We start from the raw sequence: 258,083 nt of genomic DNA on the forward strand, positions 1-258,083 counted from the left end.
ATTCAAACGTGTTTCACTTTAATTTCTTTAAAATATATTATCACACTGTCTCGTTCGCCTAAAAATTACACTTGTCTATGTTCCTATCAAAATGACAAAGCTGCTTTTTATGGCACCGAGACCAGATATGTGCCCCAACTTGCGCTTTTTAGTGGGAAGTCATGCGTTGGAATCTTGATAACTGGGTAAAATTCCTATATTGTTTTGTCTCAATATGACGGCTATGTAGAAATGGTGATTTGCGTTATTTTAATTTTATTCTGATCAAATCTATTTGGCTCATTTCCACAATAGTACATTAATAGTACTGCCCGAGTGGCCAAGGAGCTTTGGTCGTAGTTTCTATCTTCAACCTATTCTATATTGTGAGTTTTCTTGGCAGTTGATACAATGTCAATAATATTTTTGATTTTAACTATCACGTTTGGTTTTCACATTTCTGTTTCTTAGATATGGCGTGCTAACTTTTTGGTATTATTTTTAAATGCTTCACATAATGTGTGCATTTATTCCTGATGACATGTATATAAGTAACTCTATTTTGTGTGCGAGACCTTGATGATGTTTCCATTATTACAAAGTAACATAATATTGTTCCTTTAATCAAATAAAAATATCTGAAGGACTGTTACCTACTGGTAATTAAGTCTTTGTTTTTCATATTAATTTTTTTACTTATATTTCTTGTTATAATTTTTTTTTTAATGAAGTTTTGTTTTTCATCTCACTAACAGTGTGTACCTACCTGTTTGAGCTGCATTAAATAATACTAGAAATTCATATATTTTATTGAAGACATTATTGCTTTAAAATAAAATTATAACCTTTTTACTGCCTGCCGGTAAGTGTATGTGGTGTGGTACCTTGCACGCCGCGAATTTTATTGCAAAAATAAAAAAATAAAATCAATTTATGTTTCAAGTGGTAAAAAAGAATTCTGTTTCAATTCTGAATATGTGACGATATTCCCAATATATGTCTTTGTGTGTTCAACATAAACAATTAAAAAAAAATGTTAAAATAATTAAAGCGGGACGTCCAAAGACATCATTTTTGTATGAGCGGTGTTCCGTTCACGGAAAAGTTCGCGTCTTAAGACGTCATTGGCAGCCTATGCATGCATGATATAACAAATAAATAAATGGAGTGTTTGCATACGGCAATGCTACGAAATAATTGGCCATTAAATTTAAGCTAACGTGAGAGTCATAATCGCTGAAAACGTCGAAACACATTATCACAGTGCTTTTTCATAATGGTCTATAAGCTATGCTCCGTTCTTGAGTACATAATAGCTTTACACACCGCACAAGTTATCCCCATTTCACGTCTTTCTAAAAATACTTAAACAATTACAGTAGTATAGGTAGTAAACAGTCGAGTAGTAGTACTAGTGAAACAATCACAGAAACACTCAGGCTAACGAAAATCTCAAAGATATAATTATTGTGACCTCACCGGGAATTGAATTCAGAACCACTGTATGGGAATACAGTATCATTGTATTACAAGGATCGCCTTCGCTGCGATGTGCAGTTAATGCGCTATGGACACAACAACAATCCAAACTATAATAATTATAATCTACCATAACCTGGGAATAAGAACTACTTCTTAGGTTATGTAAGCTTCTGGTTTGTTTTAGGTTTCAAAAGATAGTTCAGACATTTCAAAGTGTCTAATGGCATATTGTGTTGATGCTTATTACTAAATATAATATATTATGTGATTTACTTTAGTGCGCATGCGCAAGATTGAATCCGTAACGTTTATTTTAATAACAGTTAAAATGCGGAGTTATATGATAGTAATTATTTTAAGTTATACTTTGAAAAAATCAACTGATTTTTCCGCAAAACTTTGATAATGAACTCAAAAGTTTGATTTTTTATTAAATATCTAATGTAAATTCTCCATATTAGAGCTTAGTTCAAAATTCTCTCAACACAAAATCGATCTGTAATGTTGCCTGCTTGATTTTTTTCTTCATGTTTTAGTTGTAAATTTTACTGACTGTGTATAAAGCGATTAATATTTATAGATAAAATAATATTATACAAATATATATTTAGAGATTTAGCTAAAATTATTTAACCAACTTCCTTCCACTTTTCTAGTATAGGTAATCTTCGTTCATTGCGATTCCGGCGAGTGTGAATTCATTATATCGCAATAGATTTAAAATTAAATTTATCCCGCACATGTTTCGACATGTGCCAAGTGCCAGGAATCATGAATCGTCATAATGAGTGGAATCACATTCTTACGATCAGATTATTTGACAGTTATCGACAATCGTTTTTGCAACGTAGAACAAATTACTGTATTTTTTTCACATAATTTTAAAGTTATATTACTTTTATTCTATGAATGACGTTATTTTGTTTTTAAAATCCACCGTTGATCGTGATATTTCGCTTATTGTGACGTGTTCAAAACATAGCCTTGCGATCAACCTGTATATGATATAATTTGTTTTATAAAGTTGTTTACTAAAACACACCTCTTTTTCACATGCAGCTTATGAAAATTATTAGGTAAATAAATTATTACTACTTAACATAAACACTACCATGTTTACCAGTGGCAAAGGGTGACTTTTGAAAAGAGTTAGGCTGTGGAGATCAGAGAAAAAGAGCACACTTGTCAAGTTACATACGGGAAATAAGAAGATATCTTTTAATATCAGCATCTTTAACACATTCGCGGACATGACGTCTGTAAATGTCTTATTTTGGATTAAAACAGTATGTTCCCTGCTACTTGTGTCACGGTGCGAACATATTTCCATTAGATAGTGTCGTATTATAAGACTTAACTTATAAATTTTAATATGTGTCATATCACTAACATGTATTAGCTAACATGTGTCCGCAAATGTGTTAATCAAGGAACTAATTACTTTATATAGGTACTAACTAAGAGCCTTAAATGTTCGGACAGCGAAGCAGGCTACCGAGTTTCCAAAGTCATATATTTTTCTTTTGATATTAAACATAAATAAGACATAACAATTATTTCATTCTATTTAATTGTGAAACCAGATTTTTTTGTAAAATCAGTACCCAGCCTGTGTATCTCTGTTTGAATAAATTGATTTGATTGGAATTTTGAAATGTCATGTGAGGAAACATCTGTCATATTATGGACTCAATGCTAAAATAACTTCAGCTTGGAGATGTTGCACTTTTGGCGAAAATTCCAATTACATATTGTCTATACAATTTTTATGAAATATGATATAAGTAGGTTATATTAAAATAATATTATATAAAATATTTTACTGTTGTTTTGTTGTTCTTAGAATAAAAAATACCTATGATGGATATAACAACCTCTCATATTCCAACATGTCGAATGGAAAACATAGCGATGACAGTGGCGACGAGATCGATCTGCCGGTTCGCCGCAATTTCAAGCCGCAGCAATTTATTGAAGCACAGATTCAAGATGGTGATACGCTGCAGGCCATCGCCTTAAGATTTAATTGCTCTGTAAGTATTTTGATGTATTGTCGAACACGAACTTCTTACCTACGTGTTAAAACCGTGAACTAACAAGCCCCTCGTATGCAGTTCATCGTACTTCAGTTTCAAATGAGGAATGCTCCTAAATTTAACATTTCATTTTACGCTTCCATTGTGTATGCATCTATCAATTTACGTAATTTGATACTTTTTATAATAAAAATACACTCCATCGATCATTGATATTTTAGTTTATGATTTTCTCCATACATTTTATTCACTTTTATAACGAGCTACTTATCGGGTATACCAAGCTAAAATATCATCAAAAATGTTCTTAAAACTGTTAATGTGTCGATCATCGTTTAAAAACATTTCGACCCTAAGCAATAAAATCCGACCGGACAGGATGCCGCCGGGATCGGATTACGTTTATGACACTAGTTAAGTGTCTTAGTATCTACCTAATCTCTGTTTTCGGCGATAATATTGAAAAAGTATCCACGCTTATGGTTGAAATTGCATGTAAAAAAAAAAAACCAAGGTTGGTGAAGTCAGTAGGTATCTACCAGCGGTCATTACAATAAACAACTTCTTTAGTAGTTTATAAATGCCATGCTTGTTTCGGAGAAAAATTCTAATTGTGTATTTTTGTTTGAATTGCGACTGTGTGATGTGACCGCTCATTTAACAATACCTATTCTCTGATATAACAATATAACGAGCAAATTCAGTCTGTCCCATCTTTCTCGTAATAACCAAGTTCGACTGTATATATAAAATGATCAGGAGTGATATTGAAATTATTATTAGTAAACTTTTAGTTTCTTGCGAAGAAGAAAAGGAAGCACATCTAAAAAGAGAGCTAATACATTATTTAAATACACGTTGCCTCCATGACAGGTACGTCACTGAGAAGTCTTCCGTATGCGACTACAGCGACTTCCGGTTATTGACGAAATCTAGTTGTCCAACAGCATTCATATTTATTGTCGGTAACATGTCAGCAAATAATGTCATGGCTCCCGTTTTCAATGTGTGTTTCGTACCAGAGTATGGACCTAATAGATTGAGCAAGTGGCTAACATCTTATACTATTACTTTCAGGTTTCTAAGCTGATGCGGGTCAACAACATCCTTCGAGAAAATGAAATATTTGCCAAAAGAGTGCTCAAGATACCGGTGACCGCGTACTCCCTCCTGACAGAGTCTCTGCCCATGGTGCATACCAGTGGGACCAATTCGCCAACGAAAACAGAAGAATTACGTGTCACAAATGACGCCAAAAGTGACGTGACCGTAATGGACAATGAACTGCAACAGAAGCTGATAATCGCTTCAGTCAACGCGTCAGAATTCCAAGGGCCAAAATACTCCCATTCAACAATAATAGATAACTTACATTCTAATGACATTTGTAGGCCTGTGTTAGATATTGCCTCTACGAGTAGTACAAACTTTATCCAACATGAAGGAAATGGAATGGATGATAGTTTTGAAGAACAAATTAACTCTTCGGCGCCTCTTTTAAACAATGTTGCCAGCAATCCAACGGTCGAGGCGGTAGTTATTAATGAATTTAATTCGCAGGGTGCTGATTGGGGAATAAAATGGATACATTTATTGATCGTTATTTTAGTATTAGGTGTTGTTATACCATTGTTATATGTACTTTATGTCGCTGAACATCCAGAGATGTATCATCATCACAATTCTTGATTTGTGAATGACTTAACTGATCTATTTTGAAGTTTTCAGCTAGATAGCATCGCAAATACAAATTCGACGCAACCACAACTCGTCAACAACATTCACAATCGAGAGGTAATTTTCAAATTTGTTCAAATCCAATTTTTGACAAAGTGAGAAATTACAATGTTTTCATTCGTCTTTCCTAAAACACTTTTTATTTACCACAACAAAACAAAGATGATGTATGTCATTCAGCAAGATGTTGTCTGACTTTGCGATGACATGATTGAATTAAATTGAAACAGCCCTCATAGTCCAATGCGTAAGACGCTGGTCTTTCATCCTAGTGAGGTCACAATATATATGTGATTTTCTCGAAGCCTTGGTGTTTGTGATTGTTTCACTTGTATTACTAATTACACTACTGACATCAGGTCTCATGACCTGTTGTAGTGTTAGATAAAATAATAATAATTTGACGCCGTTTAAAAATAACCCTGGTAAAAAATTAGTTCCATATGTAGTAGGTTTTTTTTTAACAATTTACTGTTGAATTACTGTTGAAATCACGTAATGTCAAGTGACCTAGCATTCATTGCCAACAAAAAAATTTTTTTGGAGTTGACCACTTTTGAAAATTACCTACTGAATATACAATTCTGCAGTGGTGACTCTAGCACTTTTCTGATGGGGTCATATATTACAAACCGGTATTCCATACCACCTCTAAAACCCTTATACCCGTATTATAAAGAAATACATTTCCGCGTTTAAACGATGCTTTCAAACAAACCGACTTATTACCTAATATTAGTAGACACCTATATTTTACAATATTAGGTAGGTATACATACATAAATATAAGTGCATTATCATAAGAAACACAATCCTATAGGATACGGCGAATCGCATTGATACATAAAAAAGGGTGACAGTATGTTCACACCTTATTAATAAGCACACCATGATTAACTGCGATTCTTTCAAAAATACCCATCATAGTATTAGCTAAACACATACAAAGGAAGGGATGGCTGGAAAAATCACCGTCGCTGGCCGTTGATTGTATTAGTAGAGCGCAAGTCGTGTCCTATCGGTCTCAATAGAGATGGGATGAGCAAAAATATAATAAGGAAATGATATACTCAAACATATTAAAATTGATTTACTATTAATTATACATCGACAATATATCAAATAAATTTAGGAATATACCTACATATTAAATTTATTTCTACGGTAGGTATGTATATTAATTTGTAACGCAATAAATATGTCGTATAGTTAGATGAAACCGCTTATGTTAATGAAACAAATGTTTCTTTGTCTTTTTCATTTAATTGTTACTGGGTATCACTCCCTTGAGCTCCTAAACTAGAGACGCCACTGCAGATCTGACTCAACATCATGGTTACAACTAATTGGTACTAATATCAAACGCACCATACGATAGTGACGGATAAATTGTTGTATGTCATATACGTTAGAATGGAATGGGCTGAATCAAGTTGAGGTTGTATCGATTCTCTGTATGCGGATGACATTAGTTTGTGTTGGGTCTTAATTCCACATAAGCAATTCAGATATTATTTGCTGTTTGAAATGATGAAAAGTGTGTTAATAGACCTTGCACCGTCTCATGCCAGGTGTGATATTTGCAAGTTTCTTGAATGCATTCATAAAGCGTCAATTACATTGAGCTTCTTTATGAGCTGTTTGTTGGCGAATTTATAATCTGCCTGTAAAGTCGCCCAGTGTAATCATCAAACAAGCAGATTATAAATTCGCCAACAAACAGCTCGTAAAGAAGCTCAATGTAATTGAAGCTTAAGTCAAATCATTAATTGCAATAGACAACTCGTATTCTCATATAAACAATGATTCATTGTTGATTCGGCAATATGTGTTATTTTGTACAAAGAATTTGAAGTATAAATATAGAAGGAACTTTAAATGCTATTTCTGGTATAAGATTTAAAATTATTTACCAAACGCATGAAGCACATTTAGTAAACTCCACAAATATTAACATCGCTCAGTTTCCATTATGATTTTCATACTCGCACAAAATGGCTATCAATTTTTATATTCATGTAGTATTGGCTGCTCATCAATTCATTGTGACGGATTGTCATCTTATTTTTCTTCTTTTCACCATGTCCGGTTTTAATAGGATCATATAGGCGTCCACAGAGTGGAGGCGTGTATTAACAGATTTTTTTATTCGAGAAATGGAGGTTAGCTACTTGCTCAACCTATTAGGTCCATACTCAAGAATACATGTATTTGCTAGTCCCGGGATTCGAACCTGGAACCCATGACATTATAAGCCGACGCATAAGCCGCTCGGCCATTGAGGGCATCTTAATAATATGGGAAAATAAATGGCATAACAGTAGTGTGAAGTTCTCTGCAAACTAACCTGCAATGCGAAGTCATTCGTAGCTAACTTAATCAGTCTTTTTTTGCTTCAATTTCATGCATGTACGCTCCATATCTAGAAGGGTTATGTTTTGAGTTATGTACAATGCCGAATAGAATATTTTCTTTTTTCCATTCATTTATTCTGTCCACTAAGTAATAATTGTAATCATAGAAATAATAAATGTGTTTATCTATTAGTAATTTTCAATATATTTTGTGTTGTGGAATCTCAGAAACATAAATATTATAAAAAATACATTTTAACAAATGGAGCTTTTACCCACATCCATCACAAGTGGGCGAAGAACTTTATCGATTAAGCTACCGATAGAATTGTTGCAGTGTTGTGCAGATAACATGTATCGCAGAATCAATTATGAATAACATTATTTTAGTGACCCATTATGTATGAACATTTATTTTTCTTTTTTATTCCTTGTCAAAAAAATAAGTCTTTTATTTATTGTGAAATTTATGAGATATCATTGAGTGATTTTGTGCCACTATCCACTTGGTTCTTGTTTTCGTTGAATAAATGTTTTGGTATTTTTTATATATTATTCATTTTAAGATATTTGGGATCGTCCATACTATATAACATCACTTCTTAATGCAGAGATGAGTTGTGATAATATTATAATAATATGATTATTTGTGACAAAGGTGTTATAGGAAATGACATCACAAAACTAATAAAATATAAATCCTTTTCGATCACTTGTTTGCGAATGGGGGAGTCAATTTGTGATGTAATTTAGATATGGAGTTAAAAAATTTTGACTAAATGTGACAATATGGGGGTGGGGAGGGTCTTGTGATGTAAATTCAAAAGTATCCAGGCAAGGAATTTTTACTGTATAATACCTATAATTGAAAATTTAGATCACAGTTTTCAGTGTTGTGTATTTTATTATTCTAGAAATTAATATCTTTTAGATCTGCATTTTTATACATTATTTATAGATTAAAAGAAAAATATATTATACATTATTATTTAGGCAGTTCTACGAAATCGGTCACTTGTATAAATTATTATATCAAGATTAAATTTGTGATCGTTGTATGATTAACGGTGTTATTTGCGTGATGATCTTATTATTTGTTTCAAAAATACTATATTGTTGGCAATATTACTATTTTTATAAAAATGTCGTAATTCTAAGTCTATGTAGGTTTAAAATATTTTTTAACATTGTCTTTTTAAATTTACAGTAACTTTGAAGTATGTACTGTGCAGCCAAATTATAAACTTACATTATTATTATTATGTACAGATTTGTTTGGTGACTATATTCACAGGTAATAATTATTATTCATATTTCTCTCTTATATATTTATATTATTAGAAATTTTAATTCATAGTCAGCCATTTTAATGTTTGTTTTTCCTTTCCTTCTTAAAACGTTTTGTTTTCCAAACAGCACTCATTAAACGGTAAGGAATGCAATCTTATAAATAATATTTTTTGTGAAATAATTCTTGCATAAGTCCATTGTTAATGCAGGTGTATACTCAGAGATAAAGCAAACTAGATTTCATATAATTACTAGGTACATTTGAAGATAAGAAATACTTACATAACATGTACTTTACTGTAGTCTAATAGCCCGTTTACGCGTGCATGGATTTACTGACAGCAGTATGTATTGTCAAAAATTGATCAAAAAAATTTGGCAGCTTCTAAATTTTCACGTGATAGTTGCAACTTGCATTACTTGCGCAGTAGAACAATAGTGGTGAACCTGCCGGAAAAAGTATGAATTACACCGCGCAAAGCATTTTGATGTTTACCAATTTTCAGAACCTGTCAAATAGCACCATACAATCACAACATCGTGTCTCGCTTACACTTTAAGAATGAGATTGGCTAGACAATCATTATCGCGATAGTTTAATTTACACACTATTGGTGCCAGTAAATCCACATACAGGCGCTATTAATCACTTTGTTTCGACTAGGTATTATATTTCTTCTATATATTGTTCAATGTTCTTGTTATAAATTATCTATAATTGAATATTTCTTTGTGGTTTGTTTTTATAGATATTGTGAAGTGTTACTTTCAACAATACATTTGTATGTTTGGGTAAGATGCTGAAAGTCTTCAGGTTTTTGCTGTATCCATTGATGGTTTTGATTATTTTTCATATTATAAATAAAAAATGTGTACACATAGGCAGGATATTCATACATATTGCTAAGAGCCAACTTTGTTGAATTTCTGGGTAAAAAGGTTTGGGGAGTAAATAATGTAATGAACAAGTGTTCCAAAGTACGGGCTATTTTTCTTTTAATTTATACCCAATTTTTTTTTGGGAAATCAAGAAATAACCTGTCTCTTTATTCTAACATTTTTCCGTTAACCTCATTTACTTCCGAGCCCTTCATTTGATAGTAGTAAAAGTGATGTGAAAAATTGTTTCGGAGTATTGATGGATCAAAAACTATGGAAAGGCATTTAATTTCATATTTATAATTTGATTAATTATTAAATGAATTGTAAAATAATATACTGACATCTAATTGAAAAAAATGGAATGAATATTTTTTTTATAGATAGAATGTGTCTGAAGAAATTATTGATTTGCCATTATACATATTATTATGATTGCAGACATCTTAGTGGTGATTTGCGGAACTACAAATTACCAGCTTTCAGCCTTTACACTACGTACCACACCTCAATAGGTAGTAGAATCATAACATTCATTCGATAAATCTTTGAAATTTTATCATCTGTAATTAACGTGTCGTACAAAGCTTTATCAACAGATTGGATTCAGATTTTACCGATATTTATTTATTGATAAAGAGAAGCTGAAATCAATTCATAAAAAATCATCTTTTTGAAAATTAGATTAGGTAAAAAGTTTATGTATGATATTGAATAATATGATCAATTGTTTACAATATGTAGAATGGCTCAGAAGAGCTTTACACTCTTTCTTTATAAATGGTAGATTGTATCGCCTAGTGTGGTAAATCCAGCATCCGACTTTCACCATCTTTGTTGGTACATATAACCATTAGATAATCATACCACTCAATTCTTGAGCTTGCAACCTGTTTACGAAGGATAACTTCAATGCAATTAAAAAAATTGTAACATCAAATAGTAAGCAATGTCTTCTACATTCCCACCCTACCTCCTGTCATATATTAGGTTGGGTTTTTATTCCTCTTATTCCTAGAATATACATACATACCTAGAGGTACTGTGCCAAGGATCCAAATGTGAGATTTTGACCCGTGATTTGATTTAACATGTGAATGTTAAATCAAATTATATCTTTACAAGTGATTATTATCTGGCAAAACCTTTGTATTGAACCGTGCTTGATTTCTTCATATATTAGAACAGTTTGGTTTCGGACTCGATTGATTGTATGAGACGCCCATCTGATTTGTGCCTTTTTGTGATATTGAAATTGACAATAATTCAATGAATAGTCAAGATTGTCAGGGTTTGTAGCGTTTTACAATAATTATTAACTAATATAGACATGCTTGTCTATATAATATGTTTATCCTTGCAATTTAATACATAAACCAATCTAATAAAATATGTTTACTGAAATATAAATTTACGAGTGTTCGGAAGTTAACGTGTGAAAACAAACTATTGAAAATTTAAATGTTTACAATGGCAAAACATTTAAAAATATGTACTAAAACTAACTTCTCTTTCTATACAACATAATATGACGCTATTAATTTGAGAAATAGATTACCAACTGCATTATTTATTTTTGGTTCATCTTAAGGCCATTTGATTCAAGATTCCTTCCCTGCTGACCAGTTAATTACTAATTAACTACCACATTTAATTATCATGCTAATAGTATCTAATGGCAACGTGCCAGTCGTGTTTTCAGCGCTAAATAAGTTAAATCTAATCTCGTAGTGATACCGAGTTATTTCTTTGACTTAGAATGCAATGTGGTAATTATTAATGAAAAATACCAGTAATATGATAATGAAATATTCAAATAGAGAATTTTCATTTACCACAAACAGTTTCTTGAATTGGCATCAGGAGGCGGAACTTGCATGTACCTATACTTTTAGAGTATAAATTTAAATAATATTTATCATATTAATCTGTTGAAGGAGAAAATACCTATTTGTGATAATATTATCACTTTGTTTCATTTCAGTTTACCGATGTTTCATACTCACTTCTATTTTCATTACAAAGCATTCAGTCGATAACTTCCAAATATAATTGAATTACGTTTGGCATTTCACGTTTTACCTTTCACCTCTTGACATGGAAAATAATATATTATGAAATTGTGATATTAAAAAAAGCCTTGAAATAATAATATAATCCTGTTGGATTGTTTTATTTGTAATAGCATTTTGTAGAGGTATGCATTGAAAATATTGTTATATTATATCTATATTGTAATTTATAAAAAAAAAGTTTTGAAGAAGATATTCAGTCATCGATTTGTAAATAAAAAATGAATGACAACCAACCCCACTATGGAGGTGCTATTTTCAAAATATTGTATAGAGTAAATTATGTTAAATAATATGCCAATTTGTTAAAATAAATAAGTCAACAAAATAATGTATGTAGTTTATTTTATTCAATATTTATTATCTGCATGTTTACACATTTTTTGTTGTCTTCTACAGAAAATTTCACAATACAATAAAACAGGGAAACGGGAATCGTATATAAAATATTATACATACAGGCGGCAATCTTAAAAAGTCTGCCGGTCGCATAATGAAAAAATAGGCAGGTACTAAAAACCTCCGGAGAAAGAAACATCTTAAATCTATGTCTGAATAATAATTGTATCAATTAATTTCCCGTAAGGCCCCCCAACGCTTACTTCATCTTGTTAGTGACTATTACAATGATAATTTTTGGTAGATATACATTTAAAACTTTACGAATTACGTTGTTAATAATTGAGTTTTTTGTCGTTTTACATCTTTGTACTTTAATGTCTATACATGTATATTATTAAAAAAAAAACGAAAAACTACAGTAATGAATTAAATCAAAATAAAACATAAGTCGTAAGCGATAACAAATTATTTATTTTTCATAATAATATTATATGACTTGTGGTAATTGTGACTAAATAATCGGTTCTAAATAAAAAAAAAAAAATGGTAAATACAACGAAACCTCAGTGATCTAATGCAACGATCGATACCAAAGAATAATCAATCAACTTATATACCAATTTTAAAACTACCCTTTTAAAAAAAAACATAAAACAAATCGTATCATCCGTATGAGCTAAATTTGACGTAGGTATTTTAATGCCCCCGGTTAAAGTCTTCGACGAAACTTTTATTTATTCACAAGTTTTAAAACCTTGAGGAATGTCAGTGAGAACTGCTGAATCTTATTTTTTTCATATAGATATAACTAATAAGGACAACCAACGAAATATAATTTTTTCCAGAACTCAATGTCAAACAAAACTTGTGCAAAATCCAAACTAATAACAGTTTCTTATCATTTTTCTCATACTAACACAAATCTGTATACAAAAGGAAAACAAAGATAAGAGGAAAAAGACCAAGTAAAATTATCTACTCATTTTTTCTTTCCTGATTAGTAACAATTTTAAACTTATCTCCTTCTTTCTTTTGCAAACAGAATTATCACACAAATCAATCTTTTATAATGCTTTAAGACTGTTGTACAAATAATACCATTTGACATTAATTAAACACTTAAATATTATTTCAATACACACAAAAGTAAGGATTTGCTTGTAACGCATAAAAAAATCTACCGACACTGTGACTAAGGGAACAGAATATTCTTTTTAATATGTAATGTAATACAATAACTTTTGTTGTATCTGTAAGAAGACGTATCCATCGTGAATCACTGATTGTCCACAATCGTAAACAAGTTGTTCTGTTGGCCATCCTTGTTTACACGCTAAAGATAATAATAGTAATTATATAATATAATCAATAATCTAAACTTATTTACAAAACTACAAAGAGTATATAGACGTGCTACACACACTTAAATGCCATGATGAATGATAAAAAAAAAATGGAAACAAATCTTGCATGACTATCACACCTAATGTTCCATAACAACATACTAGTATTATTAAAGAATTCAAACATTATCAAAAATATTTGCGTTTTCAAATCCAGAGTGAAGATTAAAATATGAAAACAAAAAAAAAAATTATCCATATTAAACAGATGTAATATTTCCAGCATGAAATATATCAATAAAAATAATTATTATATTGGGATGAAGAAAAAAAAAACAGTTTGGTTAGGCTGGGCAACTGCTTGATTTTTTTTTTAACACTTAGAAGTTATTGTTCCTTCCTGGACCACTGCCCCCATTGTTTTCATGGACACTGCAAGTAAAAAAAAAAGGAATTAGTTCATTGATTCGAGATGCTACAATAAATTATTAAATAAATAACATTTTCAAAATGTTTATATCAAAAAAACAAATAAATATACCCTAAGTGAAGTCCATAATAAAAACATGAAGTTCACGTTATAAATAATATGTATACATACCACATTCATTCATTCTCTGACATTAACTAATAATAATTGAGGCTGTCGTTAAAATTAATAAAAAATCATGTTTATTCGATAGTTTAGTGTGCACAGATATTGTATGTTTTGAGAAAATCAAAGTGTAAAATTTGAGATGCATGAGAAATGGACATATTGTGTATTTGAATGATACAGTATCTTCTAAAATATCGTATTTGGACGTACAATATTTTTACAGCATAAAAATATAATGCAGACGAACATTTTGTGTATGTTAACTCAATTTCGACAAAAACTTCACATACAATATCTGTGCACTAAACAATCGAATGTAGGTAAGTCATAAAAATGACAATGATGAATAATATAACCGTGTCCGGAAATTTGTACATATGCAGTTCCCCATTTCACACTTCACCGTGAAATGATGTATCAGAAATATATGATAGTATATTAAAGAAAGTCCAATCTCTTTGGGTCGTATAGTACTAAGATAAAATTGATGTCTAAATAAAACACAGTTCTTGTCGGTTTATGTTTACAGGAAGCCAGCGGTAAACAAATTTTGAAAATAGCCGATATGCTGGATTATTTGTTAGGTTAGGTTAAGATCTAATAAAATTGGTCTGCAATGATCCACGAACAACGCGTAATTTTTTCATCTCTTTCCGATAAGAAAGCTCACGGCAAACTGTGCTACGGTGAAATGTAATACGTACAATTTACATGTAACCGAATATAATGTGTGATTGCTGCCAAAAGTTGGTAAGTCGATAATTTAGGTACCTATTCAGAGTTGTGTCTGAATATAAATTTATGCTAGAAAATAAATTCAAGGTCTGGTATAAAGAACATGCACAAAAAGCACAAAGAAATTAGCATTATGCCTGTTGTTAGAGGGTATGTCAAAACTTCAAATTGCAATTACTCCATAAAATGATTTCAAAACTTACCAACTTTTGGCAGTGACCCCACGAATTAAATAACTGCAATCAACCTATATTTTAATTCTATTTTAACAAACAGAGCTGGATTTGATATATAATAAATATACATACGATGGAAAAGTACTTACAGAATGAGAATGAAGAAAAATATCTAAAAAAGTAAAAAACGGAGGTTACCCCGACTTTGAAATTAATAGCCTCAATAATTATAATATCCTCATTTTAGCAAACATAAGCAAATATCATTATCACCAGGAGTACGACAACTTGGGGAGGGTCATGGCTACCTCTGACAACTCTCCACTTTCCAGTTAATTCCACCAATCAAATGGCTGACATTATTATTTCACTCTTTACAATAGGTATATTTTCTGAAGCTTTTTCAAGTTATGCTTTTATTTTTAATAAGGACTGCTGAATTCTTAAATGCAATGATTAATAAATCATTGGTTGTCACCATCGACATAATAACTGGATGTATCATTACAAAAACAAAAAAGTCCCCAGTAAACTGGTCTGCCCATAGAGGATAATAATATATTTTAACATTTGTTTTTTCATAATACAGATGAACGTGCCTGTAAAATTAAATCTACATCTATTGCAAACATGTGCGTTCATGTATTTATTATATTATTATTGTCTTATTCTGTTACAATAAGGATGATTTTGTATGCAAGGTCCCTCCTTACATCCCCATTATATCAATAGTTTTCACGCAAAAATCTGTGTGCAAAAGGAAAAGGCGTTAAGTCTAAAATCACCACTTTTCAAGAGACCCAAAAGAAGATTATTTTTTTTTTGTATGTGAACTTCTACGTTTCTGTGTAAAACTAAGTAATAATAATGCAGAGGCATTGATTCAACTTGTCACTAATTAATATTAATGCATATAATCTGGATGATGGTTAAGTTGATATATTCAACCCATTTTTTGATGAAGACTTCTCTCCCTTTTCCTTTTGCACACAGAAATATGAACAGTTTATTAATATCGACAGAGACACAAGAAATCACACAACATGTTAGACCTGTTACGTGGTGAAGCGGACAGAAATGGTCATCCCACGGCGATGGAGATGTTGAAGATGCGTCGGGCTTTTGTAGGCAGATTAGTGATTCTTTGTTACTAATTAAAAACAGAACAACAAAATCACTAGTCTTCCATACAACAGCACCGCATTAATGGTTGGGTTAGTAACATGGCGGCAGACAGCTAGGTGGATGGCAACAGATGGAGTGTTTGTTACGAGTAGAATGAGCCCATTCCGAAACCTTTTAGCACACAGTATTAAATAAAGCACAATTTTATTAATACGGTCATTCAATGAGCAAGACTTTAAAGGAGAAAGGAGGTTTATCATACATATAAAACATATTACTTATGGTTAAAATAAACACGCTTAATTTGTTAGGTAGAATTCGAATTACCTCTCCTCCACAAAATACTATCATTTTGTAATTCGTAATTATTAAATTTTTGTGATTCAGTGAAAAGCATTAATTAGGTGCTGAGAATTGAACGAATATAAGTGTACCGGTTACCAAATTGAGTGGATCGACTTTAAAATTAAATATTTAATTGTAAATTTGACAGAACTGTTTTCAACTTCTGCACATTTATTCTACACACAAGACGGCTATCGACAGCTATCGAGTTTTTCATATGTTTGTATCGAAGTCTTATAATTGTTACAATATGTTAGCCATACAAAACTGTCTATTTCGCTCTAAAATTTAGCACACCCAAGAGAGGTGCTGTTAAAACATAGGAATTATTGTAACAATTACAACTAACTTATTGTACTTGTTACAATACAAGAATATGAAAAACTACCGTTGATAGCAGCTGTGGATAGCAGTCTTATGTATAGAATAGATGCACTGCAATCTAATAGTTTGCAGAAAAAATATTGATACATATTTCTTTATTATTTATTAATGCTTTTAGTGTTTAAAGGAGAACATGACAAGCCAACACCTTGAAATTACATAATATACTATAAAAATAGTGACATTTTATACAACCATGTACTCCAATGTTGATAATAAATTCTTATATCTTCTCATACAAAGCAGTTATATGTTTGAATCCCGTTTCAGTAGATATGAGGTAATGTAAAAACGGCTCATTTTTAAAATTTTATTTCACTTGCATTAGTTTAATCCCCAGCATCCCGATTACAATAAACCAAACAGAAATCTGATGCAACAATTGGCATATTAAATAGTTGCAATGTGTAACCAATTAACATTTTTAGTATACCCAATTTTTTCAACAGATAAATACAGGTGAAAGCGGTTGAAGATGAACTCTACCTTCGTAGGGTCCATTAGCAAATCTGCGCCAATTTCTATACATTATTATTGTAATATTCCACAATTGTGCAAAATTTTTATTGAAAAAAAAATACATTCTCTCTATCTCTACCTACATTACAGTAAGATTTTTATAGATATCCATTAGATGTTTGATTTTATACTGTAAAATGTGTCTAATACGAAATAAAACATATTTAAGACTAAAAATGGTATGAGGCCTTGTGTCGAATTTGATGAAGAGTGGCACATTTTGTATAGGTAGTTATTACAGCCTTCTAGAACTTAATATATCTCAGCCAAAGGTTCCGACACTCAACATAAAACCAAAATTAATTATGATTATTTTTTTAATTAAACAAAAAACCTTCAGTGTTGAACATGAGGATCTTGTTGTTTTTAAAATATTGCTGATGAATTTTTTTATTAAAAACTTAGTCATAAACCTTCACTTTTTTGTGACAGAAGCAAACACCAGATATAAGGAATGACAGGAAAGTTATGAATCAGGAGATGGGTAATGGAGACCATTATTATAGTTGGAACATAAATACATACAGATGGGTACATTCACACCTACCCAATGAGAAAGAGCATGGATTGAAAGAGTCAAAAGAGGAAAAATATTAGTCAGTGAGTAATGTATGAGAATTGCATTTTCCGACACAGTAAAATATCAGAGTTTTGTGTATCGAGCATCAGAATCCCAAGCAATGATTATTCCAAAACAAACAAACACATGAGGATGGCGTGTGATAGACTACCTCTGTTGCAGGAGATACTGGGCCATCTGTATCTGCTGGGGCTGTCCGGAGATGGTGATGATGCGATCGGTCGCTCCGGGCAGCGGGTTATCAATAGTGATGCCGGCGCCTGAGTCTTGTCTGATCTTGCGGATGCGGGACCCGCCCTTGCCGATTATTGCACCGGCCAACTGAAAACAACAAGGTTATTTTTAGTATTGTAGTAACCACTATAATTACTTCACTTAATCACAAAAAAATGCAGGGTTTCAACCCATTATAACTACAGTAAACTCCCGATTATCATTAGACTTTCTTAATAAATAAATGAGTATTAAACATCTTAAAATGATTCTCTGCTTTAGAAATATATAATATTATGTAGTATTTTAAAAATAAAAAATCCTAGTTCGGATTATCCGTGTTTTTCGTTCATCCGTGACACCTCACCTCACCATTTGCCCGGATAATCGGGGGTCTACTGTAATAGGTACTTATGTAATATAACTGAAAATCCTCCAAAATGAAAAAAGTTGTTGTAAGAAAGACTCATAAATCCAACAAGGTGCATTAAAAACAGTCACCGAATATAATTCTTTGGTTAAAAAGCAACCAAATGGATAATCGAAAATCTCAATAGTTTAAATAAAACGCAAATTTTATTTTAACCAATAATACATTTCCATCACAAATTAATTGACAATTAAAACAATAAAAGAAAATCCGTTCAAAAATAAAATTGGACAGTTTTTACTGTATGCTGAAAAAAGCTGATTTAGATTTATGATTACACAATCGAATGGTGGATATGATTAATTAGAAAGATAGGCAGGTATACTAAATATTTTTATTAGATCCTTCAGATAATAAAATAATGGTAGAATAATAGCTTAATAGCCCAATCGTAGCAAAATGTATATCATACCGTTTTAGCAGATGAAAAATTAAGATTCAAGAAACCATGTATCACACATTTTTTTGTGTCGGAGGCGTTGAGGGAGGGTCATTGAGGGAGGTTTGAGTCTTAATAAATGAGTATTAAAAGTTTGATTAAGGCATATATGAATATAAATTACAACTTGAAAAGAGTTATACATGATGACTGTCAGTAAAACCTATGGGATAAATATTGATTGGTGTGATGATAGCAAGTATTACATTACATTATAGCAAGTATTAGCCAATTACATTAGCTTTACAAAAATGTTTCTTGATCTAAGCAAGCAACTTTTAATTATACGTCTATTTATACATAATATGGCGGTAAACAAGTAAGCCTTGCTAACTGCGAAACTCCTACACCATTGTTGACATTAGAACCTGGTTGGAAATCACTGATCTAGTCCAATAAAAGTAATACTCACATCCTTGGGAATGGTGACCTGGGTCTGGTTAGGATTGAACTCTCCGTCACTGGACGGAAGATTGGGAGGTGGTCCCCCGCCGTTGTTGGCGATATTATTTGGCCCGCTGTTGAAGTTATTGTTGCGGTTTGCGCCAAAATCGTCATTGCGTGGCGGTCCGAAACCTTCATTGTTCTGCGCGTTGTTGTTTCCACGGAAATTCATGTTGCCAAAGTTGTCATTTCTGGGCGCGTCACCGAATGGCATGCTCCTCGGCTGGCTGTTGAAGTTGTCCCGGGAGTTGTTGTTGAAGGGGCGGTTGGGGGGTCCGGAGCCCATGCTGGGCGGGGGCCCGAAGTTATTCCGGGGCGGTCCGCCTCCTCTGTTGTTGAATCGGCCGTCGCCTCTCCCGCTGCCCATGCGACCGCCTCTTCCGCCGCCGCCTCCACCACCTCCTCCCCTGCCACCGCCTCCCATGCCACCTCCGCCGCCGCCCTGGGATCCATAGCCACCGTATTCATCAGAGTAAAAGTCGTCGTAATTGTGAGGATCATACTTCTGCTCTACTCCCTTGATGGGTGTCTGGAAATGAAATAGATATACAGTAATTAAATATTGGAAGTTTAAGAAAGTCCAGGACATACAACAATTATTCTTTTCTCATCTTCTCGCCTGTCAGTATGGTGTTTAAGCAAATTGCCAACAATCTATTGCCTATTCAAACTCCATGATATTGGATCCACGGCCTCAACAAAATTGAGATGTGTGCACTTTCTCTGTCGTGCGAAAGACAGTAAAAACTTAGAAGCACAAAATAAGCGTAGAGTTCACTGCTTTGAAGTCACTTTAAAATGCTAATACTTAAACATTTTTACTTTATAAACATGGTTAGGTAGCCGTACTGTATCTTATTAATTTTTATCATGGTGGTTGCTTTTATCGTCTTTGTCAATTTATCTTTACACATTCGATGTAAAAAAACAAAATTTAAATGTAATTTCTTTAGTTACATATAAAACTTCAGTATCCAATGAGCATGGCCCCCACAAGAGGGGGCGGCTGACAACGTTCTAGCTGGGGGCCCAGTGTGGCAGGTTGACCATACAAGTGAGATAAACACACATCACAAGTTTGCTCTAATAGTAAAAAAGTCACCTGCTAAATCAGTGTGCGTATTTTAAAATGTGTGGTTGTGTAATGCAATTTTCGATTTTTGTTTGTCAATACTCAAACCACTTTAAAATTCAAATGGGTTTATTAAAAAATAAAACCATTAAAAATACACTGAAGACCCTTAATTTTACCTCGAACACCATTTGGAAAGTTACTTGTGAGAGTCACACTGCTTTTGACCTCAGTAATAGGAATGGGAGCCCACCAAAGGTTACAACCTGGGGGGCCCTCTTCAGGATGTTGGGACCATGCTGATGGGTATGTATAATACCCAAAAATAACTGTACTCTATTCATCCCCAATTAACTCGGACAATTAAAATTCTACTATACATATTCGTACTCCGAAACCAGCCGCATATAGCCAGATAATGTGATATCTGTATGGTATTCATCCTCTGATGTTGGATCTGACTTTTGCAATAGAAGTGGGTATATTAGGAAATCAAAATGGTTGATTAGGCAAGGCGAGAAGCATCAGACTGCACCTACCATGCAATTTCAGATTAGGCAGTACAAGCAGCACGGGACAATGTGTAACATTGTCAAAAAGTCAGATAATAAACACTACATGTTTAAAATAGAGCATGACAGCTTATGGATAATTTTTGTTATTAATGATATAAAAATGGAAACAGCTGGATCTTAAAATTATAATTGAATGTAATCTAACACAATTAAATATCTGTTCTTCCAGCTCTACTGTCATTTTAAGAATAAATATCTTATTTTTTACTATATTTATTAATAAGTTCTTTTCACTCTGAATCTGACACAATAATAATGTGCTACATGTCACATGGTATGGAATACAATAATTTATCAAAGAAACATGATTATGCTTTAATGTGAAAAATTCACCAAAAGAATGGTATCGTCGGAGAAGACGATATTGTGTTAAGTTGTGATTATATTGAGATGCACGTCGCATACTATCACATGACGCTATGTGCGTAGACGCAGGGTCTTATTTGATTCCAATTACATCCGATTAGAATCACCAATTAGTTAAAACAAATCTGACCGGTGATTCTGATCGGATGCAATTGGAATCAAATAAGACCCTGCGTCGACGCACGTCTACTGCAATGCCGTGTGTCTGAAGCCTAAGCTGCCGCTACGGAAAGTGTATAATGTCCCATTCCGTAGCATATTTTGAACCTTTAAACGAACATTGTCATTTAGCAAAATCTGCAATCACCATAAAACAACAATGAGGTCACCTCACGTTGTACCGCACTGCATCGTCACCTGCATGACTCAATGAAGTTTTTTTATCATTTTCTACATGCCTACACATTTGACTCGAAATTATTGCGAGTTGTTTTTTTAGCGGTTGGCACTACGTACTTTCTACAAGAATGTTGTCTATTATCTATGGTCTGCAAGTTGGATTCTGTTAAAAATATTATGTATGGATATAATATCGCAAGTAATTTTAACGAGTGCACATGTACAAACTGTTAAAATTAATTGAAATTAGCGTGAATGATGAATAATAATTCAAAATACTAATACATTAGAATTGGCACTCTCCATCATTGAATGAACCGAGGTGATATTTCAAAATATTCTGTATAATGACGAAACCATAGACTATATTTGTCACGATGACAGCATGACAGTACGCGACGTGCATCTCAATATAATCACAACATTACATACCATAATCTTAAGGCTGTGGAGTCATAGCTGTGAGTTTTTGTATTTTTGAGAATCAATTGACTGACTCAACTGACTCAGAGATTTCTTTTAACAAGAAACATCTATATTATTTAATTAATCGGTGGGTCATGTATGTGTACTTTGAAAGTACCACTTTTAATTGGAAAATAATTCAAAGTCAAGACATTTATTATTTTAGATCATTATGTTACCTATTCACTTATATGCCAAAAATACCAAACTTATATGAGCAAGCACCAAGATACTGATTTAAACAATCATTCATTTTATTTATGAAACTATAAGATTTTTTATCAATTGCATTTATTTTATGTGTACCTAATTATTATGGTTAAAAATTTGTTTTAATTTAATTTAACAAGTACATATTTTGTGTGTGATAGAAAGATTTTTTCCCTTAAGCTGCTGCGTTGACACGATCCAAGTTGACTTGGACGGAGCGCACTCGTACGAGACATTTTCATACTAATTACTCCTATCCAAGCTAGATTGGATGAGTAGGACGCGTGCGCTTGGATGGCACTCGGTCCGAGTGTACTTGGATCGTGGGAACGCGGCTTTATCGAGCAAACATTGGATTTATGACCAATGCAATAGATGTGCAACATTAATTGGTTGCTACTTTTGAGGTGGAATCTGAATCTTTTTTAAATAAAATGACTCCAAGCTATGCATAATTCCAAAGCTAAATTTTAATTTTAATATTAATAGACTTGAAATTTTCTCAACAATTTTCATAAAAAAAGAACAAATCCTATAGTACCTCAATACGTCTACTACTTATGTACAATAATAAGGGGATACTTACAGTCTTGACAAGATTAACAATCTCTTTGATGGATTCCACGCAGGTGTCAGCGCGACCGACAATCTGGATGACTCGATCCGAGCTCTGCGGAGCTGTATTCGAGAAGATCTTTATACGGGAACCGGTTTTCTGAAACAACAAGAAGATAAATATTTAGTTTTAGTTTTTTTACCACGAATACACTAGTTATGCCCCAGTATACCCCAATTATATTTAGTGACTATGGGTGAAGATATGGCATATTATCCATAGAATTGGACAGACTGGACAATTTTGCCTTCATTAATTCATTCATAAAATTCTCTTACAGAAACATGGACCTTTATTTTTGTTAACGTTAGCTATCGCTACTAGAGATGCAATTATGAATGTAAAGTTGTAATTATATTGAGATGCACGTCACGTACTGTCACGGTGACAAATTTCGTCTATGGTTTCGTCATTTTGAACAATCGCCACCTCTGTAAATTCAATGATGGAGAGTGCCAACTTTAATGTATTGAATTCTTATACATTATTCATGCTAATTACAATTAATTTTAACAGTTTCTACGTGTGCGTACGTTAAAATTACTTGCGATATTATATCCATGGATATTTTGAATATAATCCAACCTGCAGACCATATAGATAATAGACCACATTCTTATAGAAAATACATAGTGCCAACCGCTAAAAATAAAAAACATGCGATTTTGACATAATCGAAAATGTGTAGGCATGTAGAAAATGATAAAAAAACGTTCATTGAGTCATGCAAGTGTCGATGCAGTGCAGTACAACGTGAGGTGACCTCATTGTTGTTCTGGTGATTTTAGCAGATTTTACCAACTGACAATGTTCATTTAAAGGATCAAAATGTGCTACAGGATGGAAGCATCAGTCTGATAACATTTGTAACACCGACGACATTACACACTTTTTTCCTTAGCAGCAGCTAACTGTGACGTCATGTGATAGTACGCGACGTGCATCTCAATATAATCACAACTTAAATCTATAATTGACTACTGTCAGTTTAGTCATTCATAAAGTTAGTGGCATAATAGTGAAATATATCTTAATTGGCTGCACACCATCTCATACAGGTCTCAGCGTGCCCGATTATCTTAAGTGTCAATGTAAAATTAGCTAGCTAAATTCATATGTACTGGTCCCTTCTAAGGGTGAGAAGGAGGATATCCGATATAATGTGATGATTTGTGACAAGAGAGGATAGGATGAGTGTGAAGGCACAAAACTAACAACATATAAACTCACTCTTTCCTGAGAACACATACTTATTATAATCAATCATTTTTTTACGAATGTGGGTGGGGTGGGGGGGTTCGAAAATGTGACAATAGGGTGACAATGCAGTCGCAATTTATGGTTCAGATAAAAGCGCCATCCCATTCAAATTATCTTTTGAAATGAATCTATATTATATAATAATATTAGAGGCTTTAGATACTTTATTTGACACCATGGTTACCGTGGCAACAGCAATCAAATACAAACGAAAAAGAAAGCTGACAGACATGCCTGCCCGAAACTATACCTACATGAAGCACATTTTATATGACAATTCCAAACCGTAGGGTCATCTTCCCATCATGATTGGAAAGACATGATTTTTTTATCCTAGGCCTAGCCAACCAAAAATTAATTCTCCAATAAATTTCGAGTGATAAAATCCAATAAAAACAATTAAATCTTATTCACACATTATACATTCACATCTTATAAAAAAAATCCCAGGCAGAGAAAATTGACCCAGGGTTATAAATTGCCTGCAGGATGCTCGTCACTGAATTGGATCAATAATTTCAAAATAGTAAATCTTATATGGATAACTTTGGGACGTTTTTTTCGAAAGTAACAAAAGATATTAAATTTTAATTAATGTCAACTATTAAATTCATTAAAATGTTAATTACTTATTATTTTTTAATTAAATGACAAGATCGAAATAATATTAACAGTGGCAAAATCCGATCTTTTCTCATTAAAATTATCCAGAATTACAATCCTAGTAAAAATAAGTTCACAATTTACGAAAAACGATTCTTAGCCACAGAAATTCAAAGTCTCCGCAATGCCCTCAAATATTATCAATATTGAATGCGCGTTTCGTTTACGTGACAAACTTTAATGCATATTATGATATAGACGTAACTATAACTATCCCACGTGTTTTAAGTTTATCCCATATTTCTCCATACCCAAGAATAATAATAAAATCTCGTTTCAGCTTCACTTCATTATTATTTTTTTTATTCCCTGTTTTATAGGCTTCGAGTGCTACACCTTACACGTGCGTCAGATGCACGCCGAAACCGGAAATCGACTGTCGGCATAAATCGATTTCCCGTTTGCCCTTAATCGGATGTTTTGAATTTGCAGATTCGAACCCGAGACAAACAGCGCGGCAACCGTAGCATTTCGTCCGATAAAACAATGAGCCACATGAACGCCTTTTGTATAGGCACTTATTACGTATTATAAACTAATTAATAAACCAGTATTCAAATTTCGTAAAAGTAATGTAATAAACAATACCTACGTATTGGTGAATTAAAAATTGAATTTATTGGCTACAAAGCATATTATATTATAGGTAGCAATATGTATAGAAGTTTCGTGGGAAAGAATTATTCAGATTATCTCATTGGGGTAATATATTATAAAGAAAAACCGGACGACAACGTCTATTATGTTTGCCCTATTTTTTTTTATTACCTACAGTTTATTTCCCTACAAGCTACATGACGTATTATAATTTCGAAAAAGAAATCATGTCAAACGATATAGACTTCTATTTCCGATTAGGTATGTAGTTTTTCGCCTTGAGTCGAGAAAATCGAGAACTTGAAACTGCCAAGACATATCCGAGTATTTGTAATGAACAAATACTCGGATCATTCTAAATTTATAAAAATTCTCGTACTATGGCTGTAATTCTGCCCTCATAAAATAAATGAATAGCATTTATTAAATTTGTCACCTCATATTATGGAGTTAGTTGTTCCAAGGACTGTTTTTTTTTGTTTCGATTTCGCGCCATTCTTTATTTAAATAAAAATATTAATATACAAATTTACTCACTAATATTCATCCAGATATTAAAGTTGTAAGACACATTTAAATGTCACCCAATTCACAAGAACACTTCACAAAATATTACATTGCACAAATCTAAAAGAAAAATTATATTTAGTATATGTATAAAAAAAAAATCACCGAACCGAGCAAAGCGAACATCACACAAACACTATCCGGGGAGAGTGTTCTTATATTATACCTGGATCACACAATACCTTTCACGAATTATTATAAAAGAAAAATACACAATAAAAGAAGAGACACGGCACAGAAAGAATGAAAAGAAAAAAGCTGACATCCATCCGTTTTGCGCGATAGATACAGGGAAGCCGTAAATTCACACGAAGCATATGAACGGTGAACACGCACGTAAGAACATACAACCGCGATATTATATCGGGTTAAGTGAATTAACTATATAATAGTCAGAATATCACCCCGTAAATAACATTTAATTTAATAAAAATTACTGTCATTTTACTGCACCGTCAATAAATAGTCTAGTCATCGTCAGGACTTTAAACAATTATTTTTATCTCATTATCTACGGCCTACGCAATCGCGAAAGTTCCAGTGTAGCAATTTTTAAAGAAAATAGGTATATCTCGCTCTTTCATTATGTAGTAATAGTACTTATAGTATGTCAAAACAATTTCAAAGAAATGTCACAACTTCAGTGAATGATAATCATATGTAATTAACAAAACACATGCATTCTATACAGATCTTGTATAGCACCCAACCCACATGGGTTGTGTAATCACATTACATTCTTCTCTCTCCAGATTTAGTATATTCAATACGTACAAATTGGCAGTGAGAGTATTTGCAACAAAGGCTAGGATTGTTTCACTATTCATAAATTATTCACAGAAAAAAATCACTTAAGCCTCAATTACATTGAGCTTCTTTACGAGCTGTTTGTTGGCGACTTTACAGGCAGATTATAAATTCGCCAACAAACAGCTCGTAAAGAAGCTCAATGTAATTGAGGCTTTAAACTGTAAAATAATAATCGTTATTGTCGACATTGTTCTCTAGGCAATTTTATTAACAGTTAATTAATCACATTAAATTTAATATTTCTCAACCGCGCGCGCGTACTAAAGAGACACGTGTGGCTCCCGAGCCCGGGTTTACCTCCCCTGGCGATGACGATTTTATTTCAAAATTTCACACATTTTAAACTAGACGATTGTCCGGAATTGAACAAAAAAAATATGACAACCCTAGGATCTAGTCATCCAAAAGGTAGTAAACATTTAAAAGTTCAACACGGAATCGACGGGATATTTAAGTTCTGCGAAAGTAAGGGGCGACGAGACGAATAGGGACGAGGGGTGTAACGAACATGGAGAGGCTTTCATCCAGGTTGATGGTGATGCCTCATTTACTTATTTTAGTTGCAGGGCGGTAGTGATATTAAAAAGCTCGGTACAAGTCGGTTATGGGGAAGCCAGAGGCAAACACATTTTGAAAATAGCCGATATAGTGGATTATTTGTTAGGTTGGGTTAGTTTAGGTTAGGTTTTCATTCTTAAATTCATGAATTTTGTCAAAATCAGCTATGACAATTAGCGCGGTTCCCGCCTAGCTTCCCCATAACCGACTTGTACCAAAAACTCGTAAGTAACTGTAGTTATTTTATTTGCATGATGTAGTTTTAAAAGGTTGTAAGTGAAATTAACTACCGACTCATTGTAACGAATAACGAAAGAAAACAAGAGTAATAGCGATATTATTACTATAAAATAACACCAATTATTTAGGTATTAACCGGAGTCGCAAATTTAGCTTAATGGTACCAAAACCGAACTTTCACAGTGCTGTACTTATAATATATTTTTGGTTTTAATAATAATAACCAAATAATCGACCGGTAGACGCATTCGCGGGGTATACTGAACCGATAACCGGTGCGCGATACGTGCCACCGACTCGGCGACCGGGGTGCACTGGTTAAAAAGGCACAGAGCGACCGATACTCCTTAAGGGGCAGGGAGGGAACCCCGCCCAGCCTCGTGAATGCGGATACGAGACCTCGGGGCGTACGGCGTAAGGGTGGTTTTCACTTGACAGCGTTAGGGCGCGGGGCCGGCGATAACTGTGCGCGCGCACCTTTCGCCCCTTGCGATATGTTTGCTTCGCCTTCGATACACTCACTATTATAATACGGGACCTTTTCCCAAGAAATGATTACACATAAGTAGACACACCATATGAAAATGTATCGAACATACTACAGTATGTACGTATTCAATGAAATCCCATCAGGCTGTTGAGTCAGAATTACAATTAATCGTTAAGTCTGTACTGAACAATGAATTTATTAACTGCACAATATTTTAGTTTTTAATCCACTTTTAAATCAATTTTTGAGAATTAATTATTTTAATACTTACATTCAATTACATTTGACCCTATCAGTTACAAGTCACCATTTTGTTTTTGGTGTTAATATTTTTCTTGATTCTGGGTCTTTAATTATTACTTTTCCATCGTATATAATGATGTACATAATATTCATAAAACATCAAATCCAATTTCGTTCAACGTTGCAAAGTCGTTTATATAATATATACCTATATCGGCCGCCATTTTCTATATTTTACGACTGACTTAAAACATTATTTTTGATTACCTTTAATGACGTTAAGGACAGTTGAAGACGGCTATCTTATGCCTTGTTCGGACTGTGCCAATGATTTAGTAAAGTAGCGAGTGATTTGGTAAAAAACCGTGTCGACAAATTTAGTCGAGTAGTTTAGTAAAATGGTCAGTCAATCCGATCCATTAGTCCAGTGCGTAAGTCGCTGGCCTTTCATCAGGGGGGGCGAGTTCGATGTCGGTGATGTCACAAAAAATGTATATGATTTTCTCATAGCCTGGGTATTACTAAATACATACATTATTGTTTCACTACACTACTGTCAATGGATACCTACTGTTAAAAGAATATATTATTTCCCTATTTGCTTTTTCTAATTGTTTACTGATATGTTTGCAAAATGTTTTATTTTCAGTCCTAAATGTACCTACTTGACAGTTTTTTTTTTGTGATTATGTCAAAACGGCGTAATATTGAGGTTACCGACATCGAAATTGTTTGTTCCTCCATCGTAGATCAGAGGGATGCAAATGGTCAACAATATAATAGCAAACCTCGTGCGAAACAACTGCAGCGATTCCGGATCAATTTTAGCATGGTTGAATTGGTAAATATAGAAAAGTTAATATTTTTCATGTTGGCAACCATATATAGGTAAATTAAATACCTTTTCACCTAAGCATATGTGGGAGTGATGTTGTTATGGATGAATAAGTCGAGACTTGGTGGTTGCTCCGATGGATGGAGGAACGAGATTCACTTGCAGCGTAAACAGTTGGTACAAGAGTATGTTGCAGTAGTTATGATACAATACTTTTGATACTGTTCCGAGGTCTGAGTCTCGGCAGAATGAGATGTTGTGCGGAGCGATACAGGGACTGAGATAATGACAGACCAGGTTATTATATTCGAGTGACATATCCAATGAATTATGATCCGCTATTTATTGACGTACTCACAATCAAAATGATAATATCTTGAAAAAAATATTAAGGAAATAATTATTATAATTGAGTCAGCTACACTACCTATATGGAGTTTACGTCATTGGATATGGCAGACTGTATGGAAAAATGGATATTGCGGAAATTATAATTGCAGTAGGTAGATAATAGTTTTTTTTTTCATTTTAGGCTCCATCTTACATAGAATAAGATGTCCTTCAATGTCTTTGCATTATGGATGTTTTCTTTTATTCTTGCGTGAAACCGTACCGCAACGCAACGAGGTATCGTCAGAGATTAAAAAAAATAACCATTATACGGGAACAAAATCAATATAATTAATTATCAGGGAATTATTTATGAAATCGAGTCAAACAGGGCACACTGTGTGATTAAATCTCGATTCGAAGTGAAGGGGGCCGGCCCCCCACACGGGTTATTATGTGCGAAACAAATCACAGTAGGAATGTATGAGCGAGATCGCATGACGAACTTTCATAGAGAGTAATCAAAAGCCTTTGATCTGATCTATTCGCCACGCCAGGCAATAAACAGGAAGCGAACCCAGCACCTACATTCCAGTCAAGTGCCCGACTCGACTCGTCGATAGAACACGAATAAACTCAATAAACATTTTGAAAGGAAATAAACTGATAGAATAAAATACTGACACGACAGGTATTAAAATTTTCCCTACAGTACGGTGTCGATCTCCGCCGCATCGCTACAGCAGGGTTTTTTTTAAAACCTATTTGAATTGCGATGTGTACGTATGCAGTTGGGCGTATATTATTGATATAAAATTCATGTCTAAATAAAATCTAAAAAACACGTGCATACAAGGAAAAGAGAGATGAAAATAGGTAAATTATAAATACCTATAATCATATCGCATAATTTATCAAGTCTATCAATATCAAATTCATGGTATAATCTAATTGAATCTAATAAACGTGGAACATTGCTTTGTGCAAAATGAAATGCAATACGTAGGTACAATTTCTATGTAACCTTACTAATAGTTTGGTTTCGCACCCAAAAAAATCAATCTCGCAAGTGAAAACTACAAAGAATTGTTGTTGAAAATTGGAATGTTTAATCTCACAATCATGGAAAATAGTTACACATTTTTAATTATTATAGGTTACGATTGCTTATATAACAATATCATAATCATTGGAATCAATGGTTTTTTATGTAATGAAGTGTAACGCAAACCGAACGACTCTAGTAAGTCGACGGAAAGTCCCGACATCTCACGACTCCGAATACTGTCGGAAATACATACATACATTCCACCTGAAATTTGTGGTGCGAAATATTGTTTTGTGTCAACTGCTCAGTTTCGTCAAAGAACTGTGGTGAAATCAGCCGCACAACGATCGAGAGAGTATTGCGAATACAGAAAACTCATATAAGTGGACGACAGCGTATCTGAGAATAGAGAGACAAACAAAATAAATACTTCTGTCCCTTGTGCTCGCAAAACACTTATTTATTTACAAGGTATGGTTGTTAGCAAGTCGCATAACCTTTCAGGTTTATGCTCTGGATCCAAACGTACATATAAAAAAATATTATATATATATATATTTATTGATTGCAGCAACTTGTCAATTACACAAGAAACATAATGTCACAAAGTCACGCCATCCAACCATAGTTATATGACAGTTTACAAGACCATGGTGACACACCGACAGTTAGCTGTAATTAAACTTACAGGTAGGTAAATACATTGATGGAAACGTCAACCCCAACTTAATAAACGCCGCGCACAAACAAAATTCATCCCTAAACGCCCCACCTGTAAATCTCTTGCAGCCATTGGAGTGAGTAATAATTAATAACATCAAACAGCCGAAGCGATCCGGGCCTCCTCCGTCTGTCAGAGACAGCAGCCGGGCCACGCCGGATAAGTTCAGGTGAGGCTGTCAAACGGAACGATGCCATAAACCAGCGAATCCCGCCCCACAACGTGGCGGTGGATATTAATTAAATATTAGCAGGCCGGCACTCGGCACGCGCCCTCAACTGAGGGACAAGTGCGGAATGAAGTAAAGTAGACTCTTGTGGTGTTGCCAAACGTAACAGGACACACGAGCTTATTAAAAAACTACCATTAACTTCTGTTGTTATACAAACATTTTCGTTTGATGGCGGCCTAAAAATGGCAATTTGTGGAATAGGTGAACATGGTGTATATGAAACCAGACACCCCCCTTATTTCCCGTTCCGCATTGAATTTTCAGTGATATTTCGGTTTACAGCCACTACTGATAATCCATATTGACACATGTTGTTACACTCTTCTTCTACCGACAAACTCGACCTGCAAACCATTTTAACTTTTCCATATTACCTTCCTAAAATTATTACTTTTACCTAATACAGTTTGTATATCGTAAAAGAATAAACAATTTAAAAAAAATACATTTATCATTAAATATTAATAATTAAGAGTTAAATCCTGTCATGTGACTTTCTGGAGACTTGTACGTTAAATTTTCGTCTAAAGAAACAGCTACCGAAATACGTGAATGCATCATAGTGACCGTGCATCAGCGTATTGAATTAAAAATTCCCTAAAATAATATCCTGCTATCTCTATTTTCACTTTTCGTTTCGATACGAAGAACATAAACATTAGACAAAATTTCGATTGTATAAATATTCTCTAAATATGAACATCCCACTATCGACCGAAGGTACCTACTTGATGAAATTTGAATTTAAATTCTAATGGATTCAAGTTTTGTACCATACCATTTGAGTCGTTTTTTGCGACACGTGTTTCGCCTTTAGGCATCTTCAGGCCTTCCGATACTTATACTTGGAAATTTTCAACACATAGTTCGTGATACTCATTTTGAAAATTGCAACTGATTTCCACAGTAGACCACCAGTCTTTTGTTAAGCTTCTCTGTCAACAATCCTGGAATCAAAGTGTAATTTACTCTGGGCTCGATCGTCTGGGGCGGCGCTCCGCCAAGTGATATCGTCGGCAACACCTCGCGAAGTTTCAACGGGGGGGGGGCGGACGACGTGGGGATGAGGGTGCTATATTATTCATCGCGGATTTGACATCGAAGCGGGCGGCGGAGTGAGCCGTAAAAGTGGCGCGCCTACCTGCCTGCGCCGGCTCTGTCCGGACCACCAGGCAGGGGCAGCGATGGCGCCACACCCCGGAAGGAGAGCCGGAAAACACTACACCGAATTTCCGCGCGTACGCAAATAAACCACCGCCAAAATTGGCAGCTACACGTCCATTGTCTAATTAAATAATCCAATGAAGGCAATATTGTAATAGTACGAGGGTGGGTCAATAAGTCCTTAGAAAAGCCGACAGGTGGCGCGACTAGTACTGCAAGCGGTTTGTTTTCATGCAGCGGCACTACCGATTCAGTATGCTGCGAAGTTTCAATCAGATTGGTCGGGTTGTTGTGTGTTTCTCGTACATTTAAAAAAAAAAATTGCTTGTGGAAAATGGAAAAATGGAAAATGGAGAAAATTGAGTTTAGAGTTGTTATTAAACATTTTAATATAAAAGGGTTAACAGCAAAGGAAATAAAAAATGAGTTGGATTTAGTTCACGGCATATCTGCTCCTTCACTTGCAACTATTTATAACTGGTTAAATGAATTTAAACGTGGTCGTACATCAACAAAGGATGAACCACGCTCAGGACGTCCTGTAGAGGTGACTACACCAGAAATGATCAATAAAATCCACGATATGGTGTTAAGTGACCGAAGATTAAAGTTGAGTGAGATAATTGAGGTTACAGGGATCTCAAAAGGTAGCGTCATTTCTATTTTACATGACAAATTGGGCATGAAAAATATTTCTGCAAGATGGGTGCCGCGTTTGCTCACAGTCGACAATAAACGCAGTAGGGTGGTGGCCTCTAAAGCCCTGTTGTCGCTCATGCAACGCAATTCGGATGAATTTTTTCGTCGCTTTGTGACTGTAGATGAAACATGGATACACCACTATACTCCCGAGACGAAAGAACAGTCAAAGCAGTGGATTGCGAAGGCAAACCATGTCCAAAGAAGGCGAAAACCGTAAAATCAGCTGGTAAGGTTATGGCTACTGTATTTTGGGATGCACGTGAAATTATTTTCGTTGACTATTTGGAAAAAGGAAAAACAATAACAGGGGATTATTATGCATCTTTATTGGACCAGCTAAAAAACAAAATTGAAGAAAAACGGCCTCATTTAAACAGGAAAAAAATTCTCTTTCATCAGGACAATGCCCGTGTTCACACATGTTTACGATCAATGGCTAAAATTGAAGAATTGAAGTTCGAATTGGTCGACCACCCACCGTATTCGCCAGATTTAGCCCCCAGTGACTTTTTCCTTTTCCCAAACTTAAAAAAATGGCTAAGTGGACAACGTTTTTTTCAAATGAAGAAGTCATCGATCGGACAAATGCTTATTTTGAGGACCTTCCGAAAACTTATTTTTCTGACGGTTTAAAAAAAATTGAGAAACGTCTAACCAAGTGTATTGAGCTCCAAGGAAATTATGTTGAGAAATAAAAAAAAAATACAAAAATAAAACCTGTTTTAATGCTTTTTTCTAAGGAATTATTGACCCACCCTCGTACCTACGGCTCCAAAGAGTCGCACGACATCCAATTTTAATTTTGAAAAGATTGAGCTTTCCGAGAAAGACGAAAATTGCTTCTTTACACGATATGAGACCGTTGCAACTAACTATGTGTTTCATACATGAAGAATTTCGAATATATCACACTAATCGCCAACTATCTCTTCCACAAAATATAGTGCAACAACGCTACGAAGTCAATTATAACCTTCTGATAACCTACGAAATTTGTGAGGAGCTTAAAATCTTCATCGTTTTCCTCACTGAATCGCCGGGAAAAACTGTCTTGAGGTGATTAATATTTTTATTATAAATTAATTACAATGAAACAGAACATGTATGTGTACATATTCTACATTATTTAAAAAAAAGTCAATTAATCACTTTAAAATGTCAGATTAAAGCGATTAATGAAATTATTATAAATATAAGTACATGTTTCCATACAGTTTAAATATTTTATTTCAACTGTGACCCCTTGACAAATTCCTTGAAATGCTCTTGTGGACCCAAATGAGTCACAAGACCCCCGGTTTAAAATCAGATTCTAAATGATGATAAATCATATTAAAAAAAGTTCTTTCAGCCTTGTAAACTGACATGCAAAGCGTTTTTTGTGTCTCAATGTATCTTCGGCAAATAAGTCTATGAGCAAAAGTGAATTCTGCTACAATTGTTAAAGAAGAAAAACAGTTGAAATCTCGTCCTTCTCTGTTGGTTTCGTCTAAGCAAGACGCCCTGGCCTATGCCAACGTATTTTCATAATTTGTGTGGTCAAGTTTCCGGGGGTGACGAAGTTTTATCGAAGTTTCAAGCCATTATGTTGTATATTAATGGAATTGTTAAATTCTTATGCTCTTGTCCTGATCAACGGTCGACGATCCTCCCAATTCACGTGATAGTTTTGTCATGTTATTTCTAAATATTCTAAATACTCCAAATCCTAGCTAAGCCTAAAAGGATATCGCGGGAGAAGGGTCTGCATGTATATTGAATTGTTTCTTATGACATAGCTCTAGACCCTAGCATATTACGGGAATTCTATTTTTTTTTTATTACATGACCAATGATGAAACGCACGTGGCCCCGGGGGAAGGATTTGCATACGCATGGCCGCGAAAAACATAGCTCGCATGATTGGGTCCAAACAGACATGCATCATACGCTGTCAATGTGGGGACATAAACTGAAAAAATCCACATGGGTCGAGTTACTTTTTCACTTGAGGTAAATTCGAGGAAAGGCAGTTATGGTACGATACATGTAGTTTGTAGTACCTATATACGATACGCAGACAAAACAAGAAAAAGTATATTATAGACCTAGGCAAAATAGACCAGAGCTTCACAAACTATACAATATAGAAAGAATAAAATGCATTAGAATAATTGAATAAAACCTACTTTATGAAACGGTTAATTAAAAAAATATATACAGAGCGTATCATTGAATATCTCAACATTGTCAGGCAGTGCATTGATGAATCGTAAAGTGTTAGTCACTGGCGTCTCATAAAACCGCCACAAATAAACGGTTGGGTTAAAATAAAACGACGTCATCCGGTGGATAATTATTAGGGACACGTAGTTTGTTATAGGCATGGTGGAGCCCCATCCCACAAATTAAATTCACGGGTGACAACATAAATCAGATGTATTCCAGGAGTTGACGAACAACATAGTACAATATTATCATCAACAACTGGGTTTAATCCACTGCTGGATGAAAACCTCTCCTAGTTCTACGCTGAACCCGAACCGAAACTGAACTTTATGAGTTCGGTTTAGGGTGGTCGTTTAGTGTATCTTGGATACCAATGAATGACGGCATTTGTCCAGTGGTTGTCCATTTGCCAATCGACACGTTCAGCACATTACCATTCCATCTGATTGACGACCTCGCGTACTCTTGTCTGCCTCTATGTCCATTGGTTTATTTTGTTGTCTTTCCGTGTTATGTCCAACATGCACATGTTCATGCCACGTTGCGTTACTCATTTGTCATATGTTAAGGGTGCATGTTTCGCATGCATACGCGAGCACTGGTAGCACACATTGGTTGGACACTTAACGCCTAAGACACAGTGGAGCGTCGCTTTTGAAGATACTATACTATTCAGGTGCCCAAATGCGCTCTGCGAGTAATCTCTTCATACAGTCAGAAGTCCTTAGAAATATAATTAATTTTACGAGTATGCGTAATACAGTCAAGTTGTACTATCAAGTAGCATTATCAAATAGACAGCCAACTAATAATAAAGGCCTGTTCGGACTGTTCCAGTGATTTAGTCGAGTAGCTAGTGATTACGTAAAAAACCATGTCTGAACAGACAAATTTAGTCGAGTAGTTTAGTAAAATCGCCAGTCCAGTCGTTCCATTTTATTCTATTATTTCGGCCGAGTAGCGACCCTCACCACGTATCACTAAATACTAAACAAGCCACGAAACAAGTCTGAATAGGCGAGTTCATTAGTCGACGACTGCCGCAGAGATGGCACAGCGTTGGAGCGAAGATACTACTCGAAATAATATAACTTATAGTTATTATACTTCAATGCGACAAACTGTCGCGAACGTGTGTTGATAGATCCGTAGATAAATGGCAATATTTCACAGAAAGTTTGTTGTTATTGAGGATGAGTAAAGAGGTATGTCATTTGAATTATTTTTGAAGTTACAAGTTTATCTGACAGACGACAGCACTCTCGTGTCGCGCGGGTGTCCGTTTTGAAGTATCCGTCGCTCTCGTCGCTCTGTTCATTTTGACACGTCACTCACTAATGCACTGTGTTTTTCAGTTTCAGACACTTTTCAGTTACTAAATCACTCGCCACTCTACTAAATCACTCGGCCGGTCCGAACCGGCCTTAAGTATGTGTGCAGAAATACAACGCATTCATTCATATTTCAGCAGGATGTCGAGGAAAAAATGAATGCGGGGAAAATATTTTAAATCGGTAAAAATTGCAGCTGGTCATAATTGGGTACCTAGGTGGATTCAGAGCTGCATCTCACCGTTCCACCTGCATCCTTCATCATTATACGCGACAACAAGGCCGCATGCGCATTCGTCGGTTATTTAATGAAGGTTTCGCGAAATTAAAGCCCATCCACGCGACCGGACGTTGAACCTGAGTCGATCACCTGCCACGCGAAAATTATCACCTGGACAGCAGCATATACGGGACAACTTTAAGTGCACAGGTTACAGGTGGGTAAGGTACTTACATCTTATCGTTTCCTTTGTCCCCGATGTTACTTAAAATTACATTCGCAATATGTCGTGAGTCGTAAAATATAATACAGATATCAATCGTGGTGGCTGCAAATAAGTTAATAAATAAAACGAAGTTAAACGATGACGTCTAAGGAAGTTGGGCAACAATGTGACTTATGCAGTTTTGACTGCGAGACTTTGAACAAAACCTGATATGTGACAAACAATATTAATTCTTGGGTTAGGTATTTTATATAATTAGTCAGGCACCTAGGAAATTAAATGTATTCAAAACAAATCACGCGATGCAACTAATTATTATAATACATTAGGGATTTGATAGAATTCACTTGCACGGACACGGGATCCTGTTTGGTGAAAACATAAAATTTCGTTCGAAAAACACCAATGAAAAAATTTAATAAACCATTTCTTTTATTCAGCGAATAATTCACAAGATTTGGGAATGTAACATTCCATATTATTGAACATATATAACTTGAAAACACCTCATATAATATATCCCAGAAAAAACTCTTTTGAAAAAAATACGACACCCGATGGGTTTGAACCTGTATAATCACTGATATCGCGCCAATGTGCTTTATTTAATTAATAACCACCTTAATTCAATATATAAAAACCGATAGCTAACATCATAACGCAATTTGATAAACATTTCATGTAAGAATTACCAGTTAAAATTATCGTAATTAAGTAGGATGCCCGTAACTTAATTGGATGTATGACCAAGGAAAAAGTCCATAGAAATACTTCACGTTCAGCGACACGTTTTACGAAGCAGGTAACAGGTTTAATAATTACGTACGTATTGTAGCTATGTAAATGAAAATTCATGGAAATCTTTAAAATCTTTAAAGAAAATCAATGAATGTTATTTATTAAAATCACCTACAACAGAAACATCAGAAAATACTTGGAAAAATATTTGTCGCGAATGCTCTTGAACCCACAACCGTCGCAATGTGACCGCATTGCCTTTGCGAGTAGGTACATTTTAAATAATAATCAATATATTATATTATTATACACGGCTTTCGACAATGTCTGATACGCATAATGCAGTTTTTAAGAGATATTATTCGGTGCGGACCGGATAACCTGGAGAGACTGGTGGTCTGGAGTGGCCTCCAGAGAAGGCGAAGCAGAGGAAGAGCGTCGGCGCACTGGTGCGACCAAGTGAAGGAACTGACTGTTGGCAGCCTTCACTCTGCCCTGAGAGAAGCAGAGGATCGAGAGGGGTGAAAAGTCTTTGTCCCTCAAAAGTTGGCAACATATCAAGGTGGTCACGATACTCAGCCACGAGGACCAAGAAGAGCTGATATTATATATATAAAATGTGTATTCATTAAAAAAAACCGATGTTTATTTTGTATTAATTAACGTCGTGAATGGTTTTTAAAAAGCACCATTTCGAGCGGTGTATGCAGAAGTGGATATACGTACTAACAAAAGTGTGTATTTACTTAACTTACGGAAAAGCCAAAAACCAGCGGCGAGGGTGAGGTTATCCAAAGTATCAAGTGTTCAATTAGGTACATCGTCGAAAGTATCGACGGGTTAAACCGGGGAAGGAATACTAGTACATACCTAACAGGAAGTAAGTGTGTAAGTACTTGCTTACTTTGCGCAGCGATAGTCAACATATTTTGTGAACACTCATTGGATAATATTATATTACTTAATCATATTTACACCATTGACGAGTGGGTCTCATCAATCCTTTCGCAAGATACGACGGTACACAACAGACATACGAACAGTGGAAGAAAATTTATAAGAGACTTGAAAAACGGTCTTGTTTTCGGACAAAGTCTCATTTTCCGAGATAAGCGTTGTCTGCGTTTTGGTCCAATATCTTCAATTGGCTCCTACACCCATTAATCATTAATCGCTTTTGCCGTTTGGATCATCGAAATATTTTTTTTTACAAAAAACGGGAATGATCGCAGATGGTCTTAGACGAGGAATTAGGTAAGTGTTTATTTATTTAATTTAGAGCCACGTCTTGATATTTATTTATCAAAATCAATTGCACCCTTGTACCAATTGCACCCTTGTTTGACATGCCTCTAAAGTCAGGCATTATGCTAATTTATTTGTGCTTTATATGCATATACGTTGCTCACATTAATTATATATATGGACACAAAATCCGTTCTTGACTCTACCTACCTAAGTTATCGACTTCCCAACTTTTGGCAGCAACCCTATGATATATTCTACAAATCCACTTACAGATATTATCACCAAGTAAAAATACATACATACCTATGGCATGTAGGTACCTACCTATTTAAAAATGAATTCATTAGAATATGAACGATTCTTGCAATTGTTTGACATATTCTGGAAAAAGTGCCCACTAGTGTGGGTATACCACGAAAACAATAGTTTATAACTGTCACGTTTCAATGCGCCAACGGACAGAACATTAATTTCTACCACAGTAAAAAGTTGTAGATTCTTTCTTAAATTTTGCAATAGGTACTAAAAGCTTACACATGACACTGCGTTTTATTATAGTAAGTATACACCTAACTACAATGACGTGATAGGAAACTGATCAAGTAGAAAATATGAGAAAAGGTTACCCACTAGCAGTGGCGAAGGGTGGAGGTAGGCCGTTAAGATTCGACATAAACAGTGCATACTAAACTTTGTCAGTCATATTTATTTGTTTTCATTCTACCAAAAATACAATTTGCAGAAGGTACCTAGTTGTCAGTGTTCAAAATTCAATTAAACCTTTCCTAAACCAAGCCGTAATAGTTTAGGTATGCTATGGGCGATCTAACAAAAAAGTGCACACATTTTCAGTCATACGTATTTGTTTTCGTTGAAATAAGAATAGGTACATATTACAGATGGTGGTAGTTAGTTTTTAAAATTAATGAAGCCCTGTCGAAACCAAAACATAATCGATAAAAAATTGCCTTCTATCTATAAAATAGTCAAAATTATTTTTTGACTATTATCTAACATGGCTTGAATTAGTCAGGGTTTGATTGAATTTTAAAAACTAACAAACACTATCCACACATTGTAGTCTTAGTTCTAAGAAAATAAATACGTTTGACTGACAAAGTTTAGTATGCACTAGTTATGTCGGATCTTAACCGCCTAATTACACTAACCAATATTAAATACATAAAAAATGCTTCAACAAAATTTAGCTACATCAAGTCTTACAATATTAGTACTAGCAGTTGCCTACATAGTATGTAGTTACATCAAAGTTCGGGCAGCAGTCCCGCGTGATATCGACCGGCCGAACACGTGAGCGGCGAGCCACGTGGCGGCCTCAGGTTTTTCCACCCGCCGAAAACTCTCCACCTGGGGAACGAGCGACTCCCCGCGGCCGCCCACCCAGGAATTCAGGGGGTTGTTTTCGCCCCGTGAGAGCGGGGATGTTGGTCAGGAAAAGCGAGACGATCGGGAGCACGCTGTCTTATCGGCGGAGGGGAAATGTTCTTATTAAGGCAACGGGGTAAGTCTCGACTCGAGTCAAATTGTTTTAAGAAATCCCCATCCAGATACTTCGGCTCGTGTTTTCAAGTAGCACACAATCTACATAATATAATGGCCGTCGGAACCGGATTTATGCTATAATATATGCCTAGAGGGATTCATATAAGCATTGTTTGATAATGTTCCGGAAAGTTTTTAGTTTAAATTTATTGTTCGCCGAAGAAAAATTAATATGCTATGCCTTGGCGATTGTTCATCTTAATTAGTGGTAACCAAATAATGGAAAGCTGAATGTTTGAAGGGGTAGGTGGCGATTGATTTGTTTGTCATAAAAAAATATTTAACGTTGATAAATTGAAATAAAATTGTCTAAAACAAAATATTATGTCAAATCTGATTCCGAAAGGAAAACTGTCAATTGACAAAATATGACACGGCGGTTGAAAGCTTAGGAAAAATCAACCTTGTATTAAGCTTTATAATAATGATGATCTGCATTTATACCTATCTCGGTGCAACCTGGCGAGTAAATCACAACTCAAAAACAGTGTGATGTTAACCACAATGAATCTGCAATGCGAAATGATTTGCAGCTAAGTCAATCACTAGCCTTGGGTAGTAACCATTTTTTCAGCTTCACTTTCATATATTTGGGTTTCGTGTCTACAGTACCTATCGAAGATGCTTTTCTGTGTCCCTGATTACCTACAACTATTATCTGCGTGCGTGTCCGGAAAATTGTACGAATTCAGTTGGCCGTATCGCAGTTCACCGTGAAATGTTCTAAAATCGATGGGCGTACAGCATTGAGATCAATTTCATGTCTAAATAAAACACTTTTATTAATGTTCGTATTTAATCTAATAAAATTGAAACATTACTAGTCTGCAATGTTGATCTCAAACGGCCAACTCTTTCCGTAACGACAACTCACAGTGAACTGTGATACAGTAAATTTAATATGTGGTATTCATAATATTTTGTAACCTATTATTTGTGATTCTGTATCTATCTCCACTCACCAGTGTGCTGTATAGCTTCAACGTAATAATTCGCGCGATTTTGGGCTTATTTTTCAATGTTTTTTATTTGTCACCAAAACAATAATGAAAATATAATAGGTAAAGAACGTGAAGTGCCGAGTTGACTGGCATCTGTCACGGAGACGTCAAAAAATGTATTTTAAAAAAGCCTTCTCTTGTAGCGAAATAAAATAACGCCATGCCCCACCTACTGGGTGCCACTAGTTTATTCAGTGGTACCGTGGGTGTACAGCGAAAACCGGCTGACTGTATTTTGGAAACTATATAAATGTATTGTTTGTTAACTATCTTTTAATTTTACCAACTAACTTAAAGTGTGTAATTATGTATAGTTATATAAAACTTTTAATTTTCGTTAATTCTACATTTTTTCGACAACTATTATGGGCTAAAAATTCATCCTCAGAACAATACAATGTATAGGTCTTAGATACATACATATCTAACGTTAATTGTCGTTTTGAATATCGAGACAGATTGGAGAGGGAGTGTTCCTGGAGACGTTCACATACTCTTTTATAGACAGCATAACGTCAGCTGAATGCAGAACTACTCTAACTTACATTTGAAATTTTTGAGGAGAGTTTTTTGAAACAACTTACTGAAATTATTTATTATCTTTATGGTTAAATGGATGCATCATATTTTAGTAGGATTACTGATGAAAAAAAATGGTTAGAATAGTTCTGCATTCAGCTGACGATAAGTATCGTGGTGAAGTTTGCTTTTTATAAAATATCGGCAAATACGATTCAAAGGTAGGTACTTAACACCTCATTTTAATCACATTTTTATAACCGGAGTGGCTAAAATTAAATATTATTAAATTGTATTGGGTTTGTGATTAACCAGCGATACCGATTTGGCGGGGGAAAATTTTTTATACAAAAATATAATAATATTCGAAATAAACTGAACCCATCCAATAAAACCAGTAAAAACAGGAATCATTACAACGACAATTCAACTCAACTTGTCCACCAATTACCACCAGGAATAAAGCAATAAAGCTCGCACGAGAAAACAATACCTCGTATGCCACAAAACACGAGATGAAGAAAACTCTCTTTAGTCACTATCAAGGCATAAAAATTCTTCATTTATTGTATTTCACTATTAAGATTAATAGTAGAATACGAAAAATACGTGATAAATTTGATGGAATCATAGAGATAACATAGATTTGTTTCATCTCATGCACAAATAGTATGATGTGGCATACGAGGTATTGGTTTTTCACGAGCGAAAGATGAAACTGTTTTTAGCACGACAAGCAATTAAAATAAAATATGATAAGTAATAATAATTATAATTAATATTTGATTTTGAAATATATTTTGCCTCCGTCCAACAGGCAGTCTTCGCCAGAGCAATATAACACAGTACCTACCTATCGGTGTGTTATTATGTCATGTTTTTCCTCACCTTATTAAATCCGATACAGTTCGTTAACGTACAAATTGAGATTCCAAACGGTAAAAAGCGTGGGTTTCATTGATGCCTCGCCGTATAGTGAGAATTAAAAAAAACTAAACATAAACTTATCCGCGCTCCGTCTGTGCTAAAATCGTTGTAAATAATATTATTTTCGCTAGAATTATAATTCGTTCACTTTGATTTAAAAAGTCAACTTGATCCTGGGAAATATTATCATTACCACTGTTCACACATAATTATGTAGCAGACTTTGAGATGACACGTCATGACGTGGACGCTACGAACTATAATGCGCTTTACAATGATTGCAATAATAGCTCACTGACAATATAAAATTGAGAGATGAGTTTAAATTATGTATTTTCCTAAACATACACTTCAAAAATTATCAGACAAAATTTATTTTATTTTGTATTACGTAATACGTGATTGAATGCCACAGATTTTTTTTAAATTATCCTGTTATTAAGAGCATACTTCAGTGAAACGGCAAATAATTTTCAACTATAGGTGCGACGAAATTTTGGACTCGCTGGCAATCGGAGAGCGAAAGCGAGCTGTGAACACGTCAATTTGTTTCGTGATGGCGACGGGGGTATTAATTATTAAATCGTGTAAAGATGACTAAAAATCGTTACCCATTTACTTGAAAAAGAAAACATGTCAATGAATATATTATTATTGTTACTAAGAGAACAATAAGCAGAACATTAAATGGACGCATGTTGCATTTATGACAAATTATATGTTGTTCGGCACGCGTCATTTGCACAATCCGCGCATCGTCTAGCCACGATCTCTTTAGACCATGCCTCAACGTATGTATAGCCTTAATTATTTTGGACGAAGCTGCAGTCATAGACAATAGGTATCTAATATTATGTACAAAGATTTTCGACTCACGCATATCAGAGCCAATCGTTTTGCATAGATTGCGAGACATGCTGAGGTCACGTGACATAAAGTCCATACAACAAAAACTAATTTTCATCGCACAATAATCCCAAACATACGATGAATAGAGTTGGCGCAGACGCATGTTTTTTAAACCTTTGACAGACGGTTCTGTATATATTTATAATACATTTCTACATATTATACGACGGATGTCGTTGGCAAATTAAATTATTTTTGTAGAATATATAATAATCAAGATATGCAATTGCAATGCATAGTATGGAGTCTTCGTCATTGCAAGATACACACCGGATTGGTAAGCCAATTATTAAAAAAGTAGATAGATATTGAACATTATATAATTTAGAAAAACACTAACTGAGAGAGTATATCACAACCAATAGAAAAAACTTTTTTTGAAAAAAGTAAGCCAACCGGTCGGGAATCGAACCCGGCATTTCCAACGGGTAAACGCCCCAAACTCGTCGCATTCAGCCATTATGCTACGGAAGACATACTAATCACGACAATATTTAAGCTATTGGCTATTAAATACCTACCACTCAGCGCTCTTCGAAATCATGTTACTTCGGCTCATGTTACTTTGTTCAATAATCAGAATGATATATTCTTAAATCTTGTGAATTATTCGTTTGAATAAAAGAAATAGTTAATTAGATAGATATTGATAGATAAAACAGATGTACAGTTTGCACTGATTTCGCATAAAACGGTTTAGGTATAATGTCAACCAGCAACTGTTGTAATCGTCATGTAGTAATCGAAAAAACATTTTTGCGGTTCTCTGAGTTTATCTATTATTGAGAAATATCCTAAATACAAATAGGTATTTAATAATTATTTCAATTAACCCGGATCGTCTCGATTGAAACTTAATAAATACCGACAGAACACACTGTGCTTTTCAGCGTGTCTGCCGTCACACAGTTGGTCGGTCAAGAATTCGAAGCTCTTCTCGATCATAAAAACTTAAATGTCAAGCCGGTATTTAAGCATAAAAATAAATATGAAATAATAAAATAAGACGAGTCAGTTTAATCATCAGCTTATGTATCATCCGGACGGAGATTTCACAAATTGTCCGAGGACTTCTCTACTCTTTCTCCCATTATATTATCTCTCTCTCTCTCAACTGCTGAATGTATATCCCCGTCAGTGGAAAATTTGAGAAACACGCAATAAAATTGTTCAGAGAGATAAAATATAGGATATGGATGAACTAGAGAATTAAAAATTACGGGTATATTTACTTGTATTAGAGAAACGTTTTTCTTTTATAAAAACCACAAAAAATCAAGTTTTAAAATGTAATTAATTTGACATACGACTGAATAGTTTAAGAAATAGACAAATCGGTAGAAAAAGTGGATGAAAGTGCATTAAACTGTCCACATTGAATAAAAACATGATCTGACGCCGTTTTCTTCCACATACGCAAATTTAATGAAGGCTCTCCGTATATTATGACCTAGGGGCGGCAGGTTATATGAAAGTATGGTGAAAAAGTATGGTGAGGCAGGCTGGTAATCAATTTGTGGCAAATTTTCCACGTTAACATTATATTATATGGCTACGCTCTAATTATCAAAGTAGATCCTCCGTGATGCCCTGTATTTTTTTTATCGCGTCGCTATTTCTCGTAAGTTGTCGGCTTTTGTTGGCCTGCTTCATTCAGTTGTATGAAAAAGCCGATTGCTTACCCCTCTTTTTATTTAATATCTCTATGATTATGACGGATGAAATTGGGACGACACACTAAATAGTGTCGGAATTGAGAAACGAAAAAGATTTATTTAGTTTGATTCTATCGAAAATTTGATTTCATTTTACGTACGAATAAACGAAGTAGGTACCAATGATAGATTTGCTAAAATTTTGTGTGCAATATCGTGTTTTGACAGATGTCACACGTGTTACCCAAGTGTATCACTATTTGGCGGTGCGTGTCCGGAAACGTGTACGTATGCAGTTCGCCGTATCACACGTCACTGTAAAATGTCCGTTGAGACCGTTCAACCTCTTTGGGTCGTATAGTACTGACATAAAATGCATGTCTAAATAAAACACGGTTCTTGTCGGTATACACTGTACAGGAAACCAGCAGCAAATTTTGAAAATAGTCGTTATACTGGATTAATTGTTAGGTTAGGTTAGATTTTCATTCTTGAATTCATGAATTTTGCCAAAATCAGCTATGAAAATTGAATTAATGTTCATATTGAATCTAATAAAATTGGAGACCGTAGACCGATAAGAAAGCTCACGGCGAACTGTGGCACGGTGAAATGTTTTACGTACAATTCACATGTAACCTTGGCGGTGGCGGTATTTGGTTCGGTCAATTAACGGTGACATATTTCAGGCGCTTGATGATTCAGTTTAGTCGAGAAGATATTGACTATTAAAATCATATAAGCGATTACTCATTATACCACCAAACATAGACCAAATCCAAACAGCTTGTAAATGATCTGAATCCCGAGGCGGGTCTGCAGGGATACCGAAAACAAAACATCGCCAGATAGTATCATCGGAGAGGAGAAGTCGCAGCGAGGGATAAACCAATTATTGGATCGGGCGTCTGCGTCCACGAATCTGGCACACGCCGCGGCGCTCCTCATCCTGCCGACGCCTCCCGCCGCCAGCCAATTGCCATACCGTACACATTCCCAGTAATATATCACCGGAGTTTCCCCGCTTAATGTGATCGGAATATTTTTCGTATGCGCCCATAACGATGCGACTGTAGTTTCTCATGAATCAACCCTAGAGACGCTGAGAAATGTCACAATGCGTTATATATATATATATATGCATAAAAGGGAAATCTTTGAAGTATCACGAAGAAACACTTAGGTATAAACTATAAATTATAGAAAATACATAACTAAGAGCCTTAGAAACAATCATAATCTAAGAATATATTCGGGAGTGGGATTCAAACATACAAATATTATTATCGCTCACTGGTGACTGTTTGTGCTAAACTACCGAGTTAAGTAGGACAATTTATTATGATTAATGTTGAATTCAAAAATACACTACTAGAGTCTGTATTCTATAAGCTGGCGTTCACGTCACGCCGTTTGCGGACGGAAAGCATTCTGCCATCGCGTTCGACTGTTGCAAGTTTTCAATGGGAAGGAACGAGAGGGAATGCAGTGCTGAATGCTGAAGCGAGGGGGAAACAGCACGCCAGCTTATAGAAGACAGACTCTACAACCTTTTATTGTACAAGAAATACTGCGTTTGACAGCTGTTTATCCTTATTATCCATTCTTAAATCTTGTGTGTATTCAATATTGAATAATTAAAATAACAATGTAATTAACAGTAGGTACGTGAATAAACTATACACACCCTGCATATAGCACATTATTGCGATTTTAAATGACTGTTTTACACGGTTATTTTTTCGTATTAAAATTAAATCCTTCAAAATAATAGTATTTTAAAGACATTTGGCGTAAAATGGCGTAACTTACTATAAAGATTAAAGAGAGGTGTTGTGTGAATTTTATCATCATTAAAAATAATACTCATTCCAAAGTCACATGAATAAGTTACATGGAAATTTTAATTCATTCATTATAAAATCTTAACTATGTGTGGGACTTTGGCCTCCTCTAAAATTCACCTACATCAGGGGTAGCGAATCTTTTCCGTAGATAGATCAACATCGAATGCGCATAAAATAGGCACCTAATTAAAAAAACGAAGATTCTTCGTTTATGCGTTACATTTGACACAAAGACAAAGACTGTTTTTAGAAAGGACGAATGCGCGACCAATTCACAATCCACACAATAGATATACGTACACGGGTAGAAGGCACCTACAAATTACATTTTGGTATTAGCACCAATACTTTTATAATCTTAATCTCGATTATCGTTTAATTAATTTTGTTTACATATATAATTCGAACCGGTCTTCAGGCTTGAATCTTGAGAGTGAATTTTTATTCTTGTTGAAAATCATTGAACCACGCTTTGAAAAGACCGGTTAAACCTGAACATTTTTTTTTATTGTTCAACTATGATTACGAAGAAGATTTACATAATGATGTGCAGGATGTTGGAATGTTGATAGAAATTACGAAACTTACCGCACGGAATAATATGCCAATATATTATTAAATAAGGCTGTTAAATATTGAAACTGAGCTGGTACAGATGCATGAAATCCTTTAAGAACTGATTGTGGATAACTAGAAGCTATGGGATGCTGGCTTGACTGATGAAGACACAGGAATTCTTTGGAGCGATGTCCAAGTGCTCAATGGAACGGATATAAACCAACAAGTATTAATTTAGAAAACGTTCACCTCCCTCGTAATACGCAGTCATCGTTATCACCACTCACCAGTATAATATAATGTGCCAGATTGAGTGGATACACTTCTTCTAAATGAACGTACGTAAATAATAATATGTAGGCAATCGTTGTTTTAATTTCCATATAATTTATTGCGGGTCTAAAAAGCGCCGAGGCAGATTTTTCAGCCAAGAAAATTAAGGTTCACGGAAAACACTGTGGTCGGAAAACTTTGTGCTGTCCATTCTTGGAAGACACATTATTAATTAAAATAAAACACGATATTATAATATAATACATTTTCGCATAGTTAACGATTAATTTTATGCAATTTATCATTGGATTTGTTTCTCAGTTTAGATGGAGAAATTAAACTGTTGCAATCAAAAATAAACTTTGTTCTTATCTTAAATTTACCAAAGAACAAAAGATTTAAATTCAGGTATTTTACCATTACCCTGTTGCAGCGTTCAGGAATGGATACAAAGATAAATTCACTGGTATAAATCATTCGATTGGTTGTAAACTCAAATTATTCATAATCTATCGAGACACTCCGATCAGTATTAGTTTATGTTATTCTGGTGACACAAAGATGTAATGACAATAATTAATAGTGATTATTATTTGAATCAATATCGCAGAGCAGGTAGGTACTCCATAGTATTTTTTAAATAAACTTCCTGCCCGTGCCGTCAATTCTTCGGGTACCTACAAGAAATGAGTCGTCTTAACTGACGCAGTGCATGTGTCATTTCGCATACTGAGGACAAAGATGTATCTTAGTTACTTAGTGCAACGTGATTCTATTAAATTAAATTCTATCGCTCATATTCAGAGTAGCTAGTTAAACACAAAGTATTTTAAAATCACAATATGTCGGGGAACTCGGGGCATAACAGTACCTATACTGAATTGAGGCCTTCGTGAAAAACTCATTATTTAAGAACAATAAAATATTGTTTCGTTTAATTTTAAATTAATAAAATTATTCAAATAAATATGTTTTAATGTGTAAAAAGTAAAAAAAAAAAAAAAAAAAACAGATAAATAGCCCGATAAGCCCCTACCGAGGCATGAGAAAAAATTATAAGTAGGTCCATAAAATGGTAAAGATCAGTCCGTATTTTAAATACAATTAAATGTCAAGTTCTTTCGTCTTCGTTAACACTTTAAGTGGAGTTCAAATATAAATAAATACATGCAGGTCGATTGTTTAAAAACAATATTTTCGACCCTAAGCAATAAAATCCGACCGGGCAAGTTGACTAGACCCATGCCGCCGGGTTCGGATTACGTTTATGACACTAGTTAAGTGTCCAAGTATAGATGTGTTAACTAAAGTTGAGGCGAAGCAATACTCACACAGACGCATTGTTTACAAACAGAACATCAACCTATACGCACGTTGTCCTCTTTTCGTTATAAGCGAAAAAATACTAATAACCAAGTTCGACTGGTTTTGCGTGACCGTCTTGTGCGTTATTTTAAAATTTATCTATGAGATTCCGTTATACCCCGTATTCCCCTACACGTAGGTATATTACATATTATACGCAAAATTACGAATCTTGTGATTCATTGGTAGAAGCGTCCGGCCAGCTGGTTAGCGAATAGATGTTTCAACAAATTTAGTTTTCACACGCCGACTAAATCTGTCATCGGAATCATAATAACACCGAAATGTCGCGTGCTTAGGAGGATTTCACTCACGGCGTTTTTTACACGCACCGAGATTTCCACAATCGTTAGTAGCCTTGCTAGTTACATGTATTACTAATAACGTACGAAAACAAGCGGTAAATAAAAAAGAAGCATGTTATTATACTTTCAAAGTAAAAAATAAGTAAATATCTTGGTTTCGGTGAAACTTCGTGGATATCGTGAGACATGCCAGTGTTTGGGGAGTTTTTTGTTGTTAACAAAATATAATATGCGGAACATAATACCTACATATTATTAAACATTATTTTTTGGTTTTCTTTACTTTAACGCAGTGATTCTTAACCAGTTTCCTCGGGCACGTACTGAGTTTCTGTGAGAATTGATATAATCAAAAAAAAAAAAAAAACTCGGATGCCCCTAGGTTATTTGCCAGCGAATCAATAAGTGTCCAGAAGTGTCGACAATATACCTATATAATATTTTACTCTAAATGCTTTTTAATGATTTAGGATTTAAATTGCAACGAAACTGTGATAAATTTTAAAATTTTAAGAATGTGTTGGTGAAAATATGTATTGTTTTTTGTGTTAAATTTAATGTTAGTAGGTAATTATTTTTAGTTAAATTAGTAGAACATATGCTTAGCTATGTTGTGTTTAAATTTGGCAGCCGTACTGAGAAGCAACATGGCGGTTTATAAACTATAAAGTTTCATAGTTAAGTTAATAATAATAAAATTGAGATTCTACTGTGCGTTATAAGCAAGAAACACGGCTTCATTTGCCGAACAATACCGACTCTCTTTATATTATTACTGCCGAGGTTGTAGTCGATTTTCGGGCAATCCAACGGGTGACTTGCGCGATATTTCTGCTAGCCTCCACCCTACTATTCAACCAAAATCAACACAATATTGTCAAATTTGTGTTAATTGATTTGCTAAACGGTCAACTATGCATATGATTGATAATTTGTACGTTTTACATAACGTCGAGATCTTCGCATTTGGCCCTAAGTAATTTTGACCAACTTGGCTGAGGAAACAGTATTTAACTCTGTAATTTAAGTTTAATCAAATGACATGAAAAAATACAAAAATAGCCAACACTAAAAAAACCAAAAAACGGTCAGCTGTGTCGCATTAAATGTCACAAAATAATTTGAAAATAATAAATAATTTAAAAAGAACGATATAAGTGGGCCAAATTTCAAACAATAAATTCAGACAAGTCGACATGTTTTCGTTATTTCGATAGCATTGCAAAATCTGCTACATATTAAATTAACAGCTAAATCTAAACGGTAAACACTGACTGAATAAACGTCAGATATTATTGGATGATTTTATTTATCTTATAGCCATGTTGTAATGTATGATAGGCGATGATAAAACTACTGAGAAAATTTCATGGAGTAAAAAAGACGTTCATGCTTTTTTTATTTGTACCTATCTACGTATCTCTCAGTTCCTACGATTAAAACTAAAGTACGACGTTAAACGGAATAAAAACGATTGGAAATAACGGAAAATTACGGGGAAAAAACTAATACTTTCAATATTTCGAATTATTCTAATGCAGAAAATATTTAAATCACGTTAATTACTGGTTAACCCACTTCCACTTGCATACGTGTTTATTATTTATTTTTAAAAAACTGCATTTTCTACGGTACTTACAGAAGCGAAAAATTAATCTCCACAGTTGTAAAAGTTTAATTAATGCAATCGAAATTGCATTTGTCTGAAACTAAAACATGCTGTTTCCAAAAATAAGCATAGAATGGGCAGTGATGAATAATTATTGAGGTCTGCGAATACAAGTGCATGTATTATTTTATCATGACCAAATTATTTTTTCATTCACAGAAATACATAATTTCATCCAGGCGTGGCACAGCATTCATTCATAGAACGTCAAATTACGTTCAATCTAATTAACGCAAATTTACATGCATATTCGAAAATACAATGACAGTCGGTAAATCTGTTGCTTAGTGATGTCACATCGTGTCATCACGTCAGAATTATGACTATTTTACAGATGAAAAAATGGTAATTTACCAAATACGGCAAAACTGAATTATAACTAATTATATCCCTTCGATTCTGAACCCATCAATTATTATTGATCGATATTCAAAACACTACTCTGAAGCTGCGAACGCCTTTCAAAAAACCACACGTGGTTGTTTTTATAACCGTTAATTACAGAGTTGGCGAACCTTTTTACGTACGCGTGTCAAAATTTTCCAAATATTATCTTTCGACTGTCTGACGTGCCGAGCAGTTTGGGAAAAAATGAAAAAATAGTTAAATGCTATTAAAAACGTTTAAAAATTACAATTGAGTTCTTAAGTATATTTTTCAACATGTTTCTAGCCGAAGGCATATCTTTTATAATTTGGAATTTTTTTTCCTTGCTTTCAAAATTATCAAAGAGATCGTGGAAGCATTTGAACAAGGCTTCTTTCATATTATATAACAGTTTTCCATTTTCAACGATTATATTTGAGGCTAAATAACAAGCATCTTATATTTGAATGCAAGCCGATAAATTGGGAATGGGACGACTGGCCTCCGGACAATTGGACGCCGCACTGTCGTAGACACGTGTAGACGAGGTATTTTAATCATTTTCTATCTAGTACCTAGTAGTTTGAATTAATTTTACTCTTAACATAATATATTCTTTATCGCGGATTGAGAATTACCATGCCCAAGGCTTTATATAAAATAAAAAACTCTTTTGTCGTTGGAACTTAAATATATGCACGATTAAATCATTGTTTACGTCTGCATATTTACATTCTCACCAACTATTAAATCATAATATAATCATTGAAATATAAATAATAATACTGAATATTTTTTTAAGGTACCTATAAGTACCTAACGTCAATTTATTTTCGAATTCCGTGGCGTCCAGTTGTCCGGTGCCAAATCGTCCTAGACCCGATAAATTTAATCAGGTTTATAGGTATCTTTTTTCTTTCAAAATAAAACATTCATGTGATAATAGTTGGCACGCGTGCTATAGGTTCGCTATCACTGCGTTAATTTAACCGAAACCATGTTGAAACTAATATGCTCTATACTCAGGTGATACAATTTACCAAACATTGCAAAACTAAATTGCAACTTCTACCCCTTGGATTCTCAGTCCGTCAATTATATTTGATCAATATTCGAAACACTGCCAGAGCGGTCACGTAAAATGTATGACATCAATTTCCGGAAGGTCAACAGCGTCGGTTGTATAAAATTACAATATGCTATTTTTGATCAAACGTGATATCAATAAAACATATTATTCGATCTGTGAAGTATTCAATGTCAAAACCTAAACAAATAGATAATCATTAAAAATACATTGTATACTCGTCAATCAGTAAAGCGAAAATAATCAATAAAAATTAAGTCCATTACGAATTCCGCACGGAGATGATGCAAAACGCTTTCATCGTAGGAAAATGGGATACCTACATCAAAGAAGTAATAATAAAACGTAAAATGCTGTTTCCATGGACTGTTTTTATGGTCGAATAAATTTGGCACACCTTGGAAACGGCATGACGGCATCTCTCCGCCACTCAAGTGTATTGGAATTTAGAAGTAGACGAATTCTGTGCGTAACACCTATGCAATAAACACTCGAAAGTGTAATAAAATAAACTAATATAATATTCTGTAGGTACTTATTCCAAATAAACACACAAATTAAAAAAATCTTAAAAAAAACTTACATACAATTTGACTCTTACGTACGTGGAAGTCTGGGGCACTAACAGGCATGGAAACCACCTTGTAATTTTTTACACTAATTTGTAACGCTTCATGTAAAACTGTCATTGCTTTCAAAATCTGTAATAATCGTATTCGTTCCTTCATTTGCCGCCCGGCGCCCCCAAAGCACCGCACGCCCTTCCTACCCCCCATGGAACGTCACTCTGACTCCTATAATATTAAAATTTGTCCTAATACCAAGTCAGTACGCTCCAGTTTCCAACTAAATTTATGCTAATTTACCACATACTTATACAATTTGTTTTCTGATATGTGTTCAGCTCGCACGGTTAATCTATTCTTAGAAATAGAAACAAAATATTAACGCCAATAACACAGATTGTTAACAGCCCTTAATTCTCCCCAGATCTCGCGTTTTTCCATTAAAAATTCCCAGCATCAAATTTCGGTAGGTAGTCATAGTTGATTATAGTTCACCGTTCACCATGTGAGCGTAACACAATATGCGAGTTTCGTCTGTAAGGGCGTCTCCTGGCGTATGTATCCTGGGAGTAACTTGATGTAAAAAGGAAAATTATATCATCGAATACTACTCTTATGGTTCGTTGAACAGGAACTAATGTAGATAGTTACTATTTGGCTTATTTATTCTGACGGCTAATGAGTATCACTCCGGAGAACGCAAAACCCCCTCAATGATGAACATATACTTACATAAGCAAACACTCAAAAATAAATCTTTTATACAGGTAAGTACTTACTTATGCAAACTGTTAAAAAACAATGTTGCATTAGGATATCATTCACAATATTGTATTATCTAATTGACCTCTGTCATTCAGAAAAGCGTGGGATGAGGGTAAACATTTTCTCCAAAAAAAATTGGCATTGCATTATCTCACCTAAACATAACTAACCATTGTAAAAATGAATTATAATATACTAATATACATAAGGCGGCTAGATACTCCTCGCATAGAACAGGTACATGCACAAGTATATTTATGTTTCTTTAGACATTGTTTTTTTCTGAAGTAAGTTTATGGCCGTGTGTAGGCTTTCGCTAAAACAAGCTTTAGGCATTAGGAGCTTTTATTCTAGGTATTAAATGTTAAAAAACAGACCCACCAGAACTAGTTCTTCTTCTTTTAAAGAACGAGTCATATTCACTGACTAATTATAATATAATACGTACCTATGCTTTTTTATGTTTATTTAATATATTTAACTTTAACTGTTTTCCTCGATAAATACATTCAAAAATTTCCTTCCTTCGTTATACAAGTAGAAATTTTCTATTTGTATACAAAATAATTTCAAGATAAAAATAACTTTTTATATACCACGTTTTTAAATTTTGCGTTGAATCATATAAACTTGACAATTCTATGTATTAATAAATACTTTTTTTTGTACTTGAAGAAATACTGAATAAATGTTATAAAATACTGAAATGTCATTTTGACATTTCATATTGATTTACATAGTAACGCACGTATATATTAATAGTTTAGTTGCTGGGACCCCCTTAGCAACCAATAATAGTGTTTTACTTTTAACGAATTTTTTTCCGAAACATACAAAACAGGATTAACTGAAAATTAAATCAATTCTGCTTAAAGATGGCCAAAAGTCTTAAAAGAATGCATTGTCGTCGTGTTCTGATATATTTTAAAAGTTTCAAACGTCTAGCTAGTCGGATAGTTAGTTAAAAATCTTCAATCATCCAATCTTGCACAAACAAAAAAAAATTGTACTGGACACACAAAAAAAACTGTACCGGAAAAACAATAATACGAGCTAATAAAAACGTGGTAAAATAACATTGCATTCAGTGGAATATAAACAATCAAAAGAAAATGTAATAGCTATAATTCAAGTAGAAAGTATTCCCTAACATTTGCTCTCCGTAAAGCATTAATTTTAATTACCTACTTCAATACTTACTTTCGCTTTTTATTGTGATTAAACAAACAGTCGTCGCCGTTGCCGCAGAGAAAATGACACGACCATCTCGTATAGTAGTTACGCCATGTTATTAAATTATGAAAAGCCTAATAAAAAAAGATTTATGACGCAGTAAACAAATATGACAAGGGAATCTGTGATACATCATATTTACAACTATAAAAATTGAGTTTAAAAAAAAAAGTGGAGACAAATAATATTACGATGACAGATGTGTCGTTTTAAAGAAATTAAATAAATCACCGCAAGTCGTAACTTCTGAAATACCTACATTTCGACATAATATACCTACAAGCAATTAGAAAAACAAAGATTCATTTGGGTAAAATACAACGTGAAAAAATAAAAATTATATTTCTTCCCATTAGACATTAGACGATCAGTGTGTGGGTCAACAAATTTTCTTCTACAAAAGCATAATTTACAAGAAAATCTAAACCAAGTTTCAGCAGCTTTTTCAGGTGAATGGGCCACATAAAACTTTTACCCGGTTTTAACCTGGGCCGTAAGAGTGCTAGCAAAATTAGAAGCAAATGTCTGAGTATGTGCTCTAAACGGGAGAAGATGCTCAGGTTGGTCCAACCACATGTTGGGCCCATCGGGCCGTCCGACTTGGTTGCTACCAAGGCCAATTATCTTGCATTTAAAACATTTGCGGCGTGTTACTGCGGGCTGCGGGCGTATCTATTCACATAATATTTGCTGTCCGCATGATTAGCTTCGTTTTCTTTGTTATATATACATAAATTCATTTTCTTTTTCGTAATTTCCATGTGCTTTTCTCTCCCTGGCACCTTGCATTAGAGTAAATTCTTCAAACTCAGTCAAAGCTCACTTTGAGCGTAGCAACCTCAGTCTTGGGTATTTTCTCCCAGAGCATTCCTAGGCAAAATAAAATTGAAATATATGCTTCACATCGCCACTGTAGGGACCCGTGATACGCTCGATTAAGACCGTGTGTGGTGCGGGGCGGGTTTTGGTTTGGAGGGATTAACTTCAATGATACGTGCAGGAAACTGCTGGAGATCGAAATCAAGGGGGGCTATACTCAATCAGGGCTGTAGCGTTAACGACCCACATGATCAGCGTAGGTCAAAATGGAGCGTTTATGGTGTTTTCAGAGCATAACCCTGGACATTCCTTAAACGTTGTAGATATTCATTGTAGTATTACAAAAACATACTACCTTATTCTTAGGTCAATAATTATTATAAAGCAATCATTATTCGTAAGATGTTAATCACATTTGAATGGTCAAAGACATAGCTTATAATAAGTATCTTTAGAATTATCTCAAATATGTTAATCGTGCCCATTTTTTAATAATAAAATGTCTAATTCTTGTCAAATTTGGGATCACAAAGTTTACAAAATATATTTTTTATCGTAAATATGACAATATATATTGTTAACATTAATTTTACTAATGGTTTTGTAAATGCGTTTAAAAAGTAATAAACCTAAAAAATCTTAACACCACTGCACATGGACGTACTGAAATATGACTATATTCTAAAACAATAGAGTGAGAGGTTTAAAAGAATAGTATTTTATGTAATAAAAATACTTTATGCAGTCATCAAAGTTTAAAATAAATATAAAGGATAATAAGGCTTCAAAATTATATAAATAGATTATCTACAACGTTTAAGGAATGTCCAGAGTTATGCTCTGAAAATACCATAAAAGCTCCATTTTGACCTACGCTGAGCTACAATGAAATAATAATAAATTTAAATTTAATATTTAAAAAATAACATGAATAAATATAATAATAATACTATGTAAATCGTATTACGATTATTTACACAAAACTGTGGGAGTTTTCATATTGATTTAGGATTAACATTAAATTTCACCAAACTTGCTTACTCAATAGAAGGAAGCAGTTATGTAGGTATATAAATAAATACTCGGGAAACAGATGTTTAGGAAATCGAAAATAATATAAGAGGTATGATAGGAGAGCATACTGGAGGGCGTATGCAGCATCTCCCCACTTAATACGAGCATCAGCTAATCCCTCCCCGCTCCCGGGATGATTAACCTGATGAGGTAATTTCGAGAGTAAACTAAAAGCCTTCTATTAGGGATAATAGGGGGGAGGGACTGAAGCATTGACGTACTAACTGTACATACCGAGTTGTAAAATATAATTGATACTAGACTACCAGTGGACGAGCACTGTTAATTCTTTACACTGAATCGTACAAATAATAATAATGTCATATAATTATATGGTCGTACATTTTGAAAATACCCGATATACCGGATTATTTGTTAGGTTAGGTTTTCATTCTTGAATTCATGAATTTTGCCAAATTCGGCAATGAAAATTGGCGCGGTTCCCGCCTGGGTTCCTGTAAACCGACTTGTACCTAAAACACTTACAAAACTACATAAATGTAAGGGAAAGACAGTATAAAATAGGTGTGTAATTAAATTAGAAATACATAACGCGTATTTTTTCATCTCGGTGCCATAGAGATGACTTTACGATAAGAAACCTCACGGCGAACTGTGCCACGGTGAAATGTAACACGTACAATTTAAATGTAACCCTACGAAAAACATTGCATGCCTGTTTGATACCAGACGAAGACGGCGAACGTTTTGAATTTGCGCCGAACGATCCAGGTTTATTGTTTACATAGCCCGCACAGGGGATGATAATTTATTAAAACTCGTGTCATTTGGTAAGGTCAAGAAAGAACACTCTCCAAATGGAAGGCACGAATTAATACAAGTAGTAGATACTAATAAGCATTTCATGTAGGACCTACTAGTTTAAATTATCGCAATTAGGTAGGAAGCTCGTAGTTTAATCGGTTAAAGCATATTGGCGCGATACCAGTGGATATATACGGGTTAAAACCCCGTCGAGCATCGTATTTTTTTCAAATCTAGCGGGTTATATCTGAGGTGTTTTCAAGTTATGTATGTTCAATAGTCTACTGATACAGTTCCTGTAAAGTAAACCGATGAGTGCCGAGAGGAGTGGTGCCGATCCGTGATAATTTTGCTGTCCGACAGCGAAATCATCCAGACCACAATCGTCAGTCATAAAAATTCGAAAATGAAGAATATTACTGCCAAGTGCAAATTGATTTATTGCTCCATCTGTAAGTTAAACGAAATGTCGTTTTTTAATTGTGAGATTTCACCAGACAATCCATTTCCGTAACACCTGATATTTCGTAACCAGATTTGTTGACTTCATTCCCTGGCCTGCGTGATAGCAATTTGCTCCGTTTAGGAAAACCTTAGTTCACAGTAAAAAAAAAAAAAGAATAGAATAATAGAGAGTATCAAGCGACAATAGGGTCAATCGGTCTTATTTATTTCAACATCGAGAAAGGTTAAAGGGAAATCCTTAGCGCCCCACTGAACCCGGCGGAGGGAGGCAATTTTCACGGAAGCGGCCTTGACCCGAACTAACCGATAAGAGCGATAATCAGGGGCGGACACAAGTGGTGCAAGGGCCGGCCGGCAATTTAAAGAGCGCCCTTTTGTAAATTATATCCACAAAGCGCCGAGAGAGCTCGAAGTGACTCTCGAGACTGGGTGAAAATATTATTCCAAATGTTTTTAGTTATTTTATCACCACGTCCACTCTAAATGGAAAATAATCATTATAGCTAAGTCCCTATTTAGGGGGGTTCAAGAGATTAGGGAAAGGGAAGAGATCTTGTGCCCGGTAATTTGTACAAAAGTAAATAGGCCGAAACGAAAAGTATTCAAGATGAATAAACTTTTCATCCAATCATCGAATTGGCCAAGCGATAAATTGTACGAATACTTCTATAAAAAAGTAGGAGTTATTTGAGGTAAGTTTATTTTTGACTATGTCCAATCATAATAAGATCTTATTATGGACCTCCACCAAGTGGAGGATTATATGAATTTTTACGGGAAACTGATACTTGCCCTAGGTCAGGTCCAAACAAAAATTGAAAAACGATGTGTATTTTTGCGACCCACATTATAAGCCGACACGTAAGCCGCTCGGTCATCGTGGGCGTAATTTGTGAAAAGTGCGACATAATATATTTGAAAACAATATTATTTTCGAATTCAATTTTTAAAAACAAATGGACATTTGGATTTTAATTGTAACTAAATTCCCACGATAACCGTGTGGATACCGCGTCGGTTTATAATGCCGTGTTCAGTGTTCGAATCGAGGGTCTGGAAATTTCACATGTGGTTTTTTCAATGTGTATTAGGACCCAGCGTTGAGCAAGTCGCTACATCCATTTCTAGTATAAAAAAAAACAAAACCTGTTGATGAGGCCCATGTGATCTTATTAGGATCGAACATGATTATTTTTAAAAAATAATACTTAGTTTTCCGTAAGTAGATTTTGCAATTATTAGGTACCTATTTCAACGAAAAACGAAAGAAAACATGGAAATTCGGGGCTCGTTTGCAAGAAATAAAAGCTAAACAACAAAGATTATTAATGTGTATGAAAATTCCCGTACAATAAAGTCGCTGCATTTTTGCGTGTCATTTGTTCACATAAATATAAATGTAGGAGAAACCCTAAAATCGCCGCAAGTTGTAGATTCACACTTCCACATCTGTAAGCATGTTTACAAGCTCCACAGTAAACATATTTTTTGCCGTTATTTTTATCAATATATTAGTAACTATAATCATTTTAATGTTGATGTATGTGCAATATTGATACCATACTATTATTTGCATGACATAATGATATAATCGTGACGAGACGAATGTCATATCACGATTATGCGATGAGTCGTGATTGCCAAATTATTGGTTAGGCGAATTTAATATAATAGACAATAATTCTGGTTTATTAAAAACCCACTAGTATCACACGGACACATCTGTAATGTATAATTTACAATCCTGATACCAAATTAATCTATCAGTTGTAACCACATCGGCTCAAGAAATAATTATGTAGGGTTAGGGTCGAGAAAAGGTTTGCATTGTGAATTAAACATTGTTTTAATTTCTCGTACCTACCCAATAAACAACGTTAATTTAAGTGAATGTATGACAAAAATCGCCTAGATACATCGATTCGGTTAAAATCGTATACAAACTGTTCCGAGAGTTGTATCAAAATTGTTTCAGAACTCGATATGTCCGTGTATTTTTGTTATCCGACGTGAATGAAAAATATTGTTCATACGTATATAGATGTTCATTGTCTGTACTATGCTTAACCCGGCTCTCACATCCAAACTCGCCCGTCTGCCGCACAGCCATACATCAAACCATCCAAGAACGTCGACCCGATGTCGCATATGAAGACCGTGCACATCTACCCAGAGACAGTCGCACGTAACCCTCTAGACGTATAGATATTTGGATGCGGCGATCGGCGAGCCGGTATAGGAATGACCAATTCGTAGGTTGTTGTATGCGTCCTGGCGTCTTCGACTCGCAGCCCGAGAAGCGTGCAACTTGTCGATTGCAACAGTACATGTTTTTTTAACTAATAAGTCGTATTCGACCAATCAGCTGAGCTTCAACATGTGATTTGTGAATAACGATGACGTCACATCGACGTATTCGACACGTTGCAGGCGAAACAGGGTTTTGATGTGAGAGCCAGCTTAGGGTTATTAATTCTTATACACCTTTTCGGATTTTCGAAATTCAAGAGGTCCAATAATTTGATTAAATACATATTTGAATCCCGAGAACTCGATTGGTTTTTGCGCTACATATTTATTCAATATGCTGAGACATTAGAAATCGGAGCTTTTAAAGTATTATTTTCCCCTCATAAGCAAAAGTGAGAACTTAGAGCTTTGGGGAGAATTCTGCAGTCAAATTTTAATTAACAAGTTTTCTAGGTGTGAGCATTTCTTATAAGACCTCCAAAATATACATATCGAAAAGCTAATAATTAAAAAAAAACCTAGATTGGTGTCTTCTATTGGTGAAACCAAATCACACTTAGATTTCAGAACATAGGTGTAAGCAAGCTTACATTAACAGTGTTAATTTGAAAAGTTATTTCATGCCAGGTGCGATTTTCGAAAGGTAAGTTCTTCATGATAATTCTGACTAGACGATTGCAACAAACATCTTCATTTCTAGAAAAGATTTTTAGACATAATAATATGTCCTATAGGACAACCAGAGAATCACCTACATAATTATTATTTAATCAAATGCGACAGCTTTAATCCCAGTGTTAAATACAGAGTGGTAGTACCTACTACGGAATCACCTTCAATCGATGATGGTTCAAATAAAATCAGGTCTCCGGTGTCACATTACAAAGCTCGACACAAAGGCTGGTTGGCGCGAAGTTAGGGGAGCAGTGACTGGGCCGGATATCCGGGCGCGGGAAGTCGCGGGGCCACCTCGAGGGCCCCCGGCACTTCCTTGATTAGCCCTGGTTTCGGATTGTCAAGTGACCCCTGATGGGTTATTTTACAAACACGAACAACCGATGCATAGCAGACAAGGGATATGGAACATTTTTTTCCGGATTACCTAACCTAAAAAAATATACGTATTATTTGTATTAAAAATGACATAACGCTTTTCCAGATTTCGAAGTAAACAAAAACAAGCTTTCGCCCTAATACATAAGTAAGTTGCCCTAAAATTAAGAACAAACTTTAAAAGAATGGATAATTGAGGTATTTCACTTTTGGAAAAATGGAGCTACATTTTTGACAACAAACTTTGGACGTTTATTATACAAGCTCTTCGCGGCCAACGTGATAAAAAATACATTTTTATGTTTCCCTTCATAGGCTGTGGAATAATTGCTTTAACTGGGGACATTCGTCGATAATTACGTTTTAGTAAGATTTCAGAGTGATTTAAAGCATATTATATAAAAAATATTTTAATTTGCATTAATTTGGAAGGTACCTACGAGGGCTGTATTAAAAGTCAAGTAAATTTCCAAGAAATGAACTCACAATCGCAAATCTTAAATACATCATGTCTGTTACTAGGCTACATTAAAATTTTCAGGCATACTTGTCATTTAATTTATTTTTAACAACTATTGAAAGAAGACAACCTCCAGTATTTTTATAAAAAGGGTGAATTTCGGGCGTTAATAAAATATTATGGTTTGGCACTAATGACGAGGTCATCAATGAAAAATCCTATTATTTGGAAGGGGATTACAAAATTCGAAATACGCTAGACTAGAGTTTAGTATTTCGAGCTAAAAGGGGTCAACGTTGTAAAATAAAATGATTTTTTACTTAAAAGAACATTCCTTGTTTCATTTTTACCAGTCATACTGCCCTCGTAGTTACTCGGGTAATATGTTGAAAGCTCGTAAATAAAAATAATTTCTAAGGTAAACGCTAAACAAACGTTTAGCAAGGGAGACTTTGCCTCTGGTAGGTACGTAGGTACGCCAAAGTAAAAAGTTTACAAATAAGTATTTAACGCTCCAACTGATTTTGAAATGGGTAAGTAGCGAGAAATTTTCGAACATTTTAAGTGCAGCCGAAAAGACCACACATTACATATCGAGGGGTGTAAAGCTGCGTATAAAATAAATATAAACTTTGAAAGCAATAAACCGAAAGCCAAGAAAAACTTCTACATTCGATTAGGCAAACTTACTTACCGGAAAGTGGTTTGAATAACTAAGTTAGGATATCCTTGGCGCTATATATACGTATATTGTGTCTCTACCAGCGAGAGTTTCACGCATGGCACTGTGATAATATTATAATTTGTTGGGAAAAACACACCGAATTCATGATACATTCTAATTGTTTTAAGTTTTGTACTATCCCATTTGAAACGATTTGAAATTTCTGGCATCTTCGGGCACATGTACACACACAGGATTCACTTATTGTGCCTAAATATACAACTGACGAGCATGGTAATATGTTATAACATACTAGTTATATGCTTAGGTAAAAGATCGCGAAGAGAAAGGTTTAATTGCATCAGTCAATAAAAACACGTGTTAATATTATGTATATTTTGATAGAATTTGAGAAGATATAGGTTCCTCCTACCTATATATTAAGCCATGAAAAGTTGCTCTCAATGGTGTTCATAACTCATTTTACCGAAATATGACAGTTGATGGGTCATTTAATGGGGATTAGCTTGCCCAACAAAAAACCAATTGGATCAAGTCACTGATAGTAAATCCACACAGTCCAAAGTGAACAAGTCCTAGAATTTTCTTCCTTCCTATCATAAGGCCAGATTGGTAGGCGTATATTTGCACACAAAAGCACAAAGCTGCAATTAAACGTTGTTGCGGGGGAAAATGATGATGATAGTTAACTTTCCACTTAATCCTGCGCGCCCATAAGACGGCCGGCCGGTGCAACTCGACCCTAGTAATGATGCGTGGTAAGGGACATACCAAAAGAGATTACTGACCGTCAAGAGTATCTGGTGGCTATTAGCCCACCCACCGGCCGTCTCTAATGGGCGCGCAGGCAAAGGAAAAGGAAGTAAATATTTTAAAATTGAAAAACATGAGGTAATTTTCAACAATAAAACATCTTCGCGAACGAACCAATATTAAAAAATCAGTTGCATTCATGGTCAGTATTTTAATTAGTTCAGAATAAATTATAAATGCAGCACCCCTTAACTCTCGCTGGTGCAAACATACAGCGAATGAACTTATGTAGACGTAAAAGCATAAGAAAATGAAATCTGAGAGGGGTGGGCGTTAATAATATTGGGGGTGTGAGGAGGGGGGTTGTGCAGTCTTGAAGAGGTGATATCCGATGTAAATATTTGCCTCGTAAATCTTTATCAATCGGAGAGAGACGGTAAAGCTCGTGTGTTTACGGCGAAAATTATGCCGGAGCGATAAATATTATATTGTTTGGCGGACTAGTTTTCTAACTTCGTGAGATACGTAAACAACATACACATTATTACGAGGACGGGTCATAATAAACAAGATTTCGGCGGATAAAAACAATATGTGATTTATACGCGACGTAATATAAGAAAACCCGTTAGGTAACACCATCGAGAAGCATTGGAAACGGCCGCCGCCCATGGGGGCTACTCTTATGAAAGTATGGTAAGCAAGGCTGATTATAGACAGGTTGGGGCACTGAATTCCAAGTTATGATGTTAGTGCTAGTTATTGATTATTTTCGAAAACCCAAAACCTGTTCGCAGTAAATGAAGATCAATTGTATAATATTATTTCGTTCATAGGACGCAAAGTGCTTTCTAGGGGTCGCCAACAAGATATCAAATAAAAAAATATGTATTTTGATGGAACACTCAGTAGGTAACAATAAATACATTTTTTTTTCATCCACCAGTCTATGTTTGAGCGTGTCAGACAGAATTTTATATATACGTAATTTATTGTGTAAATTTGTATGTAAGTAGGTACCTGTGTGCATTCCTTAATAGCGTCTTAATTTCCTTAGGTGTTTCTTAATTTCAGTTCATATTCTATCTTTGGAAAATTTTAATCTTACATATTTACGTAATATTAATAGGTAATCTAGGACATTTTAGGTTCAAAAATATAGTTATTAAAATTCACAATTGCATAATAAATACATAATATAATTATATAATATTATTTCATCAATTATTTATGGGGGTGCTCTGCGATTACAACGTCGATGGACCGCACGCCACTGATATGGAGATGTGTATTTATTTAACCACAGAACAGATTATTAAATATAAAACCCAAGTATATTGAATGTACGTTACATTTACGTGACAAACTTTAATGCATATTATTATCATACAGACGTAACAGTGTATTAAGAATAACATATTCTTTAACACGTGTTTTAAGTTTATCCCATATTTACCACACTCGACATCCGTAACATGTTATACCACACTCAGTAGGGTGAGCCAGTTCACATTAATTTTGTGTTCCATGTACGTAACATTACAGAGTAAACATAACTATAGTGATATATCATCAGAAATATAAATCGTCTGGTGTTCGAATTTAGAACTAAGATCATCTCAGTAAAAAAAATATTGAATTTTATATCAAATGTTAACATGTGGCGCCCTCACTCAGTGGACAACTTATACTGGTGAATCTAAATAATATGTAGATACTGCAGTCAACGAGTTGTTATTGTACGTATTAAAAAAGCGTCCAACGTTTCAGAACAGCATGCGGGCGAAGATATAAACGATACAAGTAATAACCACGCTTTCTTTTTAATCCCAAGACCTTCGATAACACTGAAATAAGAACGCACCGAACAATCGAATATCCCGCCAAAATCGAAAACGCCGAGGTAGCAACAGCTCCGCCACAAAGGTAGGCCAACAAAGAGTCGGTCGGGCCATCTGTCTTGGGGGCACCTGTCCCGCACCTGGTGCCCCCGGCCGCTGTTGCGTCTCAGAACAGTGCAAGCGGGAGCAGCACGGCGCGCGCGCAAGCTGCTTTACTACCCCGAGCGGATGTGAAGCCGCGAGTTATAATAACATAAAAAATAAGCAAGCTAACTAGGGTTGTCAACCATTTTTGAGAAAATTCCGGGACTGTAACGGATATTAAAATATATGTAACATTATCATTTTTTTTATCGTATACAACATACATCATTAGATAATTGATATGCTAACAAAAACAAATACACCGATGGTCATGTTGAGAAAATCGAGTTACAAATACCTATTCAATTATAAATATCTAACTGTTTTCAACTATCTTTTTTATAATAAACTATTTTTATTTATTCAACGAATAAGACACAAGATTTGAAAATGTAACATTCTATATATTGAATATACATCATTTGAAATCATCGCATGCATATATACACCAGAAAAATCAATAAACATTTCATGTAATGACTACTAGTTAAAATCGTCGTAATTTAATAAAATGCCCGTAGCTTAATTGAAAAAGCATACTGGCGCGAATCCAGCAGATGCTGGTTTAACTCCCGTCGGGTGTCGTATTTTTTTCTACAAAATGATATTTTCTAGTATGTATATGCACGAGATGTTTTCAAATTAAGTAAGTATATTCTTTTTTATGTTTATTAATGTGTTAAGTATTTGAAGGACAAGTCAGATCACAACATGAATATTACATTATTTACTATTATTATTACGTTATGAAACTAATTATATTTTATACAGCATGTCCATGGGATTGGAATACAATCCAATATTAGGAATGAAATGCTTTATCCGGAGTACATACTTCAATTAAATGATCTGACATAATGTTAATGTTTTATTACAAACTAGTTTCATTTCATAAAAATGAACAAATTTGGTTATCGAATATAAACTTTCGTAGAATGGATGTTAAATTACTGCCAAATAATCTATCTCCACTGAAAATTCTAATTGATTAAATAAATACAGTTAACAAAATGAAAAGCATAAATCATTCATGATTCAATCCAACCGGGATCCAGAATAGGGACATCCATTCCGGGATGATTGACAACCCTTACATTAACTACTATGACCGTATGGCGGGGAGACACTGACTTGCGTGTTGCTACTATTAATTATATTATAATATATAGATATTATAAGCGTCGAATAATCTGAGTGCCTTCACTTTGCATATAATAATATGTCAATGATTGATTGACCTGTCAAATATTGGCATGATATACCATAATATTAGCTCGCGAGCTTAGGGCCGGAGTACTTTCGGCCGCCTGAATAATAATGTCTTCGAACGTGACCTCCCGAAATCGAATAATATGCGTGCACATCGTGAACCCTCAGTAAAAGAGAGGTCCAGAAGCTTATTCTCACGTGCGACCACGAACATCATTTTTAGCATTTAATTTAATTAGCTGGGCTATTTTTATAATACGATGATCGAAAAATTTTGGTCGAAGTTATACGTTGACCAAGAATCAAGCCAATTCAAAGAATTAGCAACCAATTATTGCTTTATTCATATTGTCGATTTTTCCTACTACTGTATACTATGAAAAATCATTCAGTGTAATGCACTTCATACAAAACAAATATCGAAGCCAGCTGACAGAACTAAACCTAGAAGCAGCCATCTGGCTCTCATTGGAAAAAAGGAGTAATGAGGACTTTCCATTTGCATTATTTTTAAATAAATAGATATGTAATAAAAATGTTCAAATGTCTTTCATCAAATGGACTTATATATAAATAAACTGATCCATTTTTTTAGTAAATAAAATTTAGCTTTATTTTTTTCAATCACAGCAAAAGTGAAGTTTGGTGCGGCCACCAGACGTTTCTATAATGTCCTCCATTCCTGTTAATGTCAATTGTGCGACCACAGTTAAATTTCAGGTGAGAACCACTGGTCTATAGTCAGGAGTCACGGTAGTAGTGCTAGTTATTGATTATCTTGGAATGCAATGATTTTCGATTTACGATTGAATATTTCGTTCAAATTAATAATTAATGAATTACCATTTTACTACAATTATCACTTTCTACAACTAGCACTACGATCTAAGCTTGCAGCTTCGTGCCGAGCTGCCCGAACATTATAGTCGCCCTTGGGTTAACTATAACAATAGTACGTTTAACCAGAGTCAATGAATCGCCATGTGTATTCCCATAATCCTTGATGAAGATTGTTTAATAATTTCGTACAATATCGTACGTAGCAATAATTGAGAATAAGCTAATGCTAAGACACTTCAGTATAGATTAAACGTGGAAATTCTTATTTTCAATGAGGGAGTAAGTCTTTAATCACGTAGGTAGGGTAAATAAAATAGGTAGGTGGGTCTGGGCAGTTAAAACATGGTGGATATATAATATTAAAATCACTCACATCTCTTAGTTCCTTAATCTTGGAGCCAGCCTTTCCAATGATGCACCCTGCTTGACTCTGGTGAATGAGCATGCGTAGGTCGAGCTCATCGTTGTTTACGCGGGAGCCATTCTGTGGACAAAAAGAAAAGTTAAATTATAGGTACTCCAGCTATTCTAACGGATCATTTAACTCTAAATTCATTAATTAAAAAAAAAATGATAAATATGATATATGGCATCCAGGAAGTTAACTCTTAGGCGTTATCTTTTTAACACGGCAGGTCATGGCCGCGTTAACAGCGAGCTGTCAAATGTCGTTGAATAGTACTGCAAAATATGTTTACACGTCATAATTGATTCCAAAAAAAGTCCAATTGGAGATTCTTAACGGATACTTTTGGAATCAAGTAAGATGCAGTGGTGTCTGTTAACCCATTGGAGACTATCGCCAAATTGGCGGCGCCGAGAGTAAGGCTGCAGATACACGGCATTGCAGTGGACGTGCGTCAACGCAGGGTCTTATTTGATTCCAATAGCATCTGATTAGAATCACCAATTCGATTTGTTTTATCCAATTGGTGATTCTAATCGGATGGAAATGGAATCAAATAAGACCCTGCGTCTACGCACGTCCACTGCAATGCCGTGTGTCTGCGCCCTAAGACGCTCAGAATTATATGAACTCCAAAGCCTCAATCCAGAAGGAGCTGTACAAATAGCGAAGAGAACGTGGAAGGACCCGACTCCCTGGAGTGACCAGGTTAAGGACACCACGGGATTCTCCCTAACAATGTCATTCAGAGTTATAGAGTGCAGGGTGGAATGGCAGACGTCAACGGAACTGTTCCGGTCTGCGGAGTACGACATCAACAGTAAGGAATAACAAGGTAAGTAGTGTAGATAAATAGAGAAAGCATAATATTCTCGACTGGGCTTAAAATACGTATGAACACTATGAAAAGCGGACAGGCAATTTACGAGGGGAAAACGCATTGCAAAATACCGCAATAAAAAATATTATAACGTGACGTCTTAATATTTTTCCGATCTCGATTTGTTTCGGCCCGATTCCGAAATAGAAAAATTTCACAAATCACGTTCAATATTTCAGAGATTGTTTGACATTTCGCTAACGTCCGAGGAGTTAAGTGGCCGCCGCGCGAGAGGCGTTTTGGTATTTTCGGAGAAAACGTTCCCGCCGCTTCTGCATTCGAGCACACCGCGTGTCACACATAATATGACAGAGATTTATGGTGGCAAGAGGACCCCCGTTTGCCCGGAATATCCATGCCATCACAGACAATATTAAGAGCATACATCAGTGAAACGGCAAATAATTTTCAACAATAGGTGGGACGAAATTCCGCACTCGTTGCCAATCGGAGAGCGGTAGTAGAGATGTGAGCACGTTAATTTGTTTTTTGATGGCGTCGGAGGAATATATTCTTATATCGTGTAAAGATGACTAAAAAACGTTAAGCATGTACTCGAAAAAGAAAACATGTCAATGAATATACTATTATTATTACTAATATAACAATAAACAACATTCAATGGACGCATGTTGAATTTTTATGACAAATTATGTTTTGTTCGGCATGCATCGTTTTCACAATCTGCGCGTCGCGTAGTTACGATCTTTTTAGACCATGCCTCAGCTGAAGTATATATAGCCTTAGCGGGTTTCGTCAAGTTAATCGTATTCCACCGATGATGATCTCAGAAGAAATAAATACAATATGATGCCAATATTATTATAATTACTCCGATGGGCAAGACATGTAGCCATTAATGGAAAGGTTATAAAAAATAACATAAGATTCCCCCTGCAGTAGGGATTGCAATACCGAATGAATATTTATTAATACCGGTTATTGGTATCGTTAAAACATATTATTATAGAAAAAAAGAAGTATGTACACATGGCCACCACATCCCGAAGCGGGCTACCAGGCCAGAATCTTTGGCGCCCCCCCCCCCCCCCCCCCCTATCTATCGCTAAGGTTATCGGCAGTACAAGTCTACAGCAGGGTTATCCAAATGGTGTTCCATGTAAAATTAAGGGTAGGTATGCGGTGTATTTATAGCGATTTTTTATATTTGTTAATACTTTGTTCCACGAAGTTGTTGAGTATCCACACACAATACTTAAAAATTGCATCACTCAACCGCATATTTTAAGTAAAATTGCGCTGCATTCAACTTATCTTAGATACTATTACAGCAAATTTGTCATGTGTGTTATCTCACGTATTTAGTCGAACGGCCACGCCAGGCCTCTGAACCCAGGCCTCAGGCTAGAGCCCTGTGAGCCCCCCCCCCCCCCCTTGTGGGAGACATGGAAGTACATATAAATAAATATAGCTATTAAAATCTACTCAATACAGATATTTTATAGTAACCTAACATACCTACCTACATTTTATTATGTTGACCTTTATAAATATGTATACATCATAATATTATTGTAAAACTGCTGATAAGTCCGGATGCAGGAAAATCTCTCAAATTTAACGGTTGTTGGATGTACTATTAACGTTGGATCAAGAGTTATTAAATAATTGGAAATATTATCCCCGAATGTTTCCTTTATCGAAATATGTTATTTCGTAGCGACAATTCTGCAAGTATAGGTATTTGGGGGATTTTGTTTCATTATTTCATTATAATTTAACTTTTGTTAGTTTCAGTCAGTATATTTGCGTTTTGGCAGCAATAAACTCAGGTATACACCAATACATACAGAAATATGCTTTCATAATACCGAAGACACTGGTATTTTGGATTTTTGAAACCGGTATTTCGGTATCGATAAATAATTTAATACCGGTTTTGAAATACAGGTATTGCAATCCATACCCTGCAGTCACCAGGAAGACCAATGACGCAGGAAGGGGGAAAGTTCTTGGAAGACCTGACGACCCGCCTAGGGTTTATAGCTTTCGATTATGATGATGAGAAACTCATTATAATAAAATAACAACATAACATGTTTGTACGTTTTCCACTTTTATTTTTATTCAGACCGGTTACGTGAATTCAAACGATACTGAAAAAATCCCAAGAGACAGAACAGAATTTGTAAAAGAAATAAGAAACTACGAAAAACCTGAGTGTTATTTTTAATTTTTAAATTCTACTTTGCAATAGTGGTCATTCATTCCCCACTTACAATTTGAACAAATCGATAGCATCCAAGACTGAAGTAAAAAAGAAAAACCTCCCTAATTCACATTGTATATTATTTCACCGCAAACTAGCAACCGATACTTAAATTATTTACTAATCCATGAAATTCATGAGTCACACAAATAATCATTTTACTGTCGATACAACGGACATGACGTGTTCGTAATATCGATCGGCCACTTTACTTGCACGGCTGAAAACCCTCTTTTTTATACTAACCCATACCTGCATGACAATATATCGTGTCGATTTTCTACTATACTTATTGTAACACACGCCGGGTATGTTTGAACTACACTCCTGTGATAGGTAATTAAATTTAGACAATTCTCATATGGTTGGCATTCTGTATAAATTACAAACATAGTTGTTACAGACAAAAAGATAAGGCGATACTAGGTACCTACTTACCAGAAGCACCTAGTGAAAAAATACGAAGCATGCCTTTTGAGACATTTTTTTTGATAATATACATTAAGTTAAACTGTATTAATTAATAAATATGCACATATCCGAAAACATTAAAAATAAAAATATTTTTCAAATATATAAAAATAATTAATAAAATGTCAAAGATATATAAAAATAATTACAAGATAAAAAGAACTTTTTATATACAACGTTTTTAAATTTTCCGTTGAATTAATATGCTCAAACTTGTACTTGATATGAAGTAAATAAAAAACAAATATAGAATACTGAAATATTATTTTGACATTTAATTTTGATTTCCATAGTAACGCACGTATATATTAAAAATTTAGATGCTAGGACCACCCCCTTAGCAACCAATAGTAGTCTTTTACTTTTTACGGATTTTTCTGAAATAACTTTCCATACAAAACAGAATTAACTGAAAATGAATTCAATACTGCTTAAAGATGGCTAAAAGTATTAAAAGAATGCATTGGCATCGCGTTCTGATATATTCTAAAAGTTTCAAATGTCTAGCTAGTCGGGAAGAGAGTTAAAAATCGATTGCAAGATTTGTACTGGACAAACAACCACCGGACAAACAAGAATACGAATTAATAAAAACCTTGTAAAATGAATTTGTTAAAGGATCCCATCTTATTATAGGTATATTATAGTATCGCATAAAACCTAGAAGACTTATGAGACGGCAAAAATATAATATTCCCTAGATATTATTATCCAAAGAATTGGTACACCTACGTGGCAAAGGAAGACACCATATCGTGATCTTCACATAGCTGCACAGAAATTGTCTGAATAGCCTACGATAAAAAATGAAGATCGCCCAGATGGTATCCGATCTCTGATGGAATGTTGAATTCTTTTCAAAGATGATTGTGAAGTATTTGACTACCTAATATTATTATGAGTCAGTGGAAAATCGATAGACATTGTATAGAGAAAATTAATGATAATATCAAAATAAACATTGCCGGGAGACGTATCAATTGAAAATATTACGCACTTACAACCCAACACTTGTCGCAGTGTATTATGTACTAGCAATAATAATAATTCAAAAGTAAATATATAAAAAAATAAAATAGATTTTTAGTATGTGGGTACATTATCCACATAGTGTAGCAACGATCAGAACCGGTTTCGTTGCAGATGGACATTTTCAAAGAATTTTATATTATGACATGCGAAACACCTATGTTTTATAGTGGAGTCAAAAGCAAAGAATGAATTCGATTTTTAAAATTAATGCTATAAGTATATCTAAAATAAAGTGTAATATCGTCTCTGTTCTGGCAGAACACACTAACTGGAGAATACTAGTTTTGAGTAATTTGACTTTGACGTTGTTAAAATGTTTGAAATGGTCTATCATGAGTTTATCAAGTAATCGTAAAAAGGATGACTTTAAAATAAAGACTGTTTATTTATTAAGAAGGTTTCCAGACGGTAAAGATTGAAATAAGGAACATTGTGGTATAACTAACTCAATATGTCATTTTTCCGAATTAGTGTCTTCTGCCAGAACAGTGACGATATAAACACATAATTTGTGAGGGGGGGGGGGGGGGGTGGAAGCGAAAATGAGCTCAGTCATTATACCTGAACTTGAAGCGATTTTCTGGCATGGGTTGCAATATAGAACAGTAGAAATGCACAACTTCTAAGGAAAAGCCACGAACGAAGCTGGGTACTGAAGCAAGCAAACTCCGGGTAAAACGTATCAAATAGTTGTAATCGGACGGATCGCCTTAAAACCAGAGATTTTGAGCATCCCAATTTCTTTAAAGGTTCAGTTCTAAAATCTGTTTCATTCTTTAAAAAAAAAAAAACAATAATTGTCATTAACTTACATGGTTGGGTTGATATTTAATTTTACTTACAAAATTATAAAGGTAGATGTTTATCCCTACTACTTTTGAAGATAATGTCACCAGGTGGAGAATATGGTAGACACAAACTGTAGTCAAGTAACTCCATTAGTAAAAAAAAAACTTGTACGTTGCAATTTATGAACTTAATATTATCAAAGTGAGTGAACAATGAATGAGCAAAAAATAATAATACAAACAGTGGAACCGACACAACTCATTCATATTTAATGGGTTCTAGTTCCAGTTTTCAAGATTCGGAATCAAGGGTTCCGGTTCAAAATGATTAAAAGGTTCCCAAGGTTCTACTCAATTTTCAAACTCTGATTTCGTTCGATGGGCACCTACTGGAATTAGCCGAGTTTGATTTGTAGTAAATGTAGCTCCCTAAACATTATTAGATACTTTACGCCGGTGACGGACTACTAATGTGATTTTTACGGGCCGCTGTTTTTGGATTGAAAACTAAAATCGCCAGGAGCAATCTGCGAGATATGATCGGCGAATGGCTTTATTTGGTCTTATTAGGAAATCGGACTAATTTAGTTTATGGTATCTGCACATCGTAATTGCCCTCGGAGGCCAGATTTACTAGGCGGTCTTGTTTTTATGGACGACCTACCAGTGGCCATGTCCGAGCCAACAGTAGGCCCACACTTTAAAATTAAGAGAATTATGGTAGGCTACAAGTACATTGCATGCTTAAGTACGACCACTTATTATTTAGTCTAGAACCTAGCATGATGGAACGAATATAATTTAATTAGATAAAGTAATTAATGTTGACTATTAAATTTTAGTCAGCACATGTAAACTGTACGAAAACACTATTGTAAGACTACAAAATGGCAGATAACATCTGTAACTATGGCAGAAAATCAAAGAACGAATAGAATCATCCAACGAAAATACATTTCGCCGTGCAGTAATTTGTACGAATAATTTAAAATACTTAATTACATTATGTATCTGTCTGTAACGCAGAGGGAGAAAGGGATATACCAAACTGTTCGTGAGGGGAGCGAGAGAGAAATAATAAAAGGGGTAGGGGTACGGGGGAGAGTAAACGAGTGTGAGACAGGGAGAAGACGTAATAAAAGGGTACCGTTTTAAAAAAAAAATCGGTTAGGTACATGTTCAAACACGCGCGTTAACATCATTTTACTCCCTACCTCAATTGTAGTTTGTCAATTTATGGCTACGGCCGTATGTGCTTAACCACTGGGGAATGCCAAAAGAAATGGCGTATTTCAAAAAAACACTACCTTATTCTTAGGTCAATAATTATTATAAAGCAATCATTATTCGTAGGATGTTTATCACACTTGAATGGTCAAAGACATAGCTTATAATAGTTTCTTTAGAATTATCTTCAAATGTGTTAATCTTGCTCATTTTTTGAATAATAAAATGCCTAATTCTTGTCAAATTTGGGATCACAGAGATTATCAATATATTTTTTTATCGTAAATATTTCACTATAATAATGTCGACATAAATTATACTGATGGTTTTATAAATGCGTTTAAAAATTAATAAATGTAAAAAATCTTAACACCACTGCACGTTTATGTATTGAAATATGACTATGTTCTAAAATATTAGAGCGAGAGGTTTAAAAGAATACTATTTTATGCAATAAAAATACTTTATGCTGTCATCAAATGTTTAAAATAAATATAAAGGATAATAAGGCTTCAAAATTATATAAATAGATTATCTACAACGTTTAAGGTGTGTCCCGGATCATGCTTTGAAAATAGAAAAAAAGCTCAATTTTGACCCACGCTGAGCACGTCCGCCCTTAATATACGACCATATATTTGCGATACAACATTTCACGGTGAAGTGTGATACGGCGAACTGCATACGTACAAATTTACGGACACGAGATTATTTATGTACATATCATATCGGAATTAATACGTAAGAATGCATTTGGGTCGATGGCTCAATGGCTAGAACCTGTTCGTCTATCTCTATTAATATGTCATTGTTTCTGTTGAAAATATTTTAACCTACGTAATCTGTATTGATTTAATTACCATGGCTTTCCACTAAGGATAAACAGTAAATTATATTAATTATTATATTAACAGTTTTATATCATGTTGGATGAGCTTTTGTATTACGACGACTGGAGCTTCTGAAATATAGCCTATCTACTTGCATCGACGCCGGCACCAAGGACCATAAATAATAATATAGTCCTCGGAGCTTCGTGTCGCGAGACTGTGTGAATAAATTTAATAATAGTGGCGCAGGACATGCAGGGTAAATGGCGCCCCACGCGACTGTCGCAGTGTAACCCCTTTTCCATTACATGGTGAACAAGAGTATTGATAACATAAAGGTTTTGTTCAGTATTCATATCCGCTTCCAGACGCATTATATATTATAAAATGGCAATACGGTTATTAATACGCACACACCATTTTCTGCGAGAGAAAATCAATTCAAATATGTCGTGAAAATCATAGACCACGCGACGTTTTGGAAAAATTGTATTCCTTGACTTATACGTTTCTACACAATGATCAAAAATCAAGCTATAAACAATATAATTCCTGACCACTTTCATATGAAAAATAAATCAATAATTTATTTAGTAAAAAAATATTTCGGTCACAAGAGAGAAATGATACATCTTTAAAAAATGTGTATTATCTAGATGCAATTATATCTTTAGATTCACTCAAAAATTAAACGTCAAATTAGGCATATTGTTGTATTTATAACATTACAATGTGCACCGATCATTTCTAATTTGATCCATATTCGACTTGTATCGGAACTAAAGCACTGACATTAAACATAATAATGCGAATGTAGCTGTAGTAATATGTGAAACGACAAACTTCATCGATTATCAGTCAAATAAATTGACCCTTCATTATTTAGATTAACATTCACAAACAACGCGTATGCCATACGTACTAAATATCGAATCGTCAAAACAGCTGGTAAATATAGCGGCTATAAATAATAGTTTCTTCCGTTGTAATTCACGACATGACTGCATACCACAGAACAGATAATAAATAGCATTCCGATAGGCTATTATATACCAATACAGTACATTTTGACGCAGGGTTTTGAATGTGTGAGTGTCCTACGAAAACGAACAACACATTATAGACGTCCAATAGTGTGTGTAATACACCAATATTAAATGAGCGTCAATACATAAACCGAGTGCAGTTGTCAGTATTCGACGTATGACATATTCTTGACACGTGTTTAAATTTATCCCGTATTCTTCTTTACTCGAGATCGGTTACCTGCTTCTCCTTACCCGTTAGGTATTTCAGTTCCCATTATTTCTGAGTTGCATACCTACTACACGTTTGTACATAATATTGTATCTGTATATTAAGTAAATTTTAATTTAAAATCACCATTATTTTAACATTGACTGACTCGGCAGTGACTATCCTATCATCGCACCTGTCACTAAATTCACACTTTACAGTTAACTTCATATGTTCCCAATCCAATACCAACTGTTAATGACAGTAACGACATGTTATCATTCATAACGCGTCAACGAGACATGGCAGGTATGCGAATGGAAAATCGAGCCAAATGCCCTGTTTTTAAAGGTATTTGGATCTACCTGTCCTATTTAGATCAACTTTGGCATTCAGAAATATTTTGCTGATTTTCACACAGTAAATCGCTTATGTATTGCGCGAGAATATTACTGCAGTAGGTACAGGCGAAATGAAGCTTTTTAATAATTAGGTCAGGTTATTCAAACACAGTATTGTGGGATCGCAAGTAGTATTTAAAACAGAGAACTGCAAATTGCATACATAATCGCAGTTGCATTTTTATTGGTAAGTATGATACTAATACACAGTATAGACAGCTTCTATCGTGGTTTATACGACTATTAATTTATTGACTGTCATTATTTGGGACATTTGAATTAAGTGCATTAATAAAAGTAAATAGAATTAGGTACATGCTAACTATAAATTGTGGAATAGGAAGGTTGCTGTAATTGGAATAATATTGTCATATTGTAAATAAAAAAGATCTCCTATATTTAAGGGGGGGGACATGCTCGTCGTAGGTCAAAATTGAGTTTTTTTTGTATTTTCAAACCATGATCCTGGACATTCCTTAAACGTTGTAGATAATCTATTTATATAATTTTGAAGCCTTATTAACCTTTATATTTATTTTAAATATTTGATGACTGCATAAAGTATTTGTATTACATAAAATAGTATTCTTTTAAACCTCTCGCTCTAATGTTTTAGAATATAGTCATATTTCGGTACATGAATGTGCAGTGGTGTTAAGATTTTTTTACATTTATTAATTATTAAACGCATTTATAAAACCATTAGTATAATTAATGACGAGATAATTTTAGTAAAATATTTACGATAAAAAATTATATTGATAATCTCTGTGATCTCAAATTTTACAAGAATTAGGCATTTTATTATTCAAAAAATTGGCAAGATTAACACATTTGAAGATAATTCTAAAGATACTTATTATAAGCTATGTTTTTGACCATTCAAGTGTGATAAATATTTTACGAATAATTAATTCTTTATAATAATTATTTACCTTAGAATAAGGTAGTGTTTTTTTGAAATACGCCATTTCTTTTGTCATCCCCCAGTGGTTAAGCTACAACATACGGCCGTAGCCATATTATTTGTTTTCGTTGAATTAAGAACACATATATATTATTACAGATGATGTTGGTTAGTTTATTAAAATGCATTAACCCCTGCCTAATCAAACCATAATCAATAAAAATATTCTTCCATCAATTTATAAAATATCTAAAATTATGTATGCTTTAATGGCATAATTTTAGATATTTTATAGATAAACAAATCTTTATTTGACTATTCTGATCTACTATGGATTGGTTGAGGCAGGGTTTCATTGAATTTTAAAAACTAACAAACACTATCTACACACTAGTCAGCGTACCTAGTCTTAGTTTAATGAAAACAAATACGTTTGACTGAGAAAGTTTACTATTTAACACTTCGCCACGTATATACATACTACCTCATCCATAAAGCAGTTAGTTACATATAGAAAAGTATTTCGATGAGTAAATACAACTAGGTAGCTATATAGAGTTACGTATACCTACTGCAAATGAGCAAGTTGAATTATACCTTATCACTTTTATCACTTATCATCAGTAAACCTTCGATTCTCGCCGGCAGGAAGCAGTTGAAATTCCTTTGCTCATATCACACTATCGACTTTCGCCAGACGGAGGTGATGCAAATTCTTATCAGAAGCAGACATGCAAAGCTGACCAAACCCGCGTCACTCTGGACACCGAAGCAACATTGCGTGACTATATTATATTATGTGTGGTTTAAAAATTGCATATACCTAACTCTATCAAGACAAAAAAAAAGATGTACTCCTTGGGTCATCACCCCTTCAATTACTAATCTAAAAAGTATCATTATCGTATAACCACTGTAGCACAGAGAGGGGGGTTATTTTATTTTCTCAAACGCGTCTACTGAATACGGTGGGGAAGTGTGAGGTAAGACGGACAGGTTGCGTAAATAATAAATACGCGAGACGGGGGAGACATTCGTCACGCGAGATTCGAGCACTCGCCCCCGCAGTACTATCTACTCGGCGGCAGTTACACCCGCAGATACCAACAACAACGAACAGATAAATAACTGAAACGTGTACTTAAATATTCTAGGTATTTACAATCATAGAACAGGTGTATTACAATCATATTATATAACCAAATTGGCGTAATTTTTATATATAATACTATATAATACTCTCCATAGAGGAAAAGCAAATAAAACAAATGAGTTCGGACAGGGAAAATTCGCTGGGCTCATTTCGTAGCTGTAAAATTCAAAATGTTCATAATGTATATTGGAAATGATTGTCCCGATTTATTGTATAATTATAACTTAAGTAATATCATTAAAAAAAAACTGTAGAATGGGAAGAATAAAATTGCTGCTGAAAATGTGTAAGTATCAAGTAAAAATGGTATATTATTTAAATTCTACAAAACAAAAAATTAATTTCATTGTAAGTTATAATATAAATGTTTTTTCGAGTGTATTCCGGTTCTAAATCAATGTATTAATTCTGGTTCATCTTCACAGCGCTGGAATTATTTTTTTATGTCTGAACATGTTATTCTCGCGGTGGTCGCGAGGAAATAGCATCAAAATCTCTAATGGACTACGCTATGCGTATGCTCGAGGAAATGCGCCTTTTCGCATTGTCGCTACATAGACAGGCATCGCATTTACTATGTTGACGGCAAACTAGGTTGTGAGATTCAAGAGAGATATTATTGAATGTGAGCCGTAAAATTACTTGACATTACCCACTTACAGAAACATAACACTCCCACACACATGATGTTTCCACATGACATAACCATCTAATCAACCAACTAATTGGACTCGCATTTTTTATGAATTGCAATAACATATTGTTATATACCTAAGTAGGTATAAAATTAAAGCAACCATGCAAGTATAGTGTTTAATTCAGAGTGTTAGAGCGGAGCTCGGAGCACGGAGCAGTGGAGCAATGAGGTTTTACCCGGAGCACCGACAATTTGCAATTTGCTGCGGATGTTTTTTTTATTATTAAATTTTCGTTTTAAATCCAATGGAAATATTATATTTGACACTGCAACACTGGAATTATTTGGAATACGGTAACACTGCCGAGTGATAAATAACCTCACTTTTTTGACAGAAAGAGGCAGATAATGAAAGACGATTTGCTGCCAGTCGTGTTCGAATAAACAACCAACCTTATTGAACAACTACTTATTTTTTTCATTTTGGGTGTACAAAACAAACTTTTTACCAGCACCTCAAAAAAGGGTCCGCTTCAGCCCTCTGGTTTAATTCATACATATAAAAACAACCCACGATGGCCGCGCGGATTAAGCGTCGGCCTATAGATCCGTGGATCCCAGGTTCGTATCCTGGATCTGGCAAGTACACATATTGTTTTCCCATTCGTGTACGAGTCAGAGTATGGAGTTCTAGTAAAATCAAAATATGTTAATACAAACCTCCACTGTGTGAAGGCACATAATAATATCATCTTATTAGGATCGGATATGGTCGGAAAAATAAAAACGAGGTTGCAAATACTACACATTAAAGTTTACATAATGGAGGTATATAAAAATAAAATGTAAATATTAATTTACCTCTTCCATGTTGGGCACGACATCATTCACCACACTGAGGATGGTGTCCAAATCCGACGACACTGACAGGATACTGAAAGACAATCGAAAGCTTTAATGTGAAGTGTCAACAGAGGTTATTGTATAGAATAGATCTACAGATAGAAATGTATTCAAAATTACGTATGTGTATAAAAATATAATAAAATCAAAGTGGAATGCAAGTTTTATGGGATCGATGAACCAAATATTAAAAAAATAAATAAAAGCAACATTGCAAATATATCAGGTTTGATGCAGATATATTTATAAAGTCATTTAGGCGATATAATTCCGAATCAAATTATATTCTTAAAATTTGAATAAAAAGTAGATTAACATTGTGTTTTATTTAACTGAGCGTAGACAGGTCAGTGTCTTTTGCAAATACACAAAAGCTCTAATTTTTTCAGTGGAGTGTTTAATTTATTTTAGTAGGCGATACGTTCATCTGGAGCGCAACACATAACAAAAAAAATCAAGAAGGTGTTAAACACAAACGATTAACGCTTTACACATTTACAGTTAACCCTCGTTAAAAATCCCATGACACCAGATAACGGTTAAGTTAATTCTCCCAAGTATGTTAGTGGTATGTTTGGGTTCCGAATCAGACGCCTCTCCCCTGATTTATCGTCGTCAGTCTCAAGTCAGGGATGTTAGTTATGGTGATTACCCAAAAGTTACCTGATAATCATATTATTATGATTTGGACACATTTGATTTTGATATGTTAAAATATATCACCATCGCAAGCTTGCCCCACACGAACTGTATTTAGACCATGCGAAGATACAACCACTAAATAACTACAGCCCACCATGGTTTCATCTTTCAACTCACTGCTTGTAGGGGGGCGTGTTCGATGCAGCCAGCGTAAGACTGACCGCAGCGTGGCAATCAGCAGACACCGTGGTTGTATCCTGCGCGTGGCCTTATACATACAACGCTTAGTTACCAGGCAAATGCCCGTGTGGTCAGAACTCGCGACTGCATTTTCCATCAGCATCGACTCCATAATGTTGACCGTGTGGGGTAAGCTTTATGTAAGCAATATTAACTGCCACTAGTGCCAAACCAATTAATAATTTATTCATAAGCCCGTGTGGTCAGAACTCGCGACTGCATTTTCCATCAGCATCGACTCCATAATGTTGACCGTGTGGGGTAAGCTTTATGTAAGCAATATTAACTGCCACTAGTGCCAAACCAATTAATAATTTATTCATGTGTAGATAGGTATATTTAATTTTTAGTATGTAACTTGTGCCCCGTGTAACCATTGCTGATTGACAAACACAATTTAATAATATGAATGTGACCTCCATAGAATAACAAAAGGGTAGAATGCCAAATTTTGGGTGTGGTAGTGAAGCTAATTCAGTAGCAGGTATGAGTGTCCTTATAGTTTATTTATTTATATATGGCGCATGCACCTATGTTATAGGTCTCTATTTATCTTAACGTATTATATTGCTATGATACATATATCGGAAAACTGTTATATTATGTGCATATATGACGAAGGTATATAAATTATTTGCATGTAGTCATTCATAAGCATGAATATATTATTTTATCACCGGCACAACTCACAGTAACATGCATACTAGAAAATACTTTTGTTATTCTATGGTGGATTCATTACAGGTTTAATAATTAACAGGGGTTCACTGGAAATCGAATAGGCTGATAAAACACACATACCGTAACCGCTAGGGGTTAAAATCAAACTTGGATGCGTTAGTGAGGTGTGGTACGTTACCTGCGGGTCGCTGGACAAATACAATACAACAGGGTGGTTAAAAACACATTGCCAAATGTTAGGTAGCTGTGGTGGTAGGTAGCGAAACAGTAGTTAGGTTCGGGCGGCTTGTCTGTTATCCATCGGGCTGTCGTGTCTCGAAAGCTGAGGTGGAGAGGACGAAGAGAGCGCGCCGCGCCGTTCGCGAGGGGGGCCCCAAGGGGAGGGGACAGAGATATTCTCCAGGGTCCGGTCCGCTTCGAGGGCGCGGGAAAGGCAGGAGCGGAACCGGACCGGAACGTTCCGGCTCCCGCCGCCGCAGCCCTGGGTTCGCGAGAGACAGAGCGGGGATGCGGAGAGAAAAAGATAACAAGAGAGACACAACAGGTTTTGGCAGTTGATGATCGAGACAATGACAAAATTTGTGAGGAGATTGTTGTATGATTTTATTTACCGTTCGGGGCCGGGGCAATCTGGGACCGTAATAGAGGCATTGTACTGCTCGAGGGCGGGGTGGCGGCGTCGAAGGGGCAGCGGGGGTCGGCGAGCGGCGAAGGCGGCCATCAGCGGCAACAACACACAACACAGGTTAGGGCTGCTCGGAGGGCTTCCGCTACACGCTACATCTCCAAGCATCACTTCACCATTCACGTCCGCCCAGGCAGCGCCGCTTCCGACAGGGTTTCAGCCCCTGTCCGGGCGCGTATGCCGTTTTACAACCGGGCACCATTCATACAGCAAACTTGAATTAGGCTTTTCTAATGCCAACGCAGGGTACTCGAATAAGTCAACGTGACACGTCTTTCGATTTTCACTACGCCAAATTCCGATTAAGGACAATAAACTTTGTTCTATCATTCATGAGATGAGCGTAAATATAGAACTTCGTAGAATCTAACAGTCAAATAAATAGTTAAAAATCAAAAAGTATATAAACAAAAAAAAGAGTCAATAAAATCCTTTTACAGAAATTGAAATTAAAAAATAACATTTCTTCCGTTATTGGTAACCAGCGAAAGATTTTTCATATTGTTATTATATTATACAATTGTCTTAATACTCTTCTTGACAAGCATGTAGACTATCTTTTTTATAGCAAGCTTTGATTTATTACTCCCGTCATACCTGATTAATAATTTATTATTGACGGAGGAAAATGTATAAATTGCTAGACGAGAGTGGGGGTGAGGGGTACCTATAAATATGTTCACCCTATGGAAAGGACTTAATAGGATAACCGCCAGCCGTTACTCTGTTTTGGGCAGGGACACTTATTATATACCTAGGGCCAGATGCAGAGATGTCGCCGTTAAATTAACCTAACTAAAGTTCAGATGCTTAGTCATACTAATGCAGGTCTTATGGACCTCTTAATCTTAGTCAACCGAAATCCGCAATTTAGTATCCAACGTCGCCATATTCGAATTGAGAAACGCAAGTGGCAGCTATTCTCATAAAATAATCAAAATTCGTCACTTCACACGTTGCAGAACCATTCAAGTAAAATAGGTACCAAATATTTTTGAGGAGAATTCTTTGAAACAGCTAAGTTGAATTATGTATTTGTATAATTTTTGAAACACTAATATCGTAATAGTAAATTATGCACGTATTTTTTTGCACACAAAATAAATAATTAAATCCGAATGTTTCAAAAAACTCTTTAACTACGTTGACCATTGTTTAAATCAGAAATAATAAAGTTATTTAGTCTAATTTTAACATTTCAAAGAGTGACTGTTGTGCATTTCAAAAATGGAGATAAGCCCCGTTGCTTTTAATCTACTCATTCATATAGAATCGTATAATGTATATAAGATTCAAGAATACGCAGAAAACAATGATCTGAATTTTTACGGAAATTTAAACGGAACACAATACTTTTCACGGCACGAATTCACGGCACCCACAAGGGGGGCCTGAAGGGCCATATCCCTGGGGCCTGGCGTGGCGGGTCGACGAGCTAAGTGAGATTAACACACATAAAAAGTCGCCTGCGACGCTACTTTGTTTCAGAACTATTAAATATTTAAAATATGACGTTGTGCGTTGCAATTTGATGGTAACTCGCATGTATAATTTAGGAAACACTACTTTAGAGTACCACACTGCCGTTAAACTCAACGATAAGTAGGTGGGCCCGCCAATGATCCTGGCCTGGAGGCCCGATTCAGAATGTGGGGCCCATGCTTGAATTATGTATTAACAAGCGATTCTAAAGTCTGCCATTAAATTTGGCGGCACCTGTCACTAAACGGTCGATTTCGGTTGCATAAAATTAACAGGCAGTTAAGGCCACGTATTTAATACATGAGTATGACTACCCATCTGACCAGTGTTTAAATCATGTGAGACTTAACTTCATACTGCCGTGAAGTAGGATTTTGTATTAAGTAAAGTAGTGGAGAGATTCGAACCGCCCGTCGAGGGATCGACTGAATAATTATTATTAGTTTGGTAAGTAAGTGATAAATACACGTGGGCCGGTGTTAAGCGGTTACGTTGAAATAAAAAAAAATGTAATAGATAATTCCAATGTCATAATAATTTGAGTGGTAAATAACATATTTTGAAGAAGCTCACAGGGCGAAATTATTCAGTTTGTAGATTGGGCTTGGGGGTATGGGTGGTGGGGTCGGTTGGCTTGTTATTTTCGAGAGTATCGAAGAGGGTATGTAGAGTAGGGGGTGGGGGTGGATAAGGGTAGGCTGGAGAGGGCTATATACTGACCGTGCTGCGCAGGCTGGTGATCTTGGAGCCTCCCTTGCCGATGATTGAGCCGGCGACCTGCGAACAGAAACAAACATGTCAACAGCCGTAAATTGTTTATCTTATGATATTCACAGAAATGTTTGACCATTTAGATAAATTCAACGAAGACATGGAACGACATACTTCATCAGCAATGTAATTCTAACTTTAAATATATGTGTGTAAGTATATATTATATTTAAAACCAAATAAGTGCATGGACATTCAAACTAAAATTTAGAGAGTAGGTAGGTACATGACGTTTTCTATGAATCAAGGTTTAGTACCTACCAAGAAATTATTAACACCTAGAATCAAAATATTATAAAGAAGAAAAAACACCTCAGTTAGATAATATAATGTCGTCGTGGTTAGTGGGTAGCTTAAGCGGTAGAGCACGGCGCCCGGATTACGATGGCTGCGGGTTCAAGTCCCATCCGGTAGGTACAAATATTGTTTTTCTAATAGGTAGATATAATATTAATAAGGTGTAAAAAACATATGTATAAAATACTACTTAACAATATAATTGCGTAGGAATTTTACTCCGGAGAATTTCATTTTACAAAATGATAATATTAATTATATTAGTCGATAGCCATGTCGGTATTTAAGCCAATATCATGACTACCAGGGGCTAAGGCTAACACCAAGACTAATTAGGGAAATTCTGCAGGTAGTGAATTAGAAAATATTTTGTGTAGTGTCTATAATTAATCTTAGGAAAGCTAAAAAGGATGTTGACTTGGATTTTAGATGGACACCTTTTTTAGGGAAAAGGCGCGAAGCTAATGCGGTTCCTGATTTTAAAAATATTCTTTTCGGTACCTAAGCATAAAAATCTTAGCTTCCCATGACCTAGAGCTTACTAAAATATTCCTGAGTTCTATTTCCAATAAAATTATACAAAATATTCGCGTGAGAAAAACCAACATCTACAAAAAAAAAGAAGATATCGCGTGTTACGTTACCAGCGGATCGCTAATTAATGGCAGTACCTCCAGAATATAACCTACGCCTTTATAAAGCATAGGTATTGTATATCAAAGTCAGCCAGCCGCAATGTATTCCGACACAATGGCTTTTCCGTGTCTGGGACTACCGGGCCGCATCGCCGAATTTCCCCGATCGCACTATTTAAAAAGGAAAACAACCAACCCCTTGAGGGTGAGACATCCCCCTTAGCAAGCGGATCGATAGCGGGTGGCTGATCGCAACAAACAAGAACCATGTTGAGTACCGATGTCAATATTAATTCAAGGTATTTGTTGCTTTTTTTACTCGCCGTTGAACGTCGTCGTAGTCGATCTTACGCAACCCTTCGATACTACAAGATCAATTTGCGCTCTGCGTGGTTTGCATGTCGAGAGGTTGTGACTTGTGAGATGTGGCGATGGACCAAGTGAAGTGGAGCGAATTTCGAATTTGACAATTAGTTGCATGAAAAACAGCACATTAAAACCAAACGAGAATTATAAAATGTAACAACTATATGTAGGTATTCAACTATCAACAACAAATAATTGAGAGTTAAACGATAAAAGAAATAAATTCAAGTCAAACTATTGAAATATTTTTGGAACTAGGTAATTTTAATCTCTTCAATAATATCAGCAATTACTAGTAATACATGATAATCTATAATATTTGCGGCTAAATTTTGAATAATTGATCATGTTTACATGACGGATTTTCATCAATCAGATTTGTTTAAAACACCTACATACGTTCTTATTTTTTAAATCGCGAATTTATATACAAATCCATCGATGAAATCAGTTCTTTGAGATTCAATTTCAGAATTCGTAGGATTTACTTACCGCGGAAAATTCACAAATATAGAATAATCCTTTCGGGAAAACAAATGACGACCACCAACCAAATATCAAATTTGGATTGTCAATCCAATTTCAACACATTCCCGACATTGGGATAAATCTATTACTAGTGTATCGTATGTACCTAATAGTTATCGTGGACAGAATTTCTGATAATCCTGCTTAAATATACAAAAGAGATAGTACAACGATCGCCCACTAACAATGACGAGTTACTACGTAAAAATCATGCAGCCGTGATTCATTGAAAGAAAATAATAATTATTTAAAATCATTTCGACGAGCCAAGTTGCGCCGAAAATCGAATGCATGTAGTATCCCAAGCTGGCTGACTCAGAGGGCTAATAATACCGGCCAGCGTGCACTTGGTTACTCTTTCTTGTGAAGTATTCACGAAATTAGAAATACGATTTGTCTCCATTATTATTATTGGCAAGACAGACAAAATAAAAAAGAGAATGGAACGAACGGAGTGATATCTTTTTTAGAAATAGATAAATAATTATTATACCAAGACATTAATCTAGTTTGCGTAAATGAGAGAACTGATTATGAGCGTTCCATTATAAAGAATAACGTTAAAGATTTAGTACCAAATAAAGGCTAAAATTAAATTCACGAGAAGCTTAACGGCAACATTCTTATGATTTGTGTTCATGGAAATATATTTTCACTATGTATACATATGTAAACGGATACGGTCAGACGCTTCTAGTTCAAAACTACATTCGGTTTCAGTCAATGGATGGCCTTTAAACCTCCGAAAGGGAACCGACTGCCCACATGTGAAACGATTCAAGGCATCGAGGGTCTCTAAGAATGGGTAATGCCAGCAGAGTGTCCCTCCCTGAACCATTCACAAGTACCGGACATGGAAAGCACTATACTGAGAATCATATTGGGGTGCATTCCAGCCAATATGGAGAAATACGGATTTTCCTGCAAGAATAATCCTGCAAGTGTGACGAAACGCAATGCATTGAAGACACATTGTCATACAAGACATGTCCGCTAAAATGCCATGTCAATGAGACTGTAGAAACTGAGGAAAATTATCTTCCGGATAGAAAATTGCCATCGGAGACCCAATTATCTTCCGGATAGAAAATTGCCATCGGAGACCCGACAATACGAAGAAAACGGAAAATTAAACACCACGGACAATTTATTTACAGGATGTGTTACCCTGCGTTCGCCACAAGCTAACTGGAATTAATACGTCATCGGAGTAGTGAAGTTATGGATACTCAACGACACAAATAAGGACAACATCCTGACATTTTGAATGGTTTAAATATAAATGTAGATACATAATAATGCATTAAGAGGATTAAAGTAATTATTACTCTTGTTTGTTCACAGGATTGGCGAAATCGTGTATCTGTCAAGTATGACTAAAGCGAACTGATATAATTTTATTAAGAATGTACACTATAAAGTATAAATAATCGCATAGTATGAAGTCGTCGCCACTGTGGTAAAGAAAATAGGGACAGAAGTTAGCTGGGATTCCCAGCAGCTAGCTGGTGAGACTCTTGAAGATAGAGAATTTCTGTATTACAAAAGGTATCGCTGATCACTAGATTGATGTAGGTAATGTCAATCATGACTAACGTGACCATACGTCCCGTTTTTAGGCAGCCTATCCCGTTGACCCAAATCAAGCACAGCTTAGCTTCGGAACGCCGAGATGTCCCGTTTTCAAAAAGAGAGCAACCCACGGCAACAATTTCCAAAAAAGGCGCGAAAAATCAAATAATCGATAGAAAGGCACCGGTAGAAAGGGTCTTTTCTCTTATTTAAGAAAAAGATAAATGGTTACGTTAATCATGACGCCACCAGTGAAGACAGCGACATCAGCGGGAAAATGGAACGATAACAATGCAGAAAGACTTTATTTCAATAAGTTTAATAAAACCGGTTAGGTACCGATACATATCTATTACAATGTTTACATGCTTCAAAATACGTAGAGGTTAAAAAAGATGGTATCATACGGGTCACATGGTTACCGCTTTCTAACCAAAGTTCTCGAGAGAGTTCACTGATAGTTAACCTCACTGCTGTGCCGCAATCGAATAGAGCGGAAATAAATGAATTTAATATAGTGAGAATAAAGCCAGAGATATTATTATGGAATAGAATATTGCGATGGGTCAGTGTAGAATAGGTATTATAACCCGCATGAAGGATGATAATATGGTAAAACTCGTGATATTTACTCAGAGCGAATATCGGAGAGGACGAGATAAGCAGATCAAATCAATAATGCCAAGGGGTTTTCACTGATACAGGCCCTACGTGCTGTGGAATACTGAGAGGAATGTAGCAAGCCGCGGAGAAGGCTGCCAGATTCTGTCATGAAGACCCGACGAAGAAAAAACGCAGTTTTAGTGTGTTTTGAGATAATCAAATTTGAAAGATTCGAAAATTAGAGGCGAAATGAACAAATTATGTATTAGTATGAGATAATATTTTTTTAAATGCCATATTTGGACCTATGAACATTATTTTTACAGCCTAAAGATACGATGCAGACGGGCGTTTTGGGTCTAAATTAAAAATAAATTTATGTACAATATCATGCAGGATAAGACTTCTTGAATGAATCCACATTGACTTGTATTATTACGTTACAAATTGGAGTCAGCCTTACACAATTTAGCAAAAGCAATAACATCAGCTAGGTATATCTAGGAATCTGTCGAAAACTAGCTGACAAAAATGATATCGATATTGTCAAACTTACCATCCTGACAAAATGAATAAAGACAATACTAATTTGGTAGAGATTTCATTCAACGAACCTTGCTGGGAATAAGAAGTCGAACTTCGACCTCTCCACGGCGCTGGCGCTTCTGTGGGCCTCCTCCATTTCCTCCGTTTCCACCGTTTCCTCCATTTCCACCTCCTCCACCACCACCACCTCCTGAAGAGTTCTCATACGCGTCGCGTTTCATTCTTGATTACCGGTGAGTGCTGGGACGATAAGGTGCAAGTCTCTGCTTCAAATGTATCCAGCTAGAATGAAAAGAAAAAATATTATAGCAAAATTATGCTAAGGTATAGAAACGATAATATGCGCCGAAAATACGAGAGATGGTACCACACAAGCCACAGGCTTCCGTTGATGACAGATGAAAAATTTCACACGTTTATCCGCCATTTGGCGGATGATATACTCCATTCGAACCGGAGAAATCAGGACTATTGACAATATGAGAAATTGCGTGTCCGGAAATTTGTACGTATGCATTTTGCCGTATCACACTTCACCGTGAAATGTTGTATCGGAAATATATGGCCGTATATTAAAGACCGTCCAAGCCCTCTGGGTCGTATAGTACTGAGGTAAAATTCAAGTCTAAATAAAACACGGATCTTGTCGGTGTACAGGAACCCAGCGGCAAACAAATTTGGAAAATAGCCGATATATGTAGGTACTGGATTATTTGCTAGGTTAGGTTTTCATTCTTGAAATCATGAATTTTGCCAAAATCGGCTATGAAAATAGAGATGACCGTATAGTATAAGAAAGCTCACGGCGAACTGTGCTACGGTGAAATATAATACGTACAATTTACACGTAACCGAGGAATTGGGGATATTCCAATAGTCACACAAATTTGCAAATATAGCGCTAGCGCTAAGGAAACCACGGAACACGTGATAGTCTGCCCCCTTACTGCGTTCACATGTACCTAGTACCATTGGCGAAGCGAATTGGGGAAGCCAAAGACATAGTCATAACAACGGCCAAGGCGTGGGACTGGAAAGATTAGGAGGATCTCACACGGATGCAGAAAAAATATACATTCGAAAATTAACGATTGAAAAAATTACCATTCCATTGTTATAAGATGAAATATTATCAAACATTGATTGAATAAAATATTGTTAAATTTGCAGCAACTTGAATAAATCATTCTTTTTTTTAAATTATGTACCAACGTCAAGGCATCGATCATTCGATCACGTGAAAGGCGAGCCGTCGGTGTAAGCACGGCAAGAAATAAAGGGCATCACGTCAGTGTTGCTTTATTCTTTATTTTCGCGTTACGTTTACGTAATGGCTGTGTTACATCGAATGACCCGATTCTACTTTCTGACCAGGTAAAGCACTCTCACAAAATATACCATTGCAGCACATAAGCAAATGGTAACATACAAATATTAAGTGATGCAATGATTTATTTGGAAAATACAATCAAACAGTGAAGACGATCAGTGACATAACCTTTAGACTTTAGATGTTTAGACAATACTATAATATTAAATTCGACGTATTTATATTTTCAGTCGACAGCGAGTTCAGTTATAACCAGCGTAGCAAATTTAGCGCTTGCAAAATTTTCACCTGGCGTATGGTGTTAAAATCTAGCGTTTTTCGATACCGCAAACAGCTTAAAACTTCTCCGGGATATTACACCAGATGTGTTTGAAAATTAAAATACTGGTCTTACGTACTCTATCTATATATTACTAGGAAATAATACCCGGTGGCAGTGCCACTTGTCAACATTCTTGTCGATGCGCTCAATGCATTCAGTTTGTTCGTTTGTTGTTTAAAACGAACCAATAAAGCCTTATAATACTTTCCTCTATGACAAGAGGGCGAAGTAGAGGGCAGCAAAAACGTAGGTAGAATTTTTTTTTGGCTACGCAACCTCCGTAAGTATCTCGACTGGTCAAGGATAGGGAGGTGTACTGCATGTTAGTCATGTTATCGCCCCGCAACTTTGAGCCTATCCTTGTATGCTTATCAAATATTCATAAGCATGAATAATGAATGGCTGGCAATGCATCTGATAAAGATTTGTTTTATCGCATTGTTCTTATCAATCCAATCGACTGGGCATCGTATCAAACTTCTTTTATAGGTATTGTTGTATAGGTATCCACTTTTCTTATCAATGTCTGGCAATGCCATGGGTAGTATTAATTAAGTTTACATCATATAGAATCAAAACAGCTTTTCAATTCTTTAACTCAACCTTGGACTAGGACGAAACGACTGCATTCAATCACTGCATCAAATCAGACTATTGACAAGTTATTGTCTAAAACATAATATATTATAATATTACCTTCTAATAAAGCCAGTTTAAATATAGGTAAAAGATGTTTATACCTATGATACAGACCGGCACCAAAAGAAGGAATCATTGGTTTACTTTACTACTATGCTCATAATCCAGTCTATCGATTCGTCCGTGTGGACAAGCCACAAATTTAGGCAGAATATTTTTTTAAAGATAACGTTTTCTTTTTTGATAGTCCCGATGTAGGATTACTTTTAAATTTGTAGGGATTCGTCGATAGTAGGGCAAACCGAGAGGGTCGTTTGGCGTAATATATGGCCACCAGGAGTAAGTAACCTGGGGGAAACGATAATGTGCACGTTATGTTTCGTGACCGAAATACCCCGCCGGATCAATGTTTGCCAATGACAAAACTATGCGTACCTACACACTTATACAAATATCTGCGAAATTCGACGGATTCAACGGAATATAACAATAATGTGATCGTGCGACCGGAAATAGCATTGACTAGACACGATCGGAACAAAGAAAACGTAAAAACAAGAAATCCTCTTCGAAAATTGAAATGATTTATAACGATCTTTCAAAATAAAAATAATAAATGATAACATTATGAAGGTACTGGATATTTTCGAAATTCGGAACTTAGAAACCAAACTTATCCCTACAGGAAGCCGATATACCTATTAGATATGCTTATTGGTGAATGTATATTGTAAACATGTACTTTTACACAAGAGATAGTAGGTACCTATACAATAAACGAATAAACTACTCACAAATTATTTTTCATGACACTTTGTATTCTTATACTATTGTGATTAAATTGATGCATTTTTAAGGTTATACTTCAGCTGAAGCATGGTCTAAGAAGATCGTTACTATGCGACGCGCGGATTGTGCAAATGACGCGTGCCGAATGAAACAAAATTTGTCATAAAAATTCAACATGCGTCCATTTAATGTTATGTTAATATATTATTATTAATAATAATATATTCATTAACATGTTTTCTTTTTCGAGTACATGCGTAACGTTTTTAGTCATATTTACACGATCTAATAATATATTCCTCCGACGCCATCACAAAACAAATTGACGTGGTCACACTTCCATTGCCTCTCGCCGATTAGCGACGAGTGCGAAATTTCGTCCCACCTATTGTTGAAAATTATTTGCCGTATCACTTATGTATGCTCTTAATTCATAAAATACCAAATACTGCAACTACGCGATAAATCCATTGGAAAGAAAACGTTGTTTCAATTCTAAATTATAACTAATCATATTATGTACGCTGCGTAGTTAGCTGAATATCACTGAAAACCTAATCTAGGTATCCATTTCATTATTATGCTATTGTTAAAATTTTTCCACATAGTCCATAGTCTGCACAGAAGTAGATGGAATAGAGGGCCGCATGTGAAAAGACTGCATATTAATTAAAGTTAACAATGTCCCTCTCAGAGTTCAAGGTGACATGCAAAGCCGGTTTTGATTTTTTTTAAATTGTATCGATCAAAATATCTATTGAGATTTTGTGTGTTTTACTATTGAGTCGTCCAATGTCTTTTAATCATAAGTGATTTAATAACCTAGAGGGTCATAGACTTCGTCAAAAACTTAGTCCATCTCCCACCATTCTAGGCCAGTGTCGTTCATGTGAAACACCGATGATTAGGCCTGTCAATCGATTTATGACTCTCCGATCTGCTATCCAGTGTGCCCTTCGGCGGTTGTTTCACTGTCCATTATTGCTTACTACATGGCCGACTCATTGTTGTCTACCAAAGTTAACAAATTGAGATATATTTACATTCTATTCGGATATGATAAGATATTGTAGAGCTACAGGTTCAGGCAGCATCTTTGTCTACACCGTAGATCAGTGGTTTCCAAACTTAATGTTACTACGCCTCCCTTTTAAAAAAATCTAATCTTGGCGCCCCCCCCCCCCCCCTTTAATTTCAGTAAATAATACAGACATCCTTTTAAATAGCCAAACATGTACTAATACAAAAATGAAAAAAAAAATATAAAAATAAACAAGGTACTAAGTACCTATATTATATTAATTTTTAAATAAATTTATTTTTCAACCGATGGATGTGCTTGTTAATTAGCAGAAAGTGCTCTTTTTCTACTAAACGGCATCGACAGATATTTGGATTTCATTGCAGCTAATGCAGAAAATCCCGTTTCGCATAAATACGTTACGAATCAATGGTAGCAGTACTTTACTTACAACTTGCATTGCTTTTCTTGACAAAGTATTATATTATTCTTCACTAAGACTCAACCAAAATTGAACTAGGGTTTTAATATCGCATGATAATTCTATCAATTTTTCCTTTTCAATAGTTGTCAATCCAAATTCATCATCGTTCATTGACAAATAGATTCTATCATGAGCCCCAGATACTGAATGGGCCCCAGGCCAGCATCTTTGGCGGGCCCATCTACCTATCGCTGGGGTTAAGGGCAGTGTGGTGCTCGGAAGTAGTGTTTCCTAAATTTTACACGGGAGTTATCATTTAAGTATAGCAATAGGTATCACATTAAATAATTGCAACGCACAACCACATATTTAAAATATGAAATAGTCCTGAAACAAAGTAGCGTAAATTTGTGATGTGTGTTATGCCCGTTCCCCAAGCTTTTTATAAACTATGCATTTGCAAACTGCAGACCTGTGGCTACATTTGTGTTAAACTTCTCGCGCCTCCCTTTGCAACACTCCGCGCCTCCCAGTTTGGAAATCGCTGCCGTAGATATTGGTCGGATAAACGTATTCGAAAGTTTTGTACGACGGGAGTGAATACTAAACAATATTAATTGATGCTGAAACCAAATTAGCACCCGTTTGCTGCTATTAACAGGTAACCGAGGAATAAAACTATCAACACACCGTTGATTTAGGAGATCAGGCATATACTTCGGTATTGCCTCATTCATTTCTCTTCAGGTCCATGACATTTGTTAAAATGTGTTTCCCATTATTGTTAGCGTCATAAAGAAAAGTGAAAATAATCGTATGTTATACATAGTATATTATTATATACCTATATTGTATTTGAATGCAGTGATTAGGGTATTATCGCTCTGCTCCGCATGGTACGGTCGGTTATCTTTTGCGGTAAAGCCATAGCGGAAAACCCAGTTAAGTAGGCACTTTATAATGATTTTCAGGTGCACTCGAGCTTATCTATTGCACGGTATGCAGGTAGGTATGGCGAATAACAATCATTGATTGATAAGAGTAAATTGCAATACGACGGATTACGTAATGCTGTAAACAAAAGGCAGTAGGCATGAACAGTAATTGCAAGCTCAAAAAAACCTCGCAGTAATTCATTCTCCATACTAACCAGCCGATTAGTAAGGAAAATGCCAATTATATAATATACATATATTATGTTCAATCAAATTCAAATATCAGCATATTTTACTTGCATGAGTGATTTTAGATTGCCGTCGTTTTACAGAATATTTAACCTTATAACTCCGTGGATTTTTCATTATAGAATCCCCATAGTGCCGTTACAAATATTTCAACATCATATTATTGGCGGCTCTCGTGGTTCAGTGCGTAAGGCCCTGGTCTTCCACCCGAGAGTTCTGAGTTCGATTCCCGGTGAGAACACAATATTTATGTGACTTTCTCAAAACCTGCGTGTTTGTGATTGTTCAAAATTACTAACAACCACCTTGTATGAAAAAGCAAGGATATGGATTTATTATTAATAATAATAATAATCATATTGGATATTATAATGCAATGAACTGAAAATGCATGATTGACCTTTATATCAGAATGGTTTGCAGAGTGTATTGTGCCAAATTATCTACATAGTTTGATAATAATTACAATTAAAGTATTAATGATTGTCATAAATATTTACAAAATAAACGTGCTTTGGGAGAGGTGCGTTAAAGTAATTTATATTTACGGTAAAATATTATGCTGTGGCAACATTGACAGAGGAGACCTCTATTCTCTACTGACAACGGGCAAGAACACAGAAAAGGATAAAACAATAGAGGGAAAGTACGACGTATGTATACAATGGATTCCAAAAAGCATAATAGATTGACAGTTTTAATCCCAATGTTGATCATCAAGCATAAAGTATGCGAACATTGAGTTGATAAGCCACGGTGGATACAAAATCAGATTAGAATAACAAGCCGGTAATGCAAAATATATGTCCGCGGATGTTAGTATTCGGTTTGACATATCTTGGCACGCGGCGGAAGGCAGTATTGATGCAGAGATAAATTAAATTTCCACAGCTGCAATAATTGGGCGCGGGTGATTTCGGAAAATTCAAATAGACGAGCAAGCCAGAGTCGCAACGAATCAATTAAAACTAAATTATCGACGGCCAGGCCCGTCAGACGGCACTTGGCCGCCCGCGTGCGATAACCGAACAGCCGCCACCCAACTTGATAAAAATAGCAATTTTAATACATCGTCACCGGCCAACTGTCGTTGAAGTCGATATTCCATGATTAGGTATAATGAAGGAAATATAGTTGCAAACAAAAATAAGCAAAGAGTTGCTATGGGGGGTGACAGAAGTTTGGTTGATTTATTTATTCCACACCGAAAACCCTTTTATTTTGCATGTGGAAAGAAAATAATAACTGCAAATTGGAAAGCAGACATGGCCACCTTCAAGTAGACTGTGATCTAGTATCAAAACTGGCAATGAGAATGTGTAGTTCATATTACCTATTCTGATTCTTCAACTTGAACAAACATTATATTTGACTGAGGACAATCATAATATATTGGACTTCTTTTAGGCGCTCATTGCATTCAGTGAGAAACTATCCTCCTACTGTGCAAGTGTATACTGCGTGACGGTAAGGAGAAACTAGGCCTCATTTTTAATAGTTTACGAATACGATACCTACATCCATGCCGTGGGTCTGAATTTCGAATTACGATGGTAGTGGTAGTTATTATTACGTTCGAACACAATGCGGTAACCTGTTCGCAATAAATGAAGATTTTTATTTATTTATATTCTGTTCAAATGATTACCATTTACAATTTATTTGAATATGCAAATATCATCATTTTCATATTGCATTCGAAGTACAACCAATAAACTAGTAGGTACTATACCAACGAAGTTTACAGTTTCGTGTCACGACCTGACTATAATAGTGGACCTTAGGTTAATGCCTCCCGTTCACAATCTCAATGAAAAAATATTATGTATATTATACCTACAACTGCACATGCATTTTATATTTTCACTTATACTCAATTGCGATCGACGCGTTGGACATGCCTAGCGATAGGCTAATACAGATATAGATTCATTGTGAATTCGGTGGTTTTTAGCCGCTTTCGTGAAATGCACTTTTTGCGGTGCGGGCCTGTGACAAACGCCTTCGGAGTTCATTCGAACTTTCGAACGGTGTTATATATAGTAAGTGCGTCGTAATTCAAATGGAAAACAATACAATATTAACGGCATGCAGAAGCTACTTAGACAACTCTTTGAATCACCGAAAATTTGTCCGAACAATGGAAGAACGGTTGCCAAAATTGTTAAGAAGCCACGTATACGGTTTTATTTTAAATATTCATTAATAAAAAAAAACTGGCTAGATTAGTATCGTTTCGTCTAGAAATTAAAGAAACTTCATTTTAGTAATTTCATAATTATAATACTTCCATATTATGAATAGGAATGATAGCATAGCTAATATCGAACCGGGTTTAACCATTTAGCATTCCCGGATCAATAAATATTGATATAGGTACCTACCTATCTCAAAGCTATTTCTAATCTATTTGGAAGTTTACACGTTTGAGATTAAAGTATCGATAAGTCATATATAGGGAATCCAATCTCGAGTCAAAATTCTGATCCCGGGATTTCGGGATTACAATTTGACAATCCCGGGATTGTCATTTTTTTCCATTGTTAATATAAAATTTTTATATTTACAAATAACATTGATAAAATCGGTCAAAAATAAATCTGGTATAATTTATACTATTTATGACTATTTAAGAGAAGATTATGTTAATATTGTATACGTTCAATCTTGGAAATACACAAGTTTAATGGAGTAAATAATATTGTAATATAAATAATAATGTGATTTTAATAGGAGATTGCTGTTTCTGATAGTAAAGACTTAATGAATTGATTAGCGACATTTAAAATAGTAAAGCAAATAACCATGGCGTACTTATGGCCTTTCCGCTTCATAAATCTAATTAGTCAGCCAAATATGAAACTGCCGTAAAACGTATGATAGCATGGTGGAATTACTTTGTTAAAAGTGCGAAGCATTGTTTTTTCCAATCTTTCCATTTTTAATAAATTATGTAAAAAAATAAAACGAATCGGCAACCTACACATGGGTATAAATCAAACTTCATTCAAACTCAGTTTATTTCTAATGTAGTTATTTTTTATTAAAAGTATTTTTTCTGTTATATTTTCGCTTTTATTTTATTTTCCATAAAAAATGATAAAAACATCAATTTTGTTTATCAATCCCGGGATTCATAGGTATCGAAAATAGCTCGGGGTCCCGGGATCCCGGGATTGGAATCTCTAGTCATATATACCTACTACCTATATGGGTAAAGAGTATATTACTTTATTAATGAAACTGTGTGGGGGGAGTAGAAGTGTAGGCTGGTTTAAATTTATAAAAAATGAGCTTTCAATTTATTTTAATATACTGTTCGAAGAAGCGATCATCGCCGGACAAATCTAGTAATTCAGTGGTAATCAAAAGAAACCTATCGACGAAATAGATTTGCGGACGTACGGAACAATGCAGTGGCTCTTTTCCAGAAGTGATTGATCCAGGACTTATGAATTTAGACTAATGCTATAGTATATGTAAGTTTAGTACATACCCGTAAGAGTAAAACCACTGGTCAAACAAATAAAACACAATGCGAAAGAAAACAAGATCAAACTATCAAATGACGGTGTATTCATGCATTCAGTACCGTAACAAACTTCTTGCGCGGCTGACACAACGACAGAAAATGCAATTTATATTGCATCGCGCCCAGCTGATGCCGACGTCAGACAATATCTGCGGACTCCTCTTTGTTACACTACACACGAGGATGATGGATCCTACGCAGAAATCATAAATAAACCATTCACACCCATGCGCGCCCAAACACCGCCATTGTGAAGGACGAAAAATGCAACAAGCTTGCAACATTAAAATGCACCGGATCGGAGGAATTATTCACGGCGCGAGTAGGGTGTCCATAATAGCAACTACAAAACTAAAAAACATGTTATCTATGTGTATATAATTATATTGTAAGTCACTTTCTTCCTTCTGGCTACCTAGTGGGGAGTAGGTAATAACCATCAATCACACTTATCAACTCCATTCTCCAATCGATCATTTTTATTCTCTTTGTAGGTCATCAAAGTCAAAGCCGCCCTACGTTGTTCTTCAGGCATTAAACGAAGGGCAAATCGTCTAACTTTGTTCATCCATTCGTGTCACGTGGTCAGCACATCGCAGACGTTGGGTATTGATGATTCTGACGACGTCTTCCTCATCAGAGCATGTAGAGTTTCGAAAGGCAATAACGAAAACATTTTTAACATACATAATTTGAGCGGGACTCGAACCTGCATCCATCGGATTCCCAACCCTGCGCGCTTTGCCAATTAAGCAATCTGTACAATACCAATCAGGCCGAAAATTACCAACAACTATGCGTCTATTCACACTTGACAGTTAACACCATTTAAGTGCTACTTTATTACATCGACATCTAACATTGGCACCTCGTATCAATCAGATTAAATAAATTTTTGTTTTTATTTAATTTAATTTAATAGTTTTTGAATAACATTTTAACTCCTCTCAAAATATTGATTGTCAGATACGAGGTGTCAATGTTAGATCATCGACATTGTATGTCTTGATTTATCTGTCAGTCGTCTGTAACGCATAAGCTGTCTCTGACGCACGTAAATTTGCAAAAGAGTTTGCTTCTTTGTTGCGCGATCGCATAAATAGAACACCCACGTTGCATCCCTCGCATGCGCGCTGCATTTAATCGTTAAGTCACGTACTTATATCAAAATCGCTCACACGTGAAACTCACGTAAAATACTCCGATTTTATCGAAATAAACACATAATACCAATCAATATTGATGCTCAAATCGACACGTTTTTTAGCTATGAATATTACTAACTCATATTGCCATGCTTATAATATTAGTGTTGACAGCCTCCTGGTAATCTTCTCTAGTATTATAGATTGTAAATAAATTATACCTAGCATACTGTTTGTGAAATGGAATTCTACTAAGTAAATGATAAGTTAACAAGTCGAGCTCATATTTTAGTTTGAGAGGAAGTCTAAAATTAGTTTACCGTATTAATTTTCTGGTGTCGCTCAGAAAAGTCAATGGGTATCGCTTTGTCGCATTCAATATAAATCAAAAAATATGTTTAAACCACAAATATCACTCTTAAAAAACGAGGGATTCTACAGAGTGCCCAAACGAAGATTTACAACTTAATTAAAAGTGACAAACGTCAAAAAAACTATGACGTTTTGACACCCTACCTCCGTATAGTATGAATCAACGGTATACTGAGTCAATAGGCGATGTATTGCAAATAGAGAAGTAGGTACAAGGTCACCTCTACTAAAAGGAATTAATAATAGTATTTCTCAAGCATCTTTTTTTTATTAAAAGGATGTCAAACAAATAACAAATAATTATATGTAAGGCATGATCGTGACTTTATGAGGAGGAATGCAGCTAGCAATTAATTAACGTTCAGTTTATGCAACTAATATTAAACAACTACATATTTATATGTTCCAGTGGCGTGCGGTGCGTAGAGGCTGTAGATGCGGAGCAACCCCAGAAACATTCGATAAATTACTAAGGATAATATAACATTATGCATTTATTGTACAATTTTATGGAAAATTTTAACGTACCACTTTGAATGTATCTATAATTTATACATTTCTTGTGAATTTCTTGATTTATTGTTAATATTGACATTCTATAATATTATGAATATTTGGGGATGATGAGTCGTGATAAAGGCAGCAGTAGTAGATGGATATAGATGTTTATTTGAGATAACGGTACAAATCGCGGTGGGCTAGGTGTTCAGACCGAGCCGCGATCCAGTAATGATGTTGATCGGCACGAGCTTTGGAGTCTACGCTCGAGAGATGACTGTCAAATGACCGGACTCGATGAGTAACTGAGGATTTATGGATTGTTCTTGACATTTATACAAATGCAGTCCATATATTACAAGAGACATTGTCACAATTAAATAAATCATAATAGACCCTACTGATCTAGTTATGATTGAGGAAATGCTGACGATCGCTTCCGCTCTATTGTTATGTTTTGACAACAAAACAAACATATTCAAGTGTGTTACCCTAGTAATGCTGAGTGGTATGATTGCTACAAATATATTGTTAGAACAAGACAAAATAGAACACGACAAAACAGAACAGTGACAAAACAGAACAACGATAAATATAACTATGACCTTTCAGGAAAAATATAAATTTAATATTGAAATTGTCCCATCTCTATTATGTTGATAGATTTTTAATAGCAGAGATTTTATTAGATTTTATTTTATTAGAAGTTTTATTAGAGATTTTATTAGAGAATACGCCATAATAAATCAAATTATATACCTAATTTCTGCATTACTAATCGCTAGAAAGCCTCAAATAAACTTAACTCGGTGTTGCCGGCAAGCTTAGGATGGGTTTGGGTCGAAATCCCGAAAAATAAGAGATAAAAAAATGCTTTTTTGTCTCATGTAAAAAATTGCGCAAATTTTACAAAATTTATGATTTTTTTGTCTTGTAAAATATGCACAATTCAAAATAAGTGTTGAGGTTGCGCAATTTTTCACAGGAGAGACAAAAACCCATTTTTTCTACAAACATTTTTTTCGTGATTTTTGATTTCGTCCGGCACCCCGATTATTATTAGCTAGTACTCATACAGGTCGCCTTGAAGTTATAAAGAAAAAGTATGAGACACTTAGTAATCGAGTAGCAATAGTGTGCATGGTTACCAAAATCAAACAGGTAAATTGAGGTATTTACGCCAAATGGCCAACATGCAGTGATTACATTATACAATTTTATATACTCTATATATAAAAAAATGCATTATTTTCAAAATAACGGTATTACCTATTATAGTATACTAGGTATAGGTATACCTTGACGATTTCACTTAAAAATCGTTCTTTTTTTTAATATTTATATATAAGTATATGTATTTCGTTTAAAATTTAATTAATAAATAGATTCCACAAAAAAAATAATGTTTCATTTTTCCCCTGGCTTTTCTGTTTTGTCTTGTTCTGTTTTGTCGTGTTCTGTTTTGTTGTGTTCTGTTTTGTCATGTTCTGTTTTGCCCGGTCACCGATCGAATTAGTTACACAATATATTAAGTATAATATTAATTTCTAGCAAATAGTAGGTACCTACTTATATATATATTTCAAATTGCATCCCTAAAAACAAAAATCACTGCGCGCAACTGGTAGGTATGTACTAAATCCTAAATCTCGGTGTGCATCTAATTTATTTTTAATTAATCTTGTTAATTGGAATTATATTGCTAACTCAAGTCAAATTCAAATGATAGCTTTGTAGGTTTATATTATATTGTATCAAGCACTCACAATCAACAATTTGTAAGTGATTAATTATTAATGAGGGGTGATTGATAGTTTTCATATATACATAGTTATAATTAAAACCAGAACCCTTGATGCAGTATGGATACCTTTTCATAATTTTTTTCATATTTTTAATAACAATATAGTATTAAGTAATAATGATATGTAAGTCGTTTTATGCTTTCATAAATGAGGTAAGTATATAAATGCCAAGGTTGAAAGTATAAACTGAAGATGTATATTACAATAATTAATAAAATATGCAAGTAAGTACATAGTAATAGTACGATAAGTCGAATTTATGGAAAATTCAATCCACAAGACCTGAGATCATGGCCCCCACAAGGGGGGGGGCTGACAGGGCTCTAGCCTGGGAGCCCAGCCTTAATGGGGGCCCGACCTGGCGAATTGACCATCCAAGAGAGAAAACACACATCACAAAATTGCACTAATTGTAAAAAATGACGCCTGCGGCGCTATTTCACTTACACCATAATTAAAATTTTTAATTGTGTGGTTGCGCGATGAAATTTTTGATTAATTTTTGTCAATATTCGATAACTCCATAATTCAAGTGGGTGCATTAAAAATTATTAAAATACCCTAATTTTTACCTCGAACACTATTTGGAATATACAACTGTAGATAGTCACACTGCCTTTAACTTTATCGATAGGTAGGGGGGCCCGCTTCAGGATGTGGGGGCCATGGCTGAGATAATTATAGATTAAATAAACATTTCTATACGAAAATAATATTTAAAATAAACCCAAGTGAAGCCGAATAAATCTGAACTAATTATTGTCACACACCACTATGTCCGTTATATTATTAAATTAGTGTATATCGATATATAGAAGAATTTTTGTTATTATTTTTATTTGCTCAGCGTTTGCCACATAATATTATATACCTACAGTATTCGCCGGTGATATAGATGTAACATGTGTCTCCTACAAAATATACTTCAAAATATGATGATGTTCAGTTAGCCACAATATTATTCAGTCTGACGTTACATTGATACACAGTTAGTTAGTTACAAGGGACATGACACCAGTATAAATCTTCACTTTATTACAAATTCCACTTATAAGAGAGGAGAATCTTGGATTTGGGTTTGAAAACATCGTATATATTATGTTGATTATGACAACAAACTTGTACTCGTACAAACCACGTGTCCGAATCCATAAATCCAATATAAATAAAGCCAACTCTAGCCGCCCACTGGGCCGAGGCCTGTCAGAGAACATTCCGAGCATATTTAAAATAAATTGATCTCCCGCCGCCTTCCGCCCACCCTGCGTCAACAGCGGAACACTACCAACACTCAGGATTAAGTGGCGATCGGAGATAGTCGGACAGCAGTTAGTACTCGTTACTAAAAAAACACAAAACATTTAATTCGGGCGAAAAGAGACAATACAAGCGGGACAAACACATCAATCTCCCGCTAGGGAATATGACAAATGTGACAGTTTGATCGGAAAATGATTTCAGAGTGGCCCGCACACCTGGGGTGGCCATGTTTCAAAAGGATTTTAATCTGACAAATTTTGGTAATTATAATATAATTAACGAGCTGGTAAACTTATCCAAAGACATACGATCAAAATAATCAGTAGATTTGGTAGGCTACGTTGATTGAATCGACACTTAAATACATTAAGTATAATATAATGTTTTAACATATTTGTAGAAATATTTTTTGGAGTGGAATGAATTATTTTAAATACAATTAACAGCAAAACTTACTTACAGTGAAACGAATTATTTGTTTTTTTTATATAGATCGGATAACGAAATTCAACCTTATTCTAAAACCAAAGACTTGACAACAAAACTAGACAGTTTCTTTTTCAAAGCAGGATTGAAAGCAAACGACTAGACATACAACATTAACGTCACGTCAAAATGTATCTGGATATATTATCCGAAGACGAATAGGTACATAGGAAAACTTACTTTATTATAAAAGGGACACTCGTCATTGGTCCGTAATATCGAGGTGTTACTGAACAAACCCAGTATATGTAGGATCCATATAGGTATTTGATAAGGATAAAGAGCATGGACAAAATGGATTGAGTGGCCAAGAACAATTTCTAGTATTAAAAAGTATAAGAAACCTCTTGGGGTAAAGAGCCAAGATCCGAATCAGATTCAGATTCCATTAAAAAAGTGCATCTGCAATGAACCCACGCGACAAGCAAGGAAGGAAGTACACGCGCGGTGACAACCCTAAAACCGAACACGAAATAGGTAGGTACCACCATATAAACTCTTATATATGTTTGATTATGAAATGCCAATGTAACATTACTGATTTTGTTTAATGGCTAGAGATGTGCAGAAATGCCATAACACCAACCGACTTCACTAAATATCTACTATATTCTACAAGTGACATAGAATTGCTGCGATTTCATAGCTAAAAGCAGTGTAAAAGACGGAGATGGTATGTATGATGGTAATTGGTACCTAAGTCTATAATTTTAAATATCTTGTAGAACTTCCCGAAGAGTTTGGATTATAACTGTTTTTTGCTACTGTCTGTAGTAGTTCATACAACTATCATAAAAATAAAGATGGGTATTGGGTATGTATTGCCTACAATGTATTATTTCGCTGCATATCCATGACGTATGTATGTATAATAATTGTAGAGGTTCTGACCTGCACATGCAGTTATAATAGCTGCATTATTTTATTGTATTATAATACGGATGGTTTGGTATCGGTACAAACCGTAACCGGTTCGAATTCGTAATGTTAGATTATTAAATTTATCGAATCTACTGAATGAATCTAAAATTGGGTTGAAATGCTTGTAGTTTTTGACAGATGCGGGCGATAACAAAATTGTCAATGTTAATTGATTAAGTCATCGCCACACATTAATTGATTAAGTCATAGACAAACATTCGTTCAGCAACTTTAGTAATTAAAATGAGTCTTGAAAAAGCATAACGCACGAACACCCTACACCTTTTAAACACCCCCATCAGTAATATTTTTATTAATATTGACGTTAGTTTTGACATACACGAAAAAATACATCTGACACATTTCTGTCTGCCTCTGTTTTCTATTTATGTTATTAATTTGACGTTTGCTTTCTGTCTAGCGTGATAAATTCACCTCAAAAATTTTAGTAGCATAAGCATTTAGGTACCAGTAATTACTTAAAAGACTTTTGAATATAACAATATTATAAATATTAATATGTACACGTCAACGCCTCCGTATATTCCGTCACAATATATGCATACGTGAGACGTCAAATAAAGAAGATAAATGTAATTACGTAAATTGAATTTTGAGATAATTTAACTAACTAATACAACGACGAAATAATATTGACTGTTCGCTAGTTAAAACCCTTCAGAATTATGTGAATCCATACAAAAAGGAATCATGAAATAGATTTCACTCACTTTGACTAAGGTGCTTTATTTCGAATTAAAAATATTATGCGCATACAATTATTGTGATTATACTATACTGCACGTCGCGTGACGTATCCCGTGACGTCACAGTAAGCTGCCACTGCGGGAAAAGTGTGTAATGTCGTTTTTCTCAGTGTTTAAAATGTTATCAGACTGAAGCTTCCATCCCGTAGCACATGTTAAACCTTTAAAGATTAAACAAACATTGTCGGTTAGCAAAATCTGCCGAAATCACGTTGTACCGCACTGCATCGACACCTGCAGACTCATGAACGTTTTTTTTACAATTTTGCTACATGCCTACACATTTTCATCACATGTCAAAATTGCGTGTTTTTTTGTTTTTAGCGGTTGGCACTATGTATTTTCTATAAGAACGTTGTCTATTATCTATGGTCTGCAGATTGTGTTCTGTTTAAAATATTATCTATGGATGTAATATCGCAAATAATTTTAACGCACGCACACGTAGACACTGATAAAATTGATTGAAATTAGCATGAATAATAAATAATAATACAAAATACTACTACATTAGAGTTGGTACTCTCCATCATAGAATTTACAGAAATGGTGATCGTTCAAAATATTCTGCAAAATGATGAAACCATAGACTAAATAGTTCGCTGTGACAGCATGATAGTACGCGACTTACATCTCAATATAATCACAAATTAAGTGTATTAATTAATATTATACTGACAATAATTGTGGTGTTCGGGTACAATTGCAATATCTGTGTATAAATAACTTAATTTGTGTAAATAAGTTACTTAAGAACGTATTTTTGACATTTTGTCGGATTATAATATAGGTACCTAACTATTATTTTGGCCTAAATTTGAATTGTGTTTACTACGACCTAAAGAAAAAAAACCACCTGTGCCAATCAATAGAAACCAAATATAGGCCAGTTAGCTGGTTGCCAAGAGTGTTAATCTGCATAAATGGTAGATAACCAACACTGACTTTGCAGTGGGAAGTTTTGATTTGTTTTTTTCAGATCTGGGTTAACGATTGTTTACTGTGCGTACTTAGTAAAGAATTAATTATAAATATTGACATTGAAAAAACCATTATAACTTTGTGCGTTCGATATTTTTCATACTAATTGCTACTTTAACTATAAAATATAAGCACCGACATACATATCTACAAACATTCAAATAAAAATAATACATATTACACGTCATGAAGTATGTTGCGTAAAAAGTAGAAACTCTATATGGGCAGTAGGCACCCATATGAAAAGATCATTAAATGGAATATTTCGCAATGTGTAGAAGTCAAATGTAAATAGGTATGTTTTGTATGTAAAAGCTTTTGTTTGGGTATCAAAGCTATTCAAATCATGTCTATACAGTATCTACCGTAAATTAACTAGTAAATTGACTAACCGGTTGATTAAAACCGTAATAAATAATTATTGAAGTAAAATTTTAAATTTAATTATTTTTTGTTGAAATTTCAATAAAAGCATCTACGCAGGGTCGCAAGGTTTAAGAATACAACATAAAACACTTATATGCCTAGTTAAGACCAATATATTCATTAACACACGAACATTGTATAAAATATGTTCAAAAGCTGTATAAAAAGTATATAACGAAAATTATATCATATTTTTTTATTCCGACGCGGTTGGAAAACATTATTCAAGCTAAACTAGCTATATTCGACTGCTTAATCCGCGAACCAGCCAACAGCCACTTTTGACCAAAACTGAGATTTTGATGGCATTTTGTTATAAAACATGTTTTCTATGCTCACACAAAATTTAAAATTCCTAAACCTATAAATAAATGCGCTATCGTCCTTCACACAAAATTTCCAATATCATAAATGGAACAACTCCGCTCTTTATATAAATATTCTTTATATTATTATATAAATGGAAGCTAAAATAGTGTATTCATTCATAGTGCAACTTATCTGTAAAACAAAAATTCTAAATGTACTTTTTTGGAATTGTTAAATTCCGCTCGATAGTTAAATTATTAAGTTTTTTCTCCTTCCAGAACAATTTGCCCAGGTGGAGTTGGCCGGTTTGCAGATTGGGTAGTCGTATTGCATGCTGGGCGAGTACCTACTAAAAAATTCAGATACTGATTCAAATGTCCTTCTTGCTGATATTTTATCAATCCAGACACCAAATAATATAAATCATGTTGGGCAATGTTATCGCTTTAAATAATAAATCGTAAAAATATCTGAAATCAAAATAAAATTAAGTTGTTAATCAGCGGCGGTAAATTTTTCGTGAAATATATTATAAATACGTAAGTTGAATTAGAAATTTGAGTAAGAAAACCCAATTAAATTATTATTACGAAATTTCTTGGCACACTTATTAATGTGGCCTGGAGAAAAATCGTATCAAAATTTATAGTTCTCGGCTATGAAGGTATTAATTATTATCGTTATATTATGATTATGTAGTGACGTGACATAATGAATCAAGAGAAAATGAAATGATCAATTCAACGCCCAAACGCTTTATTGCCTTCGCCCACAATTCCACTTTGCATTGGGAGCAATCCACTGGCGCTGGTTTCTAACTCCAACTGAATAGAATAAATTCTAGCCAGTACATGTATTTAGAAAACAACACTGTTGCTATAATTACAACCATTGCCGATATTCATATCGATATAACATAAATATGTAATACGGAATCGTATAAAAATCCTTATAGATTCCAGACTAGGTAAACAATATAAGTCACGTCAGACATGGAATAATAAGGCTTTTTTTATTAGAGGATGCGTTTAAATTAACATACGAAATACACTTGCTTGTAAACTAAATTTATCCGACGGTTTTATATTGTGTCAATTCACATTATCATTTTGACATATCTTACGTATGAACGAAGATTAGAGTAGATGCAATAATTCATTCTTACGTATTTTCACTAACAAACAAAAGTATGGTAAGTAGATACCTACATAATTTGGTACAATGCATCATACGAGAATAATTCTTTGAATAACCTTAGACCGAATGCCATCGCAATTTGAGCGAGAGTTGTACCCACCAATTGAGTTACCGGCTCAACAGCTATCCGTGTTGATATTTTAGATATTCAAATTCCATCAAATAATGGCAAGCAAGTACCTATAATAATTTCTAAACCTAGGCAAGATCGGAAGTTAGGTGTACGAGGATGTCAAACAGGAAATGCATCCGGGGCATATGGATGCACGAAAAAAATATTCTAAAGTAACGTCCTACTATCCTCGAACCATAAAACCAATTTGTTCTTCCAGTATTTAATGTCCTCGACCTCTCGGCAGTCTTAAAGAGAATGGAAGAGGTCGGTGTGCAGGCATGTCATTGTCAAGGTTGCTAAAAACATTTTGAAAATACGGGTTATTAATTAATTATAATATAGTGAAATTACATATTAGGTATGTTAATCGAACGGCTCTCGTTTATTTTTACATATTACGTACCGAATTTACAGAAAATTATCATTCTAATCAGTCTACGACAGCATATTGTGGTTGGTATCGCGTGCCCGTCTGTGGTAAAAAAAATCCCGACTATCAAAATTGAGAAACTATCTCTTCAAAAAAAATGCAGTGCGCTCTGCGTCTCTCAGAGACAAGGATGCGTGAGCGCAACATGACCACACGTGACTATCCCTTTGTAGGTGACTTGTTACGTGTGCACTTGCACATTACAAAATTGCACTAGGTAGATATTTGAACTGATTAAAACTAAACATGTTTTGTAGGCGGCAGCCTGATGTTTTCGTTTGGCCTAACCTGACCTAACTACCAACGAATTGGTGCGAAATAGTCGTTCAATTCAAAAACGCACCTAAGTAAGAATATAATATGAATGTTGAACATGACGGGAAGGAATCGAAAAAGAAATATATGAGTAAGGGAGTAAACGAAAGTTTTTGGACATCGTGGGGGTTACTGCCACAAGCTGGTAAGTCGATAATTTAGGTATTCAGAGCTAACAACGGTTTGTGTCTATATATAAATATGTATGCTAGAAAAAACCAACGTCATCCAATATATATAACATGCACATAACGCACAAAGAGATTAGCATGATGCCTAATTTTAGAGATCATCGCTGGATAAGTAAGTGTCTTTGTCAAAATGATTAAGTTTAGTGGTATCAAAAAGATATTAAAATACCCAAATGGCGAATGGATCGATGATTTAACTAAGTTTAGTACGTGGCAACGAAAAACTAAGGACCGTGAAAAGCGGACAGACATTCATCCAGCAGCGGACCAAGAGTATGTACCTGAGATGATGATGAAGTACTAATATTAACACATAAATTAATGGTGTCAAATTTTAACCAAATTTGATATGTTAAGAAGTATCCGGATTGTGAGTAAGCCACGTGTGTATTTTCGGAAACGTTCTGCGAGTACACAAACGAAGCTGTTAAATAATAATGAAATGCCGCGGGTGCGGACTGCCGCTACTCGGCGGTCGGTATTTGGAGGAGTGGGTGAGTACCGTTCAAGATTTCCACTCGAGGCGTGTGTACCAACTACCAACATTGGACACCGAATACACCGGGCACGTAATAACTCTACACCTCCTCAACATCAGAAACCGTAAGATGTTTAGGTTCACCAACGGGACGGCATGTCATTTTAACACTTTTCAAAACAGAAAGGACCACCAAACGGTTGATGAGATTTTCGAGAATTTGAAATGTTTCTTCGTTTTCGTGACCCTCGGACTTCTGTCAAATGTCTCTCCAGCGTTTCCTCCATTCCGTATGCGAGCTAAAGGTATTAAGATACACGCAGCGTCATTCAATTTAACCATCATACAATGGAAGAGGTGCGGAAGACAAGAAAGATAATATCATTAACCACTATAAATTTGGAGGCACATGTCGACATCCGAATGCGGAACTCTACATTTGAAATATTTCAGAAGGGAGTTCTTTGAAACGACCTAAGTACTTAAATTATTTATTATCTATATTATATATAGTTAAATATATACATAATATTTTAGTACGACTATTGATGAAAAACATAATCTGTTTATATAAATAAGAAATAAATTAAATAGGATGCTTCAAAGAACACTTCTGCAACACTTCAAATGTGAGATAGAATAGAGTTCTGCATTCAGCTAACGATGTGCTCTAACATAAGAATGATCATAGAAATTTGCTATTGTTTACTATGCATTGCAATGTAGGTAAGGGTTGATTTTAAACTACAGCCATCCATATTGGTAGGTCAATAGGATAACAACGTGCAAAAATTAAGGTTTTACGTTAATGAGAGATACGTATATATGTGACGCTACATTTCAAACTCAGCCATGTCCATAATGGATGAAAAGGAGAAAAACAGCTTTTTTGTTTCTTCGTGTACACGGTTGTAAGTTTATATTATTGCGATTATAGAATGTTTTAAATTAATAAGATCCACATTATTAGTTTTCATGTAATTTTCATAGATTCTTCAAAAAATGGATTTTTTATATGGACATGGCTTAGTTTGTCACCAAGTCCACGCGGACTTGGCTTATTTTGATATTTCCGTGGCAGCCATTTTACTAGCTATGATTGTGTCATTCTTCTGGGCTGGACTTAGGAAATGAAAAAGGGTAAAATTATAAATAAATGTTGATAATATAAATTATTTTTTTTAAATTTTCTCAATATAATATTATTAACTTAAGACGCGTATGCATAGAACAGCAAACTATATTTAAGGGTATACTTCCGTTGAGGCATGGTCTTTAAAAATCGTGGCTAGGCGATGCGCGGATTGTGTAAATGACGTGCGCCGAACGAAATATAATTTGTTGTAAAAATCCAACATGCGTCCATTTAATGTTATGTTTATTGTTATATTACTAATAATAACAGTATATTCACTGACATGTTTTCTTTTTTAAGTACACACATACAGTTTTTTAGTCATCTTTACACGATTTAAGAATATTTTCATCCGACGCCATGACAAAACAAATCGACGTGCGGACACATCGACTGTCCGTCTCTGATTGGTGACTAGTGAGAAATTTCGTCGTACCTACTGTTGAAAATTATTTGCCGTTTCACTGAAGTACGCTCTTAAATATACATGCACGAATAATTATTATTAAAATCTTTAAATTAATTAAGGAGTAGGTACGATGTGTGTGTTTTTTTAAGAAGTACAAAGGGTTCTATAAGTCTCATAAATTAGAATTGTATAAAACCAAACTTATATTCTCAGTACTTATGACTAAAAATGTCAAATGCGACCCTGCTTGACACCGGACGCTTTTTAGGATTCAGGTTAGACAGAATAAAACTTACCGATTTTCCCTATCTTTGGCGCGTTTAGTCGATTCTGCCTTAATTATTCGTTTTCTCGCCTTAGCGGGGGTCACTTCTGATATTTGAAACATTATTTTTATTAATTATTTCTATTAAAAAATGTCGAAAAAGACACTATTGACACTCACTCACTCAACGGTTCGTAAACAACTGTCGGCCATGTTGTTGTAATCGCCTTCAGTGATTGGCCTGAATGGACATGGTTGAGTATGATAAAATGACTTCAGTGGATATGGGTGAGTTTGAAAAAACTGTTCATCTTTGGCTTCCATTTATTTATTATACAGACAGATTTGGATGGTTTTGATAATGCAGAAATGTTAGAAAGCATTAGTTCTTCCGCAAATCACAAAAAAGTCAAAAATACCTAAAGGTGGACTTGGCTGGTTTTGAAATGTAGCGACACATATAACACTTGTCAACCTGCTGGGTGTAAAATAAGTATGACTGACAAAATTTAATGAGCACTATTTATGTCGAATCTTAACAGCCTACCTCCACCCCTCGCCACTTGTAGATATTTAAATCGTGCACACGTGGAAAGGTGTAAGTAGGTATATAGTATGCTATAAAAACAGTATACCTAGTATGCTATGTGCCTTTCTACCTGTGCATGATTCAGATGTTTGTTTATGTAGTCAAACAGTGGAGTCAATTCCATATTATATTATATTTATAAGGGGTTTGTGAAAGAAGCATAATAATTATGTACGTACTATAAAAGCAAACATACCTATCATAATTTTCTATCATCGCCGCGGGTTTTCCGAATATATTCGAGTGGATGGAAAAAATCAATACGGTTGCTAACCATTAATTTGTGTGTTCTTCATTATATTCACATGGCCTACTAGCTTCCTTTATAGAGCGATATAAACCGAATTAGGGCGATGACTTCATGTTATCATTCAAGAGAATATTACACAAAGCATTAGCAAAGTATTAATGGTAAATAGATACTCGTCTATTGATATAAAGTATACGCAAAATCTATTAACTTGAAAATATTATTGTACCTAGAAATCAACCGTACGGCACAATGACCACAGTAACTAAAAACGCAATACATTCAAAATCATTTTTTTAATTTAATGGATTGCTCACAAATCGTCAAGAGAGGAAGGTGAATATACATCAGTGGCGAAGGGTGACTTTTGGAAAGAGGTAGGCTGTGGAGATATGAGAAAAAAATATACTTGTCAGATATACTTACGGACAATACGAAGGTAATCCGATATTACTACTGATGAATAGGTACACACTAATGACAATGACACACTAAATCGATGAAATTTCAATAGCTCCGTAACGATGGGTTTAAATTATGTTTTTTTTTTAAATCATCTTGTATATTTATTATTTGGTTAAAGCGACAGACATCGACAATAAACATATTCCTAAAGAGTGTAGGGCCTACAGTAATCGTATTCTGTAGCGCTTATAGATTCGGTTAAAATTTACAGACATGCGTGATATAATGTGGCGTCATAGCGATACGAAATGTTGTTTGGATTCTGTCGATCGGAATCCAAAGCTAATTCAGTTGAAAATAGATGGCGCTTATGGCCACTTATTTTTTTTCGAAACTCAACTTAATTAAACGGTATTCTAAATTCTGACGATAGATGACTCTAGATTGTTTTATTTTTTGCAGACATATTTTTTATTTACTTACCTATTTTAATATAAACTAAATACTTAAAGATATATATTTTTTCTTAGAAGGTAGGCTTTAAATAATCGCCTAGTATGGAGCCTTTGCCACTAATATACATTGCAACATTTCGACGTGTGCTTACATTTTAATGGATGGTAGGAGTTGGGAATTCATTCAAGAATGGAGTGGTAAATGATAATAAACGATAGTACAACATCGGGTTACTGACGAACGTATCTATTTATTTAAGTCATTACAGATGGCGGGGCTATGAGGATGGTAGAATGAATACTCCCACTAACCTCCAAACTACAAACATTAAAATTTAAGATATGACGTATGTCTAACTAAACTTAAGTATTAAACTTACAAATTTAACCGGACATGTTGAAATCAAATTATTCGAATCATAATAATACACAATTTTACAAGCATTTCCGATATATGTTCACGATGGTGACAATAGTAAAAGCTAAATTTATTCAATAGATTGTGACAGCGTATAAAAATCAAAGACTAGTAGATAAGACACGATTGGTTACATAGAATTATTATTTTAGATTATAAATCATCGCCATCTCGTTAGATTAAAACAGTTCACTACATGATGAAGACCTCTAAAAGGTCTACACTAAGGTCTACACTAAAAATGACCTCCCATTGTGACTAAGCTGCAATATGTGTCCAACTACTTAATCTGAGTATGAACCGTCAGTATAAATAGAGAGGTCCAAAAATTTAAGAGTACACAGCTATGGTAAGGTGCATGTTGAGCATAACGCGTAAGATCTATATAATATATTAAAATGATTGCTATTTAGTGTTGTGATATAGAGATGTGTGTGTGTGGCATGTATAGGTACGAAGTCGTGTTCGGAATTTTGTATAATATATGCGTTGGCTGTATCACAGTTCACCGTGAGATGTGGTAACGAAAATAGTATAGTATAGAGAACAAATTCATGTCTAATTAAATCTATATAAAATAGTGTCATTTCCCTCCATTTTCGAAAGTGATAAGCAAGCTGTCCCTTTGCTTCGTTGTATGGATTTGTCTGGATTTAGGACTTGGAGGTGAACAAATAACACTCCGGAATTGTTTTGGAAACGGCAAGGTATGAATAATTTATTTTACGGAGGACGAAATGTGCGTGTTTACTGATTGGCTGTTTACAGCGTATTACCCGCCATCTTGTGTTTCGCTTTCAACGAGAGCGTTGTCAAAAAATGGCGACGTTGCAAATATTTTTCAAGTGGTCATAATCTACGGCATTGCCGGCTCTATTATTATTATTTATTTTCGTAATCAGCCCATACTATTTGTTGGATTTGATACCGACTCGGGCCTCTCCAGATACACAGAGCAATGACATTAATATGGACGAATCATCTGGAAAAGAAAATGACACTCACTTTATTGTCGGGTCTGCCGAATGGCATAATCTGTTCTAACGCCATTACAATAAAGGTGATATTGCTATAAATTCCTGATGCTTTTTGTTGGGTCTGCCGAAAGGTTCGGTTCGAACGGGTTCGCTCAAATGAATATTGACATTAGAAACACGCCATTACAATAAAGGTCATATTGCTATAAATTCCCGATGCGTGATATCGCATAATGGAATTTGCGTGACGTCTACCTATACATGCGAATGCGCGAATTTACTTGCTAGCTACTGTATTGAGTGCGTCGTCCATTAATAATGTCATTGACACAGAGACATCCCCAAATGGCGGCCATTCGGGGGTGTAACAATAGGTATATAATATTTATATAAAACTCTGGAGGTGCTAGTAAGTATCAAGTCATACCGTACTCAGTCAATACCGTAATAAAGCCAGCATTATTATCAGATATTTAATACCAATAAAATGAACGTTCTTATTCAATCTAATAAAAATAGAACATTACTGTATGGAATGCTCCAAGAACAACGCGTAAGTTTTTGATCTCAATGCTATACGACTATCTCTTTCCGGTATGACAGCTCATGGTGAACTGCGAAAGGGCGAAATGTAATACATACGAACAATTTACATAAAACCATACAGAATTACTATACGCATAATATAGTTATTCTATTTAAACGTCAGTGAAATCAACGAAATGATCTTATTATTCTGCCAGTGAATGCACAAGGAATAAAAATTATGGAAATTTTTCCGCGAGAATAAATGTGGCGGGAGATAAACACAGATTATTCCATGACACGTGACAATACCGGGGGGGGGGGGTATGGAGGTTGTATAACATTATCATTGGAACGAACCACGGAGTCAAGTCCTCTTGATTGAATTAATTTAACTGAGGATTGGTATAAAATTACCCAATTAAGCTATTTTCATAAATTATTTATAGCATCGGAGAATAGGTAAACACCCGAAATGGCATTGAAATCCTTAGTTAAGACTGTGACATTTGTCGTAATCGATATGTGAATTTGTAAGCAAGACAGATGGTCGTAATTGTCAATGCATGCAATTAAACGCAGTCACGTTCCAGCCGTATTAGCAGTGAGAATACATGGATTCCGATACAAAAAAAAAAATGCATACGATTGATGTGCAGCCTTCGGATTTGCATCGATTGATATGTATGCCCAGACTGTACGGACGAAGCAGATGGTTATCATCACGGCAAAATAACCATGAACGGAATTACATGACGCAGGTAGGTGATCCGTTTATAAAGGCATTATACTATGTACCTGCTGGAAAATCAAACAATGCCCAATTGCATCATTGATAATATATTATGCACCAGTGATAATCGGTAACTTCGTTCGCGTAAAATGCGCGAATAAAAAGTAAACGGAGAATATTTTGAAAATTCGATTTGATTTGTTTATTAAATCGATGAGATACAGTGGTTGTTACTTGGAGCGCGCTCCCCTACCCACACCTTACCTCACCACTCCACCGCTGCTATTGGACCACTTTACTAACCAGTCATGAATTGTTGCAAGTGTACATGTTTATATTCACTAAACTATATTATGTTCCCAATAAGTGTAGATATATTGAAAAGTCTAGGAACTTGAATTTATGAACTGCCGACATTTAAAATAGGTTAACCGTTAACAGAAATATAACAAAAATCGCGTAGGTGCACATAACGTACGTACGCAATACAAAAATGCCATTGTAAAATACAGAATATTATAAACCATTTCTTTTATTCAATGAATAATTCACAAGATTTTGAGAATGTACCATTCTATATTATTATACTGAACGTACGTATTAACTTGAAAACACCTCAGAAAAAGTCATATTTGAAAAAAAAATGAAAAATAATTACCTTAATTACTATTCCTTGATTTAATACACAAAAACCGATAGTCAATAATAAAGCAATTTGATAAGCATTTCATGTATGACCTACTAGTATAAACTGTCGTAATTAGGCTCGTACATAATTGGTTAATGCACAGATTGGTTATACGGGTTCAAATCCCGTCGAATTTCGTAGGTATTTTTTTTTTCAAATATGATTTTTTTCTAGTGGGTATGAGGTGTTTTCAAGTTATGTATACAGATTATTATGTTATATAATATTACCTACTACTAATTTAATCACAATAAAGAAGTTGAAAAATAGACAGCTAGAGTAGCCAATACAAAAAAAACTCATATAGAAGAATGTAGAACCTTATTCAAGTTTAATGATAGACGTGTAGATATGTACACTAATAACACCTACACACTACATAGGTTTCATATTGTATTCATTAAATGCAATTTAGAAATTCCTAGAAGCTTGCTTGTTTATCCAATATATTAAGATAATATTATCATACCACTCTAGGCGCATATTAAATTTCCACAATCTCGAATTTCATCTTCATAAACGAGAAATGCATGTGCAAGTGCAACGTTGTCCGTAACAAGAGATGCCGGAATTATCATTGTAATTTAATAATATAATCGGTCAAGTCAAATGCAAGAATACACTGTACCCTGTACCTACACTAAGTGTAAATATGTAAGTCAGATTTCACAATACATTTTCATTCATGAGTCAAGTATGTCAGAGCGAGTACTTTCTAGTTTCTAGAATAGCAAACAAAGTAGGTACACATGTGTGCGTAGTGTGCAAAATATCCTCCCACGGATAAAAGAGCTTCAGTTTGTCGGGCGAAACTTTGAGACGTGTCTGCTTAAAACCGTTGTAATCATAAGAAGTTCAGTGACATCTTCCGTTTATGGGATTGCTTAATAGGTATTTCAAAAACGGCACTGGAAAACAAATGTCGCTACGAATTATAAACACTTCGAAATCGAGATCACTCTCAAAGAAAACCAAAACAGAACCGTCCGCTGGCCGATGAAGAACAGTGCAGATTCTTTGCTGATAGTTTTATACCTACCGACAAGACTTTTCCAAGCCGTATACAAAGACGTACCTAGTAGTTATAGGAAAGAATGTAAAACAAACCAGAAATATGAAACATTGTACGCACACAAATTGACAACATCACAAAAAAACGGCAACTTAGCTTGACCCATTAAGGGGGGACATGCTCGTCGAAGGTCAAAATTGAGTTTTTATTGTATTTTCAAACCACGATCCTGGACACTCCTTAAACGTTGTAGATAATCTATTTATATAATTTTGAAGCCTTATTATCCTTTATAGTTATTTTAAACATTTGATGACTGCATAAAGTATTTTTGTTACATAAAATAGTATTCTTTTAAACCTCTCGCTCTAATGTTTTAGAATATAGTCATATTTCGGTACATAACTGTGCAGTGGTGTTAAAATTTTTTACATTTATTAATTTTTAAACGCATTTATAAAACCATTAGCATAATTTATTACGAGATAATTTTTGTAAAATATTCACGATAAAAAATTATATTGATAATCTCTGTGATCCCAAATTTGACAAGAAGTAGGCATTTTATTATTCAAAAAATCGGCAAGATTAACACATTTGAAGATGATTCTAAAGATATTTATTATAAGCTATGTCTTTGACCATTCAAGTGTTATAAACATTTTATGAATAATGATTGCTTTATAATAATTATTGACCTAAGAATAAGGTCGTGTTTTTTTGAAATACGCCATTTCTTTTGTCATTCCTTAGTGGTTAAGCTACAACATACGGCCGTTGCCATAAATTGACAAACTATAATTAAAGTTGGGAGTAAAATTATGTTAACACACGTGTTTGAACATGTACCTAACCGAATTTTTTTAATTTTTTTTTTAAACGGTACATGTTCAAACACGCGCGTTAATATCATTTTACTCCCTACTTTAATTATAGTTTGTCAATTTATGGCTACGGCCGTATGTTGTAGTTTAACCACTGGGGAAAGACAAAAGAAATGGCGTATTTCAAAAAAACACGACCTTATTCTTAGGTCAATAATTATTATAAAGCAATCATTATTCATAAAATGTTTATCACACTTGAATAGTCAAAGACATAGCTTATAATAAATATCTTTAGAATCATCTTCAAATGTGTTAATCTTGCCGATTTTTTAAATAATAAAATGCCTAATTCTTGTCAAATTTGGGATCACAGAGATTATCAATATAATTTTTTATCGTGAATATTTTACAAAAATTATATTGTAATAAATTATGCTAATGGTTTTATAAATGCGTTTAAAAATTATTAAATGTAAAAAATTTTAACACCACTGCACAGTTATGTACCGAAATATGACTATATTCTAAAACATTAGAGCGAGAGGTTTAAAAGAATACTATTTTATGTAACAAAAATACTTTATGCAGTCATCAAATGTTTAAAATAACTATAAAGGATAATAAGGCTTCAAAATTAAATAAATAGATTATCTACAACGTTTAAGGAGTGTCCAGGATCATGGTTTGAAAATACAATAAAAACTCAATTTTGACCTTCGACGAGCATGTCCCCCCTTAAACTCGGAAGATATCAATAAAAATAAAACAAATACCCAATTGAAACAGTTAATGATATTATGTAGAACAAATTGGGATGATTATAAATTATAACAAAATATTGTATGGGACTGTCTACTTATAAGCCACAATAGTGCCGAAGAGATTATCAATGAAGTCAAAACTAGAATGTTAGTTAGCCCACTTTGATTACATTATACCATAGATAGGATATCCCGAAAGATATAAACTACTCCAGATATAAACTAGTCCATCGTAAAGTAGACTGTGATAAAGAGCACTCCCCCATTGACATTCTTCAACTTGAACAGAATACGTATTATATTACAAATTAAACAACACTTCACCATCAATTTCCTATTCGTCGTGAAAATGGTTTTCTTTTGGGCACGCATAGTCAAACTATTCTCCTACGCAGTAAAGAACCTATTGCGCGACGGTAAGGGAACTGCGCCTCAGTTAAAATCGCGGGGATTCATATCATCTCTTTATATCACGTCTGCGGCAAGTCCCGAGTGATGCAATACGAATCACGTGATACGAGCTTACACGGAGTGTCTCGTGATTAATTTGAAAACCACTTTCACGTACGCTGGTTGAGGAAATATTAATAGTACATAATCGTTAATGATGTCTCATTGAAGTAATATTACATATTTGGGGATGATGATGTGGAGGATATGGATTATAGAAAGTCGTTGTTGCATGTACGTTTCGGGGAGAGTTTATTGATCGATACGAGAATACAATAATACTTTAATGAAGATGGCAGCGTGAGATTATAATCGCGGGTAATGATGATCTACTGGTGAGATCGATGTGTTAATTTGAACTGAGAGACTGATTCGAGTGGAATGTCAGTTGACTATGTCGACTGAAGGACTCGTGACAATAGTAGTGCGTCTCATGATGGACTCGGTGAGTGAGAGTACATGCATTGTCCTTCCAGTCACAATTAACACATCAAAACAGACCCTACTGATCTAGTTATGATTGAGGAAATGCTGACAATCATTATCGCTCTATTGTTTTGTTTTAACAACAAAATATACATATTAAAGTGTGTCACTCATTTAATGCAGAGTGGTATGATTGCTACACATATACATAATATTAATACACACACTTACACGCTCACACGATCAACACGTTGGAGATGCCTGAACCAATGCTTCTTTCTTATCATTCAAAGGAAGATTTCTGATAAGCTATGTCCTGACAAAAGAGCGGTCTGGTATAAGAATATAAAGAGAATGATTTGAACCTGGTTTTAGATGGCCAAAATCATCGCCGATGTCTGATACCTAACTGGTATAACACAGCTAGAAGAGCATGCAAATAGACTCGACGATCATCAAATCAATTATTTAAATAAGAATGCAATAACATGTCCAACGAGATAATATGCAGATAAGTATCGAAATCCCATTCTTAAAATGATACAATCGATCGAAATTTGTAAACACCACTATTATTGTGAGTATAAATTTTACAAATATGGTCAAAACTGGGCTACCTGCGGAATCGTAATATCTATCTACAAGACCGCCTGACCCAGTGCGAGTTGTTTATATAGATGAGACAGCGAACACCATCTCGAGGTTACGGCAAAATAGTAATCACATCACGTCCGTCAACCGCTCTCCGTATATGGAGAGGCACACGCCAAGGCGGTCGGGCAGGCTTTTTGCTTGCAACTATAACTATGCCAACCGGAATGCAGTAATAATAATATGAAATATCACCCAAAGTATGGAATGGAATGCATACGAAAAAGAATTTATATTTACATATTCACTCGGCAGATTGCAAATAATTTTATTATAAAAGGCATCTTGATCACGGTGAATCTAAGGATTTGTAGTGAAGCAACAATAAACATCTATTTACGACCAATAGAGAAAATTCCAGTTGCTTATTATGGGAGAGAGGAGTATTTTCCAAAAATAGCAAGGTGCCTGTTTCAGCTTACTCGTTCGTTCTGACGTGCATTTTATCGCACGAAGATTGCTATTTCAGTATGCAGGCGCTGGTGTTTTTAATACGCTTCAAATGCATTTCTCAATTACCTAACAGCGAAACCATCATGGAGCCAATAAGTTTATAAGGTTCGAGTCAAATTAAAAACCTGAAATAACTCGTTCAATTTCCGTTTCAAATAATATACTACCGACTGAAATTGTATTAGAATGGTTTATATTTTATAATAAGTAGGTACTCGAAACATTGATCTAATATTAATGACATTGGTATAATTGTACAGACATAGTTAATAAAACGTAGAATGACACTGTAATAATGTTTTGATAATTTCAATTTATATAATATATCTGTAGCAGGTAGGCACGTGTCGAGACTGTAAACTAATGACATAATATATATTCCTGGAATTCCAGCATCTACGTGGACCATTCACGCAAAGTCCTACCACCATTATACGCTGCAAAATGCAACTTCACATGGTCAGTCTTGTGAACTTGTGAAATGTTTTGTCTTTTGTTCGATCAATAAGTTTTCAGCACTATTTTTAACTTAATCCATAAATGAATTATATATTTTTCAGATGACAATTCGAGCTCACAAATTAAAAGAGCAACCAAAACCTACTTCAGTCCGTTCCATAAACTTTGCAATAATAATGCAAAATGTTTGTTTGCAAACCACCAGTGGAATTCATCATTATCTTTGCCAGTCATCGCGGCGAAGAAAAACCGAGCGTCATTGTGCAATGACTGACGGCAGGTTCATTATTATTGACCATGGACCGAGTGAATCGTAACATTGCGAACGAAAGTGAAAAGGTACGAGATTACTTGGCAGTTTTATAACCGCATCGTGTGAACGAGTGCGAACTGATATTACGACTCGATCTGTAATGGTAACAATCTGATTTTGCTTTCATTTAGAACCAATCTAATCCAACTCGTCATCAGCCTACAAATGTCCATTGCGGCACTATAGGGCTCCCATTTCTCTACATTTCGTTGAGTATTTTGGTTACTTCCAACTCAGTCCGGTGACTCCTCGGGCCCCATCGACGCCTCTATTCTAGAACGTTTTCTTCCTTAGCAGTCGGTAATTACTCACTCATACCTACTACCATCACCGAAGGTTAAATACGATTATAATACTGTCTATCAGAAAATTTTCTGGTCTAAAATTGAACATTTCTGGAGAATCCATAGACTTGCTGCAAATTTCTTTTTATATACACTTACAATAATAATTTTAAGTTATAGATATGACTCCCGAATTCGACTATCTACGCGTGAGGTAACCAAACTAATGAAATGACAAATGCATGAGAAATGAAAACATAAACATAGTATGTTTGTATTACAGTAGTACTCGTCGTGCACTAAACGCCGCTGGATAAAAGTTTGACGAAGTTATGTGACAACGAAGAACTTAGGAATGGATGGGTTCGATTCCGTCTGGTTATGATGAAATGCAACGAGATTGCGTCAGATATTAGGAAAACAGAGCGACATTTTAAATTTTGAATGTTTTGAAGAGATAATACCTATCGTCAATGTGATACTGATATGTAATGTCAACGTTATTTGAAGGACGGTACCAGACGCGTGATTTGACGAAGATTGATGCAATAAACCTAATCAAATATCGCGTACTAATATAATCTGAAGCTCGTAATCGAAGAGATAAATAAACAATCCGACAGCGATTTCACAAAATCACAGTTTAAAAAAGACATGTGTTGGCTTTATATTCAGACAAGATTTATGTGTTGTTCCTATTCCTCTAGCATTGGAAAAAATATACTGGATTCAAAATGTATTAGGTAACGTAAGCGAATATTAATTACAAATGATGTATTTAAGATGTATACAACGTGACACGGATACAATTCAAAGAAAAACAAATATGTATGTAATTATTAAGTCACGTGATAAAAAAACATACGGAAGTACCTACTCTAAGTGAGCTCAATAAAATGGACCCTGTAATATAACGCCCGCCTAAACTCACGATGGCCGAGCAGCGGCTTACGCATCGGCTATCATGTCGATCAGGTTCGAATCTCCCATATTATGATCTTCTTGGGATCGGACATGGTAAAAAAAAAACGCAAGTGGAATATATCGATGTCCGGAACTATTTGGTTGGACATACACACTGGTATTGGCATCACCTGTCAGGTTATTTTGCACATCGGGAGAACTTCTGAATTTGTTTTTACCAGTTCTTGTGCACGATTCCCTAAGCCCGTCCATTGTGACACGTGGTAACAGGCCGTATATTAATGCTTATTATTAATTCGGCTTGTTTACACGTGGCTAGAGTTGGGTTACGGGAATTGCCCGACGGGAATACTCGATAAATTTTCGGGATGTATTTATTGTCAAATATTAACTGAAAAAACTTTTTTTTTTAAATTGAAATAAATTAACAAAATTTGAGTTCTGTCTGTGCGAGTCTTGTGATTTTAGTTCCAACACAATTTAGCCAACGTCGACTCAAAATGAGCGCAATTTTTCAACACCAGGGAATTTTGTGTCTCAAAAACGTACGCGATTGTCAGACACAGCCATTGACAGTCTGTATTTTTTGAAATTCTATTTTAATAAGTAATGTTTTGAATTATGTTTGTTTTCCTACTTCTATTTTTCTAGTTTGTCTTCTTACTTAAATAAAAAAATCATATCTTTTGGAATTTGTCTGTTTTTATACTGATTTCAGGTTTTTTTTTAAATCTCTTGATATCTCGAGAATTATTTTCTGGAAATCCCAAATCTCGAGAATTCAAAATTTCATCATTTCGGGGAATCTCGAATCTCGAGATTGAGATTGAGATTTTCTGGGGAAATACCCAACTCGACACGTGGCGGTATTAGTTCGAGTAGTGAATACTAATGACGTGCACTAAACCGGTGCAAACAAGCCTTAAGGCAGGTTGAAAAATTGACCACGCATCTGGTGCATCATGAGAGAAATAAAATAAAACCAAAATGTTTCATAGTCGAGACAGGTTAGTTCGATTCCCACGCGCTCGATTCGCTGCACGCCGGTTTGTTTGTTTGTTTTAGTAATAAGTGAAAGAAATGCAAGCCATTCATGATTATCGAAAACCTGTTGCGGTATCTGTGTTATGATATTTGACATTTGGTGTGAATGAATGTATCTCAAGGATCGGACAGCGATCGCAATAAAAAAAACAAATTTATGTTAATCTAAAAAAAAAAAATTCCAGCTAAAATGTACAATAATCACGGCCGTGTTTTATATTTAATTCTAATGTAGAATACAAAATTAAGTGATAAAATATTTAATACATGCTTACATAATATGACTCAATTACAATGGCTCAGTTAAGGCGTTTACATAGGCTTAGTACTGATCACTAGTTCTTACTCGCACTAATAAAGACACGTGTAAACAGGCCGAATACTAATCTAACCCATCCAGGCTTCGCTGTATGATCCTCGTCGAAGTATGTCACACTTGCAAAATGTGCTGACCGTAGCTGAGGAGATGTGCGACACTTATTTTTGCATTATCGCAATAACATCAGTAAAAATGATTATGAGTGATAACTGATAAGAAACCCATATTATTTATTAATCGTTAGGACGTAACCCAGCGTTTCGGGACGTCCTGCTTTTAAAGCAAAAATAGATTGTCCTGCGCGGGACAGCTGGATTCACGATTAATCCACAAATACAGATGTCTTTAGGTTAAAACAAAAGAACGCGATGGATACACTCGCACTAATAAAGACACGTGTAAACAGGCCGAATACTAATCTAACCCATCCAGGCTTCGCTGTATGATCCTCGTCGAAGTATGTCAAACTTGCAAAATGTGCAGACCGTAGCTGAGGAGATGTGCGACACTTATTTTTGCATTATCGCAATAACATCAGTAAAAATGATTATGAGTGATAACTGATAAGAAACCCATATTATTTATTAATCGTTAGGACGTAACCCAGCGTTTCGGGACGTCCTGCTTTTAAAGCAAAAATAGATTGTCCTGCGCGGGACAGCTGGATTCACGATTAATCCACAAATACAGATGTCTTTAGGTTAAAACAAAAGAACGCGATGGATACACTCGCACTAATAAAGACACGTGTAAACAGGCCGAATACTAATCTAACCCATCCAGGCTTCGCTGTATGATCCTCGTCGAAGTATGTCAAACTTGCAAAATGTGCAGACCGTAGCTGAGGAGATGTGCGACACTTATTTTTGCATTATCGCAATAACATCAGTAAAAATGATTATGAGTGATAACTGATAAGAAACCCATATTATTTATTAATCGTTAGGACGTAACCCAGCGTTTCGGGACGTCCTGCTTTTAAAGCAAAAATAGATTGTCCTGCGCGGGACAGCTGGATTCACGATTAATCCACAAATACAGATGTCTTTAGGTTAAAACAAAAGAACGCGATGGATACATACACGTGTTCACACACTAATTTAATTAATTTTAAACATAGCAACATCTAATTCCTATACCGAACGGGTATTTTCTCAGATGAATTTAAAATGGTCAGATGCAAAATATGATGAGTTGATAAAATCGGAATTACTTGTACAATTAAATGTGATATACTCATCTGCTGAATTGTAGCATTACAATTAGAAGCAGAAAGAAACTCTTCAGGAGATAAAATTTTCAGTGAAGTATATTATTATTTTGATTACAGGTTTCTGGTTAAAAGAGTTTTGTAGTTTGTGTTCTGTCATTTATGATTGATATTATAGAATGATAGGTAACTATGCGTTGTTTTATGTTGTCTCGCTTTTTGCTACTAAATCCCGATTTTTGTTTTATTTCACATGGTAAAAATCTCGATTTAGTGAAATATTTATCTGGCATTGCTAACGTAACCCACCATACTCTACTGAAGTACTGAATGTAATTATAACAGTATCTCAACGTGTACATTCAAACACTAATGTCACATCTAACTAGCATATTACGGTAACTGCATGCGATATGATCGCATCATACCATAATATAACAAAGTCTCGCTAATCATTGTATATATACACGCCTACAAAATGTGTATATTTGCTGATTAGGGAAAATATGACACAGCGTATGCATTACAAAACAGTTATTTTATTTCCAATACATACATCAGCGACACGTGGGCGTTTTTCACTCTCAGATTGTATGAGTAACCCACTAACAATAATGATAATTAATTTCTTAATAAAAAATATTTATATTATCACTGGCGATAACCGGCGATTTCGTCCGCGTGAAAATCCTGAAATATAGAGAGATTGACATAGATAGGGAAGAATTAACCTTAACTAATCCCGCGAGAGTGACAACGGTCGAATTGTGCCTACTCGTGATAAATAATGGTTGCAAGTTTTAAGTAAGATTTTTTGAGCAACCAATAGTAATTGTGTGAAATCCATTGGCTACCTACCCATGCAAAACATCGATTTCGAGAGAAGTATCAGAAAGGACATATTATTATTGTCAGAATCCCCGCCAGAATTGGCGGCCCTCGTGGTCCAGTGCGTAAGACCCTGGCCTTTCATCCGGGGATCCGGGTTCGATTATTGGTAAGGTCACAAAACACATATTTATGTGATTTTCTCAAAGCCTGGGTGTTTGTGATTGATTGTTTTACTCCTATTACTAATTACGAGTGATTACACTACTGTCATTAGCCGTATGGCCTGTTGTGTTAAAAAGAATATATAGGTATATATTAGTAAAATATATAAAATATTATATGTGGTTAAATAATGAACTAATTACTAACTAATTTTCAATAATGGTAACCACTACGCCATAAGTTTCTGCTTTTGTATGTGAGTGTTCTGGAATAATTCAACGTATCAAAGGCTACGTAACGAATTTTGTCCGAAAAACCTTTCTTTTTTATGCCCCTCCAAAACAAAAGTATCTATATACAGTATCACATAAGAAGGACACATGAAATATGTCAAATTTAATATTATGTTGCAATTGCCAGTCCACCTTGTTAGCGACCAGCGTCACTGAGACGCGTAAATATACATACCATTAGTTTGCCATCTGTCAGTCAGTACCTACCTAAATAATATACGAATATGAAAACGCGCGTTAGTTTGTCCCACTCATCACGGAAAGGTGTGATCGTTTAGCGACGATCACACAAAATTGTCACAGATAAATATGTGTCACGGGAGTAAACACACAGTATTTTTTGCTGGCTGGAGAAACCGAGAGAGACTTTGTTTAACAATATGACTAATGAGACGACACAGAATAACATCAATGCATACTTATTTTATTAATTTATTATATAGCCAGATGAAAGGTGACCTAAGCGTGTCATACTGCATAAGTAAATAGTAAAATAGATGCTTAGGTATTTTTGATGGGAATTAAAAAAATAGTTTCTCATACAATTCGCTGTATCATCTTGCCGCAGCAGCTCGCTCACATAAGAGTAAAACCATACCATACCACATTCTTGACCAGATCGACGCCAAGAAAAATAGAGGAGGAGATCTATGCCTTCAATGGATCCCATCGCACATGGGTATTGAGGGCAATGAAAGGGCGGATGATCTGACAAAGGAAGCTGGCCATTCAGGGGTACCATATCAGTGGATACCAGAAAACCTGGACTGGAATGAGGCTATAAAGAAAATGGGCCAAAGTATGTGGATAGATTTCCACCATATGGCATCATTAGAAAAGGGGAAACGGAGTAGTAAGTCTATTCTACCATCACCACAGGAGGTGCCCTGGTTTGTAGTCTCCTTTGACGCGGAATGAGCTTAAGTTAATACTGAGGCTAAGAACAGGGCACACAATGGGCAAAAGATTTGATGTCCTCATGGGAAGAAGCGAATCGCAACTCTGCGATGAATGTCATGTTTTAGAGGATATTGTACATATAGCACTACAATGCCCTAAATATGAACTTCACAGAGTACAGCTGCGAATTGCGGGAGAATGTCGACGAATTGAAAGGTGTCCTGGCGGTGGGTAAGACGGAAGAGCTAGGCAAAATTGTAAAGTTGTTTACCAGAATAGGAGTGAGGACCTGATCGACGGATCCCCTTCTAGAAGAAAAGAGGCCATATGACAGCGAGTCGCAGTCAAAGCTTCGGTAAAATCACAAAAAAAAAATCTACTACCTACCATTAATAGGAAACCTGCAATTAGAGCCTCCGCGTATTACCACGGCCAGTCGCTGCAACTCGACGTAACGGCTGGTAGACTAGTATTTATATTATAACACACGCAGTTCGCATAGATTACGCACTCTCTGTGTATGAAGCCTCCAAGCCGACCGGATTCCGGCGTCCTGAGAGGCCGCTAAATACTATCTATACTCTATAAGAGTGTATACGGCGGATCTACGGGATACTGGTTTGACCTGGAACGAAGCAAGAAGACTGGCGAGCGACAGTGATTCTTGGAGGCGCCGCGTCTTGTCCATATGCTCCAATTAAGGGGCGGATATGGCCGAAGAAGAAGTGTATGGAGAGAGATAAAGCGTAGTAAAGCGAGAGAACTGTTGCGAAAGTACCAAGGTGAGGTGAGCTCGCACGGGGGTAAGAGGTACGTTGAAAACGTCCGGTGGTCAGCACACAGAGAAACCGTGGCGCCGAGTTGCAGCGGCTGGCCGTCATTATAGGCGGAGGCTCTTATACCATGTATTGTATGCATACGTATCACGTCATTTCAACGGGTTAGTATTCACATATTATGTATATCCAGGTGGCGGAAAAATACACGGTGCAAACCGCATCCTCTGGAAATGACCTAAAATGTATACGGAAAGGGAAGAGCTGCTCAAGTCGGCTCAACCAGCTGTTGGGCCCATCGGACCGTCCGACCTGATTACCACAAAGGCCAATTTTATTGCATTTAGAAAAATTGCGGCATCATACTGCCAACGAGAAGATCTCTTCACTTAGAATGTTAGCTAAAAAGTCATGTCAAAGCACATTTGAGTGCATGGCGACTTGGGTAACTGCTCCTGAGACATTCCCAGTCATAAAAAATGATGCTTCACACCAAACGTAGGATCCCATACTACGCCTGATTAAGACCGGGTGTGGTGTGGGGCAGGTGAGGTTTGGTGGGGTTCTATGTCTTTCCAGTTTTTGCCGCAATTGGATTATTATTAGGGAACTCAGAAATAATGGGAACTGAAATACCTAACGGGTATGGAGAAGCAGGCAACCGATCCCGAGTAAAGAAGAATACGGGATAAATTTAGACACGCGTCAAGAATACGTCATACGTCGAATACTGACAACTGCTGTCGGTTTATGCATAGACGCTCATTTAATATTGGTGTATTAAAAACTAGAATTGCACGACAATAATGCGTGGTTCATTTTCGTAGGAACATATTCAAAACCCTGCGTCAAACCTTACTGTATTGGTATAGGTATAGCCTATCCCTATCGGAATTCTATTTATTATCTGTTCTGTGATTATTATACACAAAATGCATATGCAAATGAAGAATTCATCAAAATCTTTATGATGAAAAATTATGTACAACCAAATAGGGTATTTGAGAAGATATTGTCCCAAGTTTTTTTTTTTTTTTTTTAATTTATGACCAATATTTATTTGATAACAGTACGTATATATAATACGCTTCATCAGGCTTATCTATTCGCTTGCAGCTGTCAGTTTATCTGCCTACCTGTTACTTTACCTAGTACAAATAAAGAAATATGATAACATTGATAAAAACGAAATAATAACTACAAAGTAAGATTAGTACATAATATAGTCCTACATGAACATGTTTTATAACGCGGGTACTTTGCACGAATGCCTACTTAAAAAAACATTTCGTCTGAATTTATACAATAGTTTATATTTCCAACTGTTTCAAGGCTGTTATTGGATCGGCAAACCGAAATATATCTACATAATATATTGTTTATGGATATAGCTATAGTGTAGCTATACTAGCATGGTATCTGAATATATCAGGAAAGCGCCAAAACACAAAACGGGTCGCTGTTTAATGGGATTAGGCCTCGACGGTCCGGCGACGAAAGGGGGGCCGAACGAAAACGCGATTCGGCCATTAGGGTTAATTGTGTTGGAACTTCCGGCCGATTATTGAAAAGTTAAAAAAAAATATTAGGTGCCCAATACCCGCAATATACCCTCAATACGGCAGTTATTACCCGGCAAAGTTTTAAAATTTAAAGTGACCTGCGAAAATAAAAGGTTACCAGGCCTAACCTAAAAGAGTCCGATAGAATTCTGGGTTGACATGGGGAATTTTTGAACCATTTTGTAAAATCTCGAGGAACCCTCATTTGTGTGACTCATATTAACCGAAGGGTTATTAATTATTATCAAACTAGAGAGACATATCGAGACAATGACTACAATCAAGACTTACAATTTTATTAATATGAATTCATCAGCTCAATTTTGTTACTTATATGCAACTATGTTAAACGGATAAATATTATTTAGAATACAGGTATCTAGAAACACGCGCAAGTTGTTTGTACCGCAGGCGAAATTTTTACCATATCCGCCGAATGGACCGGCCACGAGACACATGGATGATCAAGCATCGGCAAAACGCTTCACATAATATAGAGACCACCCATAGATTGAAGCCGTATGTGGTGTTCAAACGTGTGCCATACTAAACTTATATTGAAATATATATCCACTAAGTAAATATTACATAAACTTATATATAATACACTGATTTATTTGCAATCACTGAGACAACTCGAGAAGAAAAACGGAAAATGTATCAGGCTGTAATGCCACCAAATAAGATGTTTTATTTTCTTTGTGGTATGGCATTAACAATACGTATATAAAAAATATGCAGTAGGTACTTTTCCACATAATTGCATATTGGCCAGGATTGGCTTATATTATACAATGAGAGTTGTGAGCCATAGAAGTGATCGACTGAAGAAGGAGAACGGAGAACGGAACAGATTGGAGAAATCTGCTCAAGGCAGCCAATGTCCACTTCGTTAAATAATTAATCATTCCTTACAGGAACAAATACTCAGAATATCACAAGGCAATTTAAATCTATTATTTTATTACATTGAAAATGTAAATGCGAAATAATATAAAATGTATATGCGTCGTCATGAAATGATATGCAAAAGCTTTTGATCTGAATATAAATGTTAGATATCACGCTGGGTACAAAATTTCCATGCAAATGAGGATATCCTATCCGCGTCGCTACACTCATTAGCGATCCTAAAGAAAAAGTATTGGATTACGAACTATGCTGAACTTTGCAGCGCATCGCTGGCACAATAAATTTATAATAAATATCAGACAGGAGGGCTGTCCTGAGATGGGTTTGTATTTTACCGAATACGTCAGGGTATTTTACATGACTGGGAACGCTTAACAGTTATCCTGAAAAATTCCAAGATTGTTGCAACATTCATTTTAAAAAAATATGTATAATAAACGTCGCAGCGTCCATATGCAATCTCACAATGGCAACAATTTCGTTTTAATTCAACATAAAAAGTTCAAGTGGCGAGGAATGGAGATAGGCGGTTAAGATTCAACATAAATAGTGCACAGTTCACACTCAACTTTGTCAGTTATACTTATTTTCTTTCGTTGAATTAAGAATACATACATACCTATTACAGATGGTGTTGGTAAGTTTAAAAAAAATCATTAACCCTGCCTAAACTAAAACATACCTATATAAAAATATTCTTCTAATTACAAAATATCCAAAAGTATACTGTATGATTTAATGGCAGGTAAGCAGGATTTAATTGAAATTTAAAAACTAACCAGCATCTGCAATATCGCGTTTTATAAACACTTTTTTTTTAAGGAATTGTTATGTATTCGCCCAAATAATTGTATTCTTGCATTGGATCAAACACACATAAAAATAGCGTGCATTGTTGTCAGCCGCTACAGGCCACCAACTACACCATGTGTGTACGTTAAACTATTTTTTTAATCTAAGGTAAACGGTAATATGAAAGTAAAAATATTTGCATGCAGATTTTCGGGGTTGTGTCTTGTCTGGGACTCTTATACCATATGCCAACCCTAATAACAAGTAAGACGTAAACTTCACAACATAAAATAATAATTGGTATAGTCATATACACGTCGTATACGCAAGCACAAGTTTTGTGTCGTTACATGTAGACAATTCTGTACGAACAGGGAGGGTTCAATGCTTGATAACAATCTCGATGTCATGTTCCTGCTCAGAGTGGAAATTCCGATAGCTCTCGTATCGCCGACGTATGGCCCCGTGCATGCGGTAAGGTAGCTTTAAGGTTTTAGTTGTGAAAATTTTACAAGAAAATGGGAATTCGTTCAGTTGTACAACTTCGTTGCTCTTGGAAGGCTACATATTCAAGTAACGCAGGAAAATACAAAGGAAAATCTTTCGAGGGAGAAGCAACGCGAAGCTTTTACGGGAAAATGTATTATTATAATGAAAACATAATATCGCAGCCGTAATATTAAATTAAACAATGTTCTTTATCTCCAAGTCGGACTTTTCTCTTTTATCTATCATCCGCTGTATGGAGGCCTCTCCAAGCTGACTCAATTCCTGTATTCCGCCTTGTCAATACCACTGGATAATTACATTAGTCTATCGCATGGCCCCCACATCCTGAAACGGGCTCCCAATGCTAGAATTTTTGGCGGCCCCCTTACCTTTGCTAGGATTAAAGGTAGTGTGACGGTTTACACTGCAGCGTTCTCCAAATGGTGATCCAGGTAATATTTAGGGTATTCAGTGTATTTTTAACGATTTTTAATAAATCCACTTAAAGTTATCGAGTATCGACACACAATAATCAAAAAAAGGATTGAACAACGACGTGTTTTAAAATGTTAAGCCCTCTTTAATGAAATAGAGCCGCAGGCTGATTGTGCTGATCTCACTTATCTGGTCAATCCGCCACGCCGGGCCCCCAGGCTAGAGCCCTATCAGCCCTCCCCTTGTGGGAGCCACGGTCCATCGATTGCCTCATCTCCAATATATTATGGGGGGTGCCTATTTCTATAAAAGATTCGTATTTTCGTATTGAAATCTATATACTACTTCATGTTCATTAAACGGAAAAATAATGCAGTGTTTGAACTAGATTAATACTAAGAAAATAACGCTCATGCCTGATTCTGACGGACACTTTCGTTGTGCTTTACGGAAAAGCTTAAAAAAGCTTGTGTTAGTAAGCTAATGTTATTTCAGGTGGAATAATGACAATTTGCAGCTCATAAAAGCTTCAAAAATGTTCTCGAATCTGAATCTCTTAATTTGTAGTGAAAATTTTCAATTACCTGGCTAGAATTATTAAAACATAAATATTTTTAGTGCGACGTGAAATGTTGGTAAAATACTACATACGACGGTTTAACAATGTACTGTCGGTGCATTTAGCACTGCAGTGGGATCCACTTCCGATCGATTGACCGCGGAACCAAGTCGAAAACGGTGCACGAGCCTTCCACCGGCTGAGTCACACACAATTCCCAGAATGTCGAGTGGAAAACCGACGTGGATTTGGGGGGGTGGGGGGAACGTCGCGTGACGTCACCGGGCGGCGGCGGGCCATCGCGGCGCCTCGGCGGGCGGAGGGCAACAGGCGCCGGCCGACCGACGCTGCACCGCCCCCGTCCCAGTAGGGATGAGGTTCCTACCTATCGAAAGAGAATTGAAGATCTTGGCATAAAAACAGCAAATGTCACAAAACACTTTTTTTTCAGGAGAGGGTAAAAACATAATATCTTGGTTGTGAAATTTTTTTTTATTAATTTGACAATTAAAAATTATAGAGAAGTTGTATATGCACTATATGAATGTAAAAAAAATATTAAATTTATTTTGCTTAAATAGATATTTAAAAAAGAATGAGTGTGACATTTGCTGTTTTTACACAATTTTTGGACATTTGTTGTTTTTATTGCAAAATTGAAAAGATCGAAATGTAAATAGTACGACTAAAACTATAATTTTATTAAATAAAATAAAAAATATATATTTCTGTTATTTTTAAATCATAATACAACTTTTAATAAGGTTTGGACATATTATTTATCTATTAACAAACGACTTCAATGTTTCTAAAAAATCAAGAATTAAATATTTGAAAAAATGTTTTAATCATGTGCGGGTTAATACTGATTAGCTTCATATTATTATTATTGATTTAATTTAATAAAACCCATTTTTTAGTACCTACTTATTCCACTTTTAATAAATAAATCTGGACCGGTTTCGTCCGCCTCTGTTTTTCTGCCAACTGTTTTCAACAGTTGAAAATGTCCCTCTAAGGCGGGCGAAACCTATCCAGATTTCTTTATTAAAAGTGGAAAAAGTAGTAAAAAAATGTGTTTTATTAAATTAAATCATTAAAACAATGGATTTCCACCATGGATTGATAGTTAACATGAAAAATGAAAACCGATTAGCCTCGTCTGACACCTTCACTGCAAATTAAACGATACATTTATTGGGTTTTGTAAATATTTAGCTAATTTTAAAATATTTTTTTATTTAGCTCCTTTCAATGGAACTAATCCACCATTATGTTGTTTTAAATGCAATCGTGACTTGCATTTGATTTTTATTCACTACCTATATTGAATCCATCCCACAGCCTAGAGAGAAACTGAAATGTTCGCAAAGCACTTCTCCCTTACTAGCCTGGTCTATTTTGTACATTATAACTAGCCTGAAATGCCAAAGTTTTAATCTATATTTCATATTAAAAAAATCTTTTTCTCCGGTCTCTTTAGATTTTATAATGAAGGGCCCAGAATTTTCCATATTGCATCCAACTGAACAATGATGAAAGTCACCGTTATTTGGTAAAAACGTTGCATGGTTTTGTTCATTTTTCTCTTTCAAGACGTTTCAGATGTCTATGCTAGTAATATCCATGATAAAATATAAAAACAATCATAAGAAAACGTTATAAAAAGCAATAATTAAACGAATCAAGGATAATTTGACAGCTCAGACACTAAATTGTATGGAATGTATACTAACATTACTAACGCCGCCTGGTGATAAAAGTGTAGAACTACTGGACCTTTGCTGTTTTCACACAAAAATGCCTGGACTATTGCTGTTTTTAGAAAAGTGGCATATTTTTGAGAGCAGATTTGAGGGTCTTATGATTTTTTTAAAAAATATATCTTTGCACAGTTGTATGTAATCATACACAGGGAATATAGAAATGCAATAAAACGAAAATGGAAAAAAGTGGACATTTGATGTTTTTATGCCAAGATCTTCAATTACAGTCGAACTTGGTTATTACGAGGAAGAAGGGACCGACTGAATTTGCTCGTTATAAGTATTACTCGTCATATCGTTATAAAACATTTTTTGCGCCACGTTCTATTTAAGCATATAACATAAAAAGTCTGAAAACCATCGTAAAAATCCCCGAAATAAGCATGGCATTCATAAACTACAAAAGAAGTCAACGGAAAATGTCAACGAATGTTTCCTCATTACATCCGAGATCTCGCTATTTCCGTGATCGTGATAACCAAGTTCGAATGTAGTATCGAAATTTGTCGACTAAAACTTTCCGAGGAAATACACAGGATTTACACTAATAAAACACCATTGTAACAATTAAATCATTTGTTCTTTATTGCTAATTGAGATAGCATTTTTAACCATTGATATATTACATCAATGTTTTTAACTTATTAAGAAATTCACAGTGTCTATGATGAGCATAGGTTATCTAGATCTGTAGAAAGAACTGAACAATGTCGATCATTTGGAGGGACGACAATGTTTCAGATCACGACTCCGATGGTTCAACGGAGTGTAAACAATATCCAGTCCCTCAGTGTGTCCAACTAGTTCACGAAAGAGTGGAGAGCGATCCTACCCAAGACTATAGTAGCTACGATTGATTAGGGATTGCAATACCGATATTCGTCAAAACATATTACAGGAAAAAAGTACCTATCAATAAATATAACTATTAAAATCTCTTTGAAACACCATTTCATTGCAACCTTAAGTACCTACCTACTTTTATTATGTTGACTTTTATAAATATGTATAGATAGATCGTAATAATCTAATAATATTTTACAACTGCCAATTTTCCCATTAAGTCTCGGGTATAGGAAAATCTCGATCAAATTCAATGTTTGTTGGATGTACTATCAACGTTGGATCAATAGTAAAGTTATAGAATAATTGGAAATGTTTGCGATGAACATTTTCGATTTCGAAATATGTTAATTCATCGCGACTATTATTCTATAAATATATTTGAAAGATTTTGTTTTAATGTTATTTAACTTTTGTTGGGTTAAGTCAATATATTTGTATTTTGGCAGCATAAAAATTATATGTCTACTAAATGCAATATACAATATAGTAGTAAGTAATGAAAAAATAACATTAAATTCATTTGCGAAAAACATAAACGTGTATACTTTCTTAATACCGGTATTATGGATTTTTGAAACCGGTATTTCGGTATCGATAAATAATTGAATACCGGTATTGCAAACCCTACCAGCTTGTAAACGTTGTGGTCAACAACATTGTACAAAATAGCGAAGATAGACCCGGTGAAATGGATAAAAATGCCACCTTTGCAAAATGCCACCTTTGTATTTTCGAAGTGTTACATCGCAGCAACCCTGTTGTGGATGATAAAAAAAACGTACTAGTAGTTCTGTCAAAATCTTTACATTTTGTAGACTAACCGAGGAGTAGACATCTGATAAGTTGGCGCGCGGGCAAACTTAATTTTCACCAAGCGCCGTTCCGTGTCGTAAATATTTTCCGGTATCAATTTGCAAAATGGCCAGAGAAATACGGTGCGGAAACAGAGCGTGATGGGCCCCGCTAAATACAACGAGATAATACCATATTGCAATATGTTAGCGAAAACGGTTGCCATTATACCAAGTAGACGTGCAGTAAAGAGTAAATTGCTAATTTAAAATACGGGTGCAGTACCTACTTGGTGACATGTCCCAAATGTGCCATCCCTTATACCAGCGGCGAAGGGTGCCTGTTAAAAGTAGATAGGCTGTAATAGATAACTAAAAAACGTCATAGGACAGCAATAAGTACAGTACTCTTCAGTATTTTAATGAATAAAAAATATGATATTTTACCTTTTTGTAGTAAATATTTTTTTTACCATGTCCGATCCTAATAGGGGCTTCTACAAAGTGGAGATTTGCATTAAATGATTATTGATTTTACGATAAATGGATGTTAGCCACTTGGTCAACCTATTAGGTTAAGCGTAAGCCGCTCGGCCATCGATAATACTAAAGCACTTAAATATATGTTTAAGAAAATGAATGCACTACTGCGTTCGAGCTCGGGCTAAAAGAACGCCACGAGCTTTGTCACGAGACTGTTTCAGAAATAAATGGTATAAAAATTGCATCTTTTAAGTGTAGGCTGAAATACCTACACCCTCGGGTCACGTGATAGTATGACACTGGTTTTGACGTTATGTGTATGTGTTTTTTTTACAATACGTGTGTAACCCCATGTATGTGTTGTATGCGTGGAATGTACAAAATCAGTTGAAGCGTTTGTTTGAATCTATTAGTGGAACAACTGCTTACGTATTAGTGCCAATAGCTACGTGTCTGTCTAGCTAAACAAGCCGACAGTAATTTGTATTATACATAGGTACCTACAGTCTGGTGTTAGAGATAGGTAATAGGTAGAATATAAAATAGTTATTATTTAATAATAATTCGCCTGGTATAGAGTCGTCGCCACTGCCTTATTCTCATGCCTGATCCCACCTTTGACAGGTATTTATCACGTTATTTAGTTATATAGTTACACCTAGAACTTTGATTATTTAATGCCGCCGTTAATATACCGGTGGCCGAAACAATATGAGATAAAAAGTGTTATGCACGTGGATTTAATATCATTATAAGTGAATTCAAATTGCAACCGACACGCAGGAAGTTCCAACGCCAGAGTGTCGCAAGTGCTTGCGTAAAGTTCCTGAATAACAAGCCGGATGCGCCAAAAACGTAGCTACATGTCGCAAAAACGAAAAGAAAATCACGCGAGCTTATGCGATGCAAGTGAAACACCAACTGAATCTGACAAATCCGCGTCGTCCACAAAGAGTTTTCCCCCCATATTAAAGTTTAGCAATAAAAAAATATAATTTTTAACAGTAATTTATCTATTTTCTAATTGGTCACGTGTCGCGAGTAACGATCTTACATGAGAAATTATTTAAGATTAAATATTTAAATATCGTACACTCCGCTCTGCACCAACTTTAGTGAGAACTATAAGTACCATTTATTTTTCAAAAATCACAGTTTGATGTAGGTAAATACAACATTATAGGCAATCTAACTGTACACAACATCGTAGGTATATCATTGACTATAGACCTCAAAGCTATAATTAAAGGATGCCAATTTTATCCTGTTTCACTGAATACTTAGTGAATAATAATTATGTAATTGTAGGCAATAAAAAAAGTGGTACCTAACACGATTTTTGGAATTATCTCTAAAACTACCAACATTATACGTACATTGCGTACAAAAGAAAAACAACGGGGAAATGTATTAAGTAACTAGTTTCGCCCCAATTGCTTGAATTATTGCACGGATTACGTATTAAAAAAAAAACAGGAAGTATCTACTACATTTACATGTCTACCTATGCAGACAACATTTCATCATTATCTTACTTAACAGGATTCAGGATTTCTCGGCGATTCTGGATTCTTACGAACTCTACTTCCCGGGGTTACAGAATATCGTTGTAAATAATTTCGAGCTCACGTACCTATTACTTAAATAGTGTTGGACCATATCAGTTCTGTGTGTTGCACAGAGGAAACGGTTCGTGATATCGCATCCCACTGACACTTTATTTCTTTATTAGGTTGGTTCGCAATAACATAATAAATATTACATTGGCAATTATTAGGTACGTTTATACTATTATCATATAATGCATTATTTTCGCAATATATTTACATATATCGCATTATATTATATACATAACATTTTAACAATAGGTAATATATTTCAGTATTCGACGTTTAAAAAACTTGTCGAACAGGCATGTAAGCACGCTGTAGCGTGTTTCGCCGAAAATTTATTGCTCGAAATCAATTTCGAGAAAGACTTATAATATACTATGTATACATATTATGTAGGTACCTACATCGGCACTGAATGTCGAGATAAGGACACGACATATCGTGCTCGAGTTATGCACAGGTAATCGACCGATTGCCGCAAGGTAAGAGTGAGTTATCATTTAGCTTAATAAAAAAACTCAATTAATTACACATTATAATAAATTTCAATATTAAGACGTGATCTTAGCTGAATTACGACAAAGGAAGAAGTTGGTAATTTAGTAATATACATATATTATACAGATGTTGTAAATGAACAGATGCACTGTTTATATAGGTACAGACATGATCGCAGCATTCTTGGATGTCATTGTATGGAATAACATAGTGGAAATACAGCTTTTTTTATAATAGGTACCTACATTTTTAATTTAAAATGTTTTAAATATATATATATATATGGTATTTGGCGAAGTTGTACAATCCAAACTGTTCACGGTTTAGATTTAAATTAGTAAAGTAAATAAGGCTCCACCTAACACGTAAATTTGAAAATGTTACATAACAATATGCATGCATCTTAAATTTTCGGGTAAGACAATTTACAACCTTTCGCATCACCACTAATTTGATATTAGGCCTGTGCACGAACCAGTGGGTGGGTCCATGCACAAAATATTCGGTCCCATACGCATATTGAAAACCAATATGTACCTACTTATTGTGATATCGACCTGACTGCGAGATGGATATGGTGCAAGCGGCGGGGATCTTAGACTGGGTTTGATGTTTGACGTAAGCGGGATACGAATCCGCAACATACCGACAGAGAGACGTGCATGCTAACCAATACGTGAGATGATAAAACAAATAATGGTAAGTAATACACATTACTCGTTCCAATAGAAAAATACAAAATTTAGGAAGTGAATATATTTTAAGAGACTAAACACGCAGTGTTGGAGATCGTCGAATCTCCCTCAACGCTGTATGAAAATATCGATATCGTGTTTATACGGAAAATATTATAATAGATTTATACACGGTGTCCTAGAGCTACGGAGACATTTATTATTTATAATAATTCGTATATAATAATTATTATTAGAGAAACACCATGTAGTTAGGTATAGGTACCTACATATTGTAATGAAGCCATTGTACGTCATGGTCTAACCCTAAACCTTAGGAAAGGTGAAGATGGGGACAAAAACAACGAATGATACAATAAATTTAATATAGATAAGAGGGATTTGAAGATGGAGTCTTTATATTACAATTATTATAAATGACATGTGCTCTGATCTACCATAATAGTGCCTGGTACATGTGCATGGGTTTACTTCCACCAATATTGTGTATTTTAAACTATCGCGATAATAACTGTTTACACGTAAAAGTGCTGACTGTCTCTCCAATCTTATTCTTCAAGCGTAACCGAGACACGGTTTTGTCATTGTATGGTGCTATTTGACAGGTTCTGACAAGTTTGGACAGGTTCTTAGATACTCGGGTAACTTAAAAATGTTCTGTGCAGTGTAGTTCATGTTTCTTCCGGCAGGTTCGCCACTATCGTTCTACCGATTTTTTGATCCATGCACGCAAACTCCAAATTTGTTGTACTTCCAAGCTGTAAATGGAATAAATGAGAGAGTCCAGCAGTGGACATGTTCGGGTTGAAGGAGAATAAAATATCTTAATAAACAAAACCGGAATCTATGGCAAACGTGCGTTTTGTATTGTTACTGGTGTAAAAATTGTTTATTAATTCCGAGACAACTTTTAGTTTAGTATTAATTATTCAATTATGTTAACGCATTTATAGAATGCTAACAATTGGTATCGTAAGTGACATTTTGCTAGAGTTATTGCATTCTTGTAATGTTAATAATTATATTATATAATAGATACCTAGTGTGCGTGCAAACAATCAAATATTATGTAGTTAATAAGCTTTTAAATGACTGTCCATCGTTCGCAAATATTATTCGATATCTAGTTATGCAAATTGCAAATTAACCACATAATATAATATCACAAAAAACATCCGATAAAAAACGCGCACTTCTGGTACACAGTGCACAAAATGTATACAAAAACGAAACTGGCCGGTCAATAAGGATTAATAATAAATCATCAAGCACCAGCATTATTTTAATTCGCTGGATAGAATTTTACAAACAAACCGGTTGTCCGCTAGATAAATTTATATTATACAATAAATATTGCAATGCAAAGAAATACTTGGCTAGTTCAGCATTATAACCGAAGAGTTATGAGTTTACGACTGATGGCAAGACAATAGAAAGAAATAAATAAAATCACTATAAAATTTATATTGATTTATTCTGTTATAATAAAATAGTTCGTGTACATGGAGGAATTCTTATGATCTTTCTGTACTACAACACTATTGATGGCAAATGCAGAAGTTTTCAATGTGAGCTGGTAAAATCACTATAAAATTTAAATTGATTTATTCTGTTATAATCAAATAGTTCGTGTACATGGAGGAATTCTTATGATCTTTCTGTACTACAACACTATTGATGGCAAATGCAGAAGTTTTCAATGTGAGCTGGTGCCATAGGAAAGAAAAAAATAATATCCAATGCCTTGGCAGCATGGCGTGGAGACATAAACAAGACGACAGACTGTTTAAACAGTTCGACGGAATATTGGGTATATTTTATTTTAAAAAAAAAAATGCCTTAAGCTTATGATACTAAAGCAAAGTGCATTTTTATCTCATTACAGCCCTGCCAAATAAATTTCAGATCGCAAAAGTTTGGTGTTTTGCAATGCGAAATGTATTGCAGTAGGTACTTATTAATAATTTAGGATGTTATAATAAATATCCTAATTGAAATGTACAACCGAAAAAGGCATAGATAATGATAAAATAAATTATAAGTACCTATTATATAATATGTATAATATAAACAAATACACTCAGCCGCAAATATGCTTGGGTTGGGTATGTATACATAGGTTTAGATGGCATACAGTTCATAACTACGTACGGTTTCAGTCTATGGGTGGCATATTACATATATTATTATAAAATTATGTTAGGGCCGCACTGTGATAAATAAAATCGCATTAGTGTTACGCACCTATTTTAAAAATATTAAATTAACCATCATACTGACGCAAAATCGAAAAGAGCACTACACATATTGTAACTGCTTTGTTCTATTTTATTCACAAAGAAAAGATTCATTGCTTTCAACGTAGATACAATTTCTTATATAGTAACCGATTCAATCATACTAAAATCGTTATGTAATACAATACGTTTATACGATTCATTATATGTAGGTATAGGTCCAAACGCATTGATTTATAACAGAATAATGTAATTTTAAATTTCAACACAATGTATAATAATATTATTGATTTATTTATATTTTTATTATATTTCTTTACCATTGGCTTGAGCTGAAATACTCACCGTATAATCAATTGTATTAGATTCATAAAAAGGTGGCAGGGGAAACTAGTTCAGAATTAAGTGGGCCTGCCATAAAGACATTGATTAAATTACTACAGATTAGCATAATCTTTGTTCCGTGCCATTGGTATTTATTCGCTCGTAATGTTATCCTCCCGCGCAATAATAGAACATTGTTGATTACTACGAGGACAGCATAAATTTTAATTGTTACCGTACCGATGCTTTTAATAAAATAATCTTACTACGCCAATGTCCTACCCGTCCAAACTCGCGTTTAATGGGATACTGATACTATTTAAACGGGGATGTTTTATCTGCAGTTGACGAGCCTCTGGTTTAGATAATATTATGTCCGGGCAAATGTCAGTAACAAGGCTTAAAACTGTTCAACTTATGATTTCTGTTAATGAAAATATATTTTCACCAAATTTGGAAGTGTAAGTGTATAGTATAATGATAAACAAATACAATCAAACGCGTATAATTTACTTTGTGAAAATATATTTTCATGAACAGAAATCATAAGTTTAATATGGCACACAGTTCTTGAAGCGCGTACGTTTTTAGTCAATGGATGGTCTCTAAGTCAGTGTCGGTGCATTCTAACGTATAGCGTAGGTCTGGACCATTTGCAACGGTGGGATCAACTTTATATAAACACCTTTTATGTTTAAACTGGTTTTATTAGAAGGTAATATTATATAATAGATTATGTTTTAGACGATAAACAGTCTGATTTGATACAGTGATTTAATGCAGTCAATGCGGCCTTCTTTAAGGTTGAGTTACAACTGAATTGGAAAGCTATTTTAGTTCTATAAAAAACAAGCATTATTGAAATTACGCATGGCATTCTCAGACGTTTAGTTTGAGAAGAAAGTGGATACCCATAAAACAATATCAAATAGCATCGGCTAGACGCTCATGCTTTACCACAAGCTTACCTGTGCAATTTTGTATTGGGAAGCCTGTGTGTATGGACGGGAAAACTGTAGCCCGCACAAACCAAAAAGCGCTGTAAAAGTAGTTTGCACAAACTATACCGCGCAGGCAAGTCGCTGCCGTCTAGCCGGCACATTTCGAAAGTAGTTTGAAACAATGAGCGACACAGATGCAGTGTATTTCAGAAGCTTAGATTGATAAGAACAATGCTGCGATAAAGCAAATCTTTATCAAATACATTTCCAGCCATTCACTATGCGTGCTTATTAATACTTGATAAGAATACAAAGATTAGGGGCTATAAACACGTTACGTAAACGGCAGATGAATTAATAATAAAAAAATATCCTTTTGTGATTATTTTCTTATATTAGTAACCGCGATCGTACTTTGTCACAATGGCTTTCGAGATCCGTACCGCCGAAGACAAACATACACCAATGAACCAACCAAAATGTCATGACTAACAATATCATGGCGCTATCCAGTGATTCCCAACGTGTGCGTACGCCCCACCGGGGAGCAATTTGAATGTTTTGGGGGGCAAAAGGGTCATCTTGATAATAATTTTAAGACGAAGCATAGCACAAGGACAATACTAATTTTCATCCGAGTTGTACATGTAACGTAATACCTATACATATTTACTTACGAAAGTTAAATTAAAAATAGTATTGCCTACGTGCTTTTTTTATTTGAAGCAATTCATTTTTTTCCAGAATTATGTTACTATAAAATTTTGATAGAGGGGGCATGGAGATTTTTGAAGCGTTGAAGTAGGGCTTGGCAGAAATAACGTAGGGAAACACTGCGTTATACGTAATTTAAGGGACGGAAGTGAGGGTCGGGACTCGGGATGCAAATGTGTACCTACGTGGAAGAGCGTAGGATTTTTGAAGCGCAGATAGGTGCTACACAGGACAGAAACAAACCCGCAAAACTTAGGGAAAGGTGTTAATTATATATAATTAATACATTCGCTTGAAGGTGGCGTAGTAGGTAATCAACAGAATGTTTTTTGTGTATTATTGACAGACGATCGAATTTAATTGATACTTTTCAATTAATTGTTATCGATATTAGTAATTACATTTCACTGATTTGTTTGTTTACTTTATTAAGATTACTTCTAAGAATGTGTTGAAACCTATTAATTGATATTACTCGATTGAATTGATTAGCATATAATATATTATTAATAGATACAGTTGTGATTGTTGTTGAATTGATATATGGTATAATAAATAATAAATTGTACATATTGACAAAAACAACGATATAAACTGTTAAGATATTTATAGTATGCATGTCTAGTTTTATTGATTTTCTTTTTTTAAATAAATACCAATTTATTTTGTGAGAAATCTACGAAATTATAAAAAAAAGTCTTACGACAGTGAACAAACCGGGAAAAAAATTATGCTAATATATTGATGGAAGAGAAATTACGTGCACATCGCAAGAGACAGTTAGGTCCATGGTACATAGTCCCACAATGAGATGCAAAAAGCCAAAAGCCCATCTTTTTCATCATTTGTCTGGCTTTATTATTCTTTAAAAAGATACGCTGTTACTTGGCAAAGTTAGACTTTCGGTAATGACATACGATAATAATATGCATACTGGTGGTAAAGTAATAAATTGTATGTTTTTACAGTAACTTATTGTGACTACGCTTATCTTTGGTATTGGAAGTATTGACTAATAACTGTAGAGCCCAACAAAACTTCAACGTTTAAAGATAATTGATTTTTTAATGCAAGCGCAGATATTTTGCAATATTGGAAACGATCAAAACCAGTTAAAACAAATTGCTTCAGGATTTCTAATATAGGCATTTACTATATTTAAAATGAATTTCAACAGAAATACAATGGTCATCCTTTTTATCGTTTTTAAATTTAAACTTACTAAACAACTAAACTGTAAAGCCGAGTATAGTCAATAATATTTTTACTATTCACAACAAATAGTTCTTTATCAACAACATAAAGAATTATTTTTTTCCGTAATAAAATAACAATCTTATTCATCGAAGAATTTTTCTGAACCACATCAGTGAATATTATTTTTAGATTTACCTAAGTAGGTATTACAAATTCTTGTATAATTATTATCTATGCTCCTTTATGTTAGTTTGTCTATCTATGGTGTTGTCAAAGTTCAGGTCGATATTTATAATATAATACAGTGTGCGTAGAGGTGACGACAATAGAATCTTTATGAAAGGAAAAATACAGAGTAGCTCAGTTAACTCAGTAAACCATATTTTATTTTTTAATACATAGTGTTGTACTTAGTGCAATTTAATTAATATTCAAAGTTTACTGTTAACTTTTATATTGATTGTTTTGAGCGACCTGGGTTTCGCCATTCGGCACTTTCAAGCTTTGTGTTGACCAAAATACAGTGTACATATTATAAACAAAGGCAAACCATTAAATTTATAAATATAATTTAAATTTATTATTGACCAAGAACTAAAAAAACAGATGCCTACGGTTGAGTGGATAAAAATCGCTGTCATCGCAGGCCGGAGAAGAAAAAAAACAAACACATCAACATAGCATTATAATATGACAACAAAAAAAACTAGATCACATACATCGCACGCGAGGGATTCCGATCCGAGGATAGCTAGCTTCCCACGAAGGAATTCGACCACTTGGTTCACGAACTACGACGAAAACAATCTGACGTCCTTCACTGATGATTTAGCCACTGAACTGAACGGAACAACTTGCCAAATGAAGGGCCAAAGTTCGATATCTCCGCGAGATTTCGTTTCACTGGCTGTCTGTTCACTCGTCGAGACGTCCGCACGGCACTGATGAACGATGCGGTATAAGCGAGAGAAGCGCGGGAAATGGAAGGCCGGTTGGATATCTTTGGCAAGCCGTTCGATCAAGTTGGACAACGATAAATCAATTTAATTAACATATATTTTATTTTAAAAATATTATTGTGAATGAAGATATCATCCAAAGATGTTGAAGAAAGCTTCCTATAATATGGACAAGGCCTAAATAATAATGCTTCAAATTTATTTATTTACATAGTGAGCTTTACAACTTACAAATTCAAGACGTTCACAACATGACTTGAGGGGAAAAAACCGAATAAATAGTATTAAACAGTATTTTAAAAAAAACAAGAAATCGAAGTAGCATTTAAATACAAAAATTATAAGTACATGAAGTACGCCGAATGACCTACTCATTTTGACGTAGGTGGAACATATCGAAGCGATTTGGTTGAACACAGTTAGCATTACCGACAGGTGAGTTCTGCACCTTGTGACAACAAACAACTCTGATGTTCCGCGATCACGCATGTCAACACTACCAAGAATAGCTTTGGTTGAACACAGTTAGCATTACCGACAGGTGAGTTCTGCACCTTGTGACAACAAACAACTCTGATGTTCCGCGATCACGCATGTCAACACTACCAAGAATAGCAGAGTTCGCATTTACACGCCGTCTATGTCCGAAAAGGTACAAATAAAGATATCGTCTTCAAACACGCGCGTCAATATCATTTTACTCCCTACTTTAATTATAGTTTGTCAATTTATGGCTACGGCCGTATGTTGTAGTTTAACCACTGGGGAATGACAAAAGAAATGGCGTATTTCAAAAAAACACGACCTTATTCTTAGGTCAATAATTATTATAAAGCAATCATTATTCATAAAATGTTTATCACACTTGAATGGTCAAAGACATAGCTTATAATAAGTATCTTTAGAATCATCTTCAAATGTGTTAATCTTGCCGATTTTTTGAATAATAAAATGCCTAATTCTTGTCAAATTTGGGATCACAGAGATTATCAATATAATTTTTTATCGTGAATATTTTACAAAAATTATATTGTAATAAATTATGCTAATGGTTTTATAAATGCGTTTAAAAATTAATAAATGTAAAAAATTTTAACACCACTGCACAGTTATGTACCGAAATATGACTATATTCTAAAACATTAGAGCGAGAGGTTTAAAAGAATACTATTTTATGTAACAAAAATACTTTATGCAGTCATCAAATGTTTAAAATAACTATAAAGGATAATAAGGCTTCAAAATTATATAAATAGATTATCTACAACGTTTAAGGAGTGTCCAGGATCATGGTTTGAAAATACAATAAAAACTCAATTTTGACCTTCGACGAGCATGTCCCCCCTTAAGAGAAAGTCAGTTAGATAAAGCATCAGGTAAAGGAGTCTCAATAATTTCTTCTGAACCCTCTCCACCATAATGACGTATATATCAACTGATACGGTGCACAAACAATAGACCCACTCTCAAGCCTGCTTCGAAGTTCGAACTAAAGAATTTGGTATAAATAATTTTTAATGCCGTAACATCTCCGAAAAAGACTCAATAAGTACGCAAAATGAAACCCAACATTTATAGCGCCTTTTTATAAAAATGCTAACCATATGGGGAATTAGTTCATATTACTGTCAAATGTAATGTCAAGATCCTTTACAAATGATATTTAAAACTTCAAACAGTAATCGCCAAAATCTGACATAAACCACAAACATTTTATCATTTTCAACACAATTTTAGAATCACTCAATCTGCGATTTCCATTATAAAACATGTAGATATTTTCAAGATAACACTTGAAACTTTTTTTGAAGTTATACTTCTTTAGGCGCGTTTGGAAAATCAGATCAGAGTGTATTTTTGGCGTGTGACATGTAACCCATAATTCATTTTTCACACAAAAAAACCCACTCGATTGGATTCGAACCAAGGATTGTTCGGTTATCAGCCGAACGCACAACCATTACGCCACATAATGATACTGCAATCGTGACGATTATACAGTATAATAGTATAGTTTAGAATTGTTCCGTTGCTAGGCAGCGAATTTATTATTGTCGGCCATGTGCAATTCCTTACGTAAACAAACTATTAAACTTCATAGTGGCAGTTGTTACTTTAAAAATAAAAACAACGATAAATAATTATATACTTTAGTAATATAAGTTAAAATGTATAGAAGTAAACCAACGGCGTTCCAATAAGCGGTCCTTTTTCTTGAGTGTGTAATTTAACAAGATAATTAAGAGCTAGTCGAAGAATCTAGTTTATCACAAGTTCTGTTTTTGTTTTATTACGCCAAAGAAGTATAACTTCTAACACGCGTGCATAAGTACACACACCGATTGTTTAATGAATGAAACGATTTTAATTACTACTTACACTGGCAATTTCGAAAACGAAACACGTTCGATTTGTACCGGAACAGTTCGAAATATGAAATTGAATGTAAAAAATGAATTGTATGTAGGTACGAGGGTGGGTCAATAAGTCCTTAGAAAAGCCGACAGGTGGCGCGACTAGTACTGTAAGCGGTTTGTTTTCATGCAGCGGCACTACCGATTCAGTATGCTGCGAAGTTTCAATCAGATTGGTCGGGTTGTTGTGTGTTTCTCGTACATTTAAAAAAAAATTTGCTTGTGGAAAATAGAAAAATGGAAAATGGAGAAAATTGAGTTTAAAGCTGTTATTAAACATTTTAATATAAAAGGGTTAACAGCAAAGGAAATAAAAAATGAGTTGGATTTAGTTCACGGCATATCTGCTCCTTCACTTGCAACTATTTATAACTGGTTAAATGAATTTAAACGTGGTCGTACATCAACAAAGGATGAACCACGCTCAGGACGTCCTGTAGAGGTGACTACATCAGAAATGATCAATAAAATCCACGATATGGTGTTAAGTGACCGAAGATTAAAGTTGAGTGAGATAATTGAGGTTACAGGGATCTCAAAAGGTAGCGTCATTTCTATTTTACATGACAAATTAGGCATGAAAAAAAATTCTGCAAGATGGGTGCCGCGTTTGCTCACAGTCGACAATAAACGCAATAGGGTGGTGGCCTCTAAGGCCCTGTTGTCGCTCATGCAACGCAATCCGGATGAATTTTTTCGTCGCTTTGTGACTGTAGATGAAACATGGATACACCACTATACTCCCGAGACGAAAGAACAGTCAAAGCAGTGGATTGCAAAAGGCGAACCATGTCCAAAGAAGGCGAAAACCGTAAAATCAGCTGGTAAGGTTATGGCTACTGTATTTTGGGATGCACGTGGAATTATTTTCGTTGACTATTTGGAAAAAGGAAAAACAATAACAGGGGATTATTATGCATCTTTATTGGACCAGCTAAAAAACAAAATTGAAGAAAAACGGCCTCATTTAAACAGGAAAAAAATCCTCTTTCATCAGGACAATGCCCGTGTTCACACATGTTTACGATCAATGGCTAAAATTGAAGAATTGAAGTTCGAATTGGTCGACCACCCAACGTATTCGCCAGATTTAGCCAGTGACTTTTTCCTTTTCCCAAACTTAAAAAAATGGCTAAGTGGACAACGTTTTTTTTCAAATGAAGAAGTCATCGATCGGACAAATGCTTATTTTGAGGACCTTCCGAAAACTTATTTTTCTGACGGTTTAAAAAAAATTGAGAAACGTCTAACCAAGTGTATTGAGCTCCAAGGAGATAATGTTGAGAAATAAAAAAAATACAAAAATAAAAACTGTTTTAATGCTTTTTTCTAAGGAATTATTGACCCACCCTCGTACATACAAATAGGCAGACCGGCTTATGACTCTCAATGCTGAATACTTACTTGCAAAAAAATACGAATCTACCCTTGATATATTATTCGAGAAGATCCCAACAAGAATTTTCTGAGCCTTAGAAGAAAAATGCGTCTAAATTTTTCAAAATTTTACTTAGATAATTTACAATTTAAAGTGTTTTAATTATTCAATTATTTAAAAACATATATTTTTAAAAAACGTTATGAAATATGAATTCGTTAGAAATGATCCCATCTTAATCTTATGGGTTACTAATAATTTTATGGTTTTATTTAAAATTAAAACTTATTTGTAGAAACATATTTTTGAATTATTCATATTACCTACCTATATCGATCCAATTTCGGTATGGTGACAAGTCACAACATCGAAGTTTCACCAGGAATTTAATTTTATATGTTTCCTGTTATGAATGATGATAGATGTAGCGGTGAAATTATGAAGGTGGATAAAGCTGCCGGCCAGATGTAAATGCTACCAACTTGCTTAAAATTTGTGTAGAATGCCACAATGACGGGTAAGTAGCTGGCGGTTGAGGCGCGCGCCTCGTGATTGTTTTTACAGTTAAATCGACTAATTCTTGCTGCTTCATTGATCCAAAGGCAAGGTATATTGTACATATTATAATTATTTGTACATTTATTAATATGTGGTTTATGGTAAAGTCTTGTATCCAATAATATTGAGTAAACATTGCTGTGTTTATAACTAAGTACATAAATCTATACATACGTCATAAATGTACCCATAACTATAAACAGGTAATAAAAATATTGTGGGGTTACTGCCAAAAGTTGGTATGTCTCTAAATCATGTTATGGAGTAATTGCAATTTGAAGTTTGACATGCATAATGCTAATTGTGGTTTATCTGTACGTTCTATAATCTATATTATATCGGATGACCCTGATTTTTTTTCTAGCATACACATTTATATATAGACACATAATCCGTTGTTAACTCAAAATACTTAAATTATACCTATATAATAAATAGACATACCAATTTTTGGCAGCAATGTCTTATATTTTAATTTTTTTATTTCCGTAAGCCGACTCTCACATCTAAACTCGCCTCGTCTGCCACACAGCCATAGGAACGTCGCATGTTGCTTATGAAGACCGCATATGGGCTATCTCGAACGTGGATATATTGGGTTGAGGCGACCGCCGACCCGGTATATGAATAACCAATTCGCAGGTGTGCGTATGGTATGCATTCTGGCGGCTTCGACTCGCAGCCCGAGACGCATGCAATTTGTTGCTAGCAGCACTAGATGATTTTTTCCAATCTAAAAAAGTCGCATTCCACCAGTGTGCGGAGCTCCATTTGGCAACGTGTGTTTTGTGAAGAACGAGACGTTACAACGACGTATTCGACACGTTGCAGACGGATGAGTTTTGACGTGTGAGCCGGCTAATAGAAGCATCATGGAGCGAAGAAGATATTATGCCTGTACGTTAAATGATCGCAGATGAATTTTCATATCATTAGCAAAGAAAATTTTTTAGAGTACCTACTTTTTAACGGCTAAGCACTGTCAATTATTGGCACACTGGCAGGATGTGTGCCTATGGCATTAACCAAGCGTGTGCTTGAAAACGTTTTTGCCTTAATCATTAGCACGTTTATCGGGCTATTCCAAAAGTCAAAAATAAAAATGCATTAACACCGCACGATAAACGAGTCCATCATTATTTATTCTCTGTTTACATTCGAGTGTTTTAAAAATAATATTAAGAAATCATGTTTATAAATTGTTACGTTGAAAAAAATAAACTTGACATTTAAAAAATGACCTCATATTATCTCGGACGTATAGCGATTAATAACGCGTCATTACAAACACTCAAATATTGGATATAATTTTTTTTAAGTACAGAATCTATGTACCCGATTAGAATAATACATTCGCATTTTTTTCATCCCTTATTTCGCCATTCATCATCTTCAGACACTATGCACACACACACCAATGGCAATTGTATATTTTATAGTTTACACTCAGTGCGTGATGCATAGCTAGATAAAACTTATCATGTGAGCGAAACGCATGCCGTAAAACAAATTTTATGTGACGAATTAACTTATTTGATAAACCAATTTATATATCGCTACCTGAACGCTATACTTACCCACATAATCAATCACTGAGATTTCTACCCCATTTAAAAGAAAAAATGCTACTGTGGTTTGTATTAAAATAATTGTTCTATAATCTCAAAACAGTGGTATGGTATAACTGAGATAACCCACTGTTAATAATTGTATACAAAAAATCCTACCATTATCATAGTATTATACTCGTATTATAAACCGCAAAAAAACAAAATAAACAAATAGCTGACTAATTCATTTGTATGGCACAAATATTAAAGTGCAATTATCTCCAGCTGTTTCAGAGTCTTTTTCAGGTACATAGCGATATTTACAATTAAATGTGATTATTTCACTGCTGTAAAATAATTGGATTCTACAAGGCAACTGGCGAAGACAACCCAAAAACATCTTATTTCGATGGAAAGACCAGTGGTGAAGGACTCCATCCAAAACGAGTGACTGAGAGACAAGCTACATTGAAGAAGCATAAAGTTATTAATAGTAATTTAGTCAGTTAATTAAAAGTTAAATAATTCAATAACTTCAGGAAATGGGAATAAATCAATAAGCATACCACTTTCGACACTCGTTAAATCACTAAAATGACATATAAATAATATTATGCAGATAAGCCTGAGTCTATTTTGTATAATTTAAACCGGTTGATAACTGCTTTAAAGTCACTGTTACGAGGTGGATATGTATAATTTGACATACCTACATAATAATTGACCATATCAAAAAAAAATGTGTCCATGACCTAACTGGACGTACATTAAAGCAACTGTCCATTACAAATTACATAACACTCGCTAGTATAATACTTTAATGGTTCTTACAAAAATGGTAGTTTATAAAATTATTATTGCACAGGTAAAATACGGTAGCGCTAAAAGAAATACTTATCTCTGATAAAAATGTATTTCAAGGCAGGTGTATAAATACTTATTTACGGAGAAAAAACTAAGGCTTTGTTTTCTTATCACAACGTCTTACTTACGGTATAAAAATGTACAATAGAACAGGCAATCGTTATTCACACGGTATGAACTAATATTACATATTCCGATGCAGCTAAATCACAGGTTCCCAACCCATAGATCACGAGGTGATTTCTAGGGGGTCGCTAACTACCCTTAAATTCCGATGAAAAGTAACATCTTCGTAATAAACGGTTATTAACTCTTAACGGCCCACGTGCTCGTCGTAGGTCAAAATTGAGTTTTTATCGTAATTTCAAACCATGATCCTGGACACTCCTTAAACGTTGTAGATAATCTATTTATATAATTTTGAAGCCTTATTATCCTTCATAGTTATTTTAAACATTTGATGACTGCATAAAGTATTTTTGTTAGATAAAATAGTATTCTTTTAAACCTCTCGCTCTAATGTTTTAGAATATAGTCATATTTCGGTACATAACTGTGCAGTGGTGTTAAGATTTTTTACATTTATTAATTTTTAAACGCATTTATAAAACCATTAGTATAATTTATTCCGAGATAATTTTTGTAAAATATTCACGATAAAAAATTATATTGATAATCTCTATGATCCCAAATTTGACAAGAATTAGGCATTATATTATTTAAAAAATCGGCAAGATTAACACATTTGAAGATGATTCTAAAGATACTTATTATAAGCTATGTGTTTGACCATTCAAGTGTGATAAACATCTTATGAATAATGATTGCTTTATAATAAATATTGACCTAAGAATAAGGTAGTGTTTTTTTGAAATACGCCATTTCTTTTATCATTCCCCAGTAGTTAAGCTACAACATACGGCCGTAGCCATAAATTGACAAACTATAATTAAAGTAGGGAGTAAAATGATATTGACGCGCGTGTTTGAACATGTACCGTTTAAAAAAAAATAAAAAAAAATTTCGTTAGGTACATGTTCAAACACGCGCGTTAACATAATTTTACTCCCTACTTTAATTGTAGTTTGTCAATTTATGGCTACGGCCGTATGTTGTAGCTTAACTACTGGGGAATGATAAAAGAAATGGCGTATTTCAAAAAAACACTACCTTATTCTTAGGTCAATAATTATTATAAAGCAATCATTATTCATAAGATGTTTATCACACTTGAATGGTCAAAGACATAGCTTATAATAAATATCTTTAGAATCATCTTCAAATGTGTTAATCTTGCCAATTTTTTGAATAATAAAATGCCTAATTCTTGTCAAATTTGGGATCACAGAGATTTTTAATATAATTTTTTATTGTGAATATTTTTCAAAAATTATCTCGTAATAAATTATACTGATGGTTTTATAAATGCGTTTAAAAATTAATAAACGTAAAAAATCTTAACACCACTGCACAGTTATGTAACGAAATATGACTATATTCTAAAACATTAGAGCGAGAGGTTTAAAAGAATACTATTTTATGTAACAAAAATACTTTATGCAGTCATCAAATGTTTAAAATAACTATAAAGTATAATAAGGCTTCAAAATTATATAAATAGATTATCTACAATGTTTAAGGAGTGTCCAGGATAATGGTTTGAAAATACAATAAAAACTCAATTTTGACCTTCGACGAGCATGTCCCCCCTTAAATGCATACTGTAACTACGTATAGTACAAACTTTGGTTTCGGTTTTTTGAGCAAAATCGATTTTACCATACATTTTATATCCAATGATAAAGTAGGAATCATTATTTCAATTTTGCCGATAAATGTCATTGTAAGTTGTCGTTGTTGCTATATCGAACCTTAATCGGCAGAACAACGTAAGCGACACTTTTTGGTAAATTGCGTTTTAAACTGAGAACTGTTCGATATCACCTAGCGCGTAAGTGACAAAAATATTAGAGCCCGATCTCATTCGCATGACATTTTTTTAGGGTCTGTGCCTTTTAGCGTTTTAACTTGTATCGCATTATGAAGTAGAGCAAAACAACGTAACCGACGTTATTTGATAGTGTAAGCTATGGTACGGTTTATTCAGTGGTCCGTCTGGTAGTGAGTTGTGCGAAAACCGATTTGGGAGCAAAGCTCGCGCCGTCCAGTAAAACTGGCTGAGATAAAATAAACCTGGTAATAGAGTTTATTAAACAATAATTACCCGCCGTTCCATCTCACTACTGTCGGAATAATCTACGAAGAATAGTATCTTCCTGTAGATTTTTGAAATGTTGAAAATGTATATAAAATTTATACTGAAAATTTGGATTCTTTGAATGAATTCACTAATGTCGTGATTCGGAATGTTTTCAGAAACGTATTAATAGACAGTAAGTTCAACTTGGGTTTTCATCTACCAAAAAAGATAATAGTGTTCTTTTTGCGAGAAAAAAACAAATATGTCTGGTGACGAGAGACTTCGGCTAATTGAAACGGATACTTAGAAATGTCCCCTTACCGTAAAGGATAAATGCAAGGAGATGTTCTTTAATGATCTGGCCAAAAGTAAAAATCACAATGACGTTTTGTGCGCAAGTTTTGACCACGAGAAGGTGCTAAACACTCCCTAGTCGATACGCTAGTAGTAAATGATAGTAATAGATAGTAAATACGCATACTATAATGAAAGTATTTATGAAAGTGGAACAAATAATGGATACTGCTTTTTATGGGGTGAAACTGATGGTAAACGTGGCAGTAATGAGATCTCCGCAATAATGCACAAATCATTGGATAAGACTGACAAAGCGGGAAATTTCCAAGGATTTATTTTACTGTGATGGGTCAGAATAAAAACCGGGCAACACGGGCTATGCTATCATATTTTATGAAAAATTCTCATTGAATTGATAGAAATACATTTTCTATTACCAGTAGGTCTATTCTGTATTTATCGACCGCTAAAGTGATAAATATTATCAAACTTAGAGTAGGTTTGTATCATAGAATTAGCACTTATTGTAACAATTACAATACGTTGATTGTAATTGTTGCAATAATCCCTACATTTTAACAGCACCTCTCTTACTGCTGTTAAAATACAGCACTTATTGCAACAATTACAATACGTTGGTTGTAATTGTTGCAATAAGTACTAATACTTTTATACAAACCTACCCTAAGTTTGATAATATCTATCACTTTAGCGGTCGATAAGTATAGAATAGACCCACTGGTCGTACTACGATGCCGGTCGATTCCATTCATGCGAGAATTGAGTCATTTTTATAATCAGGGTAGAATGACCCACCATCATTTCCAACGCTAGGTCATCATGTCATATGCAGAATTCCGTGACTGGAAATCTCTCGCTGCTACTTGCATTCCTTCAAAGTTCAAAATTAAATTTGGTGAATTACAAAAGGCATAATTTAAAAAAACTTACCAAATATTGTACCTACTCTGGTGACAGTAGGACTAAACTGTTAGACCTAGAAAATGTCATCAGATCCCGATCAAATGCTGTGATGCTTTAAACGCAGCCACCCTTGCTGTATAGTGCTAAATCACCAATATCGGAGATCGAGTATAACGATCTTAAAAGTATCCCTCAGAGATGACGGATGAGTTTATGAAACTGCCACATGGATTATCAGTGGAAAATACTTTACCGAAATCCGATCAGGAAGATGTGAATGAGGATAATACAGCGATTACTGCTTAAAAAATGTGCGACAATATTTTTTTTGTAAAACTGAATAGTTGATTACAATTTTATTTTATCATAATTAGTAGGTCCCCGTATTTAATTATGTACGAGTAGATACGTACCTATTTCATTTTGAAAAATAAATACCTAATAATATTAATAATATAAGCGAAACCTTAAAAATACCAATCATTTATTTTTATTTTACCTATGTGGGTAAGTATCTACACGCAAAAACATTAATTTAAAAAGTCAAAGTATATTTAATTTATTTAACAACATGATAATTAGCATGAAATTTATAAGTAAAAACAACTACGCCAAATATCGTAAGCGACATGCCTGGAAAAAATATCGCGTCATAGACATAAGCAAAACAGCGTTACCGCCACTATCTCGAAAACTAAAAGCACTAATGCAATTGTTTTATAATTTCCGTATAGGCAATAACCAATTATTATTAACCACATTAACAGAATTCATTTTTAGAACTAATTACGGAAATAATTAAGAAAAAACCTTCTCCTCTAAAATTTATGAATTGTCGCTTACGTTGTTCTGCCGATTAAAGGTCGATATAATTTGTAATCAAATGACGCGAGCCGGAGATGATATTATAATTATTATGTATGGGCCGCATTTTGGCAATTATTTTTTAACGGCTATATTCAAGTTCAGTTTAAACCACAAAAATATTAGATTTTGATCGGGAAAAAAATATTACTGGAATCTATAAAGTGGATTGATTGATTATGATAATATGATTGTTAAAAACAATATCAACAAAAATAAATTAATAGTACAGTATTCTTTCCCGTAATCACACGTATCCGTTGTATATCATAAAATCATGCATTTAAGGGTTAACATTGGATAAAAATGTGGTTGCGAGTTGGATGCTACTACTTATGTGTCAATAGTTAACCACGTTTAATTTGGTTAAACGCTTATGTTTAAAAACACGATAAGTTTGAACTACTGTCAATAAATGTAATTAATCTGACAAAATTGGTTTGATGATATCTGTTATATCGCGAAATCTTTCTTGTGTGCTTAGACTGTGAGGGATAAAAGGAGCCGGATGCCTTCATCGGGCAATGAGTCGACCTCCCGTTGATAATTATCTATATCTCTATATATATAAAAATCTCGTGTCACGATGTTTGTGGTCGAACTCCTCCGAAATGGCTCAACCGATTTTTATGAATTTTTTTATGTATATTTGTTAGGTATGAGAATAGGTCAACAAGTATATTTCATACCGCTTTGTGATTAGGGTATCGCTATCCAGAAAATTTTTCTTTTATTTTTTTGATAATTTTTTTTTTGTATTTTTTTTATTATTTGACATAAAAATATACCTATAAACCCAAATTTTCACCCTCCTACCCCCACCCTCCCATTTTTAAATCGCGATTTTATTATTTTTGTATGAACAATTTTTAATTTTCAATTTAACCGTCGTTCGTATTTCAAACAGAACGAAATTTTTTATGTTGTTGTATGACCTACGTCCGAGAAGAATTCAAGAGAAGCGTCGCGTCATTTTGACATTTCATTCGGCATGCCACAACGCAGTGCGTGCAAAATTTTGTACGATTTATTTTATTTATCTATTTTTATGTGTGTCTATTATAGTGCACAATACCAGCAAGACGCAAGGGGGGCCATTTGGGTCGTCGAACGAATAAAGCAACAAACATGCGAAATAGTAGAGCAGAAAGAACAGACGGACAAATCCAACAAGATAACAAAAACTTGCGTGTAAGCATGTCGCAATTGCGTGCAGCTCAATCACAGGAGGCACGAGCTGAACGAAATCAACAACGACAATTGGAACGGAGCCAAGCGCGCCGGTTCGTAGTTACCACACGCAGAGCAAATGACCGACAACGCCAACAAGTACATCGAACATTTACATCCGCTTCGTTCCTTCGTCTCGCATTCGAGTACGAGCCAGATATTGAATATTCCGCTCATCCGAAAGTGCTGATTGGTGCTATAGACAAAGAATGTCCCCATTGTCATGCGCTCAAATTCAAACATGAGTCAGCCGGGATGTGTTGCGCATCAGGAAAAGTGCAACTACCAGAAATTCAGATACCACCAGAACCATTGAACGGCTTGCTCATCGGCACGGTTCCAGATTCAAACCTGTTCCTGAAGTCCATTCGCACATTCAATTCATGCTTCCAAATGACTTCGTCCGGAGCAACAGAAATAGTTCACAATACTGCGGCAAATGGTCAACAATTCCATTCTACGTTCAAAATCAAAGGTCAAGTATACCACAAAGTAGGCTCATTGCTGCCAATGCCAAACGAACCACATACATTTTTACAAATCTACTTCATGTGCGCGGCGGTGAGGACATCAATCATGTGGATGCACGTTGCGGCTACAACAGCCTCAATTCGCCTAATGCCAGGCGCATCGTCGGCGAACTGGACGCCCTGTTGAATGAGCACAATGAATTATTGAAATTCTTCAAAGCACACATGCACGAATTGCAAAGTGACAATCACGCTATTGTCATCAATCCTGATAAAACACCAGCTGGAGAGCACGTACGTTGATTCAATGCGACTGTTGTTGACGACATTGCTGGAATCATGGTTGGCGACTGCACATCGACGCGAGAAATCGTGATTCGAAGAAGAAACAATAATCTGAAGTTCATCGCTGACACACACCGTTCATACAACGCTCTCCAATATCCGCTAATTTTCTGGAAGGGACAAAACGGATATTGCATAAATAGTAAAGAACGAGATCCTGCCACAGGTAATTCATTCATTATGAACATCATTACTCATTTTGAATTGAGAAAATGAATGGTTGATGTTTTTTTGTTTTTATCGGCGGTCATCGTCTACAGCGCTCTATTTCTCTTTCTGTCATAGATCCCATCCCCACACACTTACGATACATTCGTTATTTTTTATTTAACAACCAAAATATTCACTAGAAATAATTTATATGGCAGAACAACGTTTGCTGGGTCAGCTAGTATTATATAAAAGTCAAAATATGTTTGTTTGATTTTTTTTTCTACATGGCCCCAGCCGACACCTACATAAATACAAAGTTTGTTTGTTCAAATTATCTTCCTATCAATTCCAATTCTGAATTTTCACGACAGATAAAGGTTGATTTCGTTTGTTTAACTAGGCTATCATAATAATGTCCATTTTGACATGTCGTATGCCTAGATACAGATATATTTAATATTGAAGAATGTAATAATTATTATTTTGTTAAGTAAGATAAATGTATATCGATCAACGAAGCGACCTCGCTCGAAGCTGAATACTTCGGCTAGTGTATTAATAATTTATCAGATACCAGAATTTCACTCTAGCATACCGTTCATAAGATAATTTATTAAAATCGTAAGAAAATACTTTCGTTCTAGTCTACTCGTTGGTAGCGCGACACGGTTGCCAATGTAAATATCTCAATATTATAGAATTAACAAAAATATGTAACATATAAGAAATTGTGACCATTGAGAAAGAATGATGGTCCAAAGTATGTTCTCACTCGTAGTGAGTTCTGCTCTCAGCTTACTTGGCTACTACAAAAGGGGCTACCGACACGAAAGAAGTTGTGAACCAGCGAGCTCTAATTAGATAGGTACATACTATGAAAAAACACAATCTCGAAAGGAGCAACAAAAAACAAAGAGTTACCGGTTACCGCTATGATACGATGCTTAAAAAACATTAAAATTATATAAATATATTTGCCGAAGAAAATCAACTCTTATTATTGTGCAAAAATATTGGGCTGTAGCTGTTTAAAAAAAGGAAATTTTGCCATATTGCAATTTCAAGATATCGCGCAATCGAATATAAGTATTATTACCGTCGTTTTATAACAAAATAAATGATCTTGAATACAAATTATATTATTTTTATTTTATTTTTTAGTTAAACATGAACATGTGTAGGTATATTACAAACCGTTACATAATATAAACATAGTACAATAACGCGACAATATTTACTCTTTATTCTTTCTAATATATGTAGGCACTTTGATTAAGTTAGTTGGACCAGTTGCTGTTTCAAGTCGTAGTGTAGATACGCGTATTTTTAGAGACAATTGATTGATTTTTACCGACGCCGAGATGTAAATCGCCCAGTTGTCCTGTGTCTTAAATTATGATACATATCGAATCCGTTACTTTATACATAGGTATTAATTAACGATATTATTACCTTATAAAGTTACCTGACGACGGGTGTTGATTAATTCGTTTCATGAAGACATTTTAATTAAATATATACAAAGAAAAAAACTCACTTTCATTCAATTCTTTTCTTGTTATTTAATAGGCACCTACGGAGGCTTCACAAAATCATACATACTAGTTTTTATACCATATAAGAATGTCCGACCTCTAAATTTTTTAATTAAATCATTTCAAAAAATCATGTTTCTTCTGCATTGTGCCTCTAAACAAGTTTGTTGGATCCATGACCACCACTATCCAATTATAAAAATGGATTATTGTGCTGTAAGTAGTATGAGCCAATAGATAATGTTGGATTTAAGGTTTCCTCATAATAACATCGCAACGAGTTAACCTTTCGATTTCAATCAACGAAGAAACACCTGGGAGGCACAAATCGCCAATTCCCACATTACCCAATCAATTTTCTCTGCACTCTAACTGGAGATCAGCGCATCTCAAACATTAGACACTGCCAATCACTTTGAACATAACACAAGTCTGGATCGGTTGCTACAAAATAGTAAGTCAAGATAAATACTAATACAATATGATTTTCTTGGCATCCCGTTTGATTACAATTTATTGCATTCAAGTATTGTTAAATGGGTAATATTGTTATGATACCCGCGCAGCAACTATACTCCGAAATTCAGAAACGGTAGACGAGTTTGTATATATGAAATCGACCATAAGTGGAAAAGGTGGATGTGAAGCGGAAATATGAAGGCGCACACAGATTTTCGAGAAATGCAAAAAAAGGTAGGCTTTAATTAAATTATCGCCTAGTCTTCGCCACTGGTGTATAGTACCTATATTAAATAGATCGGTCAACAATCTAATATGATGAGATCGCTTTGATGTATATGCCAACCATTACAGAGGATACGGCAATTACACAAGTTCCACCTATGCTGGATACCTTCAATCTTTGAGAACGACTGCCGGAGATTGCACACACAAATCTCGCGCGAAGGCAAGGCATAAATAATGCTATCTTCCTACTGGCCGTGCAAACCGCTGCCACAAGCTTCGACCTTCGCGCGCGAGCATGGTGGAGAGATGATGAATGGCGATGCGGTGTGATGATGATGGCGGCGTCGTTTCGGACGGTGCGGCCGGGCATCGAATCGTGACCCAGCGACCTCGCCGGGCCGCACCTGACCGGAGCCAATTTAGAAAGTCACTAGGGAGACCGGACGGGCGCTACGAAGAAGACAACAAATATAATAATCGATAGGTATTTAAAAAGTGACAAGAGGCCAGAAAAAAAACTACATTTAAAATAAGCGATTTCATTGGTTTCTTATTACTCGTGTTTGCTACCTCACAAACTGAACCAAAATGACAATAGCGATATTTTCATATATTTGTTAACATGCTGTAGCAGTTTTTTCAATGAAGTCGCACTAAATAAAAATATATTAAAGTCGTGTTTTCAACGCCTTTAATTAATAATTTGTACTGCCCATGATATGTTAAAATACATATTATATTCATTGGAGTATACATGAATGGGTGACGGGGCCCACTAAAAACTTAATTTTAATTTACGATTCCTAATATTATTAAACTGTACCAGTGATACAAATAATAGGAAATTGGCAAGAAAAATAATCCAATTGCAGCAAAATTACGAACGCCATGATGCAACAGAAAAATTTGCAATGGTATATCTGTCTATTCAAGTAATTATTATCTTCTTCTTCTTAAACTATCTCGCTATCTACTTCGGAGCATATGAACACCACACGATGCCTCCAAAAATTCCTGTCGTAAGCCAGTCTTCTCGCGTCCTCCCCATGTCTACCTTCGCAGTATGTGTATTTAGCGGACTTCCTGAATGCAGTTGAACTAAAGAAATGGGAGATTGGGTTGTGAATCTTAAAACATCCGCAGCACGTCCCCAGGCCAGGTCGAAGGTTGCTTCTTCACATTCAATATTAATATTACAATTGTGGGTGGATAATTGTCACATCAGTAATAATTAAGATTACGACAAAAATATCTGGGAAAGTTTCATACAAGAAAATGTAGATATCAGCCAACTTGTAATTATTAGTAAAGATGAAATAAGTTGGGTTACATTGATAATGCCATGATACCTTTATTAGTGGAAGATGCTACAAGTTACAAGGCATAAGTAAGAATGGATTGTAGTACGTGAATACGTGACATCAAAATAAAGCCGCGCGAGAGAGGAAAATGAATGAATCATAAAATACATGCTGTACAAAATCCTCTTTGCTAGTCATTGTTTGAAAATTTGGCAGTGGTCCAAATCTCCGGACATGATAATTGATTTTAGCTTCTTGTCTTAGTGGCCGTCAATTAAACGTAAGAATTATTATCAAACAGTTAAATTGTCCATTAACGACATTAAGTCATTGTAATATCTCGAGGAACGAAACTACTTTGAAAATAAATATTTGTGTGTGATATATTGAAGTTTTCATGATTTTTCACTTAGGATTAGACTTTGATAACTTAAAAGAATTATAACTTGACATATTAATATCCGAACGCACTTACGACTGAAATGCTTTCTTTCAATTTAACGACAGGTTTTTTTTATTTGAATTGTGTTCGAGTGGTGTTAATAAATCACATAATAATTGAAAGCCCGTCGGAAGCACATTTCTGCATACAAACGACGTGAGAATAATTAATAATAAGTCAAAATAGGTAAGTACAGTAATTTACAATATATATTATAATTAGAAGAAGATACATATTACTAAAAACTGTACAATATTGATTAAACGTATGCAGATTACATTGTTGGTACCCACTTGGTAGAGTTTTAGTACACATTCGTCTCGATTCGTCGATATCTCAAAAGAAACTTCGTCAAGATCTCACATATTTAGTGAACATAATATATTTCCATGAACTTTTGAATTTTTAGTAGATACACATTTTTTATATTTGTAATAAAAACATTATTACAATGTATGATTGATTCCACGTATACAGCAGGCAAGAAAATACAGACTTCGTACATGCGATTTGCATAATTGGCTCTACACGCATAGGCACATAGCGTCCATTAAAACACAGTTGGAGGTGCGGTATATAAAAGGACATAAATTCATATCTTCGCAATCTTAAAACATAATATTATACCTACATCCACCTGAGATATTCCAAAAATATAATTACCTATTACAATATGAGAGAGTCAAAAGCTCATCGGATTATAATTAACATTAATTTTAATAGATAATTTTTTGACAGCCAACATAAATATGCATCAAAATGCTTTTAAAAAATAAGTCCGTGAGATATGACGAAATATTTTTCATATTTCTACACCATGATATCATCGTATGATGAGATGATCATTATCTATGTAGATGGGCGATTATTATATTTAAAAAGCAATAAGAAATTTGCAAATTACCTTACTAATATTATTCACATACATAATAATATTTTTAATTTTATGATATTCACATTGAGCCGACATTCAAGTGAGGTGAACAGAAATAGAAAATTATCGTTAAATTAACTGCACAAACAATTTAGAAGTAACATACAACTGTAATTATTGAACATACCTACATAATTTTGAAAATATTTCTGAGAAAATAGTGTAAAAAAAATAGTTGATTAAAAATTATTAGCAAGTTCAAGGGTTACAATAAAAAATCTTGGAGTGATCCGTGACGTCGGTTAGTAATTAAAGTAATCCCTACTTTGATTTAAAATAATATAAAAGCCGATCGCCAATAGTAGCTCAATTTGGAAAGCGCTTCAGTGAGTATTAAAGCCATTAGTTAAAATGTGTCGCAATTAAGTTGGACTCATTTAGCATAGTGGTCTATATTCTGCGTGGGCGCGATACCCGAGAGATGCGGATTAGATTCCTGGGGTATCTTACTTTTTTCAAAAAGATTTTATATTATATTTTCTCAGAAATGTTTCCAAAATCATGTAGATATGTTCAATAATTACATTGTTACCCACATTCTTAAATCTTGTGAATTATTCGTTGAATAAAAAAATAGTTAAATCAACTGTAATTAGACTAAACTCTTAATAGCGTATCCACAATGCGTCATAAAAACTCGTGCAATTTCGTTTTGAAATCATGGAATACTAAAAGCAGCGAAAGGGTAAAATGAGGTTTTCTGGCCCATAACAACAGTAGATATTATTATTTGCTCCAATAGTGACCGAGAACTTATATGATAGCGAAAATACTGATAATCGATCTTTTAAAATGCAAAATAGGTATACTTAGCACGTTGTATTATACGTATTAAAACACTTAACAAAATATTAATCAAGTAAATTCTAATTTTATTTATTCCTAAACGAATTTAAATAAAAAAAAAGATTGTAACTTTGATTTCTGAAAACTTTATTTAAAAATCGCTTTTTAAACTGATCTTCCTCGTTTGTCGCTTATCAGATAGGTAATTAATGACATCACTTGCTAGATAATGCAATGCATAATAGGACGAGAATCGAGATACTAAACGAAAAAAAATAAGTGATAAAAAGTTAAAGCCGCATTCCAGACGAGATGTATCATTGCCGTTTTCATATTATGAAATATTCCAACATGTGAGTATCATCAGATCACCACAAACAGAAAATAAAAATAAAAAAATGCCTATGAAATCAAATACTCCTTGAAGATTTAGTCACGGCTATTTTAAAGTTAAACATACTCGAAAATAACAATAAACAAAAAAAAACCGATCGGTAGAGTAATATTTTTAATCAGCTTCGCAAATACCTACACGACGAACGACTGGTTATTCAAATAGAAATAATGTTGTGATGCATAAGTTAATTTACATTTTAATGTGTTTGCAGTTCACTGACTAGAAAAAAAGACACTCACCGTTTACTTGCTGGATTTGTTTGCTGTTTCGAGTGGTTTACTCAGCGGTGAAATCTGAAAAAAACAGAAACAAAATGACATCAGTAAAAGCAATTAATGCAAGCCAGATAGCTCAGGAAGGAGATGAGTGAATTTATACATGCGACAAAAATCCTGTAAGACCGAAGTCACGCGTATGAAGCCGGAATGACGAAAGAGCAGCGCAATTCTCAGCAGTGAGGACAAATTAGGTACATAATAATTGATTTAAAAATTTGTCAAAAACATAGATCCATATTATTTTCAGAGCTTTGAATAATGTACAATACCTAGTGCCAATTGCATACATTTAACCAAAGTCAAAACATTGGAACCAATTAGCCAATTTAGCGAAACGTCACGTTTTAAATTTAATCTATCAATACGTACAGCGCTGTCCAAAGGGGGCAATGCTTACGAAAAGTTTGGCAATACAGATTGACCCTTAAAACTATGTTATTCACTAATCAACTTGAAATGTGATGATTCTAAGTTTGAAAATTTTTAGACACAAAAAAATCCTAGATACCCAATTATGTACTCGTACTTCGCTCAGTAGTACCAAAAGTTGAGTGCTTGAATATCACTAGCTTATTTAAAAAGTTATTTCTTAAACAGGTGTGTTTCCGCCGTGCCCGGAAATTAGTACGTATTCAGTTGGCCGTATCACAGTGCAGATCACCGTAAGATGCTGCATCAGACATAAATGGCCGCACAGTATTGTGATCAAAATCATGTGTAAATAAAACAATTGTTATTGAATCTAATAAAGTTGGAACATTACTGTCTGCAATGCTCCACAAATGCGTATCGCTTTCCAGAAGACAGTTTTTATAATTCAAATTTTAAATAAATTGTGTACGTATATTCAGTAGGTATTGCCAGGCCAGAAAAACGTTTGAATTTTTACCCAAAAGAACCAATGTAATTTCGCGCATACCATTTCGCAAAATAATTTATAAAAAATTCGTTATTCTGCGAAATCTATAACATGAGTTTAGATTTTTGGCGTGAATTCCTGAGGCACTGGATAATTTTAATGCGATAAAAAATATAATAAAAACTATACATTCTAACTATCAACGTAGGTACATGGTAAAAATATCAATGTGTCTCTTTCCGCGAATCGCACAATCACAGACTGTAGCTAAAAATAATTATTATTTTGGACGACAATGATAAATGTAATAATATTAGCGTTTGAAGTCGCATGGATTTTGTTATGCTTTGGGTAATATTTTGTACTGAATTTGTGTGAAATCTTTTTATGATTTTTGTTGGCTTGAACTGTTTCGAGGCCCCCTTTTATTTATTCTGACGAATCGATCGCGTCATTTGCGTCAAATAAAACCCCGCTGTCTGTGCACAAATAATGCAAATTAAGAAGGTAAGTAATTCAATTTAGATGTCTGTCATACAAAAGGAGATACTGGCGTAATTATTTCATATCAGTATCTTCGGTCTAGTGTGGCGGCGGTTATATGATTAGTTGCGATCCATCAAAGCTATCAGCAAAAAACCAAAAATGCCCAATGCACAAAAATGTACCAACGTATTTTGTATTCGCAATGCAAATAGAGAGAAGACAGAAGAGCAACATCCATGGATTGATTACTTTAAATTTAAAACATAATTTTCTTCTCATTTCACGAAAACCAAAAACACTGTCTGTTAATTAGCATGGCAGTAGCTGTTAAAGTAGATTAAAGCAAGAATGTATCGCAACATTAAACGTAAAACTCATCAAATGCACTTATTATTTATACAAATTATTAATATTTGTTGTACCTACCTAAATAAAATTCAGTATTAAATTCTTAAATATAGTATCAAAATGATTAGAAGATTAAGACAAATGCCAACATGGACATTACTTTGTTAGGAAAAAAAATAATTAAATTTGACTGAATGTGCTTGATGGTAATTATTGATTTATAATTGTGTAAGTATGTGTTAGATGTAATTTATCTATCATACACCACGAATTATCAGTAGTAATAATAATTATCTTATTATAAACAGTCAGTTTAATTAATATTACAAAACTCATTACTGAACAAAACATTTCCTATACCTGGGTAAAGTAGTTAGTAAATTACTAACGCATGTAATTTGTGTGATCTGACATGTGAATTTAATTTATAAACAATAAGAAACTCAAATCTCTGTTAATTGTATATTAATTGTCATAGGTGAATATACAGCCCCAAAATGCCGAAAGACAAAGTCCGGGGTTATGAAACCGATTCCAATGGAATATATAAAAATTGACAGCGGGTAACCAAAAATAATAATTGCTTTGAATTAGTATTCAGCAAATCAATGAAGACTAGTGGAATGGAATCGCAATATGAAATTCCATCATAAAGAAAAACCAATTCATTATTAATAATGTTCAAAAAATAACCCACTTTAAAAAAGGTTTTTTTATTTTAATCGATAATATTTTTTATATAAAAATATAAGGAGAATTATTACCTCACATAAAAAAATCTCCGTCGAGTTTTAAGTATTAATAAAAAAGACGGTTATTTCTGCTGGAAATTCAGCATTTTAACAGCGATCGTTAAAATTTAATCGATAATAAAATGATTATGATAATTAGAATGGATAACGACACCTATACAAAATGGTAACCTTACCCACTGTCTCCGTTTGTATGCAAATAAAAAATATTGCAAAATTTATAAAATGTGTAATACAATGCACTAGATATTTCGTATACCATGAAGTATCCAACGATGTTAAGTTTAAGTGAAAATGGCTGAGTATAAAATCGGACCTTTGCATAATTCCACTTGCGAAATCGTGCAGGCGTTGCCGGTGGTATTGGCGGACGACCGTTTCCATGAAGCCCAAGATGCCCAGCTGAGATATGCAGAAGAAGACGACCGATGACCGACTGACGGCTCCAACGTAAAAAGCATCTCCTTTATCGGACGTCCCGATCGGAAAATTGACGGAAAACCACCACCGCGGAGGGTGAGAGGGGAGTGTTCGGATGGGGGGGGTGGAAATGAAAAATCGAAAGGCCAAGATAGGTCCCCGTATCGAGTCACCATTGGTCATCGGAGGGGGAGGGGGATGGTACCCCCACCACGGAGCGGTTTTCCTTGGGAAAGCGCCTGAACAGTGGCATGCGAGCCCTCCCGCGGACAACTTTCTTCGGCAACTGCTTTTTAGGGAGCAGGCATTTCTGCCGGATGATTGATCGTTATACACTGGAGGACTAGGGAAATAGCTCCATAACGTGGTAGAAAGTTACATGGACAATAAGCCATAAAAATACAGCTATTACTATATAGGTACACCTACAACATATACTCAATAATAATAAATGACATACCTACAATTATGAATTATTGATATAGCACATACCTAATTAAGGATGAAATTACAATGTAAGAATTTTATTGGTGACACCTATAAATGATATTAAATTATTGGGTCTGTAATCGAAAGTAAAATTTATATTACCATCATGTGATTATCGGCGATTTTTTTTTAAAATAATAACAATGCTAACTACATACCTACGTATTATAAAGAAATAGTCATTTTTTTTGGCAAGAAAAGCTAAAAAAAGTTCGAAAATTTAAACCCCACTTGTTGCAGAAATACTAATTGGCAACCCTAGACACATTCATTTATTCAAAAAGTACTCGCAAAATTCGAACACATATCTTTCACTTTGGGGGTTAGTCAAAAACAAGGCCCACTATATAATAGTCAAGCCGTGACATGAAACTGGTAGTGCTAGTTATTGCTCATACTTCGAATGCAATATGGTTGTAGTTGATAGCAAATTATGAATGTTGCATTCGACTATAGAAAGGAAAAGGGACGTGTAACCCTCAGTTTTCTCAAAATAGGTTTATTAGATAATAACGTTGCACTGTACACGTTGTATCCAAAGGATTATAAGCTGCAAATGATTTTATATACAATTTATTAACAAAATTTAACTGGCAATTAGTGTGAAAAACGACTTAACCATCATTTTTGTTGGTTTTCTTTAACTAACTCAATAATTAATATCAGATTAGGTATATAAAAACCAAATTAAGTACCTACTTCACGGTTATGTTTATTTTATATTTTAACTTTGACCGAAAACTATAACAAAAACGTTGTTGTGCCTCCTGTAAAATTTGATTTGTGTGGACTACGGCCTTTTTCTTTTCTAGAGTCGATATTGAAATAAATGGTAATCATTTGAACGAAATATTCAATCGAAAATTTCTCCATTTATTGCGTTATTATCAATTAATAACCAAAACTACCATCGTAATTCTCAATTCCTGAATATAGACTGCCTTGTCTGAACCAATTAAACTGTCCGTGCCAATAATTGCTAATTATCAAGCAATCTGAGATACTTCAAAATCAGTTCTTAAAAATTATGTATTTTTAATATACATAACGTTAAGATTCATAAATCTTTTGTATTATATTCAGTCGTCAATAAAAAATAGAGTTAAGTACTTTGATTATGGTGTATTTTATTTCAAGATTTTATTTCGAATGGCTCGAGAACCAGCGGTTCCAAAGGCGACCATCGATGACAACAAATAATTCAAATATCGGCGCAAACTGAACGGAGCGCAGGTAAGAGACATGGGTGATTATATTATGGCGCTCCATACATCCGCGGCCTATGCGCGGTGTATTTTTCTACTTCCCCGCTCATTTTATAATATGTGAGTGTGGGAGTTGGGGGGTGTCCGCCCGATTGATTGTTTGGCGGGCGCTGTCGCCATGACGACCGACCCGACGCGAACCCAAACAAACCGAGCGGACATGCTCCGAGGCTGTTTGGACAATATGTACAAAAAAATCGAGGGAAAATGAATATAATAGGCCGCCTGCAAATATTCCGACGCGCTTTTCTCTATTTATTTTTTATTTTTATGATAGAATGGAAAATTAAAAAAATGAATAGTTTAAAAATGTAAAAACATACATACACGCACGGGTTGCATACAATATCTACTGTTGACCCTTCTCGTTTTCATGGAATATGTATTTAGAGTTTATTTAATTTAAATGCGTCGTTCACGAAAACTGCGCGTGCATTTTCATTATACACGCAACACGCAGTTCATACCCATTATCGTCATCGTCAATTTTCGTAATTATTGATTTTTTTTTAAATATTAAGCCACGAAGTCTGTCTTATCTGAGGTTTATTTTTTAGCAGTACATTTAAGTAAGTATATAAAATTAATGATTATAAAACCAAACAAAAAAACATAATATTATAGTGGTATTATAATTTATACTTGCAGGTCACATTTCCTCAGGAACATTCCTTGGATACACGAAAACGTTTTGATGTTTGGCTGAGCTATAAAGCGCATATTATCAAACAGCTTGATGTATAGGTATATTTATTGTCGCTTCCACGTTGGCATTTAGGATCATTATTATACCTAAGTGAGTTATGGTGCTGCCAGATTGTAGTGATCAGCTCTGCAGTGATTCTTTACCAACGTTTGGTTTTACTTACTGTATTACGATTGAAAATACTTTTTGCCTTTTGCTATAACTGCTCTTTGTACATATTTTCTGTTATAATTATTTTCTTAAATAATTTTAAAATGCTGTATTTGTTATTAATTATTATTTGTCCATTTACTACTCCTTCATGCCAGAATAATGTAATTCTATGTAAGAATCCGGGTGTCTTAAAAGAAAAGTCAGACCAGTCTCTCTTTAGACATCTCTAGCACGAGGCCGAGGCAGATAAAATGTCACATCTCAGATGTGACGAGAGGCTACATGGTCTGGTTACTTCTTGTGTAGTCGTAACCCAGTAAGCGCCGCAAGCATCTGCCATCGAATCTCAGCATAGTATGGTGTGATTCCGAATACTCGAAAGGTACGATGATTGACTACAGTAAAGCAATGCTGTCAGAATGCAAGCATTAAACAGGCGATCTCTGCGAAATGACGCAAACTGTCAACACTCTCAATATTAAATAATCGCTGATCCAAGGGAAATCTGGATCGGGACACGCGCTATTACCGCTATTGCAACAAATTTCTAATACTGAATAAAAAAAAAACATTAAAATTATTTTTCAAAACACACTAGGTATTTTAATCAAACTAATACGTGTCTGTGAGTGACGCTCCTTCAAGCCCATCATGCATGATTAATGGTTACAAATTTTAGAAATTTGATGATTTCATATTTATCTGAGATCACGAATCACTCCTCAAAACGACGGCGGCCACGAAATTTATAGAATAGTAAAGTTATACAGGCGATAGCATATACCAGTGGCGAAGGGTGGAGGTAGTGTGTTAAGATCCGACATAAATAGTCAACACTAAGCTTTGTCAGTCAAATGTATTTGTTTTCATTGAACTAAGACTAAAATGTGTAGATAGTCTTTAAAAAGTTTTTAAAATTTAATTAAACCTTGCCCAATTCAAGCCGCCATAGTACACAATAGTCAAAAAATATTCGTTTATGTATAAAATATCTATAAGTGTGCCATTAAATCATACATAATTTTAGATATTCTATAGATAGAAAAATATTTATATTGGTTACGGTTTGGTATAGACTTGGCTTAATGCTTAATGAATTAAAAAAAAACTAATCAACACCTCTGTAACAAAAAAATGTGCTATTTTTGTCGGATCACCCATAGAATACCTAAACTATTATGGTATGGTTTAGGCAGGGTTTAATTGAATTGAAAAAAAAAAAACCAGCACCATGTGAAAATTGTATTCTTAGTTCAACGAAAAGAAATAAGTATGAATGACAAAGTTTGGTGTACACTATTTATGTCGAATCTTAATAGCCTACCTCCACCCTTCGCCACTGATATATAGCGAGAATAGTCTTCAGAGTGATATGCGCCCAATATCGCACAAGGGGAGGAAGGTAGAGTCAAAAACAAGACGCGTTGTAGTGATGCATCATCCCACACGTGAAAGTGGAACAACTTCGTTGGGCAGGCTTTATCTTATATATGAATGGGACTGGCGACATATTAATGTAACCTAAAAACCAACGCGTTATAAGATAATCCCCCCGTAGTATTGTTATTAAATAGGGCGACATCGTTGCGCAGTTTATATTATGTATGTATATCAACGATGGAAGACCCGACCACGCAATATGTTCCTATCCAGTAGACTGGGTGAGAAAATTAGGATCGGGAAACCTAGACTGAGGTAGTTGGACTGTAAAACAAAAATTAATATTCCTAACCTTGTGGAGGGAGCTTGAACCAATGCTGGATTGTATTAACCATTATTGTTGGCATATAATATATTCCTTTAAACAGTTTAAACGCTACAACAGTCCACTGTGCCCAATTACAATAGATTAGTACTAGCAGTGAAACAGTGAATTTGAGAAAATCACATACCTAGATGTATTGTGACTTCACCTTCGAATTCGGAACCCCTGGCATGAGAAGTCAGTTGCTTTACGCATTAGACTATTAGGATCGCCTGACTGGGTTATTGGATTATTATAGATGACTATAGAGGAAGGCGAACGAAAACATGACCATACTATAATATTATGAATATAATATTATAGTAGCATATTTATTAAGAATCAATTTTGGAAACGCTGGTATACAATAAATGAAATATCCCGATATATAATGTTGATGGGTGCAATTTAGAAACATTATTTTTGCATTGTGTTATATAATGTGATGAAGGAATTAACGTTAATTTACTGATATGCCATTATTTCAATAAAAGCTCAATAAACATTGAAAGCTCAGCTATTAATATGAATGTAATCGTGCGATCGGATAAATTTTTGGTTATCTATGCACTATGTTCATATTTATTGCGAATAAAACCTTATTGATGCTAAAATATATCGACTACGGATATGAAATTTAATTTTTATTGTGTAACAAACACGGTAAGTATAATATTATTATTATTATAACGCCCAATGACCATTGTTAGGTGTGGTAGTGAAACTTTTCGACAGTACCGGATTTGATAGCAGTAGTAGTGGTATCTCTGTTGTCAGTATTTTTAAATTTGCTATCAAATATATATCAGACAAACCACTGCTTAAGCGTCTATACATATTATATACGACGTGTAATTTAAAATCTACGAGGGTGGGTCAATAAGTCCTTAGAAAAGCCGACAGGTGGCGCGACTAGTACTGTAAGCGGTTTGTTTTCATGCAGCGGCACTACCGATTCAGTATGCTGCGAAGTTTCAATCAGATTGGTCGGGTTGTTGTGTGTTTCTCGTACATTAAAAAAAAAATTGCTTGTGGAAAATGGAAAAATGGAAAATGGAGAAAATTGAGTTTAGATCTGTTATTAAACATTTTAATATAAAAGGGTTAACAGCAAAGGAAATAAAAAATGAGTTGGATTTAGTTCACGGCATATCTGCTCCTTCACTTGCAACTATTTATAACTGGTTAAGTGAATTTAAACGTGGTCGTACATCAACAAAGGATGAACCACGCTCAGGACGTCCTGTAGAGGTGACTACACCAGAAATGATCAATAAAATCCACGATATGGTGTTAAGTGACCGAAGATTAAAGTTGAGTGAGATAATTGAGGTTACAGTGATCTCAAAAGGTAGCGTCATTTCTATTTTACATGACAAATTGGGCATGAAAAATATTTCTGCAAGATGGGTGCCGCGTTTGCTCACAGTCGACAATAAACGCAATAGGGTGGTGGCCTCTAAAGCCCTGTTGTCGCTCATGCAACGCAATCCGGATGAATTTTTTCGTCGCTTTGTGACTGTGAATGAAACATGGATACACCACTATACTCCCGAGACGAAAGAACATTCAAAGCAGTGGATTGCGAAGGCAAACCATGTCCAAAGAAGGCGAAAACCGTAAAATCAGCTGGTAAGGTTATGGCTACTGTATTTTGGGATGCACGTGAAATTATTTTCGTTGACTATTTGGAAAAATAAAAAACAATAACAGGGGATTATTATGCATCTTTATTGGACCAGCTAAAAAACAAAATTGAAGAAAAACGGCCTCATTTAAACAGGAAAAAAATCCTCTTTCATTAGGACAATGCCCGTGTTCACACATGTTTACGATCAATGGCTAAAATTGAAGAATTGAAGTTCGAATTGGTCGACCACCCACCGTATTCGCCAGATTTAGCCCCCAGTGACTTTTTCCTTTTCCCAAACTTAAAAAAATGGCTAAGTGGACAACGTTTTTTTTCAAATGAAGAAGTCATCGATCGGACAAATGCTTATTTTGAGGACCTTTCGAAAACTTATTTTTCTGACGGTTTAAAAAAAATTGAGAAACGTCTAACCAAGTGTATTGAGCTCCAAGGAGATTATGTTGAGAAATAAAAAAAATACAAAAATAAAAACTGTTTTAATGCTTTTTTCTAAGGAATTATTGACCCACCCTCGTATTTTATAACAAACGAAAAGAATAACGATATATGTAACGAGCGGCACTTTGTTTTATCATATTCGATTTTCACTTACAATTTTTAATTGATTTCAAATTTATAGGTTTAGAATCTCCAACTGGTTAAAAAAATCCAAATAAAGATTCTAATCGGATGAATTTGGAATCAAATACAACGCAGTGCCCTCTAATCACTGTGTAACCAAATATTATAGATTGCGCCTTGTATGACAAATTGCCCTGAATGATATCTGTGTTATTTTGAATCAAGAAAAAACAGTGTTACCTAGTTAGGGGAAAAAATAGGTAAATACTAATCCCGAATTACAGGAATTGAAAATTCTGGCGGGATATGCAATCTATAGTAGTAATGCAACACGTAAGTTGAAGACATAGTATGTATCGATTCAGTTTTAGGTAGTAGGAATTATAATTACGAAGAGTGGCTAAAAAAATTAATTGTAGGTAGGTTTATTAAAATAATGATGTCCGGAACGAGTCCATCATAATGACAGGCGTTCAAATAGATCGACTGCAATCACGTAAATGAATTAATGACATACAATTCAACAGCTAATGCGAACAGGGAGAATAGCGCCCCTGCAAAGTGTCGCGGTTCGATATTACGAATAATAAAACTGGACATCATTTCTAATAAATACTATTTTATCATATCGGAGGTGACTGACTGGCCACCAAACTCCATCAAAAAAGTTTATTTTTCATAAGGAAAAAAGGAACATTCACAATAATTATTCCTCTTACGTTTGGTGCATAGTAGATATTTGAATTCGTATTTTTAATTATTGAGACAGTGATCGAAATATGATCTTTTGGGATACGATATATTTCAAGAATATGTATTCAAGTATTATAATTGTTACAATAAGTTAGCCATCTAAACTGTTAAAACTGTCAATCTCGCTCTAAAAGTTAACACAGCCAAGAGATGAGTTGTTAAAACATAGCACTTTGCGACAATTTACACGGTTAACTTATTGTCACAATCAACCGCCTCAATTCATAAACATGATAAACTACCGTTAATATAAATAAAAAGGATTTCAAGTTACATACATTTATATTTTTTATAAAAATCGATGTTTTTTAAAATAGATATAAAAAATATTAAAACTATGAATTAGTCAAAAATCTCTTAAGCGATGCTTAGAAAACTTAATAAACTAAATTTTAACAATAAACATGACCATAAAATATATGTAATAATAAGATCCGGTCCGATTCAACAAATTCACATTTTATTACATTTAAAATAAAAAATATTTTTCTTTTTAATGTTTTCAGATACATATTTATTAATTAATACAGTTGAAATTGTAAATTATCAAAAAAAAATCTCAAATTGCAAGCTTCGTATTTTTCCGCTAGGTGCCTCTTCAAAAAAGGCTGAGTAAAGGCTTCACCTTAATGGAATTCGATACCGTATCAATTTTCGGTGAATATATAAAATCATCAATAATAATTCGCTTTAGTAATATTTTAACTACAGCATGTGTAGGATTAAAAAAACTGTAATTATTAACAGCTAATAAAGAAATTAGCATCAAAGAAACGACAATTAATAATGCCTCAATTGTGTTGTCTAGGTAATTTTATTTTGTAAATCTACAATAAACCATTGTGAAAAAACGTGTTTTTAATTTAGTTTCAGATTTTTTCGATACCGAAATACCGGTTTTAAAAATCAGACAATACATATTCGATATTGAAAGTGAAAACAAAATGTATTAATTAACATAAAAAGTTTAACTTCGACTTCCTTGGTGACCAGCAATGACACGTGCAGGTTTGCGAAATAAATTTTCATTAAAAGTATGTAGGTACCTGTTTCTGTAATTTTAAGTTTGTCCAAATATTTTCGCCAGTCACTCGCGGTTTTAGAAGTTGTCAAGTGTATTTTTAAGTAGATATATCTGAAATTCCGATTAATTACTGTTCATTTGTTTAATCATTAAGAAAGTGCCAATAGTTCAACTACTAAGTATTTGTAATCACCAGCACCTCTAAAATATCATATCTTATCTATTTTTATATTTTACATATAAAACAAGTACCTACCTATTTAAATATGTTTGCTATAAAATATCAAATATTTCATGAATACCGGTATTCAACAGGAAATACCGAAATTGGTATTTTCATTCGGTGTTGCAATTCCTAATTAGTATTGGGCGTGCACTTTCACGCGTCATGTAGAAAAGGGTTCGCCATCACCGATCGAACGCGTAGAAAGTTAAATTTAAAACAATATCATTCGGTCTCATCCAGTGTTGCCAACCGTACTATAATTATAGTATTTGTACTATAATTTTGGTCCGCGTACCATGTACGATATAAAACAGGTATATAGTACGCCCAAAATACTATAATTTTGAATATCGGAAAAAATGTGTAAAAAGTACTAAAACTTCGATATTTCCGTTTGATAAATTGGTTCAAAGTACTATAATTTCGCAATACAAGAAGATTTGGAGAACTTGGAAAAAAATTGTTAGAAAAACGTAAAAAAATCCCTTGACTTTGGTTAAAAATGAAATTTCTTGAATTCTTCGGTAAGCATTTTTGGTAGGAAGAGAGGTACCAAAATAAAAAGGGGTCTCGAAGTTTCTCAAATTCTCCGTTATTTTTTCCTGAGAAACAAAAAACCTATTCATTTTCAACAGATGACAACGCGTACTATACTTTTCCCCCAAATACTACAATTTTGGAGGCTCTATACTATAATTACACTTTGAAAAGATGGCAACACTGGTCTCATCATCCAAAACGAATACAACGTATCAACATACTTCTATAAGACCTGACAGTAATTAAAATAATACAATATTCCCATGCTTCAAAGTCTGATGTTAAATTTTAATTACAAGGCAAATTAAAACAGCACAAAGAAGACGAATCGATCCAGGAACAATTTTCGTTAATACCAATAGCCTATAATTATCTTCCAGCGAACAAAGGCATATTTTATGAGACGGCGATCGTTTGCAATAATGATAACGATAACTGATGGGTATGTAGCAGCTAAGTATAGCCCATCTCTACCTGTTACAACGCTACCTCCTTTCCTGAGGTGTGCAATTTGTAAAGTAATTTTCAACGATGTCCACTGTGTTGTATTGATCGGTGGTCATTACTAATGCATGGAGCCGTTTGTAAAATGGAATTTTGCGGAAGGACTGTTTTATGACAGGGAATTATCATTAATAGGCAATTATATTAAATTTTATCTATATCGATTGTAAATTGTAATGTAAAATGTTACAGAAAATGTACTAGGTATATTATTAGATAATGTATATTATTAGTATTACTGTACATATTATATTGAACACATATTTACCTACATCAAATATGACAATCGAAGGTTTTGCAGACAATATAACACCGAAAACCTCTATTGTTTGAGCCAGTCGTATTACATGATATCAACACAGTTCTCCGAGAGACTCTTGTAACATTTCTTGTAAGAACTCCTGAACGCAGCAGCATTTTCCAAGACGGATACGATGCACTGTGGAAGGTTCAGCAGCAATAGGTTGAAAGATACTGTGGTTTGTCAGAAAAAAGAGCGTTCCAACAATATCTGAGATATGTGACACTGACACGTCATAAGTTAGTGAGGTTGTCAACACAAGGAAAAGTAGTAGAAATTCAATAATATTTTGATGCGTTTCTTTTGTTTCTCAGGTAAAAAACTTTCGGTAGTTCATAATTATAAGAGTGTTATATTATAATACTCATATTAAATTTTGTCATGGTATGTATTTCTTTAATTTTGAAGCCATGGCAAGAACGCTGAATCCTCAAACGCTGCTAGGGTCTGGAGCGATGAATCTCAACCAGGAGACAGAGTAGAATGGAGGGGTCTACTTGGGGCGGTCAAGGTCCAAAAGGTCAAATCCAAAGATGGAAATAATAAAACAGTCATAAAAATCAAACAATTTGAATCATATTATTTTGATTTGATAAAGTAGAAATTACTTAATAATATATATGTCTATCATTTTATGGTCTTAATTATATAGAATCCAATATATTAATAAAAAAAAATGGTTTAATATAGGTATAAAATCTGTTTTTATTTCAATTTGTCAAATTAATGATCAGTTCGGTAGTTATGAGGTGTTTGAGGGAATAAAAAACATATAATGGCCCTCCATCTTCTAAGTATCCAAAAGAGTAGGTACCATTTTACCATGTTTTTATTAGCTCGTATTCTTGTTTGTCCCGTACAGATTTTTTTCTTGTTTGTGCAAGATTTTTAACTAACTTCCCGACTAGCTAGACATTTGAAACTTTTAGAATATATCAGAACACGACGGGAATGCATTTTTTAATACTTTTGGCCATCTTCAAGCAGAATTGAATTCATTTTCAGTTAATTGTTTTCTATGTTTCGGAAAAAATCGTTAAAAGTAATATTTACTACTCACTATATTATTGGTTGCTACGTGGGTCCTAGCAACTAAATTATTAATATATACGTGCGTTACTATGGAAATCAATATGAAATATCAAAATGACATTTCAGTATTCTATAATATTTATTCAGTATTTCTATCAAGTACAATAAAAAGTTTTTATTAATACATAGAATTGACAAATTTATATGATTCAACAGAAAAGTTCTTTGTATCTTGTAATTATTTAAGTATGTCTTTCTTTTATCGTTTACTTCTATCATAGACTTCTTACCTTTGTCATTTTTTTATAAAAAAAACGTTAAAAAACACACAAAACTATATTTGCCATGTTATCTTGAATCCACTGACGCACAAAATTAACATAAAATACCTACACATAGGTATTTAAAGGATTTATTTGAATTAGATGAATAATAAAATGAGTAATTCAATTTTAGTAATCAGTGTGCCTTTTTAAGTGGTCCTGCAAGATCTTCCTTGTCTCTTATGGTTTAAATAATATGAGATTAATTTTGGAAATGACGAAAAAACTTTTCAAATATGTAATAAAATTTATAATAGTAAAAAAAATAATTTACTCATCGCTTAGAAATACTTGGCAATGGAATTTGCATACAGAATTGTTTTTTTAATTTGTTTAATTTTACTATAATGTTTATGTTAAAATCAACATATTAATTAATGGTCAATAATATTTTGCAAAATTTCGGATATGCTACTTTTACCATTTTGTGTTTAACATAACAATATTCCTGTATAAATTTGTTGCCATTTAAAAGGTTTTTTTTTTATTTATATCTAATGTTTTTGCAACTATCACCGTGAATATATTATTATCAATGACCAATGAATTCAATCAATTACGTTTCATCAACAATTTTCTAGATATTATGAATAATGTGTTTCAACATGTTTTCAAAGTGTTTACATCTCAAAGTTTCAATGTAATATAATAACAGGTTTGAAAATACGGGATTAGCTTTCAGATGATTTTCATCATACAAATAATCATTTTTTGTTTACTATAAAACCATACCTACATACAATTGCCAGTTTTAAAAGCAAACTAATGATTTTGGAAAATACCACCTAGTTTTTTTTTATTTGGTATAATGTATTAAGTATGTATTGTGTAAAGTGTCATTTTAGCCTTTCATCATGCGAAAAATTCTGACCAGACGTTTCGGAATCATTGTAGAATCCAATCTTTAGGTATATGATAAAGGATTCTGGATGAGCTTGTAAAAGTACTGATCTATGCGATATGGTAACATGTCCAGAAAAACAATCAATGCCCGCAGAATCATTAAAATATTAGAAAATTACATTGTTGAAATTATTTATTAATAATTCTATAGGATCACTTCTTTTTGTCTTCTAACGAAGGTTGGTCACCTCAAAATCCTGGTCCAGTCGAATCAGCCTAACAACGCCTCGGAGATCGATCCACTTATGGAAGTCGCAAGGCCGTGGCACTGAATTGCTAATTACGATTATTAGTATAGCTAATTATTGATTATCTCCGAATACAATTTGGTAACCTGTTCGCAATAAATGAAGATTGTCGATTGCATATTTCGTTCAAATTATCACCATTTATCTCAACATGCAACAATCATAACTTCCTACATAAGTACGGTTTTATGTATTGCATTGGAAGTATGGGCAATGAGCTAGCACTACCGTCGATCTTTAGTTTACAATTTAGTGGCCAGGGACTGATTAAATAGGGTTACATGTAAATTGTACGTAAAACATTTCACCGTGGCAGAGTTCGCCGTGAGCTTTCTTATCGGAAAAAGATGACCGTTACTATACGGTCTCCAATTTTATTAGATTCAATATGAACATTAATTCAAATTTTATAGCTGATTTTGACAAAATTCATGAATTCAAGAATGAAAACCTAACATAACCTAACAAGTAATCCAGTATATCGGCTATTTTCAAAATTTGTCTGCTGCTCGTTTCCTGTAAAGTGTAAACCGACAAGAACCGTCTTTTATTTATACATGAATTTTATGTCAGTGCTATACGACCCAAAGAGGTTGGACGGTCTTAAATATACGGCCATATATTTCCGATACAACATTTCACGGTGTTGTGTGATACGGCGAACTGAATACGTACATTGAGGCATTGAGAATTCGCGCAGTCAAGGGAATCTCTTTCGGCATATGCCTATGCTATCCTCTACATTTCTCTGCATTTATGATTAAATCAACGTCTCTTTGCGGAAGGCTCCGTCTACTTTGGCGTCTTTGCAAAACAGCTAGTTATGTCCACATTACTTGCCTTTACAGGTTCAAGATAATATTATCCATTAATTATCAACTGTGTATGACATAACGTTTCACTGAACCAGATATAAAGAGTACGTCAAAACAAGAATTTGCACCGTCAATTATAGCCTCCTACTAACGATCGGGTTTTATATCAATATTCCAGTAAAAGAGACCCGCTCGGCTAGATATACTTTCAAACGCCTCCATGCTACAAGAATAATATGCAAACTAGACTCGCTCTAAATTTATTTGAGAAGCTGTTCGGAGTGTTATGTATGTAAACCGGCAACTGGAGACTGAAACAATCAGACGGTGTTGTACAAAAAGGAGCCATCACATGCTAGGCATCAATGTTATTTATGTTTGAAGTGAAACTTAAAGGTAGGGTGAATCCGGATGGTGTGCAGCGACAAGTGTCAATATTGCAATGGTATGTAATTAAATAATATCGATTTAAGATCTTTATAATTAAACGCGTTGACCGTTCGAATGTATCCTTACTATACACTGACTTTTAATTCTTCGTGTGTAATATTTTTTTTATGTAGGTATCATTGCTTAATTTACTTGAACTCTTATGCAGGCGATCCAATGACGAGCTAAAAGACCGCGGATAATCGACTAATAATTGTCCGATTTGTCCACCGCCCTGCTACTGAACAACGTACGTTCACGTAAAAAAGTTGAGTTTTTACAGTTTTGATACATAATGAAATGTCTACCGATAATCCCGAAACTAAAAATATGTATTATTTGCGTGTAAATTTACATGCATACATATATTAAATATATAAATATATTAATAGAAGAATGCAGGGCTTCGAACCGGAATGGAACCGAAAACCGTTATTTTTTCGGAACGAAAACCGGAACCGAACCGATATATTATGTATAGGTATATATTTTTACTTGAACTGGAACGAAAACCGAATCGAAAAAAATAACCGCTCGAAGCGCTGGAAGAAAGAGTGAAGACAACACAAATATTGTGTTGTATTTTAAGAATTTCATAAATTCTAATAAAGAAAATAATCAATTGAAAAAATAGAACCACTTCATACTTACACTTTTTTGCCCAAATGATTGCGTATGTACTATTGGCAGTTCGAACTCACGTAGTGGATAACAGACAGATTCTGGCGAGTCGACGAGTAAAATCGAATGGACCCCGGTCCGGGGATTTGGGGTGCTCCAGGCGAAAAAAACGTCTTTAAATCATCTAACTTTTTTGGCAATGGAGCGTTGTGGTTGTACCAATGTGATATAGTTGTATATCTAACAGACGTTTATTCATGTCGTGCAGTTGACGTCGAAGTAACGAAGCAATCAATACCACCAAAAAATCACTACTCAAACAATCATCTACTCAAACATTATAATATTACATGTATGGAAATAACATGAGGCATTTATTTTTCCAAATGTATACGGTATTGTGTGATAGTGCATTCCTTCGTAATACCATACAATTGTCTTAAGAATCTTAAGAGACGAACGGTAAATCATATTAATATTTTAGCCTGAATAGCGGCATAGGAGCTCCAGGTATTTTGAATATAGACAGGTACATGTATTAAAGCTAATGAGGCGTCTTTGCAGAATTTAAATGAGTTATACGATGAGTTGAAAATAGCAGACAATTACGATTTTGCATAATGTCGACTCTCTGCATCTACAATCTACATAAACAATTACTTCCCAAAGAATTTACAACATATTATACTTGGACAACTTCATCGCTATTATTTTATATCAAGTGACGTTTGAGCTAAACTGCTAAACTAAGATAATATTAGCTTCTAACTTGTGTATTAAATTAGGCAGACGTATATATGTATATTTAACGCATATGTACACATGGCAAGGCGCGACACATAGGTATTGTGGGTTCATATCGATGTAAGATGTAACCTATAAGAAATAACTTTCAAACAAGTCATGAAACCATCTTTTTATTATTATAAATTAATTAACACCACCATACCCAATAATTACAACAAAAAGACCCCATACTAAGCGATTATTTAAAGATTTTAAAGTCTACTTTTTTAATAAAAAATATGTTTAATTGCATATTGACGTATTTAAATAATTGAATTTGTTAACGACATCTGTATGTAGGAATGTACTTGAACACCATCTGTTAAAGGTTTAAAAATATGCCACAGCGCGCCATCTGTATTTAACGTATTTATCGGATTATTCGCTGGGAATGCTGATGTTTTTTTGTATGGAATTTATGTCACGTGACCTCAGCATGCCTCTCGCAATGTATGTAAAACGATAGGCTCTGATGCATAAGCCTAAAATCTTTGCGTATAATATTATTGTCTATAACTGCAACTTTATTAATCTAATATATAAAAATTAATATTTGTGTGTTTGTTTGTTCGTATTTAATGCGCAGCCATACCGTTCATCCGATTGCAATAAAACTTTGTAAACTTATTGCTTGCACTTGCGGGAAGAGTATAGGCTATACTAATATATAAAAATGAATGTCTGTCTGTCTGTATGTCTGTCTGTCTGTGTGTCTGTCCCGTATGCGTTCCTATACCATTCATCCGATTGCAATGAAATTTTGGTAAGTGGTTGTATGTACACCCATGAAGGTTTCTAAATTAGAAAAATCATCATCTTCTTCTTCTTCTTCATTCTATCTTCTTTTATTCGTATGGTTCCTATACCATTCATCCGATTACGATGAAATTTTGGTAAGTGGTTGTATGCACACCCATGAAGGTTTCTGAATTAGAAAAATCATCATCTTCTTCTTCATTCTATTTTCTTTTATTCATATGGTTCCTATACCATTCATCCGATTACGATGAAATTTTGGTAAGTAATTGTGCCAACACCCGCGAAGGTTTCTGAATTAGTACAACCATCTTCTTCTTCTTCTTCTTCATTCTATCTTCTTTTATTCGTATGGTCCCTATACCATTCATCCGATTGCGATGAAACCTTCGTCAGTTGTTGTGGTAACACCCGTAATGGTTTTTGAATTAGTACAACCATCTTCTTCTTCTATTCTATATTCTTCTATTCGTATGCGTTCCTATTCCATTCATCCGATTGCAATAAACTTTTCGTCAGTAATTGTGCCAACACCCGCGAAGGTTTCTGAATTAGTACAACCATCTTCTTCTTCTTCTTCATTCTATCTTCTTTTATTCGTATGGTCCCTATACCATTCATCCGATTGCGATGAAACCTTCGTCAGTTGTTGTGGTAACACCCGCAATGGTTTTTGAATTAGTACAACTATCTTCTTCTTTTTTTTCTATTCGTATGCGTTTCTATTCCATTCATCCGATTGCAATAAAATTTTTGTCAGTAATTGTGTCCGAAGGTTTCTGAATTAGTACAACCATCTTCTTCTTCTATTCTATCTTCTATTCGTATGCGTTCCTATACCATTCATCCGATTGCAATGAAATTTTGATCAAGTGTTGTGCTCACGCCGCAAAGGTTTCTGAATTGTTACAACTATTTTCTTTTTCTTCTATTCTATCTTCTTCTATTTGTATGCGTTCTTATATCATTCATCCGATTGCGATGAAATTTTGACCAGTTGTTGTGAGTACGCCCGCGAAGAGTTCTAAATTAGTACAACCATCTTCTTTTTCTTCTATTCGTATGCGTTCCTATACCATTCATCCGATTGCAATGAAAATTTGATTAAGTGTTGTGTTCACGCCCGCAAAGGTTTCTGAATTGATACAACCATTTCTTCTTCTTTTTCTTCTATTCTATCTTCTTCTATTCGTATGCGTTCTTATACCATTCATCTAATTGCGATTAAATTTTGACCAGTTGCTGTGCGCAAGCCCGCAAAGGTTTTTGAATTAGTACAACTGCCTTCTTCTTCTTCTATTCGTATGCGTTCCTATACCATTCATCCGATTGCGATGAAACTTTGGTGAGTTGTCGTGCGCACGCCTGCAAAGGTTTCTGAATTAGTACAACCATCATCTTCTTTTCTATTCGAATGCCTACCTACACCATTCATCCGATTGCAATGAAACTTTGGTGAGTTGTCGTGCGCATGCCCACGAAGATTTCTGAATTAGAAAATCATCTTCTACTTCTATTCGTATGCGTTCCTATACCATTCATCCGATTGCAATGACATTTTGATCAAGTGTTGTGCCCTTGCCCGTAAAGGTTTCTGAATTAGTACAATCATCTTTTTCTTCTTCTATTTGTATGCGTTCTTATGCCATTCATCCGATTGTGATGAAATTTTGACCAGTTGTTGTGCGCACGCCCGCGAAGGTTTTTGAATTAGTACAACCATCTTCTTCTTCTTCTATTTGTATGCGTTCCTATACCATTAATCCGAATGCAATGAACCTTTGGTGAGTTGTCATGCGCGTGCCCACGAAGATTTCTGACTTAGAAAATCATCTTCTTCTACTATTCGTATGCGTTCCTATACCATTCATCCGATTGCGATGAAACTTTTGTCAGTTGTTGTGCGCACACCTGCGAAGGTTTCTAAATTATTATTATATAAAATACAAAGTTTGTTGTTTGTTTGTTCCATCCAATTTAATTTTTTTTTTACTACATATTAATAACATTAATATTGTTTTCATATTTTGGATTCGATTTTAATTTAGTGTTCTTATGTTTGACCTTTACTCCTATTAGAATTATTTTCATATTGCCATATTGTATTACAAAGATATTTTAATATTAAAAAAATAATTACCTATTATTATTTTTCAAATATCTAAGATAAATATAACCACGAAGTGACCCTGTGCGAAGCCGGGTACTTCAGCTAGTAATTTATAAAAATATATAATTCTATAGCATTCAATCACATACTTATAAATATAATTGTTTTTAAAAATAAAAAAATATTTTATCTAATGATTTTTTATATGTAATTTAAACTCATCGCTCAATTTTGTGTCGTCAGTGTGCTACTGAAATTTCATCGAATTAGTATGCACTAGATATTTATGTAGAATCTTAAAAGCCTACCTCCACCTTTCACCACTGTAGGACCATAGCGAGGAAGATAATTTCGATAAAATAATTTATTAGTCGTCTTTCTAAGAATACGATAAATGGAGAGAACACACAAGTATTACAAGATAAGATTGTTTTATGCAATCCATTGATACCCAGTGCAAATGCTGCGTATGTCTATGCATCTCCGGAATCCTACGCGCTTTTTCGCACGCTCGAATGGCACAGCCCAAGAGCTGGCATCGGATGAAGGAGTTCCACCAAACGGTGAGGTACCAATTAAAGTAATACCGGTGTGCGAGGTAAGGACGGGGCGCGCAGTTCCCACGCGCGCCGACCCGTGAATATTTCAGTGGACGGGTGGAGCGGGCAGTGTGTGGGGGCGGGCCGGGGCGAAATTATAGGCGGCGAGGGCTCGCGTGCGCCTACCGGGCGGCTGGCTCCTCAATATTTGATGCGCTGCACACGGCCACGTCGATTGAATCCACTTACCATTCGGGGGGTTCACGTTTGATGGGCGCTCTACGTTTGTGATTGCCTTAGAGAAAAGTGCGAAGCGTTACTTTTATGCACACTATTCTGTCTTAACTGGCAACATTGGTCGATCTTATTTTTTCTAACCGAATTTGCTTAGATATCCTACTGGAAGCAATATTTAGGCTGCATAGTTAATGAAAACTGGGACAAAAATGCTTTTAATATAGTTGTGCAAAATAAGCACTTGGCTATAATTATCTTCTATATTCTACTGTTGGGAGTTTGGACTCTCATCCAAGCAATGAATAATACGATAAAGATTATTGTTATATTAAAGACCTGATATACAGCATTTAAAGATGTAACATTCTTCATTGAACATAAAAATAACATCCTAGAAAAACAAAATACCTACGCGACTAGGACTTCACACCACATTTTGACTAGCATCTTTACAATTTACCAAAGTACCAAATAAAATACTGTCCATGCGGAAATCTACTAAAAACTATGCATCTGAAGTGGGCAAACATCCATTGTAATAATAATTATAAATGCATATTTTAACAAGATGTCAGGATCTCTCCAAATTTTTGTTTTGACATACTTACACTTGCAAATTAAATATATTACTGATATGTATATTATAATAATTTTAAAAAAATATATATAATTAAGGTTAAATATGAAAAAGACATATTTAATAACGAATGCATCATTAATCATGAAATACTATTAGAAAATTCCTATTTTTTGTTGACCCGAATGGGACTTGAACTTACTGTGAGAGCGAACAGCTTTATTATGCCATGGAGAAAAATTCGTCAGCTGAATGCAGAACTATTCTAACTCACATTTGAAATATTTTAGAAGGGTGGTCTTTGAAACAACCTACTTAACTTATTTATTACTTGTATAGATAAACGCATACATCATAATTATAATGGATTTAAGTTTTGTACTTGATATTCCATTTGAGTACAAAGCGTAAATCCATTAGAATTTAAATTTAAATTCCATCAGGTACCTTCCGTCGATAGTATTAATAGTATATATCATATTTCAGTAGGAACATTGACGGAAATAATGATGCATAAAATAAATGTTTCTATATAAATCATGAATAACTGTAAAATATTTCAAATGTGAGTTATAATAATTCTGCATTTAGCTGACGATTTGATCCGGTAGCTTAATTAACTGTCGAATCTGTTACCCGTATTGAGATGGCTCCATGTCTTATTTGGTAATTAAAGGATTTGTAGAATTAGTAATACTGTTCATAACTTGATAATAACTTGGCCCACGAGATCCACGACTGCATAATCATAATTTATTTAATGAAATTACGATACACTATCAACGATAAATCGTGATATATATAGTGACATTTAGTATGCTCCATATGAAGCAAATCCAGTGGAAAAGCGAGGGGTCGAATCCTACCCGCCCTGTGCCATATGGAACCGTGTACACTTAGACAATAGATACAGATAGACACTTCACATTGCCTTGGTACGTGAAGCTGCGTGCCGTGTGTTTGGTTGTGTGAGTGAGTGGACATATGCGTATACAAACGTTCGAGACCATAGGCGTGCGGGAGAAACGGAATATTATTAATATTCATTGATGTTCATTGGTGGATATCTTCAATATAATAAATACAGAAACTTCAAAATGTATTATTATTTAATTATCATAATAATATGGTACCTATATTAAAATTAACAAAGTAAATAACTAAGTAGGTACATGAGTATAATCAATATTAAATTGACAAATTATCATATTAATTTACAAGTATCAATAATTCAAAGGTATGAAATCACATCATCTAAAAATATATACCTACAGAGTATATAAATAGACATGCACAATAGCGAATCGAATACAAAATATGGATCAAAGAAAATCACTTTGAAAAATTCAGATTATTAAAACACAAGTTGAAGGACGTGCAAAAAAAACCTATACAAATTATAATATTTGGATTATATAGAACAGGTCTGGGCAAGCGGCCCGCCAAGTTTTTCTGCGGGACCCGCGAGTTTTAATCGTATTTTTGAAAAAAAATACTTTTTTCTACATTTAACGCTTCGTTAAAAATAAAATTTTATAAATACATAAATTGCACCGTCAAGAAGATATCTGCAAATTTTACAACACTCTTAATTCGGACAAATTAGAACAACTTAAATAAAGATTCTGATCGAAAAATGTTGGTCATTTCTAGATCAACTTATATAATTATGTGAACAAACAATTTCAATTAGGATGATTATCAATACAAACTCTTTACAATCAAACATCACTGATGAACATTTACAAGCAGTTTTAAGAATCTTAAAAATTAACATCTGAAATTAAAAGGATGTTGAAGAATGTAAAACAGTTCTTATTCATTCTTCTCCTTAAATTGTTGGCTATTAAAGAATTATTTATTTTTTTATGTTGAAATTCTTTTTTCATGATAACGAATAACGTGTGTCCAGAAAATAATATTTTACTTGCGGCCCGCCGTTCATTTTATATTCCTAACTTAGCCCTTAATCCAAAAAGTTTGCACATACCTGAAATAGAACAACAAATAACAAAATACATATTATATTATTATCCTAGAACTCTTTCCATTTTGGCAAGCGATACGATAGACCTTCTTTATTATGTCCGATATAATATAATATAATTATAGACATGACAAAAAAGTGTTATTTGAGAGAAGATCTAGTTTCAAAATAATTGTCTAGCAATGCAGAAACTGCAGAACTTTTCAGTGCCTTTAAAATAAATAAAAAATCGGAAAAGACCTTTCAAAAAGTACCAAACAGCCTTACATAAATTTGCATTAAACATTATTTTGTATTCACTGTCGGCCTACAAATATATTCGATGCATATTTGACACGTACGTGCCACACTCCTCTACACTATAGTCCGACAACATAAACGTTAACTTTTTGATGTTCGGTTGGGGTCGGCTGTTTTCGGCCAGCACAGAAGCGACTACGAAGGGAACAGCCCGTATCACACGTAGCAAATCGCCTACCTAACTAAATGGCCATTCGACATCGAAAGATATGGGATGGCAAGAAATACACGAGAAATACACCACCTAGAACTCGGATCATCTTTTAATGAAAACTGCCTAACTACGTAATAACTATTGACCTTTAAATAATACTATTTTATTGTAGAAATTTCTTATTTTTTCAGTCGGTTCATTAAGTTTACTTGTTATGTAGTGTGTTCTTACAGTTAAGTACTTTTGGATTATTAGTTTTATTAGGAATACCACGTGGTTTTCTAGCGGCGATTGATCTGTCATGTGATCTTTTAATTCTTTAAAAATATCTGTGTGTACAAAGTGGCTTAAAACTTCAATCGTCATTTTTTCAAAATATTTCCCAATAGTATTTGCAGAATACAGCTTTACATATTTCTTAAAAACTAGTTCACTATATTTACAAATATAGACAACATCCTGAGAAGGATACCGTAAGCTGCCTACGTCTTTTTTAGCTATTAAGTAAGAATTTAGAGCATTTTTACGATCACTAGCATCCAAAACTTGCAAGCATCTCTCGCATACTATTATTCTGCTAACTTTTCTGACGACAAATCCAGCAATGTATCCAACAATGTCTTCGGAATATTGCGTGAGCGTACTTAAATCAAGCATTGTACTTTCATCAAAAGACGGTTGCTCACAATCATCATCAGGTGGGTCTACTAGCGATCTTTTTGGACAAGAATAATTAATCACATTCTCACTAGAAAGATTCAGACCATTTAAAATATTTATTTGGTCTAATGCGACACAGTTTCCATTACCTAGATGATTTATTTCTGCATGTACTAAGAGTTTCCTATATGCGCTTCGGAATTGTCTAGCGGTTGGATTATTATTAAAACCGCCCTGGGATCGGACAGCACCAAAAAACAATTCAATATGGTCTTGACTGATTTTATACGTGCATATAAATGATATATTCGGGTTAGGAACAATTTATTATCATTTGGTAAAGGTGAATTAACGATTTTATACATATTTTAAACCCCAGAAACCCTGTTTTTTTTGCCGATGCTATCACTTGAGACCCATTCGGCCATCTCAAACCATCTATGTATGTTATTATTTCTGCAAAGTATTTTAAATTCTCATCATAATTTTTGGAATTGAGAGGTTTTTTCCACCCCATTGCATGTAAATTGCGAGAATTAAGAATATCAAATAAATTATTAAAATATCTTATAAAAGTGGAAGTTGACTGGCTATTTTCAAAATCTGGCAACTTCAGTGTATTTCTACAAAAATCAATAGCGTCAGCAACCGAGTTGCTTAATAACTGCGTAGCTAATTTAACTTTCATTTTTTGGCGGAAAAACGATATGTGCGATGCACGTAATTTATTCGCAATGTGTAATCCTTCTTTTTCTTGTAGATCATGGAGCTTTTCGATGTATTTCCAATCTACAATACCCCCGTCTTTATCAATTATAACTTTTTTTTCGCCAAGTGCATTCCTTATCAGTTTTATATTATGGCATGGATCAAAAAATACTGCTATATCTTGTTCCCTATGCCGAAAGGTGGTCTTAAAGTTATTTTCGTCAGAAAAATTACATCCTAAATCTTTAAGCATTGCTGTGTTTGTTGGTGCGCCATCGAAAGTTAATGCTACAATATCTATGTCGCAATCTTTTAGAAGATCAAGGCAATTTCTTACCAACGCACTTTTTTGTAAGCCGGTTATGCCATCAATTAAAAAATACCCTACAGGAATCTTCCATGAGTCATTAAGGCAACTCACTAGAAACGTAAGACATTCCTTTGCCATGGGCACGCAGTCTCCCTCTAAATTATTCCCTACATTTACATGACCATGGTATAATTTTCCATCCCATTCCAGATGCTTCCTAATCGCCATTTCATCAAAAATTAACACTCCTTTCAACCTTTTTTTCGATGCTGACGATTTTAAGCGTATGGCATCAAAAGCTTCTTTTGTAAACCCCGGTTGGCAATCAAGAGCAGTATACCAGCGTGATAATGTTTTTGGATGAGGTAAGCGTGTGGAGAATTGACTTCGAACATACGAATAAGCTCTAGGTGAATAAAAGTGCAGGGTTAATGCAAATTTACGTAACTCGGGACTGTATTGTTTTTTAGACGTATGGCCCGTGCTCGCGATCAAAAAATCTTTATTCCCCTCGAGTGAAGTTAAAAGTTCTAAATTTTCTTCTAAAACCAATTGTTTTAACCTTAACGAATTAATTATTGTTTTAAATGTGACGACTTTTTTTAAAAGTCGTCTTTTAACAGCTTGAATATTTTTTAGTCTACGCAGCCTTGCCGATGCTAATGCTTTTACACGGTTTTCCGACATGTTTTGTCTTTTGATAATCTCCTCCATATTTTTGATGAGCTTTCGCATTTTTTTTTTCCTTGGGGTATTTTCGGATGCTTGTATCGGACGTGGCTTCGAGACCTGAAATTAAATACATATGTAGGTATACTTTATATAATTATATTTTATACCATGTTCGATCCTAAAAGATCACAGAGTGGATGTTATATCAACAGGTTTTTTTATGAGAAATCGATGTTAGCCTCTTGTAACGTATCAGGTCCATACTCATATAACATGGCTTTGTAAATTAAGCCCGTAATTGTTGTCGGAACGAAAACCGAAATAGAGCCGATATATTATATTTTTTTACTTGAACCGGAACGAAAAAATAACTGTTCAAACCCCTGGTACATAACATGTAAAATTTTCCAGACCCTAGAGTCGAATCCGGGAACCTCCACATTAAATGCTTATATAGTAACCGCTCAGCCAATAATAATGGCAATGATATCCTTCTCAGAAATTCACTCAATACCTACCTACTTTCCCTAATTATACAATAGGTTTAAATCATTGTATAGCCCATTATCTAAATTACCATTACTACTATAGTCCAGGTAGAAAAAATCTTAGATATTTTTTCCGCATATTATAAATTTCACTAACTACAAAATATTGTCAATGATATTGATAATAATAATAATAATAATAGAAAATAGAAGAATGAATCATGCCAGTAGGTATGTTTTATCTATTTTTGTATTTTCGTTCAAGCGGTTGCCACATTTAACTGGTATTTTATTGTAATTCGTTTAAATTATATATTATGGAACCTCTTTGTTCAAATTACTTACCCTCAAAAAATGTTTCAATCCTTCAAATTGCGTGGGCAATGCGTCATACGTTAAGCATACCCTTTTTTTCGTTCTTTTAAGATATGCCGCTTCGAAATGTTTGGAACAAATACAACTACTGGAAGTCGGAGCCCAGCTGGAAGGATTGACACGATGTATTTGATTTATCCAATTCTGCCTTTTTGGTTCATATTTTGGGAATCTGTAATCCATTAGGGAGCAACATTACAATAACATTCATAAACCAATTACATTTAGGAAATCACGAAGCAAAAATGTTAACAAACAGGGCACTAAATCGATTATTCCTCGGGAGTTTTTCAACATGTATACTAAATTCCATTTCTTCAAAACAATAAAATGATTGCCTACTATAGGTAATCTTTACTAATATTTTTTTTCAGTTTTTTGTTACTTCAATTTTAACCACATACCCACTTTTTGCGGACGCCTATGAATAATCATTTCGCTAGTGCTCGCCCAAAGTGCTCGCACTAGACGTTCAGCATTAAAATATAATTTTCTATTTTTTTACATTATATAGTATTGTTAAGCGGTGAAAATGCATCCATTAGATAAAGATATGCATAATTAAAGTTATTTCGAAAAAAAAACTAGGTCACTTGATATTAAAATATATAATAATATACAAATAAGTTATCACGAACATGTATCAACTTACCTATGAAACGTAATACCATCTTCTTGCTTATCAGTACGGCTACCACATTTTAACACAACACACAGAACCATCTTTTCTACTTAATTAACTAAAAATATTTACCACTGACTTTATGTTTACCACAAAAAACAGCAATTGTTGCAACACGAGCTCGCGGTTATGGATGCTTTCTGAAGCGTTTCACCACGATTTGCCAGCGACATTGTTGGAAACTAACCAACACACGTGTAGACCTTTTATCTTACTCTAGCGCGTGTCTCAGAGATCGTAAGGGTGCCGAATACTTTCTCGCTCGCACTCATGCATCGTTTTTGTTCAGGCCTTGCGTGTACACTTGTCCCGATGTTAGGCGGTGGAACGGACGGTAATTAAGGATAGTGGAGTTGCCGCCCATCGATAAGTTCAACTTCCCTCCGCGCCAGGGTTTGCTACTTTTGCTACCCTTGTTTTATAATAGTGGTGACCTCAGCGAACTCGGTTTGCCATGTGGTCTCAGTGTATATATACTTATGCAACGTATTACGGTCGCCCGCTGAAGGATAACATTATAAACACAGAGAATGTACAACTATCTAGGTCTATCTAGGTATGTTTTGAATCTAGGTATGTTTTGAAATTAATGGCGTCCAAGAAAACATTATCTTTTAAGTGAATATGAAAAAAATATATGCTACTAAGTTTCGTCCTCAGCCGTTATTCGGAGGTACACCACAAATACCTACTTCAAAATCGTCCTGAGTGTCCCAGGAGTAACCTCCTAAAACTTTGGTTGGCGTGCGCAAGAGAATGCGTGATTAATAATATTCCGAGTAAGACCTGCTCGCTCGCCGTTAACCGTTACAAACATTTTGAAAACTAATTACTAGACTTAACTAACTCATTTCGCATCGTAAAATTGTTTATAGCAAACATAATAATATGCACTGACTGTCATTGCCCGCGTCTGTCAAAAACCACAAGCATTTCAACACAATTTTAGATTTGTTCAAACGTTTAATTCCATTATATACTATTAAACCCGAAGAGATGTCAAGTCAAGATAACATAAATTTACTACCTGAACTACCTGTGAAACGAAAAACACTTCGTCAATTATTGAATGTACCTTCCTGACAGATCGACAGCCAAATTCCCCCAACTATCATAAGGGACAATATAAGAATAATCTCAAAAATCGCGTATTAGGTGGTGTATGTAAAATGGTAGGTATACCTATAATTAATTACGAAACTCAACAAATTGGCCGCTATGTTTCTAAGTACAGAATATTAATTTGTTCAATGTAGGGTAGACTGAACTTATCCCACGATACGAAAGTTTTTTAGGGTATTCAATAGGATAAATGTAGTTTTTTGTATATCTTTGGTAAAAATCGTGATGTTAAGGAAATAAATTATTGGCACAGATAATAATGAAGATTCAAATATATTTAGCAACATAGTTATTGAGGTGTGATAATAGTGGCAAATATTGAGCTTTGTCTGGAAGATGATGTAACTCTGTGATAGTACTGTGGCCCTAATTGCGCGATAGGACAGTTGTATGAGTTTTAACAGAAATCGTAAATAAATCAACTTTTTGTTTATCTAACTATAGGACTACACAATTAATTTACTTTAGTTAAGAATACATTTCATGGCTCTGCGACGAAAAATACCTAATACGGCAGACCAAATTTTGACCCATAGGAATTAGGTGAAGGCGCCGGAAATATTCATAAAATGTCGTTGTTAAACTATCGCATGACGTAAGTGTTAGCGAATTGTACCATTACAAAGACCATTTAATCATTATTTAAACATAAATTATTATTGTAAAAATGCCGACTATCACGGAGAACGCTCAGTTTACCCCACTAAGGACGTTGGGGAACCACTATTGAATGTTGTTTTTTAAAAATATCCTCATACTCTCTCTAGATATAGTTCAAGAACCCTTGGAATCGGATACATTTACCGAATCAATACGTACTGTAAGAATCACAAGCTAATGAGAAAACTGCACTACAGGTGGTCGAAAATGAATAAGTACATCCTATTATATATTATATAATATTAAATAGACCAATAGGTATTCTACTGGAATGTAATAGTGGCATATACGATACAATTCTCTCCTTCGCTGTTATTATACAGTTTATTCCTGTTCATAAAATTATATATCACGATTTCCCGCACTGGCTTTGTTGAACAGACTTTCAAAAGAGAGTAAATAATAAACGCACACAACATACGAGTTGTTCAAAACCGCAATTAAATGAAACCATCTTCCAAACACACTTGCAAGTGCAAACTTCAAAACAGTTGTCCAAATGTTGGCTATGAAAACTCAAAGGAGCAGTAACAAAAAAAATGATTTACGTATGTATGTATTTCAATAATAAGAATAAATTTAACATTCAAATGTGTATTACGTATTTAGGTAAACAGAAAATATTTATCATGGTTTTCAGTTTGTTATGTAAATTTAATCAGATCTCTCGTAGTAAAATTAAAACAGCTTCCGGGAATTAATGACATTTCCACAACAAGAAGTAGGTACATAATTATTATAAGCCATACATGTTAGAATAGATTGTTATTGTAAAGGTACGTATATACTAGTGATTAAATCTACCTCGATGGTCTAATTGTCAATACCCCGTATCTGACCTATATGACGAAAATGACTTTTTGATGACTAAGTACCAAAAAAATACTGCCCATAGACTGCCAAATTCCCGTATATGTAGTTATTTTAACAAAAATAACACAGCCATTTTAGTAATTTCCCGTATCTGAACATCGCAGAAATAAACCTGTAGGTAATAGCCCGTATCTTGCCTCTAAGCTGTCAAGCGTGTTGCATGACGTGTGTTGAATCCAGCTTCAAAATGTCACTTTCGAATTATTTAAAAGGTAAAACACTAAGTAATATGTAGTATAACAAATTTGGATGTGTATCTTTATATTATTATATTATAATATGTCACATTGTATTGGATGTTATCATTATAATACCTATTAGGCGTTATGTGCTTTGCTTTACCACTTTTTACGTTATGGTTTATTGGCATGCTATGTAGTTACAACAAGTGTGAACTATTAATAGTCAGTTACGGGATATTAAATATTTAGTTTTTTTTAGCTTCCTGCACAATTTGTAAAATGTCACTTACGGGATATTGACATTAGGACATCGAGTCCTGTTACGATACGATACTACTCAATGGAGATGACATCAATTGCATACCAGAAAAAATCATTTTAACAATGTGGGTATAGAGGTATATATTGCACTGGTTTTCGTTCGTTTATTTAGCTTTACACGGACGCAGGGTGAGCGCGACCTGCCCAGCGAGTTACAATATATATTTATATTATTTACTGATCCTGTAACGCATGAGAAAAAACATATGTAAATGTATAGGATAGAGCGAGATACGGAGAAGACGTATTAAAAGATGTAAGATGAGAGAAAACATACACGTAAACGCAGATTAAAAATTTGAAAACTTATCTGACACGCAAACACGGTAATTGTTTATTTTAATCGGGTCGTGAAAGGAAACAAATTAATGATAGGATTTACTCTCATGAGAGTTTGACAGATGACTGAGAATGTTGACAGTCGGCACTGTCACCTGGTAATTTGTTCTAGTTGTGAAATATGTATACAATGTATATCTCAATCATTTATGAAATCGTCATGAATTACTTGAATTAGGGGAGCAAGGGGTAATGGGAGCTTGCGGGTAATGGGAGCGACTGCAAAACAGGTACCATCTAACACTATAATGACTCGGAAATAACCAAAACATCTTCGTCAATCGTCGACTAAGCCCGTCGATCGCTGTCGGCTGCTTAGTGGCATGTGCACGCGCGTGACGAGTGGAAGTGTGCTTTGGGCTAGGTGCTTATATCAATTTACAATACATAAACATCAACGTAAGTACTTAAAATTTTACTTATTTCATCATATTTTGTGTCCATTGTATAGCCAGATACATGTATTTTTGTTTAGTAGTTTCGGAATCAAGGTTTAAAATGGTTTGGTTACGTTATTTATCAACCTTCAAAGTGGTTGACATTCGGGTAATTGGAGCCTAGGTGGCTCCCATTACCCCTATATAAATTTCACACCTCTTTTACTAGTAGACAAGATTTTAATTGTTCCAGATGCCCAGAAATAGAAAGCTGACGACTTTCAAGACTGGTTGGACGGTGACTTCGTTGGAAAATACCCTCCGAAACCAGAAAGATTATATTTGTGCTTTTTGCTTAGTTCCATAACATGACGTATTGATTCTTTTGATATTTTTAGTACTAGAGGATATTTTTGTTGAATTACATTAGTAAATATTTAACGTTTTATTGTACCTATGTATGTTATAATGTGTATAAGTGTTTGTAAGCATATTAAAATATGAAGCTCCCATTACATATTTGGTAAATTTTTGGCTCTCATTACCCTAAATGTGGGGTAATTGGAGCCAAATGTGTTTTTTGGGAAAACGTTTTTTTTGTACCTTAGTTATAGAATTTTTGAGTGGAAATTGCAGTAATATTATTACTATGTAACCAAATGACTCAGTTCAAGTCTTAATAATAAACGATTAGAACATTTTTTTACTTTTTTTCAACAATTTCCTTAGTAGGCTCCAATTCCCCCTTGCTCCCCTACTTACTACCACTAACCAAACACTGAATTTCTTGAGAAGGTTCTGAAACTTGTTGATTTCGTACGAGTTTAAAAAATTAACTCAAAATATTTTTGGTTCTTGTCGTTTTGCAGGAAGCCAGCGGCAAATTTGAAAATAGCCAATATACTGGATTGTTTGTTATGTTAGGTTAGGTTTTCATTCTTGAATTCATGAATTTTGCCAAAATCTGCTAAATTGGCGCGGTTCCCGACTGCCTTCCTGTAAACTGACTTGTACCTACCGTATCTTTATTTAAAGTAAACATGGCTGACCAGGCTGTCCAACATTAAAGAACAATGTAATTTTTGATTAGTCCATAAGTTAACTTCTACTAACTACTAACTGTTATAATTTAATAATTAATTATTGTTTAACCAGTTTCGCACGACCTGTGCGATGATACATAACATGTATCGTGCACCCACAGATTAACATTCTAATAAAATATAATATAGACTACATAAAACATCGATAAAAAATATTGCCATATAATATATTATTATACTATACATATACAAGAGAAACGAATGGGTTAGGAAGCAGACAGGAGTACGCGATGTAATAGACGTTGCCAAACAGCTGAAATGGAGATGGGCGGGGCACATTGCTCGCCGAAAGGACGGCCGCTGGACAAATGCCGTCATCCAGTGGTACCCAAGGGGCACGAAACGGCCACAGGGTCGCTCTAAAAGCCGCTGGATTGACGAACTGGTAAAGTTCGGCGTAAATACGTGGCAGCGAACGACACAGGACCGAGAGAGTTGGAGAAAGCTTGGGGAGGCCTTCATCCAGCAGTGGATTGACCCCGGCTGATGATGAATATACAACATATTAACTTCCATAACAATCAATCCAATATTTTACACAACTGTTATACGAATAATTAAACAAACACAGATAAAACGAAATACAATCAAAATCAAACCATTGCATTTGAACCAACGTGAACTTTGACTGTGTCACTATCTTATCAGTGCCAGAAAATGATTGGAAAAAAAACACGAAATATATGACCCGAACATTTTTTTTTAAAAATGCCTCGTGCGTTGACTTTTAGGTACGTTACAAATAGAATATTTCTATACATTCCAATCAAAGAGTTGTTTACAAACGTTATTTTGAGATCAGACATGACAATTTTGATGACGCGTCTATACAACAGTCGTGAGGAGTGGAGATAGGATGTTAAGATTCGACATAAATAGTGCACACTAAACTTACATCCACGATGGCCGCGCAGCTTAAGCGTCGGCCTATCGCGTCGTGGGTCCCTGGTTCCTGGTTCGAATCCTGGGTCTGGCAAATACACATATTGTTTTTCAATGTGTGTACTAGTCAGAGTATGGACATTATAGGTTGAGCAAGTGGCTGACATCCATTTCTCGTAAAAACAAAATCTGTTAATACAAACCTCCACTCGGTGGAGGACTATAATATGATCTTAAGGATCGCACATGATCGGATGAAACTTTGTCGGTCCTCACTTGATTTCTTTAAGCTAAGAATACAATTTGCAGGTGGTGCTGGTTAGTTTTCAAAATTTAATTTAAGCCACAATAGTTCAACTGATATGCTATGGGCGATCCGACAAAAACAGTGCACATTTTTTCAGTCATACTTATTTGTTTTCTAATAATTATACTATCGACCGAAGGTACTTGATGGAATTAGAATTTATTTGTTTTCGATGAAATAAGAATACATCTGATAGTGTTGTTGGAACTAGACATCTAAACGTCCGAACATAAATTTGGCAGAAAATCGTACATTATAAAACCATAGTTTATTTAAGTACCATTTCAATGTAAATTTATAACCAAATGTTCAGACCATTGTCTGCACTCTCTCTCGAGTGTTGACTACGGAATCCAATCCCGAGCCAAAATTTCGATCCCGGGACTTCGGGATTACAATTTGACGATCTCGGGACTGGTCCTCGGGATTGGCATTTTTAGTTAAAATAAAAATTTTATATATACAAATAACATTGATAAAATCGGTCAAAAATAAATCTAGTATAATTTACTCTAGCTAGCTCTATTTTTTACTCTCCACTCTCTTACTAACTCTACTTTCCCCCCTCTAAATTCATTTAAATAAATGTATTTATTATTTTTCTGTTACGATTGCGTAAGGCAGCAAAAACTGTTACCCGGTTAGTTATCCGCAAAATAGCCGCTAACCGGCAGTATTTTTCCTCTGGTTAATTGGAAGCCCTATCTGTGTAGGAAGATACCTCCAATAATAATTGACGCGGTGTTTTTAGTTTCACAGGTAATTCGGTACCTAATAAAATAATACGTTTGACGGTAGCTAAAGATTATCTTGGCGAAATAAATAAATATAACAATTTACTAAAAAACGGTCAATGTTTGAGACAAGAAGTTGTGTAGGAAATCGCCTCAGATGACTTGGAAAATAAAATACCGTGGCGACGCAAATGAAGGCGAGAGATTGCGTTCAAAAAAAAAATCTGATCCCGATCGCTGGGCTTAATTAGACGATCTCATTAGTGGGAAAATTTATATTATGTGCGCAGCGTCGTGGAGATCCGACGCCGCTTGAAAAGGCACGTCGGGACACGCTCACTTTGACGCGAAGAGATTATCTCGGCGTAGTTAAGGGGGGACATGCTCGTCGAAGGTCAAAATTGAGTTTTTATTGTATTTTCAAACCATGATCCTGGACACTCCTTAAACGTTGTAGATAATCTATTTATATAATTTTGAAGCCTTATTATCCTTTATATTTATTTTAAACATTTGATGACTGCATGAAGTATTTTTGTTACATAAAATAGTATTCTTTTAAACCTCTCGCTCTAATGTTTTAGAATATAGTCATATTTCGGTACAGAACTGTGCAGTGGTGTTAAGATTTTTTACATTTATTAATTTTTAAACGCATTTATAAAACCATTAGTATAATTTATTACGAGATAATTTTTGTAAAATATTCACGATAAAAAAATATTTTGATAATCTCTGTGATCCCAAATTTGACAAGAATTAGGCATTTTATTATTCAAAAAATCGGCAAGATTAACACATTTGAAGATGATTCTAAAGATATTTATTATAAGCTATGTCTTTGACCATTCAAGTGTGATAAAAATCTTATGAATAATGATTGCTTTATAAGAATTATTGACCTAAGAATAAGGTAGTGTTTTTTTGAAATACGCCATTTCTTTTGTCATTCCCTAGTGGTTAAGCTACAACATACGGCCGTAGCCATAAAATTACAAACTATAATTAAAGTAGGGAGTAAAATTATGTTAACGCGCGTGTTTGAACATGTACCTAACCGAATTTTTTTAAATTTTTTTTTAAACGGTACATGTTCAAACACGCACGTCAATATCATTTTACTCCCTACTTCAATTATAGTTTGTCAATTTATGGCTACGGCCGTATGTTGCAGCTTAACCACTAGGGAATGACAAAAGAAATGGCGTATTTCAAAAAAACACTACCTTATTCTTAGGTCAATAATTCTTATAAAGCAATCATTATTCATAAGATGTTTATCACACTTGAATGGTCAAAAACATAGCTTATAATAAATATCTTTAGAATCATCTTAAAATGTGTTAATCTTGCCGATTTTTTGAATAATAAAATGCCTAATTCTTGTCAAATTTGGGATCACAGAGATTATCAAAATAATTTTTTATCGTGAATATTTTACAAAAATTATCTCGTAATAAATTATGCTAATAGTTTTATAAATGCGTTTAAAAATTAATAAATGTAAAAAATCTTAACACCACTGCACAGTTATGTACCGAAATATGACTATATTCTAAAACATTAGAGCGAGAGGTTTAAAAGAATACTATTTTATGTAACAAAAATACTTCATGCAGTCATCAAATGTTTAAAATAACTATAAAGGATAATAAGGCTTCAAAATTATATAAATAGATCATCTACAACGTTTAAGGAGTGTCCAGGATCATGGTTTGAATATACAATAAAAACTCAATTTTGACCTTCGACGAGCATGTCCCCCCTTAAGTATGCGGAACGCGCGAAACAACATAAATATGTGTGCGGCATACAAGTGAGCATTTTCCGACGGCACCCCGACAAAACCGCTCGGATGTTGCCGCCAAACAAAATGCGCCCGTACCAGAGCTCGCCAATACCGCCCGGAAAAATTCGCCTAGACAAAACCACCTGCATAAAATACAAAAATATATAAAACCAGTGTTTTTTTTAGATTTTCATATTGCGTATCGATAGAAATTTACATATTACTTATTATAATTAGTGTACTTTGAGATTTAATCCATTGCAGCTGTTAGTACAGTAATAAGTTTAAATCATCAGCTTTTAACAATTAGTTAATGCCTTTGTATTGTAGTATTTACTAATTTAGAATATTTATAAAAAAAATATATTTATCTTTATTCGTGTGTTTATTTTATTTGTGTATCTAAAATATAATATTACGTAAAAATAAAAATTGTCTGGGTGATTTTGGTTCGGGCGGTTTTTTCGGGACCCCTTTTCCGACTGCGGTACTTTTTTGATGGTTCTTGATGGATGTGAACCTCCTAAGGAGGTTGCTTAGGAAAGATTTTTACAACAATTTCGCAATGAATCACATCCAGGTACACATTCGGCGACGTTGGCGTTAACGCGAACTCAAAACAAAAACCAACAAAATGCATTCCCATTACAAATTGCATGTACACAATTTAATACAACAAATAATCGTCTAGTAGATCTCTATGATTCCCGATTTGTATAAATAATATGCTTCTGAGACTTGGGCGATAAAGTCAAGAGAAAGGCAGAGGCTAGTCGATTTTGAAATGTTATGCTGGAGGCGGATGCAATGAATCTCGTGGATGACCAAACCTACCAACGCCTCTAGATTCAAGACACTCTCCGCAGTTTGACTACGCCTGACTCTTCAGTTATTCGGTCATATATCCCGTAGAGGATGACAATTTGGAAAAACCCGTGATATTGGGTCGGGGCGAACACACGTTTCACGTTGCAAAGGTCCAGCGTGCCGCTGAATGCCGAACGGAATGGAGCAACGCTGTGAAGAAGGCTATCAAACTCGAAAATAATCTGTGTCATGATCGTCAGTCATGAGGTCCCGACGAAGAAGAGGAGTTGTATAGATTAACTAGAAATATGTGTACCGATGCAGTGTATCTTTCGTACGAATACGATATTATTATACTAACATGCCATTGGTATTTTCGACAGACCTGAATTATTACAAACGAAAGCGACACACCACCCCGGTCACAAGTAATTCTGCGTCTTTTGACAGAATGGTGACGGCAACTATTTAAACTATTATCCGAAAATGACGTCTCGACATTCATCATCATTTACAAGTTAAATATAAGTAGGAAGTGAATCGTAACTATATCATAATATTATAGGACATAGGTACAGGGAAAAATTCGTTTGTGTATGTCTAAACACTTCGCGATAGATCTGTAAAGAAATGAGATGAAATTAAGTTAGCAGTAGAAAAGTTTTTTTACTCAGTGCATACCGAATAGAAAAATGTATGACATACTACCCGATTGTGATTTTAGTGGGGTTTGAATAAAAACTTTAGAAAGCAAATACGAGCGTCTCTGTTATATAAATTCCTTATATGGATTTTTATAAGTTTATATGTAATTATTTAAAATATAAATTTTAAATCATCGACTGCTTTAGATGAAAATTGATAATACCTATTGTTGGTACCTATAATCAATACCGGTTGTTTCAAAAGCATGTCCATTACAATAAGTTAGCTATCTGAACCGTCAAAACTGTCTATCTCACTCTAAAATTTGCACAGCCAAGAGACGTGCTGTTAAAACATAGCACTTATTGTAACAATTATAACTAACTTATTGTAATTGTTACAATGAGTGCTAATACTTGGATACTTTCCTTCCCTAGATCAGGGACGGCTCTAGTAAAGGAGCAAAGTGTGCAGTGCACTCCCATCATAGATTAAATACAAATATATAATATAAAACCCCCATGTATTCAGAAAAATGCGATATCGAAAACTTATGCAAAATCACTCATTTTAAATTCCGCGCGTTTTCGAACAATGGTAACGCAAGCGCTTCAACACTTCGCCTCAGTCACCCATACACACAAATGTCGAAAAAACAATGTCGATGAGACGCGACCAATACACACGTAATAATTCCATCGATGTGACATGCCAGGAGCATTATTCGAAGTGTTCCTTGAATTTACGCACATTTTACACGCACACATTTATAGCGGACAACCACAACGACAAAAGAAATGAAGCTTGTAGAATCAAAATCACCAAAGTTATATAAGACTACATGAGTCTTCGTTGGAAACGATGTTTTTCATCTTCTTTTCATTTCAAGTACAGTGTACCGGTGGAAAGCACACACACATAAACTAGTCATGTGGACTTTTATACACAAACCTCACTAACCAATATGAATATTCCTACATATAACTCAGGCGACGCGTCGAGGTACAGTTGGAAGCCTAATTATTATAATGAAATGACGAACTTCATGTCGATGCATATTGTGTCAAAAATATAATCATATTCACGACTGTTAGTTTGGTTGATAATATAGTCTATGGGTTGATTGTTCGACAGTTGGGTTTATAATATAGATTTAATAGTATTTACAATGAGTACCGTGTATTCAGTTGCATATATTAAAGACAATCGTCACGATTTTTCCAAACGAATTGATATTAAAGTGGCAGGCCGTCCTTTGCCATCTATAAATTTAATTCAAAAGTGTACAGTGAAAACGAAGATTGTTAATCGGAAATTTAATGTGCAAATGTACTCAAAAACACAATGGCTTTGCGGATGTAATATTCTTAATACCCTATTTTGTTTTCCGTGTCTGTTGTTCGGCGGAGATGTTAACTGGACGGTCCATGGGATTCAAGACTTGGTCCACCTGTCAGTAAAAATCAAAAAACACAGTGGTTCAGAAAAACATATTTTAAATGAAATGCAACTTGCAGTCTTGGGAGAAATAGATATACGTTCACAATTGGATGCAGGGTACCGTTTATCTGTGAAACAATTTAACGAACGTGTCGACAAAAATCGTTATATTTTATCCAGATTGATTGACTGTGTGAAGTTCTGTGGTGCATTTGAATTAGCTCTTAGAGGACATGATGAATCTGCAGATTCAAATAATCCAGGTGTTTACCGAGGGCTTATTGACTTTGTCTCGGAAATTGACATAGCCATGAAACAGCATTTGGAGAGCAATAGCGTTTTTAAGGGTACATCAAAAACGATTCAAAATGACATTTTAGATTCGATTCTAGAGGTGTGCCGTAACGAAATTAAAAATGAAATATCACAAAGCAAGTTTGTAGCTATACAAGCAGATGAAACAACGGACGTATCTACTACAGAACAACTTGTTTTGGTCATAAGGTATGAACTACGCGGACAGATCCATGAACGATTCTGGAAATTTATGACGCCGAAAAACCACACTGCGGCAGGTATTGCATCTGAAATTTTGAAAGAACTAGAACTTCTCGACATTAAACAAGCACAACTAATTGGCCAGAGTTATGACGGCGCATCCGTGATGAGTGGCCGATTAGGTGGTGTACAGGCTTTGAAAAAAGCTTCGTATCCACACGCACACTTCATACATTGTTATGCACATCAATTGAATTTGATAATGGAAAGAAGTGTTTCAGCTAACACCATAGTCCGAAACTTTTTTGCTAATTTACGAGCGTTCCCAATTTTTTTTCGAGGTCTGCGAAGCGAACTAATATCTTGAAAGAAATAGTTCATAGAAAAATACCAGCAGCACCAACAACGAGGTGGACTTTTAATATAAGAACAGTTACTGTTGTCCATACTTATCGAGAGCAGTTAAAAGAGTGCATGGAACACATTTTAGAATCTGAAAATTTAGACGCCGATACCATTAATCAAGCTGGAATGTTGTTACGGTATATAAACGAAGACAATTTTAACTATTGGTTAGATTTCTTTGCCAAAATTATGCCAAACTGTGATATACTTTTTAAACAACTTCAATCGAGGTCAAAGGACGTGTTGGAGATAAATATGGACATTGAACACTTTACGCGTGCTATACAATGTATTCGTCAAAATAATCATATGTCACAAATTCAACCATCGAAAAAACGTCGTCCCAATGATTTACCTCATTCTGTGATATGCAATGAAGTATGCGACATTATAGTGAACCAAGCGAAAGATCGTTTCGAATATAAAGGTCATTTAGTAATATCCAAATTGTTTTTTAGTGAAAAGTTCCGGGATTATCATACAAATTTTCCAACTACAGATTTTAATACGGTAACATCATTATACGACATTATTGACAAATTTAAACTTAAAAATGAGCTAATAGTCTTATACAGTAGAGAAGATTTCTACGTTACTGATGGAGCATTGTCGATACTTCAACTTTTCACTAATAATAATTTACTGGAAGTATTTAGTGAAAGTGTTACCCTATTAAAAATAATTTGTACAATTCCGATGACTTCAGTGGAAAGTGAGCGTTGTTTCTCAACTTTAAAGAGAGTTAAGTCATTTTTGAGAAATACCATGTCTCAAGGCAGGCTAAATGCTCTTGCGATGCTAAGTATAGAAAAACAATTGATATCGTCAATCCCGGACTTTAATATTCGTGTTATTGACGTGTTTTCAATATCCAAGGATCGGAGGATGGACTTCTTGCATAAATAGGTGAGTCTTTTTTGCACTCCCTCATATTCTTGTCACCGGCCGCCACTGCCCTAGATAGCGGCCGAAAGCAGTCTTGTGTATAGAATATATGCGCAGGACCATTCATAAATGATGAACAAGCATTCAAGCCAAATGGATTTTTTATCGTCCAGCGTATTGTCAAGACGGTAATTTATACGAATTAAAAAGAAAACAGCTTTTATATGACAATATTCAAAAATAATTACGTTCCATTACATTAATTCGCAATAAACATTTTATATAATTTACCAATTTTGCCATTCTCAATGTCACCTGTACCTACATTTTAATTCTATATTTATTTAAAATCGTACAATTATAAGTCATTCCAAATGACGAAAAGGTGAATAGGTAAAGTGATGATCGACAAAAATTCAGATCGAATCGGTCATTTGCGATTCGGCCTAATGGTTTCGATCAATTTTCGTTCACACAAAATGTGCTCGTTCAGATTACATATACCTACCTAATCATTTCAGGCAGGGTTGCTTTTGAAACTGTGGATTAGTTTGCTTATCGAGGGTCCTTGTCACAAATACTAATAACACAAGCGACGAAATAAATCGCCGGATCAACCTCGCCAACAGGTGCTATTTTCGTATCCAAAGGCTTTTGAAAAACAAAGGCACTCTCAAAAAAAACAAAACAACCGTATATAAAACTTTCCTGAGCCCGGTATCAATTTACGGATCAAAATAGAATGCTGGGCACTCAGCAAACAGGATGAGAGAAATATTGATATCATTGAAAGAAGTGTTTTGAGAAGAATCTTTGGGGCTGTTCAAGAAGATGGCATTTGGAGGTCAGGGTACGAGGGTGGGTCAATAATTCCTTAGAAAAAAGCATTAAAACAGTTTTTATTTTTGTATTTTTTTTTATTTCTCAACATAATCTCCTTGGAGCTCAATACACTTGGTTAGACGTTTCTCAATTTTTTTTAAACCGTCAGAAAAATAAGTTTTCGGGAGGTCCTCAAAATAAGCATTTGTCCGATCGATGACTTCTTCATTTGAAAAAAAACGTTGTCCACTTAGCCATTTTTTTAAGTTTGGGAAAAGGAAAAAGTCACTGGGGGCTAAATCTGGCGAATACGGTGGGTGGTCGACCAATTCGAACTTCAATTCTTCAATTTTAGCCATTGATCGTAAACATGTGTGAACACGGGCATTGTCCTGATGAAAGAGGATTTTTTTCCTGTTTAAATGAGGCCGTTTTTCTTCAATTTTGTTTTTTAGCTGGTCCAATAAAGATGCATAATAATCCCCTGTTATTGTTTTTCCTTTTTCCAAATAGTCAACGAAAATAATTTCACGTGCATCCCAAAATACAGTAGCCATAACCTTACCAGCTGATTTTACGGTTTTCGCCTTCTTTGGACATGGTTTGCCTTCGCAATCCACTGCTTTGACTGTTCTTTCGTCTCGGGAGTATAGTGGTGTATCCATGTTTCATCTACAGTCAGAAAGCGACGAAAAAATTCATCCGGATTGCGTTGCATGAGCGACAACAGGGCTTTAGAGGCCACCACCCTATTGCGTTTATTGTCGACTGTGAGCAAACGCGGCACCCATCTTGCAGAAATATTTTTCATGCCCAATTTGTCATGTAAAATAGAAATGACGCTACCTTTTGAGATCCCTGTAACCTCAATTATCTCACTCAACTTTAATCTTCGGTCACTTAACACCATATCGTGGATTTTATTGATCATTTCTGGTGTAGTCACCTCTACAGGACGTCCTGAGCGTGGTTCATCCTTTGTTGATGTACGACCACGTTTAAATTCATTTAACCAGTTATAAATAGTTGCAAGTGAAAGAGCAGATATGCCGTGAACTAAATCCAACTCATTTTTTATTTCCTTTGCTGTTAACCCTTTTATATTAAAATGTTTAATAACAGCTCTAAACTCAATTTTCTCCATTTTTCATTTTTTACAAGCAAATTTTTTTTTTAAATGTACGAGAAACACACAACAACCCGACCAATCTGATTGAAACTTCGCAGCATACTGAATCGGTAGTGCCGCTGCATGAAAACAAACCGCTTACAGTACTAGTCGCGCCACCTGTCGGCTTTTCTAAGGACTTATTGACCCACCCTCGTATAATGAGGATCACACTTTATGTGGACGAAAAGATCACGCGTAGAGTTGGGTTTCGGGAATTTCCCGACGGGAATTCTCGAGATTTCCCATCCCGAATCTCGAGAATCTTTTCTCGGGATTCAGGATTTCTTTATTATCAAATATTAATTATTTAAAAACGATTTTCTATATGAAAAAAGTGGACATATAACACAAAACGTTCAAAGACAGATCGGGGCATTCAACGCAATTAAGCCAACGTCGACTCAAAATGAACGCAATGTTTGCAACATCACGGAATTCTGCGTCTCAAAGCGTAGGTACGCGATTGTCAGTCTGAGTTTTTTGAAATTCTATTTTAATAAGTTATGATTTGAATTATTTTTGTTTTCCTGCTTCTATTTTGTTTGTCTTCTTAAATAAATAAAAAAAAATTGGAATTTGTCAGTTTTTACACTGATTTTAGGATTTTTACAGTTTTTTTTTTTTAAATCTCGAGAATTCAAAATTTCATCATTTCGGGAAATCTAGAGATTGAGGTTTCCTCGGGAAATATCCAACTCTATTCACGTGCATAGAATGCCGAAGGAGATACCAGCAAGGCAGGCTGTGTACACAACCCCCGAGGGCAAAAGAAACTTAGATTCCTGGTCTACGCCACTGGAGTTTTAAGAATCATCGGTTAAAGCAACTGAAGAGTTTCAGCACTGGATCGTCCAGGATCGAAGAAATTTTTGAAATAAATAGCATGTTAACATAAAATGCAAGAATTATGTGACACATTAAGTAACAGTAAAAGTTAGCAAAAAAAACTTGGTACAACTTTGTAATATAATAAAACGCCGTTTAAATGTTAGACATGTCTTCCACCAAGCGTACACAGCCGAAAATGCTATAAAAACTTCAGATAATATGAGTAAAAACTTGGTTAGGTTAATCCTCTCGTATTCTTCATACGGTACTACGAAACAGACAGTTTTATGGGACTGATCTATGAAAAAATAAAGTGCTAAAAACAACAGCTGTGAGACTCAAATAAGATGTTTGTACTCAGATACGCCCACATGTCAAACTATATGGAGCGATTAATTTGCGCCAATATTAACTGAATGTTATGATAATAAAATAACATTCATTATTGTTCTATTTTGGATACATTTAAATTTATTCGAGTCGTCACTAAACGATTATTTAACGTTTACCTTTATTTGTAAAAAAAAAATAATTCAATAGGTAGGTACGAGAATTTACTAAATATCTTTTATAATAGATTGCTTTACGGTGTAGGAAAAAAATCACGAGGTGGCAGTGACACCTGTCAACATTGTTGATGATTTATCATATAAATTTTATCCAATATTTTCGAACTGAATCGAGCATATTTTTTTATAGAAACTGACGTTTTCAAAGATTTAAAATTTTCAAAGTCGTGTTTCCTATCCTCACAGAACAGATTAACAAATTATTTCAGAGTTCCCTGATCATAATACTGACGTGATGACGCGATGTGACGTCATTGACCAACAGATGTAGCTACTGTCATTGTATTTTCATTTATGCATGTAAATTTGCGTTATTTAGATTCCCTGCTTCCCTGCCTATCCAACACTATATAAATACACATATTATACTCTGTACTTCTACTTTTTATTATTATTACAACGTTTTTCTTAGCTCGTATTCTTATTTCAAATCTTGCAATCGATTTTTAACTAACTTCCCGACTAGCTAGACATTTGAAACTTTTAGAATATATCAGAACACGATGCCAATGCATTTTTTTAATACTTTTAGTCATCTTTAAGCAGAATTAAATTCATGTTCAGTTAATTCTGTTTTGTATGGAAAGTTATTTCGGAAGAAATCCGTAAAAAGTAAAACTATTATTGGTTGCTAAGTGGGTCCTAGCAACTAAATTATTAATATTAATATATACGTGCGTAACTATGGAAATCAATATGACATTTCAGTATTATTTCTATCAAGTACAAATTTTTTTGATCGTTTAAGCTAGTCAAGTCAAGTTTATATGATTAAAACAGAAACAGAAAATTTAAAAACGTATATAAAAAGTTCTTTTTATCTTGTAATTATTTTTAATACTTTTAGCCATCTTTAAGTAGAATTGAATTCATTTTCAGTTAATTCTGTTTTGTATGAAAAGTTATTTCGACACCATTATTGGTAATTATTACTTGTCGTTTACCGTCGTGCAGGCGCCTGTTACTTAAAACTACATACCTACAACGTTTGCAATATGTACATTATTATGTACCTATATAAAAATATTACAGCCTGTGACTCATATTATACCTACCTACAATCCTACAATGCATAAAACAATCATTTAACTTACATATTATGTTGCCGAGGGTTAGAATCCCGTGTCTGGCAAATTCGCATGGACCTGCCTGACGAATGGCCAAGATGATGATGGATTCATTCATAAAATTTACAGAATATTGAATTATTTATCCAACCCAAACATCCATGTACCTGCTACCTGTCACCTAAGTCAATCATTAAGGCTGTACCTCAGTTGAGGCACGGTCTAAAAAGATCGTGGCTAGGCGATGCGCGGATTGCGGGTGCAAATGACGCATGCCAAACGAAATATAAATATATAAATCCAACATACGTCCATTTTATGTTCTGTTTATTGTTCTATTAGTAACAATAATAATATATTCATTGACATGTTTTCTTTTTAAAGTAAATGGGTAACGTTTTTAGTCATCTTTACACGATTTAAGAATTAATAGGCCCGTCGCCATCACGAAACAAAGTGACATGTTTCCAGCTCGACGTTCTCTCTCAGAATGCGAGCGAGTCCAAAATCTCGTCGCGCCTATAGTTGAAAATTATTTGCCGTTTCACTGATGGATCACCTTAAGGGGGAGACAGAGAATAAAAGCATTTTCCAAACCATTTCTGTAGATACACGATGGATGGATAGAAATTTCAAATAATACTTGAATTAAAAGAAAAACAATAGCTGTCAGTAATGCAGTCGAACTACATTACTACACGCTTGTGGGAATATCTATTTCCATGAAAGAATATTACAAAGAGAAAACGACGATTTCCCAGATACTAATATGTATGTACAAATACGACAGAAATGAGAACGGGAAAGACGGTATTATACTAAATAATTGAACAGCAATACAAAGGCGGTCTGTGAACTGTACCCTATGTAGTCGCACATAGGTAGGTAATGTAAGTACTTACCTATTAATGTTGCCAATTGTATTTTACAAAAATATGCCATACACGGGAAGAGTGATATACATAAGACAATTAGAAAGAAAAAATGATTTTGATAATAGAGCGTGACACGCGCCCTTTCTTATATCATTACGATTGAGAGTTTGCTTTGACAGTGGAGTGTACGCCTGCTTCTCGAAAAGAAACACTATGCGATTTTGAGTAGGTAGGTAGGTACACAGTCGACGCAGTTATCCTTGCCGATTGAACGGTTAGAGGTCACCTTTTTCGTCTAAAAACTGCATTGTCACGGGCAGCGGATACACGTCTGCGGTCTGCCTGTCGAACTGGGAACCGAGTTCAAACAATTGCCAAAGTGGTTCGACCAGGGAACTCAGAAATAATATACTTAAATAATAATATAAAATAATAATATTATCTGTTCTGTGGATTCGACTAAACTTGGTATCCACATGGCCATGTCGGAGTTACATTCAGCTGACTTAGACACGTGGACGTCGTCTTTGTAGTCTGCGAGGACTAAATTCGTGTTGTTAAACACCTTAATGCATACCTGCTATAAATACCTGTACTATAATAGTCGTAAGACCATTACCAATGCTCAAGAGTATTACTTTTCAACTTTAAGGATCGATGTGACCGAATCTTTGGGGCATACCAATCAAGTTCATGAGCCAATCAATGTGGTAGCAATTTCATGACATATGCTCCTTATAGGCGTAGTAACACGGATTTCGCAAGTGTGCCTCAAAAGTGATATACACGCTGCATGCCGCGGGATGTGATGCTAGACCGAGGATAATGATCACGGCCCCACGAGGGGGGGGGGGGGCTGTGTGGCGCGTCTACCTTATGAGTGAGATAAACACACATCATATTTTTTTCTAATTGTAAAAAGTCGCCTGCGGGACTATTTTACGTCAAAAGTATTACAAATTTAAAATATGTGGTTGTGTGACGGAATTTTTGATTATTGTGTGTCGATATTTCGACAACTCCATAATTCAAATGGCTGTATTCAGTAATACAAAAAAATCGCTAAAAATACACTGAACACCTTTATTTTAACCTGGAACACCATTAGGAAAACGCTTTCGAAGACGGTCACACTGCCTTTAACCCTGCGATAGGTAGGGGGGGGGGCGCCAAAGAGACTGGCCTGGGAGCCCGCTTCAGGATGTGGGAGACACGATAGTGATACAACATTGTGATTCTGAATGCTGGAGCGTGATAGGGTGATAGAAGTAAAATCCATATAATTGATAATTATATTTAATTAATAATTATTTCGACTATTTACCAACCTAGCTACGAAAGTCAACATATTAATATAATTATTATTATTGAAATATCTAAAGCCAAGCCCAGGTCAATGGACCCCTTGAGTGATTTATGATTACTGATGATTCAAGACAGAGTAACACCGCACCAGAACCACACTACTTACAAATCGAGCTAGACGAGAGGATACTATCATGAATACATGACATCATAATCCGATCCAATGTGAAATTTATTCAAGACGAGCGTCAAAATGTTTGTGGAAATCGTGAATACAACTCCGCATGAGTATGACAAGATAAACGACAAAATATGAAATATCTGAGAATCGCGCGTAGAAAAAAACTGGGGTTAGATTTGTACTTAAGATTGGGTGTATTTCAAAACGGGCTAACGTTAATACATCATTTCTAAATGAGATGTTCAGCTAAACGGCTTTAAAAGTAAAATATAATAATATCTACCTAACATTTGGATAAGTGATCATGTGTTTAGGATTTTATCAGCAGTTCATCCATGTCACGTGATGTATACACATGCACACATGCTCTCGTGGCGCAGTGCGTAAGGCGCTGGCCTTTACATAATATGGTATTGGTTAGTTTTTAAAAATCAATTAAACCCTGTCTTACCAAACCATAATAGTTTTGGTATATTTTGGGCGATATGATACAATTATATATATAAATTAATACATATTGTTGGTTCATTTTTTTAAATTCATTAAACCCTGCATAAACCAAACTATAATGTATAAAAAATATTATTTATCTATAAAACATTAGATGTTATGTATGATTTAATTGCATAATTTTAAGTATTTTTTTACTATTTATCTAGTATGGCTTGGTTTTCGCAAGGTTTAATTGAATTTTAAAAACTAACCAATACCATCTGTAAATTGTCGTCTTATTTCAATGAAAACAAATACCCATTACTGACAAAGTTTAGTGTGCACCATTTTTGTCGGATATTAATAGCCTACTTCCACCCTTCGCGACTGCTAAGTAGATGTCTACTAACTTAGAAATATTATAGGAAAACGCACCACTTAACTAACCCCGTAGGTAGAACGATGAGCATTTGCAACCCGGGAGCAACTACCCGAGACTTTCTTTAAAAAAAAAACCTCATGGGAGAAAAGCAAAGAAAAATAAGATAGTTTTAATATTAACTATTTCTTTTAGTCAACGAATAAGACACAAGATGATTTCAGAATGTAAGATTTTATATACTGAATATACATAATTTGAAAACATCTCATGCATATACACACTAGAAAAATAGTAGTAGAAATACGACACCCGACGGGACTTGAACCTGTATCTGCTGGATTCGCGCAATTATAACGCAATTCGTTAAGCATTTCATGGAACAACTACTACTTAAAATCGTCGTAATTATCTAAGGCGCCCATAGTTTAATTGGTATAAAACATACTGGCGCGAATCCAGCAGATACAGGTTAAGGTCCAAATATTCAAAAATAAAATAGAAAAAGCGACCGTATTGACTATTATTGTCGAAGAGATCTTCACGCTCGCCATATTATGCCACATGCCATATTATAATATGGCAGCCGGTATTGAATAAACCAACAAATTACAGGAGAAGTACATTATATTGACGTCTGTCATATCACACGTCATGCCGTGCGGAAGGATGAGGTGGTGTGGGGTAAATATTGCACGGCGGGTAAGTGGGCATGGTCGATCGGTTTGTCGTTGCCAGGCGACCGTTTGTTGACGATTCCCTCGCGGGGTGGATGATGATAATTAGGAGCGCGGTTTTACCTCCCCGCGGCGCCCACCCCGCCTCGATGACACACCGCCCCATCCCCCGTGGCAAGAGAGCGGGCCGAGGAGCATGCGCGATTAGTGAAAAACTTACAAATAGTTCCAACCGCGCGACAAAACTGAAAAAATACGTCATACTCGCTGTCATTATTTACAGTTAGTTAGTTTCGAATAATACAAAGATCTTTGGCGAATTATTGACACCGTTTGATTCAAATGTCGTGCAAATGTCTAGCATCTTATAACTGCAACAATATTTTAAGATAATTTCCTGTCTACAGTATATCTACGGCAAATAATTTTCAACAGTAGGTGCGACGAAATTTCTCACTCGTCGCCTGGACTCGCCAATCGGAGACCGACAGTCGAAGTGTGCGCACGTCGATTTGTTTTGTGATGGCGTCGGAGGAATATATTCTTAAATCGTGTAAGATGACTAAAAAACTTTACGTACCTATGTAGTCAAAAAAGAAAACATGTCAATGAATATACTATTATTATTACGAATATAATAATAAACATAACATTAAAGGGACGCATGTTCAATTTTTATGACAAATTATATTTCGTTCGGCTCGCGTCATTTGCACAATCCGCGCATCGCCTATTCACGATCTTTTTAGACCATGCCTCAGGCCGCATCGAAATATTAAAACAAACATTGGCCCAAGGTAGTCGCACCAATTTATGGTATATATTTTCAATTACGATAGGTCTTGTGTGTCGTAGAATGCCAAGATGAGTGGGACCACGACCCTCAGCCGTGGGGAAGAATAAGAAAAGGCAATATTCCATTAACCTACATAATTAATATTTTTTCCGTTTCTGAGGGGGGTTGTGTGCGCGCCAGCACATACTGACTAGTGTATTAAAAAGTTAGTACCTATATGAGAAATCTACAATGGGAATGATGCCCAACAATAAATAAAATTAATGGTTCTGATCATATAATTTATAATACCACGATAATGCAAGGTATAAAGTCAAAGATCGAAGCATTTAGCTAATTAATATTTTCATACATTACACTCGGTACACAAACAAACCCGCTCAACTCAATAAGTATTATTATTACATGCAGTGTAGTATTCCACTATGTAATATAATAATACTTATTGAAAGAAAGATATCAATCGTTCCCACAAGACAAAAGAAAATCCTTGAAATAGGGAGAGAGGCATTGTTAAGTCGATAAGATTGTTTTTCCTTTTTACCTTTGAACGTTTGAAAGTACTTTGGTACCTCCTCACATGGAACATAGTTGAGGTCAATATTATCATGTACATGTATGGATGCACACAACAAATGTTTCATACCAGTAGGTACCTACCTACGTATAGTGTACGTTTTATAACTTTGCACTTTTTACTACACTGATACGCCTATGTCCTGATTACCTCGCATAAATTAGATCAAATAATGATATACATTTGTATTAATATAAATGTAGTAATAAATAAATAAATAGATAATATTGATGTAAAAAACATATTTTTAGAATAATTATATTACTTCATTTTCATCCTAGAACCGGAGTGCAATGTTATGAAATATATACTCTACTGCCCTATTGTGAAACGTCAACATTGAATTCAAGAGGTTCAAGCCCCATGCTTACAAAACGCGGTAAGGAGAGATGCACGTGGGGAATAACGCACAGAGATCGCAAAAAAATGGCAGACATAATATAATACATAGCAAAGTGGATTGCTGGACAAACCTCATCATAGAGATATTAAAAGACCTAAAGGGTGGATCAAGTTTAGTGGAAGTACGTAGTAAATAAAGATTTAGGACCGAGAGTAGACGGGATATCAAAAGATAAACCTCTATAAAGCAAATTATCTGTTTAGCAAAATAAAGTTTGGTCTAGAATTAGTGCGTAATGCAGAACAGAAACAAATTTCCACAGGATACAAAATTGTATTTGTAATCCAGACATTGATGAATTGCTGATCCGGTTGGTGTTAAAACCAGGGATCAAGGGTGGGTCTGTATCGATAATAGTGAGTTTAATAATAATTAGCGTTTCCCAATTAATTTAGTCACAGAACCCTTTTTATTATTTGCAAAAATTAACGAACCCCTTAAATTATTTGGCGTAGTGTATAAAAATGCTCCACATGCGACGTTATTAATTCGCGCTACGAATCTCTTCAAGTTACGGATTTTTGAAAAAATCTTATACCTACATGCTGGAAAAGTCTTATTTTTTCCTTGAATGAGTCCAAAATTATAACTTACGAGACAGCGAACAAAAACATGGTTTTTTCCTTTCATTGTGTGAATATATCGACAAAATAGTGCGTATGTATTATTCTTGAATAGTCCCAATACTCCCACCCAATGTGAGGGAGAGATAATCCCGATTCATTCTATAAGTTTTATACTTTAGTGTAGTCGAGTCGTTTATCTCTGTCTGTAGCTTGATAACGGCGTTACAAACGAAATAGCTATCGACTTAAAAATAACCCTTAGAATTTAATATAATGTAGGATTATCATTTTGTAAGATAATGCAATTTAGGAAAACCACAAAATGTTAGTTGTAGCATCAACCATTATGTCAGGTACCACACTATGATGCCACCGACTTCTGAATGTAAAAACAGTGCCAAGAGGTGATTATCCATATTTTCATATATAATTTAAAATTATCGGTACCTACTGCAATGATCAATTTTTAATAACATTAACAATCTTCCCTCAGCACAGTTTTAAGTGTAAATAAATATTTTTGTTACTCTTCGTTACCCCCTTTCTTAAAATTCCATATTACAAAAACCAGAAACCCCCTCGTAGAACGCTTAATTCCTTGCGGACCATCGTTTTGGGAAACGCCGCCTTATAGAAGAAAAATAATAATCCGATCCCTAATCAGCTTTTCAAACGCTTAAAAAATACGCATTGACAACTGTATTCGTGTTTCAAACAAACCCATTTAAATACGTAGTTAAATTAACGTATTTAAAAAAAATAAACAAATCTTCAAAATAAAATTAATATAAAATGCCTTTTGCATGAAGGTCACCCACCAGTCAATGTCTCGTGTCTACGGGCTGACTGTTACAATCAAATTAAGCATCCGATAATTTCGATAAAAATGTGCTACCATACATTGTTGTTGACAGTATTTGTCTAAATACTGACAGTCAATTGTATTATTAATCGTAAATATTAAAAAAAGACACATCTAATAATATTATAATAACTAGGACTATAACTACTAATTTAAATAATTTAATAATCGGTGCGTAATACAGTATAGTCGGGAAGGGCATTTTTAATAGTAAGTAGGTACATCAATTAATTATAATCATCCAAAGTTAGGTAGGTAATTATTTTACTACTAGTAGGTACCTAGTTACTAGTAAAAATACTACAATATTGTTGGATTTAATATGAGTAGATAAAGCGACATTCAATCTATTCGATACAAATGCATTTATTTCTGTGGTTTTAAATTAATGTAATGGTCTTGAATAGGGCAGAAAAAAACAGAAATTATTTACGTTTTCTTTCATAAATTTCGAAAATTGCATGTGACAATCGGAATGACTTCGTAAATTCTGACAAGTCTAATCACTCGCCGTAATGGTCATGTGAGTACATTATGACATATTGAGCGATACAAAACGTTGTCAAATGATAACTCAAGATTTGCGACAGATCGTATTATGTTTTCAGCGATAAAAAAAACTTTTTTTGCTTTTTATTTCAATTCACGCGCGGTATTCCGGGCGTGATGCGAAGCCATTTCACATTAAAATCGTTATCACTTATCAAAATGCGTCGACGGAATAAACGTTGTTATCTCAAAGTCAAGCTTATAACATTTTTAGATTTTCTTACTTAAATTGCGGCTCAATTAAACAGCGACAATACAATAATTTTACGTCTAATGAAACTAACAACGGCTGTGTGTCAATCAAAATAACAATACAATTTTGGATTATGACGCCGCTGTATTTCGCCCGCTATATTAAACACATCTACAGAAATACACAATCATGCAAAATATAAGACTTACAGAATAGTGTTCGGCTATATCAGATCTGCAAATACTCCCACCACAACTTAAAACCCACACGAAAAATGGCGTTGCTTTTCGCGAATCCTCGCAAATCGGACAATTTGTGATTTTCGTAAAGGATGCTCCGACAAGAAGCACTTTATCGGCAGTGTTGTCACACTGTAAAATCACAATGGCGGTTATATAGGTAGGTAATTTCTAATTTACGTAGGTATTTATAATTCAATTATAATATTAATCTTTTTTTATGGAAATTTATATCAGTTTTATTCAAAATGCTTTCTTATTTACTTCCATGTGGTTTTTAAAATTAAATTCATAATATTCATCAAACGTTTTGATTGAGTAAGATAAAACAAATAAAAATAATACATTAAGTAGGTAGCTACCTATCTATTTTTTAAATTTCATGTTCAAGTCATTATTATTTTATTGTCTACATTAAACCTACCTATATTTATTTTATTCTTTTATCATTTGTAAAATATTAATAGGTAATCAAACAATGCCTTCAAACATTTCATAACGTACCTACCTACTGATGACCCGCCATAAAAATAACATTGCTGTTTTCAAAGTTCCAATAAAATGATAAAGGTATTTAACTATTTCTCTGTGAATAGAAACAGTGCAGGTTTTTGTGCATTATTTAGTTGGAAGCGTTACCATGGTTATTACTGCATGTCCACACATAAAAATAAGCTGCCACTTCTAGTACCTAATACTTTTATGAAACTGTTTCAATAATTTAATATTATGTAGGTAATTTTTAAACATGAATACCACAAAAATATAAATGTCCTATTTAAAAAAAAAATTGCAAAGGTAATCTCTTTGGTACCTACCTACTTACCTAAATATATTTTATAATTTTGGTAGGTACTTACAACTATTACTAAATTTATTAAAAAAATAGTTTTCTTCTCAAAATGCACAATCTTCAATCTAAGAATAATAAATTACCTTTTCACAAAGAGATTGGAAAGATAATATTATTATTATTTTACACTGAGAACAACAATAACTAATGAGAAATTATTTATAATCCTTTAATAGGGGAAATATTTTTTTTACTGTAGCAACAGTTTATGTTGCTAGTTAAATAATGAAATATTCCTTAAGTACATAGTTACTATGTATACCCAACTACTGATATAATAATTATTATTATCTAGTCTTTTACAAGTTGTTTTTGTTATTATAACTAGTAACCTACACAATGTACACACAAAAAATATACCAGCAGCATTAAACAACTAAATATAACTTGAAGAATAGGCTTTCTGTCAATAAAAATACTCACGAAAGAGCATCAGGTTACGGATTTTTTTTACATCAGTGGAGATTTTCATTCAAACGATTGGAATCAAGACATCTTCTTTGACTTTTAATAATTCATGAACCATTCAACTGAATTTAATATTTTTCCAAAGAGATTGGATCCTCCCATTTTCAATCTCTTTGTATTTTTCTACCAAAATTGTGAAAACTAATTTTTAGTAATAGCAATAATTTTTAAAAAATTTCGGCGCCAGCTTGTACAATTAGATGTCAAGTTGTATTAATAATAATTGTTGCTTTCAATTTTGATTTTGTCATTATGGAGCCCAGCTCCAGCCAGTATTATGTAAAAAGAGAAAAAGAATTAACAAAATCTTTGGAAATATTGCAAAATAAATTAACAGCAGGTACGATTAGCATAGTATTTGACATTTTAAATCTGGTATTTAGTATCACAGTAAAACAATATTATTATTAGGTACCTATATGTTATTTGTCTTTTTGCTACAGTTATATTAAAAGTGGATGACACAAATTCCAAGGTTAAGCCACTGAAGAGTGCTCTGCAACTAATTATGAATGAAAATAGTGAACTGAGGCGCTCTATACAAAAAGAAAATAAAGACATTCAGGTAAATAAAACTAATATCCAACTTATTGTTGTGTCAGCCATTTTGGATTGAATCTGTGGGAATATAATAAAATCCTAACTAAAAGCACAATCGCATTCTTCTTCTTTAGGTACTGTCTTCCATAAACGGTTGCTGACCAAATTGCAGTAGGTATAGGTCGCATAATGAAAGTTGAGACAAACACAGATACGAAAGATTGTGTATTGGTGCATTTCTGAGGCAACGGGCATTGCACAACGTCTACGAGAAACAGCGGTTTGTCTTGCTTACGCCTACTTATTGCGCTTATAGCGAAAAGAGGACAACATGCCTACACGTTGATGTCGATTTAAAAATTTGAAACATTCTGTTTGTAGACAATGCGTCTGTGTGAGTATTGCTTCGCCTCAACTCTTGTTAACACAACTATACCTATCTACATCTCCCTATACTGGGCCAGTCGTATCATATCACCAACGTTTTTGACATAGAGCCACTTAGTGAAGATAATGTTTCTAATGCTCTCTACCTTTCCCTGCATTATAAGGTGGAGTAAATCATACTTCTCATTGTGAAAAATATGACCATCGTCTGCACTTATACCATAAATAAAACGTCCTCATTGATAATAATATGATCAGATCAGAAAAATTTTATGGTATGCCAATACGACCACATCTCAAAAGCCTCCAGTATTCTTATAATCTGATAATTTAACCTTTTCTATGCCTCACGATATTACTATAGCAGTATCTGACAGGACACCCAAGGTGGCCGCGCGGCTTAAGCGTTGGACTATCACGCCGTGGGTCTCAGGTTCGAATCCTGGGTCTGGCAAGTATACATATTGTTGTTCAAATTGTGTGTGAGTCAGGGTATGGACCTTATAGGTTGAGCAAGTGGCTGACATCCATTTCTCGTAAAAAACAAAATCTGTTAATACAAACCTCTACTCTGTGGAGGCCCATATGATCCTATTAGGATCGGACATGTTCGAAAAAAAAAATCTGACAGGCTGCAGATTTTGAACGACACACCGTCGCTGTAGGATTGGTCTGTCGAATAGACCAAATGTCAAATGTTCAGGAGACGAAAAACAAATTTGATTATCCTATATTTAAATACATGAAGGTATTTAAATTGTTGTTTTTAAAGCATATGAATGCTGTTTTCATTACAAAGCAATTTAAAGAAAAGGATGGTTCTGGTGAATTTAGATACAAAAAATCATTCTGCATTCAAAGGTTGATTTCGACAAAAACGGATATTCGACAAACCAATCCCATAGCGACGACATGTTGAATGTAGAGCGAAGCTCTTATTAAAATCACTGTAGTACCGATAATTTCCGACTTAGTATTTCATAATTATTCGAACAGATGTCACTGTGTGTTTATTATTTTAGATTATGCAAATCAATCGACAGTGGCTAGTAATTTGAGTTTAAAGTCGGGCGAGAAATTTGTATGTGCGGCTTTTCGATCACGGCCTCATGGAGTGAGATAACTCACTGAAGGCATAGAACCGGTTCACTTAGGTTTCGTCTTCAATTCAGTGATTCCCAATCTTTTTTGTTTAGCTGAACCCTCAGAATATTTTCTAGGAACTCGAGAAATCCCTATCTTGCCCACATGTATTAAGGTCCAAATAGGAAAATTATTAAATTTAGGTACATGAAAAACCAATAGGCATCGATACAGTGGTTATAGGTTCAAGCCACGTCGGCCATCATATTTTTAATATTATATATTAATATAAAAAGTTTTACATTCTCAAATCTTGTGAATTAAGTACCTATTCGTTGAAAAAAAGAAATAGTTTAATAAAGAGTCATCATCATCATCAGCCGGGGTCGATCCACAGCTGGATGAACACCTCCCGTAGCTCCCTTCACTTTTCTCGGTCATTAGTTCTTCGCTGCCACATACATCCATCGAACTTTGGATTAGTCCTAGGAGTTAGTCCATCCAGCTGGTTTTCGGACGTCCCTGTGGATGTTTAGTGTTCCTTGGGTACCACTGTATGGTGGTATTTGTCCAGTGGTTGTCTAGTTGCCAGGCGTTATGTGTAATTTAATGGCATAATTTAAAATATTTTATAGATAGAAGAATGTTTTTTTATCTTATATGTACCTACTATGGTTTGCTTCAGGTAGATGATTATGACGTTTAATGGTCAAGAACTAGTACTTGCAAAACTAAAGTCACCGCAGAGAGCCACCAAGGATTTGAAGGGTCGAAACGATATTGTCAGAATCTTACAAAAAAAATTAATTACAATTATTGTCAAAAATTGGTAAGAGATAATTGAGGTGTTGAGGATAAAAAAAGTAACATAATATATTTAAAAAATCATTTAGGTATTAAATGAGTAGATATACATGGGAGTGATAAAGCATGCCTTTGGCGAATAGCTGGTATCCTAGCGACGTGGAAGCTTGATGGCCAGTGTACATATGGCTTGTAGCTAGATATGTACATCTATTACATCTATAGTTATGTGCGAGTAGCAGTCTGAGATGAAGATGATGATATGTGACATAAAACTTTCAAATCAAAACTAGAAAAAGCAGAAAATAAATTGAAAGACATGGAGAAAAATTGGATTAGCAGACCACTAAACTGCTGCTGTTAAATGCTCCATATTTTAGGCAATATGATTTACACCAGTTCATCATTAACTCATTTAGTGCTAAAACCGCGACTGGCGCGTTCGGAGTCGGCCATTAGATATAATTAATGTGTTATTTAAATGTGGTAATTAAAAGGTTAGCAGTGATTATGTTAAGAGAAAGCTCATCAGGCATCAACCTCAGTAAGTAGCTCACTATCCAAACATTGATGATCGGATACATTTGGCCAAGGATAGGAAGATGTAATGCAATTTGGTCGCCAACCTTAGATAGAAGACAGAATCAAAAAAAGAAGAATAAAAATATACTGATTATGATATTTTATAAGTAAATAAAAAAATACTACATTACTTCATGCAATCAAGTTAATCGGTAAAATGCTGAAGATGAAACACATTTCAACCACGTCCCGTTACTATAACTGTTCAAGTGTGCACTTTTTTTCATTTACCTGTCGTTAACCTCACTCCACTAGATGCCGTTCGTCACCAGTGTATAGACATAATACTTTATTTTCATTTGCAGGAATATTCTTTGAAATCGGCGGATGTCCAGTGGACACGGTTAAAATTGGAGCTGGCGGCGCAATCAGAAAAAACAATGACGGAAGTGTATTTTAAGATAATGGAACAACACAAGAAAAACTCTCCGATCAACAGTAATAACATAATTCATTTAAATATTTATAGCCTACTATCTAATTCAGAAATTAATTGGTGTGCGACAAACGATTGGGAAGTGTGCCACAATATATTGTCGCATAAAATAAAATTCACTCAACACCATGTGGTTTGTTTCACATGACACGATTACAGCAACATTAAAGTGACTACTTTAGCAAGTGCGCATACTGCCGATTGCACCATTTCATATAAGAAAACTATTATTGTAGACATAAACCAATAAAGTATAAGTTTATGTTATTATTAATAGATAATAATATAAAGTAATAGACAATATGAAATTGTTATTTTTTCAAAGTAAATGAAGAAATTATAATATGTAATAGGATTCTGTCTTTCAATAAAAATACCAATTACATTAATCATATTATTATATGTAATCTATTATGGCTGCTACATACTTAGGCTAAGCCCAAACGGAAATTTCTTCGCTGAAATTACTTTGCAGTAAATCCATTACTAAACATTGCAGCCAAATTCAATATTCCATGGCAGATTATCAGTCGACTGCCAACGCTTATTTACTTGTGCACGCGACACCGACTATCCGCCGAATGTGCCGCGTTGCATTAAGTAACGTACAATGCGACGTTGCCGATCTGACGCTGACGGAAGATCTGTGCGCGGAGGGCGGAGCAGACACCGAAATTGAGCGGCCCGCTAACTGACAATCGATCTTCCGCGTAATGTGCCCGCTGACGGCAAATTACATATAATACAATGTATTGGTGTTCCGTAGCGCATCTTCCGCGACGGAATATCTGCGTATTTTCCTACTACCGTCCATATATGACGTCATGCTTTAGGGGGGGGTCTGGTATAATGTGATGATTTGTGACGAAGAAGGCAGAGAAAATGTGATGTCACAAAGTAAACAAAAAATATAAAAGGATCTGAAAACACAATATTGGTGATCGGGGAGACAGGCGGGTAAAACCTTATGTGACGATGGGCGGGGATGGTAAAAATTGATTAAAAGGCAACATTAACACAAATCATTTAAGCTTGAAACACAAAAACGTTGATTACAACAATTATTGAATTGTGGAAATATCGGTATTTGGAAATAAATACTTACCTGATTTTTGGATATAGCTGTTTTTCATATGAATATTATTTCCATAGATTCCGAAGCTCTGAGGGTGCCTTACGAGAAGTTATTGAAACATGACAGTGGAAAGAAGACGGAGAAGGTGAATTATGCGATGTCGGCACAAGTCCAAGAGCTGGAAGAGCAAGGTAATGTCGCCCGGCTTGAAAACCAAAAGAAACTCTCTGAAGCAAAGGAAAATAATTATATCTTACATGTTGGTATATTTTTTTTTAATTTTTACTGTCACAATAATATAAGAATTATCTATTATTTTACAACATCCGCCAAGTCCGTAAAGAAACAATTATGGTAATTGGTCTTTTTATGTATTAAGTTTGGAACAAGTCTAAACTATTGGATCGGTTTGGACTGAACTGAATATATAGTCAGAATAATTATTGCTATTTGTCCATAGACACAAAATCAGAAAAACATGTTTTCCAAAGATTAGGTATCTAGAGAGATTCATGTGAACTTTTTGTATGACAACATTTGCATTTAATGCGGCCTTTAACAGCATTGAAACATGGCGACGTAAACAAGATTGCAGCTCATTTTGACATGTTGTGTTACTTACTGTACATATGATTCATTGTTATTTATGTTTGTTCATCTAAATATTCTATATAATTTACCATAAAATTCAATGAAAATGGTTCCACAGTTGTAACACTAATGCAAGTCATTTTTATCTCGGCACAATTGTGTCGATAAAAGAAAAAATATAATTTGAACCAATTGAGACATCTGCGTCCTACCCATGACGAAATTGCATTAATTTTGGCAATCACATTTTGCGGTTTGAATCAGAGTACCAATAATAGGTACTTACCTACTTACCTTGAATCCTAGCCAATGTCAGATCTCTCAAAATTTTTATCTCAACATCACTTGCACTTGCTAATGAATTAATAAACTATCTTTTTTATTCAAAGAGTAATTCACAAGATTTAAGAATGTAACATTCTTTATTGAACATACATAATTTGATGTCCCGTCATCCGAATTTCGTTATCCAAAATCGCATCGAATCTTGAAAAAACGGTGTTAGTTTTTATGTTTGCTCTGTCAAATAAGTTGTAGATTCTGTATTGTCACATTAAAATAAAATGTCTTTTCAGAAAAGAAATGCGGCTACACTGCTGCGATTGAGAAAAAGCTTACAGGAGTCCGAAAACGTAAGAAAGAATTTGATCGAGAAAAAAACCTTGATAATGATGAAATTACCAAAGAATTAATAAGAAAATGCTGTTTATTTCATACTTTCTACATCAATATTATTATATAATTTTATTTTCACATATTAACTGACTTAGAACGATAATGATAAAAACCCCAATTTGCAAAATTTCCAGAGCGAGTTTTGCAACTCGAAGATTCAATTGTTTAATTATTATTGAGGTGCAGAGGATTAAATTTAAAAAAATGAGTAGGCGGACATTTATCTAGTATTTACAATCGCATATTTAACTTTCATCGGTACATTAATTTGTATTCATTCAATTATCCGCACCCCAAGTTGGAGTATTTAGACTAAAGACATCTTCGGATTAGACTCTAGGAGCACGATACAGAACCATACTTAGGCTTGTAAGTCCCTAAGATAGCTACCTAAGATGTTTAACCGGTTCTATGCCTTCAGTGAGTTTCTCGCTCGATGAGGCCGTGATCGACAGTCCGCACATACAAATTTCGCGAGTTATCTCGTCCGACTTTAAACTCAAATTACCAGTTACTGTCGATTGATTTGCATAATCTAAAAAATTAAAAACACTGACATCTATTTGAATAATAATTATGAAATACTAAGCCACAAATTATCGGTATTACAGCGATTTTAATAAGAGCTTCACTCTACATTCAACGTGTCGTTAAAAATCTGTGGCCTATCAGATGCTGCTATAGTAATATCGTGAGGCCTAGAAAAGATTAAAAGGCCATTATCGGCAACTTAGATTGTGTCGCCTACATTATCCATACATAATAATAGGTAGTAAATTAATTGAAAAAGGCAGTGGCACATGATGAATTCATTTAAAATACGGCCAAGACACGCCTAAGTTGAGCTAAATTAGGAACTCTGGATGGTGTTTATTTTAAAGCTAATCCAGATGGTTCTGCATCACGCTCTAAACGATTATATTATAAGTTTCAATTATATATTATGTTAATATTGCTAAAATGACTATCATTTACCAGTCACTGTAACAGAGAGGGACGGTAGCACAGGGTCTGGAGTCTGAAGTCCCAATCGCTGGATGAAATTACATAGTATAATTCCAATCAATATGCACATTCCCTAGCATGTTAATAATGTCCCCCATTTTCCTATAATTGGTAATTGACTCATAAAAGTGTTTTACGTTAGTCAACTCACATTATAGTAGTCTTTTTATGCTTTTTTATTTTTATCTGGAGAAGAAATGGTGAATAACAAAAGTCACTGTTTAGTTTAAACTGCGGTAGATTTTTACATTATTAGTTAGTTAAGCTTAATTTTGTATGATAAATATCATTTAATGTTAGTATAAGCAATAGAGCTTAGTGGTGTAGAATCGATATTTAAAAAATTGCTAAACATAATTAATATAAATAGTGTAATTGCCATGAATAGTGCAGATTGATATATCATTTGATTACGACGTGAGAAACTAGCAACATCTTTAAATAGTATGAAATTATTAGTCTGTTAATTGTAACTAATACTATTATGAATATTACTAGCACCACACATTGGGGAAATTAGAAAGTTTCAGAAATATTTATAATGTTAATTCTGAAATTTTTAGATTAACCTGACTGAACATCTTGGAACAAAATAGATACTATCTACTATAGGTATTTTATTATATCGATCACTATCAAAGTGTGTACCTATTATTCTTTTAGCTTGTTACAATAATTGTATACCTCTGTCCAACGGTTAGTCTTCGCCACTGACTAAGGAGGTAATCATCTTGTTGATAGGTACAGGCTTATCTTATATATTAACTTATCTGTAGAATCCCCAAAATGGAATTATCAACTACAATAGGACACCATTTTGAAAATGTCAGATTTTTTCAGTTACGAGTCTTGATTGGGTAGTTTTTGACAGTGGCTCCCCCATCCCATTCTTCAGATAAGTTTGTAGGGCTGTATGATATTTTAGCGAATTTAAATTTAGAAGATACCCCCTTGAGATTTATTGATTTTGTTATGTTACTATGGTAATTATAAATTTTAAATGTCATGTTGCCATTGTTTGTTTTATTTATCTTTGATACAAATAAAATAAAAAAAAAAACTGTTTTAATAAGTACCATTGATTTCATTGATACTAATTTCTAATATCACTAGTAATTCAATTTTCTATTATTTTATAAAATGTAAATTTTACAAGATTGCTTAAAATATATAAGTACACTAGAATTCTTTTGAGATTGACAGCTCAGTTCGAAACCAAAATAAACAGTAGGGAATTGAAAAGTATTTTGGAGTTTGAATTAAAAGAATCCGCCTGATGACACATGTTTGATTAGTTAAGTACCGATAAAGCTACATCAACGAAAGGTAAGTAAAATTGAGTATATATTCTAGAACTGAGTTATTAGGTGTTCCGATCTGCCTGTTGAGCTGGTGACCAGGTTCAAATACTTAAATACCACAGTTGCCGACGATGGCAGACTTTCCAGTGAGCTTTGAGTCTGCATGGGTATGGTAGGTATGCATTCAGCCAGCTTGTAGTCGCATAGAGGTCAAGGCTGTATTCTGTGATGACCAAACGTTGAATGCGTGCGTGCTACCTGTGAGACATGGCATCATACCAAGCTTCAAGTCTTGACTTTTGGAATGTATGTCTCCACCGAATCTTAGGGATAAATTGGTATGACTGCGTTACAAACATTCGAGTTTGTGAACGGACATGGAAGCCCTCGGTGATTGAATGGTTGGGATATGTGTTCTGGTTGCTGCCAGAGAGTGCGAAACTACATCAAGGGTTATGTTGCCGTGGCCAACCCTCCCTACGATGGTACAAAAGTTCTTATTTTTGTACCCCCATATATATAATCACGTTTATTATATTTTACAATGCATAATAGGGTATAAGGCCCAGTGACAGTACCTAGTATAGTAGAAGTGAAACAATCTCGGAAACATCCAGGCTTTGAGAAAATCATATAAATGTATTGGACCTCATCAGGAATGAAACCAGGAGTTGTGTGCTTATAGTGAGTTCACTTTCTTGTACTTGTACTTGTACCCTTTATGCAAAATAGTCTAGCAATCTTGTTCTCTCGTTCTTCATAAAACAGTATGTTAATATTACCTTCACTATGTAAATGAAAATGTTAATTTACTATCAATTTACCAGCTGATACAATTATGCTAGCCGTTCAAACTCGGTGATTGGCATCGACACTTGGCGGGCCGCAGTTTGCCCAGGTCTGATTTACCATATAGGATAGGTCAGTAGCTAAATTCACATAGATTTGATTCACACACAATTTCTATCAGTTCAAAACCTATTCATTATTCGGCGTAGTATATGAGGCATTGACTGATTAGTATGGGGTGGTTATCGGCCAATGAGATTTTATATTGTGTTTGCCCAAACTGAATGTGCGATTTTCATTTGTAACATCTCCAGAGTGTAGCGAAAAAATCAAACCTCATTGGAACAAACCGAGAGAATTATTTGTTTCTATTGTAAGTAAAGAACACTGCTAATATTTTCATGAATAAAATCACAATATAATTTATATTTATTACGATAAAATTTTTTTAAATTTTAATACATAACATTTATATAGTATAAAATAAGAACTTAATATAATAATTACTTATATAATATGTAAACAGACATGATTTTTTTTGATTCTTTTTTTCTTAATCCTCTTTCCTCATTCGTTTTCTTTTTGAAGAAGCCACACTAAAAACATAAAAACCGAAACATTTACACAGATGTAATTTTAATAAATAGATACAATGGCTGAGTGGTAACGTATCTGCTTGGTAAGTCAAGGGTCTCAGGCTCAAATCCTGCGTCTGGCAAAATTTATGTATTGTTTTTCAGAATGTTTGCATCTAAAGAATGGACCTAACTGGTTGAGCGAGTGGCTAACATCGATTTCTCATAAAAAAAAATGTTATGAAACTTCTTCGTGAGGCGGCCAAGATCCACGATTGTAGAGGCAATTAATTTTTTTTGCACAATTGGGGAAGTGTGTGTTCATTAAGGTACTGAGGATTAAACTAATAGAAGTTTTAATTAACTTCTATGTGAAAAATTATAAATAGTATTGCAGTCTTAAAGCGCCTGTACACGTGTATGGATTTACTGGCAGCAATAGTGTGTATTTTAAACTATCGTGACAATAACTGTTTACGCGTCAAAGTCCTGACTGCCTTTCCAATCTCATTCTTCAAGAGTAAGCGAGACGCGATGGTATTTTATGCATTGGCATTTTATGGTACTATTTGACAGGTTGTAAAAATCGGTTAACCTCAAAATGAGTCTCCGCAGCAGTGGCGAAGAATGGAGGTAGGCTGTTGAGATCCAACATAAATAGTGCAAACTAAGATTTGTCAATGAAATGTATCTGTTTTCATTGAACTAAGACTACAATGTGTAGATATTGTTTGTTAGTTTTTAAAATTAAAATAAACCCTGCCTAATCAAACTATCATAGTTTGGTGATGAATGAATAAAAATGGTGATTAATACATACCACATTGTTGTTTTCCTTTTCATTAATCTCAGCGGGGTTGATACTCGTAGCCACGGGAGATAGCACCAGTGTCCACAAATTTTGTGCTGAAGCTGCCAACGATGGGACAAAAACAACTCTATCTGCGAAATTCGCAGGATATGGTGGGCTCCGCAAATGGTGACCGCGACTTCTTGATCGCTGGTTATGAGTCTCGGGTTTATGAATACGATCCGTAAAAGACGGTCCAGTCATCACAGACGCATATTGTCAGGAAATTTCAGTAATTACATGGGTGGTTTAAGTTCCTAAATTCCGTCAGGTACAAATATTTTTCAAGAATATTCTTTATTGGGTATTGTCATGAGCTCATTTGTTGAGTGATGTTATTGAGACATTTCAAATCATGTAAAATCAATTAAATTCAAATATGGTTTATTAAAAATGGCAACATTGCTTCTGCAATACTGACACCTCCTCAATGTATGATTTATGTTGGTACTTCTATATCGGTAAAGTATGTATCAACAATCTCCTGGCGGGCTGCTAATGCTTTCTTTAATTTATCATAATTTCTATTTTCTTGGTGAAGAATCAATGGCGAAGTCGAGATGGCAGCGTTTCTGTTAACTGGCGGTTCTGGATTTGGTAAACTGAAAAAAAAGTCATAAAACTTGAGCCAATTCGAGAATTTCCATATGGCCCGCCTCTTTTTCGAGCGAATCTGATTCTGGGATCCTAAAGTCCACTGAATACCATCCACATACATACTTGAACTATACATACGTTTGACTTAACATTTGATTTGTAAGTTGGCGCATTTGTAAAACGGGGCCATCGATTATCTTTATCTACCAGTGGCGAAGGGTGGAGGTAGGCTGTTAAGATCCGCCATAAACAGTGCACATTAAACTTTTTCAGACACAGATATTTGTTTTCGTTGAAATAAGACTACAATTTACAGATAATGTTGGTTAGTTTTTAAAATTCAATTAAACCCTGAGAAACCAAGCCATAATAGATAATAGTCAAAAAATACATGTATATCTATAAAATATCTAAAATTATGCAATTAAATCATACATAACTTTGAATATTTTATAAATAGAATAATATTTTATATATATTATAGTTTGGTTTAGGCAGGGCTTAATGAATTTAAAAAAAATAACCAAGAATATGTGCAATATGTATTTTTAATCCAACAAAAACAAATAACTATGAATGAAAAAGTGTGCACAATTTTGTCGTATTGCCCAAATTAGACTAAAACTATTATGGTTTCGTTTAGGCAGGGTTTAGTTGATTTTTAAAAACTAACTAACACCATCTGTAAATTGTAGTCTTAGTTCAATAAAAACAAATATATATGACTAAAAAAGTTTAGTGTGCACTATTTATAGCGAATCTTAACAGCCTACCTCCACCCTTCGCCACTGTTATCTACAGTAGTTGACGTTTCCGTAATATACATATAACATAATATGCGTATTTTGTGATTGGTTATCTAAATATTTGAATAATGTTAGTTTGGGTAAATTTGATCGCATTTCCATGTAAAATAATTAACGCAGTCTGTTTCTTATTGTCTGTCCAACACAGCTACAGTCATATGTCATGTTCAAAATGGTCCAAAAAGAGGAAGGACAGATTCTTCGGGCACGACGAAATCACTTTGGAACGGTGTTAGTGTGATTTGAAAGTAACAATACCAACACCTAAATGTGTCGACTATACTGCCAGAAGAATGTCACACCATTCTACATGACAAACACATGAGTAAGCGATCATTTTAATGTATACAATCAAAATGAGACGTTTCCGCTTATGGAGACTACAGACAAGCGTAATCCATTACAAAATACAGCGCAATTGTACAATTATTGTCACAATATGTAAAACACAATAATGAAATCAGGACTATATTTTAATATTAAAAATGTTTTTCAGATATTACAGAATGTGCAAATGCGATTGGTAGGTAGTCAGTCAGGTATCGAAATAGATTTAAAAAATTATTCATTCAAAATGGTGCTATCATACTGCTACATAGACAGTAAACAAAATACATAGTGTAGGAATAATTGAATATTTTAAAAGGAATCCATGTTCTGAATAAGACAATGGATTGAAATTACCTCGTTAGTGCCAGGCCCAAGACATACAACATGCCCAGAATGTCTATATGGACAATAATATTTCCTTGATTCGTAAAACCAATAATTATTGTACGACATGAAAATTCTATATATAGAATGACATTGTATAGTTTATGTTATGGGGTTTGTTTTGGCAGTAAAATATGCATTTATCCCATAAATGCACAAATATGAGTAATCCTCATGTAGATTTTGTAAATAGTGGTACTACCATAGGCGATTCGCGGGTAACACTACACAAATTATCTAATTCTGACCATACAGAAAAATAAAGACATTTATGGAGGGCACACTTCATCTAAAAACTGTAATCGAGCGATTTTTTTCATATCACAACTACAAATGCGAATATATAAATAACTAAATGTAATTTATGCTTAAGCGTCAGACTATAGCGTCGCGGGTCTTAGGTTCGAGTCCTGGGTCTGGCAAGTACACATATTGTTTTTCAATTTGTGTATGAATCAGAGTACGGACCTAATAGGTTGAGCAAGTGGCTAACATCCATTTCTCGTAAAAACAAAAAAATCTGTTAATACAAACCTCCACTCTGTGGAGACCCATAATGATCTCATTAAATCGGACATGGTCGAAAAAAAAAATTATTTCTCAGAACCGCCTTGTATGAAAAAGCAAGGGCATGGTTTTAAAGGAAATGTGAATGCAGGTATAAAAGGAAATGTGTTTTTCTTTTCGAAAATTTAACAAAAACTAAATAATTAATTTCAATTCAATTTCAATTTATTTATTTTTACATATTGTGGACATTACAAATTATAAGTTTAAGACGTTCACAACATGACATAAAAAAGAGATAGATAATATGTTATTAAACAAATATGTACATACAAAAATATTAATTATATAGGTACATGGAAATACACCGGATGAGTTAAGCAGACCCTATTTTAAAAATTTATAAAATAACGTCCACCTATACTCATCCTCACGTAGGTGGAATATATCAACACCCGAAGCAATTTCGTTGAACATAGTTATCGCCTCGTTGCACATTACCGTTGTTGTAAAAAATTAAAAACTCGAAAAGTTACCTGTAGTGCTGCATTATATTGTGTAACACACAGCATGCTGATATTATTAGGGTGGCCTTCTTTGGCTTATAGTGAAGACCCCTTCTTCCTCTAAGGCACTGGAACTTCTCTTTCAGCACACTGTCAAGCCGCTCAATTACTTTTCTGGTAGAGCAAAGCGAGGCAGTGTAAGCTGCTTCGGGTGACCCTGGTTCAGCATTCAAAATTGGAATCAACATATAGTTTTCCACAGCGTATCCCGCATCGCCTGAAATCAACAAAAATAACAAGAAATATAATGGTACGTTTAAATCTGACACTTATATCGTGATGCTTGTGTATGCTACCATATTCACTTAGTATAACCAGTAGTTATACTTGTATCAGTCACTTATATGGTGTGTGTCGACACTCACCTATCACATATTCCAGCCACTTATATGCAAATGTAAACACTGCATATACGACAAGTTCGGCCTTCCAGAGATATATCACCAAAGTTGGCCGCCGTCTGCTTTTCTGTCAAGTTTCTGACATATTAATCTTAGTTGGACAGCTGGTGAAGTTGATATTATTTCGGATTGTACAATAAATTGTTATCCGTGATGAGTGATAAAAAGGAGTGGTAAAAAGCAGATATTAACAAATCAATTGATTGATATTATTTAAAACCGGAACTATGGGATGTGAATTCGATAGAATATAAAAAAGAGTGAAGAAAAATAATGCGACAACAGAACTTAAAATAATAACATTCGCTGCGACTTTCTTTTTCTTTTGACATTACCATAGTGACAACTGACAGCGTTAGTAACGAATAGTATACTGTATAAGTGTCAGAATAAGTTACAGTGCAATATGTAAACACCGCATAATATGTATTCCAAATGTTGCCCTTGAATGAAGTGTAGAGACTTATTTCAGTAAGAAGTATACCAGAACTTATGTCAGATACCATGCAGATGTAAACAGTAAATGAAATTTTATGTCAGATACATGGCATAAGTATCACGATATAAGTGTCAGATGTAAACTTAGCATAAGATCCACCTGTTGAGGATGATTTTTATTATTTTTTTTTCATGACAAATGAAGGATGTAAAGTCACACTTTGTAATGTATATTAACAAATTATAATCTATTAGTATTTACCACAGGAAGCCAAACATGCAAATGAGAATTTATGTTTTTAGTCTTATCAATATGTTCACGCCATATACGGATTTTCTTGGAGGTGTTTTAAAATTATGTATGAACAATAATGAATGTTAAATCTTGTGAATCATTTGTTGAATAAAAAAAAATGTGTTTATTATTTCTTCGATACGTAAAACGCAATGTCATGTTATTTTATAACATAACACACTAAGTCAAGGAAGTCTTTACGAGGGCAACACTACGCAAAAGTACGACCGGATCGCGCCTGCGCACGGGATAGTTTGTACGGAGTTCGTGACACTATTTCCGGCGCTATCGGAGCTAGCGGGCTTTTTACACAAAGGCGAAGCAGGAGTCGCCTCTCAGTCTTGATCGTTCGAAGGAAGCAGACGTCTTGGCCAGTTCCGGGCCTCGGGCCCTGGGCACAGGGCTTTCGATTTCCTGACGTTTTGGAGACGTGGACGATGGCCATCTGAAGGACGTCCCCCCCACGCCAGGAGATCGGAGGAACTCCACGGTCCCCACACGTTCGAAGACGCACTCCTCGATTCCGTCCTGGAAGGAATCGAGGGCAGCGAAAAGGCTGAGGAGCCCTTTGTGTAATCGGTATTTATTGTCATTTTATGTTACGGTCCACCGACCGAATTAGCTTTTGGGTTTTTGTTCTAATTTATCTAAATATTGTATCGCTTTAGGTGCTCGTGATTCACTTAAGTAATTATACATTTTTATACACTGTAGCCCGCAAGTTATCTTATTTATTAATATACAATTGTTGCAATTTCTCTACTTGCTTTTCATTTAATTATCCTTCACTATTGTCTCTATGCATCATCATAGAGTGGCGCTCAAATCCGAGATATTTATATTTATTCCATCATTATGTAATTTATTATTATACAGGAACATCCAACGAATGAGCGAAGTAACCGGACAGGTAACTGAGGTCTTAGAGGTAATAAGTCAAACCACCCACGACCCTGCATCCCATTTCCCCGAGTCTCATGCTTATCCCTTTCCCTATATCCCCAACCTATTCCCTATATCCCCATCCATACCTAATCCCAACCCCGACATAAAATCCTTTTTTCCATGACATTGGCGCCCAACAAGCATCGTGTTTCTTGTTGAATATTTCTTTTCCAAAACACGATGACTTACCTCCTAAAGACTACAGTTATTTGTTTCGGATTATGTACTCGTTCGTTATTTTGTCCTAATTTTCTAAATTTTATTTGTTCCGATTATAAAACCTTAAATTTTGCTAGTCACGATTTCATACAATAATTGTTACCGTAACGGTATTTTGTTTTCAGAGTCATTAGTTCTAATTATACCGATTTTTGCCGGCTCACTTTTAAATTTTTTGATTACCGTCGTGTGACATCGCTTGCGTGCGCTTCCGTATCGGGCGTGATTTTAGACGCACTTTGATAATTATTCTATTTCTTATAACTTATTAAACTTGTAAATTAATTAATGACAAATTAAAACGTATTATTTGCGTTATATTTTTCTTAAAATTTTCTGGTTCGGTGGTCGTAACTATGTGTGTTATATTTTTCATATATTTATATAGTCTTTTATTGACTTACGCGGTACTTGCAAGAGACGTCAGACTAGGCTATGCTTTACGCGAAGAATGGCGATCTAAATGAGAGATCAATACGTCACGCCAATTTCATTATTTTCCTTGTGAAATTTATTTAATATTGTGTTGTAAGCTACAATTATTCCTTCGCAAATTAATATTAAGAGTGTTTTATATGGTTTACACCTAATTTTGAAATACAATTTGCACATTTATCATCAATACATATTTCTTCTATAATTTATGTGATACCCACATTATTGGTATGGAAATGTCAATATTTGGGCATCGGAATTTGTGTTAACCATTGATTGTTTCAGCAAAAAGTTTGTTTTATGTTTAGTATGGTGCTAAAAGTGATTTAATAAAGTTCAAAGGAGAAGGAAGGATGTCAAACTTGGACGAGATCGACATGAACATTTATATACCTACTGGATGACAAGAGTTATTAACCTCAAATTTGATAGAACCATTGGATTGAAACATACTAAGTGGATGTAACACCAAATCAATTGGACAGCAGGATGAACCTTATTATGGAATGGATTTTACAAAAGGTCTTTTCGTTCCATTTCTATATTGTGAATAATTAATAATTTCTATATCTCGAATAAAATCATTATCGGGTTATTCCACTATTTAGTCGACAGTCGAGCCGTCATCGATTATTTGAGTGATATATTTACATTCTTGTTAAAATTTGACACTAAATTATTCTGAATTCATTTCTTCTTAATTATTAACTTTCTATTCATTTTATTTTGCTATTACAATTAATTATTTGCGACGGTAGATTACATTTATTTCGGATAATATGTTTTTACATTGTTTTTTTTACTAGTTTGACAGTTCGATATTAGTTTTTCAAATCTGTTCTTTTTATAATGTAGACAATTGAAATTATTCATCTCGCGTTCATTATTGATAAAATTGAAGTAATCTTTCGTTCATTGAAATAAATTTAGTCATTTTTAATTCCTATTCAATATTCATATTTCAAATTGATTTCTGTTTACGTTAAACGTCAAGCGCGCTTACATTTGCGGTCGCTAGATGACACCTTCATAGAATTTATTTGAAATATTTAATTTCAAGATTCTGTTCTTTCGTAAGAATGATTATTTATTATACATAAATAATTATTTTTACAGGTGAATATTTTTAATAAAATTTTCCTTCTTAATTCCTATATAAAACTTCCGTCTACATATTTTTTTGAATCAATTTAATTTTTTCTCTCCTGTCAATCCTTTCTAATTTAAAGACATATTTTTTTTAAAGCTTTTTGATTTCATTCTAGATGCTTTCACTCAACTATATGCAACTTTCCGTCCTCTCCTAATTTTTTAAAAAGCATATAAGCTAACATTAATTAATATCTTTAAATTCTTTTTTTCTCTTTTCAAATCCTAGCAATCAGCTATTTATTATTCATAAACATTCAATTTACTTTCACTTAAATTATTAATTACATTCTTTTTGATTTTGCAATTTTTTTTGGATAAATAAAAAAAAATTATTATTTAAGAATTTTCTATATACGTGTTGCATACATGTTAATTTTGAATTTGGTAAAATATTTCCATTCATGTATAGTTGTTAAATGATATAATTAAATTTTTCTTTGAGTATTAAAATATTTTTCTTTCAAATACAATCTGGAATTTGATATTTAATTACATTTACATTTGAACTAACTAAATTATTTTTTCTTTCAATTCAACCTGAATTTAATAATTGATTAATTTTTTTTGCTTGTTTAGCATGCTTATTACTGGGCAATATTTTACAATGCTGATATTTAATTTATTATCAACTATGTTTGAAACCTTTAGGAGTTATCAAACCTTCATTCATTATGACACACACAATGTCAAAGATTTTTTCTTTTATTATTATGGAAAGGTGTGTTTCCGTGCTAATGACACTTAACCAATTATTTTGAATTTTGTCAGGGCCGCATTTTAATAATGCCTATTTATTAATATTCAATTTTTTTGTGAAGGAATTTTTTACTGTTTTGTCTTTTGTCTATTACACACCTCAGATATTTATAAATTATAATTATTATTTTTGCTCTTTTACAAGCTTCTTTTTTGGATTGATTTTCTTTTTATCGAATTAATTATCGCAAATTTTATATATATATTATGTCATTGAGTAATATTTTCTATTATAAAATTCTATATTTCTTTATTTCAATTTCTTTGTGAATTTTTACTCACCTATGGTAAACTATTTCAGCTACTGACTTCTTTCCTGCACATGGCAATACACCCTTGTTCCGGTGAACGTCCATCGCAAAGGTGGTGGTTGCAGACCTTTCGGGAAGGAGGCCTACTCAATTCATACCACACAAACAGCATCTGGACCAACTTTTGGTAAACAAGCATAGTTCTAAAATCCACCATAGTGCCAGGATGAGAGTTATGGTGTTCCCGGAAGACGCAACCGCTGTCTTGGCGTTTGGAAGGGCCTGTCAGTTTAGCTACCTAGTGATAAAACACCTATATTTAAAATTACCTACAATTGTCTAATTAAGTACATCGCGCTGGGGATCATGTGATCTTTATTTATACCAGTTGCCTTTGTACTTGATTTTGCGTGACGGTTTTGTTTGCTATTTGTATTATATATTTTTTTTATTGATTGTAGTGATTGGTTATACTTGTTCTGTCAATGTATCTTTGTCGGTACAGGCTGCGGGGAGATTTTATTATTATTTGTTGGCTGCTAGCTCCTTGGAAGTCGTGGGAACTGAAGGTGTCTCACTACTGTCCGGTGTGTTTTAGTGATCCGGGGTGCTGAAGATGTTCCTCGGACGCGTCTGATTTTTTTTTCTCTAGCAGTCAACCCTCTTGGTATTTGGGTTGAACTATCGGTACTGAAGGCGGTTCCGGTAGTCCCCTCTCTTTTTGGCGTTGGAATCTGCCGCTGATTGTGTGGATTCCACCGCACTCTGATGTTTATGGTGATGGTGAGTTGGCAGGCGTGATGCGAATAATAGAAGCGATCGTCTGTCAACACTGATGATGTTGTGCAGCGGCCTGGACTGTATGAAGGAAATCAACCTACTTATCGAAATTCCTTGAGGGAAGAAAGTGGACGTTATTATACGATCTCTTTAGCCTTTCATTTTTTTTATTTTTGTGCAGCTCCAACTTGAATGTCGGACCAGTTGCGAACCATGTTGTTCTTTTAATTACATTTAGCTTCCGATGTGATCATGGGTTCCTTGCCGTTGTTTGCTTTCGCGCGGCGTTCTTTTAGCTTCATGTTTTCTTATGCATCCGGGCCACGCCTCTTTTGGGTTTCCGCCTTGGGCTCTCTCGTCCTTGGGTTGGAGACACCGAGAACCAAGGGAGATTGGGCATCGGATGAGGGGTCTCTTGCTTTGCGAGGTTGAGTTGATCTCGGGGTCCGCGGTGTGGTAATTTTATCTAGTATTAAGTTTGGCCAGTTTAGTTCTAGCGTAGTCTTGAAGTAAGAATCGCGTATCCAGGGCTGGACGAATACCTCGCAACGCAATCGTAGATCTTAAATTAGTATACTAAAGTCATCGATTAATTTTAACTTTACATTTTGTACTAGGAATTCTTTTCTAGCTTAGTTTCCTCCTTGTTCGCGTTATTTTATTTGTGGGAGCGCTGCTTGGGATCCGGATCATGGCTTGGAATACCATCACACGTCATTTGTTTCCTACAGGCTTAACAGAGAATCCACATCACAGCTGTTGGTTGTTAGCCACGCTGTTATTTTTATTCAGATTAGACATCTGAGAGTAGTATATTTTAGTAATGTTCTTTTTAAATGTTCGGACGGTGCTTGACGCACAGTATTTATTACTTTCCGATAGACTCGCCCTCACGCAAAACCAAACTGGCACTCATTGATTATTAATTATTATTATGTTATTTGTTCGAACCAGGTTGGTGAATTTATTGTATTTATTATTTTTTATTATGTATACTTGCCAAAAACCACGGCATATACGATTGAGAATTTATATCTTTTGCTTTGTGCACTTTATAACTTTTGCCAACTATTAAAGGTTCATCTTTTTTTTTAATAACTTAATATCATTTGAAATCAATTTATTAAATCATTCACTGATCTATTATTATTTTCAACTTAATTACTCAATGCTTATATTATTACTCAAATTATAGAAGCAATTTTAATTTCTTGAATATAATTCTATTAATTACTTTATTATACTATCTCTGCAATTTTATCAATTAATGAATTGAATTAAATTTCTTGAACTAAAATATTAATTCCTTTATATACAATATATTTTTATTATACCATTTCATATATTATTATTATCTGAGGTGCATTTATGTAAATTTTTTGGCTATTATTTCAATTTTTTATACTGATATCAAATCTTTTCAAACTAATAATTATTATACAACTCTTCCTATCTTTTTGGAAGCTTTATCTAAATCAATTTTTATATATTCTAAGTATTGCAGTTTTACACTGCTGGGTTGAATCCCCACTATTTGTTATGATGTGAATTATCTGTGGTAAATTATAATATTTTATATATTTCTATGTACACGAGCTTAGGTGTCTCTTTTTTATATTTATTAGATCTTTTTCAAAATTTATAAATTATTGGTGGACCGGTTAGGTAGGGTAAATCTACGAGACCTCTCCCAGCTCTTCACTCTTCAGCAAATAATCTTCTTCGTTTTCTGGATTCTTCATAAGCCTGTCCCTCTGTCACCAAATAACAGAGTGGAAATTTCATCTATATGTCTCCTTCGCTTCGCCTGTAGCCGCGCTATCTCTAAGCATGCCGTCCATGATGCCCAACCCCTGGGAGGATTGATGCTATCAGAAGACCCCCCCGAGAAGTTGACAGTCGAAGTCCTCGCTATGGCTTGTCCTTCTCTTACCGAGGTTGGAGGTAATGTCATGTTATTTTATAACATAACACACTAAGTCAAGGAAGTCTTTACGAGGGCAACACTACGCAAAAGTACGACCGGATCGCGCCTGCGCACGGGATAGTTTGTACGGAGTTCGTGACACTATTTCCGGCGCTATCGGAGCTAGCGGGCTTTTTACACAAAGGCGAAGCAGGAGTCGCCTCTCAGTCTTGATCGTTCGAAGGAAGCAGACGTCTTGGCCAGTTCCGGGCCTCGGGCCCTGGGCACAGGGCTTTCGATTTCCTGACGTTTTGGAGACGTGGACGATGGCCATCTGAAGGACGTCCCCCCCACGCCAGGAGATCGGAGGAACTCCACGGTCCCCACACGTTCGAAGACGCACTCCTCGATTCCGTCCTGGAAGGAATCGAGGGCAGCGAAAAGGCTGAGGAGCCCTTTGTGTAATCGGTATTTATTGTCATTTTATGTTACGGTCCACCGACCGAATTAGCTTTTGGGTTTTTGTTCTAATTTATCTAAATATTGTATCGCTTTAGGTGCTCGTGATTCACTTAAGTAATTATACATTTTTATACACTGTAGCCCGCAAGTTATCTTATTTATTAATATACAATTGTTGCAATTTCTCTACTTGCTTTTCATTTAATTATCCTTCACTATTGTCTCTATGCATCATCATAGAGTGGCGCTCAAATCCGAGATATTTATATTTATTCCATCATTATGTAATTTATTATTATACAGGAACATCCAACGAATGAGCGAAGTAACCGGACAGGTAACTGAGGTCTTAGAGGTAATAAGTCAAACCACCCACGACCCTGCATCCCATTTCCCCGAGTCTCATGCTTATCCCTTTCCCTATATCCCCAACCTATTCCCTATATCCCCATCCATACCTAATCCCAACCCCGACATAAAATCCTTTTTTCCATGACAGCACGTCTGTTTCCGAAATCATCCAAAACGCCACATTTAAAAAATACTCCGCCACATACACACTTACAACATGATAATTAATTTTTAAAGACAGTTTCACATACCCAACAGGAAATATTTTCCAACACCATCATTATGTAATCGTTCCATTTCCTTCTTGACGAGTGATGTATCCAATATCAACTGTTCCTTGCTACTTCCTGGGAATTTGGCATTCACCGCAAGAATATTCATGTCCATGTCACATACCTACATGATCAAATATATTATTATGTAATATTAACCTGGATTTGAATGACCCAGAACATTGCGTGAATTTATGATATTGATCAGAATTGAATAACATGTTAACATATCAACTTTGGGATTCTAAGTGAGCAAAAACTAAGTGAGCTTTTCATGATCTCTTGTTTGATTGGCAATATGATTTAGTGCTGGCATCTGGCGGTTTAAATCCATAATAACTATGTATATACGTGTTGTCGATTACATTCTTTTTTTCTGTTAGATGTCACCCAATTTTTTTTAAGTTATCATTCACAAAATGACCGTCTGCCAAAAGTTGGTAAGTCGATAATTTAGAGTTAACAATGGAATATGTATGCTAGAAAAAAATTTCAAGGTCATCTGATATATAGAACATGCACATAAAGCACAAAGAAACTAGCGTTATGCCTGATTTTAGAGGGCATGTCAAACTTCAAACGTCAATTACTCCATAACATAGTTTCGAGACTTTGGCAAGATAATTATTATCTTCACGCTGTAAAAAACAGTGAGTCACAAATAGGGTATTTGAGAAGATGTCTTCTCATTCAACATAGATGACTGCCAATGATTAAATGAGCTGCAAGTCATTTTGTATTGCAGGTTCATTATAGTGATACCACAGAAGATGAAAGGTACACAAATAACATTACTTCCGATATACAAGAAGTATACGGGACAAATTATTTATATAATATATTGTATTGTCTATGGCTGAATTACTGAAAGTTTGAAGCTATTCAATACATCAAGGTAAACGTTGTGATTATTACCAATTGCACAATCATTGAAGAAAATCCATATTGATTTACGTAGGATTCTGGCTCAATGTATGGTGAAAATATGGGCACGTGCATGCAATCAATGCACCCAATAACACCTGGGAAACCAGCTTTTTCATGGAATCTGGAATCATAAAACAATTTTATTTGACAATAGTATTGCCTTTGAATAGTATATAATATAGGTTGTTTCAATAAGAGCACCGGATTTAAGGCTCTGGTATACAGAATGCGATCTGTCGCGGCAGGCAGCGATATAAGAACGTCACACAGGCCGTGATAGCTTTGTGAGCGATCCAGTATCGTGGTTGCTTACTAGCAGGCAGATATGTATTCTTTTTTAACAGTTTTGTTCAGAATAAGTGGTTTGGACGAGGAGCAACTCCTTTTTCTATTAGCCTAACAAGTAATAGAAAAAAAGACGATGTTCGGTACATGACATCAATGCGATAAGGGAAAGATTTGGGGAGAATCTCATGAAGATAGATTTTTTCTATATTTTCGTGTCGTACAAATAAACATGTGTCGCTAAGTTTCAAAACCTGCTATAACACTTTTTTGAAACAATTAAGATATATACCTATATCGATGGATTCTTTATTAAAATCTCTACATGAAAATTTTATCGCCTCTTTCAAAATCCACTATGATTAACTGTCATTTATGAAACAAAATCAATGCGTCTATCAATACCCGCTATAACACTACTGAAACATTCAAAAACCTTTTTAGTTCAAAAAGTTTTTATTGATTTTCTCAACATAATGAAAAAGTGTTATAGCGGGTTTTGAATCTCAGTGACACACATGTTCTCTCACTTTTTCGATAAATAACTCAGTTTCTTCTGCCATTGCACAGATCGCGTGATCGATTTTGTAATTTGCCAGATCGCGTTCTGTGTGCCAGAGCCGTTAGTTTATGAATTAAACACAATATTGTGGTAATATTTTTAGTCTTTTGTAAGTACAAATGTTGCGATTATGTATGGAATAAAATGTCAGACAAATGCACAACGGCTCTGCTGACAATCTCTTGCTTTTTGATGCAATTTAAGATAACATTGTTGTATAATTGTGCATGTTGCATGTTGGATCTCCGCTTTAAGCTTTGGAATAATTTGTGACTTATTGGTATACAATGCGTCTTCAAAAAAGCCCAAAGGAAGAAGTCGCATGGTGTCCGTATCGGATGATCTTGTAGGCCAATTCTAATCCGCATTTCTAGACCTGAAATTTCTCTTGCAAGAACTTAATGGTTTGGTTAAGTGTGACCGGTTGCTCTGTCCTGCTAGAACCTAGAACCTATGTCTTCAAGATCCAAATCAATCAATTCTGGCCAAAATAAATCAGTTAACATCGTTCTGTAACGCATATCATTCACTGTAGTAACCACATTTTCTAATCTTACATTCATCCATGCCTAAGTTGTTTATTAACATAATAAAATTAATGCATTGATAATCATAATATATTATACCGTTTTTGAATATATTCAAGACTTTCAGTGTTATCTGGGAATGTCAGATAAGTCGGCGCGAGCTCTTTCATTATGGCGTCCGACACATTCCCTATGCATCTACTCACTGATGATTGACTCATCGACCATACAAAGTCCTGCCCAACACGCTTTTGGTACGCTCCGTGCGCATAAAATCGCAGAGCAGCTAAGATCTAGAATTAAAGTAGGAGAATGTTATTCAAAGTTGTAAGGGCACGGTTTAATAATTTACGGTAGTCATTGATATCTTATGGTACTTAATGTTAGACGGGTAGCTTTTGTTTGGCTTACCTGATGTTAAAATTGTACATAGTAAGTACGCCAAATACTAATAATATTTGATAACAAAAATCAGCAAAATTCAATCACAAAATTAAATAACTCATGAAGCTACAGATATTATATTTTAATCAAATTTTAAACGTCAAATATTACTAATCTACCAAACCAAGGCCGACTATTCATTCAGGCTGTGGCACTGAATTGTGAATTACAATGCTAGTGCTAGTTATTGATTATTCTTCAATGCTATCAATACAATCAATACAATCCTTGTCCACTCGAAGAGTGATTAATCTTTTAAGGCATTTCTTCTACGTTCTTTGTGGCTTCATCTACAATCTGTTTATACTGGCAAGTATTAATTTTAATGTTCTAGCTAATATCACTTGTAACTCTGAGGTCTTCATGATACCCAGTCGCACAATGGATGTGATGTTTCATGATGATATGATTAGCCTATTTGATAGCACCATAAAGGTTGATTTTCTTATAATTATATATAATGTTTCTAGACGTTTTAAATAGGTTAAATTTATAATTAATTGTTCTTGTTATTTTAATATTTACATAAAAACCTAATTTCTCTTCTTCTTTAATGTTTTATATTGGTTATTACTACGAATTAAGTCTTTTTATTCATTTCATGACTTCATAATTTCATACTATATATATAATATCATACTATTTTTTATAGTTATCATTTTTCAATTCTGTCGAAATCGGCTATGAAAATTGCCGCTGTTCCCGCATGACTTCCAGTAAATAGACTTTTACCCTTATTTTGTATTGAATATTGTTATTATATTGAACACTTATATGACGTATATCCTTGGATAATTGAGGGATGCGCCTCATTCAACGCATGTATGGACCGCACGCCACTGGTTTCGATATATTTATCAACAAAGTTTAAACTTGATTTTTCTGGAAACTAAAAATGAGGATTGTTACTGTTTTATCTCGGACCCTTCACTGGAAAGTTGAGTATTTGAAACTTTTTAATTATACATTAAATCGCATTTGTGTCTGCAGCCAGGAGGGCATTTTTGTTGGTTTCTGAGTTTAGTATAGTGCCGAATGTCTGTATGTAGAGCGCTTAAAGGTAACTTTTTCAATAGTTTAGTGGATCATTACCTGGATTTGTACTGGAGTCCCTTTGGGCCGGCCTCTTTTCAACCTGCCGTCCAATTTACTCACCATCTCCATGACGATGTCTTTCGACAACCTGTATTGTTGTCTAAACGATGCCTCGGTGACGGAGAAAGGATTTTCAGAGTCGCGGAGCATTCTACGTTCCATATTGAATTGGTAGATTGACTCAGCCCGCCTTCTCCTCACTTCGGAAACAATTGCAATGAACATTGCCGATCTGAGATGGAAGCAGCTAATATTCCCAGCGAGAGGCTTTTTTATAATTAAAACTATGGTGTTGTAACATGAAAATCAAAGAATTTGCTAAATGACATTAGAAGTTACATGAAAAATCACTAAATTTAATAGCTAATGAAACACGACCTACGCTATTCTGTGTGAAACCTTTATGAAACCAATTGTAAATAAGAAATGAAACCGTTAGATTTTTTAAAGCAAAGCAATCATAATATTATATTTAATATACTATTTGACAGTGAATATACAGAAAATAACGCTAATAAATAATGTAATAACAACATCCGCGTTTGAGGTTAGGTACAAGTAAACATATCGTGTTGACAACCGACGGAGCTGTCATCTACAATCATAGACTATAATACTTTTCTTACAATATTGTCTATGAGTCCAGTGCGGCCATCTTTAGTCACCGAGAAGCAGCGTTCCAAGAAATAATGAAAGGAGTTTTACCTACCAATAAAACTCTTATTATTCATGTTGACTTTGAATTCCTTGAGATAGGGTTTGCTCTTCCTTCTTCGCGTGAGGTGTTATTCTACTAATTTAATTTCCCTTTTCTTGTCGTTGGTCATTCCTCCCTTTTTATTTACTGGTCATACCCGCGCGTTCATTTTTTATGTAGGGAGTTTGGGACTCCTTTGTCTCCATTTATGGCTCAAGGAACCAGGTAGAAGTTACCTGGAGTTCAAAGTCAACATGAATAATAAGAGTTTTATTGGTAGGTAAAACTCCTTTCATTATTCGAATTTGAATTTGAAGTCCTTGAGATATCTGTTTGTTATCACCTGGTGTTGGGTATGCCAAATTGCTGTATGTGACAATGATTCATTGACGAGGTATAGACCATCGTGACGTTCAATGTATAGGGTTGAATAGAGAAGTGAATTGATTCTTTTCCTTCTGATGGTGGTGTGTCCATCGTTCTCTGGTAGATGTAGTGAAATGTCGACTCACTATGTACGCCAGTTACCTCTCTTTAAGATATCACCTATTGGGTATATTTACAGTTTAAGGAAGCCACCATTGAGCGGACACTGCCTGGTGGTTCTTGTACCCCTGCTTCCAACAGTACTGACCTTATCCAATTCCCTATAACTGTCCTGGTGGCTGGTTTTGGTGGTCCTCTTGAAGATATAAATAATACCGAAATATCCCCCCACCTTCCTCTCTCCTTGGGTTTGACATGCAGACGGGTTTCCGTAACCAGAATATAGGGTCGATGTTCTGACACGTGGAAGCGCTCAGCTTCCATTCCGATTGACGATGCTTGGCGGTATCTGTCTTTGCGCCAAACATTGGCCACACAATTATGTGGTCACCTTTATCCACCAATCCATTGTCTACTATCACTGAGTAGTGTGATGTCATGAGCCCTTCGTCCCGATGCGAGAAGCAGCCGAGTAGCTGTCCTGCGAGACGTTTCGTATAGGTTGTACTCCACCGGTGTTGTTTTCTTAAGATGATCTAGGTACCTACCACTCGTCCTGGATCCCAAACCGGTGGTTTGACGGGTTTGGTTTTATGTACCGAAATTGCCTTTTAACATATTGTGTTGTACTACCACGTTGATGCTGATATCTACAATGATTATCGGTTTGCAAAATGTGTCTATGGCTGACTTATGCACCAGGATGGTGTTGTACGACAAACCCTCCGTATTGTGCAAGTAGCCTAGGTATCTGGCCAATTCCATTAGTTGAGGGCTATTATGATCCATTAGGTTTGTTTTACCCATGTCATTGTCTTCCATTTGTTCCAAGCTGGTTTGTAAGTTTTTAGAGTCGAAGGCCGCCATTTAGAAGTAAGGAGTGCCCTTTCTTCCACCATTAAATTTGATGTTATTTCACCCCACCCGAAATTACCCATAGTTAAAGGGACAGGTTTTGGGTCCTTGGAGGTGGACGGTTGGTCTCCGTACCTACTAGTGTGGTATGTAGATGAGGTATTGTATAAGGAGGTAGGTACTATCGCCCTTTTTCGTAAGTCCACTCCCCAAAAGCATTGTTTCCAGCTCGGTGCCACTAGTAAGTACTTCCCTTTTGCTGAGTTCAGGTGCGCTAGGACCCGTGGAAGTAAGTTTGGTGGGGGAAATATCCACGCCAGTCTGAAGTTCTATACTCGGCTGAAGGCGTCGTGAAACAGCGCGCCACTGTCTGCTACGTCTCGTGAGACGTATCCACCTCGGGAACACCCCATCTTTGAAACAGGGGGGTGGTTGCGGTGTTGATGAGGTGCCATTCGGGAATGAGTTGTCTGCGGGAGAGATGATCTGCCACGCGGTTGTAATTTCTGCGGAGGTATTGTGCAGTAAGCGTGATGTTGGCTCGACTGGTAAATACTAGTATCTGTCGGCATAGGTTTAGGAGGGTGACAGATTTTGTGCCGCCCTCGTTGTTGATGTATGCCACCACTGTTTTGTTATCTATCTGCAGAAGCAGATCTGATCCTATGATTGCTTGTACCCGAGATTGAATTGCAAACATTTCCTTCCTGTTGGAATGCCATGCCATGCTAACTGGTCTTGTTCCCACATATCTGATAGGTGATGTTCATTCAGTTAGGCTGCCTAGCCTGTGTCGGCTGCGTCTGTCGTCAGGAAGTAATTGAATGTCGTTCTGTGTATCAACTCTGAGAAGCCTATCACCTGTAGCCACCACATGATGTCTTGTTAGGCCTGTGGTGGTAGGCAATGCATCCTTCCTCGTGGAGGTAGGATGCGAAGTTAAGTCGCCCCAGAAGGGATTGAACATGTGCCTGTCTGAGGGACCAACTGCCTTTTTGTACCTGCGTTGTGTCAAATCTGAGGATCCTATCGCCTAGGGCCACTACATGATGTCCTGTTGGGATTGTGGTGGGATTGTCATCAATTGGCGAGGATGGGACCTCGGCCATATTGATGACTGGAGCGTTGTAGCCGTTGGCAATGCAACCTTCCTCGTGGAGGTAGGATGTGCAGTTGAGTCGCCCCAGAAGGGATTGGATATGTGCCTGTCTGAGGGACCAACTGCCTTTTTGTACCTGCGTTAGCAGATGGTGACGGAGTGCCACACACTTCTTCGGCGACAGAAACCTCCGCTTGTTCTGTGTGTCCCACGTGATGTCCAGGAACCTTCATTGTTGGCTTGGGTTCAGACAGGATCATGTAATATTTATTAACCACCCTAAAGACTGTAGGGAGGTTATCCTGTATTCCACCTGAACCGAGACTGTTTCTCGGATTGGTTGGCTACTAAGAAGTCGTCTAGGTAAGTGAATATTCTCAGCCATTCTTTCGTAGGCGTTCGGCGACCCAATTGGTCAGGGAAGCAAACATGATCGGAGCGCCTGACAGCACGAACGGGAGACACGTGAATTGTAGGAGCTCCCCTTGGTAGGCTAGTCGAATGAATCGATGATGTTGAGAAGCCATGGGTACCTGGAGGTACGCCTGGCTTAGATCTATTATTACTAGCCAGTCTTGTTTGTAAGACGGCTGGAACCTCGTAATGGTGAATTAGTTTGAATGGCTTTGGCTGTAGGAACGCATTCAAACGCTTTCGGTTGAAAACAAATAAATAAATGCAAGAAGAGAAGAAGAAAATTCATGGAGGTACCTAACAACCTAACCGACTTTGAAACCAAACTGCAATTTTAATGTTATTTTTATTAGCAAAAAGACCTGGATTTGATTGTTAATTAGCACATGGTGGAGAAATCCTTCGATAATCATAATCATGAGAAATAAAAATAAAAGAATAAAATGATTGGAGTTGGCTACCTAATTAAGATAAATTTGAAAGAAATGTGAATTCACATGCTCTGAACTGATGCGCAATTTTACCTTACCATCGCACAGTATGCTCTTTGCACTTTGCACAATATAAGAATAGTTCGACAATGAGTGCAATCAGTGCCAACTGTTGGTGGTCCAATTGCACCAATGCAAGGTTAATTTTGCGCCCACGATATTCCTCTGAGAACTTTGCCATCTAATGAATATCAATATAAACAAACAATACTCTTGAGGTTTTAATAAACTGCAGGAGGTTACAGTTATCCATATTGAAGTCTAGTTAGTAACACGCCTGTTTTAATCTAACATATTATTACCATTTATGATATACATAATCAAGTTGGAAATGACGACAGCCATCAAAGGTGAACACCTAGGTACTCTAAAAAGAGGAGGCAACTCTTCAGGGTTATGTTCCTTGTTCCTTCTCCGATAGAAGTATTTCTTGTAATAGGTATCTGATTACATACAGATTTGTACATTATTACTGTATATCTGTGTTTGTAAATCGATTATTTTAAGAAAATTATAAATTTTTGACAGGTAAGGAATTTATAAAAAAAAACGAATATAATGTATTATTGGTTTGATTATTTATTGCATAATGAATCAGAAGCTATAATTTGAATCCAGTTTTCTCAATATTCACAAAATAATAATATTATAAAAAAATAAACCAAATCTTAAAAGTAGGTGCAATAGTTGAGACAATAAATTAAACATTGTCAGATAAACATTGCCTATTCCAGAGTCCAGACTAACAAACAAAAATGCCAGTACCTAAGTACGTATTTTATATTATAAATAATATGTAGGTACTGTGAAAATATTAAACATAATAAAATTGTTTATGGTATTATTAGCATAATATTATATTATAGTTAAAACAGTAAATCAAAATCTACCTGTTTGGGTAGTGGAAATATGTATCTATTATAATATAGCAGTGGCGTGCGGTCCATATGTTGTAGATTCGTAGCATCTTGAGATATAATCAATATAGTACCTAGTATTGAATCATTATAATGCATTTATTGTAAAATTGTATGGTAATTTATACTAAACTAAATTTGAGTTGCCTATAGTCATATTCTCTCAGCACAAAAATCCCAATTCCAAAAATCGAGTATTGAGTATCGTAAAAAACCACCAGAGCACTGTTTTTGTGTAATTAGAAGAATATTATTGAACTTCCTTGGATATTAATAAGTGAGTCGATTTACATTATTTTTTACATACATAATTACTCTTAATACATTCACTGCTGACCAGTTAATTACTTTTTAATTACGACATTTAAATATCATGTTAATTATATCTAATGGCAAACTACTGCAAACGCATCCGTCGCGTTGTTAGCAGTGCTAACTTAGCACTAAATGAGTTAAAGCTGCAGACACACAACACACTACGCGAAATAGAGTTCCCTGTTTGGTTAAAAAGGCCTTGATGATAGAACTCACATTATTCATTGAAAAATGTGAGTTATGACACCGAGAATCAACCTTTTCAACGATTTCACATGGTTTAACGTGACTTTTGATAGCAAACTATATTTCTTTATATAGATTAATGCCTTTAGAACCACTTGGCATATTTAACCTAAAAATGACAAAATTGCAAAATGTGAGTTATGACTCTAGGCGACTCATTTATTCGAAAGGTTATATCGTACCTATTAATAATAAATATTTTTAGAATATAGCGGAGCTACCAATTTGGAATATTAGTTACAAAGTTGGGTAAATGCATTTCCGCAAACAAAAGTCACCGCAAGCCACTGGTATATAAATATGTGCATTTTGGATGAAAACATTAATAACATAATAATGTGTCATAAATAATAATGCTCTTTATTAAAAGATTCTTCTACATTTTAATCTTTAATGGCTAGTTCCACTTATACTTTTATCAGCTTTTATTAATTAATTAATAATTATAAATCACAACAGTGAGTATCAAAGAAAATAAACTAAATAACGTATTTACAATATTTTTAAATTGGTAATATTATTGTTAATATCATTTCATATCATGTTATGAATATAGTGAAATTAGTTTTATTAGATATAATATATCGTCACCTCAATACTACAACTAGATAACTCTGATTTGGTCATCATTGGGAAAATGAAATTTAAATTTATTTATTAACATAAAAATGAAAAATTGTGCTTGTCTGTGAAAAAATACTGTAGATATATTATTTTATTTATTTAATGCAATTATGATTTTAAAGTTATCTAATATTTTCAATAACAAAATTAATACAGTTCCCATTAACTTCTGACTTACCTAGTTTTATGATTTTGTAGAGAAGGAAATGACTATAGAATCATAAATTCAATAGCTGTCTCAAAAACAGTGAAACTTATGTTACCTAGTTGTAGTATTGAGGACCTCTGAGGACGATACAATAATTTATTAGTATTTGTTACTTGCTAATGTAGGTATATTAAAGTCTAAAATTATATAATATAATAATATACACTAAAATTATTCACTTATTTTTAAACTTTATAATTATGTCGCTATGCAATCTTCAATACCTTTCAAAATACAAAAGCAATATTACTACAGCCTTAATAGTTAAGTTCCTACTTAGTCTAATTTTGGACTTTCCGACATAATGAATGTGTTAATAATTATATCAACTGCTACAATTAAAATATTCACTGCTAGGCATATATTATTGAGAAGTTCGGCTTTTTTATGGTCTTCGGGCTTATTAAGGTCGAGAAATGATCCAAGGATAACAAACAGGGCACCAACAGAAACCTTAAATAATAAAAAAAAAACAAAAAATAAAAAAATAAAAAATAAAAAATAAAAAAAGGGGTAAGATTAGGATTCGCATCCAGCAATGCATCTTTGTTTGGTTTGTGCTGGACTAGTGCTGGACCAGTGCCGGACACAATATACTGATGAGTTGCTTATGTTACATGTTTCGCTAATAGTAACAAAAACAATAAACAGCAAAGATGAATACCAATGCAGTACAGATTAATCAAATTATCATTCATGATGAAGAATCTAATTAAGAGAATAACAATATTTTCCTTTAGGTACATCGCAGCAACGTGGCTTTTCAGAAGTTTCGTAGATTTCTTCATTTGAAAATTCATGGGGAATTCGTCATATTACTGACATAATCAGTGCCAGGGAACTCAACTAGTGATATGGAAACATCGCAATACAGGATTTTACACTTGGCTGTATCGGATGTAATCGCTGACAGTCAGCGCTCGAAATGGATAGGAGAATGCACTGGAACGCTGCTCCGGTTCGTAAAATCCCCAAAAAAATTGTTCCGGTTCGTGATTTATTAAAATGTAATTAAATTCACTTACTGTATATATACATATTAAATGTTTAATACGAAACTTGTCGGACTCATGGCAAAAATAATATATATTATATGTATTGTGAATCCCGTTTTTTCCCTGCGGCCCTGACATTTGCAAATCACAAGTTTACAGACTGTTCTTCAATTTGATAGTCTGAGTTAGGTACGAGTATGTATAGGTATAACAAAAAATCTGAACCAATTTTTTGTGAGTATATAAATAATATAGATGAAATTAAATAAAAATCTTAATATTTTATGAAAATCATTGTGCGCTCCAATTCGTAAATTTTTCCATTTCGAGCGCTGCGGTGGTTGTTTTCTACAAAGTAGTAGTAGGCAGTCGTTTCGTCAAAATGAATCATTAAAAAAATATTTATGTGTATTGTTCACAATCTCAGTGTGTTTTAATTTAATAGGATATCTTTGAAGTGATTTTAGAAATAAATCAATTGGACGGTATAATTAAAATACCCTAGAAATAGGTTCCTACCTACTACAGATCTGTAACATCAATAAGTGAGTTATAAATAATTGAAAATCAGTTGTAAATAGTACAAATTTACGTTAATTTATCAAACGTGGCCTGATGTTTTCCAAATATTATATTGCACCTTTGGTGTTAACAAATATGCCAACCTCTGTAATTCAGAACAG

At 34.6% G+C, this 258,083-nt stretch overlaps 3 protein-coding genes across 5 annotated transcripts in view; 2 read left to right on the plus strand and 1 right to left on the minus strand.

The window, feature by feature from the left end:
- The window catches only part of LOC147074393 (lysM and putative peptidoglycan-binding domain-containing protein 4), an 8,825-nt gene extending 801 nt beyond the window's left edge, over positions 1–8,024 (plus strand). The window contains exons 2-4 of one of the 2 annotated variants that reach the window (XR_015070220.1): positions 3,305–3,494; positions 4,575–6,842; positions 6,992–8,024. Coding sequence is in view for 1 of the 2 variants with exons in the window: in XM_085943663.1 (XP_085799789.1) it covers positions 3,305–3,494; positions 4,575–5,186 (802 nt within the window). In the remaining variant the exon portion in view is untranslated. Of the gene's footprint in view, positions 1–3,304; positions 3,495–4,574 lie in introns of both variants that reach the window. The other variant, XM_085943663.1, reaches the window with a different exon arrangement.
- A 4,131-nt stretch (positions 8,025–12,155) lies between these two features.
- LOC147074394 (heterogeneous nuclear ribonucleoprotein K homolog) lies at positions 12,156–222,482 on the minus strand. 2 transcript variants are annotated; one of them, XM_085943661.1, is made up of 11 exons: positions 222,317–222,482; positions 167,954–168,007; positions 90,760–90,973; positions 86,094–86,150; positions 83,818–83,861; positions 81,602–81,674; positions 68,916–69,026; positions 23,116–23,244; positions 19,471–20,031; positions 18,128–18,297; positions 12,156–13,946 (listed from the first exon to the last, which is right to left on the minus strand). In XM_085943661.1, exons 3-11 carry the CDS (start codon positions 90,910–90,912, stop codon positions 13,895–13,897), a joined length of 1,350 nt encoding a protein of 449 aa, XP_085799787.1. In that variant the 5' UTR covers positions 90,913–90,973; positions 167,954–168,007; positions 222,317–222,482; the 3' UTR covers positions 12,156–13,894. The 2 variants fall into 2 exon arrangements, with proteins under 2 accessions (XP_085799787.1, XP_085799788.1); XM_085943662.1 differs by lacking the exons at positions 167,954–168,007; positions 222,317–222,482 and adding an exon at positions 148,146–148,386.
- Positions 222,483–223,852: 1,370 nt separating this feature from the next.
- On the plus strand, positions 223,853–231,912 carry LOC147074395 (uncharacterized). The gene is made up of 5 exons (XM_085943665.1): positions 223,853–224,007; positions 224,111–224,232; positions 227,369–227,501; positions 228,652–228,833; positions 229,741–231,912. The coding sequence occupies exons 1-5, from the start codon at positions 223,920–223,922 to the stop codon at positions 229,855–229,857; spliced, it is 642 nt and encodes a 213-aa protein (XP_085799791.1). The 5' UTR covers positions 223,853–223,919; the 3' UTR covers positions 229,858–231,912.
- The last annotated feature ends 26,171 nt before the right edge of the window (positions 231,913–258,083 follow it).

Source organism: Rhyacophila brunnea, unplaced genomic scaffold (genome assembly GCF_057557595.1).
Source record: "Rhyacophila brunnea isolate RB1 unplaced genomic scaffold, BYU_Rbru_1.0 scaffold_16, whole genome shotgun sequence".
Taxonomy (NCBI): Eukaryota; Metazoa; Arthropoda; class Insecta; order Trichoptera; family Rhyacophilidae; genus Rhyacophila; species Rhyacophila brunnea.

What these genes read in the sequence shown, in the direction of transcription:
- LOC147074395 (XM_085943665.1), top strand. Translation starts at nt 223,920, where the DNA reads ATGGAGCCCAGCTCCAGCCAGTATTATGTAAAAAGAGAAAAAGAATTA. An exon ending in GCAAAATAAATTAACAGCAG is followed by an intron (nt 224,008 to 224,110) that starts GTACGATTAGCA and finishes TTTTTGCTACAG; the next exon opens with TTATATTAAAAGTGGATGAC. An exon ending in AAGAAAATAAAGACATTCAG is followed by an intron (nt 224,233 to 227,368) that starts GTAAATAAAACT and finishes TTTCATTTGCAG; the next exon opens with GAATATTCTTTGAAATCGGC.
- LOC147074394 (XM_085943661.1), bottom strand. Translation starts at nt 90,912, where the DNA reads ATGAAACGCGACGCGTATGAGAACTCTTCAGGAGGTGGTGGTGGTGGA. An exon ending in AGATTAAGGAACTAAGAGAT is followed by an intron (nt 23,245 to 68,915) that starts GTGAGTGATTTT and finishes TTGTTGTTTCAG; the next exon opens with AAAACCGGTTCCCGTATAAA. An exon ending in AGGTCACCATTCCCAAGGAT is followed by an intron (nt 18,298 to 19,470) that starts GTGAGTATTACT and finishes TGTTGTTTTCAG; the next exon opens with TTGGCCGGTGCAATAATCGG.